This window comes from Poromitra crassiceps (assembly GCF_964638095.1).
Source record: "Poromitra crassiceps genome assembly, chromosome: 2".
Lineage (NCBI taxonomy): Eukaryota > Metazoa > Chordata > Actinopteri > Beryciformes > Melamphaidae > Poromitra > Poromitra crassiceps.
This window is the reverse complement of record NC_139624.1, coordinates 112,618,408-112,896,617: the sequence shown is the minus strand read 5'-3', so window position 1 is coordinate 112,896,617 and position 278,210 is coordinate 112,618,408. Positions and strand designations below refer to the sequence as shown.

Sequence of the window (278,210 nt, the reverse complement as noted above, 5' to 3'; positions counted from 1 at the left end):
GATATTAAGCAACGCAGAGTTCCCACGTCTGAGTCGTAGAATGGACATATTGTGAATGGGAGCACTATGGGTGGATACATGATGAACACTGTAAATCAGGGGTGGGCAACTGGCGGGCCGCATGCCACCTGGTGGCCCGCACTGGAATTGCAATATATACACACATATATATATACATATATAGCCTATACATTTCAGTCTGGAATATGGAATATCTCAATAATCTTTATGACTAAAAGGCTAAAAGCAATCTTGTGTAAGAAATGACTGTTCTACATTGAAGTAAAAATTTAAATAATTAACTTGGTTTTGGATTAATTTAGCTTCAAGAGTGCATTTTTGTTCTTGTGTGACCCTCGACACAGGCTTGAGAATCCCGGGCCACTTACTGATACTTATGCTTAAATTAACCCACTCATATTCTGGTTTATTTCAAGAAAAACATTTTGGCTAGTGGAAATTCTAATTGGCTGGTAACTTTAAAATCTAGCAGGCATATTGTTGGCAGGTGGTCAAAAAAGTTAATTTCAAGCCCTGCAGGGATAGCAGGTGGTGACATAGGAGTGAGTGAGAAAAGGATCAAATATTGGTGGTTAGACTGAATAATGACATCACAACTGTTAATTTAAAATGAGTTATTCCTCTAAACCTGGCTTAAAATTCCCCAAAGTTTTCGCGCCGGCGCCGTTCGGCCACAGCCCTCAACAAAATCTGGCCCTCTGGTAGTGATGACATTTTGTGGCCCTCTCTATCATCAAAGTTGCCCATCCCTGCTGTAAATATATTCCACTATGAACAAGACATCAAACTATGCTGAAGCTGTTAAAAGAGTGGAGAATGAGAGAGATACAATGGAAGAAATTGAAAATGAACCAGAGAAGAAACAGAAGGGAGTTGAACAAAACATTTGTGTGGACAAAAAAGGATTTTTGACATTTATGGCCATGGTGATTAATTGTACAGAGCAGATCAAGGGAAAAAAGGAAAAGATTAAGATGATGATGGATGCAGCTAGAAGGTTCTTGAATGTTGTTGACATTTCCGGAGAGGAGATCGAGAAGGCGCTGAGGGATGAGTTCCCGCCGACTGAGTCGTAGAATGGACATATATATCGTGAATGGGAGCACTATGGCAGGGGCGTATGCAGAAATTGAATTATGGGTGGGCCTGGATCAAATTGGGTGGGCCTGGATAGGAAGGGGTGCAGATGCCCGGGCCAACACGAAAAATTTGACGTGTTATTTTACTAAAAATAATGCATTTGACCATCATTTCAAGTAGAATGATACCACCCAAGCAAGAATATTTCAAGTGTTTCAAGTGCTTTACTGAAATATTTGGACCATATAATGATAATACAATTATCTCAACCTTAAAAGGTTACATATAGGTGCCAAATGTTGCATACATGAATGCTTATACTTGTGTGTATACTGTTACTTTATACAGAAATTAGAACCACTGATCCATATACTGCTGTGAGTTTAAAAAATAACAACACTGAGGCTGCTTCAAGTTTGAACAAGACGCCCTCTGGTTTATTTATCCACAGAGAGAACAAAATTCCTAGATGTCATGAAGTTGTCATGCATTAGACTCTGGAGATGATGTGCCCTGCGTTTTTACAAAAGTAACAAAACCATTGGCTAGCAATGCAGCAGCAAGTTTGCCTCTAGAAAACAACCAATTAAAAAAATTTTTTTGGGTGGGCCAGGGCAAGAAGTGGGTGGGCCTGTGCCTACCCAGGCCCACCCGTAGATACGCCCCTGCACTATGGGTGGATACATGATGAACATTGTAAATAGATTCCACTATAAAGAAGACATCAAATTCCATTTGACCTGTGGAGGGCAGTAATACGCCTAGTAGCGTCTACACTGCCGGAAATCAAAAAGAAGAAGAAGACATCAAACTCCAGTAGGTGGCGGTAATGCACAAAAAGCTGTTTGCCAACCGCCATTATACTCAAAAGAAGAAGAAGAAGATTAAGCAACGCACGTAACCAACAACACGTGTATTATAACTGCTAACACTCCACAGAGTTACTACTGAACAACCGCCAACCTGACGCCGAATTTTAAGTCTATAGTGGTACTGCAAGAATAACTCGTCTGTTGTTAAATGCTAGTTTGTCATGACTGGGATGCTAAAGCTGCGCTCTGGACTCTGACTGAACTGTCGGCTAACTAGCTAACGGGACCCAGGTAAAGTCAGTGATGGGTTCATATGTCGGTAAACTTCGCTGTGTCTAAGGAAGCAAGTTAACCCGTTAAATTATGTTTGTGTGGAGTTAATTAGTCTGGTACCATGATAGCCCTGATAGTCATCTTGCATGCAAAGACCTGTAAACGTTACACCAAACCTCATCAAACCACTTCATCAAACTCGGGCACCTAACGCTAGTTACATTTAAAGTTGTGTTGCTTATCTGCAAACGTGTATGTAGCTAGGTTATGTGGTAAGGTTATAACATAATTTAAAACTTAACGAATCGTTAGGGACACTCTTCAATTCGGCATGAATTTCAACGTTACTTCGTCAAATATATCCAAACGTTCATCCACCGAAATGCAGGTGGAACATGGTTGAGCAGTCCGGGCAATCAAAAACAAAGAAAGTTGAGATGTTACTGTGTAGCTTGGTAGACCTAGCTAACGCTGTATGCCGAATTTACCAGAAGGACTTAACATTTCATATAGCTAAATGCTTAACGTCATCTTGTACCAGCCAGGTATGTACTTTTGTTGATAAGCCAGACGACTTTTAAATTACGAGTTTTTTTAATGGATTTTGGCCTGAATTTGTACAAGAAAGTATCTCATGTACATAAGTGATTATAACTTAGCCTGTAAAATATTCCCTCGTATACTATGTGATAATAAGAGTGTATGGTGTATCGTATTCTTATTTACAGGCCATACATTTTATTCTTTATTGAAATTATTTACATTTCAAAAGTCTAGACATTTCATTAAGTTGTGAACATTGCTCCAGCTTTGAATGTTCAATATTGTAATGCCTTTGTTGTAACTATCTGTCTCATGTGTGTTCCATAGACTCAGTAATAAATAGTAAATAAGGGTTAAGTATTTTTACCACATGTGCAGCGTGTGGTCAAGAGAAGGCTTTTGGGGTGAGTCAGGCATTCATTCATTCTGGATAACGGTGATGATGTCATCATTACCAAACATGGGCTGTTGAAAGATGTTTCCTCGAATAGAGACAGTCTGTCTGTGTGGGGACGCCTGTTATATATATTTTTTTTATTGATTTTCTTTATTTAAGTGTCATGCTTCGAATGAAGCCCAGCCCACATGGGCTTACAGGACACTTTTACTGTTCATCATTTAAACAAACAATGATCAAAACATAAAACCAACAGAAAACACCCAAAATACATACAGTAAAGTTGTACAGCATGAAAACCACCACCTGAACCTACTTAAAGAGCTGTGCTTGCCTTTTATTCCAGGCCCTAGAGATAAAGTTAGCAGTCTTAAATACCTCAGTCTTAAACAACCACTCCAACTTCTGGCCATCATCTGCCCAGAAGAGCTCAGGTCTTTGCTTTTGCATTTCGTCAAATAAGGAAATCTTCAAATCATCATATAAAGTACAATAAAACATGAAATTAAACTCATTTTCAACATCCTTTAGATCACAGACATTGCATATCCTGTTCTCTTCTGGTATAGCTGTGAACCGCCCTACTTCAATGGCAAGAGGCAGAATACCAATTCTCAGCTGAGCACATAAAGACCTCTGGTTTCTGGTTAGAAAGGAAGGTTATGTGTTATACGGCTGGCACGCGAGTGGGGTAAAAACCCCCATATATCTCAATGGGCTGACTCACCAAAGGACGGTGCTCCGGCTCTACACTACAGGATTGGGGATTCTAGAGCAGGTACATAGACGTCTGTTCAGATGTGCATTTACTGAGGGGGTTAAATGCCCGATCCGGTCTGCCTTGGCTGGGCTAGCAGCTAAATGCTAACTATGCTGAATGGAGAGAACGGGGGATTTACCCCATCCTGACCACGCCACCAGTCAGCTACCCCAGCGTTTATGACGAGACATCGACTCAACCTATGGGCTTGAGTTGCATGAGATTGGTTGCCTGGTTGCTACATGATGCACGTGGTCCTGGGCTGAAGTTGCCCTTGACTTGCTAGCTAGCGTTGTTCTTTCACAACGGCTGAGGCATTTGAGAGCGGACACCCAGGGAGCGGAAAGGGATTTCCCTTCGCTTGGACTGAAATGGTCGGAGCCAATGGCAGAGCATATACAGTATACCCGCAGCCTGCTTCCGTTGAGTCAGATTAGCAGGTTGGTGAACAGTAATTTGACTGATTTCCCCCCCCTTCAGCCACTGTAGAGTGTTTTAGATGCAGCCATGGCTGATGCGTTCAGCAGCAGCTCAGAGGCGGTGCTTCAGCGTGCAGTGGATGTTACAGCAACTACGAACGCTCCGTCGGAAAACCTTGAAGAGCTGTATGAGATAAAGAAGACCTGTGAGTTCATCAATCAGCATCACTTTGAAAAGGTGAGCACATCATTTTCACTTTTCACACAAGTAAAACAAAAAACAGGCTGAAATGTTAAGGACCTACACCCATATGTTTTTACAGTGAGACTGGTAGCACTTCAGAATTTCAAAATGGAAAATGGACAGCGATCCTGGATAGTAGGGATGGGTATTTTAAGCAATTTAAATACTCGAGTATTCTCCTATTACGGACGAGTGCTCGAGCACTCGCGCAGGCGGGGGGGGGGGTCTGTGTGATTACTATGGTAATGACTGAGCAGGGGTAATCTGCTGTGTGGGGGGCTGTTCACACATTATGTTTGCATTTTTGCATGGAAAAAGCGCTACCTGGAGCATTTTTTGTCAGGAGAGGAACTGACTGATATTGGGTGACGCTAAGCTAACATCTAAAGCCTACCTCAGACAGTAGCCTATCTCCGATGGTTGGATGGATGGCATTAGCGCTTTGGAGCAGCAGACACGTTGTGAAACAAGCGAAGGCATTTCCATGTCTTGTCCAGCAATGTCAGGTTATTGTCCAGTATCATCCATTTTACTTTATGATCACTGTTACATTAACGTAAATCCACGGATTCCAAGGTCCGGTGTTCTGCCAAAAAGTGAAAACTGGCCAGTGTGATTAACGTTACAGCTGCAGCTGAATAGTGATCACCATGAGGCGATTGTCTCCCATTCTCACATTTCTTGTGACTAACGTTATGGGAAACGACAGTGTAGTCAGTAAACTAGTGCAATGTTTTGAATGAGTTTTATCTATGAAGAAGCGTGCGTCTCATTCGGGAGAATATCTCCAGCCACCAGCCATTTTCGTCGGGATGAGCTGGAAAACTTCGCTTAAAACTTTCAAAATAATGTTACTTAAACAAAAGTAAATAGCTTATTGATGCACGTTGGAGGAGAAAAAGTATTTCAACGAATGAAGCAGCAAACCTTGTATCAAAATACTCGTGATGTTATATGGCGTGAAACTGTGGCTGTAACGCATTACTCAAAATAAATAAGGTTACGTTACAATAAGCGTTTTATTTTGAAAGCAACAAAGCGGATGACGTACTTGTTGTACATTCTGGCTGACTTGACGCCCATGCAGTTCATGCTGCCAGATCCACATGACGATGCGTGCGTAGATCTTAGACCATTTTTAAAGGGGTGGGGAGTGGGGCGAGTACCCGAACAGCAGAAACGTTACTCGAATACTGACGTTATGAACGAGTGCTCGAGTACCCGAGTACTCGCGCCCATCCCTACTGGATAGATTACAGGATCCATGTTTATGTTGTAGAAGTGACCTTCATCTGAAATGCTTGATGCCCACAGGTCGCTCTGCAGTTTCCTGATGAGCTGCTGGTGGATTCTGTCGCAATAGGTGTCGAGATCGAGAAAGAAACTCAAGCCAAGCTGTTCATACTGGGAGATACGTCCTATGGCAGGTAACACACCAGCAAAAATACTTTCAGGTAAACTCACTGTTTCGGGTTTTTGCTGCATTTGTTTTACACTTATGCTACATTTGATATGTTGGGTGCTAGGGCTGGGCAATATAGCAATATTATATCAAGATCATATGAGACAAGATATTGGCTTAGATTTTGGATATCGTAATATCGATATGGCATAAGTGTTGTCTACCAGACTGTTCTTGCTGTTCCATTATTTGCCTTTACCCACTTAGTCATTGTATCTACATTACTGATGATTATTTCATCTCATTGTGTAAATATTTTGTGAAAGCCAATAGTCAGGGGAGGAAACCCTGTCTTTGCATTTTATGATCAGTCTTGTTTTAATAAAAGTGTTTGTGACATCTCACATGTGGCTTTGACTTGCAACAACTGAACATTTAGCCCACTTCATTCAAAATACCAAGATATGTATCGCCGTTCAGCCTAAAAATACAGAGATATGATTTTTGGTCCATATTGCTCAGCCCTAGTTACTATTCAGTAACTTGCAAAATAGTCTTTAACCAACATGAAAAATAATTGTGATAAGATTGGGATCCAGCCTGACAAAAACATTTGTGATATATTTTTGCCATATCGCCCATGCCTATTGGGTGCTTGGTGTCGTCATCCAGTGACTTATGAGATGAAAACAAATCAGGAAACTTATTAGCCTTGGTGCTACATGTATGGTTTTTCATTTTGTAAGATTTCATAGAAATGGTTAGGATGATTGCATGCAGTGTCCAATTTTTTGCTTACCTGCCAACGACATTGCAGAAGTTTAGGCACTTACCGCATTTTGTGCTTGACAGGTGTTAATTTCAGACCCTGGACCCCAGTAAAAAATAGCTCCTTAAATGTCAGTTTTTCCCTACCATTGCCTTGGAGGAGGGGTCGCCTGCCCCTCAGGTTATTTCCCCAAATCTCCAGCACATGCTATGGACAAAATTGCAATTTCTTTCCTCCCCTTTTTTATGCTCAAACAAACAAGAAAGTCGTAGTTTGTCACTAAACTGTTGCACTAGAAGTTATAAATCAGAAAGACTACATACACTGTCGCCTAAGTGACGTCACTTTCTCTACCGCAAAGCTGAAGACCGGCGACATGCCATGAGCTTCCACGAGCTATGTAGTTTTTATACGAAACTAACCCTTACGTTTCAGTTTGACGACAAACTGTGACTTTCTTGACATGCAAAGTTATGTTTTAAATTGACAAAATTAGCGTTGGCACCCCGTGGCACAATTCAAACGGGATCAAAAAAGTAACCTTATTCTCCGTCCACCGCCATTCATATTTTTCGCAGCGCTGGTACAGGGAGAAAGCAGGAAGTGACGTTTCACTTTGGCTCTCAATGGAAGCACTTAAAGAGACACTTTGCAGATTTTCAACCAGCTTTGTTGTTATCATTACAAAATCAGTAGTATAGACAAGTTTCCTGGGCACTTCCGGTTTGCTTCCGGACTCGGCTGCGATATGTCTGTCTCTTCCGGTGTTTGTGAATACAGAGAAGCGTAACGTACTAGCGTAGTAGCCATAGCGCCCGCCGAAAAAATGCAAACTTGGGATCATTCTCCGAGTCTCCTGTCTAACGAAAGAGTGTCTATCCCACACCCGTTGACAGTGGACACATGGGAAGATAACAGTGGCGGACTGCATAATCGGGCACGTCGGGCAAATGCCCGGTGGCCTGGCCTGGCCTGCAAAAAAAAAAAATTTTTTTTTTTTTTTTTTTTTTTTTTTTTGGGAAATCGGGCTTCAAACGGCCCAAATCTGGCTTTAAACGACCCAAATTGGGCTTCAAACGGCCCAAATCTGGCTTCAAACGGCCCAAATTGGGCTTCAAACGGCCCAAATTGAGCTTCAGACGGCCCAAATTTTTCGCCTTCGGACGCCGGCACGCGCGTCGGCCCGTATCAGCCTGGCCTGCTTGGTATCTAATGCCCGGCCTGAATTACGATCCCAGTCCGCCCCTGGAAGATAATATGTGTAAATGGCCGAACGTAACTACAGGCAGGATTATAGCGTATTTTGAGGAATCAATGGCGGTGGACGGCAACGCGATGAACAATCTCAAAAGCTCCGAAGCGTACCAATATCTCCACAGCAACAAAGTAGGTTGTGTGCTCATCTACAAACAGACATCCCTTGCTAGGCCAGTCCTTTTTTTAATCGAGATCATGCAACAAGTAGCCTACTTCAGCCGAGGCCAGCAAGACGGCAGGAAAGAAACAGAAGCGTGCCTGCCGCCGTCAAAAGCGAAAGAGACCCGACGTAGGCGGTCAATTTAGCGGAGGTAAAAAGCCTTTTTACCTACGTTGGGCGACTCAATCAATCAATCAATCAATGGCTCGCGCTTGTTGCCCGACGCTCGTATGATGAGGAGATGAATCAAAATGCTTACCACAAATAAAGCCACATGGGAGCCAAGAACGAGTGCAGGAGGGCTGACGCAGGTGCCAGGTGTGGAGTGGGAGAAATTAAGGTGCGTAGCTGGAGATTCAAGTTGTGTGCTTTCTGCACTGACACTGTCGCACTTATTACTTTTAGCTAACGCTATGTTTTTTCATCAAGGCAATGTCCAGAAGATATGGGTTCATGAGTGTCTGCAAATGCAGATAGATAGGCTATAGGAGCATGCATCCATCTTGTCTGTTTCAATAACGAAAGCGTCCTTACCGAGAACGACGTGCCGACCAATTAAATATTCTTGCTGCGAAATCGGCCTCTTAATGACAACACTGGAATAAATATGATCGACTATAGAGGCTATAAAGAATAGACTATAGAGAAATAAATTGATTCGGTAGAAGGAATACAGTGGAGTGCAGGGACAAAGCTGTTTGGTAGCGGGCTGATGCTCAAAACACTGTCGATCCAACCACTCGTTCAGGCGTTTCTGTGTATTGTGACAGCCAGGGCACTGCACAATGTGTTCCAGAATAACCTATTGTTAATAACGTCTGCTAATGTTAGTTTAGCTGATGTTAGCGATCGTTGTAAAAAAGTTTGGATATTTCGGCTGCTGCCCTCTGATGTGCTCGCTGCTGTGGACGCAATGTGGACTTAACCGGAAGCCGGGGACATACTGTATAAGGCTGCTACGGCGCCGCCGTAGGCCAGCGCGGGGAAACTTGTCTATAAATGAACAATGTTTAACTTCCCTCCATCTTGCCTGGACCGAGAGCTCCCCGTTCATTCACAGAACTTCCTATCACCATGGTGTCACTGTTACTGTCACTATCATTATCACTATCACCATCACTATCACCATGGTGTCACTGTTACTGTCACTATCATTATCACTATCACCATCACTATCACCATGGTGTCACTGTTACTGTCACTATCATTATCACTATCACCATGGTGTCACTGTTACTGTCACTATCACATCACTATCACCATGGTGTCACTGTTACTGTCACTATCATTATCACCATGGTGTCACTGTTACTGTCACTATCATTATCACTATCACCATCACTATCACCATGGTGTCACTGTTACTATCATTATCACTATCACCATGGTGTCACTGTTACTGTCACTATCATTATCACTATCACCATCACTATCACCATGGTGTCACTGTTACTGTCACTATCATTATCACCATCACTATCACCATGGTGTCACTGTTACTGTCACTATCATTATCACTATCACCATGGTGTCACTGTTACTGTCACTATCATTATCACTATCACCATCACTATCACCATGGTGTCACTGTTACTGTCACTATCATTATCACTATCACCATCACCATGGTGTCACTGTTACTGTCACTATCACATCACTATCACCATGGTGTCACTGTTACTATCATTATCACTATCACCATCACTATCACCATGGTGTCACTGTTACTGTCACTATCATTATCACTATCACCATCACTATCACCATGGTGTCACTGTTACTATCATTATCACTATCACCATCACTATGGTGTCACTGTTACTATCATTATCACTATCACCATCACTATCACCATGGTGTCACTGTTACTGTCACTATCATTATCACTATCACCATCACCATCACCATGGTGTCACTGTTACTGTCACTATCACATCACTATCACCATGGTGTCACTGTTACTGTCACTATCATTATCACTATCACCATCACTATCACCATGGTGTCACTGTTACTGTCATTATCATTATTGCTCTCTCTACCTTCATTCGCAGAACTTCCTGGACCTAATAATAATAATAATACATAGCATTTATATGGCGCTTTTCTAGAACTCAAAGTCGCTTAACACTATACACAGAGGGGCGGCGTTAGTGAGACAAACAGTGGACAAACAAGAAGGATGGATGGGGCAGGGGGGTGCTAAGAGAAGGCAATGGAGAAGAGATGCGTCTTGAGGCGGGATTGAAAAACGTAGGGACTCAGAGTCTCTGTGACTCTGATGTATTCAGGGAGGGAGTTCCAGAGCCTGGGAGCTGCCCTGGAGAAGGCTCTGTCCCCGAAATTGCGGAGGTTGAACTTGGGGGTGGAGAGAAGGCCGGCTGAGGTGGATCTGAGGTTGGTAGGGGGAGAGGAGGTCTGTGAGATATGGGGGGCCAGTTGGTGAAGGGCTTTTTAAGTGATGACGAGGAGTTTGTTGTCGTTGATCCGGTAGGAGACGGGAAGCCAGTGAAGTTCTTTTAAAACTGGGGTGATGTGGTGCCAAGATTTGGTGTGGGTGAGAAGTCGAGCGGCTGGGTTCTGGACCAGTTTGAGTCTGTTGGCTGGCTTTGATGCTGTGGAGGAGTGAGTTACAGAAGTCGAGACGGGAGGAGATGAAGGCGTAGTTGAGTGTTTCAGCAGCGGGATGTGTCGTGTGAGAGAGAACCGGACCTTTGCAATATTACGGAGGTGGAAGAAATAGGATTTGACAGTTTGGACCAGGAAGTTCTGCGAATGAACGGGGAGCTTTCGGTCCAGGCAAGATGGAGGTAAGTTAAACATTGTTTATTTGCATATACAGTACTACTGATTTTGTAATGATACAAAGCTGGTTGAAAATCGGCAAAGTGGCCCTTTAAGTAGTATTAAAAACAAAAATGATAAGGAGAAACCAAACCGAAATGGAGTCTTTATCTCCGACCCACCCATATGCTTTATCAGGCCTTTGGATTAATGAATGTGGTGTTATAGTTGTGGAAAGTCAACTCTTCGTTGAACTCTGTTGAGCAGTTGCTGTGTGGATGAAGTGGCGGCGGAACATTTCGGAGCAGAGTGCATCGTGCACTACGGCCGGACATGCCTCAGCCCGTCCAGACGGCTGCCTCTGATGTATGTGTTCCAGAGGAGAGAGGTGGACCTCGAGAAATGTGCCTCGACCTTCAGGGACCTCTACCCCGACAAGCAGAGCCACATCATCCTCCTCTACGATGTAAACTATGCCCACGTTATTGGTAAGCTGCCACACAAACACGTCAACGCTTCATCTAATAGACATTATTCACAGCGCAGCCATCTTGGGATGATGTCACCCGCTGGGTGGGAACGCAACGAGACTCTCAATCACAAACCCCTGTCTGAACATGGGAGCAGTAGACCAACAGTTGAGTTCTGTCACACCAATTTCGTTTGATCACATCGATAAATGGGCAGATGAATGTGTACAGGATAAAAAAAAAAGGGCTACAGCAACTGGATCGAGTCTTATATCCACGGTATTCAAGGAAGCGCAGCCGATGGTCTAAATTGTAAACTGCAGTACACCCTCGCACCACTGAGCACGGAACCGATACATCTGGCGCTGTGGAGCAGTTGAACCCGAAATGACACGGAGTTTGAGGATCGCCGCGTTAGACCATTATGTTGGTAAGGTGATATATATGATGCGCTGATATTTGCTTTTTATTAAAAAATGGATACTGGCTAGTCAAATTTCAAATGGTCCATAGTCTAAACCAGGGGTCAGCAACCTAGGGCATTTTTGTATAAATGTTGAAATGCCCTGCCAAATTATTATTATTATTATTTCACAGCCATTTGCAGTTGCACGGCCTCTTATTTAGTAAATTTTGGCGAAAAAGACTGACAATGAAAAAAACCTCTGGCACACTGATTCAAGCACATTTGAAAATGGTACTTCATATCAAAAAGGCTGGTCTAAATGCTATTTCAGAGGCTTTTCCATTCAGGCAAGAATAAAATGTAATACTTGTATTTGTTGGCTGGAAAATGGTCAAATTCAAAGATATTGAATATTGGCACATGGTTCAGAAAACTCATGGTTCGTCATTTGTTTCATATCACTGTTTGGCGGTCACGGTTTCGTTTTCTGGGGAAATAAAATTGCAATACAATACAATTTCTGGGGAAATACAATTGCAAATTCCAATTTACACAATGTTTAAAAAATATGAGGTTTGCCTGAATAAAAACTTTTTTCACAGAAAATTAAAGTCCAATATAACTCATCAACAGACTTTCTTTCAAAAGTAAATGTTCCACTTTGTTATTATAACATTAATATCCCTGCATTGTAGGTTACATAGACCAACCTCAACATAAAGTGCATAAGGTGCAGTTCCCCACCCTCTGGAACTCTCTCCCCGCAGAGATCCACAACGCCCCATCCTTCAAGAACACCCGAAACACTAACCAACAACAGCCTTTGGCCACTAGTCAACTCTGTTCTCTCTGTTCTGTTTTATTTTTTTGTCATTGTGTGTCTCAATATTGTTAAACGTCCTTGGGTTCCTTGAAAGGCGCTATATAAATCCAAGTTATTATTATTATTATTATTATTAATAACAAAATGCAACAGTGGTTTTACTACATAATCATAAAATGCAGCTTAAGGCCGTGTGTCGAATGGGTGTCTATTCCTGACATTTAAACACTGGAAGAGCGCTGGGGGGCGCTGATCCGAGCGCACAATAGTCAAGGAAGCAAATTGAAAATAACTTTAGCTCAGCAGCGGTAGCTAGCTTGATAGCTAACAAGCTAACATTACACGTACTGTGATAAAAGCACAACACTCAGCAGAAATATGAAGTGTCTAGCCAATCTGCTCCCCCAATTGAGCCTTTCTGTCTCTGTTGTGATAGTTTCTTCATGATTATAGTTGCCTGAAAAGGAGCGCCCAACACCAGCGCCTTTCTGAAAAGTAATATTTTCAGTTGGAAAAGCTGGGAGCCCGCGCACAAAAAAGCCAGAGCGCTCTGAAAAAAGACGCTGGTTGCAGCACACTTTCTCTAGACGGCCGTATGCATCCGCATACGCTTTCTCCTCATTGGAAACAACTGAAAAAAAGACGCTGGAGCTTAGGAAAAGAAGCTAAGTGGACACACGGACTAAAGCCCCCTCCAGCCAGTCTTTCCTGCCTGTTTCACCTTTGGTGTTCTATGACAACGTACATGTGCTCGCGCTGTAACAACGCACGTTACCATTTCTGCCAAAGAGCTTACATTGATAAGAACCGAAGCCTAATGGTTTGTTCCAATGCAACACAATGACTGCAGGCGCTGTTGTAAAAGAAGCAGAAGAGCGTCTCCTCTTGTCTTCACTATACTCTTTGTCTGCGCTCAGACCGGAAACCGTTACGCCGCCATTACAGTCTCCCCACATCGATAAAAACTTTATTTTAGAGCCACAATATTGTTATAAATATCAATAACTAGCCAACATATATCAATGCTGGTGGGCTTTATGGAAAGAGCATGACTCAAACGGGTTGACAGTTACATTATATCAAACTGGTCATTCAGTGGCATTTTACTGCCATGTAACTAATGTAGCTCACAGCTAACAGTTAGCTAATGCCAGAGGCCAGCTATGTAAGATGTTGTCATACGTCACTCATTAGACAACATAATGTCTGACGTCATCACCCGTTTTTACCAACAGCTTATTTTTAGGACTTTGAGCCCAAAATGAGGTTATTAACAAAACACTGGGGAACACTGGCTAATCAGCAGAGCAGGGAAAAACACAGTAACACAATCTTGAAATATCTTAAAAATGACAAAAGACACTGGAGGGGGGCTTTCAATCATGTAGGCCTACTAAAATCTTCCACTGTTGAATAGTGCTACAAATCTTTCTCTATAACCGCCCCCAAGTGGTGATGCGTCGGTCAATCCGAAACCCTGGGTCCTGCAGGTTTGTCTACGGGGTAGGGTCCATTGAAGATAATATTGAGAACAAAAGGGCGGTTTCAGATGTTGATGGATGATGTCGAGCGGTCGCAGGTAAAAAAAAAAAGACCCGCGGATCACTACCCCCGAGGTTTTGGTTATTGCTCTGTGTCTCTCTGAACTCACACTGAGAGAACCATTTGCTCTATACTCGCATGTAATGTATCCATCTAAAAACATACAGTAGGTGTCACTTTCCAAAAACTCATATCAGTCAAACCCTTGTCTTTAGTATCCCCACTTTACATCTTAGTTTAAGGTTCCATTTTCTCCAAGTAACTGAATACAATGTAATATCCCCACTTCCCCCCAGATGATCTCCTGGCCCTCCTAACTCCGGAGTATCCAAATGCTGTGGGCTCAGTCCTCGTCGTTGAAGGGGAACTGTGCTACAGTCACAGACAGACGCCAGTACAACATGATGACGACCGGGTTTTTTGTCAATTTGGAAGGCAGTTTGTCCTGAAAAGTGGCTTGAGCATAAAGGACTACAGCATGTTCTATATAGGTCAAGAGGGCGCAACCTTACGGAACTTCATGATGACCTGGAACAGCTGCACCTTCTGTTCCTTTGACCCCTCAACGCTGTTGGGGAGGACGGAGTCGGTCAGTATCAACCGCGCTCTGATGAAGCGGTATTACGCCATCGAACGAGCCAAAGACGCAAACGTGGTTGGCATCCTGGTCGGCACGCTGGGCGTTGCCGACTACCTGGCCATCATCCAGCAGCTGAAGGAGACCATCCACAGAGCCGGGAAGAAGAGCTATATGTTCGCCATGGGGAAGCTGAATGTGGCCAAACTTGCCAACTTCCTTGAAATTGACATTTTTGTGTTAATTGCCTGTCCGGAGAACTCACTGCTGGACACCAGTGAGTTCTACAAACCCATAGTGACGCCGTTTGAGATGGAGGTGGCATGCAACAAGAACAGAGAGTGGTCAGAGGAATATGTCACAGACTTTCGCCATCTCCTGCCAGGTGAGAGTGGGTTTTACCAACATGAATTCCCCCATGATTTATGATATACTTACTTTAAGTTTATTTGTATACAGTTCTTGACCTTTTTCCCTTTTTTAAAAATCATCAGTAGCCTCATGAGAGCTACTGAATGCTCAAATGGTCAAATCTCATACATTTTCATTCACATACATTCTCCAGGTGGGCGGAGTCACGTGGCCCTGGCCGATGAGGAGGAGGAGTGCGATGAGACGGATGTGTCCCTGATCACAGGAGCTCTGCGAAGCAGGCATCTAACGTTTGACGGACCTGGAGCGTCTTCGTTTGGCACCTCCGTGGTCCTGAGGAACCAGACTCTCACTGTGGCCAACACCGCTGGTATGGGACCATCAGAAAGCTCTGCTGCACATAGGAGACTGTCTACTTTAAAGGGATAGTTTGGGTTATTTGACGTGGGGTTGTATAACGTACTTTATCGATAGTCAGTGTGCAGACCTGCCAACCTGCAAGCATTTTTCATAGCATGCACGCATTTTGGCATCAAAGTACGCTAGTACGATTTGTTAGTTAAAACTACGCATAACGGCGTTGACGCCTGTGAATTCAATTGTGTGGGTGCACTGGACAGTTTGCATATCGTTTGTTGTGAATCCACTCTCACTCTGGTCACTACTACTACTGTGAAAGACTAGCGATTTACCTGATCAATACAACCGACGAACGAGTCTAGCCAATCAGAGGCAGATTAGGGCGGGTCATGACTTCATCATGCATCATGTTAGTGTGCGTCATGCAAGGGAGCTACTTCCTGACAGCTGAACTCCGCTGCTGCTGCAGCTTTCTAACATCAATATTAGGGCTGTCAAAGTTAACGCGATAATAATGCGTTAACGCAAATTCCTTTTAACGCCACTATTTTTTTAAACACGCAATTAATGCATGCACTTTCTTTGATGTTTGAGCCTTAGTCCGACCCGTAGTTTGGGAAATCAGGAAGCAGTAACATTGATAGCAAGCAGAAACAAAGCTCCGTGAGCAGAAAAGGAGGAAGAAAATGGGTATATGGCAAGTTCAGCTTCAAATTGAGAAAGATGTCCTGCATTTTGGGTGAGAGAGAGGGGAGCGCGTCAGCTCTCCCCGTCTGTCTCGTCTCTCACCGTGGCAGAGAGAGTGAGAGACAGACGGAGAACGGGGGGGGGGGGGGGGGGGACAGAGAGGGAGACAGAGAGGCAGAGAAAGCGAGCGAGACAGACAGACAGACAGGCAGTGAGAAAGAGAGAGGGAGGGCGATCAGACCAGGGAGAGAGACCGACGGAGAACGGGAGAGAGAGAGACCGAGAGACAAAGCGAGAAAGAGAGAGTGGGGGGAGAGAGCATGCACGCAGCTGCTCCTGTCTGTGGCTCGAGAGATTTAGAGGATAGCACCAATTAACTTCACACAGTGCAGCCTGAGAGATGTGTATTCCCAGTAACTAGTAGCAATAATAACAATATTGCCAATGGCCAAATACTTACCCATACTAATGATAATAGCTACTACCCATATTAATACAACAGTGCATCTTTGCACAAAGCTCTCAGGTTTAAGGTAGCCTACCTCGGTTTAAGGTAGATTTAGAACAGATAAAAAAAATGTGCGATTAATTTGCGATTAATCGCGATTAACTATGGACAATCATGTGATTAATCGCGATTAAATATTTTAATAGATTGACAGCCCTAAAATATATTTAACTATGCACTCTTAATAACAATGCGGCAGGATGTTTGGCGGGTGTACTTTCCTTGACAGACAACTCCTTCACCCAATCAGCATTGGATCCAGTCAAACCCAAATCCACTCGGGAGAACAGCAAAAACACATTTTCCACCGAGAAACTCCGCTGTTGCATACTCCTGTACTTGTTAATTGTTATTGAGTCTATTTCTGCAATAACTGCACTTTATGGCTGCTTAAACTCGCAGAACGTTGACATTATTCCTCGAGGCGGACAGGCATTATTGTTTTGCTAGTGGCGTTCCTGATTGGCCGGTTACGATGTCAACTATGAGGCGGGTCACTGATTGGCTCGTACGCCTTGCCGTTTCTGCAGAAGCCCTCCCAGGGCTTGAGGCCAGACGGGAACGAAGAACGAAATGAAATGTGAGTTCACGTGACGGCTGGTTTACCAGGCTAGCTTTGCCTGGCTGTAAAAACAGCCCTTTCCTTTGGCACTACATCTCCTCAACCTTAGAACTTCCATATTCCTATGCGCGCTGCGCAGGTTATTACTCCACAACAGCACGTTTCTGACCCGAAAAACAGCAATCTGAGGAGTAATACCATGCACGGCAGGCGCAGGAATACGGCGTTCTATGGTTGAGAAGATTGATGACTATATAGATATAAAATTAGTAAAAAAGAAAATAATTAAAATTAAATTACATATAAAAGGAGAGAGAAACTAGGATCATGGAAAAAATAGTGAAAAAGACAAACGAACAATTGAATGATGATACAATTTACAATTTTAATTTTGGTAGATCGATCGATCGGCAAGCGATCGAAATTGTCAGATTTTGACCTCAAATATGAATATGATTTCCGATAATGCTTTGTTGCTGCCGATTGCATAAACCGATCATGACGGATGACGCACATGAAAAACACATGAGACAGCCCATTTCTCAGCGGAGTTAATTTGTGTAAAAAAAAACACGTGCCCAGCCCATTTCTCAGTGAGGAAAACACGTGAAATCAGTGCAGTTATTGGTGTCACTGCCCATATAAACTCGCCTCAAAACATGTCTGCGGCGTGGAAATCCTACAAAGTGAGACGGATGTAACACTTGCCATCTGTAATATATGCCAGGATAAAATACAGCACTTGAAGTCCCATCACCCAGCGCAGCATCTTTGTTAAACTGGCCACGGAGAACGAGAAAAAAAGGCAGAGAAAAAAACACATTGGCCGCTGATGCAAACCACTTTAGAGAGCACACATGCATATAGCCGTGATAGTGGGAAGGCCAAGGCGATCACATCCTATCTGGAGGAAACCCCAGGGGAGCACAGGGAGAACATAAAAACTCCACACAGAAAGGCCCTTTTGACGAGTGCACCTCCCATCTTGTTTTTATCAAACGAAATACTAAGTTTCAATCTGTTTTTGCTGGCATGCTCTCTGAGCCGCACCTGTTGCTCGCTCCTTTTCTCTCTCTCTCTCTCTCTCTGGATGACGGTCGAGACTGAGACCAGCGGAGGAGGAACTGAAAAGTCTAATTTCTCTCTCTCTTAGAAGTAACATTCACTTAGCCTATACAGACAAAGACTGAAACGGATATAATTTTTATTTGGAGGGTGTCTCTATTTATTTATCTCTACTCAACAACACATGCAAGTGTCAACAGTCTTGTGCTCTAATTTGCTCCCAAAAAAGAATCATGTTTCATTACATAATATAAAATAATATAATATAAATCAATGTAATATACAATATAAAATATTGACATAGAAAGAAATACAATTTGCTGCATGCTTTCAATTTGATGGATGAAATGTAGGCCTATGTAAAATGGAAACTGATAGACCTATCATTAGATTGCTACAGCTGCTCTATTAAAAAAAATAGGCATGTGATCGGTATTGGGCAGATATTGCTCATAGGCGATGGGCAATCGGTGGTCCGTGGCAAGCGTGATCGGTGCACCCCTGAATTTTGGCATTTAGCTGACACCCTTATCCAAAACAAATTGGTTGGGATTGAAATGTCTTGTTCAAAGGACACTTCGATACACATGAGCCACTTCTTAACATGCAGTGCAATCCGTATTATAACCTGCACCTAGCCGGTTGGCCTGCATGTTAAACAACAATTAGCCGGCCTACGCGCACTCCCGAGACTCCGTATCTTATCTACCTCGACCACCGGTATAAGATCCGCTTCCACGCAAGCGCTGGTCATGTTAAACAGTGGAACGATATGATCCGCATATGTCTGAGTGGGCGGGTGTGGCTCTTCGTGACTCACTTCACGTTCGCTAGTTTATTAATTAATGAATCGTTCGGGCAATCGCTTATATCAACGAGCAAACTCACGGTTTCCTCAAGTGCTGCAAAAACGTCTTGATTTGTTAAGTGGGCGCTAGAATGACCGTGCTTTCCGAGGTGAGGGCTGGCTTGACTGCAGAGAGGCAGCGGGGAAGGAAAGTGAAAAGTGGAGCAGAAACGCGCTCCTGAGAATACGAGGCAGCAGGATGACTGAAGCAAATGAAACAACTATCACAAAGAGCAGCCGACATTCTGACACTTTTTGCGCAATGCGTGCCGCTCTATCTGCCTGTTTGTCTCTCTGCCAGTGCCCGCATGTCTGTTTAGTGTGCGTGTGTGTGTGGCATGTCATTTTTAACGCTGTTCATAACGAGCAGAGCGTATTTAGGCTATCGTATGGCTCCATCCCCAAATTAATTTTCATCGTCCCTGACGCTACTGTGCGCCCACACTGCGGAGTGGATAGGAGCTGACTGACTCTGACTGATAGGCTATCAAAGTTTTGTGGGGAGAAATACATTTCAAACTAGTCAGATATGACTTGAATGTCATAAAATAAATCACCCACAGTGATTGACGACAGTCCGACCACTATTTTGACTGCGCGGCTTTATGTAGCTTAACAAAGGCATTTTTGGCACATTGCCACCCCTCGTTGTCAATGGACTCCGTTAAAACATGTTTTTTGAAGTCTCCAGATTTGTCAGGCAGGCAGACTGTGCATCCACACTGTGGAGAGGATAGGAGCTGACTGACTGATAGGCTATCAAACTTTTGTGGGGAGAAATAAATTTAAAACAAGTCAGATATGACTTGATTTGTTTTTGTTTGGTTACAAATTCGCTAAAGCTGTTTCCTATCACATTTCTTGTTTTTGATAGATGCTACCGCGCCCCCCCCCCCCCCCCTCCCCCCCTCCCACTGGCAGAAAAAACGGCTCATATCCAGTTGTTTCTTAACAAAGACCCCTCATGTTTAGAAAGGCAAAACCTGAAAATATCCTGTTCTCTCTAGCAGGACATGATCCAGATAACATGTTTAAAAGGCACTATGGCTGTTGAGACACTGCTTTGAAAAGATTATCAAAAAAATTAAAATCGTAGTCTTTCACAGGCAAACTTCTCTCTCAAGTCTCTTGTATTAAACACAGTATCCCTTAAGTCTCTTGTATTAAACACAGTGTGTTTAACCCCTTGTGTTCTGCAGCTTCTTTTCTGGCGGAGCGCAGCTGGCAGGGCTTGGAGCAGAAGCTGGGGCAGACGCCTGTGGTGAAGGCAGTGGAGGGGAGGAAAGGCATAGCTATCGCCTATGAAGAGGAAGGGAAGTCCACATTATAATTGACCAATAACACAAGATCTCACAACACCAGATTCCTTATTTAATCACACTTACCTGCAATCACTGGAATTAACTGTATATTGCTTATTCATCACTGCACAGCATATAATTTATGGAGGTTGTGAGGAAATGATTACCAGACTTCCCCCATTATATATTATTGTACAGAGAGTGCTGCATGTGGCATTGCCAGGGTTAAAGCTAATGACTGAGTGGTCAAAAGTTTTCAGAATTTTCCAGATAAGATTTTTAAACTTTCATACGAAACTTTGAGAGCAAAATCTATTCAATGTCATTGTGATAATGACCATATTGATCAAAAGTCCATGCACCATGTGATGTTTCGCACGTGGTTGTGCTACCAACCAACATTAGAAAATGCAGTCATTGTATTTCAAAGTGAACATACAATTCTTGAAGTATTTTAAGGTGCAAAATTAAAATGTTTACAAACGAATCCTCCCTTGTTTCGATTCAGCTAAATTGCATCACCGGTACAGTGGAATCCGCTTACATCGATCACGCTTATAGTGATCAACCGCTTATATTGACAGCCTACTACAATAACTATAAGCCTCACCAACAACTGACCAATCACACAATAGTGATTCTTGCACCTTAACTGTCTTTGTGTTTGATAAAGCAACCAGCTCTATGCTCTGTACCAACCCGAGTATCCCAAACACCCAGCACGCTATTTTGAAAGAAATGTAGTATTACCATGTAAAGGCCCATTCACATCTAGAGCAATAAAGATCAAATATAACTAAAAAGATTGAAATTGTTCTAAGTCAAGGTCTGTGTTCCCACGACATTGATATAAAAACTTCCAAAACTATAGCTTGGACTGATTAACAAAGATGACAATAAGAACAATTCAAACAATCAAATTCTAAGAACAAGTTCTAAGAAAAAAGGGGGCGTAGAATTGGGCAACAATGTACTTACAGTTTATAGTTATCTTTATAGTAATTATTCTAGATGTGAGTGGGTCTTAAGTCTGTTCTTTAAAGCATTCACTTTTGGGGAATCTGTAAAATGCTGTACAATTGGTAACACATACAATTGAACATGCCATAATGCGCACTGGAAATTGTAGTCCTTACCGAGTTAAGGCTGTTATGCACTCTACGAATAAGTGGCCAAAGCACTTCCATAACCTTGATGATGTTGGGTTTAATACATGACTAACAATTTCTATGAGTGGGACTCTGTTTTTTCGCCATGCATATTGCCTGAACATTGTTGAGGTAGCGCAAAGCCCTGCATGAGAAAACACAAAATACCTATGGCAGAAAATACAGCGCATTTTCCTCAAATGAAATCTTTATTCCTGTTCTGTTCAAGTTTAATGTTTTTACTGTTAAACAAAAAATATTTCTGTGCTTATGAAGACAGCTGTTTTGTCCTTTTTTGATCGGGAATGTGATACACTGGCTCAATCACATTGATCAGGATTTGAAAACCATTGCCATCCTCAACAATACATATCTGGGCAGCATATCCGTCTCAATGAGGTTGCAGTTCGCCTGGGTGATCCTGTCTGCTCGCTTTAATTCGTTGCTCGTTCTTTCTTGTTATTTTCTCCCCGTCCCGAACGTAAAGGCATGCATCGTTTCACTGGCTGTTGAAACGATGCATGCTGTTGTGCATGCAGACAGGCTGTTGTGCGGGTGGTTCGTGTCGTTGATGATCTTCCGGGACTTCCTGAGGCACCGCTGATTGTACAGTTCCTGCAGTTTTGGCAGCTCACATCCTGTCACATGCTGGGCCGCGCGCCTCACCCTTCTCAGCGCCTTGCGGTCCATGGTGGTACAGTTCCAGTACCAGGTGGTGAAACAGTCGGTCAGCAGGCTCTCAATGGTGCCTCTGTAGAAGTCCCTGAGGATTTTGGGCCTCAGGCTAAATTTCTTTAGGCATCTGAGTCCATGTAGTTGCTGTTGGGCCTTTTTGACGACAGTGGCGGTGTGGCTGGCCCACGTCAGGTCCTGGTGGATGTTGACTCCCAGGTACTTGAAGCTCTCCACGCTTTCCACCACTGTGCCGTTGATGGTGACTGGGGGGTGAGTCTCCCTCCCCTTCCTGTAATCCACAATGACCTCCTTGGTCTTGGAGATATTCAGGGAGAGGTGGTTGTCCTGGCACCACTGTTCCAGGGCATTCACCTCTTTCCTGTAGGCCGTCTCATCACCATTGGAGGTCAGCCCCACAACTGCTGTATCGTCTGCAAACTTCACGATGGTGTTTGAAGTCTGTCGCCACGCAGTCGTGGGTGTAAAGGTCGTACCAGAAGGGGCTGGAGACACAGCCCTGAGGCGCTCCTATGCTGATGGTCAATGGGGAGGAGGTGTGGTTGTCCACTCTCACCACCTGGCAGCATTCTGTCAGAAAGTCCAGGATCCAGTCACACAGTGCTGTGTTCAGGCCCAGATCCCTGAGCTTGCTGACCAACCTGGAGGGCACTATGGTGTTGAATGCTGAGCTGTAGTCCAGAACAGCCTTCTCAGATACAGTAGGTGTCCCTCCCCTCCAGGTGGGAGAGGACATCCGCTGTGCTCCTGTTGGGGCGGTATGCAAATTGTAGAGGATCGTGGTTGGGGGGGGTGTGGGGTGGATTTGTGATGTGGCCAGCTTCTCCAGGCACTTGCTGGCTATGGGAGTGAGGGCTATGGGGAAAAGGACCAGCGGCAGTTAAACTGTATCACTGATGGATATAATCCGCGGTTCACATGCTTGTGTGTGTTTGTGTGTGTCTGTCTGGGTGCGCTCTTGCATATGGGGGGAGGTGTGTGCGCGTGCATGTGTGTGAAAAAAACATTCAACATCAAAAAAAAAACAGATCAACATCATTCCTTAACGATCAATTAGTGGTAGAAGTCAAACAAGAATCAACCAACTGGTGGCATACCTCCACCTGAGCATCTAGAAAACACTTGTTCTCATACGTACTGTACTGTATATGCAAAGTGGATTTGCTGGTTTGAAAAGCTATATATAGCCTACTACTCTTACTAAACTATCCAACAGCATTGAATACAGTGTATAAATTCAGACATTTTCTTATGCATTATAAATATTAGGTTTTTTTCTAGTGTGAAAAATAGAAAGATTTGAATCTTCATGCAAATTAAAACCCTCAACAACAAAGTTTATTTTATTCCCCAAGAACACAAGATGTAACAATTACAACCTGAAGCCAAAGATGTCCCTCTTAATTAATAACCACATGCAGGGAATATCAAATCTAGTCGACCTAAACTTGAGGTCTGCTAGAGCCAGGAGGCACAATCCACATTATAATTACAAACTTGCCTTCTCCACTTGTGCAAGCTGCAGCCTAGAGGCATTTCCATGTTTATGGTTGAGCAACAATGTCATCATTTAGCAGATTAAGCAGCATATTTTTTTATTCACATAGGCCCAAGCCATTTGAAGTCATCCACATCAAGAAGAATGGACATTAGAGTACACCATCAGTGTTCCAGTATGTGCTAAACAGCACTTGGCTTTTTCTAATGGACGCCTTGTGTTGTTATTGGCCGTTCACAGGAACTTCTTCAACAAATGCGGCAGGAAATATACCAGTATGCCCATTGCATTGCCCTTCCAACCAATCCTGGCTAACTAAAGGAGAAAAAAGAGAGAACATGAATTGAAATAACTTTGCTTCTTGGATAAATTTCCAAATATCTGAGATGATGGTTTTGTCAAGAGAATGGTACATACCTTTGGAGAGTAATGTGATTGTGTCCCCTTCCTGGAAGGTGAGATCCTCGGGATTTGCTGACTCGTAAGCATGAAGTGCCACCAGGTGAATCTGCTTCTGTGGCTTTCCATCAACTTCCTAAAAACACAAAGCAGGCAACAAATAACGAAATCATTTTCTGCTTAATTTCAGTGAGAGACGACTCAAAACACCATTCTTATATAACCTAGTGGATTCAAGAAGACACTTTTTTTTTTAACTCAGTAGACCAATATGGAGACTGCTATTTTGAGCGATGGTAGTATCTATAATTATGAATGAAATATTTGAAGTATTGAGAAGGACAATTTATCTCAGTGCAGTTAGAATATATATATATATATACACATCAAACCTTCAGAAATAATTGAATCCCTATGACTTCTGCATTTTGTGGTGCAGTCTCAATTAAAGTGGATTTTTAAACAACTTTAATGAAAAATTAAAAGCTGAAGTGTTTTGAGTCAATACTCAACCCGTTTGCAGTGACACTGAATTGTGTTGCTTCTACAAAGTGTCGACTCGGGATTGAATACAGAAAATTCGTAGCACTTTTCATTTAGTCATTATGGGTTACTTTGTATAGCTTGTTGAGAAAAATAAACAATCTGATCCATTTTGTATTTTTGTACGCCACAAAATGTGGAAAATGGTCAAGGGGGTTGAATACTTTATGAAGGCATACACACGTGTTATGTGCTGCGTTTGCCAAGTTGTCATCTTAGATCCTTGTTTTGTCTTGCTTGTATACTTATTGTCTACCCATAATTGAAAAAACACATAATTTGTGATAAATGTCTCGGGTCCCTAGATTTTTGTGACGTCAAAATCGGTCACAAGCCCAAAAAGGTTGGGAACCCCTGTAGTCGAGGATGGGTCAAATAGAGAGCCAAAGTCAACATCACTTCCTGCTTCAGCATGCGTCCCAAGGTCTTAAAAAAATATGAATGGTGGTGAACGGCGAGAGACGATACTTTTTGATCCCATTTGAATTGTGCCGTTCACCACCATTCATGCTTTTTTCAGATTGCTGGTGCGCATAGGGCCTGACAGGAAGGGGAGGGACTTTGGCTCAATGCAGAGGATGAATTTCCCCATGGGGACAATAAAGGATAAACTCACCTCCTTGACGTTACACCACAAGGTGATGCCCCTCCCGCTGGCACTGCTCCACACATTCTCCATTTCAGTGTTGGCATCGAGTACTGTCTGTGCAGTTGCCTGGGAGCTTAAACTAGAAACCATAAAATAAATTGAATTTGTTACTTCATGTCGTAGAACACTTACACTGGTGTTTTTTCTTCTTCTTCTTTACATGGCGCCTTACCTCAAGGTGATTGAAGCAGCAGGGAGGTTCAGCTTATTACTGATTCTCTCAACCAGCAGGGCATAGGGAGACCCAGATGATACACAGACCGCTATGTTGTATGTGAAATGTACTTTCACAATAACGTCACATGATGGAGTTTCAGTGGACTCTGCCCCCTAGAATTAACCAAATGACAAACAATGTGATGACTTGAAAATATAATCCATCCAAAAACACTTCAACCATCTCCTTGAAGCAGTGTATATTTCAGCACTGGGTTTGGGAGTTCACATTCCACTGATTTGTATTGGAACAAAGATGAGCTTTGGGAAAGCCCAGCAGGCATGAATGGTGACATTATGTTAATGGGGTTTGACTGCATACCTCGGGTTGTGCGTCTCCTCCGCTCTTATTGTCGAGAATTACAGCTGACATGATGCATCCCCAAAGAAAAGGCGCAAAAGATTTGTTTATGCATTTGTCATATACATTTTCTGACATTTGACATCAATGCAGCAATTATGAACTGGGTAGCCCTTCCATTTCATTTAGAGATATTGTATGTTTTACAAAAAAGCTGGTGACTGTAATGTGTTTTCTAGAGTGCAATGATTTCATAGGAGGATTTGAATGAATAGATATCACACATGAGCTTTCTATTTAAATAGAAACGGAATGTGCTGCTTTGTTTTCATTAATCAAACTAAATACACACTATGTTCAAACTAAATACACTTACAATAGTTTGATGTATATTTAGTTTGATTCATGAAGTGTAATAGTTTAAACCACTGTAATGCATTAAAAATATAAATTGAATTTAAAAAATATATATAAATATTTAAATAATATATACATTTAGTATAGATTTAATAAAAATACAAATTTAATGTGATTCATAAACTTAAAACTCTTTCTAAAATAATGTTGAAAGTGCCTGGCATGCAAAAAAAAATATCTTAGTATAGTTGTCAAATAATTGTCAAATATACAAGTTTACCTGATTTCCTGTCAGGTCTGGTTGGTGCTTTTCGTCTTGGAGGATGGTTATTTCCATCCTACATGCAGCGACAATAAACATTTAATCAAAATACAAATATTTATTTCCATCCATAAAATAAGACCATAAATACATAGATTGTTCAAAATCCTGTTTGTGTGTACAGCCATACTGTAATAACACATAATTACAACAAACCATAAAACGTCCAATACTAAAACAAATTGCATTCATTTTAGCCTCAGATCATATGGTAACCATCAAATTCAATATAATTTCGCTCCAATTAGACCACATCTCTGATATCAATTGGAAATTCCAAACTTGATAGGCAAATTTGAACATTTGAACAAATAAAGCCAGAAGATGTGATTCAATTGTGCTGCCATTGCTAATATTTTAGTAGCCCCAATATAATCGACCCACATCCCCAAACCTACAGTAGAGTCTCTATACTTCTAGTAGGCTACTACTACTGTTGCTGCTGCTTTTTTTTGGCACATCCTGATAATGCTGTAATGGATATTGTAGAGGCTAAATTAAACCAAAATAATAAAGCCACTCAGGGGCGAATTGGGAGTAGTTTCAGACTCAGTTTCAGACTACAAAAGTAGAATTTGGCTCCAACAGATATTTTTTGCTAAATTGATGCACTTTCTGTTATTGTATTAATATCACTATGGCAACTTAATATACTTTCAACAAGATACTGAAAACAGTTTAAGTTTAAGATAACAATTCCATACCCTCTTACCTTCTGTCTGGAAGCTAAGGGGATCTCCAAGCGTTCCAGGTAATTGTAAGGAACAAGTCCCCTCTATAAACGATAAGGCAACAGTGAATGTTTGAGTTGAATTAACTGAGAGATCCATATTTCATAAGAAGGAGAAGATTCTGCATCCATCTCCTAACCCCAATTTGAGAAGCATCTGACAAGTCATAGATGTGCAGATTGTAGTTTAGTGGTTCTTACTCTTTCGTTGAAGACCACAGATGCCCAGTTGTCGGCATCTTTCTGCAGAACAAACACAATGTTGCCAGGCACCACGGCCAGCTCACCACTGGTCTCAGGAACGAACTCGAACAGCACGGTGTGGGGCACTCCCTCCAAAGCCCTGTGGAGACAGTCACTGATTGCTATAACACAACAGTGATTCAAAAATATACCCAACAAAAATATAAATGCAACACTTTTGTTTATGCTCCCTTTTTCCACGATTTGAAATAAAAGATTTAAGATTTTTTCTATGCAAACAAAAGGCTTATTTCTTTCAAATTGTGTTCACAAATGTTGGTCTCGACCTAGTTTCAAGATGAAGACCAGACACGCTACCCCACATCACAATAGGCATCAGGCAACAGCCAATCAGCCCCTCAACTTGCCAATATGACGTCGGTAATGTCGTCAATGCAGAGGCTATGACGTGGCAGTACTTATAGCCATGCTCAGCGCATCGTCCTCTTTCCCTGATCCTTCTTCTCCATGGTCGCTGTACCTGGGCTGATCGTATCCCATCCTCTGAAGCTGTGTTTCGCCCCACCCACCTCCCCAGTCCACCACCAATGTCTTGACTCCTGAAGAATCCCCTACGGGGGGGGGGGGATTCTCTATCCTAGTCCGAGCAGATGCCCTTCTCTCTCACCACAAGAAGAGAGGCATCTTACCACGGAGTCATTACGCCAAAGAACTAGTTGCCATGCTGCCATGCCATAGAATTAGTTGCCATGCCATTTCATGCCACATATCTAATCACCATGCCATTTGTGAATAAAGCTTGCTTGTTACATTCTACCCTCTGGTCTCTCATGATTGAAATGTATTTAAATCTGTGTGGGCTTGTGGTTACGACATCGTGTAATTTCCACATCATGTACACTCCTTCACAACTTGTGACATCTGTGGCGTAACTGGCGTTGTGTGATCAAACTGCACATTTCAGAGTGACCTTTTACTGTGAGCAGCACAAGGCTCACCTGTGCAATAATCATGCTGTTTAATGAGCATAATGTCACACCTGTCAGGTGGATGGATTATCTTGGCTAAGGACAAGTGCTCAATAACATGGATTTAAGCACATTTTGTGAACAAAATGTGGGAGAAATAAGCCTTTTGCATGCATAGAAAGTTTTAAATCTTTTATTTATATATTCTCATATTTTACATTTTACATTTAATTGTTTTCTCTGTCTACTGTCATTTTGCACACCCTCCATACTGTCATGTCTTTTTTATATATAGCCTATACATACATTTTTATGGGTTTTTTGTATTATTATTAATTTGTAGTTGGTTGTATTATGTTTAATATCTCTCAACCAATCTAATCTAAATTCACTCACATGACGGCAGTTGGTTTTGATATAAAATCTGAAAAGCATGATACTGTTTAGATGGCAATGTACAATAGGCTAAGGCATAAATCTTTCACATAGAGACATTTTTGAATTTGTAACCTCTGAAGGTTGGATACTTATACCTATGATTGGAGAGTTGCAGTTTGAAAATCCGTAGAGTGAACAAATACAATTCTCACTTCACTTTGCTGTCAATCCTAAAATCTTAACATGTTTTAAGGCAAGGGTTTCAAAGTCTGAGACTGGGCCTCCCCTCAGACAACACTTGAGGGCAAAGCCCCCTCACCCACCCCACAGTTTGCTTGCTTAACATCACCATAGTTAAGCTAAATTTGCCTATGGGATCATGATTTGTTATTTGATTCCATAGACACTCAACAATTGACAAGATACCCTGATATTGCTGTTTGACATACATACTCAAAAACATAACCCTTAACCCTGATGAAGACGCGTTGCGTCGAAACGTTGGTGCACTTAGCCTATTAAAAAAGAAACCTCACCAGTGACCCGTGTGCTCCAGATTCTTCCTTTGCTGCCATACTCAAAAACATGTCTGTCTGAAGGCATGTCAATTATTTGTTTCTGATTCTGGGAAAGTGGGGGGAAATGTAAAATTCCCCAAAACTACTGTATCTCTGAACTATCTCTTTAACCAAATCACACACATTTAACCTATTCTATGTAATCTCCTTTTGATAACTAATGTAATAACAAATATTTTTCTGAGCCTCCCCTGAAACTGTTTGGAGCCCCCCTGGGGAGGCCTGCTTCACACTGAAAACCACTGTTTAAGTGAACCTGCTCAGCTTTGCTGCCAAGGCTGAATTATAACTATTGTTGAAAAGGGCAGCTACTTTTTGAAGTGATTAAAGTAAATATGACCGTTCTACCTCAAAACCTCAGGTGCTTTCGGATCAGTAGGACCGTCTTCAACCTATCAGATGTCAATAAAAACACAGCATCAAATCAATAGGGTTTGACAATTAACACAACATATAACGTCAAACAAATAGTACCTAAGATGGTGTTGTGATGATTAACATCCTGTATATACTGTAAATATCCTTAATATATATGGCTGCAAGCGGCAATTGTGGGATCCAAGTACAATTTGAAAATACAGACATACAAAACATTACAGAAAGTAGAAGGACACAAAGATAACGATAGATGTGAGATATGAAGTTATTTTTCAAAAATGGTCCTAACTAATGTCACATGACTCTTATCCTGGCTCATAGCAGTGTGAAGAACAGACTGCAGGCAGGAAGTACAAAGGTCTACAAATATCTGGTGTTTAATTAAATATTTATTGATCATATACCAACAATACCCAATATAACTGCTCTAACAGGAGTAGAAATGTGTATAGTAGATATTTGCACTTATTATCAGGGTTTTTCCTGACTCAGAATGGGCCTTTGGGGCATAGACAACATAAAAAAAACTTATGGAGCAAAGTGTTTTTACAGCACCTCCAGTTTAAGAAAGGAAGCACTTCAAGATACACGTGGAACTTTAATTTGGAAATTGGCATCAAAAACTCTGCACTAAAAACCCTGATTATTGTTTATAGACGAGCAGCCAGCGATACCCAAGAATAGTTGTCTGTACCTTGGCAGCAGGCCAAATATGTATCTTACAGTACTTAATTTTTGTTCAGTTTGAGATATTATTCAGTTTGTTTATTTAAATATGATTAACTGCACTTTAGAAGAAGTACAAATGTGTACAGACACTGACAGTACCCAATGTTTGTCATTATTGTTATAGACCAGTAACCCTGGAGAATAAGTCCAAGTAAGTTTGAAGGTTAAAGTACTCATTGGCAATGGCATTATCTGACTTATTTCCTGTGTTGAAATAGATTATACAGCCTGTTCAAATGTAGGCATTGATGGTGAAACACTGACTACCTGAATCTATCATTGTATCCTCACAGTGGTGGTCTGCTGGTGACAGGCCATTCACTTGCTCTTAAAATAGCTCTGTATTAGTGTTACAGTAGCATACAGTATCCATCCATTTATGTGTATAAGTGATGGTGTTAAGGGCTCTTGTGTTTGTGCGTCGATGGGGCGGCGGTTGTGGAGTATGCGCGCCGCGGGCTAGTTGAGGTGGGCTGGTCTGGGCAGAAAAGTCCAGGGCCGTTTTTTAGTGCCAGTCCGCCCCTGGCAGGTGCTGTGTGTGATGGCTGGCTTCTTGCTAAGTTAATTACGTATTGTAGAAACTCTGACCATTCAAGCCTGTTGCATAATAATTACCCGTCTGTTATAACCTGCAGGTGGCAGTGACTCCCGCCTCAGGCGCTGGCTTCTGTACCACTCGAACTAAAAAGGTCTGCAGGATAGCCATGGCGTGTGGTGTGCTTGGCATCCCTCTCCCTCCTGCCCACCCCCCAGCATGAGAACCCAGACCCACAGCCCCCTCCCCGTGTGGGCTAGCCACAGGGAGCCAGGGTCTGTGGGGATATGATGCAAGCGTTTGTGAGAGGACACAAGACAGCAAGTCAGGTTCATTTTTCAACGAGATGTTTTAATGCACCGGCCATTTCAGACATCATCTCTCTTATGCATCCGAGTTCGTGTGCTATCACTTGCATTGCAACCAAGGTGTCTCGTTGTGTCTGCAGGACTGCATCAGTCAGCACTGGGCCACTTGCAGGCGCGCCATGCCCGTGGGACGCACTGGTGCTGGGGACAGCTGGACCCTCGCCTCCACTCTCCTCACCTGCTCCCGAGTGTGCCAGGACACAAAACATTAGCCACCTGGTGTTTCACATGTCTATATTATTCACACAGTAGAGGTCTTCGGGTATGCCCGAGGACCCGACCCGGACCCAGCCGTGTCTCGTGTCCATTCAAAAGAAGTGACTGTGTGGCCATTTGCCGTGGGTCTCGGGTCTCTGGCAGTGAAATGCCAGGTCCAATAGGACCCGAGTGGACCCAGTGAGTGGCTGTCACAGCTGTCAATCACCCCTTTTTATAGCGTCAAATAACTCATTAAAAACGGGACCTGACCCAGCCGGGTCTTCGGTCCATTCAAAGGAAGTGACTCCGGGTTCGACATTTATGGGGTCTGTAGGGTCCGGGTCTCAGCTTTCTAATAATAGACGGGTCCAATCGGGTCTGAGAACAAATTTCCCTGGTCCATTAGGGTCAGGGTCTGTCATTTTGGGCTCGTGAAGACCTCTATCACACAGACATGTAATAAAATAGACAAAAGTGCTTTACCGGGTTTGTCTGCAGTTTCAGTCATGTCGGTGTCCCCCTTCCACAGTATGCCAGCAGTCAGGCTCTGATGGTGGGCTACGGTCCGTTTTTTGGCCTCCACCTTCAAATCGGACCACTTTTTTTAGTTTCTGGCACCGTCCGCTCTGTCGCACTCTCTCAGCAGCAACATGTTGCCACTCTCTACATTTTCTTTTGTTTGTGACTCAGTTGCTGTGGCTACCAAACAATACATTCTTCCTGACCACCTCACCCACCTCGATTTCGGTCTCTGAGAAGTTTCTCTTCTTCTTTCTTAGTCACCATAAGGTTTCATTGTTCATCAGGGTAAATCATATGTGTCAAATATTCATGTGGTGATTTGCATTGACAATTTATGATTGGATTTGGGCGTATAGTGGGCGGGATATGGGGCAGATCCCAGTTGGACTGTGATTGATAACGGGGAAGTTGCCTGCAGGTGTGCACACGTACACTTTAGTATGGATCCTATGCACAGTGTTATAAATGACACCCCTGGTCTTTGGGCCACAAGGTAGTGAGTTCAAGTCCCTGATGAACTGTGACCATTTTGAAGTTTCATGAAAAGTAAATAAACCTTAAATCACAAAGTGTAGAAAACTCAAAGCAGATGTGTGTGACATCTGCCAATAGACCCTTTTCACAGCAGCCATTTTGATGCGTAAAAGCAGGGTAAACAGGTGTAACCAATAACATTAATGAGCCCCTGGCACTGGAACACCTAAATGGAATGGAACCTTTGACATGTCAAAATGGCTGCTGTGAAAATGGTCTATCGCAAAATACCTGATTGGCATCACTGATTGCGGTGTGGCCAGACTTTTTCTAGAGAGCAGTGTTTCTGTAGCCTGGGTGAACCCAGCTTCTAAACGTGACGTTATAGACTGATAGTACATAGAGGTCACGTGGAGGCTAGGTTTACCCAGGCTAGTGTTTCTGGCCCATGGGACTTATGGTTTTATTTGTTAATCGTATGAATCAATGTTCTATAAAGTGATTAGCTCTGTCAGTCACAGGTTGCAGTGTCACACTGTTTCTCCCTTTAAACCTATAACAGCCTTTCAGGTGGAAGGTTGTGGATGCAAATCCAGATTTGTCCCTTCTAGCTGTACTGTAGCTGCTACCATTATGTATGTTCAATTATGTCTATGCTATTTGCACCCACATGCAAACAGCATGTTTAATTATGTTTAAATTATGTCTATGCTATTTGCACCTACGTGCAGTGACTATGTCACTGTTTTTGTCTTGTTTTTATTGCTTTACTGCCTTATTGCTTGTTGTTTCTCTTGTTTTCCTGCACCTATATGCCCTGTTATTTTGCACAATGTTGTAACGGAGTCTACAGCACAAGAATTTCACACGTGATACTTGTACTACGGAGTGACAATAAAAATCTTGAATCTTGAATCTATTGCCTCATGCCATTAATTGTGTGGTAACTTTAAGGGTAATGTCTCTCTCTTTTTTGGACAAAATACCATATTGTGCTTGGACCCCTCAATAGACGCTTATGTTTACTTAATTTGCCTTTAAATAAAAATAATCTCTTTAATCTTACATAAAATATACTTCTCTAATTATGTCTAACATGATCAGCTACAATGATTCCATGCAGAGTTGTCATTCAATTGGTCTGAATTGTTATTGCTAATGAAAAGCCTATTGTACTTCACCTGTGGTTGTAATGGAGCAAACCCAGAGAACTCATCCTGAGGAATGATGGAGGCAACAACCTAAACACAGGGCAAATGGTAATAAAAAAGAAAGTTATGTATGTAACTCAGGTTCCTTTAAGAAAAATCTTCACTATGTTAAATCATGGCATAACAATCTGCTTTATTTAACAATAAAAAGTGTTGTATAATTAAAGATTCAATCGTTGATTGATTTATATACTCACAGACATTTAGCTCTATACAATATACCCAGTAAATAGTAAATAATGTAGTACCTAAATGTATTAGTACAAGGCATGTAATGCAAAGCGGTACCTTAGCTTTGCCCAGGTAGTCCTTCTTCTCGAGCTCAGCAACATAGTTTTTGTTTGGTTGAAACAGCACTTTTGACGGGAACTCAACGGGTTTGAACAGTTTTTGTTTCTGTTGGTCAGACAACATCTTTATTAGGATTCACATCTTTACATTTTAAGATGTTAAATTCCCCATCATATTGCTCGGATTTTAAAGGGATATTCAAAATGTTTGACAGGCATCTGACAGAAGAACATTTGACACCGAATGCTATAGAATAGTTTATCACTGAAATCAATGATGGCCTCGGTCAGTCGATGTCCTCCTCCAGTACTATTGTATATTCTTTGCACATTTTATTTATGAATTTAATTGTTCAGTAATGTAAATAAATTATTTGTTTAAAGGCCTAATGTATCCCAGAGGTTCCCCCATCAGGGTTGTCTGGCTCACCCTCCCTTAAAGAGCTGCCAATCTACCTAAAAGAATGTCATTAGTCTGAGGTTTCTTTAATGAAAATGGTCAAATGCAATGTGAACATATTGAATATCACTGAATAAATATTGGTGACCACATCTGACCCACTGACCAGCGTGTTCTGCAGTGCTCGGTCGATCAGACTGAGCTTGGCCTCGGTCTTGTAGTTGAGTGCCTTCACCAGGTTCTCCTGAGCCTTCTCCCAGTCACCCAGCCAAGCCTCAGACAGGGCCATGTTGTGGAGAACCTGTGGCAGGACATTGGAGCTCGTATTAACAACTGTATTCCTATGCATTCCTCAATGCACAGAATAATACATGGGGACATCAGAGAATCGAGAATTACTATCCCCCCAGACTGTTTTGTGCTGAGTTGCAATTATATTTTTTAGAAGTCGGAAGTAAAAGCTGTTCATGTCTGATAATTAAAATCGATTACTGATAACTGTTGATATAAGATAACTAAATAACTTTTGATAGGGTTAGTATAAAATGAGTGCTGACAGTATTGGTGTTGATTGTATTAACAGTATTGGTGTTGATTGTATCGTGCTTGTATGGACGCCCGACCAAGCCGGAGGTAACACAGGGGCGCTAACCTGCAACCCTTGTGTTGGTAGGCAGGGAATCTACTGCTACACTACCCGGATGCCCGAGTGTGTGCCTTTTTTAAATCTAAAACATTAGAAAAGTCCAGTCAGGTTGTCAGTTTGCTTCCGCCTCACCTCAGACATGCATTCAAAATGATGGAAGTATCAAAAAGCAATGGTTTTGATCATATTAAATATCTAGGACTTTTGAATAAAATATGGTTTTAATAGGATAAAAACTTGGTCAAATCATCATGAGTTTGATTTCTATAATTCAATTCTTCCATACAAATTGAGAAAATTAAATTTAAATGTAGTCATTTGCCAGAATAAATCTCATCACTTTCAATCCAAGAAGTAATACACAAACTCAGGTAGGCCTACAAGTCAGAGTCAAGTCCCCAAGTCACAAGAACCCAGGTCATGTCTAAAGCAGTCAAAACTGTGAGTTGAGTGTGACCTCTGAGTTCTTTTAGATAGTTACCTCACAGGCATGCAACTTGTATCTGAGACCAAGGGCTTTGTAATCTATCAGCTGGTTGCCTCTTAGCTCCTTGAAGGCATGTTGGAAATCAGCTACACTCTCCTCATACCTTTGAACAGGAACAATGTAGTTAGTAACTTTTGGTTTTGATCAACCACAATAAAGGTACAATGTGTATTGTAGTCAAAGCACAATTTATCCTATAACAGTATTTTCAAAGTGCAATGCATTTTATTGAGATGACGGGTGTGGCTCGCCTCTGCTTTTTGTAGAAGGTGATTCCTCTTTGAAAGAAGGCGACAGCCAAGTGTTGGTCCTTGCCTATGCTGCAATCAAACGCCTGAGTGGAACAACCACAACACTTTGTCACTTCCTCCACAAATGAGAAATGCAAAAAGAAACTGCACTTCTCCTTTTTCGATGACTTGCATTTTATATATATATATATATATATATATATATATATATATATATATATATCTATATATATATCTATATCTATATCTATATCTATATATATATATATATATATATATATATATATATATATATATATATATATATATATATATATATATATATATATATATTCATTTTGACATTATCAGCTACAACCAAATTCTCCTTTGGTGATCACAAAAATTACATTCTTATATTTTATGTGTAGTTATCTGGCCAATAAGGGTGACATACCTTCTCAGCAGCATCCAAGTCTTGGTTGATCAGATGGAGGCAGCCCATGTTGAAATAGATTTTGGAGTTTGGCTCTTGGATGGACAGAAAAATGCGGAGCGCCTCCGCCAAATCCTGCCTGTCAACACAAGCAACAGCCTCGTCCCATTGCCGCAGAGTGTCCAGAAAAGACATGGTGGCTCCAGAGCTGCACCCAGCTACAGACTACAGTACATAGAGGAAACACCTCTGTTTTGTACCAAGAGGATCAGGAAGTGTGATGACACTGTCAGTGATGTTACATTTAGTAAGCACCACCATAGGCGGAGTTTGACTTTTATACTTGGGGGCCACCAGACAGGGCTGCAAGGGGGGGACTTTGCCAACGACCAAAGGTCGCCGGTGAACATTTTTTGCTGTTTTATTTTTGCAGTTTGAAACCAGATTTAGAGGAATTATTATTGTACAATAATTACAACAATTAGTCTCTGAATAATAAAGCATTAATAATAATAATAATAATAAGCTGCTGCTACTACTACTACTACAGTGTAGCCTACTAATAATCAAATCATTATTTTTATTGTTTTATTATTATTGTTAGTGTTATTAATCAGAGTAATTATTGTGATTATTATTTAATAAGTATAAGAATGAAAATATAAGAAATATAGAATATGAGTAGAATTACAGAACATTAATACTCATTATTGTATGCTTAGTAATGTAATGATGTACACTACATTTACATGTAATGTACATTTATATTATATAGCACTTCACTGTTCACTGTTGCTTTTGGCCGTGCTCAAAGACACTTTACAAACACAGGATGAAGCAACTTTAATAAAGAGAGAAAATATTAAAATAGATGAGAGAGAAAAAAGGTTATAGGTCAAAAGCAACAGTGGGTTTTGAATTGCTTTTTTGGAAAGATGACATGAGTATGAAAGACAATGAGTTTTGGCCTGTCAGAGGGCACCCCTGTCACAGCTTTAGCAAAGAGACATGTGATGCTTGTCAAAGTGGATATACATTTTATGATCATATACAGCCAGACAGTGACATGGATTTTACATTGGAGATTTACAATGGTGATTTTTGTTTGTTTGGTTGTTTGTTTTTACTGGGGATGGGGGGCTTGGCCCCCCCATTAACTCCGCCCATGCAGCACCACAAGTTTTTTTAATGGACCCATAGTGCAGTGTAGGTTCTGGTCACCCCCAGGGGTCCTTGAGGGGGTTGTAGCCCCCCCCCCCCCCCCCCCCCCCCCCCACTCCCCCAGCAAATTGATGAATTGTTAAACTTTACCATTATTTTGTTTAACACAATTAGTAATAGTAGAAGAATTACTATTTTGATCAGAGTTTCACTGTTATCTCTCTAGCTACAAAACAGGTAGTCATGGAATTCCAGACAAAATAATATAAAATATTCTCAGATTTGGGTCAGAGGGACAACATCTCATCAAATGGGTCTTTGTGGCTCTAATGTGGACTAAATTAGGCGTCATTCACATGAAAAAGGTTGGAAATCACTGCCAACTGGTAATCACATTTTTTCTGAGTGGAGCAAACACTACATTTGACATGAACTCCTCAGAGGGATTTTGAAGAGGAAAGCTGCGGGAGGAGTGCCTCTCACAGCCCCAATTTGACTGGAAGGACAGAAAGTCAATATTATGACTGCAAATACTGCATGTTCTGGCAGTGGAGGGATCAACACTGACTGAGGCATGTCTGACATGTAGGCTAGGTGCCTTTTAATGTCTTAGCTCTTGTTTTAAAACTTGTTGCAGTTTAATTTAGTTTAACCATTAGATCAAATAAAATAAGATTAACCTTTAATGATCGCCATTGAGAAATAGCCTACATGAGCGAAATATATAAATAATTGTAGGCTATCCCTGATGCAAATTACAAGTAGCCTAGTAGGCTAGAGCAAACTGGGATAGGCTATAAAAAAACAGTAAAAAAATATATAGGCCTAACACATGAGAAATCCACAAATATAATAGGATGATAAGTCTATTAAAAGGTCAATTTTGATTTTTTTTTGCCCTCATTTACTACACGTTCATGCTTGATAGAGATTTATTTTACATACTTCACTCTAAAAACCTCGCAATAAAAATGCTAATGTGATTTTCGGACAGGAAGTGGTACTTCTGAATATTTCCCCTTAGCATTTTCAAAATAAAGCACGCGGCGGACGGACGTGATCTCTCTCCTCTAAAGAGTAGACTCGCCCTATTACAATATGTTACTCTCTATTTTAAAGCAATTCAATCATTGAGTATTATATTTTTTGTTGTTGATTTCAATTCATGTCATTTCAATCATTCCAATTCAAGTAATTTCAATCATTAACAGTCATACTAATTTATTCCCAAAGTGATTTATGGCTTCCGGCGTTATTGTATCGTACTCTAGCTAGCTTGACACAGTCGTATCTAGCAGACAGGACCATTGACTGTAGACAAACAAACATGGCTGTTATTATGAGAAAACACACCTCAACGATAGATACATAACATAAGCAAATGAAAAAGGAAAATATGCGTGGATTAATCAGCAACATGACAAATATAAAACTATCGATGGAGAGTTGACTTATTCCCTAGTTGGTTAGCTTAGCATAGCTTCTTGTGATCGTGTTTACAACAACTAGTTAAGCTAGCTCTCCAGTTAGCTAATGTAAGCTAGCAATATGGACCTCGGAGCAATGTTGTACAACAACTTGAAGGATGTTACATGGAGTACGACGTCTTTGCCATTGGATCAACTTGTCGGTGCTTATCGGCTGCCGCAAATAGTCAAGCTGGACAACGGTAAGGAACTCATTTAGCGTTAGCACAAGTCCTCAAGCTACAACTGGCTAGTTTAATGCTAGCACAGCTTCTAACGTAAGCGAAGCCCTTTGACTCAGGAAAGTGACTGCAGTCGACATGTCATCTTGTTGCTTTACAACAAAAACAAGGCTCATTAATGTGTATTACTTTGGTATGTGGTTAGTTAGCCGCTTTCAGGGAAGGGGCTAGTGGTTGGTGTGTGTGTGTGTGTGTGTGTGTGTGTGTGTGTGTGTGTGTGTGTGTGTGTGCGTGCGTGCGCGCGCGCGCGCGCGTGCGTGCGTGCGTGTCCCACAAAATGCCCCTATGTCCTACACGCTGCAGCCAAGTAGTTCAAGCTAGAGACAGGGGTTATTTTAAGCACATTCCATTGTAAAACTCTCACAACACACTGCAGAGAACAAAGTAGAAGTTTGTCATGAATGAATTGCAAAAGCTCAGAATGTAAGAATGAAACATTCCCTTGCTTTCAGAATCAAAAATAAATCAACAAATTGTAAGTAAAAGAAGAGAGAATAAAACATTTCCAATGGAAACTTATTGGAAATTTTCCAATAGCATAGCAGGACACAACAAAGGATTACCGTTAAGATATTGTTCTGTGGTGCAAAACATAGAGCCTTTAAAATGTGTGCGTATGTTATAAAGGTGCGTGTGGGGAATACAACAGCAGAGCTACAAGTGACAGTTGTAGCAGTAGCCCCAACGTGACCCTACTACTGTACTTTGTGTATAATATATACACTCGTGTAGTATTAAGGCCCAATTATACTCAACGTTAAAGACGGAGACGGACAGAGCCTGTCCGTTTCTCTGCGTTCATTTCGTCCGTTTTCTGTCCGTCATCTGAAAGCTTACGGATACATATGAAACGGAGCAAAACCACACACACACTCATACATTTGACTCTCTACTGCCCACTGGTGGATGTATTTCTTAAAATAATACCAACGTGAAAGACGCATGGAAGTATGTGGGCAGTGACGATTACACCGTTTGAAACGGACGCCCTTATTTACGGATGAAAATGGAGTATAATTGGGCCTTTAGGGTCACATAGCGTTCTCATAGGCAATAATGGGGAAAGGCTCTCCTACCCATCTCCGACGTCCGATTGCAGATCCGAAGATATGATAGTCCTCCTACGGAAGCCAGTAATTTAGCCGGTGCTGTGATACTGCTGCGTGAAACAACCGTTTAAAAGCAGTCTTTCCACAGCCTGTGCTGTATTTAGGAGAGGAGAAGCTTCCTAGTGCCCACAGGAACCTTGGGAGTTTGAGTATTTCATGACATGTTTTGCTTCCCAGGTGCGCTGGATTTGCGTTGATCACTGACTGAGCCGCCGTCTCCATGTGACTGCATGCGTTTGCTCGCCGCGTGCAAGCGGTGCACCATGATAGTGAGATCAAACACACCCTTCTGTAAATTCAGCACAGGCTGTAGAAAGACTGCTTTTAAACGGTTGTTTCATGCAGCAGTATCATTTTAACAGCACTGGGGGGGGGGGGGTACATATAGTCTTAGAGACATTGCGATCTGACCTCCTGTTTCCCAGAAAATGTCAACTTTTCTCTGATTGGATAGTGGGAGGTCGACCCCAAATTTTTATCCAAGAATGATGATATTGGGTACATTATATTTACATTTCATTACATCATTTAGCAGACGCTTTTGTCCAAAGCGACTTACAATATCACAATTTGTCAACAGTAGGCCTACAGAAAACCACTATGCAACACAATCAATGACAGCTAAGATATTTTGATAGACTAGAGTAGCACCATGTAGGAAGTAGTTTGAGAAGGAATAAGTAACATGTAGCATTAGTAGTCTTTTTTTTTTTTAATTAAAAGATGTTCGTTCAAGAAGGGCCCAGGTGTAGCCTGAAAAGGTGAGTTTTTAGTCTCCGCCGAAAGATTGGGAGCTCATTCCACCATTGAGGGGCCAGGGACGAGAAGAGTCGCGATCGGGACGGGCGACTTTTGAGCCCACGTAGCGGTGGAGGAGCGAGGCGATCTGGACGGGTGGAGCAGCGGAGGGAGCGATGAGAAGTTTGGAACTTGACCATGGACTGCAGATACGTAGGGGCTGACATGTGTGGACTGCCCTGTAGGGCAGTACCAATGTCTTGAATTTGATGCGAGCCGAGATGGGAAGCCAGTGAAGGTCACGAAAGAGGGGAGTGACATGAGAGAATTTTGGTTGGTTGAACACCAAACGGGCTGCAGTGTTCTGAATGAGCTGAAGCGGTCGGATGGCTGCAGCAGGTAGCCCAGTGCAGGCGAGAGATGACAAGTGCCTGGACCAGGAGTTGTGTTGCTTCCCTTGTGAGAAACGGACAGATTTTGTTTTGTGGATGTTGTACAGAGAGAACCTACAGGAGCGGGCAGTTGCTGCGATGTAGGCTGAGTTGGACAGCTGATTGTCAAGGATCACTCCAAGGTTCTTGGGTAATGGAAATAACACTCTCAGCAAGTTTTGAGGGATGCTTGCTCACCCACTGTTGTAGTCTAGTGAAAGACTGCTAACCTGCAGTAGAGTGGGTCTATTCTTCTTGATAATACAATGAATGAATGATGTGTCCTCATTATTCCAGGACTCACTGTAGTATCAACTTACTACAGTAACACTTGGTGCTGCACAGCTGTCTCTGTATTTGTTTTATATAAATATAATATAATATAATATAATATAATATAATATAATATAATATAAGGGGCAGTGGTGGCCCAATGGTTAGAGAAGCAAGCTTTTGACCGGAAGGTTGTCTGTTCAATCCCCGGGACCAGCAGGATAAATCTGCGTGGAGAAAGTGAAAAGACAGTGCTTGCCCCTCCCTCATTACCACCACTGAAGTGCCCTTGAGCAAGGCCCTTAACCCCAACCGCTCCAGTGGTGCTGCTCAGTGGTAGAGCCATATGAAATCCGCTTAACAGAATCGCGGAATAAAATGGAATCTACTGTAAAACGTGAAATACTGCAGGATTTGCCATAATTGGGCTGAAGTTCAATATTATAATGTTAATAATAAGGTGACGTCACACACTCTCCCTCTCTTCCACACATGCAGCTGTCTGCCCTTACAGTGGACTCATCTGCAGTAAGTAACTATAGTTAACGAACGCATTAACAAGTGCATTCTGTGCATTCCCCGCAATTGCATCGGTGATAACATGTGCAGAGACAATAATATGGACATGTCAACCCTGTCTGAAGTGTGCGTGAAGTAGCCTAAGCCTACATAACGTTAGCGTTAGATGTCAGCTGTGAAGGAGTCTGCCTCATTAGACCTTCCCAATTAAACATTAAATTTAATTCTGTTCGTTTACATTTTAAACGATGTGTCATATATTTATTTAGCTAGAAATTAAATTTTTGATCGCACGCAAGGGTTTTCTGGTCCAATTTTTTGGGCGCGAAAACTGCCATGCTTAATATTGTTTGGCCCGTGACTCCTTATATTTTTCTGTATGCGGCCCACAACCACCCCTGGTTTAAAACATTAGCATAACTACTTGCAGACGGTCTTAATCACGTTAGCTCAATTGACTGACTGTTGAAATACTTTGTAGACGCAGTTATCAGTGTTGTTGATGTTACTTGCCTTCCTAGTCAGCTGGAAAAGTTTCCTTTGTGGCAGTGTATTATTCACTTGACACATGCCGTTTTTACACAACTCCTTTCTCTAGTACAGTGGTTCTCAAATGGGGGTCCGCGGACCCCCAGGGGTCCGTGGCACTTTGCCAGGGGGTCCGCGAAAAGTTTTCAAGTAAAAAATAAAATGTTAATTATTCCTTCTCAAACTACTTCCTACATGGTGCTAGTCTATCAACATATCTTGGCTGTCATTGATTGTGTTGCATAGTGGTTTTCTGTACTGTTGACAAATTGTGATATTGTAAGTCGCTTTGGACAAAACAAAAGTGTCTGCCAAATGACGTAATGTAAATGTAATGTAATAAAAAAAAAATATATATATATATATATATATTTTTGCAAAATCTTCATAGTTCAACGAAAATAGTTTATGCTTTAAATCTAAAATGGTTCATGGATTACATTCTAATAACAAACCTATCAAATTAAAAGTCAAGCACGTTACCGTGGAAACAATTAAGCTTAGCCCAAAATCACAAATCAGAATGAGGGGGTCCCCGGTATATTTTCTATCTTGTAAGGGGTCCTTGGCTGAAAAACATTTGAGAACCTCTGCTCTAGTAGACTCACATTGACCCATTTCAGGTTAGCAAATATAAACACCACCACTTCCTGTTATAACTTTCAAAATAAAATTATATTTTAAGCATTTTCTGATGTTTGAAGTGAATGTTTTGTTCACAGTTGTTTTTTTCTTTACTTGAAGCACACAACGAGAAGCTTAAAAGCACTTTACAAACAAAAAATGTATATAGAATGTTTTGTACAGTCATCTACTGTATTTCTGACTTGAAGCACTTGTTAAAAATAGTGCATTGTTGTGTAAATTGATTGTTATATCTTATTAAATTGTGGACATTTATTCATCCCCACATATTAGACACTATTTCTGATGGTAAAATGAGCGTAAAAAGCGAAACACAGAATTCAGAAAAATTAAAACAGAAAAAACTGAATTTGGGAAAAAATAAAATGGAATTTGGAAAAAAATAAAACTGATTTCATATGGCTCTACTCAGTGGCCATACTGGTCAGCTTCTAGGTATGAATGTGAATATGGCACTCTTGAAAAAGAGAGCATTGCTCTCAGTGAGACTCCCCTGAATAAATAAAGGTAAAATAATAATATAATATGAGATAATATAATACTTCCAACAAGTAGAGTGAGGCATCCTCTTCCTGTTTTGGTTGAGGCTGCTCCTTTGTGCTGTGAATCAGTCCTAACATTTTGCACCAAATGGTACCTCAGGACACAGAGTAAACGAAAACAACATATATAAACCGATTTTCACTAATTATTTTGCCTCAAATTTATTATTTCTTAGATATTGCTTTCTAGGCCAGTTCTCCGTTGAAAACAAGAGTCCTACCTAATCTTGATGAGATTATTCTGCTAAAATAAAGGCAAAAAAAATCCCAAGTGCCCTTCAAAGTATTAAAGGTGATCCATCAAAGTTTTTGATAATAACCTCCTATTTCTGATCTGGTAGATCCACAATTTACACTAATTTTGGTATATAAAAGCCCACTCGGTATACATGCTGCACATTCTACGGACATCTAAAGGGTAAAAAGAAATTTATCAGAGCAATCAGCATCCTCAATACATTATTTATGTGGGGTATTCTTTTTTTTTCTAGAAAAAGGCTTGCGACACAGTTCCCGTGGACAACATTAGAGACAAACAGTTTCGATCCGATACGGATCTTCGTCAGTGTCATGTATTTTTTTTTACCATAGTCAAAAGTCCTGGGCAAAATGATACGTTACATGTAATTGTAACATTATGTCCTAGCCTGAAAGGCAGTGGTTCCCAAACTGGGAGGGACTTGCGTTGCTGTAGGTCAGTTGGTTGATACAGTATGTGGTTTTGTTTGCATTGCTGTAGGTGAGTTGGTTGAAGGGCTTCGAGACAACGACTACCTCTTACTCCATTCCTGCCGTCAGTGGACGACCATTACTGCTCACAGTCTGGAGGAGGGACACTACGTCATTGGCCCCAAAATAGAGATCCCAGTGCACTATGAAGGTGAGACGCATCCACATGCCATGATCCCTGTTCACTATGAAGGTGAGACGCATCCACATGCCATGATCCCTGTTCACTATGAAGGTGAGATGCATCCACATGCCATGATCCCTGTTCACTATGAAGGTGAGATGCATCCACATGCCATGATCCCTGTTCACTATGAAGGTGAGATGCATCCACATGCCATGATCACTGTTCACTATGAAGGTGAGACGCATCCACATGCCATGATCCCTGTTCACTATGAAGGTGAGACGCATCCACATGCCATGATCCCTGTTCACTATGAAGGTGAGACGCATCCACATGCCATGATCACTGTTCACTATGAAGGTGAGACGCATCCACATGCCATGATCCCTGTTCACTATGAAGGTGAGACGCATCCACATGCCATGATCCCTGTTCACTATGAAGGTGAGACGCATCCACATGCCATGATCACTGTTCACTATGAAGGTGAGACGCATCCACATGCCATGATCCCTGTTCACTATGAAGGTGAGACGCATCCACATGCCATGATCACTGTTCACTATGAAGGTGAGACGCATCCACATGCCATGATCCCTGTTCACTATGAAGGTGAGACGCATCCACATGCCATGATCCCTGTTCACTATGAAGGTGAGACGCATCCACATGCCATGATCCCTGTTCACTATGAAGGTGAGACGCATCCACATGCCATGATCACTGTTCACTATGAAGGTGAGACGCATCCACATGCCATGATCCCTGTTCACTATGAAGGTGAGACGCATCCACATGCCATGATCCCTGTTCACTATGAAGGTGAGACGCATCCACATGCCATGATCCCTGTTCACTATGAAGGTGAGATGCATCCACATGCCATGATCACTGTTCACTATGAAGGTGAGACGCATCCACATGCCATGATCCCTGTTCACTATGAAGGTGAGACGCATCCACATGCCATGATCCCTGTTCACTATGAAGGTGAGACGCATCCACATGCCATGATCACTGTTCACTATGAAGGTGAGACGCATCCACATGCCATGATCACTGTTCACTATGAAGGTGAGACGCATCCACATGCCATGATCACTGTTCACTATGAAGGTGAGACGCATCCACATGCCATGATCCCTGTTCACTATGAAGGTGAGACACATCCACATGCCATGATCACTGTTCACTATGAAGGTGAGACACATCCACATGCCATGATCACTGTTCACTATGAAGGTGAGACGCATCCACATGCCATGATCACTGTTCACTATGAAGGTGAGACGCATCCACATGCCATGATCCCTGTTCACTATGAAGGTGAGACGCATCCACATGCCATGATCACTGTTCACTATGAAGGTGAGACGCATCCACATGCCATGATCCCTGTTCACTATGAAGGTGAGACACATCCACATGCCATGATCACTGTTCACTATGAAGGTGAGACGCATCCACATGCCATGATCCCTGTTCACTATGAAGGTGAGACGCATCCACATGCCATGATCCCTGTTCACTATGAAGGTGAGAGACATCCACATGCAATGATCCCATTGCACTATGAAGGTGAGACACATCCACATGCCATGATCACTGTTCACTATGAAGGTGAGAGACATCCACATGCCATGATCCCTGTTCACTATGAAGGTGAGACACATCCACATGCCATGATCCCTGTTCACTATGAAGGTGAGAGACATCCACATGCCATGATCACTGTTCACTATGAAGGTGAGACGCATCCACATGCCATGATCCCTGTTCACTATGAAGGTGAGACACATCCACATGCCATGATCCCTGTTCACTATGAAGGTGAGAGACATCCACATGCCATGATCCCTGTTCACTATGAAGGTGAGAGACATCCACATGCCATGATCCCTGTTCACTATGAAGGTGAGACACATCCACATGCCATGATCCCTGTTCACTATGAAGGTGAGAGACATCCACATGCCATGATCCCTGTTCACTATGAAGGTGAGACGCATCCACATGCCATGATCCCTGTTCACTATGAAGGTGAGACACATCCACATGCCATGATCCCTGTTCACTATGAAGGTGAGACACATCCACATGCCATGATCCCTGTTCACTATGAAGGTGAGAGACATCCACATGCCATGATCACTGTTCACTATGAAGGTGAGATGCATCCACATGCCATGATCCCTGTTCACTATGAAGGTGAGACGCATCCACATGCCATGATCCCTGTTCACTATGAAGGTGAGAGACATCCACATGCCATGATCCCTGTTCACTATGAAGGTGAGACACATCCACATGCCATGATCCCTGTTCACTATGAAGGTGAGAGACATCCACATGCCATGATCACTGTTCACTATGAAGGTGAGACACATCCACATGCCATGATCCCTGTTCACTATGAAGGTGAGATGCATCCACATGCCATGATCCCTGTTCACTATGAAGGTGAGACACATCCACATGCCATGATCCCTGTTCACTATGAAGGTGAGAGACATCCACATGCCATGATCACTGTTCACTATGAAGGTGAGACACATCCACATGCCATGATCCCAGTGCATTACATTACATTACATTACATCATTTGGCAGACGCTTTTATCCAAAGCGACTTACAATAACACATTTTTGTCAGCAATAGAGTGATCAACCATGCAACACAGTCTATGACAACTACAACTTCTGAAGGAATAGTGGTAAAGTTAAGTTAGTAAAAAAAAATTGCACTATGTGTGCACTATGAAGGTGATACGCATCCACATGCCATGATCCCAGTGCACTATGAAGGTGATGGTCAAAATTACAATTTATTCCAGTGCAGAATGTGACAGTGAACTACAACCACAAATCCACAATCCATTGTGCTGCAGTAATAGACAATGCTGGTAGCATTTAACTTTGAAACATAGCTGTTATTGTGAGAAGTAATTACTACTTAATTACATTGGGGTGCAGCTGCAACCTTAAGGCACAATTTGCACAGAATGCACGCGTTTGTCGTAATCTGGTTTAAAACCACAGCATCTCTAAATGACAGACGTCAGACGATCCACATTTAGAAAGCGTTTTCAGTATGTTCCTCTAATGTGGGGGCGGGGCTGACCCATACTTGTCCACTTTGCTACGTTTCCTCAGAGATGTTCTATTTAAGGTCTCTCTGCCTGCTTCGCTATCTTAGCTTTTGTTTTATGACCACATGGTGCAGCTTAAGTCATGTTTGTTTATACAGAATAACAGTGGTTCTCAATGTGGGGTCTGGGGACCACGAGGGGTTCCAGGAGGTCCCCAGCAAATTGATGAATTGTTAAACTTAACACAATTGGAGATTGTAGAAGAACTAGGCATAGCGTGCTCTATGCCTAGGCTCGGCCGCTCATTTTTTCTTGTATATGGTTTCAGACTGACATCTTATATAGCCTCAGACCGACATAACATCGTCACTGATGAGATTACATCATTAGGTAATTAGGGCAATCACCTATAATAAGAAAATCCGGTTCCATCATCACTGATGACATCATAACTGAACTATAGCCTCAGCCTTAGGGCAATTAATCTGCCCGTCAGGTCACCCGCACGGGTGCTCTTTACACCCCCTGAAAATTTCAGCCCGATCGCACGTAAAATGCCATCGCTGTCTGTGGCCAGGCGGCCAGCCAAAATTCTTGAAACAGACAGAGAAACAGAGTCCACATTTGCAAATTTATATATATAATATATATATATATACTGGTATATTGACAGCTTTGTCTTTTGCTGCCTCAGGTCAGTTTAAGTTACTGGAGCAGGACCGAGATGTGAAGGAGCCTGTGCAGTACTTCAACAGCGTGGAGGAGGTGGCCAAAGCGTTTCCTGAAAGGGTGTACGTCATGGAAGAAATCACTTTCAATGTTAAGGTATGTCTTTAAACTGTGGGTATGTGTAGTATCAATATTGAATACCTTTTCTGCCAATGGATACCGTATATTGGTTTAACTTCTCCAGATGTACTGAGCACTTCTGGGGGAGGGGAGGGGGGGGGAGGGTTACAACATACCCCCAACTCTGATATGGTTTGGGAACTGCCTTATTAGGCAACTAGCAGCTCTCAAGGAGGTTAAAAGAGAACTTCACCGCAAAACAATGCTAATTTTTGCACATGCTCTCACACATATCCGAAAACTGTAAACAGTTTTGCAGAGATTCATTTAGGCCCTGTTTACACGGCGACGCTCCCCGCATAAAACGGCCTTATGGCCCAATTCCACCGCAGGTAGTAACGCGGTCCCGCTCCGCTCCACTCGATAAATGCTCTCATTCCACCGTTAAAAACCGGCCCAGCCCGGTTTGATTTGTGGCTGAGTCGTGCTACTTTTAGTACCTGCCTCGTCGGGGTTCTATTCTGCGAACCCGGGTTCATACGGTGATGTGAAAACATTGTAGACGATTGATTGGTCAGGCAGAATCGTGTTTACTGTCTATCCTACTGACTGTCAATGCAGCGCTGCATACAAGTTTAGTGGGGGCTTACCTTTTCTTCTGTTATGTTATTTCCATCAGTCTTTTGTGTTGCTGCCTTCGGCGCTGGTGAAATAAAGTCGATCTCCTTGCTCAGCTTTAACATGCGCTCCTCGGGAAGCCCTTTGTAGTTGGCTCCGCTAGGCCGCAGGCGAAGCCGCGGTCTTGCCTGTTGAGCTGCCGCTGGGGTTCTCCTTGTAGCGCCTCTCCCGTCCCCGCGCAGTACATGCATGTGAGTTTGAGTAACAACAAAGTGATATCCATTCTCCTAGCCGATTGTCACATTTGCCCATGTACACTGTAGGTCATTTAGAGGCACCAGTATTTCATAATCAGTTTAAAAGTTCCGTGTATTGATTTCATTTTAACGTTATACTTATAGCCTACTTCGGCAATGGGCGGAGGGCAGATATGCGGTCGCTATGACGACCAGGTGTGGGCGGAGGCAAGTAAACTTGCTATGGAAACAGAGTCTATATCAAGTAGAGCCGAGTAATACCAGATAGAGTGGAGCTGTACTGTGCTGTTATATGTGGTGGAAATGAGCCATTAGTGCCTTCCTTTCACACGGCGACGGCGTTATTGGGGGATAAAAACGCAAAAAAATCAAAACAGGACCCAGACTAGAATTCTTGATAATGCTGTTGCCGTGTAAAGTGGAGAAACGCAATTCAGGTAATGACACAGCGCTACCACTGCGCCACCGTGCCCCCACCCACCCCCATCTAGAATGCTAAATTACAGTATATTAGCCTTTTCTGCTTGAATGCTTTCTCAATTTACATAGCTTTGTGAGTAGATGTAAACAACGAAGCACTTTTACTAATGGAGAGTTTGTGAAACAAGTGATTTTCCCCAGTGAGAGATCCTTGTTCCCATTTTGTCTGTAACGAGTAGATCTACTAGTGTGCTCACTGATGAGCAGGCTAGAAGAGTACACTTTGAATCTGAGTCATCCTGCCATGGTCTTTGTCACTGCAGTAGAATTCAAACTTAAACATCTGCTTTTGTAAATCCAGTGTGGTAGAAGTCAAATGTTAAAAGAATGATGTACTAAAACAAATGCTACGTTGCAATCTACAGCTACCAAGGGAGGTTAGAAAAATGCTTGAATCGAATGTGGGTCTGGTTTGTGTCAAGATTACATGGCTTTTTATTTTCAAAATCATAAGGCAGAGAAATTGTCACTAAAATAAGTAAGAATAAGATTTTCTACTTAGGCTGTTATGTTCTTTTCACAGATGGCTTCAGGGGAATGCAATGAAGACACAGAAGTTTACAACATCACACTAAGCACTGGCGACGAACTGACATTAATGGGCCAGGCCGAGATCCTCTACACCAAGACCTCCAAAGAGAAGTCGCGGTTTAACACCATCTTCAAAAAGATCGGGAAGCTGAACTCCATCAGCAAGATGGGCAGAGGCAAGATGCCCTGCCTGATCTGCATGAATCACCGCACCAACGAGAGCATCAGCCTGCCCTTCCAGTGCAAAGGCCGCTTCAGCACCTGCAGCCCACTGGAGCTGCAGATGCAAGAGGGCGAGCACACCATCCGCAACATCGTGGAGAAAACACGGCTCCCGGTCAATGTCACGGTCCCCACCAGCCCGCCCCGCAACCAGCATGACCTGCACCTCATCCGCGAGGGTCACCGCTACAAATTTGTCAATATCCAGACCAAGACGGTGGTGGTCTGCTGCGTCCTGCGAAGCAACAAAATCATCCCGGTTCATTTCCCTTTCCACATGGCCATGCCCAGATTCATTCTTCCAGAGGGACTCCTGCAGGGTGAGCTGTGGCTAGACACCATGGTGCACCGCTGGTTCACCTTCTGCCAAGAGCAGTTCGACATAGACGACTATTCCCGCGCCGTCCGGGACGTGCGGATTGACTGGAACGATGTGGATGGGAAAAGCCCCAAAAAAAGCAGCGGCAATGGCAGCTGTAGCGGGAGCAGTGCAGGCAGCAGCAGCAGCACCAACGGGTGTCCCGCGCACATGCAGGTAGGGATGAAACGATTACGTGTTTAACGATAAACCATGATAAAATTGGTGACTGTTACCGTTTCAAATTTTCATTATCATTAAAACCGTGTAGGTTTGATTAATGCGATTATTGCTGCTGCACAGAGCGGTGTAAGCTTGTCGATTCAAATATTAAAATTGCACCAAATCCTATTGTTTTCTAATGTTTTATTGATGCATGTGCAAAGCAAATAATAATAATAAACATGGGTTTTATTTCGTTGAAGCTCGGCTCCCACCTATTGCCATCTCTGCGTGGTACACGCTATCGAATGCTCTTACCTTTTATTACTTTAAAAGTGTCCTTTCCAACCATCCATTAGACCGTTGACAGGATGCAGACTGGACCCTTGGAAAATCCGGGGCGATCCTGACGGTCTCATGGTCTCCAATCCAATAGCAGGAGTAGAGGCAGGCACAAGCCCTCACGCCTGGAATTGGACCGGGAAAACACCACTCTTACCTGCATTCGACCACGGACAGACGTGTGAATTATTGCTCCAGATTAGCGTTAGCTTGCCCGACCACTTTCACTTCAACTGCTCCCCGTACATCGGCGTAGCGGACGGGAACCTCGGTCGTTGATTTTCCGGTCTGGAAGGTTACCTTCGCCTGGGCGGTGAAAGTTGGAGGCGACAAAGCTAAGTGCTTTTTTTCACGTGTCGGCGGCTTCTAAGAACAAGCCGGTCCGAGTGTCGTTGTATGCTTGCTATTTGAATTGCTCTGTCTAAGCTAACCTCACGTAGAGATAACTCTCCGCTACTAGCGTCACGTGTTTTGTAGCTTAGTCTCGTTCTTGTGTTGGTTACAGGTATTAGTCGGCACCATTGCCGACTAGCTTGCTAGAGTTAAGACCCGCTAAAATAGCCTGCCGCCTACGCGCGCTCGGTCTGCCACGTTCAGTGGTTTGTGTTAACTCGCTTGCTTCAGTGTTACCCACAAGGCGAAAAAGAAGAGGATACATTTAACGTTAACGTTGTTTCGCCTGTCACTACCGCGTGTTCTAACAGGATGGCTAGTGTTAACAAGGCGAAGCGCTGTGCGGACCCCAAGTGTGGCGCGTGGCTATCAGCCAAGGACTCGCACACACTGTGTGTTGAATGCCTGGGACAGGCCCACGCAGATAGCTGCCTCGGAGATCCGGAGTTTTGCCTCGCCTGTACTGAGATGCCTCGTAGCACTCAAAAATACAGGGCAGACTTCTTCAGAGGCCACGCTGGCGGCGTTGCTGCTGCAGCTGAGCCCAGCCAGAGTCAGACTACCTCTGGGCCTGCTACCTCCGACACCCCGCTGCCTCTCGGACAGCAGCACGTTGACAACTCTCGGGAGGGCTCCCAGCACAGCTCCCAGGAGAGCTCCCCACGTGCTTCTCGTTTGGGTTCACAGCACGGCCACAAGGAGGGTTCCCAGCAGTGCTCCCAGGGGAGCTCCCCACGTGCGTCTCGTTGGGTTTCACAGCATGGCCACAAGGAGGGTTCCCAGCAGCGCTGCCCGCTGAAGCGCCCACGGCAAGATGCGCGGGGTTCCCGGTCGGGTTCGCAGCACAGCTACCAAAGAAAAAAGGTAGGTTCCCAACAGTGCTCCCCGCCGAAGCGCCCGCGGCATGACACGCGGATTTCCCAACGCGGTTCTCGGTCGGGTTCACAGCACAGCTACCAGGTAGGTTCCCAGCGTGACTTCCCGCCGGGATCACGGCAGTGCGAGCAGTATACCCGGCACAGTTTCCCAGCGGGTTCACAGCACAAGACGGGTTCACAGCGCGGTCCCCACCTGCGTTCCCCACATGGTTCCCGCTGTTCCCTGCCCCCCTCCCCCAGGTCGGGTGAAGGTGCGGCTAACTCCCGTGTCTCGGAATGGGCTCGCCTTTCCGCCAAGATGGCCGGAGGCGGGGGACCCTGGGATGACTTCCTCGAGATCCACCCAAAACGGGATGATGAGGCCTCCCTGCTGGCCGGCCCGGGTAACCCAGAAAGGGCTCACCCCGGGGGGCTCCCCCCTCCTGACGACATCTCCTCTGAGATCTACCAGAGGGAGTTCAGGGAGGTCGTGGCCAGGGCTGTTTCCGCCCTCGACTGGGACTGGCCTACGCCCCCTACCGTCGAGAAGGACATGTTCACCGCCTCCCACTTCCGCGCCGTTGAGACGCCGCTACGGGGCAGCCTGCCCTTCTGCCCCGACGTGCAGCGTAGGGTTCAGCGATCCTGGACCAAACCCTACTCCTCTGAGGCCCCCATCCGACGCTTTAAGTGCTGGTCTAGCGTTGTGGAAGGGGCCCAATCAGGCTATGAACATCCCCCCCCCACTGGAGAAGGCGGTGGCGGACCACCTGCTCCCAGGCCAGAAGAAGGAAGGGAAGCCCTTGCTCCCCTCCCCAGCCTGCAGGGAGACTGCTTCGCTCCTGGAAAAGTCCTATCTGGCGGCAGGCCAGGCGGCCTCCATGGCCAACACCATGGCCTTCCTGCTGAAGTATCATTGCTTCCTGGTAGACCAGGTCCAAGCAGCCCCCGAGCCTGAAATGTTCACTGAGCTACGCCGGGTCTCCGACTACGTCTTCAAGATGCTGGAGTGTGTGTCGGAGGACTCAGGGAGGGTCATGGGATCTTCGGTGGCCGCCTTGCGTCACCTCTGGCTGCAGCTCACCAGCCTGCGTGGCCATGAGAGGACGGACCTCCTCAACGCGCCCGTTTGCCCTACCGGGCTCTTCGGTTCAATGGCGGACCTCACCAGCAGGGCCCAGAGGCGGCGTGAGGACACGGAGGCGGTCGGCAGAGTCCTGCCGCGCAAGACCGGGGCGACCCATCACACAGCGAGGCCACCCCCTGGCCGAGGTCGTTCAACGACGACCCACGGCAGCCCTGCACGCCGTCCACGGGACAGGCAACCCCAGGGGTGGTCCGGTCCCCCAGCCAACGCAGACAGGAACAGCTCGAATGCCCCAAGGAACGCGGGGCCAACACCTCCCCAGCCAGCCTGGACTGGCGCGGGTCGAGGAAGCCGCACCCGCCGCAGCAGGGGCTCCCGCCGTAACCCTGACAAGTCGGCCACCGCGACCGGGCCCCGAGGCCCGCCGCGTACCTAGCGGTCCCCCGGGGGGGAGGCTGCCAGGACCTGGCGTCCCACAGTGTTGTCGAGTGCCGAAGAGAGCCTTGCTCAGTACGTGTCCCTTGCCAGCGAAAGCTGCGAGGTGCTCGGAGGGCACCTCACCATCTGCAGGCCCCCCTGCTATTCCCCCCCCACAGCTGTCGTCGCACCAGCCGGGCAACAACCTCCTGCGGCCCCTGGGATGCAGCCCCCCCGGGCTGGTCCTGCTGGGGCCGCACACCATGGGCGACGACTCGCCGCGGCCTCCGGGACGCAGCTCCTATGGGCTGGTCCTGCCGGGGCTGCACGCCATGCTGCCACGGCCTCCGGGACGCACCCCCCCTGGGGACGTCCTGCTGGGGCCGTGTGCCGTGGCGCCTCAGGATCATGTGCCAAGGGTAACCCCAACACAGGGCACCAGACCTGCCCTGGCAAACAGCCTCCCCCTGTGGAAGAGGCTGTGCAGACCCACACCGTGGGTGCTGCGAACGCTGGAGAAGGGCTACGCGCTGCAGTTCGCGGCCCCCCCCGCCGGCTTTCACGGGCATCCCTGTCTCAGACCTGGTGGATGCGGACTCCATGGCTGTCCTCGGCGAGGAAGTCTCCTCGCTTCTGGCAAAGGGCCAGTGCCGGACAAGGACAGGCAGTCCGGGTTCTACCACAGGTACTTCCTGGTGCCCAAGAAGGACGGGTCCTTACGGCCCATCCTCGACCTCAGGCGGCTAAACCCCCTGCTCAGGAAGCTTCCCTTCCGCATGTTGACGCTCCCCACACTGTTCAGAGCGATCAGACCCGGGGACTTCTTCACGTCAGTCGACCTAAAGGACGCCTTCTTCCACGTTTCCATCGTGGAAAGGCACAGGAGGTACCTCCGGTTCTCCTTTCAGGGAGTCTCCTACGAGTACTGCGTACTCCCCTTCGGCCTGTCTCTAAGTCCCAGGACTTTCACAGTCTGCGTCAACACAGCGCTGGCTCCCCTCCGAGAGATGGGGATCCGCGTTTACGTCTACCTCGACGACGCCCTGATAGCGGCGAGCTCGAGCGAGATGGTGTCCGCACACACCGAGGTGCTGACTTCCCACCTCCAGGCCTTGGGGTTCCTTATAAACTGGCGCAAGAGCGCCCTTGTGCCTCAACAGGTCATGACCTTCCTGGGTCTGGAGCTAGAACTCCCTTTCAATGCGCGCCCGCCTCTCTCCGGAGAGGCTGGACAACCTTCGGAGGACAGCGGAGACTCGGCGTCACGCACGCACGATCTCCGTTCACCAGTGCTCCGTGCTACTGGGCCTTATGGCCGCGGCGACCGCGGCAATTCCTCTGGGGCTGCTGCACATGCGCCCCTTCCAAAGGTGGTTCCTCGGTCATCGCTTGGACCCAGCGATACATCGGTCCCGCGTCCTTACGCTGTCGGACCGCACTCGCCAAGCCTTGGAAGTGTGGACGGACCGCTGTTGGCTCTCAGAGGGCGCCAGACTGGGTCCGGTCCCACTCAGGCGAGTGATTCGGACCGACGCCTCCCTTTGGGGCTGGGGCGCGGTCTTCGAAGGCCAGGCTGCAAACGGGCGATGGCAAGCCCAACAGCTTCGCCACATAAACGTACTAGAGCTGGAGGCAGTTCGCCTCGCTCTTTGGCACTTCCAACATCAGATCATGGGTCACCATGTGCTGATACGGTCGGACAACACCGCAACAGTGGCGTACATCAACCGCCAGGGCGGTGTCCGGTCGCTGGCTCTGAACCAGCTGGCTACGGTCATCCACGAGTGGGCCCGTCTCCACCTGCTGTCCCTGTCGGCGGCACACATTCGGGGCCACCTCAACCTGGGCGCGGACCTGCTATCGCGGGGCAACCCGCGCAACTCAGAATGGGTTCTCCACCCACAGGTGGTGGACCAGATCTGGGCCAAGTTCGGGCGAGCCAGCGTCGATCTCTTCCGGCCGCCATCTCGGCCTGCCACATGGACATCGAGGGCAAGACAGTGGGAGGCCTGTCTTTGGTCTCTCGTTTCATGACGGGTGTGCGCAAGCTTCGCCCCCAGACAAGGAACATCTTTCCCAAGTGGGACTTGGTCACGGTCTTGGATGGCCTCTCGAGGCCTCCGTTTGAACCACTCGACGCTGCCGACCTGAAACACCTCTCGCTGAAGACGGCATTGCTTCTCGCTTTGTCTTCCGGCAAGAGAGTGGGAGACTTGATTGCCCTGTCAGTGCAACAATCGTGCATGGTGTTCTCTAACGATGGGCGCAGGGCCACGCTCCGCCCGAACCCTGCTTATCAGCCTAAGTGTATTGGGGCTGGCTTCAGGTCCATGACCATAGACCTGGTCGCGTTTGAGCCTTCCGCCTCTTCTTCGGCGGAAGAGAGGAGACTTCGGTCGCTCTGCCCCGTGCAGGCGCTCCGTGCCTATGTGGCCAAGACGCGTACTTTGCGTACGTCTAACCAGCTTCTGGTGTGCCATGGGGCTAAGGCTCTGGGCAAGCCGTTGTCCAAACAGCGTCTATCGCACTGGATAGTGGAGGCCATTAACTTGGCCTATTCTGCCGCTGGGAAGGTTCCACCGGAAGGAATTAAGGCCCACTCTACTCGGGGCGTGGCTTCTTCCTGGGCGCTGTTGCGCGGTGTGACGGTGGAAGATATGTGCACAGCCGCGTCATGGTCGACTCACCATACCTTTGTGAGGTTTTATAGTCTGGATGTGGGAGGTGCGACATTCGCTCATGCGGTTCTGTCTGCCTCCGCGGACTAGTTGCCTCGCTGACTGCTCCCCAATCCTTATCGGGTTCCCATGCGCTATAAGCCGTGACGGCCCATTTTTCGATCGAGAGTCGCAAGGTCGGGCACTTAGGTGCTCCTTTGCAGCAAGGTCGGTTGTAAGGTGGCAATAGGTGGGAGCCGAGCTTCAACGAAATAAAACTAAGGGGTTGTCCTACAACCCAGGTTTTATGAGTGAAGCGAGGCTCCCACCTCAGGTGCCTTGCTGCCAGTCTGTCTGGTTGTGGCCGAATGCCGGGTGAGTGGTGTTTTCCCGGTCCAATTCCAGGCGTGAGGGCTTGTGCCCGCCTCTACTCCTGCTATTGGATCGGAGACCATGAGACCGTCAGGATCGCCCCGGATTTTCCAAGGGTCCAGTCTGCATCCTGTCAACGGTCTAATGGATGGTTGGAAAGGACGCTTTTAAAGTAATAAAAGGTAAGAGCATTCGATAGCGTGTACCACGCAGAGATGGCAATAGGTGGGAGCCTCGCTTCACTCATAAAACCTGGGTTGTAGGACAACCCCTTAGTTTTTTATAGCGCTTTTCTAGACTTCAAAGACGCTTTAAAGAAACACTAAAGGGGCGGGGACGGCGTAAGTGCAACAGACAATGGACAAACACGACACAGGCACACAGGGATAGGCAGGGGGATCTAGGAGAAGGCAGAGGAGAAGAGATGGGTTTTGAGGCGGGATTGAAAGACAGTGAGGGAGTCTGATTCTCTAATGTCTGGGGGGAGAGAGTTCCAGAGCTTGGGAGCTGCCCTGGAGAGTATCACAAAACAATGCTGGAAATGTGCACACCACCAAGGGACTTTTAGAAATAATACTGGTACTACAATCTCTCCTCCCACCCCCTCGCGCGCCTGTCTAACCTCCCCCCTCCCTCGCACCCACCCCGAGGCAAATGAACAATACATACATTATATATGTGTGTGTGTGTGTGTGTGTGTATTGTATATATACGAATATATGTATATATACAGTATATATATATATCTATGTATGTGTGTATATATATATATATATATACACACACACACACACACACACACACACATATGTATATATATATATATATATACACTGTGTAATACACATCAAATCCTATTGTCTATTTTATTTGAATGTTTATGCAAACGAAAAGTGCATAGTGCTGCTAATTTTATTTGTGGTTTTCAATATAAAACATGGTGCAATGCTTTCAGTGGGTGCTTTCTGTAGTACCTTTTGAAAAAATGTCAGCGGATCTTAACAATACTGCGGTAATGCTGATAACCGTGCTCATTTTGCTCACTATAATCATGATATGGACTTTATATACCATTTCATCTCTACCTGCAGGTGCCCAGCTCTTTAACGTACGCCCGCGACGAACTCACCCAGTCCTTCCACCGGCTGTCCGTGTGTGTGTACGGCAACAACCTGCACGGTAACAGCGAGGTCAACCTGCAGGGCTGCGTGACGCTGTGCGGAGACTGGGCTCTCCTGCCGTCAGACAGCCTCCCGTCAGATGCCCCAGACACCCAATACGACAGCACCGGCCAACAGCCCTCCCTCCTCAAGCCGGACATTCCCTATGAGGAGCTGTGGTTGGATCACTTGAGGGGTCGCGTCCCCAAACCCTCCGTGAGCGACGGAATACGAGGAATCAACAATGGTGGCGGCGGTACGATGGCAGCACAGTTATACCCGCCCACCTGTCCTCTCAGTCCAATGGCTAGCTCTGATATTTCTCTTTCTCCGCCCCCCGTCCCACCCAAGTCTGAAGCTGTGAGTATTACGCATTACTCTTGCATTGTGCACTGTAGGGCTGCAACTAACCATTGTTTTCATTGTCTATTAATCTGAAGATTATTTTCTCGATTAATCGATTGGTTGTTTGGTCTATAAAACATCAGCAACTGGTAAAAATGACGGTCAGTTATTCCCAAAGGCCAGGATGACACCCTCAAATGTCTTGTTTTAGTCCACAACCCAAAGATATTCAGTTTACTGTCATAGAGGAGTAAAGAAACCAGAAAATATTCACATTTAACAAGCTGGAATCAAATAATTTTGACTTTTTTCTTTTACTTTACTCAAACTGGTTAATCGATTATCAAAATAGTTGGCAATTAATATAATAGTTGACAACTAATCGATTAATCCTTGCAGCTCTAGTGCATTGTACCCCCTTAAAGGATGGGTTTTCCGTGGGGAATATGAATATATATTAAATCTCACGCCCCTAAGGTTTTCGAATCCGTTGAAATTTTTGAAATTGGAGGTTTACTCACAGAGATATCAACCGAAATCCACTCTGTGTGTGGGGGGGGGGTGGTGGGGGGGAGGTGCGGGTGCGGGGACTCGAAATACTACATTTCCCACAATGCACTGGGCTCGCGTGGCCTTCGTTTTTATGCCCACCCCTCAGGCATTTGGCTGATATCAAACTCCAGTAGGTGGCGGTAATGCACATATATGTTTGCCAACCGCCATAAAACTCAAAGAAGAAGAAGAAGAAGGCTTCGACAATAAAATATACAAAGAACAAGAAATAAATCGAAAATAAAATTGCCTCCAAATTGCACCAAATGTAAACGGTAGTATATATGTCGGGAGATGTCTTCATAAAAAAAAATTCATGCAATTTAAGGCATTTTCGTAGGAGTTACGCGCATCTGATGTTGTAACTATTTTCTGTAAAAATGTGTAAAAACGGGTACATTGCTCAGCGTTGATTTCGTTACTTCAACCCACCTACTACTAGATGTAAAATTTGACGAGCTTTCCAATGCCGCCAGTCCCGTGTCGATTAGTGCTTCCGTTCCCGAGATAATGGTCTCTTTGCAAGGAACTATGGGAAGCTAATATTAGCTACAGCAGGCTAGGCGGTTGGAAAGATGGCTGCCTTTTGGTTTTTGTCAAGGCCTCTGAAGGGGCGTGGAGGACCTCTAGAGGCGGGACCATGGCCAACAACAGTTGTAGTTCATAGGTGCACGACTTCCGCAAGGCGGACTTAGGCCAGATGACGCGAAACGCGTCGGCTGGCCCAAAAAATATGTGAGAGATGCTTGATATCTCTGTGAGTGAAGCTCCAATTTCAAGAATTTCAACGGATTCGAAAACCTTAGGGGCGTGAGATTTAATATATATTCATATTCCCCACGGAAAACCCATCCTTTAAAGCCCCCCTCATTTTGGTAAACAAACCGCATCACTGGGTGGCAACAGCAATGGAACCCTATGGAGCCTGAGTTTGAGCATCTGACTCTAACCGGCTGACCCTGTTTACATTTTAAAAACTGTTCACACAACATTAAGACGACATGCATATATTATACATCAAACTCTTGAGCTAATTCTGCTCTCACTCAGAATGTCAAAATATAAGAAATGTGATGTATAGTTTTTGTGATATTAACGTTTGTTTGGCCCAACTCATACTAGTTAACTGCCGCGAGGTTCCGCATTTCTGGGTGGCAAGTGACGTCACGCTGATTCATCCTACTCCATATTTCTGAGTCCTGCCCCGACCATGTTGATTACGGTAGCCAAACTGTTTGCCAAATATTTTTTGACAAATAACCTACTTTTGTGCTCAAAGTAAAAAAGAAGACGCTCTTGCTAAAATGGAACGCTATAGTGATACGTCATGTCAATTCAATTCTGACTGAGGACAAGCTAGCATGTTAACTATCTGTTAGCTATGTTAGCTCAGCCCACAGGCTGTAACCACTTTAACGGGCTCAAAACGCCACAGACTGAGTGACCAAAACCTTTGCTTGTTAACCATATCAAGTCACGCTCTTTCCAATAAGCCTATCAGCTTTGACATTCGTTGGCCGGTTGTTGAGCTGTAAGCAATAAGGCGGCTTGCAGCTAAGCTAACGTTACACCAGCTGTAGCACAGACAAACAGTATTGAAGGCAAGAAACAAAGCTCTTCTGCTTTTTTTACAACAGCCATGATGTTACAGTGGAACAAGCTTTTAGCCTTCGGTTCTTATCAATGCAATATTTTTTGTGCAGAATCAGATGATGTGCAACGCTACAGCAATTGTTAGAACTTTGAAATAGAACACCAACTGTTATACAGGTAGAAAAACTGACTGGAGAAATTCAACTTGCTTAACTCTGATCAGGTGACACTATCAATTTCAAAGCCAGATGATTTCTTTCTAGGTGAAGGAAGAATGCCGTCTTCTGAATGCCCCACCAATTCCTCCCCGAAGTTCCAAGCAGATGCCCACAGTGCCCATCATGTCCAAGCCACGGCAGCAAGACACCCGTTCTCCAAGTCCAACCCTCTCCTATTATTCTTCAGGTCTCCACAACATGTAAGAATTGGGGCCACTTCATACTGGAATAGTGACCAGGCTGAAAGAAAGAAAGAAACTCACCTGTATCTAACACAGGATTTACAGTGCAGGGACACTCATTTAAAGCTAAAAGCACAATAACCCTCTAATTGTCCATAAACTTATGGAACATTTTGTCAAAAAATATAGGGTTGGGGCCCTAAATACTGTAACATCCCCACACATCCCCCCACCAGTTGAAGAAACTGGTGCTGCACTAAAAGAGACTCAAAGTAAAGAAAGGAATATCCGCATCAGTACGGTATATTGAATAACTAAGTAACCTATTTAGTGTTTCGCAGCGTACAGTTATTATAAAGTGTTCCCAAAAAATATTGTTTCTCAGTAGTAAGGCACCAGTAAGAAATACACCAATGAGTGAAAAGTGTGACCACATGCCCTGCTCTCCCCTACATTAAGCAATCTTATTTAACCATTCGACTTCCGGTGTAATGCCTTGTCACTACTACTGTATACAAGGTGACCATTAAGACACAGTCAGACAGTTTCTGGGTTGATTTGTCTTACTGCCTGGTTGTGTGCCAGGGTGAGACCTAGCCAACTGAAACTACGATATGGAGACTCTTGAGACTGTGTGTGTGTGTGTGTGTGTGTGTGTGTGTGTGTGTGTCCATGTGCTATCTGTGCACGCAGGCAGTGTGTGTCATAATATCCTGAGGATGATAAGAAGCAGATAGAGGAAGGAGAAGAGGCAATAAAGTGTCACAACTAATTTCTTGAAGGATCTCCTTTCTTTGTTACTTCTTCTCATCCACCCTTCCTCTTTTTAAATTCAACTCTTCTGCTTGAAACTCTCCACGGTCTGTTCATACTTGCCTTTACTACCACCCTCTCCTTCCTACCTCCTCTCACCTTTTCTTTTGCACCACAGGTTTAAAAAAATGTATTTAACATGCGTAATTTACAGCAGGGTGATGTGGGAATTTAGGACTTTAATCATGAGAGAGATAACGAGGAAAAGAGTGGAAGAGAGATATAAAGTATGGAAACAAGATCGGTGGGTTTTATCCTCAGCTAGACTTGGACAACTATTTTGAATACCATATCAGTGGTGTAAGGGATCAGTTCATCACAGGCCTGGGCAAGAGACGCAGTGGCCCTGTGAAGAGGCTCTGGGTTATGGGCCCCCTGAGCTCTTGGGCCCGGTAGACCCTTTCGGTAATACATCCCTGGTTGTAGCATTAAAGCCTGTTCTATGCACACTTTATAATTCTAAAGAATCAAAGTATTTTTTTCCTGCAAGTCTCCTGTTCATCTGCCCAGTGAAGTTCTCGTCAGTATTTTAATATGAGGTTGTGCTTACTCTATTGACTTTCAACAGATGTCAAAAGTAATCTGAAAGCCTCCATCAAGAGTTTTTATTATTATTATTTTTTAAATCTATGGATATAGGCAGTCGAGATCCCCGTGGCTTAGGTGCACCTGACCATGTCATACCAGTGTTTTTTTTACCCTTAATCCGGCTTCCCACCCGCAGACACAGCCAATCGTGCCTGTACGCAAACCTGCGACCCTCGTGTTGGTAGGCAGATAATCTACCGCTCATATCAGTGTTGTTCAGTGTTTGTTGAAGTATTTTCACCCATGTCCCTAATGTTAACAAAGGCTTCAACACAGTCAGAGTCAAATTGGTAGAAACTATGGATTAAAGAGATACTGTAAGTTAGCGAGAAAGTTCAAGTTGCACTTGGGAGACATTTGGAGCTATAAGGTAAGATATAGGATACATTTTGCCAATTAAGGCAGTGGATTGAACTGAAACTTTGGGGGAAGCTTTTGGATAGGGGAAAACATTTGTAATGCTGATGAAATTGTTTGGCATTGACTTTTATTACACTGAATGCAGTGCCAAGCCAACTGGAAAGTAAACCAGTTAGTGAACAAAAACATGCCAAGTATTTAATTCAAACCATAACATTAGGTTCAGGCAAATCTACATAGTAAGCTTTACTCTTAGCAAAGTAGTAAACTGGGCTAAGAGTAAAACTGGGCTTTATCTAAACACAATCTTCTGTTTTTCTACCTGTAGCGGAGGATGTGAAAGCGAGGCAGCTGAGAAGGAGGAGCAGAGCCATGTGTGTTATCCTTGTACCTGGGCTAAAGACGACGCCAGCGAGCCGCAGAGCAGTTCGCCCCGCGCTTGCCTGCCATCAGACGGGATGTCCTCCAGGTTGTCTTGGCCAAATAACTTCAGCGGAGAGTCGCAAGGCATGGACGGGTTCCTACCGGCCGGCTCTCGGAGTTACTACAGTTACCCCCGAAAGAGATCTCCGAGCACCCCAAAAACCTGCACATCCAGCCTCCTTGACTTTGATGGGCGAGAACACACGCACGGAAGTAATGACTTCCGATCGCAGAAAGCCTCTATGAATCAGTTTTGCACCAAGTCTTCAAGTTACACGTTAGAAATGTATAGAGACAAGCCAATAGAAGAATCTAACACTAAGCAGAGTCTATCTTGCCCCATCTTACCGCCGAGAACGCCAAAATCAAATGCGGTGACCAGAGTTGGCGATTTGCCATCTGTATCAATCTGTGACAGAAAGCAAGGAAGCTTAAAACGCCCACTCAGTCAACATGAGCAGGGCACAAAAGAGGTATTTTCAATCTCTTACCCGCTATCTCCTAAAGGCCCGTCCTTTGCTCCCATGGCACAGTGGCGCCCCCCTTCCAATCTGTCCGGTCTTTCTATTGAAGAGGTGTCCAGATCTCTAAAGTTCATCGGCCTGCCGGATGACATAGTTTCTCTCTTTGTGTCTGAGAAGATCGATGGGACTCTCCTCCTGCAGCTCACCGAGGACATCCTGTCAGAGGACTTCAAGCTAACCAAACTGCAAGTCAAGAAACTCATGCAGTTCATGAATGGGTGGAGACCTAAAATATAACTGACATTATAAAACACTAAATCCTATTATGAAGCCGAAATAACACACCTTTCGTACATGCTATGCACCCTCAGCCACAAAGAGTTTCTTTTTGTATAGTTTGAATTTGTGTCCATGTTACTCGTTCCTGGTGAAGAATAGCTGGGGAATGCTTCTCAGCACACTACAAGTCGGTGACTGCTATTTGGTAACCGAATGGAATCATTTGGCACTTTCATGACATTTTCATGTCAACTGCGTTCTACTTGTTGGTGCACAGCCCAATAGTGCTCGTGTCATCACATATCCTAAAACAAGCCAATGAATTTAAAGGAGACCCACATGGCTAATGTAGCTATCGTTCTGACCATAGCAGAAGAAACAAGATGACAAAAACAAACAAAAAATTAGACATCAGCTTGATGAGGGCATTGTATGACTTTATTCCTAAAGAGGAATATCACTCAATTTTGGCATTTTAAGGATTTTTAAAAGAACACAAAGGGGAGCCTTGGTTCAAGTGGACATGTGCCCTCATGTGCACTGCACTCTGTACTTAACTCTTCGGGTGACATTCAACCCAGTATTAACAAATTTTAAGCATTACACAGATGTACGTACAACCTGAAAACATGCTTCCGGCCATGGCTGTGGCTGGCGGAGGCATAAAAAAAATACTCGAAATATCGTGCGACGTGCGCTCACTTCTAGCGTGCCTGTACCGAGTCGCTTCCTCAGTTGAGCAATTGTGGGCCACGGAATCTGCCTTATTATGTACTGTAGTACTGAGATTAGCAAATTGTATATACTTTTTACATTTTTTTTTTTTTACTAAATGGCCACCATGGCAAAAGTGGCAATGACAGAAAACCAGGCCCGGCTTTCAACTGAGCCAGTATTTTGAAGACCAAGCCAGACATGTGAAACGGGGTTATGATCTATTATTCTTTAAATAAATTCCCAAAACATAGGCATTGGCAGGGCAGGGCACAGGTTGTCAGGTATTGCAATATGCTTGTGTTCTTTTAAAAATCCACCTCTGATTTATTTCTAAGCTTGGTCTGCATTAGCTAATATTTACTAGTGTTCCTAACAGCCACATATAGAGGCCGTGATACCATGCTGATGTACAGCTCCAGTACAGCTCTAGAGAATGAATTGGCAAAGATGCATGCAGTATGAATCTACAAAATAAATCAATGTTTAATTGATTGTGAACAGAGTAGCAGCTGTCTGTACATCATCCTGGTCTCAGATCAAAGCATTGCTTTTCTGGTTTTGGGAGAGTCGGATGCGTTCATTAGAACCAACTGGGCTCTCTGCAGTCCCTCCAGGATTTTTTCTGTGATTGTTGCAATGAAAAATGCTTGATTTTGCTGCTGCTTTTCCCAAAAATTGCAATGCAATTTGTGAAGTTTTATGTGATTTATTTTTTGCGGTAAAATTGAGGGAACTGGCAAAATTAGGAAGTTGAGGAACCTGTTTTGCCATTTTCGCAGATAAATTGCGTGAATTTTGAAAAGTTGCAAGCCCTCGCAAATATTACGGTGATTGGTTGAATTATTGCGGTTGCAAAATCGCAATTTCCTGGAGGGACTGGTCAGGTAACAAGAATAGCATCTGAATTATTGGTGTGGCGTCTTACTTTAAGGACCGATGCTGATCTCCTACATCGTGGTATTAACTGGTTGATCTCGATCAGCCAACACATTACGTATATGCCAAGGTGTTGTTTTGTCACTGCTCACCATACAATGTATTATTTCTATTTGATGCCTTTTAATCTTAAGGGAGACTCAACTGAATTGCTTTAACCCAAAGTGTCTCCTACAAAGGTAATTCAAGGTGATCCATGAATGACGATGACTGAGGCCTTTTGACTAACAAAATTATTGCCTTATTCTTAAACTAATATGCAAATACTACCAACAGAAGTATCGGACCATAACATTCTACATAAAATACATGTTATGCATCACGCACTTTGGTAATTTTCAGTCCATTCATTGTAGTCTGAAGGTTAATGGACTCTACGGTGATAAGAGAAGACATTGAGAAAAATAATGCACTACATGCTTTTGTAAAAGTAAAAATGGTACTTTTCCTTTGTGTGGACAAAGTGTCCTAACATGTAGCAAAGCAAGTAAAAGTCAGCTTTTCTATGCCTTAACCCAGATACCTTAAATACTTAGTCATATTTCACTCTGGCAGCACATTTTCACCTCAGATCTCTACAGTTCAGGAGCAGTCAGAGAAATGATCAACACGCTGCAAATTCATCCTCATGCTCGCTATGAATTGAAAATGTTCTTCCAAAGTGAAACGTTGCTTTCTATTTTTACCAAACACTTTTCCCCCTGTGGCCTTGATTCAGAGTTGATTGATTTATGCAGTTGAAGTCATTCAAACGAATGATAAATATGCAGAAAAGTGATTCATTCCCAGACCCAGACTTCAAAGGTGCCTCCTCATATAACCCAGGTCTGATCCGATTTATTTTATGGCATATTGTTACATCTTCTAGTGGATATTGTTTTTATATAGGAGTGCAAATATTTATGGCAGTGATTACTCACTCTAATAAAATTATTTTTTATTGAGAAAAAGCTATTAAAATTCCTGTCATTTATGCACAACTGGATTACATGGGTTTAGATGTCCATGCATTCAAAAAGCTGAATGAAGAATTACTTTTCACGAGGGAATTTTTTATAATTGTTCCTAATTGCAGTATGAGTCTGCCAGCTTCAGTGACACTACATGGACAGTGAACAAAAGCAGTACATCTAGACAATAGCAGTAATGGAGCATATGTGCCACTGAAATGACCATATTCTGTTAACTGACCCAGAGATTATTTACTGTTGTATGAGGCAAGAAATGTTTTTTGTGACTCTTGTGAATCCCAATTGTTTTGAAATTACCTCAATGAAATGTTGGATTAGGCGTCATGCTTTTTGTCCATGTTAGTTATACATTGTGAACAAACCGACTTGATACCCCTTTCACACCAAGGGTCCAACCAGGGTTGTTCTCAGGTTAGCCGACAGGGGTTGATTGAACAACTATTTGTTATGCATCTCTTCAGGGTTGTGACCCAGGTCCTATCTGAATTGTCATGACCAGGGTTTAACCCCGTGTTAACGAAGTGTGAACATGGGTCAAGTAACCCTGGCCGGGCCCTGGTCATTGGTGTGAAAGTGGTATTACATAAAGCAGCTAACACTAAAGCCTATTCCACGTTGATGTCCATCTTAACTCTGGATCGAGGCCTACATTAATTCTTGCCTTCTTTATGCAAAGAGGAGGAGGGAAATGAATACAACACTGGGCTGATGAAAGCTTTTTTATAGTATTGGTACATTGTCAGTATTGTAGAAAACTGACAATAACTTATGAACAGTTATCCTTTAACTTAACTCTTGTTTCCCTATCTTTGGTTGTATGATCTATTAAAATGGATTAATTGATGTTTGCCGTTTGAGTCAAGTGGTATTTCAGCACTAGTCATGTGAAATATGAGGTGAGATACAAAATCTAGATGACTAAATGTGATCTTGCTACGGTTTTAACATTTTTATTTCAAACAGATTCAAGTTGAGCACACAATGAACATGAGTGTAAAAATCAGAAATTCACTTTACATGGGAGAGTACAGAGTAGTGCAAGAAATAGCCTCAATTACCATGTTTATGATTCATACTCTGTCCCCACTTTCTATGCATAGCTTGTAATGCCATTGATGCCTTATCAAATATGAGGGAATTTACTCATTTGTGGATCTAACCAAACAACTTAGAGATGTTTGGAAGCATCCTATAACAACAATTCAAAGTCCCTTGAGTGAGTGAGCAGAAATTGCGTTTGGCCACAGCTATGCCATTTTACATGTGATTGCGCTGAATGTTTCAGCAAGTGTAAAGAGCACCCCTGCTCCTGGGTGACCTAACAGGCCGGATTTTTTAAATTAGGTAAATATAGGGCCGATTAATGGCTGAATCTGAGTTGAGTTTAACTTTATTGGGGAAATTTGTCTTGGGCACGTTTACAACTGCGATGAAAAACATGACATACAGTGCATTTTACAAATCAAGCACAGTTGACCGAACAAGACAAGACAGGGGCAGAGACATTCACAACCTGAGCTGAACCTGATTTGCGATGGCTGCGCAGGTTAATGGCCGAACTTGCGACGCTGTGCAGCCTCCAGCGGTCACACGGATGCGTGTTCCACTAGTCAAGTGAAGATTCAGCCCTGCCACACCCGGTCCAGTATGTTTGATTCAGAGCCACGGCTCCCAGCCCTGCCACACCCGGCCCAGTATGTTTGGGTCCATGGCTTGGTCCAGCAGGCAGTCCACCTGCATCTCCACTGACAGACTCCCACCTGGCAGCTTGGCGCGGAGGTTGTGCTCTTCGCTTCCCAAGGCCACAGACTGCATCCCTTTAAAGGCAGCGTCCTTCTCAAATCCCAGCCTCAGCTCCTCACTGACAAACACAAACACAATGTCATCACACCAATCAAAACTAGGGTTATACTAGTCCAGTGATTCCCAAACTCTGGTCCAAGGAGGCTCCACCTGGTGGTAGTCGAGTCAAGAGCCTTGCTGACTGCCATCAGCTAATAGGATGTTTATCTGTTGTGTCACATCAACTTTGCGCTGGCTAAACGTTGTTTGCACTCTGACTCGCAAAGCTGCACGACTGGCATGTGGCATCACATAAGAAGGCAACGTTTGCTGTGGGTACATGTGGTTTGTTTTCAAATAAAAGTGAAAGCGTGTGGGAATATTTCACTGTCTCAGAGAAAGATCAGTGCTATGCAGTTTCCAGTGACATTCGAAGAGGTCGTCACTTACTACAAGCAAGAACTTTTTAACATCAAATCTCAACTTATTCCATCTTGTGAAGGGCTCTTTGCATGAGTGATATCTTGATCAATCAAGATACCACTCAGGCAAATCAGAATCATAAAAACTATTGATCCCCAATGCGAAATTGGGACATGCTACAGTTGCTCACACTCAGGCATGGAAAAATATCAACATAAACATCAAACATTATAAGAGGCATAGTACTGTTCCATAACAATTAATGTAGCCTATGTACAGTAAAGTGTCACAAAAAATATGTGCCTTCTCCAGCAGTCATTCTCAAGTACCATTTAGTAAAGTGAAATGTCTGAGGTACCTACTATTTCCTTATATACCGCAGAGAGAGTATAGTAATAATAGTAGGAATAATAATAATACAATAAGAATAAGAGCCTTTCACAAGATGGAATAAGCACAATACAACACCTGAAATATCCAAAGAGCACCTGTAAGTGATCACTACAAAGACCAGCAGCTCTAATCAAATCTCAACTATTTGAAAAGCAGACAAGAAGAAGTGTGACGAGACACAGAGAAATGAACTGGACAAATAATTGACATTCAACGATCACATTGTGATGCATTGAAGTACACCTTGGAAATTTGCGGATGTCATGGTGTGTTGAATGTACCATTCAGGCCAGGAAATTCCAGTGTTGGCGAGCAAACTACAGCATCGCTAATTTAAAAAAAAAGGCTATCGGACAAATTGTTATTTAAAACATCGATGTCAGGCTCCCAGAATTTCACAATCCCAGTTGTTATTTAGTCAAATTTCTTTGTATCCACAGTGGGAAGTGGTACTTGGGAACTTTGGTTTGGTACATAGTGGTACTAGGTCTGAAAAGTTTGGGAACCCTTGTACTAGTCTAACCGCAACAGAATCTCATTCATTGTTGTTCCTTCTTCCTCTTGGACAGTATACAGTACCTGGTTATGGCAGCTGGATTTGCTCCTTCTAGTTTCCTTCTGGCAAAGTTGACCTTCTGTAAGGGGTACCAGTTGATTTCTTTGGTATTGACACTCTCAGTCCATGTGCCGCCCTTCTTCAGCTGTTTCAGCTCAAAGTTCTGGGGATTCACGACAATAATAATTTAGTTTGTAAAGCACCTTTCAAAACAAATGTTACAAAGTGAATTACAGTATAAGAAAAGTCATCAAGTACAATTGAATTAAATCAAGTTAGATACATTTGAAGCAAGTTAATATAAGAACTAGAACGACCGCCCCGTGGATATATGCCTCCACCAACAAGTGAGCAGTCAACATCCATGTGTCCAGACTTTGACATTCGAGCCAAATGTGAAGAAATTCCGTCAAGGCGTTCCTGAGATAACGTGTTAACGAGCTAGAAAATGTCATTTGTGAGGTCACAGTGACCTTGAACTTTGACCACCAAAATCGAATTACTTCATCCTTGAGTCCAGTTCGACATTTCTTTTTCAATATTTTTTTTATTTACAGTTTTGTGATAATACATGAACAGTTCGACATTTGAGCCAAATGTGAAGAAATTCCGTCAAGGCGTTCCTGAGATAACGTGTTAACGAGCTAGAAAATGTCATTTGTGAGGTCACAGTGACCTTGAACTTTGACCACCAAAATCGAATTACTTCATCCTTGAGTCCAGTTCGACATTTCTTTTTCAATATTTTTTTTATTTACAGTTTTGTGATAATACATGAACAGTTCGACATTTGAGGCAAATTTGACGAAATTCCGTCTAGGCCTTCCTCAGATATCGCATAAACGAACATAGTACGGACGGACGTATGGACGGACGGACGGACAACCCGAAACCATAATGCCTCCGGCCTGGCTATCGCCGGCGGAGGCATAAAAAGTACTAAGCACAAGTATTAGAAAGCAAAACAATCAAAAATAAAACAATAATATGTAAGGAGAAAATAATAGTCAGCAAGCAGGCTTGTCCTCATTCTATTTCCATGCGAAATGCAAATGGCATATGTTGCCGAAACTTTACACACCGGTACTTCCCCGCTACTTCCCTGCTCTCGCCACCGGCCCGGCCGAGCGGTTTGGTTCGGTTAAGGTTGGAGCAACCACTTGGTTACGGTTAGGCAACTAAAACAACTTGGTTGGGTTTAGGCAACTAAAACAACTTGGTTGGGTTTAGGCAATCTGGGCACCCAGAGTCTATCAGTCTGACGACTAATATGACTCTAGGACTGATGGTCGATATTCCGGGGTTTCCGCTGTATAGTGGATGTCTGCGTCAAGACTTCCGCTTCCGTGCACGCGGCTATTGTTTACAGTCCAATTGATGCGAGAATGGAGTTGGAGCTGATCGATTGTAGGTCCAGACGGCATTTCGGCTAATAATAATAACTAGAATGTCTACATTTCCTACCGAAAATGTAATTGTGCTTGCTGTCCTCGCCATGCACCGCCTGCCTTGCAAGGTCCCTGCCCATGTCGTCTCTTAAAACAGACTGTATCATCTACATCCGGCGAATGCAGCTATATACAGTCTGTACGTTACACCCCCAGAACATGCACAAGGAAGTTGGGGAAAAAAACCTTCAGACTGGAAGGAAGTTCTACGGAATCCGACCAATCACGACACGCGAATGCGGCATATTGGATTCTGATTGGACTAATGAGCGGAAGACCCGCCTTTCTGCCGGCATATTGGATTCTGATTGGACTAATGAGCGGAAGACCCGCCTTTCTGCTTCCCATTCCGGTTGGTGCATGATTCTCCCCCACGAAGTACAGACGGTATGGCGGAAGCATTTGAAAATTGCGGAAGCCAACTCGTCTGTTCTAAGAGACTACTGCCCATGCAGCTAGGGGGACTAAGCAGTTATGGCCTATGTGAGTAGAAGCGGGAGGAGCCAAGAAATCCAGGGGCAGAAGAATTTCGATTGTAGAAACTACGGTTGTAAAGTTATGAACCAAAACCTGTTATAGCGCCACCATCTGGTCAATTGGTGCAATTCTTCCGTGGATAGTAAGAGACCCCTCTGTGAAGCTCCCTACCAAGTTTCGTAGCTGTACCTCATATGGCTTCTGAGATACAGCTAATTTAATGCGTTGTTTTTGTCAACATCATTCTCTCTACCCAACATGCAACACTCCTGCTCAGTTACTCTTAAACAATATTTATCTGGTCAAATCACACCGGATTCCTGCTTCCAGTACACTTTTTGCATGTGTTTTTTAACAGAGAAGAGCTGGAGCTGCTCAAAAGATAATATGTAAATGAGAGTGAGACCATGAGTGATATACCACTTGTAATACAGGTATAGGTGTGTCTGAAGTCTATATAATTGCGTGCATGTGTCAAGTGTCAATACAAGAATACAAGAAGGAAGGCTGGCCATAATTACAATGAATCAGCACTTCCTGCCGCCCTTCAAAATAAAATAATTTAGAAGGTACAGGTACTGAATGCTGCTATAGCGCCCCCTATAGGCAAAATGACACAATATTTCTCCTATAGGCTCAGAGTACATCCTTCCACACCTGGGCCAAGGTTGGTTAGGATCACACGTTGTGTTCCAGAGTTATGCCGATTTTGGTGAAATAGGCCCCACCCACAGAACTTTGGAAGTCGATTATATCGCAACGGTGCGGGTTTTTCAAAAACTTCAAAATCAGTGTTGTGCAGGGCAGTCCCCGCATGATATGTACTTTGGTTTGGTGAAGATTGGACACAATTTCAAGGAGGAATCGCAAAAAAACAGTTTTGGACACAATTCAAAATGGCAGAAAATCTAGTCAGACGGAAATGGGCGTGGCCTAGATGAGTAGATGCGGAAGGTCCCAGGGAGTCCAGGGAAAAAAGAAGTTTGATCGAGGACCCTACGGTTCAAAAGTTATGGAACAAATCGTAAAGAGGGCTGTTATAGCGCCACCAATTGGTGTAGGTTTTTCGTGGATAGTAAAAGACCCCTCTGTGAACCTCCCTACCAAGTTTCGTAGTTGTATCTCGTATGGTTTCTGAGATACAGCTAACTTAATGCAAGATTTTGCCAGATTTATCGAAACCCCATGCAAGTCAATGGGAAAAAAACTTAATCGCGAATAGCGCCCAAACCGCTTGACCGAACCCTTAGAAAGGTCATAGCAACCCTTTCCTCAATGAGCCGCACGTTTTGTTCTGGCATGTCTAAGTGGCGTGAAAACTTTGGGAGTTATTACGCGCCAAAAAAAGGCAGATAGGAACTATAATAATATTAAGTATGTCGGACTTTAAGATTGTGCCTTGCTTGTCAGCAAGCACAATAATAATGATAAATATCTGCATATGAGACGTCGTCGGACTGTAAACAATGACGTATCTTTAAAGATATGGAAACAGTTTAGGCGTCATTTCAATTTGTCTGCCCCTTCCCCACATAGCCCTATATGCCATAATCATTTATTTCCTCCTTCTCACCTAGATGCATTTTTCAGTTTGTGGAGAGAGAAGGGCCTAGTCTGCTTTTCAGATTTATACTTAGAGGTATACTCTTTTGAGAACCTCCGTGTACAATATAATTTACCCCACTCCCACTTGTTTAAATACATGCAGGCTCGTAATTACGCTCGCACGCATTTTACATCTTTCCCTCTACTCCCGGCAACCTCTTTTCTATCTGATATTTTGTCTCTTCCTGAAACACGAGGTTTAATCTCAGTTATGTATAACCTCATACTGAACTCGAACACGATCTCTCTTGCGAGAGTTAGGGGTAAGTGGGAGGAGGAGTTTGGACAAGAACTGTCTGATGTTGGGAGGAGGCACTAGTTAGAGTCAACTCTTCATCCTCATGCTCTCGTCTAACCCTAATCCAGTCCAAAGTTCTACACAGGATTCACTACACAAAAGCTAAGCTTAGCAGGCGGTTCCCTGATACGAATGACACCTGGCTGTGACCGATGCGGCTTTTCTCCAGCTGACCATACTCATATGTTTTTCCTCTGTCCAAAGCTGTCTGACTTCTGGTCATGTTTTTTTAGAACGTTAAGCGAAGCCCTTAATATTACACTGAACCCATGTCCGTTTATTTCCATTTTTGGGGTGCCCTCTACATTAGCTAATCTCTCTAAAACTGAATCTGATGTTGTCGCTTTTGCCTCACTCATAGCCCGTAGACTAGGGTTTAATCCCGGGAAACGGGATTCCCGGGAAATCCCGACTGGACCATTTCCCGTTTCCCGGAAAATACAATAGCGGTTAACGGGGAAAAATGAATTGAAGAAAATAGCTGTATAGTCTATTGTAGCCTAAATAAAATTGCGTAATGACCATTACTGCAGTTAATACGGTAATTCGTCCACACAGCCCACACCAACCTGTTGAGCATCTCTCAACAATGCACCACGCTCATGGATGTATTAAAAGAACACCACGGTCACCACGCTGATGGATTCCACCACGATGTCTTCTGCTGCCACGCCTGCCAGTAGTTTTGCGTGGAGATACTTTACAAACAACCAAAACAACGAGGATGCCACATGTAACCTCTGTGAGCGAGTGATAAGATGTGGAGGACGATCAACAAGCGGGTTGCTGCGACATTTGCAGTCGCAGCAACATAAAACCCCAGAAACCCCGCAAGTGAAGCATACTTAACACCAAAAGCCTCGGTGGCCGAAATACTGTCAGAAATGGCAGCATATGACGGATTCTTAAAGCCGTGAATTTTGCACAAGCGGCGCAGGCCGTGATTGTTTGCACTAGTTTATTGATTCAATTGCACTTGAACAATGAATGTCACTTGGAAAGTAAATGAAATTGTTTGGCTATTATAGAAAGGCTGCTGAACGCTATCAGAATATGGAATCCATCTCAGCTTAATTGAAACACGCAAAATAACTTGCTTTAACGAATTTCATTTGTTTATTGTCCAATATCACTTCCCAAATTAAGTGCTGTAACGGATTCCGTTTATTTATTGTCAAATAACATTTCCATGAGGCTGTTCTTATCAGCAGACGATCACATGCAATGAACACGGCATTTCATATGTTTTTATCTTAAATTATAATGTTTGTTAACATAAATTCATTCTTTTTCTTTAATCCTATAATAAGAATGAGAATAATTATTGATATCAGCAAATAAGACACTACAGCATCAAATTAGCAACCCATAGATTTATAAAAAAAAAAAAAAAAAAGGGCGATTTCCCGGGATTTTTCTTTGTATTTGTTGTTGTATTTCCCGTTTCCCGCTATGCCTCATTTTCGGGAAAAATATTAAACCCTACCGTAGACGTATTCTGTTGCATTGGAAAAGTCAAAACCGCCCTCCCTCTACATCCTGGCTCCTCCCACTACATCCTGGCTGAGTGATTTAATGTTTTTCCTGTCTTTGGAGAAATTTGGGCACTCTGTGAGAGGATCAATTGCCAATTTTGACAGAAGATGGCAGCCTATCATCTCCTATGTCAACTCGCTCTTGTCTTTGGACCCAAACTGACTTTTACTTTATTCTTTTTGAGATGGACACCCTGAGCATCCTCTTTTTACTTTTTAATATACTTCTCCTTTCTCTCTTTCTCTCACTGTATCTTCCTATATGGACTTGTCTGTTGCTCATCACCCCCCATGTGACCTATGTTTGATTTGTGTGCTATCAGGTAGACTTACTGTTTTGTTAGTTTTTTGTTTTGTGTGTTTGTTTGTTTTGTTGTTGTTTTAGTTTTCCTTCTGTTTGTGCCTTTGTCAATTTGAGATTGTATAAGAAAAGGTTGTGCTCCAGTCTGTGACTTGTGCACTCCAAGAAAAAAGAAAGAAATAAATGTCACTGCTTGTCTGTACCTTGTATACAACTTTGCAAAATTCAGATCTCAAATAAATATATTATAATAAAAAGATTGTGCCTTGCTTGTCAGCAAGCACAATAATAATGATAAATATCTGCATATGAGACGTCGTCGGACTGTAAACAATGACGGAAGGGGTGCTCTACAGCGGAAACCCCGAAATATCTGTCATCTGTCCCAGAATCATATTAGTCGTCAGACTGATAGACTCTGGGTTCCCAGATTGGGGTTTAGGTAACTAAAACACCTTGGTTGGGTTTAGGCAACTGTAACTACGGGAGGTGAACCAGCACTCTCGCCACAAAGTTGAAAGAAAAGGGCGCTAGCACAGGTCCACCCAACCCACCCTGTCTCCCTAGCATTTTTTTCTGCAAATCTAAATATGAGACTGTGGTGACCTCTAGCGGTCACAGCCAAAGGGAACATTGTCGTGTTAACAGCCTGGGAAATAGACCTATGTTTTTCTGGTGAGGATGGTCTCTTTTTAAAATATAAAACATAAGCAACATTCTTGATCAAACGGAAACGATTCATAATTTTGTGAAACCGCCAATTAGAAGGATTATTAGTTGTGAACAATGCCTTAGCAGATGCAGTAAATTACCATAATCGCACACAAATGGCCTCCAGTAGAAAGAGGCCAGAGGAGTGTCAGTGTACCTTCCAGTCCAGCGAGGGCTCCTTGACGAACACGTCCATGGTGTTGAGCAGCAGGTCAGGCTCGGCCCGGTACGCCCGCAGCGAGTGGACCATGACGCTCTGAATCAGACCTGACTCCTTCATGGGCTGCATCAGGTTCACAAACTGCCTGGTCAGCCGGAACGGCATGAGCTCAGGCACCGGGAGGAACTGTCAGGAAACACGGAAACCATTTTAAAACTTTATGTGTACTAGAAATATCACACACCCATTTCTAGAGTGCAACACTTTGTGTGCGAGTAGCTCGCACACAAAGTGCTCACCTGCTCAACTGGCAGTTGAGCAATAGACCCATTTCACGGGGGCCATTTTGTGCCGAAAAGGCAGGGTAAACACAGGTGCAAGCAACACACTAATGAGGGTTTCCACATTCCAATCATTGGAAGTTGGAAACCCTCATTAGTGTTTTGCTTGCACCTGTGTTTAACCTGCCTTTTCGGCACAAAATGGCCCCCGTGAAATGGGTCTATTGTGCGCCCCGCCGCAACCCTCTGCCTTATCATAGTAATGAGATAGTTCACATTATTTGACGTGGGGTTGTTTGAGGTACTTATCAATAGTCAGTGTACTATCTACAGTAGATGGTTGTATAAGGTATTTAATTATAGTCAGTGTACTATCTACAGTAGATGGTTGTATGAGGTACTTGTTGATAGTCAGTGTACTATCTACAGTAGATGGTTGTATGAGGTACTTATTGATAGTCAGTGTACTACCTACAGTAGATGGTTGTATGAGGTACTTATTGATAGTCAGTGTACTACCTACAGTAGATGGTTGTATGAGGTACTTGTTGATAGTCAGTGTACTACCTACAGTAGATGGTTGTATGAGGTACTTATTGATAGTCAGTGTACTACCTACAGTAGATGGTTGTATGATGTACTTATCGATAGTCAGTGTACTACCTACAGTAGATGGTTGTATAAGGTACTTATCGATAGTCAGTGTACTACCTACAGTAGATGGTTGTATGATGTACTTATCGATAGTCAGTGTGTTACCTACAGTAGATGGTTGTATAAGGTACTTATCGATAGTCAGTGTACTACCTACAGTAGATGGTTGTATGAGGTACTTATCGATAGTCAGTGTACTTCCTACAGTAGATGGCTGTATGAGGTACTTGTAGATAGTCAGTGTACTACCTACAGTAGATGGTTGTATGAGGTACTTATTGATAGTCAGTGTATTACCTACGGTAGATGGTTGTATGAGGTATTTAATTATAGTCAGTGTACTACCTACAGTAGATGGTTGTATGAGGTACTTATCGATAGTCAGTGTACTACCTACAGTAGATGGTTGTATGAGGTACTTATCGATAGTCAGTGTACTACCTACAGTAGATGGTTGTATGAGGTACTTATCGATAGTCAGTGTACTATCTACAGTAGATGGTTGTATGAGGTACTTATCGATAGGCAGTGTACTATCTACAGTAGATGGTTGTATGAGGTACTTATCGATAGGCAGTGTACTATCTACAGTAGATGGTTGTATGAGGTACTTATCGATAGGCAGTGTACTACCTACAGTAGATGGTTGTATGAGGTACTTATCGATAGTCAGTGTACTACCTACAGTAGATGGTTGTATGAGGTACTTATTGATAGTCAGTGTATTACCTACAGTAGATGGTTGTATGAGGTACTTATCGATAGTCAGTGTACTACCTACAGTAGATGGTTGTATGAGGTACTTATCGATAGTCAGTGTACTACCTACAGTAGATGGTTGTATGAGGTACTTATCGATAGTCAGTGTACTACCTACAGTAGATGGTTGTATGAGGTACTTATCGATAGTCAGTGTACTACCTACAGTAGATGGTTGTATGAGGTACTTATTGATAGTCAGTGTATTACTGTACCTACAGTAGATGGTTGTATGAGGTACTTATCGATAGTCAGTGTATTACCTACAGTAGATGGTTGTATGAGGTACTTATCGATAGTCAGTGTACTACCTACAGTAGATGGTTGTATGAGGTACTTATTGGTAGTCAGTGTACTACCTACAGTAGATGGTTGTATGAGGTACTTATTGATAGTCAGTGTACTACCTACAGTAGATGGTTGTATGATGTACTTATCGATAGTCAGTGTACTATCTACAGTAGATGGTTGTATGAGGTACTTATTGATAGTCAGTGTACTATCTACAGTAGATGGTTGTATGAGGTACTTATCGATAGTCAGTGTACTACCAACAGTAGATGGTTGTATGAGGTAGTTATCGATAGTCAGTGTACTACCTACAGTAGATGGTTGTATGAGGTACTTATTGATAGTCAGTGTACTACCTACAGTAGATGGTTGTATGAGGTACTTATTGATAGTCAGTGTATTACCTACAGTAGATGGTTGTATGAGGTACTTATTGATAGTCAGTGTACTACCTACAGTAGATGGTTGTATGAGGTACTTATTGATAGTCAGTGTACTACCTACAGTAGATGGTTGTATGAGGTACTTATTGATAGTCAGTGTACTACCTACAGTAGATGGTTGTATGAGGTACTTATTGATAGTCAGTGTATTACCTACAGTAGATGGTTGTATGAGGTACTTATTGATAGTCAGTGTACTACCTACAGTAGATGGTTGTATGAGGTACTTATTGATAGTCAGTGTATTACCTACAGTAGATGGTTGTATGAGGTACTTATCGATAGTCAGTGTATTACCTACAGTAGATGGTTGTATGAGGTACTTATTGATAGTCAGTGTACTACCTACCGTAGATGGTTGTATGAGGTACTTATTGATAGTCAGTGTACTATCTACAGTAGATGGTTGTATGAGGTACTTATTGATAGTCAGTGTACAACCTACAGTAGATGGTTGTATGAGGTACTTATTGATAGTCAGTGTACTACCTACAGTAGATGGTTGTATGAGGTACTTATTGATAGTCAGTGTACTACCTACAGTAGATGGTTGTATGAGGTACTTATTGATAGTCAGTGTATTACCTACAGTAGATTGTGGTCGGCGCGCTCCACATTACATATTCACAACCGCAGAACTTCCATATTCCTACGCATGCCGAACATGATCCAAACAGAGATCTGCGGCGTAATACAGTGCATAGGAATACGTAAGTTCTACAGTTGCAAAGATTTAGTGCAAAAGGAAAGGGTGCTTGACTGCAAGTTAAAGCGCTGAAAATGTTAATATAGCATACACTTAAACTGATACTGATGTGTTTAGGTGGGCCTTCTTTTAGGTGGCTACTTGCTGCTGTGCTGCAGCTTTCTACTTTTCCAAACTGGGAGCATACAGATCGCAATCTACTGCAGGCAATACACTTGCTATGGATTAGTACCTCATACAAGCCCACGTCAAATATTCAGAACAATCCCTTTGAATGCCTGACCTGTGTGGCCGAACCGAATGCGTGACCAAAGTCGATGCCGATCATGCCTCCCGTTTCCATGTTGATCATAAAGTTGGAGAGATGGCGGTCTCCGATGCCCAGGATCCAGTGGCTCACGCACAGCAGGGCATGGGAGCTGACAAAGTGGGTGCGCAGGGAGAGGAAGGCCTCCGGACTGGTGCACATCTTCATAAACGCTCTCCTGTAACCACAAAATAGAAGGAGTTACTCTCCGTGTTCACCTTGATGGGAAGCTTGTGCTGAGTAGAGCTTGTACTCACCTGAGCAGGTCACCGGGCACAAGCTGGGACACTTTCACAAAGTTGTTGACCGTCTCGGCACGACTCGCCCTCCTGGCAAAGGAAAATTATTAGTATTAACAAATAAAGATCATCAATTGTGGTCATAATAACTAGGTGTAGCTAATGGCATATTTTATTAAAATTAAATCACAAATGAAAGTTCAGCAGACTTACTTGTAAGCCTCGTTGTATCTTAAAATACCTTGCACCTTTGGAGCAACTTTGGAAAGCCAATTATCATAGGCATCAGTGGGCCTTGAAGGGAGAAAAAGAAGAGAAAAGTCACCACACACTGTATCAATTATTATTGCTAAACAAAGACTACATTTTAGGTGAAAAACTTGCATGTGCAAATAGTGACTCTACTAAAGGTGTGAATGAAGTTGATTTTTTACTTGTTTAAATTGTCAAACCCTTCAAAAACCATGTATCTATTTACCTTATTATAATTTGAGAAGTGTCCGTGTGCGTGCGTGTGACCAGAATTTCGTCCGGCCGCGGCTGTGCCGCTTTACGTGCAATCGGGCTGAAACTTTCAGGGGTTGTAAAGAGCACCCATGCGCGCGTGCGTGCGGGTGACCTGACGGAGCCGGATTTTTCAATTAGGTGATTGCCCTGATTACCTAATGATGTGATGTCATCCTTCCTGGCTGAGGCTAATAAGTTCAGTGATGATGTCATCAGTGATAATGTCATGTTCCACACCAGCGGGGCCTAACTCACAGGGGGGCTCCCCACGGGTTCGCTAGTATATAAAATTGAGTCCGTGGGCGATGCTTGTTCGTTTCAAGTTCTGTGTTCGGCCACAGCTATGCCGTTTTACGTGCGATCGGGCTGAAGCCTTCAGGGTGTGTAAAGGGCACCCGTGCGGGTGACCTGATGGAGCCAGATTTTTAACATCATTATTAGCTAATGATGTGATGTCATCAGTGATGATGATGTCAAAAGTGATGTCATAAGGGCGCAGAGCACGCTCGCTCGATGTCTAGTCATTATAAATGGCATTATGATAAAAAATATCAATATGATTACTCATATGATGGATGCCCTATGCAGAATACACTGCTGTTTCCCAGCTCAGCTTACATTCACTATACATCTGATGGACCCCTCCACCACAGAACAACCTACCTTAATACCATCTTCTGCTCCTCCTCAGTCCTGCTGCTCCACAGCAAATCTTTCAGGGTGCAGGTATTCTCCATCCATTCAATCAGACCAATTCTGAAAGGCAGTAAGAGTATTCATATATTAAATAGCCTATCACCCTAGCTAATGTGAGTTTGTTGACAGGTTTTTCCCACAAGGAAGTATGATTCACTCTCGTAACAACTGCCAGTCTGTAGGCATTCATACATGTATTCTGTATGTGCCTAGTCTCTTAAAACACGAGTTGGCTCCCGCAATTTTCAAATGCTTCCGCCTACACGTCTGTGAACTTCAAGATGGGAAAACTTGGCCAAAGCGGAAAGGGAAACTCAGGGAAAATAATGTGCGATGATAGGGGGATATCCCGGATGTCCCGCCTAAAGGCAGGTGTGATTGGAGAAATACGAGTGGATGTCCTGCCTAAAAGTGGGACATCCAACCTCCTTCGTCCCACCTAAAGGCGGGACATCCACTCGTATTTCTCCAATCACCTCCATCAGTTCAAACTTCCTCTGGTCTGAAGCGGGTTTTTCCCCCCAACTTCCTTTGACCAGGCTCTGTGTGCATTAAGTAGAGACTACATATGATGCATTCACAGAATGTAGAAGAGACTTGAGAGACTAGTACAGTGTATGTGCCTAATTTGATTCCAAAACAAAACCCAGATGAACAAGGCAACAGTAACAGATGCATCATCCCTCGTATACCCTTTTCCATTGACACTTTTGGCCACACCGAGCCGAGCCAAACCAAGCCGAGCTGATTTGCGTTCCATTACCAGTTCAAATGTGCCAAGCTGCGCCCGCCACACTTAAAGGGGGACTTAACCCCCCAGATTTCTGGCAAAACGGTATTCTACTTGATTTGAAAATTCTGCAGGCAAGATGGCCGCCTATAGTCCCTTGTACCCTGGCAGAATTCCTATCCCATAAACTAACTAAAAACTTGGCCAATAAGTATGTAACATACAAAATAAAACAAACAGTAATGTCTTCATTTGATGTAGAATGCAGAGGACATGTAACTGGTTTGTTAAACTCGCATTCCAGGAATATTGTATTTACCGCAATGCTCCAGATAACGCAACTGGCTCGCGCCTCAGTGAGCGTGTTTGTCCAGGAACCCACTCGCTTTGCGCCAGAACACACTCAATTTGGAGGGAGGAACACGCCAGGATTGGCCAACACCAGTGCCCAGACCTGTCAAATCAAATCATCGACAGAGATGCTATGGCCTGCCTCCCAACCCCTCTTTTGTATGACAGGCAGTATTTTCAGTGTATCAGAGATAGAGAACGTTATAAATATAGCCACGTTATAAACAACTAACGCTGGTGGTCCGTATGGAAACAGTGTTACTCCAAATGGTTAAAAGTTATATCAATTTGGTCATTAAGTGGCGTTTTACTGCCATGTAACATAACTAACTAGCCGCTAACATTAGCCACAGTAGGCGATTACCCATGATGCATTGCACTGTTAAAGGGCTCGCGCTAAAAACGGGTCCATTGGAGTGAATGGAGATGTTGCAACTCTCCTGGCGTGAACTACAGTAATGATCACATGAAGAAAATATTTTTCACATGAGTGGGAAAGGGGGAAGTACGCCGTGATGTCAGGTTGTACCGTTTTGGAGGGCAAAAAAGGAAGCAGGTTTGAACCCATAGAGGGCACTTATGCTGTTGAAAATGATCAAGTTTGTAGAACATTATAAATTTGGTCTCAAATGTGGAAATTTTGACCAGAATTCTTCACACACCACCCCAAAAGCCATTGGTTAAAAGCTGAAAAAAGTGTTTTGGGGGTAAGTCCTGCTTTAAATATCTAGAGTATCTGATGATTAAAATAAAATAATAAACAAAGATAAATACATTTATTTTGATGAACATAAGATTCTCTCCCTCATCTTTTACAATAAATGCATGTCTTCATGAGTTGGTTTATTGTGTTTAAGTGGTACAGCCACTTCTATAATTGACATGTGTGTCCATCTGTTTAACCCGAGATGCGAGCACGAGATGTAGCTTACGCCCCTCACCCCAGCTCTACAAGAGTGGAGACAGTAAGCGCCGTGGCTAAAGGCTGATGAAACACACATGTGCACACACGCACGCACAGTGCCAGAGAGGGGAGAGGTGAAGAAGGGTCCGACCTGTGTGAACCAGCACCGCTTACTTCAACACCTAGGTGTGATTTTTTTGTTCGTGTCCCATATGCCAGACGGAGCAGCCATTTATTTCTGGTTCTTGAGTAGTTCATCGATCTGGGTTTTGAACATGTTCTTGACATCTTCTAGGTCCAGCCTCAGTTCCTCTGCCACCTCAGCCTTCTCTCCGTACATCTGCAGGATGGTGTTGTGCTTCTGCTCCAGATCCTTGAGCTGAATTTTCAGCTTAGGGATTTCCTTCACCATGTCCTCCATCTCATCGTTCTGATTGGTGAGCCACACCAGCTCTTCCGCCATGACAGACCGACTCCTCTTCAGACTAGAGATCTCCATCTGTAGCTGTGCTATCTCTCCTCCTCTCAATTTTAGCTGGGACTGGAGGTTCTCTATGATGCTGGAGCCTCCAGACAGCCTGGCAGCCTCGTACAAGTTGGTCACGCTTATGGACATGGGTATGGTGCCCAGCGAGTGGTCCAGAGAGCCATCCTGCAAAAGCATAGAGGTGTGCAGACCAGCATTGTCCGCCCCACTGATGGAGCTATAACGGAATAGGGAGGGGGTGGAGGAGGCTGGGGGCTCCCCAACAGAGTGAGTCATGGTCTTCCACTCCTTTTCCTTGAGGGCCTCTTGTGCTAGGTAGCATTTCTTCTTCTCTTGCTCCACCCTCATCTTCTCCATATCTAGCTGATTGGTAAGCAGCAGCTTTTCTTTCTTAGCCTCTTCTAGCACTCGACTGTGCTGTCCTCGCAGATTCTCCAATTCAAAATGCTCGCTGCTGCTCTCATCCTCCAGTTTCTCTCTCTTGTTCTTCTCAGCATCCAGCTGCCCCAGGACATGGCCCTTCTCCTGGCGGAGCAGGGAATTCTGAGACTCCAAAGAGGCCAGCTGGGACTTGATGGCCAGCAGTTCCTCTGTTGCCGAATGCTCCTTCTCCACAGCAACAGCCAGCTGTGCCTGTGCATCTGCTAGTCTGTCAGAGATGCCCTTCTCCAGTTTTTCCCAGGATGCCATCTGTCGCCCCAGTGAAGCCTGGAGGTTCTCATTCTGTCGCAGTAGGGGCCGCGTTGCCAAGGTAACACTCTGACTGAGCTCCTGGTTCCTAGTCTCTGCCTCCTGACGGCTCTGTTGCAGCTCACTGATCTCCTCCCTCAGATCATCTTCCCTGCCTTGCTGCTGTTCAGCCCTCTGCAGAGCCAGCCTCAGCTCAGCCACAGCCTCCTGCTGCATGTGGGCTTCCTCCCGGGCCTTCTTCAGGGCAAGGCTCAGCTGCTCCTTTGCCAGCCTGATGAGCTCTGTCTCCTGGACTTCACTTGCCCTGCTGGCATTGGCTTTGTGGAGCTCTGCCAACTCCGTATAAGAGTTGTCAAGAGCAGCCTGGATGCTCCTGTTCTTCTCCTGCAGCTCCTCGAAGTCTGAGTGCAACTGGCTCATCTCCTTCTCCTGACGCTCCCCAGCAGCGTTCAGCTTTTTGATGTTCTCTCTGTGCTGTTTCTCCACCTCCTCCTTCCCATCCAGAACCTGCTGCAGGTGCTTCAGCTCCTCCTCGTGTTCCTTGATTTTCTTGTTCAGCTTGGTAATCTTAGTGTCGTTCTCTTTCTCCTTCACACGTAGCTTCTTGATGATGTTGCAGTGCTGCAACTGCTGCTTGGACAGCTTCTCACCTTCTTTCATCAGGCCTCTGATCTGCTCCTCCTTCTCTCTGATGATCTCGATTGTATCTTTGGAATTCAGCCTGGTGGATAGCTCGTCCCGCAAGCCCTTAATCTCATTCTTTGCAATGTCCCTCTCCTTGCAGGCAAGCTGAGCCTTCCTCTCTGCATCTGCTATGTGCTGGGTGAACTCATCCCTAAGAGACTGAACAGTGGAGCTCTCCTTCAGGCTTATTACTTCATATTTGAGGTTGTCACACTCCTCCAGCCTGGCCTTGTCCTTGCTGACGGCTAGCAGCTGAGACTCCCTCTTCTCAAGGCGGCTTGACAACTCATCAATGACCTTTTGAAGCTCCAGAACCTGACATGTCGATACACTTTTCATCTCTTCTGTGATTGGTGGGGTAGGATGTTCATCAACCTCGGGGGTGGGACCAGACAGTGTAACATTAGCCTCGGTTTCCTGGTCCTGTTCTGTCAACTCTTCAGGCTGCTCACTATTCATAGGGGTGGCATTCCGTCCACTCTCCTCCATCTCATCCAATGACTGGTCCCTCAGCGTTTCAGTGAATCGCTCTTCCTTCACTACCACGCCCTCTTCCTGATTCTGACAAACATCCAGTGACACAACCATCATGGGCGCAGGGCCGGCAGTGACAGATGCTAGTGTCCGACTCCGAGGGATCTCATCATCCAAGTTAACCTCACTGACACTCCAGCTGTCCAGTGTCTGCACGCTGAATGAATCGATGTGCTCAAAAGAGTCTGAGGATGAGCCGCAGCTTTCCGTGAGTTTGCGGTAGTCCTCCAGACGAGGGGAATTACCACAGGTAGAGGCTGAGAGAAGCTCGAAGGAGGCCTGCATTAGGTGAAGGCCAGTCTTTCCCTCTGCTGTCTCCTGTCTGGAGCTGGCCGAGCTCTCACTCAGCACAGTCTCATGGTCCAGCGCCTCAATGTCACTGGTGGTGGAGGTGCCCGAGGAGAAGTTGCTGACTGGAAGGGAGGGGGTATCATTTTGGCTGTCCCCCATCTTTGGCTCTTTGGGGTCCAAGAGTATCTCCTTAGAGAGTGGGGAAAGTGACGGCTCATAAGTGGCAGAGCCTTTAGGTTCAGAGGCAACAGCAGAAGGTTCATTTGAGGGAGTCGGTGACTGTTCTGCTTTTGAATCCACGGGTACTGTTGAGCTGAAATCTATTTCTGCTCTGCTCTTATTGGTCATTTTGCTGTCAGAGTCACAAGGATCACCACAGTGAGATGAAAGAGGCTGCAGGGGGATGGTGTCTGGATAAGGTACTGCTGGTGAGGACTCACACTCAACCGGCTGGCTCCCAGCAGCTTCCTGATTCTCTTGACTCTTGTCAGTACGTCCTAACATTTGAGGCTCCACATCATTTTGGACCACATCCTCTTTGCTTTTCTTTCCCTTCTCCTGAGGCCACCTTTGGGACATAGCAGGAGGTACAGACATTACCTGTTTTTTTTTAAAGCCCTGTGCATCTCCAGGGGGCCGAAAGGCACTGAAAAAGTTCTCAGATTCATCCACAACTGTGCGGGTGACAGGATCAGTGATGGCATCAGATGAAGGAGTCTGGCTCCTCTCCTCTGGGGGCTCGTCCCACTGTGTCATTCCTCCTCCACTTAGCTGAATCTTTCCAGGTAGATCATCATAGGGCATCACAACAGTGTCATTCCACTGGTCCTCCTCGTTGATGTCCAGAACCTGGTCAATGGACTTCTGAGCTGTTGCCAAAGCTTGTTTAGCGAAGGTGGACAGGTGCGATATGTTAAACCAACTCATATCATTTTGGCTAGCCAAAATGAGTTGGTTTAACGCACCCGTGTTTTGTGATGTCACACCAATGTGCGATGTCACACCGATAACATCACAATTGCTCGACTGACATCACTGGTGACATCACAATTGCTTGAGTGTGAATGTAGAATACACCCCCACATTATGACATCATTGTGATATATGACCTGGCCACTGGTGAGAGTTTTGAGAATGTAGGGAAACAGTGGATGAAGAAATCCAGAAGGAGGCGATAATGCAACATAAAGGATGCCAACTGCCATAAAACACCACAGAAGAAGACCTGGCCACTTTCTTTCTTTCAGACACACCCCCTAGTGGTCCTGCCATAAAAACAATAACAAGACACGGAGTCTTCTTCTTCTGTAGTGTTTTATGGCAGTTGGCATCCTTTATCTTGCATTACCGCCTACTTCTGGATTCATCCATCTACTGTTTCCCTACATCTCTGCTCTCCGACACGTCTAAATCAGACACGGATTCTAACTGTGCATTCACACCGGGACGACCATCATAGATCATGACAGAGATGTCATCGGTGTGACATCATTGGCGACCTGGCCACCTTCTTTCTTTCGTGGGGATATAAAAGCAGTTAGCACTAGTTCAGCAGGCAGCAGCGGGCTGCCATTGTAGCACTCCCCGGTCAGCAAGCGGACCGCTTGTTGTGACCCACGTCCCTCATTAAAAGCACTTCATACTCCCAGAGCTGGTGTAAACCATATAGAAACCCTGCTTTAACTCCAAAAGCAACCTGTTATGTTTGTTTTCTAAAGTATAGAGTTGTACGGCCGTCGGACCATATACTAATATTTGGGCTATTGGCCAGCTAGAGGGCTAGCTGACCATGCTATTGTCTGTCTTAGCTTACATTTGCTTTGCTTTTTATTCTTTCTTCTGTTCTTTTCCTTTGTATTTTTGTATTTTAATTATTGCGTGTCATGTAATGTCTATTTTGTCTTGGACCCCAGGAAGACTAGCTGTCGTCTACGCGGCAGCTAATGGGGATCCTTTTAATAAACAAATCTCGCTAACGTTACATGTAAGCTAACCGTAAGCTAACGTAGCTAGCTACTGGGCAGAGTCATGCTCTGTTTGGAGACCAATAATAAGGAAAACAAATTTTCGCATTTACATAAAAAACGTCAACATCACATAGTGTCTTTTCTTTAATCTGGAGGGAGCATTTTTCAGTAAAAAGTGAAACGTCATATGGCTTATAGTGGGACTTTCCATGCCTGGCACTTCAATAGAACTGGCCCCAATGCCCTCTATTTATTTTTTGTATTGACTATTGAGTGATAACCTGACGCTGCCAGATGGACGGTATAGCTCCACATACGTTTCACTAAACCAGTCGATCTGGGAATGCAGTAACCAGACCCGCTGACGGAGGCGGGCACTTTTTCCAAGCTACTTGGCAGGTGATTGGATGACCCATCTGTCTATCACCGCTGGTGGGTGTTAACTTCAACTCTCCGTGGTATTCATTGATTGAGTCCTCACCGTCGTAAAGTCACCTTCGAAGCATGAAGTTAAATTATAACGAACTAGTTGTGTGGCTTAGCCTTCCCAAATGTTGAGGGTCGTTTTTTAGAATTTAATACATAGAATTGGGAACGTTACATTCAATTTCATTCAGACTGCCTGTCACTTCCGCGGCGGCAGCCATGTTGACGAGTGAAAAGAACTACAAAGACCATGTACCCACTACTTGCCCAGACGAGCCTGAGCCCGCCTAAGGCTCCCGCTGATTCGTCGGGCCGGCATGGTTCGGCCAATCATCTTAACTGCCTGTGCATGACAAGATGGATTACGTCGAGAGAATCTCTTTTGATCTCGCAAGGTTATCCATCTTGCAAGCAAGGTTAACTGAGTAATACACTTTACTAAAACAATATCAGAAGTGTTCTTTGTTATCATATTGTATCGGCTAGGAGAAGCAGATATTTATCGGTTATCATATCGGCTGAAAAAATCCATATCGTGCATCCCTACACGTAGCCTATCTGTAAATATTTAACACTCATTGTTTGTGTGTCTGTATGTGCTTGCTAGTCTCTCTCCTCTCTGATTTTAAGGGTGCTTTCTCACTGGTCCCCCAGTACAATTCCTGAGCACACTTGTCCCCAAATTGACATCAGTTTCAGAACTTTTGATGAGTGTGGACGTTGCGTTGCATTCCTTGCCCGGGTGCGGAATGAGGAACTGTGACCGGGTCCACTTGAAAATGTGGTCTGGGGAACGGAACACTTGCAAATGTGAACGCCAACCATTCCGAACCACATAGACAAAACATGGGCGAGGATACACTCCAGGCGTAGTTGATGACGCAAGTGTGTTCCCGAGCGCGGAATAAATTTTGTAATGTGAAAGGTGACCAGCGGGGGAGAGGGGCAATCATGCCCAGGCGTGGAACGAAAGCAATCGTTCCCAGTGAGAAAGCACCCTTAAGCTGTGTTCACACCATAAAAAATGTGACACCAAAAGCCAAATGCCTTGCCGCTAAAATTATCAAATTCCAAGCCTGCAGAATCAAAATTGATGACTTGGACTCGGGTAATGGGGACTCGACTCGGACTCTTCTTTGGTGACTCGGGCTCGAATACTGGGGACTCAGATATAGTGACTCAACTACAACACTGCCGTGGTATACCTTTAAATCGGAAACTGGCCCATGCCTAATAACAAATGTTTACCATTTTACAGACGCAACTTTTTGGCCACTAGTAGTAACAGCCATCATGGTATATAGCCCGCTGCTTCTCGACAAGTGCGTTCATCAATTAAAGACACACCTTCAAGTGGGTAGCCCTGTTGTAATTGAAATGCCAATCCGGGTGCCACGCCAGACGAGCACATGTATGGAAAAAGGGGTGCTAGTTTCATTGGATGGCCGGACAGACACAAGCTGATCCATAGTCCCCAAAATCTCATAGCATGGGAGACTTCAGGCTTGACCTGGTGAAGGTGCTGACCTGATGGTGATGACTTGGTATGTGCTGACCTGGTGGTGATGGTGATGACTTGGTATGTGCTGACCTGGTGGTGATGACTTGGTATGTGCTGACCTGGTGGTGATGGGGATGACTTGGTATATGCTGACCTGGTGATGATGGGGATGACTTGGTATGTGCTGACCTAGTGGTGATGAGGATGACTTGGTATGTGCTGACCTGGTGATGATGGGGATGACTTGGTATGTGCTGACCTGGTGATGATGGGGATGACTTGGTATGTGCTGACCCGGTGATGATGGGGATGACTTGGTATGTGCTGACCTAGTGGTGATGGGGATGACTTGGTATGTGCTGACCTGGTGGTGATGGGGATAACTTGGTATGTGCTGACCTGGTGGTGATGGGGATGACTTGGTATGTGCTGACCTAGTGGTGATGGGGATGACTTGGTATGTGCTGACCTGGTGGTGATGGGGATAACTTGGTATGTGCTGACCTGGTGGTGATGGGGATGACTTGGTATGTGCTGACCTAGTGGTGATGGGGATGACTTGGTATGTGCTGACCTGGTGATGATGGGGATGACTTGGTATGTGCTGGCCTGGTGGTGATGGGGATGATTTGGTATGTGCTGACCTGGTGGAGATGGGGATGACTTGGTATGTGCTGACCTAGTGGTGATGGGGATGACTTGGTATGTGCTGACCTGGTGATGATGGGGATGACTTGGTATGTGCTGGCCTGGTGGTGATGGGGATGATTTGGTATGTGCTGACCTGGTGGAGATGGGGATGACTTGGTATGTGCTGACCTGGTGGTGATGGGGATGACTTGGTATGTGCTGACCTGCTGGTAATGGGGATGACTTGGTATGTGCGTAGCGTCAGGCCTCTGTGTGTGCAGGCTGTGTTGTGGCTGAGCACGATGTTCATGACACTGAACAGCTGCTCGATGCGCTGATCCTGCCGCAGGTCCTCGCCGCCCTTCACCAGGAAGGGGTGGTCGCGCTCGTCGTCCCCACGGATAATCAGACGCTTGGGCCGGCGGATGGAGCTCATCACTTTCACCTGCAGGGCATAAATATTAATCCAAAATGCAGAGAATCGCGATTTTCTTTAAGATAAATAGATAGCCGAAACTACTTTGTAAACATGTACAGGCAAACAAGGAACTTGATCTTTGTTTAGTTCTCGGTGTATGGATTACTACGAAAATGACATTTCACGTAAATATGGATGCCTTCCAGACAACTGGGACGGGAGTGTTTTTTTTTACAACAGCGCTCCCGCCTTGACGTTGCAGTGGAACCACTGAGCGGAACAACTGATTAGCCTTCAGTTCTTATCAATTTCAGCTCTTTGGCGCAGAATCGTCAAAGGTGTCCTGCTTTGCTACTGCGATTGGTCAGAGTTCTATGATTGACACAGACAGCAACCAGTCAGTGGTGGATAGGCTTGAGTCCAGTCCCTAATGAAGGATTGGTTGGGGCTGGTTACCATGCTAATACACTATAACATAGCCAAAGATATTATGATAATAGATCAGATAAACAAATTCAAAGAGCCCCAAACGTAACAAATACACACAAATTTGATTGAATCAAGTAATTTCTTCGACTGAATAGTTGTTCTACTTTACAGTGAAGGACAATAAAAGCATACCCTTTCATCAAAGCCTGTTATTTTTGCATGATACTCTGGCAAAGGTTTGGATCTGCCATCATATTGCCCTATAATGAGAGATCAAAGATTCATTAGTCAAGAGAACAGAATTCTGTTTCAAATAGGGCTGTCACTTGAATTCTATTTGTACAAGAGATAAAACAACTTAAGATATTGCTGTCATGTAGTCCGAGGCAAGAACTCCAGCTACTGACCAGGGACCTCCAGCTCATTGCAGAAGGCATCTGCTTTAAAGCCACTCAGCCAGGGCGAGTATTCCTTCAAGTTCCCGGGTTCCTTCTGAAATCCACGCATGGAAGCCACCAGCTTGTCCACCTGCTGCACGAAGCTTTTGTCTTTCCTCTTCTCAAACAGTTTGCTGCCTTTAGGCCCCAACAGCTTCTCCAAATCCTTAGCAAATTTCTGTTGAACGTTAAAAGAAAGGCGGCCACAATGAATACCAGAATATCCCAAAGACTCCTATATCCAGTTCATTTGATGTTCTAAACAGCTGGTCACAATAAGATGGATCTTAGGGATTACCGCTTAGAATTTAGGAATAGAATGACAAATGTGTTTTTGTAGTTCATACTCTTTACTAGTCTTGACGTACCAGATGAAAGCAAGCTACCAACCTGGACAAACTTCTTGCGGAATGCTCCATAACAGTCTGCACTACGATCCCCAAGGGAAGTACGCATCTCCTCGTACATGCGGCCCATCCTCTTCGCGTCAAAACCGGGTTTTTCCAACTCATTTTTCACGTCGTCCCACCAATCCTGAGACAACGGAGGGTTCAAATTGAGGTTTTCAAACGGAGGTGTTCTATTTTTATGAATGATCTTCAGCACATCTGCTCTAATTCACCTACATGCAGATGACACTGTGATCTATTCCTCCAAAACCTATATACCGCACAAATTCAGACTGCTCTTGAGACTGATTTTGATGCTGTTCAAAAATGGTTTTCTTTTAACAAACTTTGACTAAATAAGAAGTCCTACAGCATGTTGCTTTGCTCCAAATCTGATTCTCTGCATTTAACCAATAACTGGTCAATCACTTTCTCAGATGGGACTCCACTTGAGAAAGTGGAGGAATTTAAGTATCTGGGCCTTTGGCTTGATTCTCATCTTTCTTTTAAACCCCATATTGATTCAGTAATTAAGAAAATATACTGCAGCCTGAGAATTCTATATCGCTCCATCAACTGCTTCACTCTTCAGGTCAGGAAAATAATTATTTCACAACTGATATTTCCAATACTAGATTATGCAGATGTTGTCTATCAGAGCGCCTCAGAAACAAATCTTCGAGCTCTCAATGTAGTTTACAATAGGAATATGTAGTTTACAATATTTACAATATCGAAAACGAGATTGTTCATCTCAAGGGGTTTATCCTTCTAATAAATTGTGAATTGTGAAATGAAAAGAAAGGCCAAACAGTGGAAAGCGTCTGGCTTTATTTATGCATGGTTGAATTAGTTCTTGCTACCTTAAAAAGCATGTCGGGGTTCGTCAGCTGCTGCAGTGCGTCCACAAAGTTCTTCACAGCTCCTCCCTTTTCCAGCAGGCTCCTGAGCCTGTTGACAAACACGCAATATTAAAAAAAGCACAACATTACTGTATATACAATAACTTCTATAGGTAGAGGGTAGCCTGGTAAAAAACTTCCTGATAACGAGACCTCACATTCTGTTTTGCTCAACTTATCAGTCTGGACTTCCAGCCGCCCACAGCGATTTCCTGAAATGACATGGCATCTCCTGAAGCAACGAGCACTAGCAGGAATGTTAAGTGCAGTTATTGCAGAAATAGACTCAATAACAATTATACAAGAGTATGCACCAGTGAAGTTTCTCTCTGTAAAAGACGTTTTCGCCGTTCTTCCGGATTTGGCGATGCTGATTGGCTGAAGGAGTTGTCTGTCAAGGCAAGTTCTCCCACCCACTGAAATCGCTGTGGGCAGCTGGAAGTCCAGACTTATATGTAGAGCGAAACAGAATGTGAGGTCACGTTATCTTTTTTTTCCAGGCTAGTAGAGAGGCAGAATACCTGTCAACAAACTCCTTCTGTTTGTGTCCCACAGCCGAATCTTCGAACTGGAAGCTCTCACTGCTGATCATCAGTGCGTAAACCAGCGCCTGAGGGTAGCACTCTGCTATCTGCTCAATGCAATGCTGCACCGCCACCGCTTCCGGCTTGTCCAGCAGGGCCACCATTTGACCGATCCAGCCAATCAGCATCCAGCAGGGGACTGTCATCATCTGCTCACAGACAAAGAGTGGCATTACTCAATTACAACAAAAGTGTGTTTGAAATGCATCAAACCAAATGCAGGGCTCCCAGACTCCCTCTATGGCCCTGATGTAAGCTTTCATATCTTTTCCACGACTTTCCATAATCAAGTCAAAGCGCTTCCATCACATTATTCATCACATTATTCAGGGTTTCTGCAGGTTTCAACAAGTTTAATTTAAGACTTTTTTCAGACCTTTTTAAGCCCATTATGAGTACAATTTCATACACATACTGGCAAAAAAAGGAAAAAAAGAAAAGGGGAGGGATATGAAGAAAAATTGGACTTCAATGCTCCTGATATTTTGGGGGATGGCAGCAGGCTTTTTACAGTGGCTTTATGTCTTTAAGTCTTAAAGACTTAAGACATCCCATACAGTACAACTCTAATACCTTTATACCCAGTGTCTAATTTCAGAGTTTTCTTTCCCAGGGTGCATCGGCTTCAAATTTGTTATGCATTGTTATTTGAATGCAACTTTATAAAAGTAACATTAACTTGATAACCAAAACAATTTAAGACCTGGCAAAATTGTATTTAAGACATTTTATATAAATGCAGTCGATTTTAAGACATTTTAAGGCCTACAATTCAGATGATTGGATTTTAGTTTAATCCCGCAGAAACCATGATTATTCCTTCCCGGTTTATCAATGTTGTTTAGCAAGGTGAACAGTCTTGTTTCCACTACAGTTGGTCTTGCTGTGGAGAAAAATACATGCCATATTTCATCTAATTTTGCTTTTATTGACCTCAAATGCAGAGGGCCTTTATTGGAAGCAGGCTTATATTAGAGACTTTATTCTAATTCCCTCTGTTTGATTATTATATTTGCTCATATTTTAGTATGAAGCCTCCTTAGGTAGCTTTTTGCTTTGTTTGTTACTGCAGTGCTTTACGATAAAGCACAGTAATCGACGATGGCATGCTATTCTTGTGTTTTTCCCCCCAACCTTCATTTGTTTATGTCGACCATGCCCCCGGCCATAGGCCCATTTGACAGCAACCGTTTTCAGGTGGTAAAGCAGGAATTAAAGCAGGTGTAATAAATAACATTAATGAGGGCCCTGTCACTGGAACACCTAAATAGAATGGAATCATTAATGATATTGATTACACCTGCTTTACGGCCTGCTTACCACCTCAAAACGGTTGTGAAATGGGTAAATTATCAGCTTTTAATGAGAGGAAATACAATACATACATTCTGGTGTATTGCTGTAAGTGACCCATTTGTAAAATTCCCTGATATTGTTTGGAATATACAGCTCTCTAAATTACATAATATTCAAGACATTTCATTTCCAAGGAAATCCTGCAAAATGAAGCCTAACTAAAAACACAACATTAATGCAACATCTCCACCCCGATTTGTTTCATTCACTTAATGTGAATACAAATATAATAGTCAACTATATTTTCAGAAGCATTCAAAATGTATGCTTTCACCCTTAAAAATCCCATCTTTATATGACATCCATGTTTACTATGAATTTTCATCATAAAGATTTCTGCCAGCCCAAAGCCAACCTCTTTGGTCATGAGGTCCAGTGTCTCAGAGGGGTACAGCTCGATGATCTGCAGCAGACGTGGGAACCTGAGGCGAGCTTCCTCCGAGTTCATCTTCAGTGCTTTCAACGTGCTCTCCACCACATGAACAGGCAGCAATAGCAGCTCCGGAAACTCACTGACTGGAACAAAACACAAACACCTCTGCAATTACTGACCTGTTGGAGGAGGAAACTAACTGACTGGAACAAAACACAAACACCTCTGCAATCACTGACCTGTTGGAGGAGGAAACTAACTGACTGGAACAAAACACAAACACCTCTGCAATCACTGACCTGTTGGAGGAGGAAACACACTCTAACAAAACAAACACCTCTGCAATCACTGAGCTGTTGGAGGAGGAAACTCACTGACTGGAACAAAACAAACACCTCTGCAATCACTGAGCTGTTGGAGGAGGAAACACACTGTAACAAAACAAACACCTCTGCAATCACTGAGCTGTTGGAGGAGGAAACTCACTGACTGGAACAAAACAAACACCTCTGCAATCACTGACCTGTTGGAGGAGGAAACACACTGTAACAAAACAAACACCTCTGCAATCACTGAGCTGTTGGAGGAGGAAACTCACTGACTGGAACAAAACAAACACCTCTGCAATCACTGAGCTGTTGGAAGAGGAAACACACTGTAACAAAACAAACACCTCTGCAATCACTGACCTGTTGGAGGAGGAAACACACTGTAACAAAACAAACACCTCTACGAATGTCACTGACCTGTTGGAGGAGGAAACTAACTGTAACAAAACACCTCTACGAATGTCACTGAGCTGTTGGAGGAGGAAACTCACCGACTGTAACAAAACAAACACCTCTACGAATGTCACTGATCTGTTGGAGGAGGAAACACACTGACTCTAACAAAACAAACACCTCTGCAATCACTGACCTGTTGGAGGAGGAAACACACTGACTGTAACAAAACAAACACCTCTGCAATCACTGAGCTGTTGGAGGAGGAAACTCACTGACTGGAACAAAACAAACACCTCTACGAATGTCACTGACCTGTTGGAGGAGGAAACTAACTGTAACAAAACAAACACCTCTACGAATGTCACTGATCTGTTGGAGGAGGAAACACACTGACTGTAACAAAACAAACACCTCTGCAATCACTGACCTGTTGGAGGAGGAAACACACTGACTGTAACAAAACACAAACACCTCTGCGATCACTGACCTGTTAGAGGAGGAAACTGAGCAGGACTCACACACACGACACGATTTCAGACGGACAAGCCCGTCTTTATTGTCACACACATCAACACATGCACGGAGGGCCACAAACACACACATGCTGACGGTGGCCGGTGAAATTTGTCCTCTGCATTTAACCCATCCTGGCTTTGTCCTTTCCTCCGGGGGCAGGCCAGGAGCAGTGGTCGCTTTCTCGTACAGCGCCCGGGGACCGACTTCGGATGTTGTCGTCACTGGTCGGATGACGATGACGATCTGATCTTCTGCATGTTTTTAATGGGGGGGGGGTTATATACGGAGGAAGCCCCTGGGGGAGCACGGGGAGAACATGCAAACTCCACACAGACAGAAAGGCCCTTACGACGAGATACCCCACCTGGGCAGTAGGCACTGAAGATATGGGGGGAACACAACCACAGCACCCGCAGTGTCCCAGGCGAGAATCGAACTCAGGACCTTCTGACTGCGAGGCGACAGCTCTACCACTGAGCCACCGTGCCAGCACAGCACAACATATAACACAAGTTATCAATACACATAATACTTACAATTTTGAAGGTATTATAAGAAATAACTGATCTCCAGTGTGTCTTAATTTATCTTATACCATGGTCTGAGTAAATACCATTTTCTGATTGGCTGGCAGCTGTGCGTTAAAATCGGACGTAGTTCGGCTCAAGTTTAATCACCGTTCCGAAAATTGCTGTTTATCAAAGCTAATCGCCAAACTTTCTAGCTAAACCGGTGACCGAACAACGCTAGCCTGTGTATGGCGATGTGAGCCAACCTCACCCCATTGTAGCTTGGTTGTAAAAGGGACTAGAATTATTCCTTGTCATCACAACGGTAAGCTCTTGCTTCATAACCTTTCGATTTGGAGTGCAAAACTTTCACCAAAAATTTGTGAGTGATTTAATTTGTTATTGTTGGCAAATTACCATGATATAAGTGGGATAATCAAGGAGTAGGTGTGCGTTAATGGTTTTAAGGCACGACATGGAGGCAAAGAACCACCCGACGCGAAGCAGTGCCTACTTATCCCGTACATACCTTATCATTGAACATTTGCATCCAGCAAAACTTTAGTCAATGATTTGAGAATTGATTTGCTTCATCATGAGAGAGGAGACTATTTTATATATATATATATATTGTCACAGGGTGATATGTGATAGAGATGTATTGTCAGATACCCCCTAATTAGTTGTGTCATGTGACTTGTGACGGAGCACCGGGGTAGACAGGAAGTGGGAGTTGGCTTAGGGTTTATAGCTGTGGCATTTCAGGTGCGCATGCTCTCTCTTAGCTGGTGTTTTGAAGAAAGCCATGGATTCCCTGTTGCCCCATTCTCTAGTCATTTTCCCTCTGATTTCACATATGGATGTGACTGTGTGTTTGATACATTCTTTATAATAGCGTCCCCTAACCCATTGAAGGGAAGCTGTGTGTAACTAGCTTCCACACCCAGGCTTGAGCTGTCCACTGATGCGGAATGACACCGCCCCGGCCTCTCCCAAGGTAAGCCAACCTCCCGTTTATCGATTTCCTGTAAGATACCCTGTTGCTCCGTCAGTTCTGTGTTGTTGTGGCGAGGTTTGGATTGACTAGACACAAGCTTGATCCTATTTTGAGAACCAGACCCGTCACAGTATACATATATATATATATATATATTGTCAGAATCTGCTTTGTTATATATATATATATATATATATATATATATATATATATATATATATATATATTGTCAGAATCTGCTTTGTCAAACAACAGACCGCAGAATGCATTCACTGTCCAATCAGAATTGAGCATTCAATGAAGCCGAGTAACTCACTGGTGTCGCTTTGCTCCTCCTCTCGCAGGCGTTTGTCACAGAAGTTGGCCAGCGCCATGTAGGTCTCTGTGATGCTGCTGCTCTCCACGCAGTCCTGAGTGTAGGATTGGAGCTCTTCGTCAGCCTTTCTGGCTGCTTCGCGCAGCAACCTCCATGCTCGCAGCTGCAGCCCCACTTCCACCTCCTGTTGGAGAAATGCTTTTGAGAGGCTACATGCCTGTATGTTCTGACTCTGAGTCTAGAAGATCAGTTCCCATAAACTTTGACATAATTTGATGGACAATGGCTGTTCTTTTCACATTAGATGCCGCATTTACATGTTCTCCAGTGGAATCGCATAGCCTTTTACACCATTTTATACTTTCACCTGCTTTTCCAAACAATTCTGCATCATGCTCAGTTCTACTGGGAAGACTTTTGTCTCTTCCTGCTATTCTGAGGAAGCAGACAGGAATAGTTACAGTTCAACAGTACCTTTGGACGGTCAGTTGGCCAAGAGGCTCCAGAAAGCGTTACAAGTCTCTCTGCTTTCTCAACCCCAATACCATCCAGGACTGAGGGGCTCCTGCTTACGGCTGAGGCCAGGATATGGTAAGATGTTCCCTGCAGTATCTTTTGGTATCTGACTACTTTGGCAGTGGCATTCTGACAATCAGACTGAAGATCATCTGCAGAAGAAAAGACAGGGTTCCCACACTTGAAATTCAAGGACTTTTCTTCAATGACTTTCCAGTTTCCAAGCCCAATTCCCTCAAATTGAAGGACCCAACACAGCATAGTTTGAGACAAGGATCGAGGTTAATTACTGTTACAACACTGTGAATCTTTAGAATAAAAACTAGCAGGCTTTATACAGGCTCACAGATGACAATTAAAAAGAGAGAGAGCCTTGAATGTGTGATCACTTCTCAACTGTGCTGTTATTAAGTTATTTAAGTTAAAAAAAATCTATCTTGCACCCATGTCTATTTATGACTATTCTCCAAAACTTTCAAGGCCTTGATTTTCCTCCCTCAAATTCAAAAAATTTCAATGATTTCAAGGACCCACCAGAACCTTGCAAACAACAATATGTATCAGGGCCTTCTTTCTCCCCTGCTTACCCAGCAGTGGGATGGTCTTCATCATGGCAGTGATCTGCTCCACAGGCGCCTGGGTCAGGCTGCGTTTGTGGCTGTAGCGGCTGAAACAGTGGACCCACCGGAGGAACCAGCCTCTCTCCGTTTTGGCCTCTTTGTGAAGCTCCTTCAACAGCTTGGTGGCAACAGGGAAGTTACTCTGAAAACAGTCAACGGGTGCAACGTGACACTTCTGTGGCTACCAGGTTACGCCACAAAAAGGAGTCACTTGGTCAACTGATCAATGAGCCAGTAGTTCACCTGTTTCCACGCGCTATCAGCCATGCTTAGCTTCATGTTGAACTTGCAGTCATTTACTAATTTGTCGACGTCACCTGCTGGGTCTTCTGAACCGTCCACCTCCATACTGTCACCGGGGGCATTTCTCTTCAGCTTCTCCCTGATCTGGTCCAAGAAGAAACATCTGAACCAGAGAGAGAAATTGTGAGACTCCACTTTCTATCATATATTTTCCTCAACATAAAAAGTTGTTGTACAAGTGAAGCATATGTCCTCAAATCTGTATATAATGTCAATTGTCTCAATTGTTAAAAAGGTTCAAATGATATTGATCTCACCTAGATGTAATGATATCATCCCATACATTCACTGGATCCAGTTTGGCATCAGGGTACCGGTCAGTCCATAATCTGATGAGCTGCTTGAGGGAGGCCACCGATACTAATAAAACACAATACAAAATATTACATTCTGACACTTTGTTCTATTGAAGATAACTCAAGCCAGTTGTAAGTAAGGAAATTCTTCCAAAAGCGAGGGATGCGAGCGTCAAATTACGTCAATGTGTTGGGCGCGACCCCTGCATGACCCCACCACGTACCTGAAGATTTTTCTAGGAGCGTGACCTCTAAACATGGACACTTTCGAGCCACTGAGCCCTGAACACTGAGCTGTGTTTTCACCACATTTCTTGACCCATGTGGTAGGCTAAACTTTGATTTGCAACTGTTCGTTTTTAGTCATTTCAACAAGTAAATGTGTTGTGTTGAGAGCATGGTTGAGAGAGATTAAAAGCAGCACAGAGTAGGCTATCAGGGCTGAGAACTGAAACGGCTATTCAGTAAAAACAAGTTTGGTGATTCATTCATGTACTGATGTACGGTCGTTTGAGAGTGAAAGCGCACTCAGTACTGAACATAATAGCGTTTCATTGCGACTTTTCACGGGCTGTTCTCACGGGCTGTTCTCACTATTACCATTGTACAATGTAACATGCTGATCACTTGGCTGCCATTCTGAATATAAAATCATCTGCCCCAGCGCGAGGTCCGCACGTGACTTGCGGAGCTCCGCCTCGCGGAGCCTCGCTTGAGTATAATGAGCCCTTAAGTTTTCCCTAAGAAAAGAGAAACCACTCCAGTACTGTATTACTTGACCTTTCGGTTCGGTACTCTGCTGTCGCTACACATTAAGCCTTTAAAGCCAAAACTAGAACGACCGCAACGTGGACTTATGCCTCCGCCATTAGTTCATTCTTGAGTCCAAATCGCCATTTGAGGCAAATTGGAAGAAATTCCGTCAAGGCGCTCCTGTGATGTTGCGTTACAGAGCTTGGAAATTGGGTGTGTGTGGTCACAGTGACCTTGAACTTTGACCACCAAAATGTAATCAGTTCATCCTTGAGTCCAAGTGGACGCTTGAGGCAAATTCGAAGAAATTCCATCAATACATTCCTGAGATATCGCGTTAACAAGCTTGAAAATGGCATTCGAGAGGTCAGTGACCTTGACCTTTGATAACCAAAATGGAATCAGTTCATCCTTGCTTCCAAGTCGATGTTTGAGCCAAATCAGAAGAAATTCTATCAAGCCGTTCTTGAGATATCGCTTTAATGAACTTGGGAATGGCATTCGTGAGGTCACAGTGACCTTGACCTTTGACCACGAAAATCTAATCAGTTCATCCTTGAGTCCAAGTCGATGTTTGAGGCAAATTTGATGAAACTCCGTCAAGGCATTTCTGAGATGTTGCGCTAACAAGCTTGAAAATGGCGTTTGAGAGGTCACAGTGACCTTGGCCTTTGACCTTTGACCACCAAAATCTAATCAGTTCATCCTTGAGTCCAAGTCGATGTTTGAGGCAAATTTGATGAAATTCCGTCAAGGCATTCGTGAGATATCGCGTTAACAAGCTGGAAAATGGCGTTTGAGAGGTCACATTGAACTTGACCTTTGACCACCAAAATCGAATCAGTTCATCCTTGAGTCCAAGTCGATGTTTGAGACAAGTTTGATTAAATTCCGTCAAGGCATTCCTGAGATATCGCGTTAACAAGCTTGAAAATGGCGTTCGAGAGGTCACAGTGACCTTGACCTTTGACCACCAAAATCTAATCAGATCATCCTTGAGTCCAAGTCGATGTTTGAGACAAGTTTTATTAAATTCCGTCAAGGCGTTCCTCAGATATCGCGTTAACAAACATCGTACGGACGTACATCGTACGTACGGACGGACAACCCGGATCCATTATGCCTCCGGCCTGGCTATCGCCGGCGGAGGCATAAAAAGTAAATGACAGAGCAGTATTATTTGGACTTCTCTGTTGGGCATTTGCTCTAGCTTCCTCTATATTGGGAAATGTGATTTTGTTTTTGTATTTCTATCTGCATTAGGCCAGCATAAGGTGTGGTCGCTGATAGAGGTAAAAAAAAAAAGAAGTCCTAAATCACTTGATGGCTCCATAATTGTTCTTTTGATTTTGGAAGTGTTTTGAAGACAACTGTAGCGTACAACAGGTTCCCTTTTCAACACTTGATCTGCAGACTCACCCTCTCCTTTAATGAACTGCAGGAAGTCCTGGATCTCAGTCAAGGCCTGCACCGACTGCAGGATGGTCAGGCGACTCTGATTCAACAGAGTATCCACACTGGAGTAATTCTGTAATTAGATGGAGATGGAGGAGTGAGTGTGGTTGGCACAGTCAAAGCACAACTACAAATCTGCACATTCTGTACATATAGTATGTACATCTGTAAAGTTTTTAACTATGAACGTCTGCACATTCACTTTCTGTACATGTCTATGGTCTTTTGTAGAGCTGTTGCAGATTTTGCACATCCTGTATCCAAGCCTAAGTTATTATAGTTAACTAAAACTAAAACTAGGGGTGTGTGTGTGTGTGTGTGTGTGTGTGTGTGTGTGTGTGTGTGTGTGTGTGTGTGTGTGTGTGTGTGTGTGTGTGTGTGTGTGTGTGTGTGTGTGTGTGTGTGTGTTGGGAGGGGGGGTTGGGGGTGTTGGAGGTGGCATTTGAGTTGTGGAGAAAAAAATAGACTTAAAAAAAGAAGAAGAAATTGAACTGAAACGATATTGTGTACTTGCATAACTAGCTAAAATAAAATAGAAATACACAGAAAATGTCAATTTGGTCAAATTTGTCGACACAACAAGCATGAGGACGCATTGGGGCCAACTGGGGCCTGTACTACAATTCGAGATAAACAGATCCAGGGTCTGTTCCCTTGATCTGGATTGACTTAACCAGACAATCGCAATTGCGTTTAGCGGTGACACGACGGTTGTTATCATTTCGATATGTCATTCCTATCCAGCTCTGAGCTTGTACACATGAAAACGCTACAGAGCCAGACATGCCTATTTCTTCATACAGTCAATCCGTCTAAAAACGCCAAAGTGCAATAGTTAGCGGAAGTTTACTAGATGTCAAAATCAAAATCCTTGTTGGATATTAGTTTGTTACTCAAGGACTATCTAAAGTAAAGCCAGTCATGCCAGTCACTCGGAACCTTCTGGGCGAGAAGATTCTGAGATGGCGGCAGTAAACTACGGCGTGCTATTTATAGCGGGGACGCACACGTAGCCTCACGTCATGTACGTGACTTTGTTTGTATAAAAACTCACCTGCGCGGAGTGCGAGGTCATATTCACAGTGTATTAACTGCCACTAGCAGTCATCCAGGAATTCACAGAACCTCAGTTACATCTGTAACTTAATTAAATCTGAAGTTACCTTGCTAAGCCACTAAGCTTGTGTCGTGATGCAGGCCCCTGGTGTCAACTGCCTTCACAAAGTGTTGTGTTTGTAATAACTATTCTGAACTTCTTAAATCGTGCCCCTGACAAATACTCCCCATGTTATTAAAAATAATACTCCCCATGTTATTAAAAATAATAATAATAATAAAGGTAATAATAATAATAATAATAATAATAATAATAATAATAATACTGAAACGAATAAAAACTACACTACTAACTAACTAAACATTTTTAATTATACCATAAACAATTCAACTGAAAAGAGCAAAGCCACTCTGGAAACTAACTGAAACTAAACTGAATTGAAAACAAAATTTAAAATGAAATAAAAATATAAACTAATAAAAAAACACAAAACAATAATAACTCATCCAAGCTGTATAGAAGAAAGTGAAAAGCATTGGTCACCTGCATGAAGAGCTGCATGGCGTGGTTGGCGTAGTACTTGGCGCGGTCATAGTCCTCTTGCAGGATGTAGAGCAGGCTGAGCTCCTGGCTGTAGTGGCTCTCCAGGTGGTTCTTGCGCTCCTCCACCCTCATGGCCCGGTCCACGAAGCTGAGCAGAGCCTGGTCCCTCTCGCCCAGCTGCAGCTGCTTCAGCATGCTGCGGATCATGTGCTGCAGGTACATCTCCTGGCACCAGCAAAAGCCACACATTCAAATCAGGGTTCCTACACATTTTCAATTCAAGAATCCCATACAGTACTTTTTCCAGACCTTTTCCAAACTTTCCAGAACTGCATAGGAACCCTGTAAAACGAATTGAATTTGATTAAAATAACCATTGGAGGAGGTTGAGACATTTGTGCTACCTGGTAGATGGGCTGTGACCACATGTTCTCTAGGTTGGGCGGTGAGTTTTCGTCGATGTTGACAGTGGAGCAGTACTGCAGAGACTTCCACTCGGTCAGATGACTGTAGGCCTCCATGGCGGCCGTCTCCCAGAAGTCCTTCTCCGAGTCGGTGGGTTCCCCATCGCTCCAATCCTCCGTGTTCAGAGCCTGCAGGGTGGGAGACGGTCAGCACCTTCCTCAGCCTTGTGACCAACAGGCACATCTACCACTGCAGGCTTACACATACACTAAGGCCCAGACACATCAAACCAACGTCAAAGAACTACAGCAGTAACTACAGCAGTACTGTAGCAGCAACGAAGGCCAACTGTTGTCGGGGCCAAAAAGTTGCATTTGAACACACAGCAAAGACTGTAGCCAACGGTCCACTAGCACGTACGGTCTGCGGCTGCATGAGACCATGGACTGCGGATATGCAAACCAATGCTATGATACTGTACATACTTGAAACAAAGCAGCATTTGCATACCATTTTCACACCACTTTTGCTCACCGCCTAGACACTTTCGTAATAATGTATAGTACTTCTAATCGTGAATATGTCTGGTAAAAAGTTACAAATGGCACTGGCGTTGTCAGTCCTTGCTTGGTCTTTAGCTTGTGGAAGAAACCACACTGAATGGGTAATCTCATGCAGTGACAGGCTCAAGAGGCTTTCCTGAAGACCATGTCGCAGAAAATATCAGTGATTTCTCTCACTGACGGGCCGACGCCTATTCAACATGTAGAATCGGCCAGAAAAGCCTCCGATAAGACCAACTAGAGCCAACGGTGCGGGACACTCACCGACAGCCCGGTGTGTCTGAGGCTTTAGCATGGAGCACCGGGGACAATGATCTACCAGGGACAGATGGATGGCTTGGTTGTATGTTCTCATCACTTAAAATGTCCCCTTTATGTCCAACAGGGGTTGTACATAATCGTGATCTCCCGGTAGATCTCGGGCCATCAATAAGTAGATCGCCAAAGAAATCCAAAATGTATAATTTTTAATTTTTAATGCATAAATTAAATCCCACTCATGTATAGCTAACTCAGTATCTAACTACAGTATTTAACATGATAACATTATTGAATATGTTAAATAAATATAATATTGTTAAAATGTGCTAAATATGTACTTGGGGAGACAAGGGGAAAATAATTAGCTCGCGACTACTTTTAGTAGCTCTCATCCTAAAAACGTTTGGACACCCCTGATGTACAACATGGTCTGACCATCATCTTCTACTACATCATGGGAATGCCTGGTGACTTACCTCATTGTACAGCTTCACAGCCTCTGCAAAGTCGGTGTTTGCTTCAGCTTGGAGTGCTGTGCAGGTGATCGACTTTGTCCCAACTTTACCACCAAAGATACCACGCACAACATCGTAGTCCTCCAATGATCTGTAAAGCCTGGAGGAGAGAGGAGGCAAAGAGAGCATGGATATGGGTGGGTGAGGTACGTGACTGTGGCTCAGCAGGTCAAGGGGCATCCGATTAATTGTATGCAAATATACATTAAAACCGTATATACACTGAAATTAATTAAATTATTCCATGTCTCCATAGCTATATACAGTATCTGCAGCCCAGCTGTAGAGAACCTGAGTTTTGACATATTTAAGTAGGAATGCACCATATCGGCACGTCATCATTCTCGGACGATAAAGGCTTTAAAATGACATATCAGCATCGGTCCTAAACGAACATTTCTGGAAGGGCCGAGAAGATGATGGAACGGGCCGAGAAGATGATGCTTTAATTATGCCCAAATGCTCGATGCTTGAGTAGGATCATGAGTAGGATGAATCTTACAGCTTTGTTTGAAAGAACATTTTACATACCGGTAAATAAAAATATGGCATGTTTTACATAACCTAGGTTGAAGTAGTTTTCTTGTGTTACCTAATGAATGTGTACATTTTGAAAAGCATTGTATTTATGTCTGCATTTGCCAGTGGGTAAATGCTAAGAGCAGGCATAAATGTTAATTCCACTATAAGAGAGACTTGATGGTCTCTGTAATTAGGTGGGGGGGAAATGCACGCATATGGTATAGTATATTGGCAATCGGCCAAAAGAGTTGGAAAATCCCCCCCAAAAAAATCCAATATTGTGCATCCCTAATTCAGGATTGGGCAGTCACCCAAAACTTGAATATGGCTGCCTAGTGACATGTGGCGGACATGTGTATACATTGGTACGCCCCCATCAGTGGAAACAATGCTGTAATACTTTGCGAGGTGGATCCACTTCTCTGTGTCGGGGGGGACCTCCTTGCGTATTCGCATCCGCTTGGGGGGAGGCTCGTCCTGGCTGCCAGCGCCGTGAAGCAGGCCCTCTTCCAGCAGCAGGATGCCTGAGGGCTGCTGCAGACTCGCCAGGCAGCTGGAGCTGATGGCCGGGGAAGACAGCTGCAGCATCTCCGCATGCTGGTAGCTTATGTCCTGATCACACATGCAGCAAAATATTACACACTGCCCGGGAACAGTTTGGTCTCCACTCTATCACATCTAATGCAATGAATGTGTGAAGCAAGCTGGGGGAAACATTCTGCTATATTCGTGTAAAGTGACCTATTTAAACAATCCCATCATATTCTTTCCCTCTTTAATGCACTCTCTTTCTTTAATGATATTCCAGAAATTCCATGACTAACTTACTTTTCTTTTTCTTTTCGCCATGAATCTGTAGAACACATTTCATATATAGTACAAGGAAACTTGATGTGCTTTTCCATAAATACAATAACTACTGTACTATTGCTACTTGGCATGTAATTAAAACATGCATAGAGAGAAAGTATATACCGTACACATATCACCTAGGCCTAAGGGAGAACCCTCCCCCTAGAACATTCACGGACGAATGCACGAATGCGTGTGTGTGTGCGCGCACACACACACACGCAGGTTTGATAATAGTAGACCTAAGAAAAAAACACCTGATGTGCCAACTGTTTTTTCCCCCTCTTTTCCAGATTTGTATTTTTATCTATTTTTAAGTGCATCTCAAAACTGCTTGTTTAACAACTATCTTTGACTATAGTATGAAAAAAGAAAAGGTTTAGTTGACAGGAAAATGAGTCAGGAACATTCCTAATAGCTGGATGTTTGTTGTTAAATGAAGATGGTTGTTGCGGGTCAGACCTGCACACATGCCACAAAGGGAGGGAAGTAGAGCGTGCTCTTGCTCAGGAATGTGTTCATGTCCCTGCGGAGCTCCTGTTTCATCCTCTGGCTCTCCCCGGCCGCGCGGCCAACTTCCATCTCTCGCAGGATGCCGGCAAACAGGGAGCTGAACAGCTGCTTGGCCAGAATCGGGTCTCTCTGGGACGGGTACACGCACGCGCGCGCGCGCACACACACACACACACACACACACACACACACACACACACACACACACACGTTACATAAAAGTCCTTGTTGTCCAGTCCCCCTTACCTGGCTGCCTAGGTGTGAAAAGCTTCTCCAACTTTGAGGGCCGTTATCTCTGAATGTGGCTTTTAGGAGTGTGAACATTCAAATAAGCATATCTCCTTCATTCTTTTCAGATTACAATGTGTGACACATCATTTGAAAGTTTACAATCTGCACTTTCATAATCTGTAAAAAACTGAAAAATGACCTCCGCCTACATGTGGGTTGAAATACCAGCAGCTGTCACAGAAAAAAAAAAAAAATCTTGCACAAAATATAAATTCTTGCACTTTCAATGACCCGTCTATAGAGTACCACAGGGATGACATATTTTTGTAGGCCAACCCAGAAGTCAGTGCACAGGCACTGGATTTTCACATTTTTGCATATGGGGATTTGGCTCCTTTGGGAACCCTGCTCGACTGAACCCCAGGGGGAAATAATAGCAATGGCAGTCTAACCTGTGCTAGGGCTTGCAGAGGGGCGATGAGGCTGCTGTGTGGGATCTGGATGTCGGGAAAGTCTCCCACTCTGTAGCTGCGGTACAGAGTCACCTGACCCTCCCTCCGCAGCCTCTGCTTATCTTTGTCATCCTGTGGGACACCCGACAAAATCAGCCATGGTTAAGAACACAGTGGCAGGTTGGCTGTCGATTGATTGACAGTGATCAATCCCAAACGTTTCTGTGCAGCATTCCAACGCCGCAAAATAAAATTTAAGTGAACTATCCATTTCACTGATATGTCAAAATTGTTACCTTTCTCTGCCTCTGTTGGTCGATCTCTTTTCGTGCAAAATTCAAGCTGACTTTCTCCTGATCTTTGAGGAATCGGCGCCTTAACCTCAGGATGTCCGCGCGCCGCTCGCTTTCTGCTGTTGGTGTACAGATACAAATGATAGTTCACTACCAGATTACTAGCAGTTTATTAACTCGATATTTCTAGCTTCTATATAAGGCCGTATTTAGATGACAACGGTCTCTGCATAAAACAGCAAACTTTGGTGCGGCTTATCCTTTCGATCCGCATTCATACGACAGCATTGTGATAACGATCCTCGTGCAGATGGATCTGCAAAAAATGATTGAAAACACTGTAGTATGCATGCCATCCCAGTAGGAAGCGGTGTATGAAACTCAACAACACCACGCACCTGCGTACAAATGCTTCCTTGTACAGTGCGGGACTACAAATAAACATGGCGAAAGCACCCTCAAAAACTGATAATTTTGTCTGGACAGAGTACACGATGATGGTGCAGCAAATCTACACTTTGCTGGAGGAGCATGAATGAATTCATCGGTCTGCAGCAGCACAAACACAGCTTGATGGGCCGCCATTGTTTTTGTCGTTGTTCTATTCCTGCATGCTTAGGCAGAAAACATATTAGCCATGTGTAAATTGGGTCTGTGTCGTTGCAGTTTTCACAAGAATTACGTATTACCAGTTTACACGGCGACGGTAAGGGTGGCATTTTAAAAAGATTCCACTCTGGAAAAGCTTGCGTTTTAAGGCCTCCAAAACACCGTTGCCATGTGAATGACAGGCCAAAACGCAACAAAATTGCCATTGCCGTCTAAACGGCGCCGAAATGTACAAAGTGGGATTGCAGCTGTGGTTTACGGAAAACTTTGCATAGAAACACATTGATCCGAACAGTGGTTGCAGTCAGTAGGAGCTAAAACAATATATGCATGTGAAATATCTAATTAAAGAGTTGGGTGTGTTTTTTTAGAGACTGACCTCTACTGCGACTGTCCACCTCGTCGGTCGGCGCGGTGAGCCGCCTGACGCCAAAGCTTTCTCCTGTGGGCCTCCCCGACGCGGCCTGCCTCTCTGCTCTCTTACCAAAAACCAACAAGGAAGACTTGGATTCAGAGTCCAGTGTGTAGTCCGCTAGCGTGTCCACACTGCTGCCCGTCAGCCAGTTATACGCCGTACGACGACCTGAGGATTATAAGATCACAGTTGTTCGAGTGACATCACTGATGACATCACAACTGCCTGATGACATCACAGTCAAGCAATTGTTGACATCACTTCCGTCACAAAATCTTGACCGCCCTTCAACATACTGGACACCGACCTCCACTTAGCCAATTTTAGTGACATCACAGTTGCGCAAATCACAGTTGTGCAACTGTGCCATCGTGTAACTGTGCGCTAAGAGCTGAGCTCTTCAATTATGCGCCATTGTGCAATTGTGTGCCTTCGGCCCTTCAATCACAGTTGCTCGAGTGACATCACTGATGACATCACAACTGCCTGAGTGACATCACATTTGAGCAATTGTGCACCGCGCCAGTGACATTACTGATGACATCACAACTGCTCGAGTGAGCAACACTGGCGAAACCAATGAAGTCATCAAAACTTAAAATATTTAGTTTTTTGATGACTCTGTAGTGGTGGAACCTTGGCTTCCTGTCAAAAATTTCTATTGTCATCTTTGTGCATGACAAGTACTTTTTCAGTTGACCTCAACTGACTTCAACTGCAAGCATATGAAAGCTACATTGTGATATTATGTGCTGTAGTGTTTTCCTGCATCTCTCATGAAAGTACTGACACCATGGATTGGTACGTGCTGTTTATTAAAGTACTGACATCACATCATGGATCGGTACCTGCTGTTTATTAAAATACTGACACCATGGACCGGTACCTGCTGTTTATTAAATACTGACATCATGGATCGGTACCTGCTGTTTGGGTGTAAAGTACTGACACCATGGATCGGTACCTGCTGTTTGGGTTTGAGTGAACTCTAGAGTCTGAGTGGCCCGCAGCTGTCCCTTTGCGGCCCCTGTCTGGGTCGCCGCCAGGCTCTCTGGGCCCTGAGAGCTTTGGGTCTCGACAAACATGGGCGTCATCACTGTGCTCCTGAGGCGCCAGTTGGAATCAATCACGTAGTCCTGCACAGTGGATTTTTTTTATTGTGCAAGCATTAACAGTACAAATAAGTCAAAGACATAAACAAAACAGACTTATACAAAACAAATTAACAACAGACAACAACAAAAGCAGAGACAGGGTGGGGTGGTTGGGCAGACGACATGCAGCCATTGGGGGGGAGATTCTTATAAAGGTGCGAGAGGTAAGCGAATACAATGTGTTTCTATTATTTACGTTTACGTTCGTATGAATATGCTAGTGGACGTAGTAGTGTGTCAGGATATGTATGTGTACAGTATGTGTAGAGGGGTATGTGTGGGGATGCATGGATGGGGCGTGTTGCTTAGTTGGGAGTGGGTTGGGTGGGGGTGAGGAAGGGCAGAAACGGGGGAGGGGGGGATACAGTGCCTGCCGGCCTCCCCAGTCCCGAACCCCGACCAGAAGTGAAAATTTAATTAGGATGACGGGTTGAACTCGTTCCGACAGGTTAAACAGTTTATGAGAGAAATAAAAATCTGAAACTTGACGTTCTTTTTTCAGCTGACCTGGAAGGTGCACTCGGACAGTGGGTACTCAAACATGTTGCGTGTGAAGTCTGGACTCTGGCTGGTCATCTCCAGCAGCAGGTTGGTAGCCAGGCTTAAGAAATGCCTCTCGATGTGACAGGAGTACAGAGAGCGAAGCACCATGAGCATGCGCTCCAGGGTGGCCCTGGGGAGACGCTTCTCCTGACTCCAGAAGTTATGGACATAAAGCCTGAGAGACGCAAATACACAAAGCCAGTCCATAAAGTCAGTCCATCTTTTTATAGGCGGAGCATTTTGTATCAGTACATAATTACATATACATAATTACATTATATATAATTCATACATGTTATGTAATTCAATTCCCTTCACAGCATAAGGCATATCCTATAATACAAAGACAAGTACATGAAAAGCCAAGTTATTATATGGAAGAAATAAATTTCAAAGGTTAAAGTGAAATATAGATCTAAATAAAATATATTTAATAGAATCACATTTTATAATAATAATAAATAATAATAATAATTAATAATAATAATCACAGCACACATCCTCTGCTCAAATTTAGTGCTTTTCAGATTTTAGATATTCTTTGTATTTCTCTAGTAAGTTAATTAACTAATAATAAGGAAGTTCTTGTAATATCTACTGATGAATAAAACAGAGTCTAAAGTAGCAGTAGGGAATAGAAAAACCTGCAGGTACTTACTGCAGGCCTTGGTTTTCTTCAGTCAGTCCCTGAAGGAGGGCTTCCTTGGCTGCATTCAAAACCTCTGCAGAGGTGCTGTCAGCTATGCTCTCTGCATCACTGGGGGGGCGAAGAGTTAAAAGTTTGAAGTCTTTACCTTATGGAAATACATTTTGTAGGACCAGTTGCATTGTCTGCTAGTTTTTTATTTTTGGCATTTGTGGTGTCCACTATTGGTTGATTGTACAAATTATGCAGTGAGCCTTTGGACCAATCAGTTAATTAATGAAAAAGTCTAAGGGGTATATGGTGTCTAAGTCAAATTTCTCATTTGTAATCTAAAGTGAAAGTGAAAGTGAATCTTGAATCTTGAATAGTAGGGATGCTTGCTCACGATATGATTCAATATGTGCTAGAAACTAGCAATGACAATGCTTGCCCTTGCACCAGGCGTAAGATAGGGACCATGATCTCCTGGCGGATATAATAATAATTAAACATTTTAAAATCAAGGACATTTCTCTGGCATTTCTACTTTTTTACTGTATCAAAAACGTACCGAACCGTGACACCCCACTCTGTTGTATCAAACTGAACAGTGAATTTTGTGAACCGTTAAACAGCCTTAATCGCAATATATTGAAATGTGATATATTGTCCCATCCCTAGTGTACACTGATGGTCCTGGAGGATGTAGACCAATCCAAAGTCAGGGGAGAAAATATTGATATTTCATGGGGTAATTAATAAAAACTATTTCATGTTGACATAAACCCTGTATATATTATGACAAACCAATGGGAAACACTTGTCGGGTTTCCATCCACCTGTTTTTATGCTAAATTAAAATTTGCGATACCTTTGGATGGAAACCCAACTACTGGGTTGTTTGAGAAAGGCAGCCAATAAAGCTGGGGCTCACCTGTAGTTGTCCTGGATCCACATAAGGATGTGGTACATCCTCTCTCTGCAGACTGGAGAGGGATGGGCGGTGAAGGCCGTCACAGCTCCCAGCACCTCCTGCAGCTGACCAGGAGTCAGCAGGGCCAGGATTCTGTGCACAATATCCAGACACGCTCTCTGCCTTGCTTCATCCCTGGGTGCAAGGAGGGAACAATGTGTAGAACACAAATAAAGGTTCTATAGCAACTTATGTATTCTTTACAGTATGTAAATATAATAATGCTTATAAGCTAAGAGGAAAATGTCCGACAGTACATCTCCAAGTTCTGTTGATTTCCAGTTAGGCTTGCTCAGTAGAGGCTGCTAGAGGCTCCCAGTCTTTTCATTAATGGTCTCATTTGTTTTCAGTAATTATAGTAATGTCTTAAAATTAATGTGGTACTGACTTCTTGATGCTAAAATGATACATGTAGCACATGTCAATGGAAAAGCAGAAGAGTGCGGTTCGGGCTAACCTGTGGCCCAACATCTGAAGGAAGCCTTTGGTCTTGAGCTGCAGAAAGATGTCTGGGATAACGTCCGCCCGGCTCAGTACACACTCCAGACAATGAGTCTTTAATACGCCATGTAGCTTTGGCAGAAGGAAGAACACAGAATTGACAAACCTGAAAAACAAAAACAAAGATGCAAACAGATTTTACATTTTTTACAGAACAATAAACAAACAAGACAAACAAGCAGGAAAACACAGAAAAACAAAAAACAAAAACAAACAAAAAACAAACACATCTTTGACAATTAGTATTGTAACATGGTGCTACCCAGATTTTACATTTTGATGACATTACCAAAAGTTCAATTCTTGGTTCTGACTCTGTATCCCTGTACTGTTTTACTTGAACTAGCAGTGTACATCATTATCAGACTGGGAGTACTTGTTGAGGTCATTTGGTCCCCTCCTGGATTAAGAGCAAACTTCCAAAGATTAATGGTTATTTACAGGGAAATTCTTAACCAATTCAACTCACAGGTATACAACATAAATAGACCCCAAATAATCAAAATCGGACTAATCATCTCTGAGATACCACTTTACAGTTACAAATGTTGACCTTTAATCATAGCGCCTTCACCATACCGATTGGTGTAATATTATTTAAGCACAGTGAGTGCCAAGATGCCTCATCCCTTCAAAGCTTGTCAAAATCAGAGCAGTGAGGTATCATGTTTGACAGATGGACACAGCCTGAGGTATCATGTTTTACAGACAGACACAGCCTGATTCCAAGTAACAAACAAACAAACAGCAGACCTAAAAACTCACCGGTCCATAAATGGCGGAAAGTGCTTGGATACTTTGCTCAAGCAGATAATGAACTTGTCATCCATGTCTCTTTTCTTCAGCTCTGCTATCTTATTGGCAGTAAGATTGAGCAGTGTCTGAGGATGCTGGGAAAAAAGCATGATGGATTCAGAGCAGTGGGGGGGAAATCCCCCCTTTCTTATGTGAGATCTATTCTTTAAAGCCCCTGGAAACTAAAAATAATGTGTTTTGAGTTTGTCACACCACAGAAAAATGTGTTAATGACCACCCAGCCAAATTTAAATGATACAAAATTCAAAATCATGAAAAACTAAGCAGTTTTCTCTGGTCTGTGCTGCATACCTGGATACATTCTGATGCATTTTTGGGGCCGGTGTGCAGCATGCACAGCAGGGCCCTTACATTCCACTCAGTCGCCGCATTTGAGCACGGATCCAGGGCGAGGTAATGTCTTTCCACTTTCCAGTCCGGTAGGTGGCGGTAATGCACCTCTGGCTAATATTGTGGCTAGCTCGTTACAAGGAGGACATTAAAGTTGAGAGCCTGTGTTCCAGTTCACTTGAAGGCAACACATCGTTGCCTTGAACCAATGGTGACTGGTGAAAAGTGAAAAAAAGCTCTCTCTGACTCTGTCTGCTTCATGCGTGGGCGTGCCGTCTTTCCCCCCTTCCCTCTCTGCTCGCTCTATGGCCAGTCCTTCAGTCCTCACTGCAGCACCCCGACACACAGGACAGACACAGCGAAAATGGCAGCGGCTTCGTCTTGCAAGCCGCCCAACGCTTGTAGAAAAAGCAGATGCACGAAGCGAAATATGGAAATATTTTGTATACGTTGCCGACAGCGAAGGCAAGCCCGTGGACACATCGAAACCAGTGTGTAAAAGGTGCTTCAACGCGACTCAAGCGAAAGGCTCAAACACATCGAACCTGGCTAAACATCTTGCAGACAGGCACCCCGACCTGTTCAAAGAGTTTAAAGACCGACAGGTTAGCGAACGTGAACGATAAACATACATGCCCTCAAATAAGTCCAACGAGTATTGTGTGACAAGCGAACTTGTTTCAGTGAAAAAGTTCGCTTGTCACAATAGCCTACTCGTTTACAGTGAAACACGAGGCAATGTGCTGGAGCACAGATCTCTGCCAAAGGAGCAAGTCATGACATGTAACGTTTAGGGGAGGGGACATCAGATGACTGCATACCATGTACAATATTAAACAACACTATGGCCCTCAATGCCAGTGTTATTAAAGCTTTTACATGGTAAGCAGTCATCTGATCTCACCTATCCTAATATTTACAATAATCCCAATTATTAATGATATACAAATTCATTGTAAAAAACACCTAGCCTACACGTATGGGGGGCTGGGAATACACCACATAATAAGCCTACATTTCAATAGCCTACATAACCATAAATTTAACCAGATTTAACCATAAATCTGGCACTTACATTACGTCATTTGGCAGACGTTTTTATCCAAAGCGACTTACAATATCACATTTTTGTCAGCAATAGAGCAATCAACTATGCAACACAGTCTACGACAACTACAACTTTTGAAGGAACAGTGGTACAAGTTTAGTTTAGGTTAGTATTTTTTTTTTTTTCTTTTTTAAGAGAGAAAGAAGTTAGTTCAAGAAGGGCCCAGATGGAGCCTGAAAAGGTGTGTCTTTACTCTTTTCCGAAAGATCGGCAGTGATTCGGCCGTCCTGACCGAAGGTGGAAGCTCGTTCCACCATTGAGGTGCCAGGGACGAGAAGAGTCGCCAACGGGATGAACGACATTTGAGCCCCAGTAGTGGAGGAGGGGCGAGGCGTCCTGCACTGGTGGAGGAGCGAAGGGAACGGTGAGAGATTTGGAGCCTGACCATAGATTGTAAGTACAGGGGGGCTGTCTGGTGTACTGCCCTGTAGGCCAGTACCAGTGTTTTGAATTGAATGCGTGCCGTGATGGGAAGCCAGTGAAGGTCCCGGAAGAGGGGAGTGACATGAGAGAATTTGGGTTGATTGAATACCAGACGGGCTGCAGCGTTCTGAATGAGCTGAAGCAGTCGGATGGTTGCAGCAGGTAGCCCAGCTACCTGCTTCATGTTAATGAAGCTTAAACCCAGGATTATTAACCCACATAGGCTACACTACAGCACAGGCACACTACAGTTGATGTGCACTAAAAGTAGACTGAACACAAATGACTCAATACACCTTGGCAGAGTTCTGCACTTTACTGAGCACACCGGCCCTATGCCAGGTTTCGACCTGGCCTTGTTTTTATTTGCAGCATAGAGGCACTTCAGCCTGATTGGTTCACAGAGCCTATTGTGTAATAAGTCTTGAGCATAACCACACTCACTTCAAACCCAACATTGCCATTAGATCACAATTTCTTTCCTCAACTTACAATGTTTGCCAGTTCCCACAATTTTACCGCAAAAAATAAAATAAAACATAATAATAATAAAACATAAAACCTTGCAAACTGCATCGCAATTTTTGAGAAAAGCTGCACCAAAATCAAGCAGGGAGGGACTGATAGTTAGAAGGTTGTTGTGGATTTGGGTTTCCAGGGGCTTTAAGCTACTCTGAGCTCTACTCAGTCATAAAGAGAGAGAGAGAGATGTATAGTACAACTGTAATGGAACCAAAGAGGGAAAGTCTCATACATCGTCCTTTCCAGACGTGTTCTTCAGGATGAGGCCAATAATCTCAGCAGCGGCAACGTAGATGTCTTTGTACCTTGTGAAAGACAGGTTGTTGGCGAGAGAATGGATGTACCTGAAAATACAAAACACCAAGAAATCATGAAGGGGCAAAAAATACCTTTCAAAAATTCTAAAATGTTTATAATATATAATACAAATCACAATAGTATGAACATCCTGTTGTCTGTACTTCTCATTCCTGCCTTTTCAGTTGATCTCTATGCAGCTGATGCTTTGTTAACTTAGCATGACAACAAATTAGCTACAAGCTAACCGAAAGCTAGCCAAGGTTAGTTAGAACTTCATGCTGGATGAATGACTCACACAAACTCTATATATTGTGGGTCACAAATAGATTTAACTTGGTAGAACAGTGATTATGGTGACAAACTTGTGTGTTCATTGTAAAACTTTCACTTTTAATAACTAACTCATTTGGAAAGTGTTAGTACAGTGTTTACAAGATAAATTACTGTTCAAACACAATAAAACTGGCTTCAAAAACAAATGTCACAGAATTTAGCTACATGAAAACGGTAAAACGGTATTCAATAAGCACAGGCAACATTCTTTTACTATTTATTCATGAAATCGAGATCCAAATGTTTGCTTGTTTTATTTGTACCTGTCATAATCAATTCCACACGAGGCATCATGAGCAGGGAGGCTGTTGGCCAAGACAATTCCTAACAGCTGGAGTCCAACAGAGTTGTCTTTACTGTTTGGGTCGCTGCCACAAAAACGCTCGTAGATCAGACTGCAAGGACAAATAATAATAATAATAATAATAAATAACACAAGGATAAATTATATTTCAGTTCAGTTACTATATATTTTTTTTGTCATCAAAGATGTTTGTATGAAATCTATGAGGAAATAAGTGAGGATGAAGATCTACCCAGTCATAAAGCATATTAGGTTCAAAATGATTCTTTGGTCAGATGAAACTGTGAAATCTAAATATGTGTAGGAAACTGAATTTGTGTATTTTTCCAGACAGATAATAGAGATACCTTTTTACAGATAACCTAAGCCTCAAATCTAGTCTACAGTAAAAAGTTGAACCATTTGAGCTATAACTTGTGTCAAATTCAACCCGTCTTTGAATGACAGTGTGTGCTATTACCTGTAAGGCACATGCAGACAGTCTCTCCAGCACTCCACCAGAGTGCGGATGATCTCCAGGTTGTGGCGGAACACGGCTCTCTTGGAGTGGAAGCTGTGCTTCATCAGGAACTCCAGCAGCCGGTTGGCCAGCACCTCATCTCTGGGGTTACCCTGGGACAACAACACATCCACTAGTGTTACCCTGGGACAACAACACATCCACTAGTGTTACCCTGAGACAACAAAATATCCACTAGTGTTACCCTGGGACAACAACACATCCACTAGTGTTACCCTGAGACAACAACACATCCACTAGTGTTACCCTGAGACAACAACACATCCACTAGTGTTACCCTGAGACAACACATCCACTAGTGTTACCCTGAGACAACACATCCACTAGTGTTACTCTGAGACAACACATCCACTAGTGTTACCCTGAGACAACAACACATCCACTAGTGTTACCCTGAGACAACAACACATCCACTAGTGTTACCCTGAGACAACAACACATCCACTAGTGTTACCCTGAGACAACAACACATCCACTAGTGTTACCCTGAGACAACACATCCACTAGTGTTACCCTGGAACAACACATCCACTAGTGTTACCCTGAGACAACAACACATCCACTAGTGTTACCCTGAGACAACAACACATCCACTAGTGTTACCCTGAGACAACACATCCACTAGTGTTACCCTGGAACAACACATCCACTAGTGTTACCCTGAGACAACAACACATCCACTAGTGTTACCCTGAGACAACAACACATCCACTAGTGTTACCCTGAGACAACAACACATCCACTAGTGTTACCCTGAGACAACACATCCACTAGTGTTACCCTGAGACAACAACACATCCACTAGTGTTACCCTGAGACAACAACACATCCACTAGTGTTACCCTGAGACAACAACACATCCACTAGTGTTACCCTGAGACAACACATCCACTAGTGTTACCCTGAGACAACAACACATCCACTAGTGTTACCCTGAGACAACACATCCACTAGTGTTACCCTGGAACAACACATCCACTAGTGTTACCCTGAGACAACAACACATCCACTAGTGTTACCCTGAGACAACAACACATCCACTAGTGTTACCCTGAGACAACAACACATCCACTAGTGTTACCCTGAGACAACACATCCACTAGTGTTACTCTGAGACAACACATCCACTAGTGTTACCCTGAGACAACAACACATCCACTAGTGTTACCCTTAGACAACAACACATCCACTAGTGTTACCCTGAGACAACAACACATCCACTAGTGTTACCCTGAGACAACAACACATCCACTAGTGTTACCCTGAGACAACACATCCACTAGTGTTACCCTGGAACAACACATCCACTAGTGTTACCCTGAGACAACAACACATCCACTAGTGTTACCCTGAGACAACAACACATCCACTAGTGTTACCCTGAGACAACAACACATCCACTAGTGTTACCCTGAGACAACACATCCACTAGTGTTACCCTGAGACAACAACACATCCACTAGTGTTACCCTGAGACAACAACACATCCACTAGTGTTACCCTGAGACAACAACACATCCACTAGTGTTACCCTGAGACAACACATCCACTAGTGTTACCCTGAGACAACAACACATCCACTAGTGTTACCCTGAGACAACAACACATCCACTAGTGTTACCCTGGGACAACAACACATCCACTAGTGTTACCCTGGGACAACAACACATCCACTAGTGTTACCCTGAGACAACACATCCACTAGTGTTACCCTGGGACAACAACACATCCACTAGTGTTACCCTGAGACAACACATCCACTAGTGTTACCCTGAGACAACAACACATCCACTAGTGTTACCCTGAGACAACACATCCACTAGTGTTACCCTGAGACAACAACACATCCACTAGTGTTACCCTGAGACAACAACACATCCACTAGTGTTACCCTGAGACAACACATCCACTAGTGTTACCCTGAGACAACAACACATCCACTAGTGTTACCCTGAGACAACACATCCACTAGTGTTACCCTGAGACAACACATCCACTAGTGTTACCCTGAGACAACACATCCACTAGTGTTACCCTGGGACAACAACACATCCACTAGTGTTACCCTGAGACAACAACACATCCACTAGTGTTACCCTGAGACAACACATCCACTAGTGTTACCCCGAGACAACACATCCACTAGTGTTACCCTGAGACAACACATCCACTAGTGTTACCCTGAGACAACACATCCACTAGTGTTACCCTGAGACAACACATCCACTAGTGTTACCCTGAGACAACAACACATCCACTAGTGTTACCCTGAGACAACACATCCACTAGTGTTACCCTGGAACAACACATCCACTAGTGTTACCCTGAGACAACACATCCACTAGTGTTACCCTGGGACAACAACACATCCACTAGTGTTACCCTGAGACAACAACACATCCACTAGTGTTAGGGACAACAACACATCCACTAGTGTTACCCTGAGACAACACATCCACTAGTGTTACCCTGAGACAACACATCCACTAGTGTTACCCTGAGACAACACATCCACTAGTGTTACCCTGAGACAACACATCCACTAGTGTTACCCTGAGACAACACATCCAGTAGTGTTACCCTGAGACAACACATCCACTAGTGTTACCCTGAGACAACACATCCACTAGTGTTACCCTGAGACAACAACACATCCACTAGTGTTACCCTGGGACAACAACACATCCACTAGTGTTACCCTGAGACAACAACACATCCACTAGTGTTACCCTGGGACAACAACACATCCACTAGTATTACCCTGAGACAACACATCCACTAGTGTTACCCTGAGACAACAACACATCCACTAGTGTTACTCTGAGACAACACATCCACTAGTGTTACCCTGAGACAACACATCCACTAGTGTTACCCTGGGACAACAACACATCCACTAGTGTTACCCTGGGACAACAACACATCCACTAGTGTTACCCCGAGACAACACATCCACTAGTGTTACCCTGAGACAACAACACATCCACTAGTGTTACCCTGAGACAACACATCCACTAGTGTTACCCTGAGACAACAACACATCCACTAGTGTTACCCTGGGACAACAACACATCCACTAGTGTTACCCTGAGACAACAACACATCCACTAGTGTTACCCTGGGACAACAACACATCCACTAGTGTTACCCTGGGACAACAACACATCCACTAGTGTTACCCTGAGACAACAACACATCCACTAGTGTTACCCTGGGACAACAACACATCCACTAGTGTTACCCTGAGACAACAACACATCCACTAGTGTTACCCTGGGACAACAACACATCCACTAGTGTTACCCTGAGACAACAACACATCCACTAGTGTTACCCTGGGACAACAACACATCCACTAGTGTTACCCTGGGACAACAACACATCCACTAGTGTTACCCTGAGACAACAACACATCCACTAGTGTTACCCTGGGACAACAACACATCCACTAGTGTTACCCTGAGACAACAACACATCCACTAGTGTTACCCTGGGACAACAACACATCCACTAGTGTTACCCTGGGACAACAACACATCCACTAGTGTTACCCTGGGACAACAACACATCCACTAGTGTTACCCTGAGACAACACATCCACTAGTGTTACCCTGGAACAACACATCCACTAGTGTTACCCTGAGACAACAACACATCCACTAGTGTTACCCTGAGACAACAACACATCCACTAGTGTTACCCTGGGACAACACATCCACTAGTGTTACCCTGAGACAACACATCCACTAGTGTTACCCTGGAACAACACATCCACTAGTGTTACCCTGAGACAACACACCCACTAGTGTTACCCTGAGACAACAACACATCCACTAGTGTTACCCTGAGACAACAACACATCCACTAGTGTTACCCTGAGACAACACATCCACTAGTGTTACCCTGAGACAACAACACATCCACTAGTGTTACCCTGAGACAACACATCCACTAGTGTTACCCTGGAACAACACATCCACTAGTGTTACCCTGAGACAACACACCCACTAGTGTTACCCTGGGACAACAACACATCCACTAGTGTTACCCTGGGACAACAACACATCCACTAGTGTTACCCTGGGACAACAACACATCCACTAGTGTTACCCTGGGACAACAGCCTGACAAAAAAAAAATCTGACTTTTACGTGATGGGCCCTATCTTGGTACAGGCGATATCCCTATTTGCGCTTGCGCACCTGTTTGTGCATGCCTTGAGGCAGGGAAGATAGCAGTCCACCTTGCACACGTGTCCAGGTGTTATGCAGAGTTTTGCACCCCCGCCCGGCAGCAGCTAAATGCATCCCCACCTCACGGGAGCATATTGTAATGATTTATACAGAGATGTAACTGTTTAAAAGTGATATAATTGTCTGAGTAGACGTGACCTCCCTGTTTTCTAAGTTAAAACAGGCCCGAAATATGTGGGGGAAGCAATTCTCGGCGGGGATGCGGAAACGTTCGCAGGTGCAAATTAGAGCCGTGCCAAATCATCTGCGCCCCCCAAATTCCAGCGCAAATGGGATTTGGGCGGTCTTAAGTACCAGAATTATTCACAGGTGTTGCCTGGCAATGCCTGGGCATTACGTCAATAAAAACCAATCTGATTCCCGTCTCGCAATCGCTGTTTGCGCGAGAGATGCAATACTGTAATTCTCTCCACGCGTGATAGAGTGGACTCACTCGTGCCGAGGGCAGAGAGAGATGGAGAGAGCTTGTTGACAGATCGTCTGTGGTGCCAACGACCCTCCGGGTTATGGGATAGGTGAAGGTGAATAGCCTATGTCCATTGTCCAACAAGTTTTCTCAATTAATTTCCTTCTTTGGGATGTGATAAAAGTTTCTCAGTGAGTTATAGTTGATTGCCTCACTGAATTATCTGCTAATACCCAATTTTAGCAGCACAATTGTATGTCCTGGCGTGGCAAGGCTGTGCGTAATGACATATCCAAAAGGAATTTTACTCTACACTGCGCTGCGCAGCACGGAGATTATGGTGCGCTCAAGCGCAACGGCGTATTTAGCGTGTAAAATGTGCTTTTAAAAGCTCTTAGCGCAAAGTAATTGCGTCATCTATCCTCACGGTTTGGCATGTGGCACGCCTATGTCCAGTACAATTATAACAGGCACGCGTTTGTGCACGCCCCCAATTTCCATTGCGCGCTCATGCAAACGCTAAATTACTGCTTTTGCGAAGATAGGGCCCGATGTCTCTTAAATGGCAGAATTAACAACCTTGGGGCTGGCCACGCTCGTCCAAGACAGCACTGTGACCACGACATCCACCACCATAAAATGAATCCCCTCTCCTCCGTTGTTTCCTGAGACCACGAGCTGCAGGAGCGGCCCCAGCCAATGCTTGGCGTATGGCCGGAACACCTGGGAGGAAACAACAAAGATTACTGCACCGAAAACATGCCGAAAATATCACTATATTTATGAATTTATTTTTTTTCAGAGAGAAGAGTTGTATCTAAGATATGGTCGAGGAAGGATGGATGGACCGATGAAAGAAGTCACCTCCTCTACGTTGATGATCAGCTTTGAGATGAACAGTCTGATGTTCAAAGGTGTGGCTGGATTCCCTAGTTTTCCATGCAGGAACTTCATCCATGGAGGAAGTTCGCTGGGTATGTTTCCCTTTTCCACAAAGAGGGAAGACAGTATATTAAACGCCTCAACTTGAATTTATCATAAAGGTAAGCTTCTCAATTTAACTCAAGTTAATTATAAAAACGATGAAATGAGAAAACTCCATGGATCAAAAAACAACCTTAAAGAGATACTCAACACTTTTTCCACTTTTTTCTGCTGAAAATCAATATATATTGGAAATTAGCTGTGTTCTTGAGGAATCCAGGTCAAAGTCCTGACATTTACTATAAATCTGAGTAATTCCTCTTCTCTTCTCACAGACCCATGCAGTTCCATACAAACCAAAAAGGCAAAAAGGCCAGCTGTAGACTCCCAATTTTCCTCCCTTTCTATTGGCTGAGCTCTTGATCTGTGACGTAGCTTGATCAGTGATGTCTTAATTATAGTTAGTTTCCCACTGAATGTGTCATTACTTTATAAATATCTTACCTGGATAAGCTCAAATTATGTTGTTTATATTATCAGTCCCACTTGGAAGCACTCTCTCCTGGCCAGTCAGGCGCTGATGCCTCCCCTCTGGTATGCACATGCATGAGCCGCAAGCTCCGGGCCGCGCGCAGCCGAGCAGCAGTGCTCTCATAGCCGAGGCGAAGGCTTTGGGATGGGGGTGAGACAGACGGTGGTGTTGGCTCGCTCCCCCAGTGGTCCCGATGCATCCATATACTTCTATACCTTCAGATAAAGGTTGTAAGCTCACCTGTAACTATCGGTGACAATAGGCTCGTTTGAGTTGACTGCCGCCTCGCCTGGAAAGCAGACGAGCACAGTCAAGGGCTTGATAGCCTCTCATAGCCGAGGCGAAAGCTTTGGGATGGGGGTGAGAACAGTCTGACATCAGTGGCGCCGGAACGAGTTTGCAATAAGGGGGACACAATTTTTTTTTTTTTTTTTTTTTGGCGACCGTTAGGGCGCCGACGAAAAATTGACGTTTTTATGGACGTTTGGATGATTTTTAGCCATATTTAGATGAATATCTCATTTTAAATTAACATTAGGATTATACTGTAGTAATGTAATTATTCAGTATTTTTCCTTTTCTCACTCACTTGGTGACCTGCTCTCCCTTTAGGTAATTTTATAATTACACTACAACAGACAGCAACACAGGCAGAAACACTGAACTTATTATTATTATTATTATCACTTCGAAACACAGTGCAAAACTTGTCATCTCAACACAAAAATAAAATAACAATAACCGTATACGATTATAGCAGCAGCCAATGACAGTGAGTGCAGTACAGAGTCCAGGTCTGTCTGTCTCTCAGGTGTAATAATCCCACAATGATCATGGCTTTAACAAGTGTCACAGGCTGTGTAAACAGTGTAAAGTGGGCTCTCTGTAACTTGATCCCTGGGTCTGTCTGTCTCAGGTGTAATAATCCCACAATGATCACGGCTTTAACAAGCATCACAGGCTGTGTAAACAGTGTAAAGTAGGCTCTAAGCGTCAGGGGCAGTTGCCCCCTCAGATTTAAAAAAAAAAAAAAAAAAAAAAAAAAAAAAAAAAAAATTTAGGGGGACCAAATTTTAAGGGGGACAAAATGTCCCCATGTCCCCCTTGTTCCGGCGCCAGTGTCTGACATAACGTAACGTTAAGGTTACTTAATTCTCGTCAGAAACCACTCCGATTTGCATGTTAAAACAAGTTTGCAGCCTAGGAATAACTGGAAAACATTTTATTGATCTATTCACGTCAGATGAAGCCAGGATTAAACAAAACGATATCAGAAATACACAGCCCGTCTGCCGTGTTCTTTTCCGGGTTTCCTGCGTGGGGGGGGTACAGACGGTGGTGTTGGCTCGCTCCCCCAGTGGTCCCGATGCATCCATATACTTCTACTACCTTCAGATAAAGGTTGTAAGCTCACCTGTAACTATTGGTGACAATAGGCTTGTTTGGCCTCGCCTGGAAAGCAGACGAGAGCAGGCGAGCACAGTCAGGCGAGGCGTCAACAAGTCGAACACCCCCGCAGCACACTCAACTACACTTTCACAACAATGAACAAGGCTCATTCAGGCTTAGTTTTATAACTTTTACGTGCTGCTCCTGCACATCACAGGCTAAATGATGCGACATAAATATACATTATGTAAAGTCATTGCATAAATGTGTTTTTATTGAAAAAGTAGCATCAAGTAAGCAAGTGTTGTTGGAGCGGATATCACAGTGTGCAACCATGTTCAAGCCACAAGTGGAGTCTGCAGTGCCACCAATTACTGGTACTGCATGGTATCCACCAAGATACCATCACATCGGAATGAGATGTTTGGAGCGGGGGAGTCTGGTGCAGCGCACAGGTCCTAGACCTGGTGAGATGAGGGAGGAGCCCGGCTGGGTGGCAACCCACAGAGCCCAGTCCCTCTACGTACCAGAGCCCTTCCCCCCCCCGGTCCCGGTAGAGTAGTTCTGGAGCAGCGGATGGAGTGGCCCCGACCACGTGACCACCTTCGACCCTTCCTAGAGGGCTGACCGTGGGTAGCTACTGACGTAAGTTGGGGCTTGGCCAGCCCTGGCTGGGTCACCTGGGCGAGGGTGTATGATGTTGCGAGACCCGAAACATCCTATGACCCCAGGGTACATCACTGAGGATACGTCCCAGTTGCATCCATGCGATGTTTTTTCTTTATAAGTTAGCCTGGTTTAGCCAGTGACTCATAGGAATAGATTATGTGACAACCAGGAATAGACTAGTGACCACTGGAGAGTCAGTTGACAGCCGGAACAGGGACGGCACCCGGGAGCAGTATGGGTTAGCGCGCGCCCCAGCCTGCGTCTTCCGTGAGGAAGAAGCCCAACAATCCACGAGAGGCCTTTTAGGAGGGCCATTCAAGCCGCAAGCGGAGTCTGCAGTGCCACCAATTACTGGTACTGCATGGTATCCACCAAGATACCATCACATCGGAATGAGATGTTTGGAGCGGGGGAGTCTGGTGCAGCGCACAGGTCCTAGACCTGGTGAGACGAGGGAGGAGCCCGGCCGGGTGGCAACCCACAGAGCCCTCCGCCCCCCCCCCCCCCGGTCCCGGCAGAGTAGTTCAGGAGCAGCGGATTGAGTGGCCCTGACCACGTGACCACCTTCGACCCTTCCTAGAGGGCTGACCGTGGGTAGCTACTGGGACGTAAGTTGGGGCTTGGCCAGCCCTGGCTGGGTCACCTGGGCGAGGGTGTATGATGTTGCGAGACCCGAACGTCCCAGTTGCATCCATGCGATGTTTTTTCTTTATTATTACGTTACATGTTACAAACTACCCATTTCCCTATTCACGTTGTATTTGCGAGGGGTATATATACACCCACCGGTGGATGTGTGTTTCTCTTAGGGTTTCAATTTTATTTTATTTTATTTTGTCCAATATTCAAATATTCCTGAATTGCATTTTGTGTTACAAATAAGTACCGTAAATTCCGGACTATAAGGCGCACCGGTGTATAAGCCGCACCTGCAAAGTTGACTGTTTTTTACATATATAAGCCGCACCGGACTATAAGCCGCGGGTGTTTTAATGGTTTTTTTTTTTTTTTTTTTTTGTGTTTTAATGTTTAATTACCATATGTAAGGGTTCATGCACAGAGGGGATTGTCGGGAAAGAGATGGCTGTTTGAGGAAGCTCCCATTTATTAACATTTCAACAAAACAACATAACACAACACCACCTGTGTTTTTTTTTACAGTGCACACAGTGTCCGCGGTGTGGTGAAAAGAGGGCAAGAGAGGAAATTAAAACAGAAGTGGATTTATAGTTAGAAAGAGTGCTAAAGAAGAGAGAATTCCGTTTTTTATTTTTTTATTTTAGTTACTCACAGTACTATTGACCAGTCCAACTCAAAAGATATTCGGCAGTTTCACTTTGAGCTCTTGTTCCGCCGCTGTCCATCAATGGTTATGACGAGTCTCGCTGGGTACAGTACGCCAAAGCGATATCCATTGACTTTAACCTTTTCGATGATGCTGTTGTATGTTGCGCGTTTCTGTTGCACCAACGCGGAGAGGTCCTGCCGGACGAAAAAGCGCGTACCCTTCTGCGGGGAAGAGGCTTCTTCCCCGCAGCCTGGAGGATGAGTTGACGGTCGGGCCAGCGGAGTAGGCGGATGAAGATGGCCCTCGGTGTCAGGCCGGGGTCTGGACGTGGCCGAGGCGCCCGGTGTGCCCTGTCCACTGTGGTTTCTCGCCTTCCTTCAGGTCCAGGATGTAACACAGGATTTTGCCAAGGAAAGCGTCCATGTCACCAATCTCAGCTCCTCTTTTACATTGATCAGGCGAATGTTATTTCTTTTACTCCTGCTGATTAAGTCATCAACCTGCGTGTGCAGGGTTTCGATTTGTTTTTGCATTTTATCCATTTTCGGACTCACTGTGTTGTTTTTGTCCTCCAGTGCGCTGATGCGCTTTTCCGCATTAGAAACTCTGTTCACGGTTGCCTTATTTTCTTTAGTGAGTGAGTGGATGGACTTCTGCACGTTTTCAAACTTGTTTTCAAGCTGCTCAAAACCTCTGAGCGATGTCGGACTTAATCGATAGTGTTTCACGGAGTAAAAGTTAAGCCCAAGCCGTGTATCTCCAGCCTCCAGCAGGTGAGTCATTTCCTCATTCATGGCGGTGATTGCTTCGTCTCTTTTCTTGTGTTCTTCGTGTTTTAATGTTTAATTACCATATGTAAGGGTTCGTGCACAGAGGGGATTGTCGGGAAAGAGATGGCTGTTTGAGGAAGCTCCCATTTATTAACATTTCAACAAAACAACATAACACAACACCACCTGTGTTTTTTTTTACAGTGCACACAGTGTCCGCGGTGTGGTGAAAAGAGGGCAAGAGAGGAATTTAAAACAGAAGTGGATTTATAGTTAGAAAGAGTGCTAAAAAAGAGAGATTTTTATTTATTTTTTGGAAAAAATCCATAGATAAGCCGCACCGTTATATAAGCCGCAGGGGCCAAAAAAGGCCAAAAAACGGGAAAAAAGCCGCGGCTTATAGTCCGGAATTTACGGTATTATTTTTATCTAACTTTTTAGCCAGATTTGATGGTTTTCTTGTCAAAAGTTAGCCGCCTCAAAGCCTTCTGGGTAATATCCAAACAATAGAGAGGCAAAGTGACCGCCTACTTCCTGCTTCAGCACTGAACCAGAGATTTTCATCTGTCATTTATTTTCCCATACACATTTCGTAAAATGCTTATAAAAAGTTTTACTGGTTCAAACCAAATGGTACAGATATATTTAGAAACAGGGGAAATCGCATAACATCTCACTGACCAAAACGTAAAAAAATGCGTGTTTAAAGAAAATATTTTTTTGGTGTTTTTTTTAGTTTTGGTCGGAGTAAAATGTTCTATGGTCTCTCCTGATTATAGCGTTAGCTGAACCGTTTGGTTCGACGAAGTAAAACGGTATGCTGGTGTTTGGACTGAGAGAGCCTGGTGACGCGAGGTTTGGACAGGAACATCAGCAGCAGATCCATTCACAGCGCTAGCTGGCTTTAACTGAAACTACCGGTACACATGCGCGAGCAGGAACTGCACAGAGGTCTGCCATTGGCTCTGAAATTTGCCCGCCCCACAAAAGTTCATCCTATCCAAATGTGGAGTGGGCGGATTCAAAAGCCTGAAAACTCCCCGCCCTTTTTTGAAAACTGACAAAATCTGTTTGGCTCAAAATCAGTCTGGCTCAACTGTTGAGTATCTCTTTAATTTTGCTACACCAGGAATAACATAGAATCTGCTTTATATTCCTTGAGCGCCACTGACCTGCTCTATTTTGGGGGTTATATTGTTCCTTTGCATGTGTCCAATCAGAGCCGTCATGGCTGCCATGCACTCATGCTGGTTCAGGTCATCCATTTCCAGATCCACCAGTGCATCCTGGGAGGGAATCGTGTCCTCTGCCTGCTACGAACACACAAACACAAACACAAACACACACACACACACACACACAAACACAAACACAAACACAAACACACACACACACAAACAGTTTAAACACTGTTTAAATACGGTATGATCTGTCTGTCATCTGTCAAGACACAGCCTTTCCGGTTGTGGGGAGGACGCTGGCGCGCTTTGGCTGCCGCTTCTCCCTCCGTCTAGCAAATAGTTTGAATTAGCTTTAGTTTCTATATTATCATTTTGATCTGTTTGGACTCATTTCTCAATCTGCCACTGTCATCGGCTGTCCAAAACGGATAAGTCGGCCATCGGCCTGAAATAACAATCCATCTCACTCCATCTGGATTACAAGATTTGCGCTTGGCACTCACCTGTGTCCAGCCGGACTTCTATTCCACCACCGCTTGCTGGAAGGTAGACCCTGGACAGGCCTCCACCTGTCTCGGTGCGGTTAGCCCCTGTTGGCTGGGACCGCTGCCTTCCACTACCGCCAAAGAACACCGCCGCGCCCGCGGCTGAAGGCAGATCCCGGGCAGGCCTCCACCTGGCCCGGTGAGAACCCTGCCGTCCACTACAACGGGCCACGGCCCAGAACACCACGCCTCTCCATCCACAATGCTGCTGCTTGTTTTCCTTGTATCTCTACTGCCAACGTGCCTACCGCATCTTTCATTCAACATCTGTTCCAGTACTGCTTCGGCCATGGCACTACGTTACACAACCACGCAACTCCTCCAGCTAAACCATCAATCGCCTCCTCCTACACAACTCATCACAGCAATAAAAAACTCCGGACTGCTACGACACCACCGCTACATCCATAGAAGCTCCCGCTGCAAGTTTGTCTATAAATCCACCGCCATAAACTGCATCCCATCTCTCTGGTCCAACTCCGAAAACAGCTCCTGCACTTCCGCCTTCCGTCATCACAACAAAGCACATCATCAGATCAACCCCCACATGAATACTTTGAACCTCCGCAAAATAACCACTTCCACCAATTCAACTTCAAAACAAAAGCACCTGAAAATCACCCTGTTCAATACAAGATCCCTCAACAATAAAAGTCTCATTCTCAACGAGTTCATCACTGACAATAAACTGGATCTGCTCTGTTTCACTGAAACCTGGCAAAAACCCCACGACTATCTCTCACTCAATCAAACCACCCCCGCTGGATACTCATACATAAACAACCCACGCACTGAGGGATGAGGAGGAACTGCTGTCATCTACCAGCAAGACCTAAACCCCCGACCACTCTCCATCCCTGCTGCACCTTCCTTTGAACACCTGGCTTTCATACTTCCTGGTTCCAAATCCCTACATTGCTCTCATCTACCGTCCTCCCAAACCCAACCCCTCCTTCCTATCCGACTTCTCAGAATTCCTCACACAACTGTCCACATTCTCACTGTCTGTTTTATTCCTTGGCAACTTCAACTTCCACATTGACTCCCCAGACTGCAAAAGCGCAATAGACTTCCTGGACATACTCCACTGTTTTAACTTCACCCAACATGTCAACTTCCCTACCCACACCCGTGGACACATCCTGGACTTGGTTTGCACAACTGGCCTCCACATCAACAGCATCTCTAACACCGACCTCACCATCTCCGACCATCTTGCTATCACACTGGACATCAGCATCCCTGTTCCCCACCCCAAACAAGACCGCACAATAACCTTCCGTAATCTCAAATCCATCTGCCCCATCTCCTTCTCTACCTGTCTATCCAACACCATATCCAACCTCTCTCTCCCTGTTAACCCGGCTCCCATGGACCTTGTCAACTTCTACAACCATACACTGTCCACCTGCCTCAACCAGCTTGCCCCCATAAAACAAAAACCGTCACATTCACTCACTCCGCCCCCTGGTACACCCCTGAACTGCACATCCTCAAAAAACAATGCAGACAAATGGAACGCCTCTACAAAAAAACCGGACTACCTGTACACACACTGGCCTACAAATAACTCACTCATCAATACAAGTCTGCACTCAACCATGCCCGTTCCACCTTCTACTCTGACATCATACACTCCGGATCCTCCAACCCCCGCACTCTGTTTTCCACCATCAACAAGCTCCTCAAACCATTGGACAATATCTCACCATCATTTACCTCGGACAAATGCAACAACTTCCTCTCCTTCTTCCACTCCAAAATTGAAAACATCCACAACCAGCTAGCCACCACCTCCACTGCCATCACCCCCGATCTGGACCCTGTACCTTCCCTGCCAACAGCCCACTGCTTTCCAGCCTTCTCCCCCTTAACCCCATCTGACCTTTGTGAATCACTCTCTGGCATAAAATCCACCACCTGCCCCCTGGACCCCATCCCCTCCAGCCTCGTCAAAGCCTGTCTCTCTCCTCTTGCCCCACTCATCACCAACATCATCAACTCCTCCCTCACTTCTGGTATCGTCCCCTCCCCGCTCAAGCTCGCTGCCATCACACCCACCCTCAAAAAACCCGGCCTGGATTCCAACAACCCCAACAACTTCAGACCCATCTCCAACCTCCCATTTCTTTCTAAAATACTGGAACGCACCGTCGCAACTCAACTCAAACAATACCTCCACACCAACCAGCTTTACGAAACATTCCAATCCGGCTTCAGATCACACCACAGTACCGAAACAGCACTACTCAAAGTCACCAACGACCTCCTCTCCTCTGATTCTGGCTCCCTCATCATTCTCCTCCTCCTCGACCTCAGTGCAGCCTTCGACACCATCAACCACTCCATCCTCCTCAGTCGCTTAAAATCAATTGGCATAACCGGCACAGCACTCTCCTGGCTCACAACCTATCTGTCTGACCGCTTTCACTTCATCTCCATCAACAACTGCAAATCCCACACCACCCCAGTATTACACGGAGTCCCCCAAGGCTCGGTGCTTGGTCCCCTTCTCTTCATCCTCTACATGCTCCCCCTAGGTCACATAATTCGCCGCCATGGACTACAATTTCACTGCTATGCTGACGACACCCAGCTCTACATCTCCACCAAAACCATCACCCCTGCCATTCTCGCCACCCTCACTGACTGTCTCACTGAAATAAAAACCTGGATGACCAACAACTTCCTCAAACTCAACTGCAATAAATCAGAAATCATGATCTTCGGCCCAAAATCCCTCCTCCCCTCCTCCCAGAACTTCTCACTCTGCATTGATGGACATACAGTCACCCCCTCCCCTCTGGTCAGAAATCTCGGCGTCATATTGGATCCCACCCTCTCCTTCAAGTCACACATCAACAACATTACCAAAACATCCTTCTTTCACCTCCGAAACATTGCACGACTCCGCCCCACTCTCTCCCCCTCAGCCGCCGAAATACTCATGCACGCCTTCATCACCTCCAGACTAGATTACTGCAACAGCATCCTCTATGGCCTCCCTTCCACTGTTCTCCGTAAACTGCAATATGTCCAAAACTCAGTTGCCCGATTACTCACCCACTCCCGCTCCAGAGAACACATCCCACCCATCCTCCAACATCTCCACTGGCTCCCCATTCAGCACCGCATCCACTTCAAAATCCTCCTCATCACCTACAAAGCCCTCAATAATCTGGCCCCCTCTTACCTAACAGATCTCCTCCAGCGCCACTCCCCCACCCGCCGTCTCCGCTCTGCTGATGCCAACCTCCTCACCCCCATCACCAAAACCAAGCACCGCACCACGGGGGACAGAGCCTTTGCCATTGCTGCCCCAACCCTCTGGAACTCTCTGCCCCTCAACATCAGAAACTCCGACTCACTCACCTCCTTCAAAACCCAACTCAAATCCCACCTCTTCAAAACAGTCTACAATATCTGACTTTTACCTCTAACCACCATTCCATCTCTGCAATCTATTGATTTGTATTTGTTTTGTATCTGTATTTGTTCTTGTTATTTAGTTTGTTTACTGTATTACTTTCTATGTATTGTAAAGCGTCTTTGAGTTCCCCAGAAAAGCGCTATATAAAACGTATGTATTATTATTATTATTACTCTGAAACTGCATTTACACCATAGGAGACGAAGGCCCAATCCAAATGTTCACCCTCTGGACTTGTGGACTGAGCCCTCACAGACTTCAGTAGTATGTACCGTGACACGTTCAATGTCATCACGTCAAGTCTGTGAGGGCCAGAGACTGCAAGGCTAAATAAGCTGCTGATAGACAGGCCTAAAGACTACAATAATAACATGCATTTTGCTTACCTCTATGGCCTTTACTTCTACATATTTCTGTGCCATGATGTGGTTGATTATTATTTCTGGCCAACATGATTCAAGTAACGTTTTAATAAAGTCAGTGTTTTACACATTCATAGGTTCTTTTGGAGGTTTTTTGTTCTGCAACTGGAAAAATGACGCCATTTCCGTATTGCAATGAATTGTGGGTAATTAAATTAGTGAAGTCTGAACCCAAGCGGACTCTCTGGAAGTCTGCAGAAAGTCCTCTTGAGGCCCCTTCCCTTGTGGACTGGATGGATTGTGGATTTGGAGTCCTCAGCACTTGCGGGAACGCGCCCGCGTTAAAGTCCGGGCATTTGGATTGGGCCTAAAATGTGTTGAGTTCAGTGGAGATGTATTTTAGGGAGAAATGGTACCAACTCTTTTTGCGATGGTGCGTGTGCGTCCTTCAGGGTTCTGGGAGCTGAAGGAGAAGCTCTGGACACCGGTGGAGAAATCAAACTGACTCATCTCTTCACTCAGGCTGCTGTCGGCCATGTAGGACTGGGAGGACAGATACACCGGCGCCTCTACACAAACCACCAAACAAATTCCCTCAGCAAAACAACAATCGTAACTGTTACTTCAAAATATTGTAAAAAGAGGGGTCAGTCTTTCCAAATGCAATTAAATGCTTGGAAGGATCCTGAATTTGAAAATTAATGCACTTTAAAGCAGGGGTTCCAAACCTTTTTTGGCTTGTGACCCGACTTTGATGTCACAAAAATCTAGCCGACCCGAGACATTCAAATTCCAGCACACCATCGATAATATCATCAGTGACATCGTCAGTGATGTCACATGTAACATGCATGCTTCTTTTCCCCCTCAGAATTCTGACTTTACTCTGAGAATTCTGACTTTAATCTGAATATTCTGACTTTTTCCTCAGAATTCTGACATTAAATTCACAATTCAACTTTATTCTCAGAATCCTGATTTAAAGTTATAATCTCAAAGATTTTCATCTACGGTAAAAATAAATAAAAATAAAAATAAAATAAAAGTCACTAGCTATCTGATAGTGAGTTAACACAATGGTGACTGAGGCTATGGCCCATTGATGGAAGCCAGTTTGCAGTATATGTCATTATGTGACATTAGGGACCGTTCGTTATTTAGAAGGGGGGGTCACTGGAGGGATTTGGTGTGCTCTGAAATAAAAAGCTGTGCCCCTTCCCCGATCAAAATATATTTTTCCTTGACCCTCCACAAGTGATTTGAAAAATATGATTAACCCTCCCCAAACAATATTGTGGCGAGCTTGCGTGGAAGAATGCGGACTGACACCGATATCTTACTTTTAACCAAACATATGCAGAAACTCCGGCCAGAGGTGATTGAACACACTAACAGTCTCAGTCGTGGTGGCTATTGATAGTAAAACTAAACATCCTGGCCACACAAACATTGCCATTACCACATAATGCAATCAAAACATGAGCACAACATCACTAAACTACGTTTTTAACTGTACAGTAACAAGCTTCCCACAAGAACATGAACTCCCATAATCCTTTGCGCTTCTTAGAGCAGAACTGTCACCAATCAGAGCGACCGCCTCCTCCGGTCGCTACATTCTGCTATTTTCGCTTGTGAAACCATCTTCAGTCTGTGTATATCAATATTTGTGTTTAAATAGCAGTCAATGACTGATGGAAAACAGTTAGCCAGTTCTATTATTGTGGCCGACTCTCCACTCTCTGTCCCCCCTCTCTCTCTCTCACTCCCTCAGCAGACAGGTACAAAGCCACACATGTAAAATCTCCCAGCATCCATTGAGCTACATTTCGATAACAAATAGCATCCAAATTAGCCTAAATAGATAGAAAGGTAGATAGAAATAATGTTAACACAAAATGCAATTGTAGAACATTTCAATATTGGACAAAATAAAATCTCGAAATCAAAACACAACCCTATAGCCGTTTTCCCACATGCGTACCGGAAAATTACCTGTAAGTCAATATCGGACATTTCCCTTCACACTTCGGCTCGCGCATGTGGGAATCTATCAGCGAATTTGCCTGTATGTTGTGGGGGCGGGGGGAGGGGGGAGCTTATTTGGGGGGTCGGCAAAACTCGAAATAAGTTCGCTTGTCAGTTGTCACACAATAAATCACACTCGTTTGACTTAAGAGCAGCGTCAAGCCGCCAGCATAATCAACACAGCCGATTTCCCCCTCCCCTCTCTGCTCGAGAGCAGCAGCCACAGACAGACACAGCGAGAAAGGCTTGCAAGCTGCTCAACGCTTGTATGTATGTAGAGAAAGCAGCCTGGCTTCGTTTGATGTGTCCGGGGTTGCCTTCGGAAATCAGCAAGCTGACATAGGCTACTGCTCTTATTAGGCTATCACAAGATCATTTCGCCAGTTTGCTTTAATGTGCGCGAATGATTAGATTATGCCCGCTGGAACATTAAGCAACGTGTGTAGGCTACTTCTCGCCCATGATTGAAGGACCGCTGTCGCGGAAAATGACTGGAACCGTTTCCACTTGCGTCCCCTTAAGAGCATACCGGTCTTCTGACTAGGTCGAAAGTGGTGAAATGTCGGGGACGACGGGGTCGCGCTTATACCGGCATGGCGCCTTTCTCACATGCAGGCATTAGACCACATTCCGGTCATTTTGCGGTACAAAGCGCATGTGGGAAAAGGGCTTATGTGAAACATATATGTCATCCTGGTGGTATAAATATCCCTTGTAGACTTAACGTAATTTAGGAGATGAGTGATGAGTGAGCCGTAACGGTTCTACTGTGACTTCCTACGATAGAGCCCATATATATTTTGTGATGCCATGTCTGTTTGTTTGCTCAAATAGTCAGTGACTAGAAGTCACGACTGGTGAGCACTCTCAAAAGTTTCAAAAAGTTACGGTGCACGGCTCAAAAAATAATAAGAGAGGGGCAAAAGACCAGCACTCAAATTAATTCCTTTTGGTTTGTTTTATTTACCTTCAAGCAAGTTGACACAATGAACGTTTCGGCGTGGAGCCTTCCTCAGCATTGTGCTGACAGAAGACGGACATGACGTATAAATAGTGTCAAACCGGAAGTACAATCAATTACATTATCAAGTACTAGGAAATATCTCACAACATAAAATAACAATGAATATAATATCAAAAACATCAGAGAATATCAAAAAAGAGATAAAGGTACAATTTTAAACAGTATACTTGTATATAAGTCTGTATATATTACACAGCAGGAATGCAATAATGTTTTGCAGACGAGAAGAATGAGGCTGGATGGCCACACTTGTGTTAAATAAGCACAGATGAAAAGTCAACATATTAGAATAACAAAAATCAGTAAGAAAATATTAAAATAGAATTAGAAAAATACATAATAAAATGCATATAAGTGAATGCATCGGATAGAGATACTGCCGGTCCACACATGACGCCCCCACACTGCCTTACAGTGCAAGAGCATCATGCGTGAACCCACAGCACATCCACCCGACGCACCCCCTACAGAAAACAACCTAACAAAAGTTCTTCATTCAAGCCCTTGGGGTGTTCTGTCTGTAAGGTATGTATCCAAAATGCCTCTCTTTGTAACAAGGCCTTGTCTCTGTCACCCCCCCTCTTCAGTGGACTGACCTGTTCTATACCCTGGAACCTGAGGGAACACACGTCGTGACCAAACTCATTAAAATGCCTGGCGACAGAGGATTTTATATCTCTGTTTCTAATGCTACTCTTGTGTTCTGAAATGCTGAAATTTCAGAACACAAGAGTAGCATTAGAAACAGAGATATAAAATCCTCTGTCGCCAGGCATTTTAATGAGTTTGGTCACGACGTGTGTTCCCTCAGGTTCCAGGGTATAGAACAGGTCAGTCCACTGAAGAGGGGGGGTGACAGAGACAAGGCCTTGTTACAAAGAGAGGCATTTTGGATACATACCTTACAGACAGAACACCCCAAGGGCTTGAATGAAGAACTTTTGTTAGGTTGTTTTCTGTAGGGGGTGCGTCGGGTGGATGTGCTGTGGGTTCACGCATGATGCTCTTGCACTGTAAGGCAGTGTGGGGGCGTCATGTGTGGACCGGCAGTATCTCTATCCGATGCATTCACTTATATGCATTTTATTATGTATTTTTCTAATTCTATTTTAATATTTTCTTACTGATTTTTGTTATTCTAATATGTTGACTTTTCATCTGTGCTTATTTAACACAAGTGTGGCCATCCAGCCTCATTCTTCTCGTCTGCAAAACATTATTGCATTCCTGCTGTGTAATATATACAGACTTATATACAAGTATACTGTTTAAAATTGTACCTTTATCTCTTTTTTGATATTCTCTGATGTTTTTGATATTATATTCATTGTTATTTTATGTTGTGAGATATTTCCTAGTACTTGATAATGTAATTGATTGTACTTCCGGTTTGACACTATTTATACGTCATGTCCGTCTTCTGTCAGCACAATGCTGAGGAAGGCTCCACGCCGAAACGTTCATTGTGTCAACTTGCTTGAAGGTAAATAAAACAAACCAAAAGGAATTAATTTGAGTGCTGGTCTTTTGCCCCTCTCTTGTTTGTTTGCTCGACATATATATATTTTTTATTACCGACAAAAATATATATATATGTTTTAATTAAAACAGCTCATAGCATCACAGCACAGGTTTGTTGACACTTGTTACATATCACCATGTCATGATAGCACGCAGCAACAATAATTACGTGTAAGGGCTCCCGCAGGATGGTGGTCTTACACAGTAAGTTATACAATCAAATCAAACTAATGTATCACAATGAGTCGGCCACTCGTTACGAAAGACACCTCTGGGGCTCGCGCTCCCGAAAGAAAGCAGCAACAGCACACCAGCCTGTCGCAGCCTCGCTGGTATGAACGTATAGGTTACCCCAGCGGTGCGTACAAGACCCCAGCCCTCCGTCGAGGCAAACAGAGCCCAGCAGCCGTGGAATCACCAGAAAAGCGCCACTGATTGGCCAGATACTGTACACGCCTACTGTCTGGATAGGCCAAGCACAAAGATCGACAGATCAGACCGCCAAAGAGAAACAATGCACCGGGACATACCAAACAGTTTGGACAGGAGGGGTGTAAATGAAGCAACTCAGTAGTTGTTGAAGTCCGAAAAGCAAACATTACACACAAACAAAAAGTTTATATATTTTTATCTAATCAAAATTGTATACCCCTCCCCTGGACTCAAATTAAAGAGAGTGTACCCTCCCTCAAACTAAATTTAAAACAAGATTACCCTCCCCTATTTTCCTCCAGTGGCCCCTTCCCTAAATAACGAACGGTCCCTTAGTAATGTCACATAATGCAACAGTTTGCATCTCACCTGCAATTACCACTCATCACCATAGGTGTCACGCAAGAGAACAAAACTGAAATATTTTAGATTATCACTTTAAACTAAAAAAAAAACTAAAAAACTAAAACAAAAGAAAGATCGCAAGTGACCCTAATCATCTTCGGTAGTTTTAAATTGTGTGTGGTGTAAAAAAAAGAAAAGAAACAGGGTTGTGACCCTAAGGTTGGGAACCACTGCTTTAAAGGGATAGTTCTGATTTTTGGATCCCTAGCCCTATTTGCCACTTACCAACGCTGATATTGAATACTACCCCAAATAGTTAGCCATAAACCAATACAAGGACAATGGGGTCACGCTCCTGTCTGTGCAAGCTGACTGATGCTCACTGAAATCTCCACAGTGCAAAGTACATTTCAGTGAGCGTGACCCCACTGACCTTGTATTGGTTTGTGGCTAACTATCTGGAGCTAGTATGAGTATGCTAATATAGGTATGCATGCATTGTGCTGAGAAAGGAATCTAGGGTTCCAAAAATCAAAATAAACTATCCCTTTAAATACTGACAATTGTGATTTATTTGTATATGCACATTTCTACAGCATTGTAACAGGTACAGAGACATTTTTGCATCAAGCCCAGTAGCTGAATAGTTGGGCAGGTCCAATAATACCTCCGTTCTCCTCGCTCGCTTCTTTCCGTATCGTGATGTATTTCTTCTTTCTTTCCAGTGGGACCTACATGAATTAAAAATAGATGAGTAAACAAAGATTTTAACTCAATGTATACCATATAAAAAATGACATCATCAAGTGCCATACCTCAACTTCAATGGGAAATGTGTAGGTTCTTTGAACATCAATGAGATTTTCCAGAATGAATTGATTCTGGAGAACAAAGAAAAAGGCAAATAATTAAGTCCTGTTGGTGAAGTAAGCTTACCAAATGTTTGACAACCAAGGTTTAAATCCAGATCACGACTCTCTTGCCTGCATTACGGTATCTCTTCAGTTGGACAATAGATTCAAGATTCAAGATTTTTATTGTCACTCCGTAGTACAAGTATCACGTGTGAAATTCTTGTGCTGTAGGCTCCGTTACAACATAGTGCAAAAAATAAAAGATATATAAATAAAAAACAAGAGGCAACAAGCAATAAAGCAGTAAGACACGCCACAGACAGTGGCGTGTTCACTGCCCATAGTGCAAATGGCATGAACATACTTTAAACATAATTAAACATAATAACATTCTGTTAGGTGCAAATAGCGTATACCTAATTAAACATACTATTGAACCTTAGTCATACATAATGGTAGCATCTACAGTGCGGTACAGTACGGCTACTACACTATTTGTATATGTTAAGGAGTCTCGTGGCCTGTGAGAAGAAACTGTCCCTCAAGCGATTTGTGCGTGCTCTTGGGACCCTGTATCTCCTCCCTGAGGGTAGCAGGGAGAACAGACTGTTGTGGGGGTGGTTTGTGTCTTTGATGATCTTCAGGGACCTCCTGAGGCACCGCTGGTTGTACAGATCTTGCAGTTTTGGCAGCTCACATCCTGTTACGTGCTGGGCCGCGCACCTCACCCTTCTTAGCGCCCTGCGGTCCATGGTGGTGCAGTTCCCGTACCAGGTGGTGAAGCAGCCAGTCAGCAGGCTTTCAATGGTGCCTCTGTAGAAGTCCCTGAGGATTTAGGTCGTACCAGAAGGGGCTGGAGACGCACCCCTGTGGCACTCCTATGCTGATGGTCAGTGGGGAGGAGGTGAGGTTGCCCACTTTCACCACCTGGCGGCGGTCTGTTAGAAAGTCCAGGATCCAGTCACACATCGCTGTGCTTAGTCCCAGATGCTTGAGTTTGCTTACCAGCCTGGAGGGCACTATGGTGTTGAATGCTGAGCTGTACTCCACGAACAGCATTCTCACATAGGTGTCCGTCCCCTCCAGGTGGGAGAGGGCGGTGTGGAGCACGTGTGCTACTGCATCCGCTGTGCTCCTGTTGGGGCGGTATGCGAATTGTAGCGGGTCGTGGTCCGGGGGGAGTGTGGGGCGGATCTGTGATATAACCAGCTTTTCAAAGCATTTGCTGGCTATGGGCGTTAGGGCTATTGGGCGCCAGTCGTTGAGGCTGGTCACTTTCTGCTGTTTGGGAATGGGGATGATTGTTGCTGTTTTGAAGCAGGGGGGAACTTGCCGGAGAGGGACTGGTTAAAAATGTCTGTGAATACGCCTGCCAGCTGGTGTGCGCAGGCCTTGAGGACACGCCCAGGGATGGCATCCGGGCCGGCCGCCTTGCGTGGATTGATAGGCAAGAACGACCGGCGGACTTCATCCTCGGTGATGGTGAGGGGGTGGTCCGGATCTATGGGGGGGGGGAGGTGGGGGTTGTGGTTGTGGGTGGGGAGGGTGTGAGTGGGAGGGGTGGTTGGTGGTTAGGTGGGAGTGGAGGGGAGGTGGGTGAGGAAAGGAGTGGGGGGAAGGTGAGGGGGGGTTAGTGGTTAGGTGAGAGTGGAGGGGGGGTGGGGGAGGATAGGGTGGAGGGCACTGGGTTAGATAGGGGTGGGGGGTGGGTAGGGGGTTTGTGGGGGGGCAATATGGACTATCAAAGGATATTGAGTACCATACCACAGGGATGACGTATTTTTGTAGGCTTTCCCAGAAGTCCCTGCACTTCCTGGTTAAATCCTAGCCCATATAGATGCCGCCCTCTCGCCTAAAGAGGAGTGCCACCTTACAATGGAGTCATATGCCAAAGTACTTGCCATGCATGCCATTTGCAAAATAAAGTATCTTGTTAAACCTTACCGACCGGTCTCTCATGATTGAAGTGAGGTTTCCATACCAAATTTCAAGCTGAGAGAGAGGCCGCCATATCCGCATTACCTGATCAGCCCGTGACGTCAGTCAAGCCAAAGCGTGGCGTCAGTTGTCCTCAGTTCATCCCGTCCATATGACGTCAGTAATCGTCAGTTCATCCTAGTATATATAGCGAGGGTTCTACGTCACCCCCCACTTCGGTGGATCATAGCAGCAGTTGGCATCACGGCTGTTCATTCCCCCTTAAATCATCCTCTGAAGCTGTCATTTCACCCCACCCACCTCCCCAGTCCATCCCCAACGAGTCTTGACTCCTGAAGAATCCCCCACGGGGGAAGGGGGGTTCTCTATCCTAGCCCATATAGATGTCGCCCTCTCGCCTAAAGAGGAGCGCCACCTTACAATGGAGTCATATGCCGAAGTACTTGCCATACATGCCATTTGCTAAATAAAATCTCTTGTTAAACCTTACCAACCGGTCTCTGTGGTTAACAAAAGTTTATGAAACAGCAACTTTGTGTTCAGTAAGATAATCTTCACAAATGAGAACCACTTTTATGACTTTTGAAGCATTTTCTGAAGATTGCATTAAAAAAACGCATTTACGCTTCAAAAATCATAAAAGTGGTCCATTTCTGCCTATTTGAAGGAGGCTGTTCTACTTACTAAAATGAGGATAACTCGCTACTGCAGTGTGGCAACATCGTGGAGATATGAAAAGCAGTCAGTCCTTGTCAGTACCTTCTCTGGCTTCTCAGTGAAGAGGAAGCCTTGGTAGAACTTTGGCTCGCTGAAGCTGCGGGTGATGACAGCGGTGGCACAGTTGTACGCAGCGCAGTGGTACTGCCTCCTGATTTCAAGGAGCTGACTCTCACCCGTCATATTCTCAGTGAAGGCTTCAAAACAGGACCTAAATGAAATCACATACTCATTACGCCATACAAGCATGATCTGCTATTTGCACCAGCAGCAGCAATATAAGAGGAGGCCTGTTATATTATTTTCAAATGAGCCACACACATACAAGCCAGAAGTGTTGATGTCCAAGCAGATTAGCACAAATACTGATGGTGAACATCTAGTATCAGAATTAGGGGAGAATATTTAGACACAATCAAAACTGCTCATCTTTGCATTAACTCAAGGAAGTTAGAGTCCTATATAGAGTACCGCAGGAATGAATCTGGAAAACATGGATGCTAGCACTTTGTACGTGTAAAAGTGAATGGGATTTTTGTATGGGGATTTCGGTTAAATGCATGAAATAAGGTCATAAACAAAAGTTTATGAAACAGCGAAGTTTGTGTTCAGCATAAAGATCTTCACAAATGAGGACGACTTTTATGACTTTTGAAGCGTTTTCTGAAAACGGTGTTGAAAAAAAAACGCATTCGCACTTCAAAAGTCATAAAAGTGGTCCTTGTTTGTGAAGATTATCTTGCTGAACACAAACTTCGCTGTTTCATAAACTTTTGTTGACCGCAGAACTTATTTCATGGATTTAACCGAAATTCTCATACAAAAATCCGATTGCCTTTTCCCCCTATGAACCAGCAGCACAGGGACTTCTGGGTAAGGCTACAAAAAGACGTCATCCCTGCGGTACTCTTGTGTTGCACATACTCTACAGCTGAGTCCCTCCCATGCACCACTGCATTCCCACTGAGGCCCTTTGAGATTTGAGGGCTGCATCAAGGCTTGGGAGTGGGCGTTTACTTTTTAAGCTGAAAAAGTTGAACATTGAGGAAAAGCGCCCTGATCGTCTTTTTCACTCTTCCTACTGTAGCCTACCTTTTCTCCTCCCGAGGGATTTTCAACCTCTGTTGCTGCCAGAATTAGCAATAATATGGCTTTCATGTGGACAGTGAACATCAAACAGACAAAACTAGCTGGCTACCGGCCGTGTGGTCGTTGTGTTCTGATCTGTACTGCACGCGACTACAGGGGAAAAACAAACGGAGCACAAAAAAACACTCACACACGTGTGCTGTGTTTTGTGCACAATGGAAGCGCTCTCAACATGATTTTCATAGCGTTCTGACTGAAAAAAGCGCTTTGGGGGTGAACGCTTGGTGGTGGACAGTGGAGAGACAGACGACGATGAAGATGATGCAGCCGAAACAATGACGTTAATAACAGCGGGGTGACGCAGCCAAAAACACACTGGTGGTTTGTGCAGCAGCAGTCAGAGGACAGAGAACGCTACAGATCTCTCTGCAGTAGACGAACCTGCATGCCAACCAAACTTGCATTCTTTCCCGACTAGAACACTCATTGGAAAAAGTAGGTGAGACTTTTTTGAGATACCAAAGTGGTTTTACATGTTGCCAAAAAATACAATTTAATTGACTGCTTCTACCTGCTAATAATGAGTGCGAAAAGGAGCAAACATTGATGGTTATGGTCATATGGTCCTATCTTAATATTCCTCTAAATCTGGTTTGAAAAGACCCACATTTGTTTTGGCGGCGGCCTTGCGGCCGCCACCTAGTGGTCCGCCCCCTGGCATACCCTGGCTTTCTGTGGCACACCCAATGAGCCAAGTCTGGCTACACTAGTGACGTACGTACGGACAACCCGGATCCATAATGCCTCCGGCCTGGCTATCGCCGGCGGAGGCATAAAAATGGAGAGACGATAATGTTACTTTCTTAACTTTAAACATAAAAGTGATGTGGAGTCCTACTTGATCAAGATCTTGGACAACTCGTTGCCCTCTGTTTTGTGCAGGCCACAGTAGGCCTGGTTAATGCGAGATTCCTTGGAGTAAACCTCTTCTTTGGGAAGCTGAGTGTAGAGCAGCTCCATCAGCTTGTAGCAGCCGTTCTTCTTTAGCAGCTGGGTCTCAAATGCTGTTTCACTGGCCTGAAAGGGGTAAAAAAAAATCTAATGATGAGGAGAAAGAACAGCACACTGCAGGGCTCCGTTTTCAGTGATTTATTAGCACCAAGATCAAGCTCTTCAACACGACATGTCTGTCTGATGAAGAGCTTGACGCTCCAAACGTCACTTTTTTGGTGCTAATAAATCACTGAAAACGGAGCCCTGCAGTGTGCGAGCTGTTTTTATTCATTTTTGTGCAAGAAAATCAAATGAGCCTTTAAATGGTTTTATTTGATTCTGGCATGATTTTGACCTATTGGGGAGAGTGGGGTGAGTTGTGCCAGTTTTTACTTGAGGTGTCTTTAAAGTGAGGGCATGACAGTAATGCCTCCAACTAGAATATGTAAATATATTTCAGGATGTTGTGCACCACTGGGAACACTCCCTTTGGATCTTAAATAAACTGTTTAAAAAATATAGCTTTAAAAAAAAGTGGTCTCTTGGCACAACTTGCCCCCGGTGCAGGGTAAGTTGTGCCTTTGGAGATACGTTGGGGTAAATTGTGCCATTGATTACTGAAGTAAAACAGAACATTTTCATCTCATATACTGTAATGCTATATCAAAGCAAGACAAAATCGACACCAAATTAATTATTTAACGTTTATTTCAAGATAACATTAAAGTCCAGTGTACTATAACAGGGTTAAACAAGGCTAAACAGCAGCAGCAGTTGATCTTAAGTAGACCTACATATTTAACATTTTCAGAAATAAAAAATTATGTTCAAAATGAACAAAATCAACTATCACAGAGCCAGGCTACACTTGCCAATACTGCAATATTCTTCAACAAGGTCTATTTAAACATTTAAGAACTAAATTAAATTAAAATTCACTAAATCAACTGCAACTGACCCGGCATAGGCTACTACTGGACATTCCACTTATCAATGTTGCAGGGGAATATGAACTTCTGCTCCCTTCTGGCTGTACCACCAAGTTTTTGCGGTGTGGGTAACTTCGTGAGAACATCACCTCTAGGGATGAGTCCTTCATCGTTTTCTTTGAATGTGAAGATGGGCTTTCCATTCACAGATCTCGTATGACTTCGCCTTAGAAACTTTGCACTTATGTCATCGCCTTCAACCCTCTCCACCAATCCAATGTACTTATAGAATTTGGTCTTAACTGCAAAGTTCACAATGACAAAGTCACCAGCACACAGATCCTTGTCACCGTCATCATCATTCTGGTCATCTTCTGAACTATCATAGTCAGTGGTGTCATTAAGCGGAATGGCTGTCACTTTCTTCTGAGCCCCTGTAGACAACCATTTTCTTCTTGGTTTTGGTTTGTTTTGATCCTTTCAGAGCCCGTTTCTTCTCTCTTTCATTCTTTTTCTTTTCCTTTTCAGCCCTTTTCTTTTCTTTTTCATTGTGTGCCTTCTCCAGCTCCAGCTTTTCTGGTGTGTCGGTCAAGATTTTAGTTTTTACTTTCTTTTCATTTTAGGTTTGCTTGCTGTGGCTTTAGGGAGGGGATCTCTTGGAGACACATACCCCAAAAGGGCAGGAGATCTAGTTTCATCTCTCTCACTGCTCTGTCCAAATCCACAAGAGGAGTTGAACTCCTGTCTGTCTTCCTTTTATAATTGCGTGGCATGATGGTTCTTTGGTCTAAAATTAAAAATGTCACATCATGTTAGTGATCAAATTAAAAATGTCACATCATGTTAGTCATAAAATGTAAGAATACAATGTACAATTACAATAAAATAACATGTTAATAATAATCATAAGTGGGGGTGAATTGTGCCACTGGCACAACTTAACCCAGGCCTTTTGGCACAAATCACCCCATCCCCACCATTTTAACAAACTTGTATCACCGCCCTAGGGCAAGGCGTGGAAACTTGTCTATAAGACAAGTTTCCACGCCTTGCCCTAGGGCGGCGCCATACTTGCTATTTTTTGCACTTGTCTTCCGGTTTAGGTCACAGCATCACATCAGGAAGCACAGAGGTAGACTGGAGCCGAAATCTTAGCCTAGCCTAGCGAACATTTTATAAAGTCAACATTAGTTACGCTAACGTTAGTTAAAGTTATTATGGGTTCCGGGACACATTGTGTGGTGCGTGGCTGTCACAATACATGGAAACGCCTGAACGAGTGGTTGGATAGAGAGTGTTTTGTTCATCGGCCACAAAACGGCAATGTCCCTGCACTCCTCTGTTTTCCTTCTACCGAAAACCAACTGCAGATTTGGCTTCACAGATGTGGCTGAAGGCGTTGAATTTGAAGAAACCACCGAAAGCCGTCTTTGTTTGTTCTCATCACTTCATGGCCAAAAAGCCTACCAAAGAGAATCCATACCCTGAACTGTGGCTGGGATATGAGCAAGCATGTAAAATATAACGCTACACTACACTATAGCAAGACTGTCTGAGTGAGAATGCTCTTAAACACATCGGCTACTAATATATAATTATTTTTCTGCATCCCATGATGAGATTAGATCGGTAAAAAGTTTGGACAGACTGCTTCATTTGTTCATCCTCCCGAGTCCCGCAGTGCTGACAGCTGTCAGCATGCGGACTTGTTGCACTCGTCATGTCGTGCAGCCGGACACACAGAGAGCATAATAGCCACCTACAGCCCTCGTCACAGATAAAGAGAGAGAGGGAGAAGGGTGGAGCGAGAAGCAAACTATTTTTTGCAGATCTCAAAAGCAGGTAAACCACTGTTTAATTAGTGAGAATGTCAGAATGATGTCAGGAGGAGAGCAATGAGCGCTTCGTTAGTGCGTCGTGCAGCCTGGAGGCTTGGGGCGGCTGGGTGTCATGATGTGCTCTTCAAAGTGAAAATTCGTTCAATTAGCAACACGTTAAGTTCTGAGCTTTTAAAATTCGTTTCTGCTGGTTTTATTAGACTATTTCTGACACCTGCAGTAAGATAATTCATTTGAGAATTGTGAGCTTAAGTATGGGTTTTTTCCTCCGTATTTCCCCCTTCTGCAATGCATGCAGCTCCTATCATAGCCTATCTCAGTGGCGGACTGCATAATCGGGCACGTCGGGCAAATGCCCGGTGGCCTGGCCTGGCCTGCCAAAAAAAAAAAAAAAAAAAAAAAAAAAAAATTGCAGGCCAGGCCAGGCCACTCACTGAACAGCAGGCCAGGCGCCGCCTACTGGTTTACTAGTGGTTTTATTACTTTATTCAGGTTTAAAGTGGGTGCATCTCATTGTAAAATTGGACTTGGCCCAAATTGGGCTTCAAACGGCCCAAATTGGGCTTCAAACGGCCCAAATCTGGCTTTAAACGACCCAAATCTGGCTTCAAACGGCCCAAATTGGGCTTCAAACAGCCCAAATTGAGCTTCAAACGCCCCAAATTTTCCAATTTTCTAATTTTGCCCTCCGGACGCCGGCACGTGCATCGGCCCGTATCGGCCTGGCCTGCTTGGTATCTAATGCCCGGCCTGAATTATGATCCCAGTCCGCCCCTGGCCTATCTCATAGCCTATCGGAGGAATGTTTTTGTTTAGTGTGGTGGATGATTCAACAGCTTGTCTTTCCGTTTTGTTAATGTGTTTTTTTCTGCTTGTAGATGTAAAAATAAACGCTTTCTAATGAAAATAATAATGCATTTGTTGTGGTAATTGTTTAATGGGGCACAGACAGTCAAGTCAAATAGCCCATTTTGCTCGCATTTTCTCTACAACAACAACGCCGCCGGAAGAACAAAGCCGACTAAGCCTGAATGCGGAAATGAATCGAAACGGCCCAGGAAACTTGTCTTATAGACAAGTTTCCTGGGCCGTTCCGGTTCATCCGGCTGGTTTGGAGCTAACATCATGCTAACAGTATAGCCTCATATTGTAGCTTACTAAAACACTAACACATGTGTGAAATGTTTTCAAGCTTGTCTATAATTGTTCAGACACATCAATAAACCTTGATCATAAAAAATTTACTTTGAGAGGCAAAAAACAATTTTTTGAACTTAAATGTGCTTACCTATTGTGCCATCTGCCTCCCTTCTTTGCAGAGTGAGTAAAATGGATGCCTCTTCAAAAATGGGTGGTCACATGAGCAATTTCTTCTATGATTTTCTAGATACAAGGGGTGGTACAACTTCCCCCCTGGCACAACTCACCCCACTCTCCATAAAGACATGTTCTGTAAGACCTTGCTTATAGACCTTATAGGACCTTGCCACAGTGTTGTAGTCAAGTCACTATATCTCAAGTCCAAGTCGAGTCTCGATTTGCCAGTGTTCGAGTCCAAGTCACCAAAAAGAGTCAGAGTCAAGTCCCTATTACCTGAGTCCAAGTTTGAGTCCAGTTACTGAACATGAGCGAGAATCCACATGTAAGTGGAACACATGTGCCTGCACGAAATTGAATAATGTAATGTTATTAATATTGCAAACAATATCTTAATCAAAATTATTACGGTCTATTACAAAAAGACTAACAAAAAACAAAAAACCAGTCTTTATGAATTAAGAAGTCCAAGTCCGAGTCTCCAACTTATGAGCCTGAATGCATGAATGCTTTAGCCAAACTGCTAGTCCCAATCATCTGTGCTCAAGTCCAAGTTGAGTCACGAGTCCTGAAAATGTGTCCAGGACGATTCGAGTCGGACTCAGACTCAACTATAATACTGTCTAGCCCTAAATGCAAACCTTGGTGAAGCGCGTGAGCAGCAAAGCCATTATGTCGGAGACGTTGGCCACGAAGAATTGGTTGAGGGCCTGGGGGCTACAGTGAGAGGCCAGAGGCAGCAGAACCCTCTCCAACATGGCCTGCAGCACGGAGATCACCGGCACCGCCCCCTGCTGGATCACGCCATACACTGCACACAGCAGCTGGAGCTGCCGCTCCTGGCTCGACCTGCTCCCACCATGACAAATACAGATACTCGTTTTAGAAAGAGCAGCAAAACCTAGAATGTGAGTGCATGTTCTCCCATCAATGAAGGCTGTGAATGGGTGTGACGTACAGTAGGGCTGGCCAATACATCGATATTACATCAATATCGTGATATGAGTCTAGATATCGTCTTAGATTTTGGATATTGTTGGGATCACGATATGGCATAAGTGTTGTCTTTTCCTGGTTTTAAAGACTGCACTACAGTAAAGTGATGTCATTTTCTGAACTTACCAGACTGTTCTATTATTTGCCTTTACCCGCTTAGTTATTATATCCACATTACTGACGATTATCAAAAACCTCATTGTGTAAATATTTTGTGAAAGCACCAATAGTCATCCCTACAATCACTATTCATATCGAGGTATTTGGCCAAGTACAGTCTTGTTGTAATAAAAGCACTTGTGAGATCTCACATGTGGCTTTGACTTACAGCTGAACATTTACCCCGCTTCTTAGAAAATAACAAGATATATAGTGTGTATTATAAAACGGCCCTTAGGTGTGGTATAATAAGCATATCATGCCTGTCATGAGCTATTGCTTAATTGCCATTCAGCCTAAAAATACAGAGATATTATTATATTATATTTTTTGTCCATATCAGCCAGCCCTACTGTGAAGGCTTTACTGACCGCCTAGAGATCTTTTGGAAGCAAGTTTGGAACTGCTCCTCCATGATGTGTTTGGTATCTCGACACAGAATCGCTGCCAGTAGTTTGAGCAGCAGTGGGCTCTGACACAGCTCGAGGGCATCCAGCAACTGAAAAAGAGACATGTAGACTAGCTTGTCATCAGGGACCAAAATTACAACCAACTTTTAAAGATGATAACATTTGAATGCCTTGTTTATATACAGTCTGATCTTTGCCTGTTCAATCAAAGCAAACCAAAACCATGTCTCTGTATCAATTATCTTTTATCTGTCAGGACATGTGCTGGATGTGTGTAGCAGTACTAAATATCTGGGCCACATCATTAATGATCATATGAGTGATGACGATGACATGTATAGACAGCGACGTATGTTGTATGCACAAGCAAATATGCTGAGAAAGAAGTTTTATTTCTGCTCTGAAGAGGTTAAGATAACCCTGTTCAAAGCCTATTGTACACCGCTTTATACTGCCCCCTTTTGGGTCAAGTTTAAGCAGGCTAGCATTCAGAAACTGCAGGTGGCCTACAATGACTGTATGAGAATACTGCTTGGGAGGCCAAGGTGTTGTAGTGCCAGTGAAATGTTTTGTGGTGTAGGGGTCAATACCTTTCATGCCCTACTGAGAAACCTGACCTATACGTTTATTTGTCGTCTGAATGTTTCTCAGAATATCATAATCTTGCTTCTGACTCAGCCCAGTCTTAGTGCAATTAAGTATCAGTCCAGCACTTGGGCTCATTGGTACAGGCTCTTATTGTAGTCTTTTTGATGTGCTGATGTTAATTGTTTGATGTTGTTGTGTTGTTGATTTTTACTGTGTGTTTTTTATTGGACCTTGTGTCTGCTAATAAAGATTGATTGATTGATTGAATTAGGGCCATATGATTTCTGCAATGCAGAAATCACGGAATTTGGTGATAAAAATGTGAATAAACTGTAAAACATAATTATATTACTGTATATATATTGCAGAATTTTCCATCATTTTGGCTGAAATTGGTGGGGGGAGAAAAAAAGCCTAAATATTGTAGTAACCCAATTCATAATTGTAAAAATAGGCCTAGATGAATAATTCTGTTTTCGATTGGGGTACTTTGAGAGCAGGGGGGTCGGTTTTGTGTGGGACCCTTACATCAGTGGTTCCCAACCACCGGGCCGCGGACCGGTACCGGGCCGCAACGCATTTGGTACCGGGCCGCGAGCCCGGTCGGATTTTTTTTTTTTTTTTTTTTTTTTTTACAAACTACAAACATAAATAAACGTCAACTTGAAACTATGTTTCAACTACCACACAGCCTATAATATTATAGCCTATGTTTATAAAAAAAATATATATACTGTATATATATATACACCGGTATTTATATATTTTTTTATTAAAATTGACAACCGGCCGCGACTTTTTTTCTCCATCTATCTACCGGTCCGCGGCACAAAAAAGGTTGGGAACCCCTGCCTTACGTCACCTCACAATTTAGTTTTCACTTTGAGAAACATGTGAAAGAGGCTGTCTAAGAGAGCCAAGTTATCGAAAAAACTACAAAATATCGATCCTAATTCAAATTAAAATGGGGGGGAGGACAGAATTTGAAAAAAATATATACAGAATATATTTCATATGACACTACAAACAGGCTCCTGATTGGCTGCCAGTGACACCCTGACTTCACCTTTCGGACACAGTCCATGTAGTTGTTGCGGTGCAGTGAGCCCTTGGCAAACTCATCAGACTGCATGGGGAAGTGGGAGGCGACCAGCGCCTCCAGGGCTCTCTGCAGCTGGGCCAGCGGCTCCTCCGGCAGGGTGCTGAGGAAGGGCAGCACCAACAGGGCCTGGCTCTAAACACAGGAGAATATCAGGGTGTTGAGGAAGGGCAGCACCAACAAGGCCTGGCTCTAAACTCTCATATGTATCACTTGAGGAATCTTTATCTGATATGTTTATTCAATAATGTCCCGAGGAGGTAACCTCTAGAGCTAACTGTTGTTTAAACATTGTCATATCATTCTGTATCATTGTATCATTCTCTAAGTCCAAGACAGTTCCTGCTCTTTTTAGTGAGGCTTTGCTTAATAGTAAGGGGATGTCAGATGGAACTACTTCTGTTTCTATGCAGCATTTAGTTTTTCTTACCTTGGCTGGGATCGTGACCTTTTTTGTGGAATGCACAATATGTCCATCCCTGAATTTAAAGGGCCTGCTGCTCGCTGTGTTTGTCACTTTCTGTACCCCTCTCTCATTTAGTCCCTCTATATAATTATTCAGCCATTTTTCACCACAGATTGTCCTTGTGCATGCTGTATCAATAATTGATACAGCATGCACAAGGACCTTGACAATTGACAATTGACCTATCGCTAAGCCACGCCCCGAACACAGACGAGCTAATCACAGCGCGTGCAGCTCTACAATACACTCGGTGGTCTGCTGTAGGCTATGCATCTCCTGATCTGCTACATGCGTGCGTGCTGTTGTCTCGCTATGAAAAACATCGACACTATTAATTTAACGTTTCTTGATTATACAGAGGTAGGCCTACATGAAATAGATTGTCAGGCGTCACTCTTCAATTCGGCATATATAATCCACGGTGAGCTTACTCAAGTGAATAAAATGTCAATTCTGGATGTCAGTCGCCTGTTATCCCCACTGGTTATCTTTTGTCTTCCTTCGTTAAAAGTGTATGTTTGGTTAAAGATTCGCTAAGCCGTTTCCATGCATTTATTTTTATCGATAGCTTTAAATGTTGTACATCGCCCTCCATGGCATAGTGAAGTACTTTATGATGGCTTCTAGACGATATCAGGCCTCAAAAAGTTGTTTAGAGCCTCTTGGGATATAACTTTGACAGTGACAGCTGCCATTTATTCTAGTCGGCATGCCTTGTGTTTGTCCGAGTGAGCACGGGGGGTGGGGCTTAGTGATAGGTCAATTACAGCTGATCCTAGAGCTTCAACCATGAATATTTCAGAATCTGATTCCTTGGAAAACAGTGTTATGTTACACTCATCAGGTTCCTTATTGCATTGACGTTCACTTGTCATTTTGACATGCTCTTTCTTGTGTGGGCAGTCTTTCACCCAATGGTATGTGCTTTGACAAATCCCACATTTAGTTTGTCGTCCATACTTATCAAGCGGGTTTGTGCCCGAGAGTGGTCCTCTAGCTTGGCTACTTTCGGCTCGTGACTGCTCTCTTCTGTGATCCGTGTAGTACACAGAATCTTGGCTCACGTTAATTGCTCCAGTCTTCTGCTCACTATTCTCGCCAAATACTCGTTTGAGCGCTGACTTCATATCAGCAAAAGTATGAGTACCGCACGCAGTTAATGCCAGTTGTTTGTCTTTGACATCAAGACCGGCTGTATCTAGTAGTTTAAACGCCAAAACAGTGTCTGGCAGAACCATATTAAACTTACAGATCTTGGTGTATTTCTGTTCAAAGTCTGCAACATATTCAGCCATCGAGACGCCGTCTTTCCTTGATACGCGGTCAAACTCAGAGTACGCTTCATAAGCCCGGTCTTTCTCTTCTCTCATACTGTAAAAACTTTGTCAAGTTCCCGAATCAAAATTGTCATTCCATCATCCTTATTTAGATCGTCGGCTTGTATTTCCAGAGCAATGTCCCTTGGTCGGCCATTCAACGATAAAGCCACAGCAAGTGCTTGTTTTTTCTTGTCCAGGTCCGTCACCCGTCTCCACATTTCCACTTCATTTTTCCAGTTTTTGTACGACTTTCCCTCGTCGAATCCCGGAGGCAGTCTGTAGTTATTACTAGAAGCAACCATCCTCTGCTACCATGTTAACTCAATAATGACATGTTATCTGTTAGATATTAGTTTGTTTACTTTTCCGCTTTCAGCTCTCAACAGCATGACAAAATTGCCGCTCTCGGCACACAACATACACGTCATCACGGTGCGCGGCTGTCAGAACAGGATGGTTGCTAACGTAAAGACTAGTATAGAGGCGCAACCAAAAGGTCATCTTAACAGATACCCATGTAATTTATATCACAATATGGTTCGTAAGTCACATTTAGTAACACAATTATCATATTATCATATATTAAACTAACCTGGCAATTGTCATATCATCACAATATGATACCACTGAAAGACAACAAACGATAGTACTTAATTATCGCCCAGCCCTAGGGCATACAGATGTTACAGCTGGTTAAATGTTGCTCTGCTGTGAAACAAGGGTGCTAGGAAAATACAATAACAATAGCTGCGGCTGACTTATTCTACATGGGCAAATTAAGGAAAAAAACATCTTGAAATGTTCATGTTTTGTCCTCCAAATTGGGTCTGACTTATCAGTAAACGACTCACTAGCCATATATTCATACAGTAGTACTAAATAGTGTTGCTCTCATTGACATTTCCCTCTAGAAATAGAAGTCTAATATCAAACTCACATGTTGCCATACTCATTAGAGGATTATATCAGTTTGCACCCAGAGGGGCCCTCCACTAGCTGAAGGCTCCCCCTCTCTACTTAGAAGCTATTTGTTTCTTTTTTTTGGAAGTCGCTATTGGTTATATTTGTCAATTTAATGTTTTGTTTTGTTGCACAGACAGACGTTATTGTGTTGTGGTCTATGAGGGAGCTCATTATGGTTTTACAAAAGGTTTTTGAGAACAAATGTCACATCAGGAATATAGAGTGATCACTCTAAACGTTAATGGGTTGCATAATCCCATCAAAAGAAGTAAATTAATAACTAAAATGAAGAGGGAACAACAACATATTATTTTCTGGCAAGAGACTCACCTCTCTTCTAAAGAGCATGAGAAACTGAAAAACTTGGGATTTAAAAACACATTTTATTCTTCCTATAGAAAGGGACATGCCAGAGGTGTAGCAATATTAATCTCAAATAAAGTGACTTTCCAGCTCTCATCGCAGGTTGTGGACATGGAGGGACGGTATGTCCTGGTAAAAGGATTCCTCGATCATAAACAAGTAACACTCCTTAATGTCTACAGACCTCCCGGAAATGACAAAATGTTTATTAAAAGAATATTTGACATAATAACTGCAGAGTCCGCCGGTGTCCTGATCTGTGGAGGGGACTGGAATGTCCAACTACAACCCACCCTTGATTCGACTAACTTGATGAAAAAGACAAACACTGAGACATTGACAGTTAAAAAACTACTCAGAGAGGCCGGGATGATTGACATATGGAGGGAACTCCATACAATGGAAAAGCAGTACACTTTTTTCTCCCACCCCCATGCTGTTCATTCAAGACTGGACTATTTTTTCATGTTCAACACAGAGAGACATAGAATCATAGACTGTGATATAGGAGTTAAGGACATATCGGACCATGCAGGTGTATATTTAACCCTACATTTGGACAACAAAGCTAAAGAAACGACATGGAGACTCAATACTAGCCTCATTAATGACCCTCTGTTTAAGGAGTTCATTAAGGTGGAATTTAAAAACTACTTGGATCAGAACACTACTGAGGGAATTTCTCCTAGTACTTTATGGGATGCTGCTAAAGCAGTAATCAGAGGAAAAATTATAATGTGGTCATCGATAAAGAAAAAGGAAAAACAAAAACATTTAAAGGACTTACTGGAGGAACTAAAAAATTTAGAAACCAGACATATGGAACTCAATGACCCCCTCTTGCTGAGGCAAATAATTATAACTAAACAAAAAATAAACAAAATATATGACAAACAGGTGGAAATTAAGGTGAAATTTATTAAACAAAGGTATTACGAGAACGGTCCAAGAGCAAAGAAATTATTAGCTTGGCGGATACATAGACAACAGGCCGAGAGATCCATTTACAAAGTTAAAGACCCCCATACTGGCACGATGTGTTACAAATTAGAAGAAATACAACAATCTTTTGAAAAATATTATAAAGACCTATACACACAACCCGAAGGCGCTAATCCCTCATCCATTACTAAATTTCTTGATTCACTTGATTTACCATCAATCGGGATCGAAGGAAATGAAACAATGACACGCATGATAACACAAATGGAGATAGAAAATGCCATTGCAAGACTCAAAACAAGCAAAATGGCAGGAATGGACGGATATCCGGCGGAGTGGTATAAGACATTTAGTGACTTAATAACACCTACACTCTTGACGTGCTTCAACTACACGCTTAAGGGGGGAGAGATACCCATCTCTTGGAAACAAGCAATGATATCGGTAATTCCTAAAACTGGCAAAGACAAGACAGAATGTAGCTCCTATAGGCCGATATCAGTACTAAATATAGATTATAGACTATATGCCTCAATACTAATGAAAAGGCTTGAGAACATAATTCCAAATCTAATTGATGAAGACCAGACTGGATTCGTTAAAAACAGACAGACACAAGATAATGTGAGACGCACTTTACACCTGGTTGAACATATGAGCAATGGTATTGAAAAATCTATTGTTCTCAGCCTTGATGCCGAAAAGGCGTTTGACTCAGTCAGATGGGATTACCTGTATTTAGTATTGCAACGTTTTGGCTTCAACAGTGACGTAATTGAATGTCTGAAGTGTCTATATCACTCTCCCTCCGCCAGGGTTAAAATAAACGGCAGTCTTGCCAGAACTGTCATGCTTGAAAGGGGGTGTCGCCAGGGGTGTCCCTTAAGCCCCGCCCTCTTCGCACTATTTATCGAACCCCTCGCACAAGCAATTAGAGAAGATGTGGAAATAACAGGGATATTGGTCGGAGGAAAGGAATACAAAATATGCTTATATGCAGACGACGTTCTGTTGACCCTCACCAACCCAGACACAAGTCTACCTAAACTAATGTCCCGTCTAAAAGATTTTGGTCGATACTCAGGGTACAAATTGAACATGCAAAAAACACAAACATTCACATACAATTACTCTCCACACATAGAAATACAGAGACTATGTCATTTTAAATGGGAAAACAACACCATTAAATACTTAGGGGTCGTAATACCAAAAGACCTGTCCACCATCTACAAAGTTAATTTCCCCCCTATTACAAAGGAGATCTGCATTGATTTAAAAAGATGGGCCCTATTACCACTGGACATGCATAATCGAATAGATACAGTCAAAATGAACATTCTACCACGACTGCTCTTCCTTTTCCAATCACTCCCAATAGAAATACCCCCTCACCAGTTTAACGACTGGAGGAGAATGATCTCGGCATTCATATGGAGAGGTCAAAAGCCCAGGATTAAATTTAACACCTTACAGTTGTCCAAAGAAAAAGGGGGATTATCTCTCCCATGTCTAGAAGACTATTATAAGGCGGCTCAACTGAGATATTTGATTAATTGGTGCAACCCACTTTATAGCGCAAAATGGAAAGACTTGGATCAGAGTCAGTTACCTATACCGATTCAAGCACTGATAGGAGATAGAACTCTTTATTTAACTCACTCGATGAATCTGAATGATTGGACAAAAACTCCCTTGGATACTTGGTTTAAAGAATGCCGCAAACTAAAATTAGATAGGAATGCACGAATGCTCAGATGGGTGTTTCATGATAGGGATTTTAAACCTGCTCAGTTGGATGGGAGGTTTGGGCAATGGACTACTAGGGGTATTACGGCATACTGTTCCATTTCCTCCAGCAGTGGACTGGACAGCTTCCAACAGCTCTCAGACAAGTATGGTTTAGAAAAACAGGATCTTTACAGATACTTTCAGGTCAGGCACCACTTTGACAGAAATGTTAGAATTACCCAGGAAACTGAAATGAACTTGATTGAGTTACTCATTGAAGCTTATAAGTCCAACCCTCAGAAAAAACTGGTTGCCAGAATCTACTCATGTTTACAATCTTCCAAGACTCACTCCACAATGTATGTTAAATCAAAATGGGAGAAAGAAGCGAATATGTCTCTTACAGAGGAGGAGTGGTTTAATATATGTAAAACACAGGTACACACGTCAAGTTCGGGTCAATGGAGAGAATTTGTATGGAAAAATTTGATCAGGTTTTTTATCACCCCAAAGATAAAACAGAGACAGATTGGCAACACAGATCATGGTCACTGCTGGAGGAAATGTAACAACACCATGGCCGACCACTTTCATACTTTTTGGGACTGTGCTGTAATTCAACCATACTGGCTGGGAGTAGTAGCTGAGATAAACACAATAATGGGCCTAAGGCTTAACCACGATTTTAGTACAATTTACTTATGCAATATACCACACAAGCTCAATTCACATGATAGATACCTTCTCCACATACTGCTCGCAGCCAGTAAAAAAGCTATAACGAGGAAGTGGTTGAATGTAGAACCTCCAACGAGATCAGAGTGGATAGGGCTGGTAAAGGAAATTTACAAAATGGAAAGTCTGACCTTTTCTTTGAGATTATGCATGGACAAATTTGTCAACCACTGGATGAGATGGTCTCTGTATCTGGGTAGTTCAAAGGACCTCTGTGAGGGGTAACCTACAGGTGATCCAATCACTCTGTATACTGTGTTTTTGGTTTTGTTTTGTTTTATTTTTCCTCTCCCATTCTCTCCATGTGATAAGCCCCATGGGATGTGATTATTGTCTCATATGCAACCCACAACAACTCTGTAAACTAGATGTGAAGAAGATGGATGTGCTCCTTCAAGACCTGTTATTATTTTATTTTATTTGAATTTGTAACAGTTCCTTCCACTGATGTCTGTCTTTGTTATGTGCACTGTACCTGTATGTCTGTTCTTTTGCACTTGCAAATGGAAAAACTGAATAAAAACAAAGTATAAAAAAAAAAAAAAAAACTCACATGTTGCCGAAGAACCCTTAAAAAAACTAAGCATGAAAGCGTGAAAAGGACTGAATGTTACCTTGAGATTCAATGGCAGATTCATGTCAACCAGCAGTGTGGTGAAAGTGGAGAACACCTGTCTGAATGCCTCATGGTTGATATTGGAGCACACAGAGGAGTCAATCTGATGAGAGGAAGAAGAAAGAACAGTGAGAGAGAGAGAGTGAAAAGATGTGGAATCATTGATTAAAGGAACACTCCGCAGATTTACAACCAGCTTTGTACAGTATCATTACATACAGTATATCCGAAAACTGTGAACCGTTTTGCAGTCATTCATTTAGTTTGGCAGTTATTGAGAGTTGAGTTGATTTGAGTTAAGTTGTGGACCAGTGATGTAATTTGTGCATGAATGACATCACTGGTCTACAACTTAAATGATGGCTTTACCCGTAATCAACCCACTTTGTATCATATATAGGCCCAATTCCAATCCGCCCCCTTACTGCCTCAAGCCCTTAGAGGCGCGTTCACGTGAAGGGAGTGAGGGTTTAGGGATGTCTCACGGTGAAATCGCAAAGTGAATGAGGGCTCGGAGTGAGCCCTTTCTGCCCCCTTACCGTAAGGGAGCAGCTATGGCCACTTACGGAAAGGGAATTGCCCACAATGCATAGCGTTGTGATGTATACAGAATGTAACAGAATGTGAGTTGCCAGATCTGCATGAACTGTATAAACAGCGGTGCCTCAGGAGGTCCCTGAAGATCATCAAAGACACAAACCATCCCCACAACAGCCTGTTCTCCCTGCTACCCTCAGGGAGAAGATACAGGGTTCCGAAAGCACGCACAAATCGCTTGAGGAACAGTTTCTTCCCGCAGGCCACGAGACTCCTTAACATACACAAATAGTGTAGTAGCCGCACTGTACCGTACTGTAGCTGCTACCATTACGTATGTCTAACGTTTAATTGTATGTTTAATAAGGAATATGCTATTTGCACCTGTATGTCAAATACGCCGAATTTAAAATGCCGAGTTTAATTGTATGTTTAATAAGGAATATGTTATTTGCACCTGTATGTCAAATACGCAGAATTTAAAATGTTTAAGCACGTCTAAAGTATGCACCCGACACGTGCACCTATGTGCAGTGAATATGCCACTGTCTCTGACTTGTCTTATCACTATACTGCCTTATGCTTGTTGTGTCTCTTGTGTTTTTGCACCCATATGCCCTGTTATATTTGTTATATTTGTACTATTTGCACTATGTTGTAAACGGAGTCCACAGCACAAGAATTTCACACGTGATACTTGTACCATGGAGTGACAATAAAAATCTTGAATCTTGAATCTTGAATCTATAAAACGGGGAAGGCTGCAAATATCTGTCAAAAAAATAAAACACGCGCGAAACGAACGCGGAGTTTGCGAGTGCGCTGGAATGCCTTAATTGACAATGAAACATTACATTAATAGGGATTTCAGATTAGACAAAAATATTATATCAGAGGAATGCAAGTAGTTATTTTACACAATCCTAGAATAATCATCGATCATTTCTATTAGGTCTACAATTGCAATCCACAACTTTTTTGATGAATGAGAAATAGTTTTACCGAATGTGTATTGTACAGTATTGACATTGTGTATAATGTTGGGTGACATGTCATTATTATGCTTATTTTAACACATTCACTGCCAGCCATTTTTTTTACTGTAGGTAGCTTCTGCCAAGCCGTTTTTTGAGGATTCTGGCTCATTTTACAAGAGCCGAGGATAATTTTCTGCTTGGACTTTGTGAACACGAAGTTCACAAAAGTACTAATAGAATGTGTGCTTTCTCTGTCTAAAAGAGTTAGTTTGTAGAGTTAGTAGTTATGTAGATATTAGCCGTTGAATACAGCATGGTTTGAGCGTCTGAGACAGGAAGCTGAGATAATCGCAGTTTTGTGAAATTCAATCAAACAGGCAGAACAGTCACTTTAACCATTTATTTTTGGCATCAGTGAGAGATCAGACATCTGAACAATATAGTTCTGAACACCCTCTCCTTTAAACTCCTCCCTCTGTGGGCGTGTCTGGTGGCGTTTGTCACAAGCCAGTTTCTCCTGCCTGTCTGAGCAGTGAGCAGCCTCCCTCTCTGGCGGCCCCTCGTCGGCGAGTGTGGACTGTGGATGGGACTCAATCGTTTCATGGATTTTCGGTTGAGAGCTTTGATGAAGCTTTGTGCGATTCTAGGCTTTATGCTGCCCACCCAGTCTATTTTTGGAACCCCCCACCGTTGTGCGCCGGTGTGCAGCAGCGTGAAAGCGTTTTCGCCTACAGTAAGAGAATGAGGCTCGTTCGTTTCTGGGTTTTCGGAATGCGTGCGATTCTGGCCTTTCTGCGGGTGTTTCAAAGTGTGTTTCATCCATAATCTATTATGCAAATTTGCAATCCCCCACGCCAGCACCGCTCTCCGCTCTCGGTGTGCAGCACACCGAGAGCGGCTCGGGCGAGTCTGGTGACTGATGACTGTAAAATCGCCATGCCATTTCCTTGAGAATGGCTTGCTCCCGCGGCTGTTTTTTGTTGGCATTCTCTCTGTTCTTGAGAGCACTGTCGCCACTTAGCTGGTCGGTAAAATAGATTATACACATTCTCTTCCTCCAATATTGGTATAGGAGACGTAAAAGGGGTTGATCGATGTCCCACCGTCAAAAAAAAAAAAAAAAGCCGAGATATCTCGTCTTTGGCACTCAACGGTTGGATTCTGTAAGCCGAGATATCTCGTCATTGGCACTCAACGTGTTAATTATAATTACACATGTTGCAGATTGCAGATTTTGCAGTAGGCTACATTTATTTTTAAATGAGCTGTTGTCCACTCGGAGCCAGAGCCTGGATGAGAACAGACTCATCAGGGAGTCTATTCCTCAAAGCGTCTTGACAATAAACAATATATAGCGAACCCCAAACGTGCCAGAGTCAACATCATCTTGTCAAGTGCAAAGGGCTCTGCTGTCCCAATCCTCTTATTTATCCAATGTGGATCCCTTCCACACTTGATGACTCAACCACTTTCAGATGGCGGCCATTAGAGGGACTGAGGGTTCAGGGCTTGAGTGTTTAGGGGGCGGATTGGAATTGGGCCATAATCTCGGTAAAATAAGCACTTCTCTCTCCGTTTACCACAGGGTGAATTTCCTCCTGCTCCTGTCTGGAGAAACTCCGCCCCCACCAGCTGCAAGTCATTAGGCCTCGTTAAGGCTCTCCATGTGATTCTCCGTGGATGTGCGCATACTTAAAAAATTAAAATAAACAAGAACAGCCGCCCTCAGAGCCAATTCTGCCCCTCTAGCACAACTTCCGCAGCTCCGCTGTGACGCGCAACACGTCAGAATGGAGGGCTTTGGCAGAGGAGGAAATGGGAGATCTCCATGAGGAAAACACAGAGAGAGGTAAACACTGTGCATGTGCTTATATTACCGAGATTATTACTGATACAAAGTGGGTTGATTACCGGTGTTATGACCCAGTGTGGGTCATTTCTGTGGCAGTCCACATTGGGGAAGAGAGTATCCATGTTGTGAAGTGCTGACATGTGTTTTCCCTCCCTGCCCCCGGTGGAGCTGTCACTCCATTCCCATGTTTTCTTTTCTACAGGTGCGGCTGGTGATTGGTTGGGAGGCTGATGGGACTGGCCTTAAAAGGAGCCTGGCCCAGGCCTCTTGACTCCTCTTTTTCCTCCTCCCAACCTGGCTGTGTCATGGCAGGAGCTGCTTCCTTCTTGTGGTGTTAGCTTAGCTAAACCAATTTGTTCATTGTATCAAGTACTGAACTTTTGATGATAATTGTGAACAGTCCTATAGCAGCATGTAGGGGTGAGAATCTTTGATTTATATTTAGTTAACTTTTCTCCTGTTTTTGTTATTAGTTAAGCAGGTAAGCACCATGTTGTTTATTTGGGGGGGTTTTCTTTACAGGTAAGCTTAGGTTTAAATATAGATTTTGTTTATTATTTTGAGTGTGCTCATCCCGATGCTCTCTGCTGCTATATCTAAATAAATCTTACTCTGTGGACTGAAAACCTGTCGTGGCATGGTCATCCTTGGGAGAGGGGAAAGGGGGAGTCATCTTCTTTTATGTTGTGCTGGGTATCCCCTAGGCCGGGCATAACAACCGGTAAAGCCATCCTTTAACTCAAATCAACTCTCAATAACTGTCAAACTAAATGCAAACCTGTTTACAGTTTTTGGATATACTACTGATTTTGTATCATTATACAAAGCTGATTGAAAATCAGCGGAGTGTTCCATTGAACATTAAAGGGCATTACACCAGCTTTGCCAAGGGACACACAGTAGTAACTCCAGCTTCAGCGTACCTGCAGGAGCTCAAGTCCAGCTTCAGCATACCTGAGGGAGCTTAACTGACAGCTTCAGCGTACCTGCAGGAGGAGCTTAAGTCCAGCTTCAGCATACCTGCAGGAGCTTAACTCCAGCTTCAGTGTACCTGCAGGAGCTTAACTGACAGCTTCAGCGTACCTGCAGGAGGAGCTTAAGTCCAGCTTCAGAATACCTGCAGGTGCTTAACTCCACCTCCAGCGTACCTGCAGGAGCTTAAAGCTTCCCACTCCCCAGTCAGTTTTTCATAGCTGCTGTACAACCATTGATGTCCTATGAAAACGTACATGTGCGCGTGCTGTAATAACATACGTCATCATTTGCGCCAAATCACTTAAATTGATAAGAACTGAAGGTAATGCCTTGTTCCACTGATTATTCCACTGCAGCCCAATGACTGCAGCACTGTTCTCTCAGTGTGTCTGTTCTCACTTTGTTACACTCTTTGTCTGGTCCAAAATACCGTAAACAGCCGCCATCACAGTCTCCCCGCATCGATAAAATGTTATTTTAGAGCCACAATATTTATGGAAAGATCATGACTCGAACTGGTTGACCGTTATATCAAACTGGCCATTCAGTGGCGTTTTATTGCCACATAACTAACGTAGCTCGCAGCTAGCTAATGCTAATGCGAACGCCAGCTATTTAATGTAAGTCCATATATGTATTATTTGAATAACATACGTCAGTTTTTTTTTTTTTTTTTTACCGATGGGTTCCCAGATTGGTCGTTAGACAACCATAATGTCTGACATCGTCACCTGTTTTTACCAACCTGGGACAAACCCAGATGAAATATCCAGATGAATACCCAGATGAAATATCTTAAAAATGACAAAATACACTGGAAGGGGGCTTTAACATACCTGCAGGAGCTTGGAGAGCAGCAGCAGAGTGGAGGTCTTGCTCTCTGGAGTGGAGGTGTCTCCTTCCCACCAAGCCTGCAGTCTGTCCCACCTCTTCAGCACCGCCTCCACCAGCCGACTGCCCTGACTCCTCCTCACAGAGCGCTCTCTGAAGGTGTGGTCCAGCATGCCATTCAGCAGCACACTCACCTGACCGAAAAGTAGCAGACTGGAATTACACCCACGTCGCACATACAGAGAGAGGGGGGGAAAATTCATCTTCCAGTAGAGGCCCTGATATCAATGCTTGAATGACATGCGCTATTGCACAGTATTAACATTTTCAAAGATCTGGGCAATGGATGATTTTGGTGTCTAAAGCTATGTTTGGAATGGTTCACTCATTCCCTCACTCATTATTCCACATCATATACTGAAATAAACTATATGGGCAACAACCGAACAACATTTTGCACACCACATTAAATATCACTGTATCAAGAAATGCACTGGATATTCATATCACACACCAGCATCATGTAATCAAACCAAGAATCATGACAGCAGGTTGAAATGGACTCGGGCATTAAATTGCAAATAAATTGTTGAAATTCTAAGCAAGTGTGGTTTCGTCAACTTTGGTGCAAGCTGTTTTGGTTTGGTAAACAAGCTTGTGAGCTAATTAATAGCACACGCTTTCATATTACCTCCTGTATTGGTGGATAAAGTAGTTAACATAGCTGACCTGTAGCAATGATTCCTGCAGTTTTGCTGCTCTTGGTTCAAAACAGAGGCAACTCAAATGTGGTGTCTTCAGTAAGACACGATCACATTGCAATGTGGTATACAGGAGAAATTGTGGGGTACACTGTTCACTACAATTTGTAGTGCATTGTGGTTATCCTATAGTGGTATTTGGTGGATAAATTTAGCCATTGAGAATTCTGACACACTAATAGACAATGGCAGATACACTATATAGTGTATAGTTTATAGTAGGGAATGGTTTTGACAGAACTTGTGTTCTCAGTACTTACTCTGCAGCACTATAACTCATAAGCAACATAAACTCCGATGGAAGACTTGTATAAAAAACAGTAGAGAAGACTAAAAGCAGCTACCATGCTGGGGTTGAGAGCGGCGGCCTTCATGAGGCGTGGCACGGTGCTGTCCAGACTTTTGAGCAGCTGGGTGTTGACGGTGGTCTGGAACAGGCTGTAGAAGTACTCTCCATGGGAGAAGCTGAGGAAGTTACGGCTGTGACTGCCAGACAGAGGCACCGACAGCATGATGGTGTTCAGCAGCAAGTCCACCAGCTGCTCACTCTGCAGGACAACAACAATGTGTCACAGTCACAGGAGGCAGCAAGACATCAAGCTCTGAACATGTGCTGGGAAACACTCATCTGACATTCAGGAAAGAATTTTATGGGACTGTGAACTCAAAACTGTGTGAACTGCAAAATTCAAAATTGTGAACTATGAACTAGGGATGGGGACAATTAATCGATGATCGATTGTTAAGAATTTTGTTAAGGAGGAATTTGATCGATCTAACATTGGTATCAGATAGACGTTGAATGAATGAATTTCACTAACGTTATGTGGACAAATTTGACATCTTACCACACGGGATAAGACATGGGGCGGCTGTAGCTCAGGAGTTCGAGCGGGTCGTCTACTAATCGCTTTGGATAAAAGAGGTCGGTGGTTTGATTCCCGCCTCCTCCAGTCTGCATGTTGAAGTGTCCTTGGGCAAGACACTGAACCCCAAATTGCTCCTGATGGTGTGCCAGCACCCTGTGTGGTAGCCGGCCGCCATCGGTGTATGAATGGGTGAATGTACCTACTGATTGTAAAGCGGTTTGGATAAAAGCACTATATAAATGCAGGCCATTTACCATTTACCATTTACGGGGTGCGCAATTTTAACTGTTGCTTTGGAGACTGAGAAAATCACTCAGCTGTCTACGGGCTGCCGTAGAAATAGAAAGAAAACATGGAGGCAGAAGCGATTCTCGGCCTACCAGAATTGTTAAGATATGCACAAATACATATGCGAAGTCACAAACAATGTGTCAATATCGTTGGTTAATGTAGATACATACTGGTAGGTAGGCTATGTAATTGGCTCATTGTAACTCGAATTCCAGGAATATGGCTATTATTATAAGGTAAGGTAAGGGTAAGCAGAGAGACAGCACTAACCTGTTGGCTGAGAGAGAAGGCGAGCTAAGGTAAGGTAAGGGTAAGCAGAGAGACAGCACTAACCTGTTGGTTGAGACAGAAGGCGAGCTAAGGTAAGGTAAGGGTAAGCAGAGAGACAGCACTAACCTGTTGGCTGAGAGAGAAGGCGAGCTAAGGTAAGGTAAGGGTAAGCAGAGAGACAGCACTAACCTGTTGGCTGAGAGAGAAGGCGAGCTAAGGTAAGGTAAGGGTAAGCAGAGAGAGAGCACTAACCTGTTGGTTGAGACAGAAGGCGAGCTGGAGGAGGCCGTCCGCGAGCCTCCTGCTATTTATGTCCAAGGATGGCAGAGCCTTCCTGTCCTCGCCGGGTGCTATGCCTTTATACACCACCAGGAGAAGCCGGCACCCAAGGGACTCAGCGTAGGCTGTGTCCTTCATCACAGACAGAAAGACAGAAAGACAGAAAAACAGCAGGATTTTGACATGGCAGCTGTGTAGCCTTATTCACGAGTTCCCACACCCCCCCCATTTTCTCCCCAATTGTACTTGGCCAATTTTCCCCTGCTGCTGCACCCTCTGCCGATCTGGGGAGAGCCGTAGACTATTACCATGCTTCCTTCGACACATGCGCAGTTGCCAGGCGCTTCTTTTCAGACAACGGGGAGCTTCACCGGAAGGACGTAGCACGTGGGAGGATCACGCTATTCCCACCAGTTCTCTTCTGCCCCGAACAGGCGCCGCGACTGACCAGAGGAGGCGCTAGTGCAGCGACCAGGACACATACCCTCAATCTGGCTTCCCACCCGCAGACACAGCCAATCATGCCTGTATGGACACCCGACCAAGCCGGGAGGTAACACGGGGGCGCGAACCTGCGACTCTCGTGTTGTTGGTTGGCAGGGAATCTACCCTACACTACCCAGACGCCCCCCACACCTTCTTAAACATCAAATTCAAGGACTTTCCAGTACGGCTGGGGAATATAGCAATATTATTTCGAGATTGTGATATGAGACTAGATATCGTCTTAGATTTTAGATATCGTAATATCGTGATCTGTAATGTCTTAAAGGCCGCATTACAGTAAAATGACCTTACCACACTGTTCTAGCTCTTCTATTATTTGCCTTTACCCACTTAGTCATTATATCCACATTACTGATGATTATCAAAAATCTCATTGTGTAAATATTTTGTGAAAACCAATAGTCAGGGAAGGAAACCCTGTCTTTGCATTTTATTTTTGATTAGTCTTGTTTGAATAAAAGTGCTTGTCACATCTCACATGTGGCTTGGAGGTACAACTGAACATTTAGCCCACTTCGTACGAAATACCAAGATATGAATCGCTGATACATGTTTCGCGATTCAGCCTAAAAATAGAGATATGATCTTTGGTCCATATCACTCACCCGTAGTTGTACCGTTCAGTAAATTGCAAAATATTCTTTAATCAACATGAGAAAGAACTGTGATAAGATCGTGGATCTGGATCCTGCCTGAAAGAAATCGTGATATATTTTTGCCATATCGCCCACCCCTACTTTCCAGACCCAATTCCCTCAACTTCAGGGACCCAACACCCAAAAAGAGAGAGAGGTTTAACTGTGTTAACACTTTACAACTGTTGTGTGTTAGATGTTAACACATTGAGTGCCAGCCATTTTTTCATCCTGTAGGTAAATTGTGCCAGGTTTTTTTTTGAGGATTCTGGCTCATTTTACAAGAGCCGAGGATTATTTTCTGTTAAGAATTCATGAACACCAATCATCTAAAAATAACTAATAGAATGTGTGCTTTCTCTGTCTAAAAGAGTTAGTTTGCAGAGTTAGTAGTTATGTAGATATTAGCCGTTGAGTACAGCATGGTTTCAGCGTCTGGAAATTTATTCAGAGATAAATGGCTTTTTGTGAAATTCGACAGAACAGTCACTTTAACCATTCATTTTTGGCATCAGTAAGACCGTCAGACATTCTAAACAATAGTTTTGAACAGTAATTTCCTCCATAACAACAGGAAACACCCCTCTCATTCAAACTCCTCCCTCCGTGTGTCTTCTCCTCCTTCCTCCTGGCTCTACAGCGGGCGTGTCAGAAGCGCGTTGCTGCTGCCTGCCTGCCTGCCTGCCTGCTTGCCTGCGTGCGGACGCTCCTTGTGCGAGTCAAGATGGGCCGGGGAATGCGTGGGCGATGGGCAGATGTTGATTCTGGCCTTTCTGAGGTGTTTCAAAGTGTGTTTCACCTATAATCTATTTTGCAAATCGCTCTCCGCTCTCTGTGTGCGGCTGCCTGCGCGGCCGCTCTCGGGCAAGACAAGTGTGGAATGGATTACTGTAAAATCGCCTCGCCATTTCCTTGAATGAATGGCTTGCTCCCGCGGCAGTTTTTTCTTTGATTTCGCTCGTCTGGGGGAGCACTGTCAACACTTAGTGGGTCGGTAAAATAGATTATACACATTCTCTTGCTCCAATAGTGATCTCGAAGATGTAAAAGTTGTTGATTGATGTCCCACCGTCAAAAAAAAAAAATGTTTATGTAAGACGAGTTATTTCGGCTCTGGCACTCAAGCGTTGGATTATGTAAGACGAATTATCTCGGCTATGGCACTTAACGTGTTAAGTAAAAAAAAAAAAAAAATCGCAATTTCTATTCTGGGGCGGCTGTGGCTCAGGAGGTAGAGCGGGTTGTCCAGACGTCCACTAAAGAGAAGATCGGTGGTTCGATCCCCGGCTCCTCCAGTCCACATGTCGAAGTGTTCTTGGCCAAGATACTGAACCCCAAATTGCTCCCAGTGGGCGTGCAGCTTGCCACCATCGGTGTAGGAATGTCTGGGTGAATGTAGGCATGTGTTGTAAAGTGCTTTGAGTGGTCGGTAGACCAAAAAAGCGACATTATATAAATGCAGTCCATTTACCATTTATTCTTACACAAAATATATAAATACAAGCACTTCCAAAGACCCATGTCTATTTATGCCTATTTTCCAAAACTTTCAAGGCCTTGATTTCCCCCCCTCAAATTCACAAACTTTCAAGGAGGGCCGGTGGGAACCCTGCTTACTGAAGGGTATGCCATAGCTACTATCTGGAAGCAACCACCCTGAATACCTGGCTGTGCAGGATGGAGCTGAGGAAGCCCGCTTTGTGGATCTGCTTACAGGCTGACAGAATCATCTCCATCTGTTCATGGCTGCTCAGAGTGCTGGCATGGTAGAGGTCCACAGCACACAACTCCTCCACACTGGAGACGCCACAACACAAACACAGGTTAGTGATGATGACTCACTCAGAGGGCTAACTTTGGATAACTGCCTGCTGTGTAACAACTATACAAAAATCACGTATTGGGAAATCAGAAGATTGCTTGTAAAGCTGAAATACAGACTGTTACAGACATATTTTGATTCTAGGTATTGTAGGTGCTTGTATCAATAAGCAATATAAGAACAATGTAAATTATTGTACAAAGGTATTAGCAATTTCCACATAATGATACACAAATGTTCATTTGTCAAAACACAACTGCAACATTTGACTACATAGAGCTCTTTTACCTTACCTGGAATATTAGGGTACAGGAAGTAGCCTAAAGCAGAGAGATTCACTGCCAAGAGCTGCAGTGACCTGAGTGTTCATATGACCCATATCCAACCAGGTATAAACAAGAGTTTCATTTTTCCAATGATAACAAAAACCTCAAATACTGGATCTCAAATGTCAGGCAGGATTTTTCTTTAAGGCAAATGGCGATGACTCAGAACAGTCCCATTTGAGGAAAAACTATGAAATATGCTATTTTAACTCATTGAGTGCCAGCCACTTTTGGAGAACGGACGCTCCCAGTGCCAGAGTTTCAGAGCGTTTTTCAGTGATTTCTCGAGGCCCACAGAATATTGTGTGATATTACTATGTAAACACCGAACACGCACAAAGAACGATGAGACTCTCTTCTATCATCTGCAAAAAAAAGTTTATTGATACCATTTTCCGTTCTTTAGTTATGAGCCGGAGAAGATAGGCTGTTTTGAGCAAAAAGACACATTTCAAATTAGAAGCTGAGTTATTCCGCCTTTTGTGAAATGCAGCATTTCAAGCACATTCACTGAGTCTGAAGATAATATTTTCTGATGTAGTGACGTGGTGTAGTTGTGTGGTGCACTGCGTGCCCCACCCCCCTCTCCCCCCCTCAGCTGCAAACTCCTCCCCACACTAACACACAGCCTAACACGCACCCAGTCTATTTTCGGAGCGCTCCGTTTTTGTGCGGCGGTTCCCAGCGCGACACGGAAATGCCAAACCGGACTGCAGGGAAAGGTTTGGCTCTTCGGCGTCGGGTGCTGCCTTTCTGGCGGCTAATCGTGTGGAGAAACTATACAGCAGAGACAGAGGGGCTGAGTTGTGGGCGCGGATTGACTGCTGTTCGCAGCCAACGTCAGATTGCAGCCAGAGCAATCTATATGGCTCTGGCTGCAGCATGAGCGGTTTCTTTTTCATCACGGGGCTTTTTCCTGCTGTTTTCCGGACCTTCCTCTAATCTAGAGAGCACTGTCGCCACCTAATGGGTCTGTAAAATAGGTTATACACATCCAATAGCTACAATATTTGTACAGGAGATGCAGAAGGCTTTGATCCACGTCCCACCGTCAAAAAACGCATTTGACGTCGATCGACGTCCTTGGCACTCTACGTCACTATTTACTTTGACGTCGATCGACGTCCTTGGCACTCAATGAGTTAATAAAGAAAATAAAAATACCGTAATTATAGTCTAGGGCTGGGCGATAATTCAATCGTCATTAAGTGGAATCATGTTGTGATGATATGGTGATTTGACACACACATTTTACTGTCTAAATTTAAGATTACAGATAGCAAGCAAATTTGATTTAAAAGCTCAAAATGAGATATGGAATTTATAGACTATTATTTGGAAATGTCAGTTTTGTTTGACATCACACACAACATTACCATTTGGTTCAAAGGGATGAACATTAATTTGACCATTTAACATGGATTTCATACAGGAACCATATTGTGATATATACTGATATCGGGGAAGTAGAAAAAACATGATTATCGCAATATTGATTTCAACCAATCGTTCAGCCCTATTACAGTCCATGTACAGTACTGATGCATAATAATTGGTAATGAAGGACGCCCCTTATCAAAGACCAAAGATGGTCGATGTACCTCTTGCGTGAGATAATTGTCCGCAGGCTGCTCTCCACACGGCTGCGGTAAGGTGAGGCCAGCAGGGCCTTCAGCAGAGGAACACACACCTCTGGCAGGTGCTTCATCACCTCCACGTCGGCCATGGTGAAACCCACAGCTGATGGCTGGCACACCACCAGTGCAGTCAGCTCAAAAAACACACAGCCAAAAACATCTCCTTCCAGAAGCTGTGAAGAAAAGTAGAAAACACAGTACAAAAATACACAGCATCATTTGCTTGGGGTAGGATGCTTATTTCTATACATCCAAGTGGCTAAAACTTTTTTTTTATCCCATTTTTATCCCCCATTAGTGCAAATTTGGTATTTATTTATCCTGGTTGCTGCTCCACCCTCTGCCGATCTGGGGAAGAGCCAAAACTGGATCCATGCTTCCTCCGAGACATGGGCCAGCCACTTCTTTTCACCTGACAGGGGAAGCTTCACCGGTAGGACATAGCACGTGGGAGGATCACGCTATTCCAACGAGTTCCCCTCCCTCCGAACAGGCGCCCCGAACGACCAGAGGAGGCACCACTTCAGCGACCAGGATAATGAGGATATTGCATGTTTTTTGGTGAGGGGTTCCTATATGAAGGAAACCCCCAGGGGGCACAGGGAGAACATGCAAACTCCACACAGAAAGGCCCTTTTTGACAACCCCACCCGGGCGGTGGGCCCTCGAGGACATGCGGACGGGCCCACACTCCTTCAGCGCTCACAGCGTCCCAGGTGGGAATCGAACCCAGGACCTTCTAGCTGTGAGGCAACAGCGCTACACTGCGTCACCGTGCCCCTCAAGTGGCTAAAATTTGATACCTTACAAAACTCCTGGTCACATTTGGTGAGAATCATTGCGGCAAACTCCAGCAGGCGAACGATGATGGTGCACTTGCTGTAGTTGTACTGGTCCACCTCTCTGGGGCTGAAGTGGGAGGTCTTCTGGCCCAGCAGAAAACAGCTCTCTGCTGCTGCCAGTTCGTGGGTTGCCAGCTCAGTCAAGAAGAAATCTATGGCCTTCAGAAAGCTTGAGTTTTCTTTGGAGCCTTGGGAATGGAAGAAAAGACCAGAGATCACTGACCAGGCTGTTACAGAAAGCTATACCAAATCCTGCACTCCAAGGACCTTTCATGCTGGAAAGTGAGGAGAAGCAAATTTAATAAAGGTTGTGATATATTGAATTTGTGGAGTGCAAAGTCTGGCTGCAATACACCATGGATATATGCATGTTGTTTCTCCTTGGTCTAAGTAATGCAATGATAACATGCCAGTAGAGGGTACTGGCATGTACTCTATAGAGCAGGGATGGGCAACTTTGATAATAGAGGGCCACCAAAAGAATTCCTCGCTACCAGAGGTCCAGAATGTGACCCTGCACTTCCACCAGTAGCCCACTGTAACACCATCACTCCAAATTATAGTTACTAATTTGATGAAAATGACTGGCAATCAAAGTTTATTATACCATCATTTATATTTTTCATAATATTCAAATTAAGTAATTCTTCCACTCAGATGACACCAGAAACTTTGCTCTAGCTTTAAAACAGCCCGCTACAGCAATTTGATGGGGTACATCACCCAAATATGTGATATTAATCAGATTACGGTAGTAACGTTGCATGTGCAATGTGCATCCTGGATATAGTTTGTTACAATAGTGTTAGCTCAAATGCTAACGTTAAACAGTATGTGGATGGACAATGCTTACGCCATTAGCGCCATGTTCTGGGTTGCACAGTAAAATAAAAACATGGATTTTGGTGGTCTAACCCAGGGGTTCCCAACCTTTTTTGTGCCGCGGACCGGTAGATAGATGGGGAAAAAAGTCACGGACCGGTTGTCAATTTTTATTAAAAAAAAAAAAAAAAAAAAAACATAGGCTATAATATTATAGGCTGTGTGGTAGTTGAAACATAGTTTCAAGTTGACGTTTATTTTTGTTTGTAGTTTGTAAAAAAAAAAAATGTAAAAAAAAAAAAAAAATTGACCGGGTTCGTAATGTAATGTATGTAATGAAATCGACCCAGGGGCCACACTGAGTGAGGTCGGGGGCTGCATGCGGCCCGCGGGCCGCCAGTTGCCCACCCCTGCTATAGAGGGTGTTGTCACAAATCCCCGAGGCCAGCCAATGGGGGGAGGTTCAGTTCAGAGCAGGAGGTCCAGTTCAGAGTACTGCTTTACACCATTGGGCGTCAGACTTCACCAAACATTTAGGTGGGGTTCAATTACTCTTTTGAAGAATTCTTCAGATTTACAGTAAATGTCAGGATTTTGACCTGCATTCATCAACAACACTACTAAATTCCCATATACATTGATTTTAAAGTGATAATACGGAAGATTTCAGTTTTCTTGTCTTGACAACACCTATGGCCATGAACAGTAATTGCAGATGAGATCCACACAGTGGCGCATATGTGATGTAAAGGTTTTTTTCTTCTTCTTCTTAATATACAGTATTCAAGTAGGCCAGTGGGGGCGGTAATACAACGCTTGGACGCCAACCGCGCACACAGCTCAAAAGAAGAAGAAGTTGGTCTGCGGTAGTTAGCAGAGCTAATAGAAGAGTTGCGACATCTCATTCACTCCAATGGACCAGTTTTTGGATTAAGCAGCGCTGTCGGGTTGCAGCAGAATGGACAATTTGTGATGTACTTTTAAAAGGGTAAGATGTTTAAACAATCCAATTGTATATTATCAGCTTTATTTTATGCATTAAAACGTAGCACGAGAGCCTTCCTGGCTATACCCCCGCTACGTGAGTAACGCATTTTGGACTTCCGTTGGCCCACTCTCTCTTCCATATTACTCTGGTAGGACGTTGACAGTGTTGCCAGATTGGGTCGTTTCCCTTGCGCCGTTGTGTGTGCGTTCTGGCAGTCTGTGGACGGGAAACCATCACCTGCATCTGGCAACACTGGTAGTCAAACTTGTTCCTCCTACTCCGCCTACCCCCTCCCTGCCGGACAATTCTGCTGGGTGAGGCGAAACACATCAAGAACTGTGCGCTGCTTGTGATATCTTTCTGTTTTTTGTTTTGTTTGGGGGGCGGGGAAAGTGTCGCCACAGACACAAGTTCATAAATGTTGCAATACAGAGAGATGCAAGGGCTTTCATCAATGGGCCATAGGCTCAATCCCCATTGTGTTAACTCAGTTGATGAGTGACTTTACAGTCAATTTAATTATATGAAAATCTTCCGTATTATCACTTTAAGCAGAAAAAAGTGGAAAACCGTTTAGTATCTCTTTAATACTGAAACAGCAATTTTAACGTGTAATGTCTAAACTGGAGCAGACAACAATTTTTACCTTTTCTAAGCTATATATTTTTTGAGACATACAGTACACATCTTTAAATGTTCAGCATATGTTGATGACTAATCAAAAGCCTCCCTGACCAATTGTACTATGACTATTTGTGATGTGGCAAAATGCAGGTCATGGAGGTAATATTTTTCAAGTTTTATGTAATGGATAATGTACAGTGTAGTCATTATTCCACTATTGTTTCACATTGGGGCATTGATCAGTCAGTCGGGGGATATTTTGCAATAAGACCTTGCTGAACATCATTGCCCCACTTATTACATAGCGTACATGTTAGGGGTGTCAAAAATAATCGATTATAAGATGCATCGCGATGCGGACGTGCACGATTCTGCATCGATTCACAAATGTCAAAAATCGATTATTATTATTATTTTTATTTATTTTTTAATAATCGAATAAAATATAATGGAAGTACATGCAGTTGTTTATTTGGATCATAATACAATGCAATTCCAAATGCACTTTTATTTTAAAAGTAGCCACACTGAGAAAAGAGAGAAAAAATAAATCACATATTGGGAAAAAAAGTGATGCATCGATTGAAGATGCATCGAGATGCATCGATAATCGTAATCGAATCGAATCGTAGCCCTCTGAATCGTAATCGAATCGAATCGTGAGGCCAGTGAAGATTCACAGCCCTAGTACATGTATTGTCAGATTTCTGTATTGCGATATATTGAATTTCAATATGTCATCCCATCCCCAGTAATAAAATAGTACAACACGCTCCTGGAACAGGACTTACTCAACATGTGATGGGGCTTGATGATGTGTAAGCCGATGAAGGTGTTGTAGCAGTCGAGGGCGGCCAGGAGCAGGTCCATCCACTGCAAGGTGGCTCTGACGCTGAAGGGGCCAGAGAGGTGCCTGAGGCTGGGCTGGGACAGCAGCCCGCCCCCCTCCAGCCGCGAGATCAAGAACGCCATGCCGTGATCCTGCACCACCCCTTCCAGCCACTGGGAGGGAGACTTCTTGCCTGCGTACACACACATACGCACACACACGCACACACACACACACGCGCGCGCATACACACACATCCAGGAGTGAACATAATGCACATATATAACCAAAGTAAATGCATAAACAGCTATTCAGATTTAGCACCCTTCCCTCTAAACTACAATACAGGTTTCTAGACCAGTGGTACTCAACATTGCCCTACTCAGGAGCCACATTGACAAAAACATTTTTGCAAGAGCCACAATCCACAAACGTCTCTTTCCTCCCTGAAACCAGTTCTGTTTGATTCTCTCCAGTTCTTCAGCCCTTACATGTACAATAAGTGCGATTTTAGTTTTTTGTTGTCCCATTTTACCTTTGAAATGACAAAGCAATATTATTCCAGTATTTAGCATGGTGATATGTTACCTTTACCTCTTCACTAGACATTTCGGTTGGATCTCTCTCTGCTCTAATTAGCTATCTTACTCATTTCTATTGTGAAAATATCACTATTGTTTCTTGTTAATGTCTCAATGATACTGTAGGCCCGGTTAGCTTTAATGATAGGCCCGGTTAGCTTAATGATAGGCCTGGTTAGCTTTAATGATAGCCCCCGTTAGCTTTAATGATAGGCCCAGTTAGCTTAATGATAGGCCCGGTTAGCTTCAATGATAGGCCTGGTTAGCTTAATGATAGGCCCGGTTAGCTTTAATGATAGGCCCGGTTAGCTTAATGATAGGCCCGGTTAGCTTAATGATAGGCCTGGTTAGCTTAATGATAGGCCCGGTTAGCTCCAATGATAGGCCCGGTTAGCTTAATGATAGGCCCGGTTAGCTTCATTCCTACTGGTCGGCGATTGCCAATAGACTTGAGCATGTGATCTGCGAATTTCGGTTGCAATTAAACCTGATTTCCACATTTTCTACATCTAATTAAAAGATGGTCAAGTACCTTGCTGAAAGATTGCTCACCTGGGAGGAGGGGAATGAACTCGTAGAGGAGCTCCATGCATCTGTGGCGGCACTCAGTTTGTGGTCGGCCACATTGCTCGAGAAGCCACAAAACCACATCTGACAGGCACAGCTTTTCATCAGGGGGAAAGCCCCTTGAAGACAAAGAGAAATGAGGGAAATGATATACAATCGTCCTCCCACAAGTGAAAACAGCCAGGAAATTACATACCGCATAAACCTATGAAGTGTAAGCCTAATCCATTCTGAAATTACAAAGCAAATCAAACAAAATAACTGTAGGGTTTTCACACCAAAAACAGAAGGCAGTGGCACACAGTGCTTTCACTGTTATTCAGACAACAGGCAACTTCACGATGATCCAGAATCATTAAGCACAATTTCACTGAGCTTTTCTTTCTTCCAAACATCTCCTCATCCTTGTAGAGCACAAACACACATCCGTTGAAGACTAGGGACATGTTTAAGACCAGGGACACAGTACATGAATTTAAGACTAGGGACACGGTAAATGGATTTAAGACTAGGGACACGGTACATGAATTTAAGACTAGGGACACGGTACATGAATTTAAGACTAGGGACACGGTACATGAATTTAAGACTAGGGACATGCTACATGAATTTAAGACTAGGGACACAGTACATTAATTTAAGACTAAGGACACGGTACATGATTTTAAGGATGACAGCCACGATTTCTCTGACTTCCTGAATTATGATACCACCAACAACAGTAGCACAATGATGAGACCCCCACTAAACACACACAGCATGGCGAGCGCATCGCCAGCAAATCATTGCCTCAAGCTCCACTAAAATCTAAACAAATTATGCAAACCACGTTCTTAATTCCACATAAACAATAGATCCATTACAAAATTGCCTTCCGACAAACCTGTTAACTCATGTGCTCAAACCACTCAACAAGCTGAAAACAGTGGTCGGATTTTTTCACTTCAACAACTTCTCGTCACTTAAAAAAAATCAAAACAATCTATTTAACAGGAAATGGTCAAAACACTCAACCAACAAGGAAATCAGTAGTCAAGTGTAAGGAATAACCTATTCATTTCAAATAATCTTTAAAATCTTGATCATACAAGTCATTCGCCATACTCAGCCCTTGCCCTGATGGGTGAGTACGTCAAGTACCGACCTTGGGATCCGTCTCTTAGCATTGTGCTGATTGAGGCTGGGGGCCTTGTGTTTGATGATCCTCTTCAGATGGTCAATGGCACTGCCACACTGCTGCAGTGTACCTGAGGTTAGAAGCAGAACCACAGCTTATGAGAAGGTCGCATGTGTGTGTGCAAGTATCACCCCAAAATCTCACAACAAATCTGCCACTTCTCATTTTATTACTAGAAGATATTGATAAAGACATCTCAATATGAAATTCTGACTTTAGAGTCCATGGGCCCTATCGTCCTACAGGCACTATCGCTTGCGCACCGGTTTGCGTGCCTCTTAAGCTATCTTTCCTGCCTCTTTGGCAGGGACGATAGCAGTCCGCCCCGCGCAAGTGCCAATTTGCGTTCCAGATGTTTTGCACCCCCACCGCCACGGGAGCATATTGGAATGATTTATACAGAAACGTAACTGTTTAAAAATTATATAATTGTCTAGGTAGACGTATTGGATAGGCCTATCTCACAATAACACCATCACATCATTTACCTGTTAAAAACATCTGTGATTTGATGCAATTCGGGTTCTTTTGTTGACCAGGAAATAGAAACGTGTTTGCAACAGGGAAACAGGGACATTTGATTGCCAATAATATTGCAGATCATCAGGCCTGCAAAGACCATCCTTCACTGTACAAGGAGGCAGGAAACAGAGGAGACAAAAGAAAAGATGGGAGGATAACATCTAAGACTGAGTGGACTCAATTAAAACTCGGTGAAACAGTGAGAGCTGCCGAGCACAGAGAGAGATGGAGAGAGCTTGTCAACAACGACCCTCCGGGTTATGGGATAGGTGAAGGTGAATATTGCAAGTAGGCTATGTCCAAGTTTTAATTTGCCATTAACCCCTCTTTGCATGTGATAACGTTTCTCAGTGAATTATAGTTGAGTGCCTCACTGAATTATCTGCCGTTACCCAATTTTAGCAGCAGAATTTGATGTCTTGGCGTTTGGCACGTCCGTGCATAATGATCTATTCAAAAGGAATTCCCCTGCACTGCGCTGCACAGCGCGGAGAATACTGGTGCGCAAAGCGCAGCGGGGTATTTTTGCTCTAAGAGCTGGTCAAGAGCTGCTATTAGGTGCTCTTAAAATTGGGTGCACGCAAAGAATTTGCGGCATTCTGACGATAGCAGGAAGCAAGCATTTTGCGGGGACACGCCTGGTTTGGCATGCATGAGGCACGCCTACCCCATGCGTGCCCAATTATAACGGGCCTAGAGGTAATAGACCAAATCACCGTGACGTCACCATGTAAACAAATTTACTTCCGGGTACCACTTGGGGAAGGCGGCAGGTTTAAATGTGCGTGTTGTCAAATAAATGCTGTCAAACCCTCTCGTTGTTTTCGGCCGACTACTTTCAATTTAAATGGTTAAACGGTTGGTAAACATGCTTGTCCGACGTATCTAGCCTTTCTTCTGTGTTTGTTTTATGTAGTGTTAGCTAGCTAATAACGTTTGTTTGACTGTCAAACTCGCTGTTTTTTTGCAGACTCGTAACCTCGCGTCACCAGGCTCTTCTCGGCGAGAGCAGACTCGTTAACGTTACAGACAGAGCTACCGACGCCACGTTAATTTAATTTAGCGTCAAGTCTACTCTGGTCTGGTCCAACAGGTAAATAAGCTAGTCTGGTCTCCACTAACGTTAGTGAAAGTGTTGTTATGAATGATATTAAACAACAACACAACACGGACGAACCATTTTTGTCTTCTTTGTCGTTCACCGCCATTATAATGTGTGGACCCAGGGGTACCCGGAAGTAAATGTAAACATCCCGCTGATTTGGTCTATAGCACGGCAGGGATAATACAAATGCGCTTGTGCAATGTGCACGCCCCCAATTTACATGGCGTAAATTTACAAAAACGCAAACGCAAAATTACCGCTTTTGCGACGATTGGGCCACATGTATTTAAAGTAGATCAACCAAGATCCTTAAGAATCCTTACCCAAGGATTTCTCATCTGAGTGTGCAAGAGCCAGACTTTCAACAAATATCACCAGGACTTCAAAGACAAACTGCTCCACCAAGGAATTCTCCTCCCTGTGTAGACACACGGACAATATTGGGGAAGATGAGCCTTAAATGTCTGAGTTGTCCAGAAGAAACAGTATCTTACCTGAATTGTCTGTAGATGCTATTGAATGCCAAGGCAGCTCCCAGTCGTTTGAACCCATTGGGGTGGAGAGCCAGGCTGTAGATGCGTTTGAACAAAGACTTGATGTTGGTCGGGCTCTTCTCTTGCTGTTTGGGGGTGGTCTGTTTGATCGACCACTTGACAAACTCTTCAATGCAGCGGCCGCAGAAGTCGCGGAGAGTGCTGTCCATGGGGTCGACCACACCGTCCTGAAGAAAAACAGCCATTTAAAGCAATATAATTGATTTTCAGTTTAACTAGGGTAATTACTAGGGGTGTCACGGTACACAAAAGTCACGGTTCGGTACGTACCTCGGTTTTGGGGTCACGGTTCGGTATGAATACGAGACAACGGAGAAAAAAAGCAACAAATCCCAAATTCTGTTTTTTACCCTTTGAATTTTTCTGAATTCTGTGTTTTGCTTTTTACCCTCATTTTACCATCAGAAATAGTGTCTAATAAGTGGGAATGAATAAATGTCCACAATTGAATAAGGTTTTACTATTCAAAGTGTGGGAGCCTCCCTCTCAGATGTCTGTATTCCAGCTGTTTGACAGGGCAAAGGCATTTCCCCACACTTTAATCTTTATTGTCCACAAGTTTGTAAACGGAGTGCATGTGGAGTAGCCTAATTTGCAAAACGGCTTATTGCCTGAGTCATAAAAGTCATTAGGATACTGCTGTGCACTCGCTTTTTTGATGACAGTAAAGGGGGAGCAGCTGGACGCTTCAATATTGCTGTGGCTTGTAAACAGCGACCCCCAGTAATGTTTCCTTTCCACAAAATGTTCCATTCAGTGAACGCCGATTTCTATGGCCCTTGTGTTGTTTTGGTGTGTCTTCTCATGGCGTTCAAACAGCGTTTAGGTGCTTTGCCACCACCTTATGGATTCAACGTATTCGTCGTGTCACTTCACGCACCGAACCGTGACGCCCATACCGTGAATTCACGGGACGAATACATGTACCGCGACACCCCTAGTAATTACGGTACGGCGGATCTCTCTTATGTACGCGTGCTTTTTATTCGTCCCTCCTCCCCGCTGTAAAGTCTCTCTGAAGGCCGTGGCTAGTGGCTACTAAAGACAGCAGCTTGACGAACTAACACCTCCAAAAAAAGCACACATCAGAGTGGAAGCAGTGTGTTGCAGGACTGCAAAAGATAACGAGAGCAACACACACACACACACATACATACACACAGGGTGACTGGCTGGGTCTCGGGGGGAGGGGATGGGGTCCAACTCCCACGAATGCACTTGTACTTAGTAAAATACACCAGTAAAATAATTTGGACAAAGGTTATTTAAAATCTTATAGACCATGATCAGTTCTAACTGTTGAACTCTCCCCTCAACAGGGAGCCATTTCAACTCTTTAAAATGGTTTGGGCTAATGTGTGTTCTTGGACCAATGCTCCATGCTCCATGCTTACATAAATAAAAATATGTCCTGTTTTTTACATAACCTAAGTTGACCTAAGTGAATGCGTACATTTTGAAAAGCATTGTATTTATGTCTGCATCTGCCAGTGGGCCATCACCATAACAGTAGGCATAATATGTTAATTCTAATACAGGAGAGACTTGGGGCCCTATCATCGTACAGGTGATATCCCCTATTTACGCTTGCGCACCTGTTTGCGCGTGCCTTAACCCAGGCAAGATAACAGTCCACCTTGCGCATTTATCCAGGTGTTATGCCGAGTTTTTGACCCCCGCCCCGGCAGCAAAAAAAAAGGCATCCCCACCTCACGGGAGCATAATTGTAATGATTTATACAGAAACAAAACTGTTTAAAAATGATATAATTGTTTGGGTAGACGTGACCTCCCTGTTTTTAAGTTAAAACAGCCAGAAAATCTCGTGAGGATGCAATACTCACGGGGGAGCATAATTTATCATCTGAGTTTGGATGCAATTCGGGTTATTTTGTTGACTGGGGTGGGACAATAGAAACGTGTTTGCAGCGGGTAAACGGCGGAGACAAGAGAAAAGATTTGAGGATTTACAGTGGACTCAATTAAAACTCAACTCGTGCCAAGGCATGTGCCAGATCGACTGTGATGCCAACGACCCTCCGGGTTATAGCAGGTGAAGGTGAATAGCCTATTGCAAGCAGACTACAATGTACAGGTTTTCTCAATTAATTTACCATAACCCCTTCTTGCAATGTGATAAAAGTTTCTCAGTGAATTATAGTTGATTGCCTCACCGAATAATCTGCTGGATACCCAATTTTAGGAGCAGAATTTGATGTACTGGGGTGGCACGTCCATACGTAATGACGTTTCTGCGCTGCGCGGAGATTATGGTGTGCTCCCAGCGCTAAGAGGTATTTAGCGCTAAGAGGTCCTTTTCAAAGCTCTTAGCGCAAAGTAATTGCGCGCTGCTGACGATAGGAGAATGCCATCTATCCCAACATTTTAGCGCTGAAACGCCTGCTTTGGCATGTGGCACGCCTATGCCCAGTACAATTATAACAGCTATGCGCTTCTGCCCGCCCCCAATTTGCATTGCGCATTGCATTGTTAAACGAGCGCAAACGCTAAATTACCGCTTTTGGGAAGATAGGTCCCTTGATGTTCTCTGAAATCAGGTGGAAAAAATGTGCACATAATCAGTATCAGCAATCAGCCAAACGAGTTGGATTTTTTTTTTTTTTATCAAATATGCATCCTTAACAAATAGTGTTATGTAGGGGGAATGGGACACGTACCAGAATGGCCTCCAGAACAGCGACTGTATCTTGGCTTTCAAACTTCTTGTTGTTGGTGAACCAGTGGATCAGCTGCATTACCAGCGGTTCAAAGAGCTGTCTGGTCACCTGGACAAAAAACAATGTTCAACTTCAGACACTTGTAGAGATGATCTCACGTCATCCACTATTCTTGTTAGGCACTTGAGATGAACACCTCTCTAAGAGCTGGACTCTGTGTTTGTTTGTTCATGTGTAATGATTTTTTGGGGAATTATGGTATGCACTGTTTAGGCTACATAAAGCCCCATGAGCCATGCATAAGGGAAATACAAAGTGTTCCCTGTCTGGAATAACATCTCTCAAAATTCCACGATATTCCAGGATTTCCATGATCAGTGTGCAGTCTGTCTGCAGTTGTCGTTGTGCAGTGCACTGACCTGATCCACATCGCAGGCCAGGCGCAGCAGCACAGGAAACAGCCTCTTGTGCAGGTTGTACATGGGCGGTAAGCTGTTCTCCCCCTCCACCATCTGAGCACTCTTCCCAATCATATAGACCACCAAGGTGTGCAGCAGCTCACAGGCTGCTACCTGCACCAAGGACAAGACCGAGTGCATTAGAATAATCACTTTGCTTGTAGTTAGTTAGGTTGTTAGAATGCAATAATAAAAGTAGAGTTGTGTGAAGATGGGAAATGGAAACTCAAGTCAAGCCACAAGCAGCGCGGGCATCCGGCTAACACAGGGGTCGCAGGTTCGCACCCCCGTGTTACCTCCGGCTTGGTCGGGCGTCCATACAGGCACGATTGGCTGTGTCTGCGGGTGGGAAGCCGGATTAAGGGTATGTGTCCTGGTCGCTGAACTAGCACCTCCTCTGGTCGGTCGGGGTACCTGTTCGGGGCGGAAGGGAACTGGGAATAGCGTGATCCTCCCACGTGCTACGTCCTGCTGGTGAAGCTCCCCTCTGTTGCTGTCAGGTGAAAAGAAGCGGCTGGCAACTGCGCATGTGGCGGAGGAAGCATGGTGCTAGTCTACAGTAGGGATGTTCATCAATTATCGAAAATCGATAATCGATCGTTAAGGATTGGAATCGATCCTGTGGCATTTGGATCGATTTTTTAATTATTAAAAAAAAAAAAAAAAAAAAAAATTTTTTTTTTTTTTTTTTTTGGACTAGGTTTGGGTGGAATTCGTTCCTCCTCGCCCCACTCCATTGCACAGCCGACTAACGTGAGGTGGAGCTTCATATAGTCTGTAGTTTTCTGGCTGGGCACGGGCCTTTGTGCCAACAAAACTGTTTTAAACATGGGAAATTCACACCGGCATGCGCCGGGGACAGCAGTGTTGGAGAGGAGACACATTGAAATAAAGAGTTCATTGAGGAGAACACGTTGTCTTTCGTATTTTCTGCCATAGGCATTCATTTTGTAAAAAAAAAAAATATATTGAAAATATTGAAAATTTTCTAAGTATTAATAAAATCGATGATCGATAATTGATCGTTAATTTTCACCGATTATCGATTTTGGAAAATTTTCAAAATGAACATCCCTAGTCTACAGCTCTCCCCAGATCGGCAGAGGGGGTGGACCAGCGACCAGGGCAGCAGGGGGACATTTGGGGAGAAAATGGAGGAAGGGGGAAAAAAGCCTCAAGCAGCGTTACTGGGGTCAGAGCCAATACGGTCAGGTTAAAGCTCAAGCTGTAAATGATATTGAGCCGCTTGTTGGAAAATACTTTTTAAGATCCATAGCAAATTTCATAGCCATTGTAACCAGGAATAAACTAGTGGCAGTTTTTGAGTGCCAATACAGATATTTTTGGAATTTAGCTGCCAATAGTCGATATTTTGTGTCGATATTCAATATCTGGCTCGACTTTTCCTAAATGAACTTCAAGGCATCTGCCTTTGAATTGGACATGGTGAAGTTTGATGACGTACTTTGGTTTGTCTGTTGCTGGTGGACAGAGCCAGTTCGCTGATGCGAGGCAGAAACGGGTCGAGGTAGATGACAGGCTTCATATCGGCGAATGGCACCGCAAAGCTGAGCCTTTTCTCTGAATCCCACGCAACAAACTTCTTCATCGTCTCCTCTGCTGAGCCCGCTAAACGGCAAAAACAGAAGCACATGATCAACAACAGCCAACATCTGTATTGTCCTTGAGCAAAATGTTGAATCCCTAACCGCTCACCCATTGTTGCTCCGGTTAAGAGCATGGGCCGAATGCCTAAAATGTCAGTTGAAAGTAGATTGAGATGGGGCGGTTGTGTGGATGCTCACCAGTCACCAGGTTCCTGTTCAGCTGTCCTCCCAGATGACCAAGCAAGCGCACCACTCTGAGCCTCACCATGACCAAAGGAGCTTCCTCCTGTTTAGAGACACAGTCAGTAAGCTAAAACACAGGAGTCCCACACACCAGTCCCACATTATCTGTGTTGCTCAACTAGAGACTGAGAGCTTTCTCCCAGCTTTCGTTGTTAAAACTGGATGGAAACCATTCGAGAGTTTGAAAAAACTTTTTTAGGGTGCCCTTCATTACATTACATTATGTCATTTGGCAGACGCTTTTATCCAAAGCGATTTACAATAACACATTTTTGTCAGCAATAGAGCAATCAACTATGCAACACAGTCTATGACAACTACAACTTCTGAAGGAACAGTGGTACAAGTTTAGTTCAGGTTAGTTTTTTTTTTTTTTTTTTTTTAAAGAGAGAAAGAAGTTAGTTCAAGAAGGGCCCAGATGGAGCCTGAAAAGGTGTGTCTTTAGTCTTTTCCGAAAGATCGGCAGTGATTCGGCCGTCCTGACCGAAGGTGGAAGCTCGTTCCACCATTGAGGTGCAAGGGACGAAAAGAGTTGTGAACGGGATGAGCGACTTTTGAGCCCCCGTAGTGGAGGAGGGGCGAGGCGTCCTGCACTGGTGGAGGAGCGGAGGGAACGGTGAGAGATTTGGAGCCTGACGATAGATTGTAAGTACAGGGTCTGGTGTACTACCCTGTAGGCCAGAACCAGTGTTTTGAATTGAATGCGTGCCGAGATGGGAAGCCAGTGAAGGTCCCGGAAGAGGGGAGTGACATGAGAGAATTTGGGTTGGTTGAATACCAGACGGGCTGCAGCGTTCTGAATGAGCTGAAGCGGTCGGATGGCTGCAGCAGGTAGCCCAGCCAGAAGAACATTGCAGTAGTCCAGGCGAGAGATGACCAGTGCCTGGACCAGGAGTTGTGTTGTTTCCCTTGTGAGAAACGGACGGATTTTGCGGATGTTGTACAGGAAGAACCTACAGGAGCGGGCAGTTGCTGCGATGTAGGCTGAGTTGGACAGCTGATTGTCAAGGATCACTCCAAGGTTCTTAGCTGTTTGAGAGGGAAACACCGTAGTGTTGTCAATGGATATGGAAAGATCGGTGAGGGGACAGTCTTTCCCGGGGAGGAAGAGTAGCTCTGTCTTACCAAGATTCAGCTTGAGATGGTGGGCAGACATCCAAGCACCAATGTCTTTGAGGCATGCAGCCTGAGTGAGTGCCCCTTCATGCAGAACGCCCCTTCATGCAGAAGGGGCAGTGACATGCAGAACTCGTGTGCTTGTAAATAGATAAAACAGAATCAAATAATGTAACGTTGCTTCGGGACATCAATTTCAAATGTTTTAAAAGCTCTCGCCATGTTACAAAGTGATTCTCTGTATCTCCATTTTGTTTCATGATAATGCGGGGAGAGCATCATTTCCGGTAACTTGACAAAGGGCGTAGGTTTGTTAGTGGCCGTTCAAGAAACTATTTTTGACAAGGAGTTCCCAGGCGATTGGTAGGCAGAGCTCTTAATTGTCTGGGAGCGGAAACTAGTCCCACACACACCAGACAGAGGATGTTGTCTTACTTCAGTGCCCATGTTAAAGGAGAATTTCGTTTTTTTTTAACCTGGACCCATCGCCTGGCATTAATTATGATTTGGCCACTCACCCAGCGATCTCCGCGGCGTTTCTGGCCGTCCTAGCGTTGTTTTGAGATCAATAGCGTCCAAGTCAGTTGTAAAATGGAGCTGATTTGGGGCCAAGTGTGAGCCTGTCTTTCCTGCATCTAAATAGTTCTAAAATCGTTTTCGCCAAATATCGTCATAATCTGATCCCTCAAGAACCACCAGAGTGATATTTCGCCAAAGGCTGTTTCCTGGAGTCGCACAGGGATCAAATTACCTCAAACGTGATCTCGGTCACCAAGTCTCGTGAAGTCCCGCGATACTTTCCTGCCGACTGGCCAAGTACAGGTAGGACGCTTTGCGGTGGTGGTTTTAGCGTAACCTATGTGGGGTTTGGCATAACCTTCGTTATTTCGAATCCCACATAGGTTACGCCAAACCCCACATAGGTTACGCTAAAACCACCACCGCAAAGCGTCCTACCTGTACTTGGCCAGTCGGCAGGAAAGTATCGCGGGACTTCACGAGACTTGGTGACCGAGATCACGTTTGAGGTAATTTGATCCCTGTGCGACTCCAGGAAACAGCCTTTGGCGAAATATCACTCTGGTGGTTCTTGAGGGATCAGATTATGACGATATTTGGCGAAAACGGGAATAAAAATAGCTATTTAGATGCAGGAAAGACAGGCTCACTTGGCCACAAATCAGCTCCATTTTACAACTGACTTGGACGCTATTGATCACAAAACAACGCTAGGATGGCCAGAAACGCCGCGGAGATCGCTGGGTGAGTGGCCAAATCATAATTAATGCCAGGAGATGGGTCCAGGTTAAAAAAAAACTAAATTCTCCTTTAATGGACAGTCTGAACACGCCGGCATAGCTCCACTCACATACTTGTAGTGATAGTTTTAGCACAGTTTATTTTGTCTGGATAAGACAAATGTATTTTCACAGAAATACAGTGTGAAAACTCATTGTTGGTGGTAGGGCTGGGTATCGGTCGCTTTAAGGTATCGACCGAAATAAACCAGTAACAGTAGTATCGAAACTTCTCCGGTCAAACAATACGTGCATTCAATCATTTTTGTACACTATACTATTTAGTATGGTTTTGCTCGCAGCCAATGACCACAAGCGTTCTTTGATTTAATGCAACATGTGATTGGCTCACTACTACAACAGCTACGCCTACAACCCATACAGTCTGTGGTGGAGAAGTCTAACGATGTGTACATAGGCGATTCTAGGCTTTCCAAACAGGGTTAGCACCACCAGGATGAGAATAGTATCCAGACTGGCGGGTTTGGACAAAGAAATTTAGTACATTTTAAAGTAAAACGCATTAATCTGGTGCACTCTGAGAGCAAAATGAAGAGGCTAGTAGATATGAAGAACTACACACATCACATTAATATCCTCTTCACTATGCTGTGGCTTTACTGTGATGAAAAAATAATTGTCTCCTTATATATTCTATCTGCATGATAGTGTTTCTCAACCACTGAACCGTGGCCCACTGGTGGGCCTCAGAGCAGCATCTAGTGGGCTCCTAAAGCAGGTGTTTGCAGTCAACTAGTTGAAATTAATATGTGGCAGTGAAAATCTATTTGTGGTGCTCAACATCTATTGTGGTGTACCTCTACAAATAGATAACTCTATAGGAAACACTGAATGTTATAGTAGGATATGACAACACATTTTCCAACAACATATCATCACAATATGCTGAGTGACACCTATGCAACTTTGCCTAAGCTGCAGTCAGGTGATGTCTCTGTTCTCACACTACTGTCTGGAGAAATGACATAGTTCAATCTAAGCAGAGGTGGAGCTTGCAAACTGCCAACTGTAGGCATCTTCACATTGTTTCATAAAATGTCACATTTGTTATCTGAACAGAGGCAAGTATCCGATGTAATGTATCACTTAACAATGCTGCAGCTGCTGCCGCCGGCTGCTGCTGAGGTGACCGGCATGGTGTTATTGTTGCAGTCATGTTTCTCTGTATCAGTCGTAGTTTTCTTACAGAAAAATCGGTCGAGAGTTTGGTTCACCCTTTTAGCCATGTTAAATGTCTCCGTCTGTCTCGGTGGCGTTATTATGGAACCCACCGCGGTTCCGGCAAAACCACGCCCTGTGCCCGCCTATGCAGCAGTCAAGCTCTGGGATTGGCCAGGCGCCAATGAGGTCTAATGCTCACAGCTCGTCACTCAATAGGAAATAAGGCTTGATGACTGAACTTCTCTTAAAATTCCCAAGGAAGAAAAACAACGAACACCTGAATAATGTCATGGGGAAACTGGAGGTGTGCAGAAATGCCCGTTGGATGAGCCGTGGGTGGCAGCAGTCCAAATCAATTGGCAACTTTGATATTTCATCTGCGCTGCGCATTGAAGCCATGGTCTCCCCCGTACGTAATTGCGCAGCGCCAGCTCACCTGATCCAGCTACTTTGATCTCTGTTACAGCCCCCGATTAGTACGCTACAAGCCGAGAATATGAACTTGTATATTGCTACAATTAACTCATTAAGAGTGTGTAACAGAATACATTCAGTGGGCAACAGAATAGCCTACATTCTGACTGTGTGTTATGGAACGCATCTACCAGCGGCCACAACGACAACTGGGCCAAGTTAGAGAAAGCGTGTTAAACCAGAATACGGGACTATCTGGAGAAAACAAAACAAATTAACAATCTGAGCTGGCGATGTTGTTTTGTTGTTGAATGCACAGTGCATGGAGACCTACACGGCTGATTTCACCGAATAGAGGTGAGCATTGCTTCTTTGTGAAGAAGGAATGGAAAATCTCAATTTGGCCATTCCAGCGATAATTATAATAATTTTGAGCATATTATGCATCATGGTAAATGGTAAAATGGTAAATGGACTGCATTTATATAGCGCTTTTATCCAAAGCGCTATACAATGTGCCTACATTCTAGGGGTCGACCGATATGCTTTTTTCAGGGCCGATATCGATTATCGGTAATCAAAATTACCGATAACCGATATTTGGAACGGATATATATTTGCAGTAAAAATAAAGATCTTGTTGTCAAAATTTTGAATAACACAACCCACACATTTTCCTCAGTTTATCCAACTGCAATATTAATTGAAAATATTCACATTATTAACATTAAGCAGTGTGTGTGTGTGTGTGTGTGTGTGTGTGTGTGTGTGTGTGTGTGTGTGTGTGTGTGTGTGTGTGTGTGTCACAACCTATACCTGTTTCTATTTCCATGTGTATGCTCAATCTAGTGAAGACTTGGGAACATTATCAAGACAGCTGTGGAGAGAAGGGTGTATTCACACCTCTGGGTCGTTTGCTTTGTTCCGATTTAGGGGCTTAATTGATAGCCTACAATTGTTGCATTTGTACTGTAGCAATGTGGGGTTTAGGGTAAACATGGGATTATCTTGACGACGGGTTTAGTTACAGGGGTGTTATAGTTGCTATTTCCTACGACACTTGAACGCGCTATAGACGGGCGTGAGGCAAGTGAAGAGGACACTGAGTCACATGTGGATGTTCTCTCGCCGGGGATTGGTCGAGCGGGGGGAAGCCATTTTGTCTGTCTGGAACGTTGTGCTGATGTTTAGAACGAACAAGCTAGAAGCTAACGGAAAAGAGAGGGTGGGAATTGCTCCATTATTTAGTGGCTGTAGGTTAAAACCGTAACAGTGACCTGGTACTGAAATAAATCCACAGATTGCAAGTCGATCTTCGCCTCCTTCCTCCTTGATCACGGTCCGAGTGTGGATCATTACAGTACCTTGGTTTGTTTGTGTTAACACAGCCACAAATCAAATGGTCCAAATAGTATTGCCAAGCCTCCTGGATTGGCCAGGAGACACTCCGGTAGGCTAATAGCCTCCCGGGATGGAAAACATAATTCCCCGAGATTTTATATGATTATAAGAATGCGTTTTGTTAAATTGTAGGCTATGTCGGGCATGTGCCATGCGAGGAGAGAGAGAGAAAGAAAGAGGGGGGGATTGAGAGAGAGAGGGATAAAGTAATTTATTTATTTATTCATGTATGTATTTATTTAGGCTATCTATCTGGAATTTGGAGATAGAAAATCAAAGACCCTCGCAACTTCTATTACTATCACGGAGATTTCAGAGGATTACGCATATGAACACCTGTCCTGTCATGAATAAAATATTAATAAATCATTTAAGAGCCTACGGACATTGCGAGGAAGACAGACATGCAATCAGTCTGATTGTCTGAATCTTATCACAAAGAAGGCTGGCTCTGATTACCACGACTTGTTTTCATTTATTTAATGGAGACCAGAGGTAATTAGTTGGTTGAGTTCAAACTGCTGATGTGATGATCCCCTGAAAATCCCCCAAAGTTTATCCATGCAGACGCACAAGTCGTCAAAACAGGATCTGGAGAATGAAGATGTTGTTTTTAAACGATAAAAATGCTCGCTCTTCAGGCCATTAGGCTCAGCGCAGCTGATTACAGCAGCTGGTGTATCCGAAAACGCGCACTGTTAAAGTTGTGTCGGATCACGTTCTCACCACAAACGAACCCAGACAGACAGAGAACAGCTCCGCTCTAGAAATGCCTGGGGAAATGTATTTTGTGGATGCTACGGTTTGGATCGACAGCTTCGCGACAACCCTGGCCATGTGGAGCTATGCTACTGAAGAAGACGTAATTAAACTAGTGCCCCGCTAGCAATAGCCTATCTACCCACCGCTGCAGTCTGTCCAGTCCACTCGCTCAGACACAGGCACACTGAGGCACACACACAGGCAGCCGAGAGCTACTGAAAGAAGGCAGGGAGGATTTCATCTGAGAAGCACTCTGATATGCTATTACTCAATGTGTAACCAATCAGATAGCGCTGTGGGCGGGACATTACTTCAGCAGCACAGAACTGACACAGAGGCTCCTGGAGCTGCATCAGAGCCAAAGCAGCGCATTTTTTAATAAATGTATTATATCGGCAAACGGCCAATGAGAATGCCGATACAGATAATCGGCAAAATGCTGAATATCGACGTCAATAATCGGCCATGCCGATAATCGGTCGATCCCTACTACATTCACCCATTCACACACCGAAGGCGGACAGCTGCCACGCAGGGTGCTGGCACAGCCATCGGGAGCAATTTGGGGTTCAGTGTCTTGCCCAAGGACACTTCGACATGCGGACTGGAGGAGCCGGGGATCAAACCACCGACCTTCTGGTTAGTGGACGACCCGCTTTGACCTGCATCATAATTCTATATTTTATTTCATGGCCAGATGTGGCCTTTCTTATCTCATATAGTGCAAGTCGAGCTGTTTATGTGCTTTTGTCCCATGCGTGATGCCCTCGTGCTGCCTATATGATTTATATTGACACTGAACATTTGTTTCACAAGCAAGAAAATAATTTTGAAATATTCAGAAACACAATGAATCGAGAAATTGCATTGAATAATAATGTTGAATACAATGAAACATAGATATCTCCAACACATGATATATATATATATAAACGATTTAAACAAAATCTAATCGAATATATATATATATATATATATATATATACCGTATATATATATATATTCGATTAGATTTTGTTTAAATCGTTTATATGTCGAAACAAAATAAAAAATCATCTGGCCACTAGGGATCGCACGTGCATCCGGTGCACCAACGTATAATCGCCAGTGGCTGTGTATATGACGGAGCTGGCAGTTCAGCGTGCCAAGATGGCACCAAAACATGAGTATGGCTTAAAAAAGTATTGAAAGCATTGAATGAAGTACTCTATTGGTATTGGTCTCACTTTAAGGGTACTGGTATTATAAATTGTGAATGATGATACGTATCGTGAATAGATATGACCATCAACTAGGCTAGTTGATGGTCATGATGAACACTGAATCCATTGCTGGTGGTCATTATTCAAATTCTAAAGATACTGATATATTTACAAAACACTGGTTTATCTTTATACATCCTCATGGACGTCACTCCATGGACCTTAATGTAGAGAGGATGAGCTGGTCAACTCAAATTCAGACAAGCAGACACCAAATCAGATTTCCCTGAATTGAGAAATCCTCACCGCACCTCTAATCACTTCTAAAATATGAAAAGATAGTGTTTCCCCATCCGTTACCATGGAGATCTGTTTGGATTGCTTCAAGAGTCGCGTCATCACTCGGCTGTATCCTTTCTCACTTCCTGAAGACGAAGATGACGTCACCTCCCAGATCCTCTCGTCCTTCTCTAAAAGTCAACAACACCTTGGATTAGACTTTTTATCGCTGTCATTACCATCAAAGGCATAATCATCATCATAAATCCAAACAAAAATAATTGGCTTGCGTTTCATCAAGTTGCATTTAAAGTGTAACTAACCCCCAAAACAGGAGTCCCCCAGTCTGCCACCTCTCATTCATTCGTCCTATTTTCCTCCTTGCATATAGAGCAGGGGTGGGCAACTATTTTTCATGGGGGGCCACATGAGAAACCCAGATTGTTGCCGGGGGCCGAACAAATATTGTCATGCCGTAACCCATGGATGGGCAACTTTGATGATAGAGAGGGCCACAAAAAAAATTCTTCGCTACCAGATTTTGCTGAGGGCTGAACGGCGCCAGCGTGAAAAATTTGGGGCATTTGAAGCCAGGTTTAGAGGAATAACTCATTTTAAATTAACAATTGTGATGTCGTTATTCAGTCTTAACCAGCAATATTTTATCCTTTTCCTCACTCACTCCTATGTCACCACCTGCTCTCCCTGCAGGGCTTGAAATTAACTTTTTTCACCACCTGCCAATATGGCTGCTAGATTTTAAAGTTACCAGCCAATTAGAATTTCCACTAGCCGAAATGTTTTTCTTGAAATAAACCAGAATATGAGTGGGTTAATTTAAGCATAAGTATCAGTAAGTGGCCCGGGATTCTCAAAGCCTGTGTTGAGGGTCACACAAGAACAAAAATGCACTCTTGAAGCTAAATAAATCCAAAACCAACAAGTTAATTATTTAAATTTCTACTTCAATGGAGAACAGTCATTTCTTACACATGAGATTACTTTTAGCCTTTTAGTCATAAATATTATTGAAAGATATTCCATATTCCAGACTGAAATGCTATAACAGAAGAGTATTGCCCAGAATGACATGAACATTTGGACACTTATTCAGCGGGTATATTGCATGTTGCGTTCAAGTGCACTGTAAAAAATAAAATAAAAAATGCATTTTTTTTTTTTTTTTGCAATTCCATCGCGGGCCGCATACGGCCCGCGGGCCATATGTTGCCCATGTATGATATAGAGTATAAAGGCGCCAGGGCAGCCAATATAATGCATTTGTTTGGGTCATGTGGTTTTGGACAACCAATAGAAAGACAGTATCCGGGCTGGAAGAAATCTGACTGCCGCTCTTCTAGTTAGTTTCGTTTTCAACATATAGATTTAATCCACTGTAAAACATGACAAATACATTGTTATACCTTCCAAATTAGGTTTTCTGCATTAAAAACACTAAAAATTGATTTTCTTTTGTGGTTCTGTGGTTTCATAGTGATCTCCATGTGACCTAAATGGGCTGCTCTTATAGAGGAGATTGTGCTTGAGAAAACGATGCCAGGCATTGATATGGTAAACACTTTTTAAGATTCACAAATGCAATGTTATATGTGTGTGTGTGTGTGTGTGTGTGTGTGTGTGTGTGTGTGTGTGTGTATTGAGAAATCTGGTAATAGTAATTTCGTTATGTTTTACTTGAGATGCCTGAATTATTTCATGTTACAAGCTTATTTATGTCTATGGTTACAAGCAGAGGCGCTTTATTTTGAAACTCCAAGAAGGAAGTATCTGCCCTATGCAGGGAAGTAGCGAAATAGTGTCTTGCAAGGACTGAAAAGTCTGTTGGTTTTTTTGTTTTGTTTTTTATATTTCCCCCCCCCAAAAAAATCCTATTTTTATCCCCCATTAGTGCTAATTTTAATTAATTTATCCTGGTTGCTGCTCCACCCTCTGCCGATCTGGGGAGAGCCAAAGCTGGCTCCATGCTTCCTCCGAGACATGGGCAGTAGCCAGCGGCTTCTTTTCACCTGACAGGGGAAGCTTCACCGGTAGGACATAGCACATGGGAGGATCACGCTATTCCAACGAGTTCCCCTCCCTCCGAACAGGCGCCCCGAACGACCAGAGGAGACACCACTTCAGTGACCGGGATATTGCATGTTTTGGTGAGGGGTTCCAATATGAAGGAAACCCCCAGGGGGCACGGGGAGAACATGCAAACTCCACACAGAAAGGCCCTTTTGATGACCCCACCCAGGCGGTGGGCACTCGAGGACATGCGGACGGGCACGCACTCCTTCAGCACTCGCAGCGTCCCAGGTGGCAATCAAACCCAGGACCTTCTAGCTGTGAGGCGACAGCGCTACCACTGCCACTGTGCCCCCACCGTGAAAAGTCAGTTGTTTATCTCCCTTTCTGCTGCAGCATGTTGAAGAAATAAATGTTCAGTTTGAACAACACCCGTTCTGGTCATTATAGAGCAAGATGATCGCTTCCACCACAGAACACTGTATTTACATAGGCTACGTTACATATTTGCGGGAGAGGGAGGAATCTCGCACTTGTCCAGCATGACTGGGAAGGGAAACGTGAGTTTGTTTACTGCATCGCATGTAGTTAACGAGGAGATCCCGCAACTTCATTTTAAGGGGGCAGTTAAAAAATGCCATCTGGCTGTGTGGAGAGTTAATTTTAGAAGGGGCATTACCAAGCTGCGGGGCATCCACCGCACTGTCTGTTTGACTGTGGTATTCCTGCTCTGGATGATGCCGTGTAGGCGACACTTGGTGCCCTACGCTCAGCGCGTTGTGCGCGTGTAGGGAGCGGCGGCCCTGTCCCGAAACCACATGCTTTTAAGCAGTCTTTGCCAGAATACATTGGTCTTCTTTTCTATGGTTTAACTTGCATTCTGTCAAACACTGCAAACGTTTTATTCCTTTATTTGCTTACTTACCGTATTTATTTATGTAATTATTTAAAGCTCTTTTAAGCACTTCCCCACATAGCAGGGACATTTTCCAGGTATTCCAGGACTTTTAAAAAGATAAATTCAAGGACTTTAAGGACCTTGTATGAACGCTGAATATTGCGGTGGTCGTACCGTTGGTGGCGGTGGTTTTCAGGTATCCGTCCAGCAAGGGCAGTATGCTCTTGTAGCAGGGCTGCATGGTCTCCAGAGGGATGTGGGAGGACCAGGCCTCCAGAGCATCCAGCGCCGCGTTGGCCAAGGGAACGTGGCTCAGACCCAGCTTCAGAGCCGCCTACTCATTTGTGCATGCACACGCACACACGCACACACACACACACACACACACACACACACACACACACACACACACACAACACACACACACACACACACACACACACACACACACACACACACACACACACACACACACACACACACACACACACACACACACACCTACCTTAGTAGCCAACCGTTTGTAACCACTAAACGGCCTAAGGAAGTGAAATCTCAAAAAATCTTTCCATTGACGTTTCGGAAAATCCTTAAATAAAGAGTTTTACTTGGACAAACGCTTCTGTTGTTTTGGTCCAAGTCAAATGTTTTATGTTAACTCGCAATTCATCTCATAGCTGAATCGCTTGGTTTATACAAGTAAAACTCTGTTTATATGGATTTGATGAAACGTCAATGGAAAAGTGAATGGGGTTATTCACTTCCTGAGGCCTCAGGTCCCATGCGGAACGTGGAAGAGGCCAGGACTTAGACACTAGTACTTTACTTTAGACACACTTTAGAAAGAACCTTTACTTATCAAGAGAAAGTCGACTAAACAACACTCTTTTTCAGCATTGTCCTGTTTCACACATTCATACGTGGGAGCTGGGGGGAGGGGACATTTTTTGCCATAATTATGCAATTAATGGAGAGTCCTAAGGGTATGTTTGCAGGGTCAAATCAATTTAACATGCAAGTGATAGGAATGACATCGTTGGGCGAAAGAGCAAGTTGGAGAATTGTTCAGCCTTGGCGGAGGTTTGCATGACTTCCTTAAAAAAATACCGTAATGAAAGGATATCCCACCTCCAGAGCAGGATAGTAGGCGTTAATGTCCAGAGCCACCATGTTGTGATGCAGTGAGAGGATGAACGTCAAGCAGGAGGCCAGCAGTTCGTCTTTGTACTGCTTCATTCTCACACACACCTGACGGTAAACCACAGTTTTTCAGTTGACAAACGAACAAACAAGCAAGTTATTTACAACTATTTGAAGAAATCAGCTACCTCTTTTCCAAACTTTGAGAAGAGTGCAAAGCAGGCACTTCTCACGGTGTCGCTCCCGGAGGACGCAGTGCTTTTCAGGCCAACTCCCTGTTCAAAACAGACTTTCTTTAATAATTTATTCAATATAGGAGTAGTGCACTTTATAACAATGCTATTAATTTTCTACTGAGTTCATAGACATCTGGAAATACCCTACGCCTCAGACATCTGAGATTGCAGGGCATCACATACTGCCTGGAACAAGCAAGGCAATATGCTACATGATACACAGGATTTACCCACTATGGCCCTGATATAAAATTGCGATGATAATTATCTGATTTTAAATGTTAAAAAGACTGCAGAGATGGTGTTTGATCCCAGAAGCGTCGGGGACCACAGGCCTGTGGTCATCCACGAGCAGCCCATCTCGCAGGTCTCCTCTTACAAGTATCTCGGGGTCTGCGTTGATAATGCGTTAACCTGGAGCACCCACGTTGATAGTCAGTGCAGCAGACTACAACAACGCCTGCACTTTCTACGCCGCCTCAGAGTTCATGGTGTCGACAAGAAATGTATGTTACTTTTTTATCAGTCTGTTTTAGAGAGCCTTATTAGATACGGCATCACAGCTTGGTTCGGTAACCTATCTGTACAACTAAAGTCCAAACTGGTCCGTCTGATGCACACGGCATGGAAGATTATAGGGGTGAAAGACCACTCATCCCTGCAGTCTATTTTTGAACAGGCCACTCTGAGGCAGGCTAACAGAATCGTTTCTGACCCCTCCCATGTTCTACATGCAGAGTATGAGATACTGCCCTCTGGCAGGAGGTTCAGGGTAACTCGCTGCCGATTAAACAGATTTAAAAATTATTTTATTCCCATTTTGATTAAACTGTTAAACAGCAGCAGATAAACAAATGTACAATTATCGCATATCGATATCAAGACTTGTAATGTAGCACAATTATATATATTTATATATATTATAAGAAATGTATCATGAAATACTGCATTGCAGTGAGGTGAGGCAGGTCCTAGACCTGCTAAATAGCCGGGACATCATGTTGTGTGCTCATCTTGTTTATTGTTGTTATGTCTTGAGTCGATTGATTGATGCCCGAGCTCCCCCGACTGTTTTGCCGGATACTTTGTTGGTCAGACAAACTCTGTATTTGTGTAACGTCGCACTTGGCTGTTGTCCTGTGTGTGTGTATGTATGTATGTATGTATGTATGTACCGGTATGTACGTACGTACGTTTTTATGGCTGCAGTGTGGGCATAAGCCCAAGACAAATTTCCCATGCGTGGGACAATAAAGTTAATCTTAATCTTAATTGCTTTTCCATGACTTTCTTTAACTAAACAGGAGCACTTCCATGTCCTCAACATTTTACAAACAACGAAAAGAAGAAAAAGCTGCAGTGAGTGTATGAAACAATTTGAATGAAAATACATTCTTATACTCATTATCAGTGTTTCCCAAACTATGGGTCGGGACCCAATTTGGGTCGCGGACCAGTGGGGGGTGGGTCGCCAACTGGTTGTCATGGCAACTCATTATCGTATGTTTTTTGTGAGTTTGGGTCCGAGGGAGATACAAAATGTATCTTTTGGGTCACAAGATGAAGTTTGGGAACCCTTGTTCTATATCCCTGTATGGTGACCCACATGTAAAATTCCCTGATATCCCCAGATAATTTCTCAAATTCCTTGACTTTCCCTGTCTGGAATACACCTCTCAAAATCCCATGATATTCGAGGAATCCCATGACCAGTGGGAACCGTGGAGAAGAGAATTGGAAAAATACCTGGTAGTATTGGATTCTTTTGGCAATTTTCATGGAGACTGAGAGCAGCTTGTAGAAGCCACTGACAAGTGGATTCCTTATGGAGTAGAGAATGAGCTCGTGGCTCAGCTGGTACACCCAGGGCTGGAAATACTCCACATGCTTATTCAGCAGCAGCTCACTGCAAAGATTAATACACATGGTGCTCACCCAAGGCTGAAATCAGTGCTAAAATACTGAATACTGTACATACAATTTAAAGGGGGACTTACCCCCCCAGATATGTGACAAAATGGCATGCTGCTTGATTAAAAAAAAAAAAAAAATCAGAAGAGCGTCCCCTCTTGTCTCACTACACTCTTTGGCTGTGTTAAGACCATTGATTGGTTCAGACCGGAAAAATAAACCGGAAAGGGCACCATGATACTTTTCCCCGCATAGAGGAAAAAACGTTATATCAGAGTGTATCAGAGATAGAGTACGTTATAAATATAGCCACATTATAAACAACTAACCAATGCTGGTGGTCTGTATGGAAACAGTGTTACTCAAAATGGATAAAAGTTATATCAATTTTGGAGTGGCGTTTTACTGCCATGTAACATAACTAACTAGCCACTAACATTAGCCACAGTAGCGGATTACCCACGATGCCTTGCGCTGTTAAAAAACTTAATGGAGATGTTGCAACTCTCCTATTATGGCTCTGGTGTGAACTACAGTAATGATCACATGAAAAAAAAAAATTCACATGAGTGGGAAAGGGGGGAGTTGGCCGTGACGTAACAGACAACCACATTTTGGAGGGCAAAAAAATGCAGGTTTGAACCCATAGAGGGCACTTTGCTGCCTGAAAATGATACACTTTGTACAATTCTAACAGATTGGTCTCAAATGTGGAGATTTTGACCAGAATCCTTCACATACCACACCAAAAGCCATATATATTGGTTAAAAGTTGAAAAAAAGTGTTTTGGGGGTTAGTCCTGCTTTAATTATGAGGGGAAAATGTGTCATTAAGCTTAAAATAACAATTCACAAAATGTTCATATAAATTATCTCCATTATGCTACTCTCCAATTCTGATTGATACTGACTTAACCTATATCAAATTCATGAAAGCTTTTACATTTACTGTTCTAAGCACCCAGTGTCTGGTAGATATTTCCTAGGAAAAATACAGATTTCAAAATGCAAATTTTGAAATCTGTACGTATCAAGAGTGGCCCTGACCACGTGACCACCTTCGACCCTCCCTGTAGGGCTGACCGTGGGTAGCTACTGGGACGTAAGTTGGGGCTTGGCCAGCCCCGGCTGGGTCACCTGGGCGAGGGTGTATGATGTTGCGAGACCCGAAACATCCTATGACCCCAGGGTACATCACTGAGGATACGTCCCAGTTATGCATCCATGCGATGTTTTTTTTTTCTTGATATTTAAATTTGGCATTTACCTCAGTTACGCCCAAAATCTAGAGGCCATGATACCTGAGGCAATTTAAATGGGCCAAAAGTCTTAACCAAATGCCTTGGGTCATTTCTTTTAGGCTCCATACAGACCACTATGTCATTATACATTATTTATCTTAATTCACATATCATATCCACATCTCCATTATTAAAATGTCATTCCACCATCAGGTTTTCGGCTGGCGGTGTGTGTGTGTGTGTGTGTGTGTGTGTGTGTGTGTGTGTGTGTGTGTGTGTGTGTGTGTGTGTGTGTGTGTGTGTGTGTGTGTGTGTGTGTGTGTGTGTCATTACCTGCAGAAGTGGACCAGGTTGCTGAAAGCTGTGAAGTCTTTGGCCTTGTTGGGCAGCAGGTGAGCCGTTGGGTCGGAGGAGGGCAGGACAACACCGGCCACATCATCAGCACCCTGACAGAGGAGAGAAGTTACATCATCAGCACCATCAGCACCCTGACAGAGGAGAGAAGTTACATCATCAGCACCCTGACAGAGGAGAGAAGTTACATCATCAGCACCATCAGCACCCTGACAGAGGAGAGAAGTTACATCATCATCACCCTGACAGAGGAGAGAAGTTACATCATCAGCACCCTGACAGAAGAGAGAAGTTACATCATCAGCACCCTGACAGAGGAGAGAAGTTACATCATCATCACCCTGACAGAGGAGAGAAGTTACATCATCAGCACCATCAGCACCCTGACAGAGGAGAGAAGTTACATCATCAGCACCCTGACAGAGGAGAGAAGTTACATCATCATCACCCTGACAGAGGAGAGAAGTTACATCATCAGCACCATCAGCACCCTGACAGAGGAGAGAAGTTACATCATCATCACCCTGACAGAGGAGAGAAGTTACATCATCAGCACCCTGACAGAGGAGAGAAGTTACATCATCATCACCCTGACAGAGGAGAGAAGTTACATCATCAGCACCCTGACAGAGGAGAGAAGTTACATCATCAGCACCCTGACAGAGGAGGGAAGTTACATCATCATCACCCTGACAGAGGAGGGAAGTTACATCATCATCACCCTGACAGAGGAGGGAAGTTACATCATCATCACCCTGACAGAGGAGGGAAGTTACATCATCAGCACCCTGACAGAGGAGGGAAGTTACATCATCAGCACCCTGACAGAGGAGGGAAGTTACATCATCAGCACCCTGACAGAGGAGGGAAGTTACATCATCAGCACCCTGACAGAGGAGGGAAGTTACATCATCAGCACCCTGACAGAGGAGGGAAGTTACATCATCAGCACCCTGACAGAGGAGGGAAGTTACATCATCAGCACCCTGACAGAGGAGAGAAGTTACATCATCAGCGCCTTGACACAGGAGGGAAGTTACATCATCAGCACCCTGACAGAGGAGGGAAGTTACATCATCAGCGCCTTGACACAGGAGGGAAGTTACATCATCAGCGCCTTGACACAGGAGGGAAGTTACATCATCAGCGCCTTGACACAGGAGGGAAGTTACATCATCAGCACCCTGACAGAGGAGGGAAGTTACATCATCAGCGCCCTGACAGAGGAGGGAAGTTACATCATCAGCACCCTGACAGAGGAGGGAAGTTACATCATCAGCGCCTTGACACAGGAGGGAAGTTACATCATCAGCGCCTTGACACAGGAGGGAAGTTACATCATCAGCACCCTGACAGAGGAGGGAAGTTACATCATCAGCACCCTGACAGAGGAGGGAAGTTACATCATCAGCGCCCTGACAGAGGAGGGAAGTTACATCATCAGCACCCTGACAGAGGAGGGAAGTTACATCATCAGCGCCTTGACACAGGAGGGAAGTTACATCATCAGCGCCTTGACACAGGAGGGAAGTTACATCATCAGCACCCTGACAGAGGAGGGAAGTTACATCATCAGCACCCTGACAGAGGAGGGAAGTTACATCATCAGCGCACTAGTCTCTCCCCTCACAAATTACACAGCAGATATGAGAAAAAATGTTGCATTATTTCATTAAACTCATTCATGAATAATTCTGTGCCCAACAACATGACTCAACTTGAGATCTCACCTCCTCTCCTGTTGTGACTTTGTGCACAGACAAGTCCAACTTCTCCACAATGCGGAGAATGGATTTGAGCAGTTCATCGTACAGAAGACGGCTCAAAGACACCAGAGCAGAGTTATGACTTTCAAAATCTCCATCCAGAACTCCTGAATCCTGCAAGACGACACAAATGTAACAACAAAGTCAGAATTCTGCAGTCAGACTTTCTTGTAATCAAACTTTTATTGACTACATTGTATCATCACATTGAATCAAGAAGCCCATGTCGTGTATCGAATTGTATATCATGAGAAAAGCAGCATATCGTCCCATTCCTGATAACAGGTTGTAAGGAACAAAAGTAATGGAAAAAATACTATAAACTTAGGTGAGAACATACCTTCAACTGATCACAGTCTAGAAGGCTCTTGTACAGGCCAAGGTAGTCCTGACTAGACGGGACCTTCCACTTCCCAGTACGCATTTGGGAAGAGCCCTCGGCATTCCCAGTGTCTTTGTCCTGATGAAAGAACAAGAGCAGTATGCTTGAGACATTGTTCACCCATCTCCAAAGTAAAAAGCTAGGATTTTATGAGACAAAGCAAAGTTGATGAATGGGAGACTGACTTTAGGGCATGTAATAAGTGTGTATTCCATTGATAAAAAAAAAACAACCTCAGAAAGCATGATGGGTTTTGAGCAGACACGGATCAAGCCCTGGTGCACTGAAAAAGAAGCAAAAGCGAAGACAGCGACTGTATTTTACGATTTCATTCTCAAAAAGTTGAGAAAGCACAAATATGGAAGGCATTTCCGTGTTTCATGACCACTGAATACAGATACATTATTTTCCCAGCTGCTATGCACCAACAGAAACATAAAAACAGATGTATGAAAGGCATTTTTGGCCCAACGTGCCCATGAGCAACTCACCCACAGAGCTGATAAAACTCCACAGGATGGGTCCCTTAGATGCCATGGCCACTAGCACCTTCAGGATGGAGCGGCAACACATAGTCTGCATCTTCTCACTGTACTGAGGGCAAATGTCAATTTGAACCACCAGGAGGCGCTCCAGCAGTGGCGTATACACCTCTGGGATCTGAGAATGTGCAGATAAGCAGTTTTCAAAATAAAAACAATGAAAACAATGCATCAGAATTATTCAGGGATCCCACACCTCCTTATACATCAAATTCAATGACTTTCCAGGCCCATTCCCCTCAAATTCAAGGACCCAACACGGCATAGTTTTGATACCCAGATCAAGGTTAATTACTGTTACAACACAGCATTTTTATAATGAGAACTAACAGGCTTTACAGAAGCTCACAGACAATTAAAAAGAGAGAAAGGCTTGAATGTGTGAACACTTCTCAACTTCAATTTCTATTCTTGCACAAAATATAGAAATTCAAGAACTTTCAAAGACCCATGTCTACTTGTGACTATTTTCAAAAAACTTTAAAAGGCCTTGATTTTTCTCAAATTCACAAACTTTCAAGGATTTCAAGGACATGTGGGAACCCTGATTATTAGCATTATTCCACAGTCGGTACCTGTAGGAGCCAAATAGGGTGTGGTCATATTTCCTGTGAGTATTGCATGTTATACTTTATGCGCCCATGGGGTGTCGGGGTGTCGCTGTGCCATATTACCTGGGCTCAGGTAGTCTATATAGGTAGTAACTTCACCATTGTGCACTGACTAGGTGTTTGACCCTGAAAGGGCAATGGGTTTTTGAGCGCTTGGCTGTGGCGGGTAACATTGGTTTGGTGGAGCTCTGCTTTTTGTGTTGTTTTTAGGGTAACATTGGTTTGGTGTGCTCTGCTTTTTGTGTTGTTTTTAGGGTAACATTGGTTTGGTGTGCTCTGCTTTTTGTGTTGTTTTTAGGGTAACATTGGTTTGGTGTGCTCTGCTTTTTGTGTTGTTTTTAGGGTAACATTGGTTTGGTGTGCTCTGCTTTTTGTGTTGTTTTTAGGGTAACATTGGTTTGGTGTGCTCTGCTTTTTGTGTTGTTTTTAGGGTAACATTGGTTTGGTGTGCTCTGCTTTTTGTGTTGTTTTTAGGGTAACATTGGTTTGGTGTGCTCTGCTTTTTGTGTTGTTTTTAGGGTAACATTGGTTTGGTGTGCTCTGCTTTTTGTGTTGTTTTTAGGGTAACATTGGTTTGGTGTGCTCTGCTTTTTGTGTTGTTTTTAGGGTAACATTGGTTTGGTGTGCTCTGCTTTTTGTGTTGTTTTTAGGGTAACATTGGTTTGGTGTGCTCTGCTTTTTGTGTTGTTTTTAGGGTAACATTGGTTTGGTGTGCTCTGCTTTTTGTGTTGTTTTTAGGGTAACATTGGTTTGGTGTGCTCTGCTTTTTGTGTTGTTTTTAGGGTAACATTGGTTTGGTGTGCTCTGCTTTTTGTGTTGTTTTTAGGGTAACATTGGTTTGGTGTGCTCTGCTTTTTGTGTTGTTTTTAGGGTAACATTGGTTTGGTGTGCTCTGCTTTTTGTGTTGTTTTTAGGGTAACATTGGTTTGGTGTGCTCTGCTTTTTGTGTTGTTTTTAGGGTAACATTGGTTTGGTGTGCTCTGCTTTTTGTGTTGTTTTTAGGGTAACATTGGTTTGGTGTGCTCTGCTTTTTGTGTTGTTTTTAGGGTAACATTGGTTTGGTGTGCTCTGCTTTTTGTGTTGTTTTTAGGGTAACATTGGTTTGGTGTGCTCTGCTTTTTGTGTTGTTTTTTACGATTGAAATGGACTGTATTCACATTTGTGCACTGGAATAAATGGATGGTTTCCATACATGAAGAACAGCCTATCATTTTTCAATGCAGCACAGCAACAAAACGGTATCATATTTTTAACATCAACAACCAGGCTAACCGGTGCTTAGACATCTCAGTAGCTTACAGTATTAGGCTGGGCTCCTCAATGCCGGTGAATCACGATGCAGTAGGGCAGGCTATATATTCTGTAGCTGAACTAATGAGGTCACTACCTTGTCCAGGTGAATGATGACACTGGCGATAGAGTCCAGGAAGCTTGGCAACTGGTAGAAGCTTTCGTCATCCCTGTCGGACTCGGTTAGGTACATCTGTTTGCAGCGCTGGATCAGCTCTGTGTACATCAGTTCCACATCTTGAGGGCAAACCTTTTTGCATGGCTACAGAGCAACAACAAGAATGTACAGATTGCAATGTGAAACACATCTGTGCTAGAATCAGTTGCCAGTCTATACTAGGGCATTCACAGACTAGTCGACTAGTAAAACCACTAGTCGACACTGTGCTTAGTAGTCGACTAGTCGTTTTAGCAAAAAAATAATAATAATTAAAAAAAAATAATAATAATAATAATAATAATCTTTAAGAAAGAACATGAGGTATTTACACGACATACATGGACTATCATATCCCATATCCCCCACAAAGAACATCAAAACACAACAAAACAAAACAAGAAAACTGCATAAGATACACAATAATCCAAGAACAAACAAGACTATTGGACAAACAACCAAACAAAAACAATGCATTCAAAGTAAATACATAGATCTTGCCCTCTTGGCAGCTAGGAAATGCATAGCTTTAAATTGGAAAGCATCCAATCCGCCAGCTGTAGTTCACTGGTGGAATGAAGTCTCAAGCTACCATACGTTGGATAACATTTACTACAAGAGCAAAGGCAGATTCTTAGACATCCCCAAAATATGGCAACCACATACAGAGTTTGACTTTAAGAACTTTTTACCCCAGTGTCATTAGGCTTATCAGGATAGGAGCTGAATGCATTGTTTTTGTTTGGTTGTTTGTCCAATAGTCTTGTTTGTTCTTGGATTATTGTGTATCTTATGCAGTTTTCTTGTTTTGTTTTGATGTTCTTTGTGGGGGATATGGGATATGATAGTCCATGTATGTCGTGTAAATACCTCATGTTCTTTCTTAAAGATTAAAAAAAAAAAAAAAAAAAACGACTAGTCGACTACCTTTAGGGACGAGTAGTCGACTAGTAAAATTCACTAGTCGTGAATGCCCTAGTCTATACACTTCACTCAACTAGAGACTGAGGACAATCTCCCAGCTTTCGTTGTTAAAACTGGGTGGAAAAACAAGTCCACCGTATTTTGGGGCGGCCCTACATATTGGGGGCGGTGACATGCAGAAGTCGTGTGTTTGTAAACACTGTCCTACCAGCAACACGTGCATTAGGCTTGTAGGATGGCTTAGCCGCAGTCACATAAGAAAACTCCTTCAGAGTTTGTTGATTTTTGTCGCTGAATCAAATAATGAAATCCCCAGAAAATTGGTACTGTAGGCGGAGAGATCTCCAATTGTCTAGTATCTGTGTGAGACTAAGACGTCTAGATAATATGTAAGCTATTAGGGCCTCAAATAAACATCCAACCTTCAAACTGTCCAGTTGACTACACAAGCATAACAAAAGCAAATTACAAGCAATGCAAGAATTAGGTTTGGGCGATATTGGATAACATTGAATATTGTGACATTTTCTGTGATAAGAGTATAGAATAACACTGATACAAGCAGAGATATAAATTCAAGCTAATAAAGTGACACACATACAGCTGCAAAGAATCCATATCCCCGGATGGCGATAGACAGCTCCTTGTATGTGGAGTCCATGGTCTTAATAATGGAGCAGAACTTCTGCATGAAGAACTTCAACTTGCTTTTGTGCTCCTCAATGTTCTCCGCCACCAGGATCGCAACCTGAAAATAACCATCCAACACACAGCCGGGGTATGAGACTTTCGAAATATTTGGATCTCTAACTGCTCACGGGTGGCTCCATTGACAATGAATCAGAAGGACTCATCAGAAGGACTTTTATTTTATTAGCATGCTACAGTTCTTAACCAGAAGTGTAAGGGTCAATGCTAGAATCAGGGATGCAAACTAGTCACATTTTTAATCCCAAAATAGGGCACTTAAGTGAATTATTTTGTGTCTGCCCTATTATCTGTCACCTTTTTCACATTAGTTTCCATCCCTGAAGAATGGATCACCGGAGGGACATGAGGAGTGATGATTGGTTGGGTTTAGGTCAGCGGTTTTCAAACTGTGAGGCGTGCCTCCCCTGGGGGGGGTGAGAGAGCTTCAGGGGAGGCCAGACGTGTTGGGGAAAAAACAGAGAAGAAGAAAAAACAACAACTCTGGTAGCTAACTTTAGCTATGCGTGCCGTGGTGGAGCAAAATGAAACGTTATTTAGTACCTACTGTGAGGGAGGAGACAGGATCTGGTGCGAGCAGAAAATAGTGAAAAAAAGAAGAAAAAGAAAAAGAAGTGACTAGCAAATTACAGTATGAGACTATGTAAACTCCGGCGTCATATTGAGACCAAGCACCCAAATTCAATGGCCAAGCCACGGGAGTTTTTCCATAGGAAGTTTCAAGAATTGCTGTCACAGCAGAAAGTACCGGTAGATACATTTATTAGCACTGTAAATACAAAGGCTACCAAAGCATCATATCGTGTGGCGTTACGCATCTAAGGCTGGAAAACCCCACAACATTGGTGAAACATTAATCCTCCCTGCTGCTATAGATATATGTTTGGTAATGATGGGAGGAGCTTCTGCCGCTAAGCTAGATATCCCAATGTCTGACAATACAATCCAGCGCCGCATCGCAGATATGGCATCTGGCGTGAAGGAACAGGTATTCATGACAGCCCTTTCTTCTCCATTCAGCTGGATGAGTCTACCGACGTCGCCAACTGTGCTCAACTAATGGTTTACGTACGTTAAATTAAAGAGCTCAGTGTCCAGGAGGAGTTTTTGTTTTGCCATCCTCTGCCAGCTCGCACTACTGCAGAAGAAATATTCAAGGCTTTGAATGATTTAATTCAGGAGAGTCATATTGACTGGGGCCACTGATGAGCGCACATAAGGATTTACGCACAATGGGTGAGATACCTTTGAAAAGCAGTGGTGCACAGTGATGATGTTTGAAACAAGAAGAATAAAGATGTTTTAAAATCTTAAAAAATAAAGATGAAGATATTTACAACATTTTTGCAACAAATTTGTATGCCTGAGTGGAACATACAACAATAATAGGAAGGAATAATAGGAATAATAGGAATTATTAATATATATATATCAATTCTGTGAACCATTTAATATGCATTTTGTGAATATATATTGTATCTTGTATCTTTTCCTGAAAATTCCCCTCCCCCCTTTTTCTATTAGTGAATTTTCTGGTGACTCCATTTTGTATTCTTGTGGGCACCTCTTTGGGTGATTGACACCTGCCAATCAGCCAATCAGCAACTGATGACTTAAATGCATACCTGGTGGCAGTCTCAGACCCTATAGCGAACCTGATGAAGCACTTTGTGAAACGCGTTGTTCGCCTTGTTTCCTGTTTTTAATGTAGCCTAAAAGTGAATAAAGTGTCTATTTTCCTACCCTGGTGTGCGCTAGAGAACTTCTTTTTTACTCTTGTGATTCACCCTGCACCAGCCAGCACCCAGGAGAAGAGCACTGCTGTGCACAGGGCTTTTCTCAGCTGTTTATTTATATATATATCAGGGTTTAAAATTTGGCGCGGGATTGCAAGATTCGCGCATCTTTTTGGAAATTCCCGCATATTTTCAATTTATAAAGGGGGAGTAATCCCGCAATGGTTTACGGCAGGGGTCTCAAACCGGGCCAGACACGGCCCCTAAAACGATTTCATACGGCCCACCACTTGATATACATTACATTACATTACGTCATTTGGCAGACGCTTTTATCCAAAGCGACTTACAATAACACATTTTTGTCAGCAATAGAGCAATCAACTATGCAACACAGTCTATGACAACATCTGAAGGAATAGTGGTAAAGTTTTTTTTTAGAGAGAGAAAGAAGTTAGTTCAAGAAGGGCCCAGATGGAGCATGAAAAGGTGTGTCTTTAGTCTTTTCCGAAAGATCGGCAGTGATTCAGCCGTCCTGACTGAAGGTGGAAGCTCATTCCACCATTGAGGTGCCAGGGACGAGAAGAGTCGCGATCGGGATGAGCGACTTTTTAGCCCCCGTAGCGAAGGAGTGGCGACGCGTCCTGCACTAGTGGAGGAGCGAAGGGAGCGGTGAGAGGTTTGGAACCTGACCATAGATTGCAGGTACAGAGGAGCTGTCTGGTGTACTGCCCTGTAGGCCAGTACCAGTGTCTTGAATTTGATGCGTGCCGAGATGGGAAGCCAGTGAAGGTCACGGAAGAGGGGAGTGACATGAGAGAATTTGGGTTGGTTGAATACCAGACGGGCTGCAGCGTTCTGAATGAGCTGAAGCGGTCGGATGTCGGCGGCAGGTAGGCCGGCCAGGAGCACGTTGCAGTAGTCCAGGCGGGAGGTAACAAGAGACTGGACTAGGAGTTGAGTCGCTTCCCTTGTGAGAAAGGTACGGATTTTGCGGATGTTGTAGAGGGAGAACCTACAGGAGCGTGCTGTCGCAGCTACAGTATGTTGGCCGAGCAAGACAGCTGGTTGTCAAGGATCACCCCAAGGTTCTTAGCTGTTTGGGAGGGAAGCACAGTGGTATTGTCAATGGAGATGGAGAGATCTGCGAGAGGGCAGTCTTCCCCTGGGAGGAAGAGTAGCTCTGTTTTACCAAGATTGAGCTTGAGGTGGTGGGCAGACATCCAGTCACCAATGTCTTTGAGGCATGCAGAGATGCGAGCCTCGATTTGGGTGTCGGAGGGGGGGAAGGAAAGGAAAAGCTGGGTGTCATCAGCACAGCAGTGATAAGAAAAGCCATGAGATGAGATCACATGGGCAAGAGATCTGATATAGAGAAGGAAAAGTAAGGGGCCCAGGACTGAGCCCTGGGGGACACCGGTGGTAAGAGGGCAGGATCTGGAGACGGACCCTCTCCATAAGACCTGGTATGAGCGGTTAGAGAGATAGGAAGCAAACCAGGAGTGTGCAGAACCTGAGATGCCGAGGTCAGACAGAGTGGAAAGAAGGATTTGGTGGTTGACTGTATCGAAAGCAGCGGACAGGTCAAGGAGGACAAGGACAGAGGAGAGGGATGAGGCCTTAGCAGTGTGAAGGGCCTCTGTGACTGCAAGAAGAGCTGTCTCAGTAGAGTGAGAGGCCTTGAAACCGGACTGCAGAGGGTCCAGGAGGTCATTCTGGGAGAGATAGAGAGAAAGTTGGTCGGACGCTGCTCGTTCGAGGGTTTTGGAAAGGAATGAGAGAAGAGAGACAGGTCTGTAGTTCTGAATAGCAGTAGGGTCAAGGGAGGCTTTCTTAAGCAGAGGCTTGACTCTTGATATCACGTTATAGTGAAAATAGTTATAGCACATAGGGCCCGCACCTCCGCTCATTGTAAAACACGGAGAGCGCTCCCGAGGAGCCTGGACGAGGCGCTGATTTCATGCAGACCATTTACAGATGAGCCGCACTTCACACCAGGGTTGCCAGATACATTTCCATAGATGTGCAGTTCTTGGGTGGTTTTGTGCCCATTTTGGCGGGTTTTGAACTCATTGTGCTGGAAACCGTCAGCAGTATCTGGCAACACGGCTTCACACTCCAGGCCAGCGGCCCTCTGTAAAATCCACTTCATTAGCAGGTGATTCGGTTCACCTGAGTGAAAAACCAAGTGGAAAGAAAAACATTTGCACGCTAAAATGTTGTCTTTTGTTGAGAAGTCAACATGTCGCTGTCAAAAGGCAAAAGAAAGGTTGATGACGAGCACAGACAGTTTCAGGAGAAGTGGGAGAGTGATTATTGCCACCTGCCTCATTTGCAAAGAGAAAATCGCCATACTAAAAGAATATAACCTGAAGCGAATAAGAATAAGAGAATAAGCAGGGATGCAAACTAGTCACCTTTAGGTAACAGCGAGTCACCTTTTTCATCCCAAAATAGGGCACTTAGTGAATGATTTTGTGTCTGCCCTGGTATCTGTCACATTTTTAACTATCCATGACTTTGCATCCCTGAATAAGAGTCTAATTACTATGTCTTTTGGCATTGTGTTTTATCTGGAGACTAAGCAGCCATAGGCTTTCGGTTGTATTAAAGCCTTTATTTTTGTATTGAGTGATACACACTCCAACAACTAACTAAAACACTCATATCATATTATAATACCCCAGGTGTGCATAAACTACAGGTTAACTCATTGAGTGCCAGCCACTTTTGGAGAACGGACGCTCCCAGTGCCAGAGTTTCAGAGCGTTTTCAGTGATTTCTCGAGGCCCACAGAATATTGTGTGATATTACTATGTAAACACTGAACACGCACAAAGAACGATGAGACTCTATTCTATCATCTGCAAAAAAAAGTTTATTGATCCCATTTTCCGTTCTTTAGTTATGAGCCGGAGAAGATAGCTTGATTCATCCAAAAACAGCAATTTTTTTCTAGAAGCTGAGATAATTGGCCTTTTGTGAAATTAAACATTTCAAGCACATCACTGACTCTGAAGCTAATCTTTTCTAATGTAGTCACACCTCAAAAATAATTTCCTTCAATAAAACAGTGAAGGCCAGGGAATTTTGTTTGGCAGAATAATATTTTTTAGCTACAACCAGCAGCGCTGGCCCCTGCGTGCGCTGCTGGTTGCAGCTTCTTGCTGGTCTTGATTTGCTGCTGGTGGGCATCGGATATTCTGGCTTGCGTTTGTCCATCCTGTCCTGCTGCCTGGGTCTGTCTGGGTGTTGTGTGCTGCTCTGCGTGCCCTCCCCCCCCCCCCCCCCCCGCCCCGGCCCGCCTCAACTGCACACTCCTCCTGTATGGGAGTGTCTGTGGTGGCTCTCTGCTTTGTTTGCTGTGCGCACAGTGAAGGGTGCGCGACATCCAGCTTTTTTACAGCGTTCCGCGTGTGTTTGTCACCGGCAACCATGCTTCCAGTTGAGAATAATAACAACTCCACGGTGTGGATGAGCGGATGTGCTGTCGCAACCGACACGGAGCGGCTCAATTGTGGGAGCAGATTGGCTGCTGCAGGCACAGCTGCAGTAACGTTATGCTTCAGCATATCGATGCATACGGATGCGATGCGATTTCCGTTTCCATAACGACTTCTTCTTTGTTTTTTCCTTGCCTTTCTGTTATGTGGAGAGCACTGTCGCCACCTAAGGGTTCTGTAAAATAGGTTAGACACATTCAATAGCTACCATATTGTAAGAGGCGATGTAAGAGGCTTAGATCGACACCCCCCCGTCAAAAAACGCAATTGACGAACATGTCCGTCCTTGGCACTCTACGTTACTATTTGAAATGACGAACATGTTCGTCCATGGCACTCAATGAGTTAAGTAAAGACAAAAATGTTAAATTATTATTATCGTATCTGTTATCGGACAGGAGAAGCAGATATTTACCGGTTATCGTATCGGCTGAAAAAATCCCCCCAGTCTATAAATCCCCCCTATCTGAAAAACATAAGGGGGGAATTCCCCCCCAGTTTGCAAAGTTAATTTTAAGCCCTGTATATATATATATATATATATATATATATCTATATATCTATATATATATATATATATATATATAGATATAGATATAGATATATAGATATATATATAGATATTTATATAATTACAATTATATAAAACATTTGGGGGGAGGCCACACTTTGCCACACTTTGAAAACCCCTGGTTTAGGTGTTAGGTTTAGGCATGGGGAGTGATGATTTGTCAGGGTTATGGTCCGAGACGGGGTTAGGCCCCTCAGGCTGATCCATTCTAGCATCAACCCAGTGAAAGTCGACAGTCTCTGTGCATGTGCGTGTATCGTGGAAAAAGCCCTTAGAACAGTTCACCGAAAAATGAAAATTCTGCGATCACCTACTAAACCTCATGCCAGCTGAAACACAGGTGAAGTTTGCCCATATAAACAGGGAGGTTGGCAGCACGACTGGAGAGAAAACCAGTCCTGATTAACTTCAGTACAGTACAACTGCAGTCAAAGGTGAGTGGTTTTCGCTCCAGTTGTGCTGCCAACCTTCACCTTCAAAACGTCAACTGTTTCAACTGGCATGACGGTTAGTAGATGATGACAGAATTGTAATTTTTGGGTGAACTGCCCCTTTAGTGTTTACCTGTTTAAGGAAGGACTCCAGTGCATTGTAGCTGGTCTTCTTCATCTCAGCATTGATGTGTCCACAGAGCTTGGACATGACGTCAAACAGGGCTATGTAGTGGTCCATCAGGCAGCTGCTGAACTGGCCTGCATGCTTGGCAAACAGCCTCAGGCCAGCTGTCCAAGAAACACAACATGCAGTTGTATTCTTTCTGGGCGTTCACACCGGGGCCATTTTCACAAACTCGTGCGACGAGATTACATACAAAGCCAATGCAAACGCCCAGAAGATGGGATTTCGCCCCAGGTGGTGCGAATAAGGTGAGACACACATTTTTGTGGCGTGAATGACCTCATTTGAATCGCCCGTTTGCTCGAGTTGACATTTTTCAACCCTAGTGAATGGAACACTTCACTCGCGTGAGTGAAGTGTTCCATTCCCCTTGTTGTAAATGTACAGTTACAGTTGAAGAAAGTCTAATGTTTATTGTACAAGGGAAATTGTAAGCCTTACCAAAGGTGACAGCATAGCGATTCATTTCCATCTACAACAAAGATTCAGAAACAAGGCATTGAAGAGGAATGTTATTAAAGTGTTATATGTTATGTGAAATGCAATGACACAAAAGCACAGTTTGCAAATGCAGCATAACATATGTACAAGTCTTTTTTACAAGGGTATTTATTTACCTGTGGACGGATCGTCATCAGGGCATACTGGAAGATTTCCTTTGATGTTGTTGGGTCTGCACAAGTCAGAGACACAAACCATTTAAGGACAATTCACGCTGTCATAGTCATAGACAAGAATGGAGAATATACTCCACGTGTGGCTTTATAGGTCAGCATACTTATAAAAAGAAAAAGCAGCCATGTGTATATGACTCCCCACCTTCTTCCATGGTTTTAGTGAAGTTGACCATCAGAGCAGTGATTCCTCTCAAGCATCCCGCCACAACAGTCAGTTTTGGCTCCTTTGTTGAAGAGGTCATCTGAAATGAAAACATGAAAGGAAACCATGACTAAATAAATGTCAGTCAAAGACATATTTACGCGCTTGGCAGTTGTTATCGGATATGGTATTTCTTTTTTTTTTTACAAGTCCTCTGCAGTTGTTAGGCATACTGTGAGACTGGAGGATTTATGTGCGGATACTGGATGGCCAAGACTGGGAACGCTGTAGCACTGGATAGCTGAGTCTGCAAGGTTCGAAGAAGGGAACTGTTGCAGAAGGTTGCCGTGAGATAAATCTATGGACAACTGCAGAGGACTTGCAGATCAAACCTTTACAGGTCCCGAATATGACATCACATTGTGTTATGACATCATCAGTGAAAAAATAATTGGTCTATGGTCAATGAGGAGTTGCTTGTTGTTAAAGATTGGAGTACTGAGATGCCATAAACATGGAATTGAACATAGTTTCTGTGCCAGATGCCACATGTGTATCATCTGTGTGATAAGAGGGCCAAACCAAAGCTGGCACTGTTTGATTGAAATGTTTGCAAAAATCATGTCTTGTAATCTCCATGGACAAACCCTATCCTCTAGTCTAGTGCACGCCAAGAGACATTAGAATGGGAGTCAAACCAATTAGCTAGGGGTCTCATTTCAAAGGACCAAGAGTATAATTTAAAATTTGGTATAGCTAAGCCACCATCCAACCTCTTACGCTGAGTTGTAGACATTTTAAGGGGCGGTCGCTTTTTATTCCAAATGAACTTGGAGACTGCAGATTGAATTTTCTCCCAGTAACCAGCAGGAGGTGGCAGCGGAAGCATGGCACTGACAAAATTGACCCTAGGCACTATATTCATTTTTATTATGGAACTGCGAGCTTGTAAGGAGTTGGGGAGACTTGTCCACCTGTCTAACTCTTTAAGAACTTTGTGTTTCATTATAATTGTATTTGATAATCTTATTGAGAGAAGGAAATATTTCAATACCAAGGTACTTAAAATGACTGACTATGGGAATCTCTGCAGGAAGAGAGGCTGATCTAGCTGTCACATTTAAGGGGAGTAAAGCTGACTTAGCCCAGTTTATTTTAAACCCTGATAAGGCTCCAAACTCTTCAAATAATGCTAAGAGGAGGTACAGACCCAGCAGGGTCCTCCATGAAGATCAAGACATCATCTACGTACAGGGCCACGTGATGCTGCATGTTACCAATAGAGATAGGGCTGATGGTGGTTGATTGACAAATTAATTGAGCTATTGGCTCGAGGGAGAGCGCGAAGAGTCCAGGACTCAAGGGACAGCCCTGCCTGGAACACGATACAGGGAATAAGGGAGAGCATATTTTGCCTGTAAGGACCATTGCTGATGGGTAGAGTATAAGACTCTTATCATATGAATGAACTCCTTCCCTAATCCCATGACCTCAAGGACAGACCACAAAAAAGGCCACTCAAGTCTGTCAAATGCCTTTGTGGTGTCTAAGGACAAAACAGCTGCTGGTGATTTAATATCTATACCGGCATCAATGATGTGTAATAATCGTCTGACGTTATCATTGACAAGACGACCCTTTATTAAACCAGTTTGATCAGAGTTAACTAGGTATGTCATGTGGTGCTGAAGACGTCGGGAGAGAACTTTAGCATAGATTTTAAGGTCAGCATTGAGCAAACTAATAGGTCTATAGCTGCTACAGTCCGTCAGGTTTTTGTCCTTTTTCAAAAGTAATGAGATGACAGCTAGATTCACACCCCTTGCAAAACTTCTGTGTTCTATAGAGTAATGGATCATGTCAAGCATTAAGGGACCTAGAAGGTCCCAAAAAGCGAAATAAATCTTGAGGTATGCTGTCCAGGCCAGGTGACTTCCCCCTCTGCATATCAAGTGCTGCTGCTTTAAGTTCCTCTAAAGTTATTGTCTCAGCCAGTCGTTTTGAGACATCTTCAGCAAGACATGGCAATTCTACTTTACTGAGGAAGATGTCACATTTATCCTCGTCAAACATTATGTCTGATTTGTATAGATTGGAGTAAAAGGATCTGAATGTGTTATTAATATCCATGGGATCTGTTGTTACATCACCATTCTCTGTTCTAATTAGCTGGTATGTCAGCAAACTGTTCGTTAGCCCTGATCCTCATAGCCAGCAGATGAATTGGTCTGGAGCCTTGGAAGTATTACCGCTGTCTGGTTCTATGAATGAGAAACTCTGAGCGCTGCCTGAGAATAACATTGATTTCTTCCAGATATGGCATTTCATACCCATGTCATTTACACACATACCTGTGATTTTAGCTCTCCTAGATAGGCTTTGTAGAGTTTCTCAGAGTTGTTTACCATCTCACTGGGGTGGACCTCTCCAAGAACTCCCAGCAGCTCGTAGATTTTACCAAGGACTATTGTGATGGTAACAAAAAGAAATTCATATGGTTCAGTAGTTCATATTTTCACCATCTGGGTAAAGTCATTCGGGTGAGGCGGTAAAACAACAACAGAGGGGAAAACTCACCCGAATCCGCTAGTTTGTTCTTCTGACAGAGCTCGCTGTAGTATCTGTTGAATATTTCACAGACTCTCAAGTCTGCTGCCACACTGGAAGCCTTCGTCATATGAAGAACCTACAGAACAGACATCCATTCATTTTAATCCTAATTGATTGATTGATTTTATTTGGATTAAAAGAGCAAAAATCCAAGGGATGCACATTGGAAAGGTCAGACACTTATTTCCAACATGGTCCCTGGTCTTAAAAAACAGGACATACAATACACATAACATAAAAGAGAACAAAGAGATTGTAGGAAAGCCGAGCGCAAATGGCGGAAAACTAAACTTCACATCGATTATGACATCTATAAAAATAGTCTTCACTCCTACAACCAGGAACTAAAAAATTCCAGAAAATTCTTCTTCTCCGACATTATCAGCAAAAACACCAATGACGCTCGCACTCTTTTTGCCACTGTTGACAGGCTGACAAACCCCCCCCCACAAATTGCCCCTGATCTTCTATCCAATGTCAAATGCAATGAATTTGCGACCTTCTTTAGGGATAAAATTATAAATATCAGACTAACTATTTCCACATCAAGAACAAATGTGGCTCCGCCGCACCCACAGAATAGGTGCTTAATTAACATGACTCAGTTCTATGTCATTGACCACAAGAAACTAGAAGAAACGATACGAGGCCTTAAATCCTCATCGTGTTGCCTAGACACCCTGCCAACAAGCTTTCTAAAAAATGTCTACAGTTGCCTGGCGACCGACATACTGAAGATAATTAATACCTCTCTTCTTACAGGCATTTTTCCAAAATCTCTAAAAACTGCAGTTGTTAAGCCCTTGCTAAAGAAGCGTAGCCTCGACCCCTCTATAATCAGCAATTACAGACCAATATCAAAACTTCCCTTTATTAGCAAAATACTCGAAAAAACTGTCTACCAACAACTCAATACCTTTCTATCTCCTAGATCCCTTCCAATCAGGCTTCCGACCCCATCATAGCACCGAAACTGCGCTTATCAGAGTTAGAAATGACATCCGAATGAACACTGATTCAGGTAAAATCTCAATCTTAATGTTACTAGACCTCAGCGCTGCCTTTGATACGGTTGACCACGAAATTCTATTGGACAGACTGGAAAACTGGGTCGGGCTTTCCGGCACGGTCCTAGAGTGGTTCAGATCTTATCTGCAAGACAGGAACTACTTTGTCTCCATTGGCAACTACACATCTGACCAAACCAAAATGACATGTGGGGTACCCCAAGGATCAATTTTAGGTCCTGTCCTGTTTAACCTTTATATGCTCTCTCTGGGCCTAATTATGCAAAAAAACAAAATAGCTTATCATAGCTATGCAGATGACACCCAACTCTACATAGCCCTCTCATCGGATGACTATGCCCCCATAGAGACACTGTGTCAGTGCCTTGCGCAAATTAATGATTGGATGTGCCAGAATTTTCTCCAACTTAATAAAGACAAAACAGAGATAATTGTCTTCGGCAAAAAAGAAGATAGGCTCAAAGTTACTGCTCACCTCGAATCCCTATCTTTGAAGCCAAAGGACCAGGTAAAAAATCTTGGCATTATTATTGACTCTGATCTAAATTTCAACTCCCACATCAAGCTTATAAGAAAATCTGCCTTCTATCATCTAAAAAATATAGCAAGGATTAGGGGCTACATGTCCAAACAAGATCTTGAAAAACTAATTCATGCTTTCATTTCTAGCAGGCTAGACTACTGCAACAGTCTTTTCAATGGTCTTCCCAAAAAAGCTATTAAACAACTACAGCTCATTCAGAATGCGGCTGCTAGAGTTCTAACAAGAACCAAGAAAGCTGAACACATTACACCAGTTCTCAAATCCCTGCATTGGCTGCCAGTAAATCTTAGAATAGACTTTAAAATTCTGCTAATAGTTTACAAATCTCTCAACGGGTCAGGCCCACACTACATCTCTGAAATGCTTCTACACTATGAACCATCCAGATCCCTGAGATCTTCAGGCACTGGTCTACTAATTGTCCCGAGGACCAAATCAAAACATGGTGAAGCCGCGTTCTCCCACTATGCCTCTCATAACTGGAACAAACTCCCTGAACACATTAGATCTGCCCCTACTCTGCCTATTTTTAAATCCAAGCTAAAGACCTTTATGTTTACTCTTGCTTTTAACTGCTACTAAACTACTGCCTCTCTCGGCCTGTAATTTAAAAAAAGATTCCTGTACATTTCCAACAAATGGACTGTACATGTAATAATAATACTGAAGAGTGCCTTGTAACTTATTTAAAACAGAAATAATGTTTCATGTTTGTTAATTTGAGTATATATTTTAACTAAAACTGTCGGCTGTGTTTTTTATATGTGCATTGCTTTGCTGCTTGTTTTTTCGATAATTTTTTTGTAAAGCACCTTGAATTGCCTTGTGTATGAAAGGTGCTATATAAATAAAATTTGACTTGACTTGACTTGACTAAAATGCACATAACAGATCAATCAAGAATATAAAAAAAGAGATACAAGCATAAAAGAAATGAATTAGTCAAAAGCCTCCGAAGCTAAGTGGGGCGGATCTCCAGGAGCAACGAGACATCCTACAGAAAGGAGGTGGAGGCCCTGGAACAATGGTGCCAGGACAACCACCTCTCTCTGAACATCTCCAAGACAAAGGAGGTCATTGTAGACTACAGAGGGGGGGGGCACACCCCCCCCCCCAATCACCATCAACGGCACAGTGGTGGAAAGGGTGGACAGCTTCAAGTACCTGGGAGTCAATATCCACCAGGACCTGACATGGGCCAACCACACCGCCACTGTTGTCAAAAAGGCCCAACAGCGACTACACGGACTCAGGCGCCTGAAGAAATTCGGGCTAAGGCCAAAAATCCTCAGGGACTTCTACAGAGGCACCATTGAAAGCCTGCTGACTGGCTGCTTCACCACCTGGTACGGGAACTGCACCACCATGGACCGCAGGGCGCTAAGAAGGGTGAGGCGCGCGGCCCAGCACGTAACAGGATGTGAGCTGCCAGAACTGCAAGATCTGTAAAACCAGCGGTGCCTCAGGAGGTCCCTGAAGATCATCAAAGACACAAACCACCCCCACAACAGTCTGTTCTCCCTGCTACCCTCAGGGAGGAGATACAGGGTCCCAAGAGCACGCACAAATCGCTTGAGGGACAGTTTCTTCTCACAGGCCACGAGACTCCTTAACATATACAAATAGTGTAGTAGCTGTAGAGGCACAGACAAAATGCGCGGACCAGGCATGGACAAGGCATGGACCCACTCACTGAAAGGCATGGACCCACTACTGAAAGGCATGGACCCACTCACTGAAAGGCATGGACCCACTACTGAAAGGCGAGGACCCACTCACTGAAACTGCTGTGGGCGGGCTGGAGGCCAGACTGATCCGCAGAAGGAAACATAATGTGAGTTCACGTAATCAGAATAAAACCAGGATTTTTGTGATATTGATTTCAACCGTATCGCCCTGCTCAGAAGTATAGCCTATTCCAGAGGTTTTCAAAGTGTGAGGTGGGCCTCCCCAGGGGGGCTCCAAGCAGTTTCAGTGGAGGCTCCGAGAATGAAAATGAAATAGGACTCGGTGGTTGGGCTTGGTCTATGCTAGATGTCAGGTTTGATATGAAGTGCTATTTTCAAATGTGCTTGTCAATCAGTGTGCCCTGATGTTTTTTAGCTGGAGGACCTGACGTTGTCTGTCTTCATCTGCTCTCAGCTGCTTTGGAATATATGGAATGCATGAAACACAAGGAAGCTAACCAATCAGAGGCAGAGTAGCGTGGTTCACTACCGTAACTATCCTAAACAGGCGCGCAACTGCAAATGGCTGGGAAATAGGGCATTTGCAGGGCATTTCAACATTTCTATCTCAATTGCGCACTTATTGCTACTGTGCTGCCATGCCACTGGTTAACCCTTCGCAGGCCATGGGGTGGCAGGCACCTGGCTGTGCCCTAGGCTGCTGATGCTTTTCTCCTTGCAGTTTCCTCTCGGCCTGGCAGCAAATGCTTTGCAGACCGACATGGGTTGGGAACCACGGCCCAAACACAATCATAACAAATACCATTATGACATAATAAAAATATTACATCAAAACATATTATGACATCATAACATTATGACATTAGCATGACGCATCTGTCTGCCTGTATGTCTGTGACATCATCAGCGATGTCATAAATCACTGATGTCACGATCTCTGATGATCGGATACTTGTTGCTAATGATGTCACTGCTATTGTGACATCACCACTGTGGTAAAATCCAGCTACCGTTTGGGATGCCCCTGCTTGGGAAGCCACTGCTCCCTAATGATGGTACTCAGCATCCTGACACTACTGATGATGTCATCGATACGTGACATCACTGATGACATCACTGCTCCCTAATGTTGTCCCTAGGAGGTATTGTGACTGTCTGCAGCTATTGCGTGAAAAGATGCCCATGTCCAGCTATGCTGGCCGCAGCTAAAAACCAACCTTGATGAGGAGCTCCAGCGCCGGAGTCCTGCATTTAGCTCCTTTATCCTTTGTGTACACAACCATGCAAGTGTCCTGTAAAGAAAGTAGACACTTCAGCATTTTTCAGTAAATCAACTTGTAAACGTGGCTCCAAATGGATGACTCACCCTAATATCAATGGCGTAAGTCTTCTCCCAACCTTTAACTCTTGGACGCATCTTCTCTAAGAACTTATCCAGGAAAGATATGATCTCAACACGGGTGTCCCGGAGCTGGAAAAAGATAATTATATTACCAAAAGAACTAAATAGCTACCGTATTCTTTATTATGTTATTTACTGGATGTTGGCAGATACTTACCTCGTCTGATGCCAGGGATTTTCTGAGGAAGATAAGCAGGCCATATTCTTTTGAGAACAATAAGGATGTCTGTAAAGCTTCAAGATGAAGGTGCAGAGTTAGAATCCAAAATACTGTAAATATAATTACCCAATATTCAAATGAATGATATAAAAAGACCTGCTTTGTGTACTCTTTAATATTAGCACCCATATCCCAACATTATACCTGTACAAGGGGACCACCACTTTATTGCATCTATGAATTGTAACCTAGTATGTGATATTTAAAACCTGTAGCTCAATGGTTCTCAAACATTTTGGTCTTCAGCACCCACTTTCACTCATTTCTGAATGCAAGTACCCCTTTACCTGACTACAACATTTTGCTTAGAAAACTGCAAGAGCATGATGCAATGAATGAATGCTAACCCAAAATTTGAAGAATATATCAATACAAAATAAGAAATGGAGTGAAAGAGTTGCAATTAGTGCCTCCTGAGCAGATTTATTTTAAGGTTTGATTTATTTTCATGATTTATTCTGACATTTTTCTATTTTCCCCTTCAAGTACCCCCTGTACCTCCAGGGTACAAGTACCCCCGTTTGGGAACCACTAAGTAGGCTAGGGAAGATTTGCTACTGCCTCCCAACAGTGAAGAATGTGCTCCAGCCTCGTGTCTATTATCTTACCAATCCACCAAGCAGCATTACTTATTCCAATACAATTTTAACATTCAGAACAGGAGGTTATGTTTTCAGTGCTGTTTGTCTGTCTGTCTGTCTGTCTGTCTGTCTGTCTGTTTGTTTGTTAGCAGGATTACGGAAAAACTAATGGGCCGATTTACTTGAAACTTGGTGGGAGGGTGTAGCAGGGGCCAAGGAAGAACCCATTACATTTTGGCGCAGATCTGATCCGGGGCGGGGCAAGGGGCGGAATTAGAGAAAAGGGGCTGTAACTAGGGATAGGAAGGTCGTAGAGAGTCGGGATTCGAGGGGTGGGTAGGGGCAGTGGCTAGGTGTATCTGGGTGGTGTGAGGGGGCCTGGTCAGGAAAGGGAGTGGGGCTAGAGGAAAGTGGCCGTAGCTAAGGATAGGAAGGTCGGGGAAAGTCAGGATTGGAAGGGCGGGTAGGGGAGTGGCTGGGGGGATTTGGTTGGTCAGGGTTAGGGTTCTGACTCACAGAATTTGCATAACATAGCAGACTGGAGTATTGGTGGCGGAGGTATGCACTCTCGGAGTGCACTTCTAGTTGACCATGTTATTGACACATATCTTATGTTATTATTATCTGTAATACCGAAATGCACCATGAAGGGCGGTAGGTAGCTACGGTAAGTGTGAACATTAAAATGTAAAATTTCTGAATTTATTGAAATAAAGGGCTGCTTATGCCAAACTTACCAGTAGATGCTACCGATTCACAAAAGTTATTTAGTCATGTTCTCCGAGCTATGTAGGCCTACTGGTTGTCTATAAGCAATGGCATCATTACATTGCCAAAAAAAAAAAAAAATGAGTTCTCTACACATAACACAGGAGCAGGTAATGTATGGAGTATATTAGTTGCTTTTAACCGACCTGCATGTCAGGAAGACCCGCCTCCTTGCACCTGATAATGCGCATAACATTAGTAGCTACTGTCTGTAATAGAAAGTAACACTACACGTTTGCTAAGATGAATACTAGTCCGCAAATTACTACTGTATATGGTAAAAACGATGAGTTTAGTGTGACCTTACTTTACGGCAACAAACTTCGGCTGAAGCTATACTCACAAGATGCTAGCTCGCATAGTTACAGTGCGGGATTCCTGCCAAACACCATTCAAAATCTGGCAGTTTAGTGATGCCTAGTTTCCGAGACCGTGCACACCTCATAGCCTCATTTGAAACTATGTGCAATTTGTTGTTTTAGTCAATTCGGTGTATTCTGATGCACCAAGCAGCACTTCTTTTGGATAAAATCTCAACTTTTATATTGGTTCAGCCTGCTCGTTCCCCGCCCACCATAGTGCATTTTGGCGGAAGAGGCTGTATGGATCCAAATAGTTGACATTTTATTGAAAACGAGTGCTGCTTTGTGTATCAGGTGTATGCCGAACTGAAGCTTGGCTCCTTGAAAATCGTCAAAGATCTCAAGTTATATTCTAAGCAGTGTTTAACCTTTGCCAATAAGTAAGAAAGCATTAAACTGCCAGATGTGTCAATAACGTTTGGCTCTAATCTGCATTCAGAAGAGAATGGAGGGACGTAACATGATAATGGCTTCACAGTCTTACCAAGTTCATTCTCGGTTGGTGTTAGCATGCATTCCTGTCCCAGATCACCGACAATATCATGACATTTTAACGCTGCAGCTCGTGTGTCTTCGTCTGAAAGTGATTCGTGAAGTTTCAGAAGAAGCCCTTGAATCCCTCCATCCACGCTGCTGCTGGAGGAAGACATGGTCGGAGCAAGTAGCTAAGCTAACATCACAAGCTTGAGCTGAACACGACAAGAGGAGCGCATCAAAGATAACTATAATTCTCCTTATCTACTGAGATTGTTGCTAACGTGCGTCTGGCGAGCAGTGTCAAAATGTGCCAACACCAACACAGAAGGATGTACAGTCGGGTGTGTATTTTTTCAAAATAAAAGCTGCCACACGCGCCATTGAATGGTCCAAAGTGGGCTCAGCCTCGTAGAGCTGTGTCCTGTCAGCGAATAAGAGCTAGCGAATATAAGAAGTTCCGGTGAGGTTTTTCAAAGTAAAAGAACGATTCTGCACAATTATATAGCAGACAGGGGCATTGAAAAATGATTATTTTCCACATTAAACTAATAAACTAAGCATTTAAATGAAGCTATACAATACAAATCATGTTTCTGTATGACAATAACTGTTTCAATAACATTGAGAACGTTCTTCTCAGTATCTTAATAGATAAAAGCTGTTCACTGGAGTGCATAGCCTTTACAAATTGGACACTGGACACCCTCTATCACATCACACTCTCAGCTAACCTCAGGAGGAGTAAAAAAAAACATGGCAGGCCGTCAACCCACCCAGAGGTCACTCATATTGACATTTTTGTACAAATATTGGACACTGTACAACACCCCTGTGTCGAAAATGGCAGCACAAACGATATATGCACACGCTCGGGTAGACCCCCTCTATCACATCACACTCTCAGCTAACCTCGGGAGGAGTAAAAAAAAAAATGGCGGCCCGTCAAACCCACCCAAACGCCCTATGGTGACATTTCTGGACAGCCGTTGGACAGTGGACACCCCTGTGTCAAAAGTGGCAGCACAAACGATATATGCACGCGCTCGGGTAGACCCCCTCTATCACATCACACTCTCAGCTAACCTCGGGAAGAGTAAAAAAAAACTTGGCAGGCCGTCAACCCACCCAGAGGTCACTCATATTGACATTTTTGTACAAATATTGGACACTGTACACCCCTGTGTCGAAAGTGGCAGCACAAACGATATATGCATGCAGCGTAACGGAAGAAGAAGAACTCTCATGGGTCTGGCATTGAGACGCGCCCTCTAGTGGCCATATAGCTGGGCTAGTTGTTTCATGAGAAGTCTAAGTGGTTTTATTAAAGCACTTAGACTTCTTTTTTTGTTTTATAAAACCACTTTATAATTCTTCAGTTGGCTAAGTTCCTGTTGTATAAATTCATGTCCATCAATAAAAAGAAATCGCTTCTTCTATTCTATTCTATTCTATTCTATTAAACAATATACCTGTAGTGTTGCTTGTAACATGTACATGTATATGCTTGCCTATTCATAAGGTTAAAAAAGTAGCCTACTACGGTAATTGCGAATAAAATAAAAATAAATTAATAAACTAGAACGACCGCACCGTGGATATATGCCTCGGCTAACAAGTGAGCAGTTGACATCCATGTCTGTCCAGACTTTGATGTTTGAGCTAAATGTGAAGAAATTCTGTCAAGGCGTTAGTGAGCTAGTGAGTTAACGAGGTTGAAAATGGCGTTTGTGAGGTCACAGTGACCTTGACCTTTGACCACCAAAATGTAATCAGTTCATCCTTGAGTCCAAGTCGTTTGAGCCAAGTGTGACGAAATTCCGTCAAGACACTCCTGAGATATCGCGTTAACGAGATAGAAGATGGCGTCCGTGAGGTCACAGTAACCTTGAACATTGACCTTTGACCACCAGAATCTAATCAGTTCATCCTTGAGTCCAAGTGGAAGTTTGAGGCAAATGTGACGAAATTCAGTCAATGCGTTACTGAGATATCACGTTAACAAGCTTGAAAGTGGCGTTCATGAGGTCACAGTGACATTGAACTTTGACCTTTGACCACCAAAATCTAATCAGTTCATCCTTGAGTCCAAGTGGGCATTTGAGCCAAATGGGATGAAATTCTGTCAATGTGTTCCTGAGATATCGTGTTAACGAGCTAGAAAATGGCGTTTGTGAGGTCACAGTGACCTTGAACTTTGACCTTTGATCACCAAAATCTAATCAGTTCATCTTTGAATCCAAGTGGACGTTTGAGCCAAATTTGCAGAAATTCCATCAAGGCGTTCCTGAGATATCGCGCTAACGAACATGGGACGGACGTACTGTACATACGGATGTACAGATGGACAGACGGACGGACGGACAGATGGCCAACCCGAAACCATAATGCCTCCGGCTCGGCTATAAAAAATAATTTAGGCTAAGCCCAGCACAGGCAAGGACATTTGTGCCTATTTTGGCTGAACAAAAAAGATAGAAAACGGTTTTGACGGTATTGAAAATCATACCCTCAGTATTTCCAAATACCCTGCTCTGTGCACTCCCAATCTCTGCAAGACTTACTGTTATTGGTGTTGGCTAAAGGCTAAATGCAAGTGTTCCATCAACATCTTGAGACTAGACTAGTAAACTGAGCTTCTCACTCATAATGACTGACCCAGAAACCTGTAAAATGTGGTTTATTGGTCATCTCGGAAAAATGTATCATAATCAGCTAATATAAATAAAGACTATAGTCGCCCATCCTGTCTGTTGCCCACTCTGCTGGGCATGGTGGGATGCCCAGAAGCCCAGCAAGAAAAAGCAAGAACAAATAAGCACAAGACACAAATTTCAATAAAATAGAAATCACAAGTTGTGTTTTTGTTTTATAATGTCTATTTTGTTTATTATTAATACATGCAATTTAACAAGTGCATCAATACAAGGAGTAAGATGTTTCTTGAAAATACAATAGATGTTCTTTAAACTCCAGCTACTGTTTTATCAACACCACGTAGAGTAGACAATACTGTACCCAAGTAAAAAATAATTATTATGCCGCAAGGGGGGGGGGGGTATTTCAGTGGATTAAGGAAAAACCATTTTGACTGTAAAAGGCTGGCAAAGTGTATTGTGTGATTTAGTGCCGTCTCCGCTCTGCTGATGCCAACCTCCTCACCCCCATCACCAAAACCAAGCACCGCACCACGGGGGACAGAGCCTTTGCCATCGCTGCCCCAACCCTCTGGAACTCTCTGCCTCTCAATATCAGAAACTCCGACTCACTCACCTCCTTCAAAACCCAACTCAAATCCCACCTCTTCAAAACAGCCTACAATATCTGACTTCTACCTCTAACCACCATTCCATCTCTGCAATCTATTGATTTGTATTTGTTTTCGTTCTTGTTATTTAGTTCTGTTTACTGTATTACTTTTCTATGTATTGTAAAGCGTCTTTGAGTTCCCCAGAAAAGCGCTATATAAAACTTATGTATTATTATTATTATTATTATTATAGAGTGCCTTACATGTATACTGCACTCAGCAAACAAATTTGATAAAATCTGGGAATCCTATCTAAACTAGAGCCTGGTGTGTCTGCCATTGCAGGGGTTTTCTTGATTGTTTTTACTGTATATTATTACTAAACCTACACTATGACTGTCTTTACTGTACATTATTAATGTAACCTACAGTATGACTGTCTTTACATTATTGACAATTCAATGCTGCCGCTTGTCATCTTTCGGTGGGGTCATGTCGTGATTATATGAATTAGGGATGGATATCGCCACTGATCCCGATTTGATTTGATTTGATATTGATTTCAGTTACAATATAATATTATAAAAACATATTAACCTTTACAGATGTTTACGAGATCTTGTTGCACTAAGAACCAAACCACGTGAGTCTAACAGCTTTAAGCATCCAAGGGAAAAGGCATTACATAACACTGTATTTACATAACACCACAACACTTTGTAGAAAGGTTGGTCATGGACCATGGATGAACTGATTAACTTTCCACACCCACTGGCCAAGAGGGGGCATGGCAATGGCTGTGGCCCACCACAAAAAGGTGTTTAAATTCCACACGGATTAATATAACACCACGACATTTTGCAGACAAGGAGGTCATAATAAGCCAACTTAGAACTGATTACCTTTCCATACCCACTGGCCAAAATGGGGCGTGTCATGGGCATGGCCAATCATAAAAATGGCACCTAACTTCCAAACAGATTCACATAACACCATGAAACTTTTGAGAAAGGTTAGTCATCATGGGCCAACTTTGAACTGATTCACTTTCCATGCCCACTGGCCAAAAGGGGGGCGTAGTAATGGCCGTAGGCAAGGCACCTACAGTAAGTTCCAAACGGATTCACGCAACACCACAAAACTTTGTTGAAATGTCTTTTCTTTTCTTTTCTTTTCTTTTCTTTTCTTTTCTTTTCTTTTCTTTTCTTTTCTTATTTTTCTCCTGTGGACTTCATAATGTATCCATACTTTACTTGTTGTAAAAGTTACAATTAATAAATATATTGTTAATAAAACACACAGAGGCACATGTTGGTAAATGGTAAATGGACTGCATTTATATACTGTAGCGCTTTTATCCAAAGCACTTTACAATGTGCCTACATTCACCCATTCACACACCGGAGGCGGCAAGCTGCCACGCAGGGTGCTGGCACAGCCATCGGGAGCAATTTGGGGTTCAGTGTCTTGCCCAAGGACACTTTGACATGTGGACTGGAGGAACCGTGGATCGAACCACCGACCTTCTGATTAGTGGACGATAGGGGTGGGGGAAAAAATCGATACACCACAGTATCGCGATATTTTGCCTGACGATATCGTATCGATATTTGGACGCCAAATATCGATATTGCAAAAAAAAAAAAAAAAAAAAAAAAAATTTTGCAGGCCATGCCAGGCCACCGGGCTACTACAAACTTTAGTTCCAAGGCCAGCAGTAAACAAACGGTAGCATATTTTCATTTTGTTTTAACAGTAACAGTTTTGTCATACTAGTCATTTACAAATTCCCCAGTTACTGAATGGGCTGCACAAAATGTTTTGTGTAAGTGAAGTGAAGTTGCAAAAACTACATAAGTACAGTAGTCCACACACACATCCAGTTAAGGTGGACTGTAAGTAGACTGTAACAAACAGTTCAGTTTGTCAGGTGCATGCAACTATGACATGACTTTATGAAAGTTGTTGGTCTGTCTACTTGACAATGTTGCTGCAATAAAATGGTTGAAGTCAGATGTACAGACTGAAAAATTGTTCTTATATAAACCAGATGTTGACAAAGTTTTCCTTTGGGGACATCATTTGCAGTTGAAAAAGTAAGAAATCGCAATATATTGAAATATCGCAATATTCAATATATCGCAATATCGAAAATATCGCAGTATCGCAATACTATCGTATCGTGACTCAAGTATCGTTTCAGTATCGTATCGTGGGCATCTGGTGATTCCCACCCCTAGTGGACGACCTGCTCTACCTCCTGAGCCACAGCCCTGTTGGTGCCCCTGTCGGCCTGTTATAGCTTATGTTGTTGTTACGTGTGCAGCTTCAATGACAGTGCAATGTCTGCGCTGTCTGTGGGCCGGTGCAGCGATGGGGGGCTGAGAGACCATGAGCAGGGAGTTGGGCTGGCTGAGGGTTTGACTGCTGACAGAAAGGCCATCCAGGTGCTGCCGCAGGAGAAGCTGCAGCTGCTGGTTCTCTCGCTTCAGATCCTCTTTCTTTCTCCCCAGACACTGGCGCTCCAACAGTACCTTATGGTAGCGCTGCCAGAACCCCTCTAAGTCTTGGTAGTCCAGCATTGCCTAAAGATGGAGTCACAAAGATGAAAGTGTTGAACAATTAAACAGTATACTTTAATTCTGCAATAAGTGATATCAGACCTTATAACCAATCCTGAAACTAATGTGTGCTATGTGGAGATTTCATTGAGACATAATGATATGAACCAATATCCACGCAGCAGCCAGCTGTGTCGATATTGGTTTATATTAGGGATGGTAAGATTCGCCAATTTGCATCGGTGCACCAGCATAAAAGTTCAAGATGTAAATCCACCGGTTAAAAAAATGTGCACTAGATACATTTTGGGATGAAATCGTGAGGCATTGTTTCTAACATCATTGCATCTGTAAAATGTGATTTATATTAGTCGCTCTTCAGGGCACTCAAGATGCTGGAAATTAAGGGACTGCACAGCAGTAGAGCCATCATGAAAATCACTGATGCTGCAGAGAAGTCATCAAGATCATGGCAGTATAAGCAGGCGAGGGAGGAGGATAAGGTTGGTCTCCTCCATAAAAATATTTCCCAATATTTTATTTTGCAATTTAAATTTTTCAAAACACCAATACATAATAAAAAAAAAAACTCAGATCCAGGAAAAGAAAAGAAAAAGAAATAAATAAATAAAAAACAACATACATACACTCCAAAATTACAACGTAGTGCTACCAGCTGCATAAAGTGCTTATGCGCTTGTAAAAAACAAAATGCATGCATACACATTCGGATTCACTAAGAAGATCCTTGGGCAAAAATGGCCAACTTGCTATCAGGTGACAAGTACCTCAGAACAGTGCAAGGGAGAAAGTTCTTGGCTATGCAGCAGTCGGATAACTCGGCCAGAACCCACCTTGGAGTTTAATATCAAGGAGCCAACCCTGAAAGAGGTTGAGGAGGTCATCAGAGTTGCTAAAACCAGCTCAGCACCTGGACCCAATGGAGTGCCATATGTTGTCTACAAGAGGTGCCCCAGACTCTTGCAGCGATTATGGAAGATCATGATGGTAATTTGGAGGAGGGGGGTGTAGGGATGGGGATCGTCAAGTTTTTATTGATATTGATACCATTTCCAGTCTGCTTATCGATCCGGGTCCTTATCGATACCACTACTATCTATACTTTTCTATTATTTGGTCGAAAGACGAGACCACAATAAATTCTTAACAGAACCGGTGCTTTTATTGCATAACTGTGAGTCTGTGACTGTTTGATTTCTGAACAGAATGATTAGCCTCGCCTTCAATAAACACTGCTGATGCTGGGCATTTATTTGAAAAGGCAAATAGCAGAGATGTAAGCACAGCAGCAGCAACACTTTTTTCCAACGATAAAGAAAATAAATATGTTGTTGACATACAGAGCCTTTAATGGTTGTATTTTAATTTAAATATTTGCTTTGATTAAAAACTAATCTTGGCAATAGTAGTTTTAATTATTATTATTACAAGCTGTTAGGAAGTTAAACAGGTCATAATTCCCTCTCTAATATCAATTTTATATTGCTGTGAAAACTGAAAACACACACATTCATCATGCATTGCAAATTGTATTTTTCGCCAAAAACTATAGTTTGCATTATAACATTTATTGAACCCATCATGCATACAACATGCATACATGTTGATGCTGAGCATGTCCTAATATATGGACACCGTATACATGTCATGTCATGTGTCAGCTCGAGTGCAGGACGCACAACAAGCAACTTAGCGTTACATCACTGAGATTGCATATTTTTTTATGATTATCAATTGGATTATTATTGTCAACGAACTCAACTGGACTTATGCTACAAAGTTTGGGTGCGTGCACCATGCATAGCCTATACCATCGGTGGAGGATGATTGACCCGCAACAGCAGCCACATTTGATGCCGGTGTTCCCACTTGACGAGACAGTCGACATTTTGGTTTTACTGTGTCACTTATGGCATTTCGCTTCAGGCTTATCTTTGGCTTTTGTGAAATGTAACCAATTTGACCACTTTGCAAGTTCATCCACCCTGTCTGTCAAGCAACCAAATTAATGAGGGGGGCGTGCTGCGTGACGCACGCGATTCAACCCTTAATCGAATTAAAACTTTTATTAGACAATGGATGTGGGCTGTAGGTCTGCACGGGCTTGGAATGTGCGCAGCACCAGTGACAGAGTGCTTGAGAGCGGACTGGAGACAAAGGAGAGGGAGAGAAAGGGGCGTGGGGGAAAGGACCCATGGCCGCTACTATTGATAACAGTATCAATAGTATTGATCAGACCTTATTGGGTTATTCTGGGTTTTGAGAAATTTAGAACTGGGTATCGAGCCCCATCCCAAAGGGCATGGTGGCCCAGCAGTGGTGATATGCAGAGGGTGTCTGGATTCCAAAAGAGGAGAACTCAAGTACCATCGAGCAGTTTAGAAACATCTCGCTTCTCTGTGTTGAAGTATTTTAAGGTATTTTTGCCCAACGCATGATGGAGTTCCTCCTCAGAAATACATACATCGACATCTCAGTGCAGAAGGGGGGAGTCCCGAAGGTACCAGGATGCATTGAGCACACAGGAGTTGTCACCCAGCTGATCCGGGAAGCACGGGAAGGCAAAGGAGACCTGGCAGCCCTATGGCACGACCTTGCCAATGTCTACAGGTCAATCCCACACAAGCTGGTGGAAACCTCACTCGACCGACACTATGGTCCAGGCAAGATCAGGGAACTTATTCTAGACTATTAAAGCTGCTTCAGTTTGGGAGTCACCTCTGGAACAGCAACATCTGTATTGCATCGGCTGGAGAAGGGCATAAGTGGATGCACCGTTTCAGTGATATTGTTCGCTTTGTCCATGAACATGCTGGTAAAGTCAGCAGAGGTGGAGTGCAGAGGCCCACTCACCAAGTCAAATGTGTGGCAGCCCCCCATCAGAGCATTTATGGATGATCTGACGGTGACCACAACATTGGTACCGGGCTGCAGATGGATCCTCCAAGGCCTCGAGCGTCTCATCAACTGGGCCTGGGTGGACTTCAAACCAGGCAAGTCCCGTTGGGGATGGTTACAGATAAAGTTTGTATCTCTCTAGGAGGTGTCCAGATCATATCTGGAGAGAGGCCAGTTAAGAGCCTGGGCAAAATCTTCGTCTGCATGCTGAGGGAAACTGCTGAATCACGGCTGTGGCACAGTGTGCTAGTAGGAGCAGTGGCATCAGGATGGGCAGAGCTTGGCAGCAACTCAAGACCTCGCTACAACACGGTCCAGGGGAAAGAAAGACGCCAGCTGGTCCAGGAGGAGGTCCAAGCATGGGTGGAAGAAGCCCACTCCAGTAGGAGAGTAGGAATGCAGCAGCAGGGGGTGTGGACTTAATGGGAGCAGGCAATGGGATGGAAGATCTCATGGTCAGAGCTCTGGAAGGCTGAGCCACACTGGATAAAGTTCCTGGTTCAGTCGGTCCACGTCTGTACGACGTCCTCCCCAGCCCATCCAACCTCTTCTGCTGGGGCCTGGCAGATACTCCAGCATGCCACTGTGCCAGAGAAGGGGATCATTGACGCACATCTTAAGCTGTTGCCCAAAATCCCTTGGAGAGGCGAAGAGGCGCTACTGCTGGCACCATGAACAGGTGCTGAGGGTCATGGCAGGGGTCATCAGCACAGGGATCTCCTTCAGTAGGCAACAACAACCTGCAAGACAGTCCATCGCTTTTGTCAAGGCCGGGGAGAAGCCACAATAGTGCCCAAGTCAAGTAGGGGGGCTTCTGGCAACAGCACAGGACTCGCGGCTGAAGGTCGACCTAGGGAGACAGCTCAAATTCCCAGACACCATCGCAGTGACCACACTCAGGCCAGACATGGTTCTGTTGTCGGAAACAACAAAGCAAGTGGTCCTGCTGGAGTTGACTGTTCCATGGAAAGACCGGAAGGAGGAGGCTTTTAAGAGGAAGAGGGCCAACTATGAGGGGCTGGCAGGCGAATGCTGAAGGTGCTGGAGGACCCGATGCAACCCCATCGAGGTCGGGTGCAGAGGCTTTGCAGGCCAGTCGCTCTTCAGGGCACTCAAGATGCTGGGAATCAAGAGACTACACAGCAGGAGAGCCATCAAGAAAATCCCTGATTCCACAGAGAGTGCATCAAGATAGCTGTGGATCAAGCGTGGTGATCTGTGGACCACACAAGCTACTTAGACACAAGCCTGATCGCCTGAGGGGGCATGGTGGTGCAGTGGTAAGCGCTGTCGCCTCACAGATAGAAGGTCCTGGGTTCGATTCCCAGCTGGGACGCTGTGAGCGCTGAAGGAGTGCGTGCCCGTCCGCATGTCCTCGAGTGCCCGCTGCCCGGGTGGGGTCGTCAAAAGGGCCTTTCTGTGTGGAGTTTGCATGTTCTCCCCATGTCCCCTGGGGGTTTCCTTCATATAGGAACCCCACACCAAAACATGCAATATCCTGGTCGCTGATGTGGTGCCTCCTCTGGTCGTTAGGGGCGCCTGTTCGGAGGGAGGGGAACTCGTTGGAATAGCGTGATCCTCCCACGTGCTATATCCTACCGGCAGGGCCGTAACCAGAGTTCCGAAATAGGGGAGGTCCAGCAAGCACCAATTTGAGTTTTTTCCCCCCCCTTTTTTAGCCATATTTAGAGTAATATATCATTTTAAATCAACATTAGGATTATACTGTTGTGATGTCATTATTCAGTATATTCTCTTTCATGTCACCACCTGCTCAGCTCTCCTGTCAACATAATTGTAACTAACAAACACAAACTGTTTTAGCCAAATTCATATCAAAATGACACCTACAAACACAGGTACACAACCCAAGCCGTACACAACACACAAAGTCATCATCGATAATAAAAAAAACATACAGAGGGACATTTATTTATTCCTGATAGGAACGATTGAAAAATAAAATAAAATATATTATGTTGTTTTTAACTTTACACCACCTCTTTTTGTTACTTATTGGGTCATGAAACTGAAACCATGCATATAGCCACCTGCATACCTGACTTCGGGAGCTTGGCAATTGGCATCATGCATGATTACAATGAGATGCACCCACTTTAAACCTGAATAAAGTAATAAAACCACTAGTAAACCAGTAGGCGGCGCCTGGCCTGCTGTTCAGTGAGTGGCCTGGCCTTTTGACCCGTCTACATTCGGCGGTTTATGTAAAGAAAAAAAATCAGATAATTGAATGTACTTCCGGTTTTGACTGTATTTAACCGTCATGTCCGCCTACTGTGGCACAACACTGAAGAAGGCCTGCGTGCCGAAACGGTTTGTTGCTGTGCTGCTGCCCTACCCAGACTACAGGTATTAAACCTCTAAAAGGACTTTTGTGTGTGCTGGCCTTTTCTGCTGTGACTTGATATTGTATGTGCCCTGCACCAAAGTTGTATATATTTTTTGGAGTGTGCTCGCTGTTCACTTTTTCCCTAAGTTGCATTGAGAGCCTCTCGTCACCCTCTACTTGTCAGAAAATTTGCTTATTGCCTCTCTAAGCAACTGTCATATTACATGTATGTTACATAAAACCAGCAGAATCATTAACTACCTTTGCTAGTTCCTCAGATGGTGGCTCTGTTGCAATCAATCTTTCCTGACTTTGTTCCTCCGTAGTTAGAGAGGAAGCGTAGAACGGCAGGACTTTTTCACGCTCACTTTCTTTCTTGCGGCACATCTCGGCTAGACGTAAAATCTTCTCCCCCTGGATCACACCGCGGAGGGCACAACAAAGAGAATAAAATGATAAATATCACTAGACAGGAACGGGAATGCCAATTACCAAGTGAAAATGTGGATAGAGAACCGCAGGAATGAGTCTGGAAGACTTGGATGTTAGCACTTCCAGTCCCTTCATTAAAAGTCAATGAGATTTTGTATGGAAATTTCAGTTAAATGCCCGAAAATAGGTCTGTGGTTAACAAAAGTTTATGAAATGGTGAACTTCGTGTTCAGCAAGATAATCTTCACAAAATAAACTTTTGTTAACCACAAACCTTAAGACATTTAACCGAAAGTCCCATTGACGTTTAAACGAAGGAACTAGGAAGTGCAGGGACTTCTGGGTAAGCCTACAAAAATACATCACCTCTGCGGTACTCTATGACTTCTGAGAAATAAACACCTTATCAGCAATTCCCTGCAGTTTCTTGGCAGTGACGTGGCTGTGGACGGTGAGCTTGGTGAGCCGGTTCCTCTCCCCTGCATGAGCGTGACTCAGCTGGGCTTTGAGCTGGCGAGTCTGCAGGGTCACCTCGTCCCTCTTGGCTCTCAGCTCGTGTGCAGCTGCCTCACTTTCCCTCTGGCTGGAGCTCAGCTTCACCCGCAGCATGCTGATCGAGTCCTAAGAAATCAGACCCCAAAAAAAGAGAAATAAAAAAAGAATATGACATTACCGTATATTAAGATAAGGTAAGGGAAGTTTTTTCAAACGGCATCTTGTGAACCGTTTTTTTTTTTGTCTCCCCACAAGTGGAGGAACAACCATTCATCCATCCATATTCAACTGCTTATCCGGGATTGGGTCATGGAGGTAGCCGTTCCAGCAGGAGGCCCCAAACTTCTCTTTCCCTGGCCACATTAGTCAGCTCTGGCATTCCCAGGCCAGCGTGGAGATATAGGGCCCTATCTTCGCAACGGCGGTAATTTTGCATTCGCGCCCCTTTTGCGCTGGAATATCACCGCGCAAAGCCCTGATTGTGGCCGTGTCGGCCCACTACACTTCGCGTCATCTCAGCGCAAACCTCATATAGGCATGTTTATGCCCAAAACAGTATTCACAAGTGTCAGATCACTCCCCTTAAAAGCCACAGTGTCACCACCATCACGTCTGTGACAGCAGCTTCTTTCTTGCTCATGTGCAAGCAGAGTGACAGAGTGAGAGAGAGAGAAAAGAGAGAGGGGGGAGAGAGAGAGAGAGAGAGAGAGAGAGAGGGGAGAGAACGAGAGAGGGAAGAGAGAGGGAGAGAATTGGAGGATGAACCAGTTCGCATTCACGAAAATTGATGCTGATGGAACGGTCCATTTGAAACACAAAGGGCCGCCGCGCAGTTATGCAGTGAATATCCCCATGTCCCAAAGCGTGCACTTACTGTAATTAGACGTTTCATTCATATAGGCTATAACATACACATTTAAAAATATTTGTTTCTTTAATAGGGTAGGGCAGGGCCGTAGCCAGGGTTCCGAAATAGGGGAGGTCCAGCAAGGGGAGGCGGATTCGGCGGCGCCCCAACGGGCGCTGCCGAAAAAAAATTTAGGCTTTTTTCCCCCCTTTTTAAGCCATATTTAGAGTAATATATCATTTTAAATCAACATTAGGATTATACTGTTGTGATGTCATTATTCAGTATATTCTCTTTCATGTCACCACCTGCTCAGCTCTCCTGTCAACATAATTGTAACTAACAAACACAAACTGTTTTAGCCAAATTCATATCAAAATGACACCTACAAACACAGGTACACAACCCAAGCCGTACACAACACACAAAGTCATCATCGATAATAAAAAAAACATACAGAGGGACATTTATTTATTCCTGATAGGAACGATTGAAAGATAAAATAAAATATATTATGTTGTTTTTAACTTTACACCACCTCTTTTTGTTACTTATTGGGTCATGAAACTGAAACCATGCATATAGCCACCTGCATACCTGACTTCGGGAGCTTGGCAATTGGCATCATGCATGATTAGCCAGTAGCATCCCAACGTGTCACACAGGTAACATTACTTAAGAGACAGACTAGACACTTACTTTCTTGGTTGTTGCTAAAAAATCTGTCAGTGTCACTCACTGTCTGTCGTTCACTCGCTCACTGTCTCGCAGGTCGCTCACCTTCAATTATCTCGCCAGGCAGACAGACAGTCATCACTCACCACCATGCTGCTGCTCTCTCGGAATCAAGTTACCGCGGACGCGGCGTCAGATGACTTCCTGCCTGACCTGCCTTTCGTTTCAAAATAAAAGAGATCCCGTGTTTTTCATGCTTTTCCATGCAGATTGTTTTATAAAAAAAAAAAAAAAAAAAAAAAAAAATTCCTCTGAAATATTAGGGGAGGTCCGGACCTCCCCGTCCTCATAGCTAGCTACGGCCCTGGGGTAGGGATGTGTGAGATTTTAATTCTAGCCTATTTCAATAGCCTATACCAGAATTGTCCACTCGGGTTAAGCTATTGTTGCATGGTGCAATTGCAGGGAGAGAGGTTACTGTATAGCCTACTGGCCGGTGTTGTGTCAAAACGTTATTTGCTACCAGAAACTGATTTCACTCCGCGGGACCCCGCACAGCGCTGCCTCAGTGCTGCCTCAGTGCCTCCCACCCCGCCTGCCTACCCGGCCCAGCTCACACCTTCTCCGGGGAGACCCCCCTCCAGGACCCGGCACACTAGCCGAACCTGTGTACCGCACACTTAAAAGCACCCCTCCCCGGGCTACACACAGACTCCCGCCCCGCCAGACCCTCATTCCCCTGGTAATCAAATCACTTTTTGGCACAAAACCATGACAAACAAATTCTCATTTTTAAATCAAGGTGTGTTTTTTCTGCAGTGTATCAAGGTGTTTTTTCTGCAGTGTAGGCTATAGTTCAACGTGGCATTCTGAGGAGGGAGTGTGTCCGCGCGCGAGGTGTTGGAGAGAGTGACATCGTGCTGTGCGTAATGTATCCAAGCGAGGATTTCCTGCACTGCGCGGAGAATACTGTCTGCGTCAGGCGTATGCCTGGCGTAGTGGGGTTTTTTGCGCTAAGAGTGGTGGTGTTAAAATTGAGAGCACCCAAGGCCCCTTTTTCTAACACATTGCGCTGGAACCCCTTACTTTGGAACGGGCAACGCCCAAACCTCTGTTTACGCTCGGAACATAGCGACGGTATCTTCGTCACAGTGTAAAATGACACTTGCGGGAGGCAGATGATAGGCTAGAGGCCCACGGACACGCCTGGGCCACGCCTACACCTGTGTCTGCGCTTAGATCCCAGCGCAAAACTGGATAGTGGAGGTAGACGATAGCTTAAGACGCAGTGAAGATAGCAATAGGAGGCGCGCAAACGGCAGCACAAACGATAGCGCCATACGAAGATAGGGCCCATAATCTCTCCACCTAGCCCTCAGTCTGCCATCATGGTCTTCTCCCAGCTGGACGTGCCTGGAACACCTCTCACCTCTTATCTCTAAGGGAGATGCCAGCCACCCTCCTGAGAAAGCCCATTTCAGCTGCTTGTATCCACACGCTCTTGTTCTTTCGGTCATGACCCATCCTTCATGACCATTGGTGAGGGTAGGAACGCAGATCGAGAGCTTTGCCTTCTGGCTCAACTCTCTTTTCGTCACAACGGTGCCGTAATGCGAACGCAATACCGCTCCTGCTGCTACGATTCTCCGCCCCATCTCCCGCTCCATTGTCCCCTCACTCGAGAACAAGACCCCGAGATACTTGAACTCCTTCGCTTGGGGTAAGGGACTCCACTCATTAAAAATATTGGCACTCCTGGAGAATGGTATTATGTAAAACACTCATTTATGATGAGTGTGTTTGTTTGGTATCTAAGGAGGTTGAGGAGAGCATTATCTGACAGTGAAAGGGTGTATTCTGGAAAAGTTACTAAGGGGGAGATCTTGGAGATGATGGAAGCATCATTTGAGTGATTTAATCGGTTAGCTCTGCTGCTCTTTTTGGGGGAGAGCTTGTGGAGACACAACAACAAACAATACATGGAGTGTCCTCACTATATGAAGAGTCTTCTCAAATATCACATCTCTGAACGGACCTGCATCTTCTGCAGCTTTCTCATCTGTGCCTCGATCTCTTGAGTGTTGCGCTGCTCACGGGTGTGCAGTGACTCGTAAGCCATGCGGCGCTCATCAGTGGCCTCGTTGTGACTGGACAGAAACTGCTTGATCTGACGCCTCAAGCGCTCCACCTTTGGGTCCGTCCGCAGGGCATGCTTCTCCTTGATGCTCTAACCAAAGAGATGACAAACAAGACAGGGCTTGCTTGAATTCTGAGATTCAAAGCAAACATTTCATATTTTATTCAGAAAGGTTAGAGGTGATGAAAAAAGAGCTGACAGCCAGTGTTAAGGGAGGGGATGTTTCAGATATCAGTCATATTGACTACAATGAAATCTCTTTCTATGAGGTACCCTGTGTTTGATGGCACCCCGACTGTTCTGGTATTCCTGTTGGGCTTCATTGTCCAGCTTGCTAGAGCGCTGCTGCAGGGCAAAAGTGCCATCCTCCAAATAAGCGCTCTCTTGTTGATGCAGCGCCAATATCTGCTGTCTGAAAGACCCATATGAAGCACAAGGAAGAATATGGATGACAATCAAGTGGCAACCTTCTTCTTGTAAAAATGACGCCAACGTGAAAGTGGCAAAACCTGCAGTTCCTCAAATGGCCACTTGAGTCCGGCTCCAAAATCGAGAAATATACAGAAATAAACATGTTTACAGCATTGTACAAAAACAAAAACAAAAAAACATTGTTGGTCTCTATAGATATAGATAATTTCACTGTTCATGACAACTGCATGGGGGTGAATCTTTATATAAGTCACCCATTACAGTCTATGGCTGCAAAGACATGGAAGTCAATGGGAAAATGACAGGGAAGTAAACACTTTCCTAATGAATTTATGGTATCAATCGCTAGTTTCAAGTCTTCTTCAATACATGTAACCTGTGTTGTGTAGTAAATGGCCTGCATTTATATATTTATTTATTATATGGCACACCATCGGGAGCAATTTGGGGTTCAGTATCTTGCCCAAGGATACTTTGACATGAAGATTGGGGGAGGCGGGAATCGAACCACCGACCTCTTTTATCCAAAGTGATTAGTGGACGACCCGCCGCCCCCAAGTTCCCCTGCAGCTGGGGATCGAACTGTGAACCCTTGGCATGGGAAGCGGGCGCTCTAGTGAGGAGGCTAAAACCCATGCAGCATGATGTTCATTTTGTGAATTATAGGCCCAATTAGAGCAAAATAGATGATAAAGTTGTCTACTTTTTGGGGCGTGATTGACAGATCGCCTGTCCAGTGATCGCGCAGCTCGCCGATCCCAGACCAATAGCAGGCAGCATTTCGACTCTTCTATTCCAAATATGGCCACTTCTGGCTAAAAGAATTGCAACCCTCAAATTGTAAACTCAAGGCATCAAAACGGTAGTCCACAAACCAATGGGTGACGACACTGTCCATGTTTATAGTCTTGATGACAATATGGCATTTTAGTGTCAGTAGAAGAACATACACAGTTACAGACACACACACACACACACACACACACACACACACACACATACACACACACAGATACAGACATACAGAGATACACACAGATATACACACACACACACACACACACACACACACACACACACCTCTCACAGTTGAACTCGGAGCTGAGCTGGTCCAGATGGCTGCTCCAGTGTTGCTGCAGAGAGGCCAGCCTGGTGCTCTGCACAGCCAGCAGCTGCTCCACACGCTGCTGGTGAGAGCGCAGCGCCTGGGCCGACTGAAGCTCCGCCTCCTTCAGGTCACTCACCAAGCACTACAACACACACACACACACACACACACATATGTAGTCACATACTGACATATAATAACACATGCACACACAGATGGGCAGCATTGAAATTACAGGTATTTGAAATGTGCATTTTCATTACTTTTGAGTATTTTGTCATTAGTATTTGACCCGAGTGTGTGGGGGGGGGGGGGGGGGGGGGGGGAGTATCTTTGGGCATAGTATTTTTGTATTTGAAACATCGATTACTTTTTAGAATATGTTAGAATTGGAAATGAAATGGGGAGTTCCAATATTTAGATTTCCATAAGTTTTGAGACGCAGTCCTGTTTTGACTGTTTCTGTGGACATGTGTAAGGAAGAAAATAACTAAAAAAGATGCCTATGTTGTTGAGGTGCTGGCTTGCAGGCCAGGGACTAAACATCAAAAGAAAGGAGAAGCAGCACACTCGTCACTCTGCTTTGTGTAGCTATTCTCTTGTGGAGCATGAAGTGACCTTGATGACACTGTCCTTGCAGTCCAGCACCCTCTGGAAGATGTGGCTGAGCACGGTGATGTCACTGAGCAGCTCGGCATGACGTGTCAGGCGGAGCATGGCCCGCCACTGCTGGCTCAACTTCAGCTGGTTCACAGCCGTGTTCTTTTCCTCCTTCTCCAACTTATCCTGTTTCAAAACAAAGAGTGCACTACAGTACCAGTCACAAATCTAGACACACATGATTGAATGTACTATGTTTTTCATTATATTCACGCCAGGGCTTAAAATTCACTTTGCAAACTAGGGGGGAATTCCCCCCTTATGTTCTTCAGATAGGGGGGGTTTATAGATTTGGGGGGGGGGGGATCTATAGACTTGGGGGGGGGGGTTTCAGGTGATACTATAACCGACAAATACCTGCTTCTCCTGTCCAATAAGCGATAATAGCCTACTGTAATTTCACATTTTTGTATTTAAAAAGGAAGTAGTTTATGCACACCTGAGTCTAAATTACTATGGCAGAGGTACTCAATTAAAATTCAAAGAGGTCCAGATAGAGAAAACTTCCTCAAGCGAAGGTCCAGAACATTGTAACATTATTGCTTGCATTATGATTCAGTGCCATTGAATTTAGGCTACTTCAATGATTGCAGTAGCCTATGGTACAATGTCTGTATGTAGTCAACGACTGACTGTTAAATCAAAATAAACATCAACAATGTTTATTTAGTTTTCATATTTAACTGGATTAATTATAAATAACTAGCCTATTATAATAATAAATACATGTTATTTTCTCATTTCAAGTAAAATACTGGCATTTAAAAAATAGCATACAACAGACTAGAGTGCTTTGGAAAAATGTGCATCTTAAAATGAAGTGCTTGCCTTTCTCAGCCAACAAACCTCCTTTTCTCTTGATAGAAGTGAGCTCAGCCTCCCACTCAAGCGTGCACGTGTGTGCGTGAGTGAGTGAGTGAGTGAGTGAGTGAGTGAGAGAGAGAGAGAGAGAGAGTGAGTGAGTGAGTGAGTGAGTGAGTGAGTGAGTGTGTGTGTGTGTGTGTGAGTGTGTGTGTGTGTGTGTGTGTGTGTGTGTGTGTGTGCGCGTGCGTGCGTGTGTGTGTGTGTGCGCGTATGTACTACTTCCGCGTATGTGAAACCATGGTTATCGGTGACTCTATTATACGCCATGTCTCTATAACTAACTGTGAAACTAGATGCTTTCCAGGCGCCAAAGTGGCAGACATTGACAATATGTTACCACGTTTGATGCCCAAACTGTCTCAAATTGATACACTGGTCGCTCATATTGGCACAAATGATATTGCAGATGAACAATCAGAGCTGCTAAAAGTGGCTTATGCCAAACTTATAGATTGTCTCCTGTGGACTGGCAGGAATTTCATTGTTTCGGGGCCCTTGCCACGCTTACGTACAGGCGGAATGATACTTAGCCGTATTTTTCAGCTGCATAGGTGGTTGAAAGGTTTCTGTTCATACTGGAACATCCCTTATATTGATAATTTTCTACTGTTTAGTAATAGGCATGACTTGTATAATGGAGACGGGCTCCATCTAAACAAAAAAGGTGCTAGGATGCTGTCCTCAAACATAAAATATACTCTGGACTCCCTCAGGTGGGAACCAAATAATAAATGATGTGCACCCAGCCCACGCCCCCCAGTCCATCAGACTTTGTATTTCCAGTCTTTCCCCCAGCCTGGGCTTGGGCTGCCATCAAACTCTACTTTTTCTAAATATATTTTTCCTTATCATGTCCATGACACAAGTAACTTGTCTCTTCCTAGGATTAGTATCAGTCATGACTCCTTTTGTACTGATTTTTCTAGTACTGATAATTATGTAAATAATATCATTAATGTTTTAAACCCCTGTGCACGACTTCCTCGTCATGCATCAAGACCGAGGGGAGCTGTGAAAGGGAATCTTTTACCGATACAAACCGCTCCTGTCCCTCAGGATAGCATTAATTCTAGCTCTGCTGACCTGAGGTCCCCTCAGGAGCTTCAAGCCGCTGGCGGGTTGAAATTCCTTCACTTGAATGTTAGGAGTTTGCTGCCCAAATTAGATTTTATTTATGTGTTGATTAATGATGCTGATCCTGACGTCCTCATCATCTCTGAGACATGGCTCTCCAGCAGAGTCCCTGATTCAGATGTAACCATAAATGGTTACAACCTATTTAGAATAGACAGGAGAGCTAAAGGAGGAGGTGTTGTAATCTATGTAAAAAACCACCTTGTTGCTCACGTCTTAACAACATCCTCCATTCCCAAATGCTTTGAATGTATTGTTTTGGACATCTGTGTAGGAGGCGATATTCACATTGCAGTATCAGGTGTCTATCGCCCCCCCTCTGCGCCAGGCTCGGCCCTTGAAGAGCTGGGGAGGATTCTATCACATTTTGTTTCTTCTGAACTGGTTCTTCTAGGTGATTTGAACCAGGACTGGATCTCTGAGACCTCCTCCTCTCTGAAGCAGCTTTGCCTACAATTAGATTTATCACAGCTTATCCAACACCCGACAAGACCAAACAAGAAAACCCCCTCAAAGTCCACTTTAATTGATATTATTTTAACTAATAGACCACTGAAATATCCCCAGAGTGGGGTTTTTGCACAAGGCGTCAGTGACCATTGCCCAATAGCATGTGTCAGACTGACTAAAGCCTCTAAATCTAAAGGTAATTTTATAAGACGACGCAATTTTAAACACTTTATAGAGCAGGGCTTTTTGCACGACCTCTTTCACTCCGATCTGGGGAGGCTGTGTTTAGTTCCTGACCCGGAATTAGCCTCAGAACATTTCTCTCTTGTATTTAACTATCTTGCTGATAAGCATGCCCCCTATAAAACTTTTAGAATAAAAAATCGTTCTAGCCCTTGGTTCAATAGCTGCGTTAAAACAGCCCTACGTCTTAGAGATTCGGCCTGGTCCAAGGCGAGATCCTCTGGTGCCCCTGCAGACTGGTTACAGTTCAGGAAGTCTAGAAATAAGTGTATCAGTTCAATCAGAAAGGCCAAGTCTGACTTCTACTTAACTTCACTTAGCAATGCACAAGGAAATTCAGCTAGTTTCTGGAAAACAGTTAAATCGCTAAAACCCACAACTAACTCCGCCCTCCCTCCTCAGATCATTGGCGAACATGGCATAATCTCAGAAAAACTGCAAATGTGTGACGCCTTTAACCGTCACTTTATCTCTGCTGGTTATTTGTTTGACAGATCTTTTAACACCACGGTCCCGCCGGTCCAAGCGCTGGCTCCACCAGCAGAGGATCCTCTGACCACCTCCCCGTTTGCAGACCGCTTCTCATTCCAGCCAGTAAACACAAACGAAGTCTACAGGGCTCTATCAAAATTAAACATAAAGAAATCAAAGGGTGAGGACGATATTGCCCCTTTCTTTTTGCACCTCGGTGCACAATTGATCGCCCCCCCGATTGCTCATATCATTAATTTAACGTTTATCTCGGGTGAAATTCCCTCCGTCTGGAAGATCGCTCAGATCACACCTCTGTTTAAAGGTGGCGACCCGAGCATTCCAGACAATTACCGACCAATTTCCAAGCTGTGTAGTTTAGCTAAAGTCCTCGAATCTCTAGCGAATGAACAACTACGGGCCTTTCTAGACACATACAACATCCTCCAATCACATCAATCCGGGTTTAGGCCCAGACACAGCACTGTCACTGCTACCTCAATCGATTGTCGTTGACAACATAAGATCCAGCTCCCTATCTATTGGTAAGGGGGTCCCCCAAGGATCCATTTCTGGACCAATACTGTTCACCCTTTACATCAACAATATTTTTTTTCCTATAGAGCATTGTAGCGTACATTTCTACGCGGATGACACAATCCTATATTGTGTCGGGGACACCCCTGCTCAGGCTGTTGAGAGGTTACAAGCCGCATTCAATACTCTACAGCGGTCCTTGTTTGACCTTAAATTGGTCCTAAATTCAAATAAAACTAAATGGATGCTTTTCTCGAGATCTCCTCTTGTCAACGACAGTTTAAGTGTAATTACTTTGCAGAATGACCCAATTGAACGTGTTAATTCATATAAATATCTAGGCATCTGGCTAGATGCCAAACTGTCCTTTACCGTGCATATAGATCACCTTGTAAAGAAACTAAGGAGGAAAATAGGTTTCTTGTATAGAAATAGATCTTGTTTTTCATTCTGCACTAGAAGATCGATTGTTCAATCTCTAATATTGTCTGTTTTTGATTATGGAGATATTGTGTACATGCATGCCTCATCAACTGCTTTGAAGTCGCTCGACACTGTGTATCACAGCGCCCTGCGCTTCATAACAGGTGATTGTTTTCTTACTCATCATTGTATTTTGTATGAAAAGGTGAGCTGGCCCTCTCTGACAGCTAGAAGAGAACAGCACTGTCTCTTATTTATTTACAAAGCCTTGATTGGACAGCTTCCACTGTATCTGTCTTCACTTCTTACTCACATCAACACCAGTTATTGTACACGCTCGCAATCTCACCTCAGGCTGCATATTCCACGAGTGAGATCCGAACAAAGAAAGACTGCTTTTTCATTTTATGCCCCTAACAAGTGGAATATACTCCAGGACACTCTAAAGCTGGAGAAATTGATCTCTCTGGACTCATTTAGAGTACTCCTCGAGAGCACACTGCACGAGGAATGCACATGTTTTAGTTGATTATCATTTGTTCTGGAATGCACATGTTTTAGTTGATTATCATTTGTTCTTATTGCTCTTATCTTGTCTGTCTGTAACCCCTTGTATATGTTCATTGTAACAGGGCGCTCTTGAAAATGAGAGCTTGCTCTCAAGAGCCTTCCCTGTATAAATAAAGGCAAAAAAAATAAAAAAATAAAAAATAAAAATGTGTGTGTTGTCCGTCTGGCTCCTGACTCCGGTTTGGCCATGGTTAGACGTATCGGTGCCTGGCGGAGATCTGCACTCTACTGAGTGCACTTTTCTACTTCCATTTGTGTTCATAGTTTTGATGTTTTACTATTATTCTGAACGGTGAAAAATTGTAAAAATAAAGAAAAATGTGTAGCCAAACTTGTATCTTGTAGTGATATAGCTACAGAAAATGTAGATTTGAACGCCATGTCTGCCTTACCTTAAGAAATTGTGTAAGCATGTCCTCTCTCTTTTTGGCCATCTCCACCTCTGCTTGGGCTCTCTGCTGCAGGTAGAGGAGCCTCTCCTCCTCACTCTTCCCGGCCAGCTTACCCCCTCCACCCTTTTTAGCTGCCTTCTTTGGCATTATGCCACCGTCTCTCTCTCCTGCCACTGCTTTGATTGACGGAGGTTATTTTGATTTGACTGCAACACACCTGTCAAATGAGACACAGTCATCTTAGTCATGTCACAGCCATTTGATTAATGTTACCTAGCAAGTTTTGAGCTAGTGTGGTGACATCTAGTGGACATGAGCCGCAAGTATGAGTAGGTGCAAAAAGAGCCACAGTCACATGGCTATGGGATACAAGGGACTCTTTTGCCATGTTGAGGCTGGAGGCGGTCAGTCCATCTCGGCACCTGAGAGCAGCTGCTACTAGCGAGCAATGTAATGTAAAAGTTGCAGCAGAGATTTCAGTTCAGATGTTTTGACATGATGTGCGTCTTCATCAGAGTCATGACTCTGATAAAGATGCACTTGATGTTGAAACATTAGTCTTAAAACATTCTACACTTGATCCGTGTGCTACAGTGCCATACTTTGGTTAAATTGGTTATCTGAACTGAAATCTCTCCTGCAAGATTGTCGTCTTCTGAGAGCACTGGACCAGCCTGCTGGGCTGTTTGGGTGGAAGCGCGCCTATTGGAAATAAACGCCTTAACTTTTGGCGATGATAGACTGAATAGGAAGATGTGTCTTTGGTTTAAGCAAAACGTTACCGCCCTTGAACACCTGACACCAGTTGGAGTGGGAAAAAGGGGGAGAATTAATTATTGAGGGGAGTGAATGAATGAGTGGGCATGACAACTAAAAGGTCTCTCTTCCAGAACTTCCGCTAAGCTCCATGTTTGCAACAAGATACATACAATATCTCCTCCCTTTCCCTGCTCTCTCCTCCCCCACATTCCCTGCTCCCCACCTCCTCCCTTTCCCTGCTCCCTCCTCCCCACATCCCCCCACTCCCTTCCCACCTCCTCCCTTTCCCTGCTCTCTCCTGCCCCACTTTCCCTGTCCCCTCCCCAGCTCCTCCGTTTCCCTGCTCTCTCTTCCCCCACTTTCCCTGTCCCCTCCCCACCTCCTCCCTTTCCCTGCTCTCTCCTCCCCCACTTTCCCTGTCCCCTCCCCACCTCCTCCCTTTCCCTGCTCTCTCTTCCCCCACTTTCCCTGTCCCCTCCACACCTCCTCCCTTGCCCTGCTCTCTCCTCCCCCACATCCCCCCACTCTCCCTTGCTCCCCCTCCTCCCTTTTCCTGCTCTTTCTTCTTTCCCCCTTCCCCTGCTCCTTCCCCACCCCCTCCCCTTCCCTGCTCTCTCCTCCCCCACATTTCCAATTCCCTCCCCACCTCCTCCCTTTCCCTGCTCTCTCCTCCCCCACATTCCCCCTGCTCTCCCTCCCCTGCTCCCCCCCACCTCCTCCCTTTTCCCGATCTCTCCTCCCCCACATCCCCCCCGCTCTTCCTCCCTTGCTCCCCCCCCACCTCCTCCCTTTCCCTGCTCTCCCCTCCCCCACATTCCCATGTTCCCTCCCCATCTCCTCCCTTCCCTGTTCTCTCCTCCCCCACATTCCATTCCCCTTTTCTCCCTTTCTCTCTGCCTTTCTCTATCATATGATAGTTCAATCTTGTTATTATTACTACTGTAATTGCTACTGTTGTGTCAGTTAGATTTAGCTAGACATTTTCTGTGAAGTCCTCTCAGACATGCTTGTGAATTAGGGCTATACAAATAAACTTGACTTGACTTGACTTGACTTGACTTGACTTGACTTGACTTGGTTTCTGGTAATGGTTTCACACTCCACAGGATTACACACCATAATTGTGAATAGTTAACCTACATTATCCTGTGCGAAACCAAATATACACCTCCAAATGAGCAATGGTTCAACATTTAACTATTTCTCTCTTCCTGGATTCAATCATCAGCCGGGACCTGAAATGGGAGCTGAACATCAGAACTCTCACAAGAAGGCACAGCAGAGGATGTACTTTATTTGCGGCTGAGGAAGTTCAAGGTGCCAAAGGCAGTGTTGGCAGCTCTACAGTAGCCTAGGTAAACCCAGCCACCACGTGACCTGCTCTCTCAGTTCCCAGTCACATAGTGACTGAGAACAGGTCTGAGAGCAGGTCACGTGGGGGATGGGTTTACCCAGGCTAGCTCTACAGCTCCACCCTCGCCTTCTCCATCACCGTCTGGTATGCTGCTGCTGCCCGCAAGGACATATCCAGACTGCAGCACATCATCCGCCGTGATGAAAAGGTGGTCGGATGCAGCCTGCCATCCCTTCAGGACACTGCCAGGGCACTAAAGCGGTCTCGGAAAATCATGGCCGACCCCTCTCACCCAGGTCATAAAGTCTTCAAAGTCCTCCCCTGTGGCAGAAGACTGATGTCTGGCAGTACCTGAACTTCTCGACACAGGGACAGTTTCTTCCCAACTGCCATCCACCTCTTCAATGAGACCCGAAAGCCCCCACAAATCAGGACTTTATCACCCCCCATGCCCCCTGAGCACAACCTGCTCACTAATGGCCTGCCCCCCCCACCCCCCACCCCCCACCCCTCCCCCCCACGGACACTATCCACACACACACACACACACACACACACACACACACACACACACACACACACACACACACACACACACACACACACACACACACGCACACACACACACACACACACACACACACACACTCTCTCTCTCTCTCTCTGTCACTTTAAATTACTTTTACTTTGCACCTTATAATTTTAGATTGTTTGTTTTCTGTAGGCTATTGCTCCATCTTCTACTATTGATGTGACCGCTGCGCTGCATAGCCTACTGCACTAAGTCAAATTCCTCATTTGTAATGTAATTAGCCTACTAATTACTACTTTATGCCTGTTAAAATGAAGAAATAGCCATAATATCAAGTATTTTTTCCATCTTACCTGTGAGCAAATAGGCTATGAAGTGTAGTAGGACCTCTGCAACTGGAGTTTGTGTACGGTCTCCTAGCAACAGCATGACTTCCGGATATAGAGCAAGGAACCTATAAAAAAGGAAAAGACATCACTCACGTTACAGCGTTCAACTTTAGAGTCGATCTCTGCAGTCGACATACAGCTGGGATGCAAATATGCTACAATATCCGACAGATGGTGCAAAGTGTGCACATAATTACATTAGCCTACCAAGTCCATAGAAAATATTACATATATCTAGCCTACATCTCGCGCGCGCACTCACGCGCACTCACACACACACACACACACACACACACACACACACACACACACACACACACACACACACACACACACACACACACACACACACACACACACACACACACACACACACACACACACACTTATATCTCAATGACACACACACACGCACGCACGCACGCACGCACGCACACCACTTACGTCCTGTAGATGGGGTAGCAGTGCAAACTTAATGTAGGGCAGGCAGTAGCCCGGATAGCCTACACTACAGACTTGTTATTCACAGCCATTTATATAAATCATGGCAGGTATTTACAACCCAGAAAAACACAATGTATCCCTGCTGGATGTGTTTTGTGCGAACACGAAAGTGATGCTAACAGACTGAGACTATTATGTGTTAGTTATCTGTTTTATGGGCTCAATGTAGGCCTATTATATTTTTTTATATTAACACATTTCTTGCGTAAATCCACTGACTACTGAGATTTTGAGGGCTAACAGATTTGCGTCAAGTTATCCAGAGTTATCCAGATTGATAACGGAAATAAGTCGATGTTGCCTTCAAAATACAATTATGATGTTGGGGAAAAGTCAAAAGTCTTCCTTTAATTTTTGAGGTTATTAATGTATGCTGTGAAAAGGATTGGAATTTTACTTCATATTTATACTCTATATACTATACTGTCGCTTCACTTTGTTACAATACAACCACACAGGTTCGCCAACAAGTTTGATTTATTGTGTTTTATTAACCTTATTTTGAAAGCAAACACCGGAAGCTCCTCGTTAGATTCGAGCTAGCTTGACAGAAGAGAAGAGACACCTGTTGTTAGGGGAGGACCATGGGGAGGACACCATGCCATAGACTCCACACGCTCCACACTAATCTCCACGACACATCCACCAATCACAAGTTCTGCTCAACATCACATGGGAAGAGGAGGCGATTTAACAAAGTCACAGTTTAGTTGAGCTGCATTGCTCCTACAAAGTCCAGCTCGGGGTGGCGAGGGGTTTTAGGATAGCTACGATTGAAAAGGTATAACATGTCCTAGTAATGTATACAATTGGATTAAGTCGTGTTTCCCAAGAATAAGGTTCATATTAGCCATCGGCCACGCCACCACATCAGGGATTCCTTAGGGATTCCCTAGCTGCAATGTTTCAGGATTCAACGGCAGGTGTGTATTTTGCGCATATTGTTTGCTGCTAATAAATACTATTTACTTTATTGGGCAATGCCTCGAGATCGTAATTTATAACGTTAGCCGCCGATAGGTAGCTAGGCTACACCGAACCGCATTAAAATCTGGTAGTATAATACTGCCTTGTCTTGCGACAGAGCTACATTACATACTGGAATAACAGGATTTAGGGAATTAACCTATCTGAATCGTTAAAGGCACCCCTCTATTCGGCATACACCCAATTCAAAAAGTGGCACTATTTCCAATCTAATTTCCACGTTTACAATTTGTTTGCCCATATTCCAGAACTCGTCTTTTTTCCACCAAAATAACGGTGCAGGGCGGTATTGTTGTTTGAAAAAATTCTAAAAGTTGAAATTGTATTGGAATAAAGTGCTGTAACGTTATATGCATTAGAAACCCTTAACAATTTGTGAAAGGTATTGTGCCTTATAGCCTACCTAACATTTTGCCGTTAAAGCAACAAATTACACAATCACCAGATTTTTTTTAAATGGGAGTTCGATTATACGTTATTTCTTTACGTCCTATCGCCAGAAGCAGATTCGAGACATGAGAAATTTACTTAAAAATTGTGATAGACAGGGAAACTGTAACATAGATAGTGTAGAATCTGCTTGCTCAAATATAGGTGGGATATCGTAAGTTTATGATGTCGCAGCGTAGCCTACCTGCAGTTTGCGCAATACACAAGCAATCTGTTGCTTCATATGAGTTCTTGAATGTGTACTGATTTGTAGGATAACAGGGCAGCATTTGCACCTGTAAATACAGTTTATGGAAGTGTTTGGTACAGTTGAAGAATAGCTTCCTCAGCACTGTGTGTCTGTCTGTGTTTTGGTTATTCTTCTGTACTGTGTTGGCCAAGGGGTGTGGAGACAGATTGAGCTGTTGAGCAGCACCAGCAACATTATGTGATGTTAAGATGATCTCACACCATGTCCTGTTTCCTGAAACAGCACTGCTTGTGCATTGCACTGATGCATGCAGCATTGCTGAAACAGGACCTCGCTTCATAGCCGATTTTCTTCTGATGGATACTCCCTGCAGTTTCACTGTTGGCCATTCCATGGGAAATATGGAAGGTGTGCCTGTTGAATGTTACCAACAAGTCGCAGTGACAGCCGTGACGAATGGAGAGATGTGTAATGTTGCAAAACTGAAGTGGGACTATGAATTGTCAAGTTTTGGGTTCAATTCCCGGTGGCGGTACTTATGGCTTGGTCAGACACTATTGGGCATGTCTGCGGGTGGGAAGCCGGTGGGTATGAGTCCTGGTCGCTGCACTAAAGGTGGATTTATGGTAGGCCGCTGCCACGCTCAACATTTTTAATAAGTGTCTCTCGACGGAAAGAAAAGTCGCACGCCGTTTTAAATTTATACTTAGGCGAAAAGTTTTCAGTCGTCTCCATGGTAAGAGGAGCCGGCCCCTCCTGCCCCCTCCTCAGCTTCACTGACTCTGAGGAGGAATAGTTTAACTCCTGCAATATTTTCACCTTCCTCTGAGTCCAAATCACTGTAAAAATGTCTTGCCCGACTCCTAAAGTCAAAACAACCATGGGCCCTCGTATCTGTATCTCCCCACATCGCTTTTGACAGACAACCCCTTGCTCCTCTTTTCAGAGAACTGCTCCACTCCTCCAGACCTCCACTCTGCCCACACCAAGTCTTGTCTGTTTTCCCCGGGGAGGAAGCTCCTGGCTAAAAGTGGTCCTCATGTGTGAATATTATCCTGCTGAACACTGGTTCGCGTTTGAATAAGCTTGCGTTAAAGGACTGCTTTACCGTGGGGAATATGAATTATATTCAATCTCACGCCCCTAAGGTTTTAGAATCCGTTGAAATTTTTGAAATTGGTTGTTTCCCGCCAGAGATATCACCCAAAATCCACTCTGTGTGTGTGGGGGGGGGGGGGGGGGGGGGAGGGGAGGGGCGGGTGCGGGCACCCGAAATACTACATTTCCCACAATGCACTGGGCTCGCGTGGCCTTCGTTTTCATGCCCACCCCTCAGGCATTTGGCTGATATCAAACTCCAGTAGGTGGCGGTAATGCACATATATGTTTGCCAACCGCCATAAAACTCAAAGAAGAAGAAGAAGAAGAAGGCTTCGACAATAAAAGATACAAAGAAGAAGAAATAAATCGAAAATAAAATTGCCTCCAAATTGCACCAAATGTAAACGGTAGTATATATGTCGGGAGATGTCTTCATAAAAAAATTTTCATGCATTTTAAGGCATTTTCGTAGGAGTTACGCGCATCTGATGTTGTAACTATTTTCTGTAAAAATGTGTAAAAATGGGTACATTGCTCAGCGTTGATTTCGTTACTTCAACTCACCTACTACTAGATGTAAAATTTGACGAGCTTTCCAATGCCGCCAGTTCCAATCTTTTGGTGCTTCCGTTCCAGAGATATGGTCTCTTGGCAAGGAGCTATGGAAAGCTAACCTAGCTACAGTATTCTATGCGGGTGAACAAGATGGCTGCCTTTTGCTTTTCGTCGAGAGCTCTGAAGGGGCGTGGAGGACCTCTAGAGGCGGGACCATGGCTCACAAGACTTGTAGTTCATAGGCCCTCGAGTTCCGCAAGCGGGGAGGGAAGCCGGGTGACTCGTAACGCGTCACCCGGCTTCCCTAAAAATGTGAGAGATGCCTGATAGGTCAGGCAGTGAAGCTCCAATTTCAAATAATTTCAACGGATTCTAAAACCTTAGGGGCGTGAGATTGATATATATTCATATTCCCCACGGTAAAGCCGTCCTTTAACCACAGACCTTATTTGAAGCATCGCGCCAAAAACCCATTCAAAAATCCCATAGGCGAAAACAGTGAAGAGCCGGGAGTGTTAGCATCGGTGTATTCCGGACTCATTCCTGCGGCTCTCTATTGACAGTCCATATTAGTGTCTCTGGACAGCGGTTCACCGGCAACATAACACCTGGGGCCGGTTGCACCAACTGGTCTTAACTATGCCTGGTCGTAACTCCTACGTCGGTCTTAGTTAAGACCATGGACTTACGCCTGTTGCACCAACACGGCTTACGTCTGGTCTTAACTATGCTGGTCGTAGCAATGCGCGTCCATGTGAATTGCCAGGGAATGCACCCTGATTGGATGATGTTGCAAAAAATGTGCCTCGCGACCTGCTTGGAGCACTGTGCCACTACGCTCTCTCAGCCACTACTGTAAAACACCCTCCCTCCTCTCACCCTCCCTCGCTCCGGGGGAAAAATGGCGGCGATTGAGCCAGAAAGACAGTCTGAATGAAATTGAATGTAACGTTCCCAATTCTATCTATTACATTCTAAAAAATTAACGGCAACATTTTGGAAGGCTAAGCCACACAACTAGTTCGTTGTAATCTAACATCATGCTTCAAAAGATGGAGAACTGGCTGTGTTACGACAATGAGGGTAAGGACTCAAAACGGTCTCCGCTGATAAGACACGGAGATCTCTGTTACAGGCAGGCGCTACGCCTCCTCCTGACCAGGCGTAACTCTTACGCCTGGGCGTAGTGAAAAGAAGGCTTAAGCCGTCTTGGTGCAACCGGCGTAGCTGTTAGGTCGTAAAGTTACGACCAACTTAGCTTAAGACCAGTGTAAGACCAGTTGGTGCAACCGGCCCCTGGTCATTAACTCTCGATCTGTGGGAGTCTTAAGGAGCAGCAGGTGCAGCCAGTCCTGTCTCCTGTCGGGGAGATGGGGAGATGAGAGAGAGTCCGTGTTTGTCACGTCACCTTATTAACTCATTGAGTGCCAGCCACTTTTGGAGAACGGACGCTCCCAGTGCCAGAGTTTTCAGAGCGTTTTCAGTGATTTCTCGAGGCCCACAGAATATTGTGTGATATTACTATGTAAACACCGAACACGCACAAAGAACGAGCTGGCTCTATTGTATCATCAGCAAAAAAAAGTTTATTGATACCATTTTCCGTTCTTTAGTTATGAGCCGGAGAAGATAGGTCGTTTTGAGCAAATACAGGCGTTTCAAATTATTAGCTGAGATATTCCGCCTTTTGTGAAATGCAGCATTTCAAGCACATTCACTGAGTCTGAAGATAATATTTTCTGATGTAGTGACGTGGTGTAGTTGTGTGATGCCCTGCGTGCCCCACCCCCCTCTCCCCTCCTCACCTGCAAACTCCTCCCCACACTAACACACAGCCTCACGCACCCACTCTATTTTCGGAGTGCTCCGTTTTTGTGTGCTGGGCGGCTCCCAGCGCGACACGGAAGAGCCAAACCGGACTGCTGAATGGTTTGGCGTCGGGTGCTGCTTTTCTGGCGGCTAATCGTGTGGAGAAACTATACAGACAGACAGACAGAGACAGAGGGGCTCAGTTGTGGGCGCGGATTGACTCCTGTTCGCAGCCAACGTCAGCTCCAGACAGAGCAATCTATATGGCTCTAGCTGCAGCATGCATCGGTTTCTCTTTGATCACGGCTTTTTCCTCCTGTTTCTCCGGACCTGTCTCTAATCTGGAGAGCACTGTCGCCACCTAATGAGTCCGTAAAATAGGTTATACACCTTCAATAGCTCCCATATTTGTACAGGAGATGCCTGAGGCTTTCATCCACGTCCCACCGTCAAAAAACGCATTTGACGTCGATCGACGTCCTTGGCACTCTACGTCACTATTTACTTTGACGTCGATCGACGTCCTTGGCACTCAATGAGTTAAGATCAATTTCAGGTTTTATGAATAGAAAAATATTTATTTGCTGTTTGTCCCTATGTTAAAACGTGCCACTGGGGCATATTGTGGCAATAAAAGTGATTCTGATTCTGATGGTGATTCTCCTCCCTCCCACTTGGCAGGATCGTCCATCTCTGTTGCGGTGCAGTGCTGGGTGTGAGGGGTGGAGCCTCCAGTACACTGCTGGGTGTGAGGGGTGGAGCCTCCAGTACAGTGCTGGGTGTGAGGGGTGGAGCCTCCAGTACAGTGCTGGGTGTGAGGGGTGGAGCCTCCAGTACACTGCTGGGTGTGAGTGGCGGAGCCGAAGCGCGGGATCACAGGTGCCAGGCCGAAGGGCCACCCGATCAAGAGAGCATGCTGGCTGCCATGCTGAGGCAGAGCAGCGGAGGAGGCGGCGGCGCTGGAGGTGGAACCAAACTCTCCCTTGGTATCTCCCAGCTCTCCAGCTCGGGCTCGGGCTTGGCGTTGGGGAGGGCCGCTGGCTGCAGCTCGGTGGACAGCACTGACGCCCCTGCCTCAGACCCAGACTACATCATGCAGCTGGTCAACGACGTGCGCAAGTTCGCCGACGTCCTCCTGTACCTCAAAGAAGTGTTCAACTCCGAAGGTAAGGTTTGACAGAGAAGGTTTGACAGAGTGAACTGTCCAAACCCTTCTTTTTTGTAGTACCTGCGCTGTTTCAACTGCATTTTGTACTGACAAAGAAAAGCAGATAGAGCAAGCTGCTCTTTGATCCCATAAATAGTACAGCAGCTGCCACACAGTAAACAGTAGTTATGTGCAACACTTGTTGCACATAACGGCGGGTAACCGGGGCCCCGCCGGTTACCCGCAAAAAAAACGTGGGGGGGGCGGGTAAAAAATACACTTCTGTAAATTGGTGGGTCGGGCGGCGGGTAAAAATTAACTAAATGCGGACGGGCGGCAGGTGGAACAACGACAACGTATGAGCCTTGTATGTTTTTCTGTTGCACTCAGATGGAGGCAGGGGGTGTGTCTGGCAGGGGGGGGTGTGTCTGGCAGCTGGTCTGACTCGAACAGGAGAAAAGTTTCTGACGCACGTTTTCACTTTGTTTACATAACCGGCATCGTTTCAAGTATGCGCATACTGTGCAATGTGTGACGCTATCTGGACTGCACAAAACATTCAAAACTCAGCTGCGGTCAAGGTGATTGATTGGAGACAATACGAGTCGGACAGATAATATAGTAGGCTAACGTTAGCTTCCAGTCAAACATACACACTGGCTGTTTTCATAGCAACAGGCAAGAACATGTCATGGATGGATAGCGTGAAAGTGGAGAGGTCTCATCCCAACGTGGATTTACGTTCCTCCAACAGCAATCATAAAGGCAGTATGGATTATACCGGACATATTGGAAATAGCTGGTAAGTCACTTTGCTTGCTGTAACTGTCTGTGTGTCTGATAGCAGAGCTATCCAGCTGGTTAGTGAGCTAGCAGCTGCTAAAAGCTAATTAACGTACATCAGCTGACGAGTCTCGGCCAGAAAGACTGCTGTTCGCCTCTCGTGTGAAACGGTGGCAGTTTCGTTAGGTTCACTACAAAATGTTTGCACTGCAGAATGTTTGCACTGCAGATTAACGGTTATTATATATATGCGGTTCCGGGTCGGGGGGCGGGTCTCATGTCTGCGGGGCGGGGTGGGTTGCGGTACTGATTGATCATATGTGCGGGTTCGCGGAGCGGGGTCGGTACTGCACGTCGCGGGGCCGGGCGGAACCGGGTCTTGAAAATCAGACCCGCGCAGGACTCTGACCCACCACACGCATGTAAACTTAAGGGGAATAACATTTTGTGTGCAACACACACCCCCGCGCACGCTAATAGGGCATGAGAGGCCGCGCAGCAGCTGAGCTGTGGGCGAGGCCGCGCAGCAGCTGAGCTGTGGGCGAGGCCGCGCAGCAGCCAAGGTATGCGAGCTGCAGGGACAGCGAACATCTGCAGCGGGCGAGCCTATGAGTCAAGTGCCTAGTAGTAATAGATATTCTTACAGGCCTATAGCCTACGATAGCTTAATGTAGCCAAACTTTGGTTCTGCTTGTTTCCCCTCGGACACGGACCACCCGTATTATTATGCAAAAACAGACGCTATTATTAATAATTACGTTAATAAACAAGTACTCAAGTACTCCATTAGTTAATGAGAGTACTCAAATACCGTAATTCTGCCAATAAGAGCCCGGGCGCTTATTATGCTAAAGCAATTTGGACCAGGCGGTAAAAGGAAGACCAGGCGGCAATTAAGAGTCAGGCGGTTATTTCCATTTGGGCATTTGGGCCAGGCCTTTATTATTTTTTTAACATAAATGCTTTCTCAGTACAAAATAAAGTGTCATTTTTAGACATTCAAAATGCTTTGACAGTGAGGCTATGCTATACACGCAGTAAAAACTGCGGTAGCAGAATAAAGTGTAATTTTTAGACATTCAAAATGCTGTAGGCAGTGAGGCTAGGCTATACTGCGGTAGTAGTGCAACATACTTAGTGTAACAACAACAAAGAACAACAAATAAAAATAAAATACCTACAGTACCCTACCATCTGCAAATAAAAATACTGTACAATAAAAACTACCGTACAATCACACAACAATAAATGTACTGGTAAAACAAATACAAAACCTCACAACTACACCAAACACACAAAAGTAAACTGCTCAACTACCCTCCTCCTCCTCCTCCCCCTCCTCCTCCTCCCCCTCCTCCTCCTCCCCCTCCTCCTCCTCCTCCTCCTCCTCCTCCTCCTCCTCCTCCTCCTCCTCCTCCTCCTCCTCCTCCTCATCACCATCATCCTCAATCACCAGTTCATTGTTAAACTGTTCATCTTCATCGCTCTCTCCCTCTACCTGCTCCTCATCTACATTCTGGACAATTGCTTTTTCTCGAGCCCTGGCCAGCTCCAGTCGCCCGGCCGCGCACGGCTCCCCTGCCTTCAAGCAGTGAATCATGTGGTCCTCACTGCCGTCGCTGGGAACTCCCTGCCCACACACCTTGAGGATGAAACAAGCAGCAAATTGGGGCTGGGGGTTTTCACATACCGTAAACAGAAAAACACACACACACACACACACACACACACACACACACACGTGTCTTACTTTGAACGACCTTCTGATGGTCTCGGGGTCCAGCTGCTCCCACGCCGTCTTCACCCACCCGACCAAGAGGCGGCGTGAGGGGGCCCTCATGTTTCCTCCCTTGGTGTATTCCTTGTCTTGCTCCCCCGCCATCCAATCATCCCAGGCCGCTCTCAGGTGCGCCTTGAACGGGCCGTTCCAGACTACGTCGGGCGCCTGGACGTACTTCGTACACCCACCGGGTATGACAGCGGGCGTGAGGTTGTATCCACTCTTCAGCTCCGCCTTGGTGGCCACGCTCAGGTGACACCTGTACGAGTCCCAGACGAGCATTCTGGGCTGGAAGGAGAACTTTCCAACCACCTTCTGGAGCCACTGCTTGGTCAAGTCATCATTGAGCCATCCATTTTTAGACGACACGATCACAACGCCAGGGATGATTTGCATGGCTTTAACGTCCCTGACGGCAGCTTTGAAAACAATGAAGGGCTTCAGTTTAGTCCCGTCCGCTTTTGCTGCGAGCACAACAGTGATGTGGCATTTCTCATGCCCGGTGGATTTGAGTGACACCGTGGGTGCCCCTCTCTCATTCACGGTGGTGGATCCCACCATGTCAAACCACACTGCCGTCTCATCCATAGCGATGATATTATTTGTTACAATCCTCTTCGTCTCGATCATGCGACTTGTAAAGACAAAAAAATTGACTAGCTTCTCCGTGCTAACACTTGCATCTTTCTGGGCAATGGTGGTGCGTTTCCTCACACTATAGTTATTCCTCCTCAAGAATTTGTCTAGCCAACCGTTGCTGGCAAGGAAGACGTCTCCCTCTTTTTTGTGGGTCACCGAGGCGAACAACTCTGTGGCTCTCACTTTGATCATGTTACGAGAAACTCGCAGGTCACGAGCCCTTATCGACTGGATCCAATGGCAGAGGCAGACCTCAAGCTCTTTGCTCTTCTTCTTTCTCCCGGCCCCGCTCAGGCGTGCTCTCTTGCCGTCAGCAGTGCCCTGGGCGACAAGTTCTTTTTTCTGCTTTCGCCACTCACGGATTCGTTTGGCGTCGACCCCAAATTGGCGAGCCGCTGCTTCACCAGAATGCTCCTCTGCATACTTCACCGCCCTCAACTTGAAGGTAATGTCATATTTCTTTAGTTGCTTCCCTGTTTTTCGTGCATCTGCTCTGTCCGCCATTTCGTCTCTCTCTCTATTCGTTCACTGTCCCCTCCCACTTTTTCTTGCTCTCTCGTGCTTTAGCTCGCGGCTTGGTTCGTGACGACAAAAACAACAATAACAACGGTAACCAAAAAAATATTCCATTTCCGGCCCCGGCGGGAAAATGAGTCAGGCGCTTATTATGCTAAATCAATTTGGACCCGGAAAGGTCACCAAAAGGAAGACCCGGCGGCAATTAGAGTACAGGCGCTTATTGGAAGAATTACGGTATTTAAATCTTTATATAAAATGGAGTGGGCAAGTGGGCAATGTTTGTCCGTTTAAATTTTTGTCCCACTGATGATGTCACAATGTCTATGACATCATTAGTGATGTCATCAGTGACATCATTATTGAAACAAAATCATCTTATGATATCACTGATGATGTCATAGGCACAGATGATGTCATAGGCATTGTCACATCATCGGGATTGTGACATCATCAGTGACAGGCCACGCAGCAGCCGAGCTGCGCGGCCGAGCCTAGGGTTTCGGGGCCGATACCATAGTTACTTAAACTGCCCATCCCTAACACTTATAACTCATTTCTCTGTTTTCAGCACAGAGAAACAGCAGCTACAAACTGTTGTACTGGATGTAGGCATTCCAAGAAGTTAATGACTTCTCAGTTTCATGACATGAACATGGCAACATGCTCTAAACCTGCCGGCTCTTTGTTGTGGTTTGTTGGATCTCCAAACAAGCAGTGCGCTCCTCTTAAAGGTTCCCCAGTCTGCCTATAAAAAGAGGCTAGCTGCAGTGTTTTTCTTGTCTCTCTCCATAGAGTATCGCAGAGATGACGTGTTTTTATAGGCCAGCCAACCCAGAAGTTAGCATTGCCTGGTTCCCTCGTCTGGAAGTCAATGAGATTTTTGTATGGGGACTTTGGTAAGATGTCTGAAATAAGCTCTGTGGTTAATAACAGTTTATGAAACTGTGACCTTTATGTTCAGCAAGATAATCAACACCACTTTTAACGTAAATGCAATCGCCAAAAATTGCGATTTTCAGAAAACACTTCAAAAATCATTTTAAGATTATCTTGCTGAACACAAAGGTCACAGTTTCATAAACTTTAGTTAACCCACCACAGACCTTATTTCAGGCATCTAACCAAAATCCCCATACAAAAAACCCAGACTAACTGACTAAAGAGACGAGGGAACGAGGCGATGCTAACTTCCACCTTTTAGGACTCATTCCTGTGGCGCTCTGTTGAAAAAAACAGAATAGAGTGAACACAGCCAAGGGATTTATAACGGAATGTAGCTGCCATTCAACTCTTGTGTACACACTGTTGCTTTCACCACAATGTACACACACACACACACACACACACACACACACACACACACACACAAGCACATACAGTATCTACCTGTGTCATGTGGTGTGCTCTGGCCTTGGCAGTGCGGTCAGTCAACCAACCTTATCTCTTTTCTGTAGCTCTGAAACAGAAAATACAGCTCACTTTAGCAGCCAGACACTAGCGACTACTGAAGCAGAATTTCTAATACACTTACAAAGTGATAAAACACTGAAAAAATATGTAAAAATACGCATGTATCACAGAGTTCCCACGAGTCCTTTTTAAATCCAAAGTTTGTGAATTTGAGAGAAAAATCTAGGCCTTGAAAGTTTGTGAAAATAGACATAAGTACCGTAGATATGGGTCACTTGAAGTGCTTGAATTTATATATCTTGTGAATACAAATCGTCACCCTCTTAAAATAATGGCCTAAGTCACAAACACAAGTTTTTCAGAAAACATAAAAAACTGAACCAATCATTCCACAATTTTTTTTTATGACAATAGATGACTATTGACATACAAATAACACTGTCAATTATGTAACATAAAACGATTAGATGACTGATTAGATTAGGCCAATTTACGAACATGCCATTGTGACTTAGGCCATGTCCACACGGAGACGAGTTTAGGTGTATCCGCTAAAGTTTTTTCTCGTATGGACTAGGGATGGGCATTTCTAGCAAAAACACTATTCGAAATTCGCTGGCCAAAGTCGACTTTTAATCGAAATTCGAAAATAAAATAAAAATGTAAAAAAAATTAAAAATGTAAAAAAAAAAATCAAAATTCAATATTTTTTTTTTTTTTTTTTTGTGAGTGAAATGTTGCATTGTCTCCCCTGATTCTAAGTATAGTCAAATCGCTTGGTTTGAGCAAGTAAAACAATTTTTACAAGCATTTTAAGCAAGGTTTATGGAAAAATGAATGGCGGATGAAATCCCATGAAGAGGGAGAGGTTGCTTATAAAAATTGTTTTACTTGCTCAAACCAAGCGATTCGACTATAGTTAGAATCAGGGGAGACAATGCAACATTTCACTCACACACAATTTTTTTTTTTTTTTTTTTTTTTTTTTCAATAAACGAATTTCGATTTTCAATAATAAAAGTCGACCTTGATAATAACAACGATTATTTGAAAATTCGAAATTCGATGCCCATCCCTAGTATGGACGTTTCGTCCAGACGGAACCAGCGTTCTGGGAGTATAGGTTCTGGGAGAATACGCTAGTTTTTGAAACCGGGTCCCAGAGTGAACAAATCTGAAGACGCCACCCTTGCATTTCCGTGTTTACAACCCATACGCATCTTTCCTGAACCGATGACGCCAGACGCCATAGCCCCACCTCTCTCTGCCAGCAACAGCTACTACTGAGCCTGTGAAGGGCTCCTTTACAGCTGCTTCTTCCTATAGTCTCATGTAGTCAGACCCACCGTCGACGTCAGCAAGCTTCCAGCAGCAAAGTAGAGATACGGCTGGCACTGCACTAGCGTTAGCTTCTTCCCATCCACCCCTCCCCTGTCCATCCCTTCTCTGGATATTTCCCAGAAAGCTTAGCGGCGGCTACGTTTTTACAAGAACACAAACAAAACCAGGATAAACGTGTTAGATAGAAATATTTATTTTTAATACAACATGCAATTCTGGAATATTTGAATATTGGACAAAATGAAATGAAATGTAAACCCTGAGTGTAACACACATACTTCGGGATGGTGTATATATAGCTCTCGCAAATACAACGTAAATAGTGAAGTGAGAGGTTTGACGACCATAACACGGTTGCATTCTGATGTTCAATCCAACAAGACTTTACATTACTTGACACCACTTTTTCAATAAAAACACATTTATGCCATGACTTTATATAATGTTTATGTTGCATCATTTAGCCTGTGCTGTGATGTGCAGGAGCGGCCAATACGCTGGGATGTGTTTTTCAACATACCGTATGTCTAAAGATCATGGAAGTGGATATGGTGGTATCAGGAACGTCACCGATAGTTAACGTTCTATATTGTAGGCTACAGGGAGACCATCAGCCCTGCTGAACAGCTCTGCATTTGCCTGTATAGGTTTAATCATTTTATTCATCGACATGGCAAACCTCGTCTAGAGTTGAGATACAGAGGCTAGTAATAGGACCCAAAGCCAAGGTGCTCGCTACAGTGAGATACACATTATAGACTCTGTGCGCCCCTAGTGGTTGAATGCCATTATTGACGAGTTTGTCTTATTCTCTGTTTTTGGCAGCGCCACTTACCTGCCTGGCATATATACTACAGCGGTTTCAGTGGTATTCAGTGGTTTCATGTGGATACACACATTTCTTGAAACGATTCCTTGTTTATGGAAAACTTTTCTTAAACGAAAAAAAAAAGATCGGTTCCGTCTCCGTGTGGACATTGCCTCAGGCAAAAAAAAAATTACTTAGGCCTGACTTAGTTGCATTTTATGTCAAGCGTGTGACTTAGGCTGTTTTATTTTTGCCTAAGTCACATTGTCTTGACGTAGGCAAAAATAAAACGGCATAAGTCACATAGCTGACATAGGCCATTGCACTACCAGGTAGGAACAGCGTGATCTTTTCAATTAAGGACTTAGGCCATTTTACCAGAGGTGGCCAGCATCACGAAGAGAGGATTTAGGCAAAAATATCATTTTCCTCAAAAAGTATTATTTTAAGAGGGTGACGAAATGGAAGTTCTTCATATATATATTTTAACTTAACTCTCCCTTTTTAAAGGAGAACGTCACCGAAAAACAATGCTGATCTATTTCGCACATGATCTCACACATTATCCGAAAACGTGTGACAGTTATTGAGAGTTGATTTGAGTTTTGGGGACCAGACAGTGATGTCATTCATGTGCAAATGACATCACTCGTCCACAACTTAACTCAAATCAACTCTCAATAAGTGTCAAACTAAATGAATGGCTGCAAAACTGTTTACAGCAGGGATTTTCTTCTGCTGCCGATGGAGCCCCTTGAGTTCCGTTTACACAGACATGAAACGAGCCTGCCCCCAGAGGTTAGGGAAAATTTTTTTTTTTGTTTGTTTGTTTACCCGATGGGTTCCCAGATTGGTGTGATGGTAATGTTAATCCCATGTCAGAAAAAGTCTCCAGATTTGTCGCTAACGTTAGTCTCTTTTGAGAAAGATTGTCTCCAGGAGGGTCTGAAAAGTTGTCTCGAGTCGGATGCAGCCATGAGTGCATATTCTGAGGCATTCAAGCTAACGTTACACAGCAGCGGGGAGGGGCTGACTGACTGGACCGTGAGGACAGCTGAGAAACATTTAAAAAAAATGTACCTTATACGGTGTCGCCAGTAACACCGGTGTTGTCACGTGTTTATTACCCGGGGGGGAAATGTCCACACCATGGCAGCCCTAGTACAACAGTTTACATTGTACTGGGATGATAAGTTTAAATAGTGTTGTGAAATGAGATGCAGGATTAGCTGAGGCATGATTGTAACAGCTAAAGAATAATGACAAAGCAAAGAGGTGAGGGGAGAGAAGTAATCGTAATGATGATAATGGAGGACGCAGGTGAATTTACTAGTGGGGTTGTAAATTGACATTGCAAGGCCCTTGGCCAGCATGCCCGGGAGGGGGTGGGAGGTCCTGTTCAGCGACTGGCTGGCACCAGGCCCACCCGCGGGCCAGGCCAATATGGCAGCGACACGGCAGAGGGGCATGACCGCCAAATCCAGAGGCAGAGACGAGATCGAGCGGCAAATGGTCAGACAAAATAAGACTGTAAATAAAGGCTTTTGCACACCAACTCCATATTTTTCATCCAATCCCCCCCCCCCCCCCGACTATTTTATTTTCCATTTTTTTGAACAACACACGAACAGGACAAACAAACAGGCTCAGACACAGGAAAACAAAAGAAAAGAAAGAAAAAAACATATTATCGACATTCAGTATTACGTTGTGCTACCAGTCTCATAAGGTGCTTATGCTTGTAAGAGATATTATGCCCGGGATACCACGCAAGAGGTCCATGAGAAACCAGCCGGGCGAGTCACCCATAGCCCCCAACCCCAACGAGGTAGGGTAGAAACAAATAGCCGAAAACTTCTTAAGTGAGTTGGTCCTCAGGAATATATACATATCCGTCAGCCACAATTGAAAAGAGGGTGAGGAGGGAGACTTCCATTCCTTCAGGATGAGTTTCTTGGCAACAGTTGTGCCCTGTGTCAGAGACTGTTGCACAGCTGTAGGGAAGTTCAGAGAAGACTCCGAGCAGCCGAAGATGGCGAGTTCTGCCTCCGGCTGAAGGGTTATTCTGTTTTCATCCGAAATTATTTGCACAAATAAATAGGACCTCATGTTGTGTCACTCACGTTTTCACATTGACTCGGAAACCTTCGTCCGCCATTTTAGTTTTCGGAACAAGTTTGATTTTCTGCATTTTTCGCATCGGTCAAAAGCCTTTTGCGAGCTGTTTGACCCATGTGTGTCTGTGTTTGGGGGGTAGAACTGGGAGACTGTCAGAGAGACGTGGTGCTCGCTCCACCTCACTGGCCTCTCTCTGCTCCCTCTCCCCAGGGAGCTCCACCTCACTGGTCCCTCAGCACTCCCTCTCCCCATGGAGCTCCACCTCACTGGTCCCTCTGCACTCCCTCTCCCCAGGGAGCTCCACCTCACTGGTCCCTCTGCACTCCCTCTCCCCATGGAGCTCCACCTCCATGCCCCTCTCCACTCCCTCTCCCCATGGAGCTCCACCTCACTGGCCCCTCTCCACTCCCTCTCCCCATAGAGCTCCACCTCACTGGCCCCTGTCCACTCCCTCTCCCCATGGAGCTCCACCTCACTGGCCCCTGTCCACTCCCTCTCCCCATGGAGCTCCACCTCACTGGCCCCTGTCCACTCCCTCTCCCCATGAGCTCCACCTCACTGGCCCCTGTCCACTCCCTCTCCCCATAGAGCTCCACCTCACTGGCCCCTCTCCACTCCCTTTCCCCATAGAGCTCCACCTCACTGGCCCCTCTCCACTCCCTCTCCCCAGGGAGCTCCACCTCACTGGTCCCTCTGCACTCCCTCTCCCCATAGAGCTCCACCTCACTGGCCCCTCTCCACTCCCTCTCCCCATAGAGCTCCACCTCACTGGCCCCTCTCCACTCCCTCTCCCCATGGAGCTCCACCTCACTGGCCCCTGTCCACTCCCTCTCCCCATAGAGCTCCACCTCACTGGCCCCTCTCCACTCCCTCTCCCCATAGAGCTCCACCTCACTGGCCCCTCTCCACTCCCTCTCCCCATAGAGCTCCACCTCACTGGCCCCTCTCCACTCCCTCTCCCCATAGAGCTCCACCTCACTGGCCCCTCTCCACTCCCTCTCCCCATAGAGCTCCACCTCACTGGCCCCTCTCCACTCCCTCTCCCCATGGAGCTCCACTCACTGGCTCCACTCTGCTCCCCCTCCCCGGGGCACGGTGCTGCAGCACCCGACCACGGCGCACCACAGCCGGCTTGGCGAGGTGAAGGCAAGTATGTAGCTCCTGTCCAGTGCGATATGGTTACCATTCCCCGACCTGCTGCCATCTGCCTTCTCCAGTCCACATCACCACTGCTGCAGATCAGCCCCTGCTGCCTGTCACCTGTCATGTTGTAATGTGGATACAGGAGAGGACGAATTTGTCTTGTATTGTGAACAGAATGACGAACATATTAACAAAACGCAAAATGCAAGGTTTCTGTGCGTAACAAATTTTCTTTTTCGGATAACAGATTAAAAAAACGCATACGAAAAAAAATGGACTGTGTGCAAACACTTTAAGGAAGGACAAAAGGGGGGGCATGAGGCCAAGCTCCAGGGATGGCAACAAAAAACACCTGCAGCGTTGAAGAAGAGATAACAGACAGAATAACACGCTCTGTAAGCCATTCATTAATGGGCTTCCCTTGTTTCCCCTTCCACTATCAAATTAACTGTTTCCAAACCATAGAGGAACACGTGTGTGTGTGTGTGTGTGTGTGTGTGTGTGTGTGTGTGTGTGGGTGGGTGGGTGGGGGCATTTTAAGCAATTTAAATACTCGAGTACTCTCCTATTATGAACGAGTAACCGGGTACTCGTGCGGGGGAGGCAGGGGGGGGTCTGTGTGATTACTATGGGTATGATGGAGCAGGGGTAATCTGCTGTGTATGGGGCTGTTCACACATAACGTTTGCATTTTTGAATGGAAAAAGCACTACCTGGAGCATTTGTTGTGAGAAGAGGGACTGACTGTGATTAGGTGACGCTAAGCTAACGTCTAAAGCCTACCTCAGACAGTATCTCCGATGTTTGGATGGATGGCATTAGCGCTTCGGAGCAGACAATAGTATTTTGAAACAAGCGAAGGCTCATTTCCAATACATGTCCATTGTCCAGTAGCCTATCATCAATTTTACTTTATGATCACTGTTACGCTAATGTAAATCCACGGATTACAAGGTCCGGTGTTCTGCCAAAAAGTGAAAACTGACCAGTGTGATTAACGTTGCATGTAACAGCCCTTGGTCTAGGTAAACAGGAGGCAGAGAGTCTCGACTGATGAACCACGGTTTATTGTTCTTTCATCAGGCATGTAGGGAAACACCATGGTAGACACTGTGAAAACTATAAGGCATACAAAAACACAAATATATAGTTTGCACATTGAATCAGAATGGTACAATTTACTAAACAAGTTAAAATATAAAAAGTACAAAATATCATCACAAATACCAAATAATCAAAATACACCATTTATTAAGCTAAATTTAAACTACTAAAATACAAATTTTGTTAAGCAAGTTAACTATTAAAGACTTGGTCAAGTCAAGTGCACAATGAGATAAATGCAAAACATTCAAGTCGATCAGACTACACATCCATTTAATGCATGTACCAGAAATCAAAATGTAAACAAGTATGGCTGCAATACACGACAATGAATCGACCAAACCACTTGACCAAAATAAAGTAGGCTACATTCAAATTTATACAAACATATATCCTGCGGATAACAAACAATTGAGCGTACCTCATTCCGCTCACCAAGTGTGTTAAACGAGGGTTCGTCTCGGACATCGCACTAACAAACAAAATAGATCAACGTCACCATCAACTTGAATGAAACAAATAAAAACTCGTACATGCTCTTGTAGTAAAAGCAGTTTGCTACTCGACATACCTCAAGGCTTCAGGTAGTAGTATATCTCATTTTGTCTCTCAGACCCAGGCTCAGGCTGTTGGCGTTTCAGACTCACATGTCAACTAAACACAACGATAAAAGACGCCATCTTGAACAGGTGGTATGGTCTAGTGACCAGGGTCTCCGGCTCTGCCGTCTTATGGACACTACAGGTGTGTGTGTGTTGAGGTCAGTGAGGGTGCTTGACCTGGCTGGACAGGATAGTATCTTAGAGAGCTGGACTTGTGACAAGCATTTTTATTTATTTATTTTAGCTGGAGGGACTTTTGAACATCCTGTCAGCGTCCACAGATCAAAGCAGTAAATCAACATGCGGGGTGCGCTGCTTTATGGAGTGGAAAACTGGAAGGAGCCTTTATTTTAAATGAGAAATATCACTCTGGTGTTCTTGTGCTTATGTTTTTAGCATAGATCATTAAAATATTGCGTAAGTGATAGAGCTGCAAGGATGAGTCAATAATGTATTAATCGCTATCTATTTGTATTATCATTGGTTCCCAAACTGTGGTCCACCAGAGAATTGCATTTTTTTTTAATATGATAATTTTTTACAGACAACATTTTTTACATAATGCGTACAACATTGACCCTGAGGAGTCGGCTTGGGCCAATTTTCGCAAATATTGTGATATTTGGCAAATTCAATTCAGTTTGAAAACCACAGTGATATGATATGAAACTAGAATACCTAAGACATCGATTGGTACCAACCATGTCATGCTAGCTTGTCAGGAAGGTGGCTAAATAACACTCCAAATTTAGAGAAAACTTTGGCAAGAGGGAAAAACATTTTCACAAGGCTCCTCTTTTTCGCAGCCTAATGTTGGCAGGTGTCTGTTTTGAACCAGTAGGCTTATGTTGCCTCATTTTCTGGTATCGTTAGTCTTCTATGACCGCAGACTGATTGTCTTTGGGTTGTGGACTGTTGCTCCGGAGAAAAGAAGGTATTTGAGGATGTCATCTTGGGCTTCGTCGAAAAAGTGATCCACATTTTTCACCGTTTTGTGACATTTTATAGATCAAGTGACTAATCATTTAGTCGATAGTTGCAGCCATTGTAAGTGGTTAAGTGTTATCCACAATAAATACAGCATGTTTGATGTGTTTAACAGCACATTGCTCTCCTGGCACACACAGGCCCTCACTAAATAACCAGCTCGCATAGCTGTCACAGTAGAAATTTCATCCACGCAGCTTGTTCACTTATTAATTACACTGTTGGCAAGAAACCGGTTTACATGAATGCATTGTGTCCAAAATGAAAAGCGCACAGCACTGTGAGCAGAACAAGCTTTGAAACGTCCGACTGTAAATGGAATGGAAAACCAAAGCATAATTCAACTACTTGTTAAGATGTCATCACACTCTGCCACTAATGTAACCATGCAGAGTTTATTAGACTCTGCCACTAATGTAACATACAGAGTTTATCACACTCTGCCACTAATGTAACCATGCAGAGTTTATCACACTCTGCCACTAATGTAACCATGCAGAGTTTATTAGACTCTGCCACTAATGTAACATACAGAGTTTATCACACTCTGCCACTAATGTAACCATGCAGAGTTTATCACACTCTGCCACTAATGTAACCATGCAGAGTTTATCACACTCTGCCACTAATGTAACATACAGAGTTTATCACACTCTGCCACTAATGTAACCATGCAGAGTTTATCACACTCTGCCACTAATGTAACCATGCAGAGTTTATTAGACTCTGCCACTAATGTAACATACAGAGTTTATCACACTCTGCCACTAATGTAACCATGCAGAGTTTATCACACTCTGCCACTAATGTAACCATGCAGAGTTTATTAGACTCTGCCACTAATGTAACATACAGAGTTTATCACACTCTGCCACTAATGTAACCATGCAGAGTTTATCACACTCTGCCACTAATGTAACCATGCAGAGTTTATCACACTCTGCCACTAATGTAACATACAGAGTTTATCACACTCTGCCACTAATGTAACCATGCAGAGTTTATCACACTCTGCCACTAATGTAACCATGCAGAGTTTATTAGACTCTGCCACTAATGTAACATACAGAGTTTATCACACTCTGCCACTAATGTAACCATGCAGAGTTTATCACACTCTGCCACTAATGTAACATACAGAGTTTATCACACTCTGCCACTAATGTAACATACAGAGTTTATCACACTCTGCCACTAATGTAACATACAGAGTTTATCACACTCTGCCACTAATGTAACCATGCAGAGTTTATCACACTCTGCCACTAATGTAACCATGTAGAGTTTATCACACTCTGCCACTAATGTAACATACAGAGTTTATCACACTCTGCCACTAATGTAACCATGTAGAGTTTATCACACTCTGCCACTAATGTAACATACAGAGTTTATCACACTCTATCACTAATGTAACCATGCAGAGTTTATCACACTCTGCCACTAATGTAACCATGCAGAGTTTATCACACTCTGCCACTAATGTAACCATGCAGAGTTTATCACACTCTGTCACTAATGTAACCATGCAGAGTTTATCACACTCTGCCACTAATGTAACCATGCAGAGTTTATCACACTCTGTCACTAATGTAACCATGCAGAGTTTATCACACTCTGCCACTAATGTAACCATGCAGAGTTTGTCACTCTCTGCCACTAATGTAACCGTGCAGAGTTTATCACACTCTGCCACTAATGTAACCATGTAGAGTTTATCACACTCTGCCACTAATGTAACCATGCAGAGTTTGTCACTCTCTGCCACTAATGTAACATACAGAGTTTATCACACTCTGCCACTAATGTAACATACAGAGTTTATCACACTCTGCCACTAATGTAACATACAGAGTTTATCACACTCTGCCACTAATGTAACATACAGAGTTTATCACACTCTGCCACTAATGTAACATACAGAGTTTATCACACTCTGCCACTAATGTAACCATGCAGAGTTTATCACACTCTGCCACTAATGTAACCATGCAGAGTTTGTCACTCTCTGCCACTAATGTAACCGTGCAGAGTTTATCACACTCTGCCACTAATGTAACCATGCAGAGTTTATCACACTCTATCACTAATGTAACCATGCAGAGTTTATCACACTCTATCACTAATGTAACCATGCAGAGTTTATCACACTCTATCACTAATGTAACCATGCAGAGTTTATCACACTCTGCCACTAATGTAACCATGCAGAGTTTATCACACTCTGCCACTAATGTAACCATGCAGAGTTTGTCACTCTCTGCCACTAATGTAACCGTGCAGAGTTTATCACACTCTGCCACTAATGTAACCATGCAGAGTTTGTCACTCTCTGCCACTAATGTAACCATGCAGAGTTTATCACACTCTGCCACTAATGTAACCATGCAGAGTTTGTCACTCTCTGCCACTAATGTAACCATGCAGAGTTTATCACACTCTGCCACTAATGTAACCATGCAGAGTTTATCACACTCTGCCACTAATGTAACCATGCAGAGTTTATCACACTCTGCCACTAATGTAACCATGCAGAGTTTATCACACTCTGCCACTAATGTAACCATGCAGAGTTTATCACACTCTGCCACTAATGTAACATACAGAGTTTATCACACTCTATCACTAATGTAACCATGCAGAGTTTATCACACTCTGCCACTAATGTAACATACAGAGTTTATCACACTCTGCCACTAATGTAACCATGCAGAGTTTATCACACTCTGCCACTAATGTAACCATGCAGAGTTTATCACACTCTGCCACTAATGTGGGGCACGGTGGCACTAATGTGGGGGCACGGTGGCTCAGTGGTAGAGCTGTCGCCTCACAGTCAGAAGGTCCTGAGTTCGATTCTCGCCTGGGACACTGTGGGCGCTGTGGTTGTGTTCCCCCCCATATCTTCAGTGCCTACTGCCCAGGTGGGGTATCTCGTCGTAAGGGCCTTTCTCTCTGTGTGGAGTTTGCATGTTCTCCCCGTGCTCCCCCAGGGGGTTCCTCCGTATATAACCCCCCCACCAAAAACATGCAGAAGATCAGATCGTCCCCGGGCGCTGGGGACGAGAAAGCGACCACTGCTCCTGGCCTGCCCCCCGGAGGAAAGGACATGCCTGGATGGGTTAAATGCAGAGGACACTTTTCACCGGCCACCGTCAGCATGAGTGTGTTGTGGCCGCATGCATGTATTGTGGTGTTCGTGTGACAATAAAAGACGGGCTTGTCCCGTTACGAGAGTTTTTTTTTTAAATGTAACCGTGCAGAGTTTATCACACTCTGCCACTAATGTAGCGATGCAGAGTTCCTAGGCCCCATAATCACCAGCTCAATTACGTATGCAGATGCAGCCACAGCCGCTTCGTGCGCAAAATTTCGTCATGCAATTGCCCCACCAATTTTATCCAGGCCCACCCATAATTGAATTTCTGCCTACGCCCCTGATAGGAAACACTATATAGCATGTGACTGTAGTATAGGAAACACTATATAGCATGTGACTGCAGTATAGGAAACACTATATAGCATGTGACTGTAGTATAGGAAACACTACATGTATATAGCATGTGACTGTAGTATAGGAAACACTATATAGCATGAGACTGCAGGAAACTGTCTAAAAAGTGGGGGCATTTAAACAATTTTGGTGGCACTTAAAAAAATCTACATACTCACACTATGCACTGTTTGTGTGAGTATGTTTTTTGTCGTCTTCTCCTCGCAACCAGGTGCTGAGTGTGTGCTAGAGATGGAAATGGAAATTAAATGAATTGAATGGAAACAAAATGATAAAAGTCTTGGGGGCAATTTTTGCCCCTCAATCACAGTTTTTGGGGCACTCTGAGATTTCTTGGGCCATTTTTGCCCTGGCCCCTGGCTAATTTCATATACTGGCACTGTAAAGTGGAGTATTCCGGTAAGCAGGCTTATTTGGGCTAAACACAGGAAAGGGCAGATTTGGGGAAACCAGCATAATTGCCCTGTAGAAAAAGGAATTCAGGGCAAGTAGTGGGAACAAGAACTCTGTGCCTCAAACAAATTTTGAACGTCATGAACAGATGAAAGGTTGACTTATTAGTGGTTATTTATTAGCGTTGATGAGGCACTGGCCACGGGCTAAGTTCAGAAGATATTGACGTCTTGTGTTTGTGTGGAAAAGCACTATGAAAAAGGCTTAAAGATTCTTGCGTGTTATTTCACCGTTCATTCAAATAAGCTCAGGCTTAAGCAAGAAAAGGAAAGACTATTAACATGCGGTCATGTTTCACGCACCAGATACATCAATTAAGGAACTGACCTTTTTTTTTTATTATCATGACACTTAATATTCAGATACAATATTATTGTGATTTATTACCTTTTTTCAATTGCAAATTATGTCACCATAGGATAAAACGTTCTGTTTTACGTAATGGGATAAAGTTTCCAGTCTGTCCATCTCACTACAATAATTTTGTATTGCAGCAAAATGGGATTGTCAAGCAGACAGACTGACCAACACTAAAAAAACAAGCTGTCATAAATATTGCATGCACCTGACAATTTATATAATAAAATATCGCAATACAGTACCACCTACTTGTGGTCAGTAAACATCTTCAAACTGTCAGTGTTGAGGTTGGGGGGTGGGGGGTGGGGGGGGGGGGGCAGGGCTTTAGCAGAGCGTGATAACAGACTGTTGGGAATCACTGGCTTGTGCTGTGATTGGATGTGATTTAAATCCCCCCCTCCCCCTACCTCTAATTTATGGCCATATTCTCTCTGTGGAAATTCACAATAGTCCCAGCTTCTCATTACTCTGGCTGCTCACCCAAAACGGAGCGGAACCGCCTGGAGCCAATAGTCAAGAGCAATATCTCCAGTCCAGAGCCCTGTACCCCCCCACATGCACGCTCAACCATGTGAGTCTGACACCCAGTCCAGAGCCCTGTACCCCCCCACATGCACGCTCAACCATGTGAGTCTGACACCCAGTCCAGAGCCCTGTACCCCCCCACATGCACACTCAACCATGTGAGTCTGACACCCAGTCCAGAGCCCTGTACCCCCCCACATGCACGCTCAACCATGTGAGTCTGACACCCAGTCCAGAGCCCTGTACCCCCCCACATGCACGCTCAACCATGTGAGTCTGACACCCAGTCCAGAGCCCTGTACCCCCCCCCCCCCACATGCACACTCAACCATGTGAGTCTGACACCCAGTCCAGAGCCCTGTACCCCCCCCCCCCCCCCCCACATGCACGCTCAACCATGTGAGTCTGACACCCAGTCCAGAGCCCTGTACCCCCCCCCCCCCCCCCCCACATGCACACTCAACCATGTGAGTCTGACACCCAGTCCAGAGCCCTGTACCCCCCCCCCCCCCCCCACATGCACGCTCAACCATGTGAGTCTGACACCCAGTCCAGAGCCCTGTACCCCCCCCACATGCACGCTCAACCATGTGAGTCTGACACCCAGTCCAGAGCCCTGTACCCCCCCCCCCCCCCCCCCCCCCACATGCACGCTCAACCATGTGAGTCTGACACCCAGTCCAGAGCCCTGTACCCCCCCCCCCCCCCCCACATGCACACTCAACCATGTGAGTCTGACACCCATTGTCACAGGAGGCATCCCTGGTCCGTCTGGCACGCCGGCGCAAACTGCCGGCTTCTGCTCAAGTTATACTTTCCCATGTTAAAAATAGCCCCGTCCTCTGGGATTGGTCCCTGGGGGGATTCCTCAGCCAATCCCATTAAAATGCTTTATTAAAAAAAAACTTCTTTCAGCGCACATCGTCCTTAAATGGCCATTATTATGTGGTCGCTGTTCAGTTTTGGTCTGAGCTAGTGATGCATGGGTAAATTTTGTGGGTGTTCTCTCAATGCCTGAGACAAAGTTTTTTTTATGGGCCTCTGTTGTCAGGCGAACGTGGAGGGCCTGCCAGTTGTCTTCTCGACATCTCCACAGCCTGTTGGATATTTCAATTCCTTTTTAAAGGTGGAGAACCTGTCCACTTGTGAAGAACATGTCTGTAATTGGAGGGGATTATTATTGTGAGGTTGGTCTTAGTCGGGGTCACGGAGGACGTTTGGTGACCTGATGAGTTGTGGGGGTCACCTCTGCGCCCCTTTTGTGGTCGACGGTAAGAATGGGGCCTCTAAAGGATCTCCGGCGCCCCGTCCGAGGATTAGCATGACAAACGCCTCTCTATTTTCAGATGCGTCCCCTCGCACGTCTTCATTCGGCAAACAACCGTCTTCACACGCTCGCCGAGTTAGACGGCGGGGCATATTTTATGCCCAGTGCAAAAGGGCAAGCTTTGTCTTTGCTACTTTCTCCCTTTTTTCTTCTAATGACCACTGGGTTGCTGAAACACATCCTTTGGTGTACTGACCCAGTGGTAATTAAAAGAAAGTTTGAGTGCTAGAAACTAGAGAACACTTGCCCTTGGCCTTGCACTTGCACTGACTGGGCACTGATATGGCCCGGTGATTTTTGTCTTGCTCTGTAGATTGAGGTAGTGGAGCTCATCTATTTGAAGAGCATGTTGTGCGGTGTGCTTGGCAGAGCTGGGGAGGGCAGGACAGGTGTGTCATCGCTGTTTATCCGCTCGAGCAGAATGATGGCTGGTTGTGTTGTGTGTGCGTCAGCCATCGAATAATGGAAACCACGCCGGTGAGGAATTGACTCGGTGAGGCTGAAGAGAGCAGGATGCTAAAGGAAAACTTTTTACCATTTGAAAGAGACACTTCAAGTGTGTAATGGGCTGTTATTTTTCACTATATTACTCTGGATCAGCCTGTACACTGTCATGTGCAGAGGAGTAATCATAGGTCAAAGCAGGTCCGATATCTGAACCACGAGGTTTTACATTGAATGAATAACGTAATGCTCTTCCCTATGCAGTAGATGTACAGTAGGCTCGCCTCTATGCAGTAGCTCTATGCACCCTGCTACCACACACTGTGATGATATCCCAAATACCCGGGGTTCTCTCTGTGGACGAATGCATGCGGCGCTTCTGCGTTTAGCATCTCATTATGCAAACCTAGGCTTTTGTCATGCGGTGGTTTGGGCTCCATCATTAGTCACAGTTTTAATGAAGTGTCAGTGTTAATGTATGACTGGCATACTGTACCTGCTGTCACCTGGGTGATAAGAACATTGACTCATTTGTTGAGGGGTGACCTCATCTGGATATGGATCGTGTTTTGCTCTGTGTGAACGTAAGGTCTGTCTTGGATTGAATGATTAACAGGTAGCTTGTGAAAATGCTCCCCAGGTGTTGTGTAATGGATAATGATATGCTGTAATGGAGCTGACAGCTCAGCGAGTGACTCAGTGATTACCAGGCGGCACGCCGGAAATATTTTGTGACTTGGGCTACTGTTTTTCTTTTGTTTTGTTTTCCCGTGCATGTCATTGTCAGTAAGGAAAATGATACACACAGTAGTTGTGGATAGAGATGAAACGGTATGAAAATTTCATATCGCGATTATAGTGACCAAAATGATCACGGTTCGGTATTGTTAAAATGTGCTGAAATGTTGAAAAATAACTGCTATATTCTAGTGCTGCACGATCGCGATGTCACTCAGCACGTGCGATTACATAACCGCAAAAGGGTTATTTTTTACTTTTTTTTTTTTACTTTCTTTTTGTGTGTGTGTGCCTCCTCTTACTAACGTTGGACGCGATGCAGCAAACACACGTTTCTGTGCCATCACACTGGGCATCAACACTAGTAAATGAGTAATGTTAT

At 44.1% G+C, this 278,210-nt stretch overlaps 6 protein-coding genes and 1 pseudogene across 7 annotated transcripts in view; 3 read left to right on the top strand and 4 right to left on the bottom strand.

Moving 5' to 3' along the window:
- The first annotated feature begins 1,985 nt into the window (after window positions 1-1,985).
- Window positions 1,986-21,662, top strand: dph2 (diphthamide biosynthesis 2). Its single transcript, XM_083652504.1, has 7 exons — window positions 1,986-2,204; window positions 4,367-4,543; window positions 5,864-5,976; window positions 11,189-11,409; window positions 14,459-15,124; window positions 15,305-15,481; window positions 20,340-21,662. Exons 2-7 carry the CDS (start codon window positions 4,394-4,396, stop codon window positions 20,468-20,470), a joined length of 1,458 nt encoding a protein of 485 aa, XP_083508630.1. The 5' UTR covers window positions 1,986-2,204; window positions 4,367-4,393; the 3' UTR covers window positions 20,471-21,662.
- A 1,949-nt stretch (window positions 21,663-23,611) lies between these two features.
- Window positions 23,612-36,549, bottom strand: ncf2 (neutrophil cytosolic factor 2). Its single transcript, XM_083653852.1, has 15 exons — window positions 36,351-36,549; window positions 35,915-35,997; window positions 35,658-35,766; window positions 34,697-34,831; window positions 34,129-34,236; window positions 33,811-33,870; window positions 29,774-29,817; window positions 27,499-27,640; window positions 27,280-27,342; window positions 26,526-26,583; window positions 25,910-25,953; window positions 25,544-25,701; window positions 25,339-25,450; window positions 24,198-24,315; window positions 23,612-24,095 (listed from the first exon to the last, which is right to left on the bottom strand). Exons 1-15 carry the CDS (start codon window positions 36,522-36,524, stop codon window positions 24,004-24,006), a joined length of 1,500 nt encoding a protein of 499 aa, XP_083509978.1. The 5' UTR covers window positions 36,525-36,549; the 3' UTR covers window positions 23,612-24,003.
- Window positions 36,550-39,035: 2,486 nt separating this feature from the next.
- Window positions 39,036-65,078, top strand: garem (GRB2 associated, regulator of MAPK1). Its single transcript, XM_083632108.1, has 7 exons — window positions 39,036-39,159; window positions 44,723-44,863; window positions 48,622-48,752; window positions 50,595-51,359; window positions 58,561-58,989; window positions 61,383-61,537; window positions 63,609-65,078. The coding sequence occupies exons 1-7, from the start codon at window positions 39,039-39,041 to the stop codon at window positions 64,462-64,464; spliced, it is 2,598 nt and encodes an 865-aa protein (XP_083488234.1). The 5' UTR covers window positions 39,036-39,038; the 3' UTR covers window positions 64,465-65,078.
- A 2,940-nt stretch (window positions 65,079-68,018) lies between these two features.
- On the bottom strand, window positions 68,019-224,682 carry prkdc (protein kinase, DNA-activated, catalytic subunit; the record flags this gene model as incomplete). The annotated part of the gene is made up of 86 exons (XM_083654725.1): window positions 68,019-68,931; window positions 70,248-70,387; window positions 76,757-76,945; window positions 80,177-80,378; window positions 80,458-80,529; window positions 80,653-80,733; window positions 81,610-81,702; window positions 91,062-91,282; window positions 91,877-91,944; window positions 92,092-92,299; window positions 92,512-92,655; window positions 93,374-93,461; window positions 93,934-94,145; window positions 95,708-95,868; window positions 98,789-98,972; window positions 99,263-99,456; window positions 99,892-100,066; window positions 100,168-100,330; window positions 100,485-100,587; window positions 102,696-102,804; window positions 104,332-104,556; window positions 104,736-104,924; window positions 106,037-106,175; window positions 106,998-107,209; window positions 107,912-108,091; window positions 108,646-108,777; window positions 108,942-109,057; window positions 109,927-110,130; window positions 110,927-111,098; window positions 111,624-111,834; window positions 112,318-112,416; window positions 113,219-113,392; window positions 113,715-113,864; window positions 114,524-114,648; window positions 117,190-117,301; window positions 117,854-117,985; window positions 118,355-118,506; window positions 123,653-123,796; window positions 123,938-124,057; window positions 129,818-129,958; window positions 134,584-134,732; window positions 140,181-140,244; window positions 140,329-140,394; window positions 143,065-143,233; window positions 145,010-145,188; window positions 149,830-150,037; window positions 150,715-150,842; window positions 152,408-152,575; window positions 159,574-159,678; window positions 164,753-164,941; window positions 165,853-166,056; window positions 167,191-167,349; window positions 170,024-170,156; window positions 172,109-172,317; window positions 172,948-173,174; window positions 176,212-176,442; window positions 177,383-177,516; window positions 178,542-178,644; window positions 180,525-180,619; window positions 180,696-180,922; window positions 183,433-183,540; window positions 183,852-184,004; window positions 185,356-185,519; window positions 185,696-185,783; window positions 193,476-193,585; window positions 196,495-196,654; window positions 197,449-197,568; window positions 197,649-197,735; window positions 199,443-199,602; window positions 201,182-201,294; window positions 202,933-203,082; window positions 203,309-203,428; window positions 203,584-203,633; window positions 203,842-204,010; window positions 205,891-206,055; window positions 207,476-207,622; window positions 213,957-214,114; window positions 214,452-214,482; window positions 214,628-214,683; window positions 214,830-214,929; window positions 217,181-217,293; window positions 217,407-217,515; window positions 221,917-221,991; window positions 222,066-222,170; window positions 222,259-222,335; window positions 224,517-224,682. 86 exons carry the CDS (start codon window positions 224,680-224,682, stop codon window positions 68,727-68,729), a joined length of 12,342 nt encoding a protein of 4,113 aa, XP_083510851.1. The 3' UTR covers window positions 68,019-68,726.
- LOC310772258 (TATA element modulatory factor pseudogene) lies at window positions 83,860-87,240 on the bottom strand (annotated as a pseudogene). Its single transcript has one exon. The product of its transcript is annotated as a TATA element modulatory factor pseudogene (transcript).
- A 5,377-nt stretch (window positions 224,683-230,059) lies between the features above and the next one.
- LOC310771393 (dynein regulatory complex subunit 2-like) lies at window positions 230,060-247,603 on the bottom strand (the record flags this gene model as incomplete). The annotated part of the gene is made up of 8 exons (XM_083631908.1): window positions 230,060-230,341; window positions 235,848-236,000; window positions 236,421-236,639; window positions 240,071-240,262; window positions 240,446-240,584; window positions 241,685-241,854; window positions 242,331-242,498; window positions 247,457-247,603. 8 exons carry the CDS (start codon window positions 247,601-247,603, stop codon window positions 230,060-230,062), a joined length of 1,470 nt encoding a protein of 489 aa, XP_083488034.1.
- Window positions 247,604-256,951: 9,348 nt separating this feature from the next.
- The window catches only part of arhgap29a (Rho GTPase activating protein 29a), a gene marked incomplete at its 5' end in the record, with an annotated part of 97,385 nt that continues 76,126 nt past the window's right edge, over window positions 256,952-278,210 (top strand). Inside the window, one exon of the mRNA XM_083659672.1 lies at window positions 256,952-257,252. Coding sequence (XP_083515798.1) covers window positions 257,000-257,252 — 253 coding nt within the window. The remainder of the gene's footprint in view (window positions 257,253-278,210) is intronic.

What these genes read in the sequence shown, in the direction of transcription:
- dph2 (XM_083652504.1), top strand. Translation starts at nt 4,394, where the DNA reads ATGGCTGATGCGTTCAGCAGCAGCTCAGAGGCGGTGCTTCAGCGTGCA. An exon ending in ATCAGCATCACTTTGAAAAG is followed by an intron (nt 4,544 to 5,863) that starts GTGAGCACATCA and finishes TGATGCCCACAG; the next exon opens with GTCGCTCTGCAGTTTCCTGA. An exon ending in CACTGTGGCCAACACCGCTG is followed by an intron (nt 15,482 to 20,339) that starts GTATGGGACCAT and finishes TGTGTTCTGCAG; the next exon opens with CTTCTTTTCTGGCGGAGCGC.
- garem (XM_083632108.1), top strand. Translation starts at nt 39,039, where the DNA reads ATGGACCTCGGAGCAATGTTGTACAACAACTTGAAGGATGTTACATGG. An exon ending in AATAGTCAAGCTGGACAACG is followed by an intron (nt 39,160 to 44,722) that starts GTAAGGAACTCA and finishes GCATTGCTGTAG; the next exon opens with GTGAGTTGGTTGAAGGGCTT. An exon ending in GATCCCAGTGCACTATGAAG is followed by an intron (nt 44,864 to 48,621) that starts GTGAGACGCATC and finishes TTGCTGCCTCAG; the next exon opens with GTCAGTTTAAGTTACTGGAG.
- ncf2 (XM_083653852.1), bottom strand. Translation starts at nt 36,524, where the DNA reads ATGTCTTTTCTGGACACTCTGCGGCAATGGGACGAGGCTGTTGCTTGT. An exon ending in GAGCACTGCAGAACACGCTG is followed by an intron (nt 34,237 to 34,696) that starts GTCAGTGGGTCA and finishes TCTGACCAACAG; the next exon opens with AAACAAAAACTGTTCAAACC. An exon ending in GAGGAGACGCACAACCCGAG is followed by an intron (nt 25,702 to 25,909) that starts GTATGCAGTCAA and finishes GGTTAATTCTAG; the next exon opens with GGGGCAGAGTCCACTGAAAC.